We start from the raw sequence: 223,524 nt of genomic DNA, 5'->3' as shown, positions 1-223,524 counted from the left end.
GACACGTTGTGTAATGGAGACAGTTATATCAGGAGCAATGGTCTCTGGCAGCGCCGACACACCACTATGAGTGTATGTTGTTATTGGAAAAAGTAGAGAGCTGAGCGGGGTCATGGCTGCCGCGTAGCACCTCATCAGTCAGCCCGGCAGCCCAGAGGAGGAATTGTTTAAAGTTTGGCTCCGTGCCTCGTCTTGAGTTACGTCCAGATGGCTGACGAGACGTTGAGAGACAGGCTCTCGCTTGGTCAAGCTTCGGGTCCAGTCGCCGCTTCAGTTTTCGAAACGACCAGTCATTTCACATGACATCCTATAAGTTTGTCCTTAAGACCAGCTGAAAGCAGAAATACAGCTGCTCATGCTCATAAATTCACTGTACTGTTAGAGTTCACTGATCAAGGTCAGGGAAATGTGTTCTGGCTTATTTCATCAAAACCGCGTCGTATCGTGCTCCAGATGGCCTTCTAGACCACATGTGAAGTGGTTTCACCTGAGAAGCAATCAGACACACGGGCTCATAGGTACCTAGTCATTAAGAAACAAGCTGACATGTTGCTGCTCATATGTTATATCACTAAACATCCTCTGAATGCTTCCATATGCTTTTTTTTTTTTTTGATAACATGATGTGTTCACATGTCTAGTTTAACAAAACATGAGGTTTTCATTCAGAGAAAAAAAGAGAAGTAAATCATGTGATACTCACTGTCTGTCAATGTCACATCACATGTTTAATTCAATGTGGACATTGGATATACGTAAGGCAACTGTAGAAATTCTGCTTCATGTTCGTGCATATTTTCTGTTTCCTCTGACATTATTCACTCTGATAAGCGATGGACTCATCTAAGCTATGAGTCTTCAAGATTCTACTCGAAGACTAACTTCAAGTCGAGTCTTTAACATAATTGTTAAAATGTATAAATGTATTTCACGTCGTAGATCAAAACTATAAAACCTTCATTTAGAAGGTCAATAGAGGTGAGCTGCATGCACAGACGACCTTCACTTTATTTTGTTTTACGGGAGGACGATCTGGTAAATAAGTGTTTGCACGCATGTTTCTAATGTATTTATTTATTTTAGCACTTTATGCTTTCATAAAAGTGTGTGAGCAAGAACTGCATCTTCAACGGCATTCAAACAAAGGACGCTTTGTTCATGATTTGCATCTGATGAGAATTACATGAGATAATATGTGTAATTTGTGTTTTTCAGCTTGTTGTGCCATCTTCTGCCTTCAAGTGGCCAAGAATATTAAAGACAGTGAAGCTATAAGAAATAAGACAAAAAATGACTCGTAGGTTCTTTTAGCGTCTGATTTTACCGTACATTGTGATTTACTAGAACAATTTCTGGTATGATTTTGCTGTGTTGATTTAAATATGAAGTGTTTTAGTTTCCTTTTTCGAGTTCTCTTTTCGTATTTTTTGTGTGTTCTTTGCATTCTTTAGCTGTTTTTCCATTGTTTGTCTCTTTCATGTCGTTGTTAAATTAATTAAGGATGACAGGGCATGTTACCTGCAGCTGTGCTTAATTAGAGGGCTCTTCTCTCAACTGCTAGGCTTTGGTCAGTGCCTGCTTTAACCACAGAGGAAGGCGGACAAAGAGCAACATAAAGGGACGGACTGAGCTGTCGGCCCATGAAACACAGTGGAGAGCTGTGCACAGAGATAAGAGGCCACGAGGAGCCAGCAGGTGGGAAGTGAGTCTGGGGAACCACGTGAAAATGATGATGTTGGAGACGATAAAGGTGTAGATAAAAATGAGAGGGAGGACTGGGACCTGGAATATGAGGCGGAGGAATCGTGTGCAAAAAGAGAGCAAGACAAACAGAATAAGGAGACAGTCAGAGGGAGAGACCAAATCAAAGACCCTTGCCCACTTTGAGTAGAATCACAGCAGAGCTCAGAGGGAAGATTTTTGAAAAGAAAAACCACATTAGAAGAGCAGCCTTGAGACAAGAGACGCCAGATGAAAGTGCAGGAAACATGGGACCAGTCTAGAAAGAGGAGTGCAATGGACCTCTGGACGACTGAGTTCAGAGCAGCTGTGATGCTACAGAAGAATTGTGTTTGTTTCATGTGGGAGTTGCTGTAATTACAAGAGCACATATACCATTCATGTCAACATCCAAGTCAAAGAAACTATAGGATTCTTCTGAAAGCTTCCATAGATGTGATGTGGTGCATAAAATGTGACAGAGGTGCCTGTAGAATAAACATTTAAAGCCTCATGTCATTACGGTCTGAGTAACTCAACACTAATGTACTGGATACAGAGTGCACAGTGTTTTTTACGCTCATGAAAACAGCTCTGTGGTAAACACAACTTGAGCTGTTGGATGACATGAAAACCCACAAGTCATAAACAAAGGAATCTCTGCCATCATTGCCTCCAATCCCACGGGACACAAAGGGGGTTTAAATGGAACTAAAACTTGTTCATGTGATGGACTCTTGCTTTGTACAAGCCTGCCCTTCATTACTGTATATATACATTGTTGTAAATTGTATATTGTTGTCCTATTTCACTCATGTACATCCGTGCTTGATGTAGTAGCGGTCTCCAACATGTCACTCACGAGCTGCCAGTAGCTCCGTACCCCTTACCCGAGTAGCTTGCTGAGGTTTCAATATAGTATAGTATAATAGTATATTTGGTAATCCATTTAGGCGTTTTTTTAATTTATGTATTTTTTTTTTTAACTTCTCCGAGAGAATGACTCTATCGACGCGATTGATTAACGAGTGGACGATCTCCCCTCGCTGCCTTCATCTGTGTCTGCTCTGCCCCGAGGGAGACACACAGAGATCAGAGGACAGAAACTAGCGTGACCATCAAAACCACCACCCGCAAAACTGGTGCTTATAAACTAGGTAAATAACATAAATAGAATATTTTTGTCCGGATCCTCAACAGCAGGGTGATATCTTTCAACCAAGCATCTGTCAGCGAGTGAATGAGAGATTGGAGTTAAAACGCTGGTCGGCTGAATACCCTCCAGTTTTATACAGGGTCCAGTGATGTCCAGTGATTGACCGAGACAGGGAACATCGTATGGCTACACATTGGTCGCACCACTAAAAATAAATGCTCAACCTCAGAAAAAGCATGCATGCTGTTGAATTTGAGCTTTTCTGATACAAAATGTGTGTGTTGAGTACCAATTTGTTATTGTTCACATAAAAGAAGCTTAGTCAGCTGGTTTGGGTGGAGCTCAGCTATGTGAATAAATGTTAAACACGAGTACTTTTCTGGACACTTTTATTTTGTCAAAGTAACTCTCAGAAGAAAAAAGCTTGGAGACCCCTGTAGTACATACTGTATGTAGTATACACTTTGATGTAGTAAGCTAATGTCTGACCATGATGTGACTCTACTTAGTTGTAAGAGCACAAAAGCAATGAATGACTCCATAAAAGGATCAAAGTTAACAGTATTTTTAGGAGTGCAGAATTTTATTCTTTTTTAAGAGTCATAACCAAGAATGAGTCTGACTAAGCTATAATTTTCTTATAGCATATCATTCAAACCCTGGCCCCTAATCATGAACTCATCTGCAGACTACTATCATATTATAATGGGGACAATGCACACCATCCTTTCACACAATGACAAGATATTTAACTGGTCTCACAGAGTCCCATTCATCATCATGGCTGTCTTTAGTGGAGAGGAACACATTTCCCCTTCCACTTCTGTCTGTACGATGAACAGCTCCTCTGGCTCCCTTTCGTTTTCTCTCTGCTCTCAGCATCTCTGTGCTGCTGGAAGACAACGCTTGATGCCGCTCCAACTTCAAGCTGTTAGGTTTTTAGCTTGAAACATGTGGATTGTTGCAATGGGATTAATGCTGATGGTAAATTGTTCATACATGGATTAAAGAGGCATCGCCGCGCTTCTATTTTTAAAAGTAACCCTTTTTAATCCACCAAAGTGAACAACATTCTTTGAAATGTGTGTATGTAAATTATGTCAAATTCCCTCCACCCATATCATCATTACTACATATTTCATGCAAATGAAGACAAATGTCAGAACATGCATCTGTGAGGCTTTTGTAATAATCCATATTTTATTTGCTTTCCCACAATGTAATCTGGCTCTAGTGGAAAGAAGAGTAAATGCAGATAAAAACGATGTTGTCGTGTTTGGTAGAAAACGACTTGCTTGCCATTGTTGTGGCTGATTCACAATGATGGTGTTCAAGGTTAAACTGTATGCCATATAACAAGAAAAAAGACAATCTATTTTAGTCATATACGGTACTGTGCAAAACGTTTAGGCACTTTATATGAGTCTTATCATGGAGCATCATATGTACCTCCAAAATCATTCTGCAGCATAACAATGAACCCAAAACATACAAGAATATATATATATATATATATATGATAAAGAAACATCTACAGCAACAAGATAAACGAGGACTCCTATAATAGATGGCACGGCCCCCACAGAGCTCTGATCCCACCATAAATGAGTCAGTCTGGGATTACACGAAGAGACAAACAACTGTGTGCAAGTGTGCCTTTGAGAATTGGTGTTATTTAAAACCCTAAAAGGTGCTCGCATCAAATATTGATTCTGTTTTTTTCTATTTACTGCACTTATTTTAAATTAGTTTATGAATAAAAACAGTTTATGAGCTTATTTAAAAGCAGATCCCTTATTCCTTAACCATTACCAGCGACCCTATATAATGTGAAATAACATTTAAGGGGTCTAGGGCCCTTCACTTGAACTCCCTGATTGACTGTCTCAGTATAATCCCTTTTTCATAACCAGTTTGTTTGTCTTTATTTACTGGAAAGCACTTTGTGACTTTTTACATTTTTGAAAAGTACCATATATTTAGTATTTTCAATTTATATGCAAAACATAGAATTCAGCATAATAAGCAAAGTAGGGCCAAATATTTTAAAATCAATAAATCACAGTGGCAACAAAGCCCTTGGTGCAGAGATGATGTGACAACAGGGGGCACCACACTGCAATAATGCACTGGACTTTTGGCAGTACCCTTAATTGGCACATGATTGCATCAATTGCTCTTAAATATACCAATTTGCAGTCGAACTTGATTGTGGATGACAGAGGTGAGAGATATGTGATCGCTAAATGGCTCAGGATCTTGATTGATGGCCACTGAGATGTCTGAACGTGTTCAGGATTCTGTGACTTCATTTTCTCCTCTGAGCTTGATCTCTCTTTCTGCTCTCAATACTCATAATGAATCATCTTCCTGAAGCAGAGGGATGAGTCGACAGGAATAATCACTGATTGATGAATGAGAGTCTTAGCAGGATGCCTGTCTGTGTTGTGTCATATTTGGAGCTGCAAACTGCTCCATGATGCTGCGTCTTTAAGTTAAGAGATCATTAATTATGGACACTGATGTTTATTTGACACCAAACTGACCAGAGGAAAAACAAAGCGTTATATTCTGCTGTACATGATCATACTTTCTTTCTCTTTGTACGTACAAGTGTGTGTGTGTGTGTGTGTGTGTGTGTGTGTGTGTGTGTGTGTGTGTGTGTGTGTGTGTGTGTGTGTGTGTGTGTGTGTGTGTGTGCGTGTGCGTGCGTGTGCGTGTTTGTGTGTTGTCTGTACAGTGGGAACCATTTTCACACAGGGCTTTGTTCCAGGGATCACCGCTGGTTTGTGTGTTTGAGCCGCCTGTGCGTCTGTTGTGTGATTGTTTCTTAGAAAATGGTGTCCTGTAATAGGGCGGACACACACCGCTGCCTCTTTGTGCCCCCCTCTCCCCTCCTCCCCATCCCACCTGGCATAGCTGTCAGAAGCATGGCTCTGTGCCTTGGCATGCAGCATGCCATCTCTCTGGCACATCCTGCGTTTGCGGGGCGGAGGGATGGGACCGTGCCAACTGGGTCTCCTCCGATCATTGTGGTTGACCACTGTGTGGGTCTTGGTGTGCCTGCAGGCCGGCGTGTCCACCTGTTCAATGGGAACCTGAAGAGCACCTCCAGTGGCCTCCATATGTCACCCAGGTTCACAACATTCAATCTCCACACTGTGGCAGGTGAGTCTTTATTATCATGGCCAAGTCATACTGCAATAGTGGCATCAAAGAAAACACATGGATAACATGACATATTATAATCCCGATCCAAAAAAACTGGGGCTAATTTGACATTTACTCAAAAATACAACATGCCAACAATCCAATTTTACAGTACTTTGAAACAGCAATTTGCAACTTCTCATACATTAAAACTGAAGCACGGGTTATGATGTATCTATTTTTTAACTTCTTCTCTGCTGGTTTGCAGTCAAAGTTCTTAAACTGGGTTAAATATATTATTTATTGAGCTGATCATTTAGAAATCACTGGAATAATTAGTTTTAATGCTAGTTTAGAGTGTCCACGCCCAAATGAATTCCTAATTTTTTACATTTCATTATACTTCACAGTGAAGAATGATATATTCAGTCAAATATAGATTTATTTCAAAGTATTCTTGTGACATTTTAACATGAAAGGGATAGTTAAAAAATTTGCTTTTTGAATTGTCTTCTATTACAGAATTTGCAGCTTAACTAAATGGCATTTGATTGTAAAATAGCAGGTAATGCAATTAAAGCTTTTAACTTCTGATGTGTATTCACATTCAATAGGAAAGTGACAATTTCTCAACAACCATTTATAAACTCATTTAAAGAAAATATAGAATACAAAAGGAGCATATATGCTACAATAAGTAGCCTCGGGGACATCTGTAGAGTCTGTAGAGTCACGTGTTTTCTAAAGAACTCAAACATTAGACAACAAATGTGGTTAGGTAGCCAGTTCGGGTGATTTTAAGTCTTATGTTAAAAAACAATGGAATAAAATGTAACCTCAAATGCAAGAACTAAGTTGTCACTTTCAAATCTTTAATGATACCACGTGGCTGTGGTTGTCAGTAGGCCTACTTTTACACCACTCACAGCTTCACCACCATCACACAGTTCGAAACAGCAGTCCTCGTCACTTTCAAAGATCAAACTGGCGTGCTGAAATATTCTCTTTATGCTTCACACCAGTGTTTGAACTGAACAAGGATTTTCTCTCCCTTGGTGACTTACAGTATGTTTATGACTCCTACTGAAAGTCACTTCAATAATTGAATATTTCCAGAGCATGAATTAGCAAAACTGATCTTAAAAATACATATGCTCTTGATAGAAGCTGTCCTTAAATTTGCAGAGGGAATTTTTCAGTCAAAAAGAAGGATCCTTCGCTCTGATCACGCTAATACAGAACAGAAGGAATAGCAAGGCACCTAAAAGACCTCAATACGTCAGAGAAATACTTTTTCAAAAAATTGACTGCAGAATCCAAGCGTTTATAAGCCGAGCGTCCTGTCTTGTGGTTATGAATGACTTAATTGGCAGTAGTGCCGCAAATGTCACACAAAATGTCAGCAGTGAAAGAGAGCCCACTGAACAAACTCCCCGGTGTAGTGGCAATGTCAGGAGAGAGCTTGAGGAAGGTGCTCGGAGTTCAGACAACAGCCTGGGTTGATTTCCTGTCATCACAGGCGCCTAATGACTTCCATTGTGGAGAAAGAACAAAGACTAACTCAGCGGTGGAAGAAGATTCTGCTTTTATTTAAGTGAAAGCAGCAATAACACAATGAAAAATACTCCAGTATAAAAATACAAGGGAAAGAAAAGAAACTATTATACAATTAGTGGGTTTAACTTAACTGCATGGTCTACTTAGTAGGTGATAATGTCAGTGTTTAATGATCAGAATTTTTTTTTAAATTTGTACATCTTCAGTGTTGTGACAACCGGGCAACTTCAGAGAAACATCATGTCATAAGATCGAAAGTCTCAGAAACACTAGACATTATGTTGTCACTTGTTTTATCCAGTTTCAAAAAGGAACTTTTGAACTCACTGAATTATTGTTATTAATACATTAATCCATCCTGTCAGTATCTGTTTTAACCCATGGTTGGAAGTCCAGAGCCAACCTCAACACATCTGGGGGAGAAGCTGGACAGGTCACCAGTCTATCACAAGGTTTACACACATAAACAGACAATTATTCACACTCACATTTACACTTCAGGTGATTTAAGAGTCTCCATTTACCTTAACCTGTATGTGTTGGAAGAGCTTGGAGCAACCAGAGGAAACCCATTCAGACTCAGGGGAGGATATTAGTTATTGTTATGCACATAAATCTCTGATAATACATACATTTTATAGGATATGTTACGGTGCTTAAAAAAAAAAGAAAAGTATGGAGTTGCATTAAATGGAAAGTTTGTGTAAATAAATTATCGAAATTTGTAACTTCTTTCACATTTTATTGCAACTTATCTTCATGTTTTGAGAGATTAGGGTTGGTTCCTTTATTATAGACAACCAATTAAGACATGTTGTTTAATTTATTCACGTAAAGTACAAGCATGTTTTCCGATCTGATCCTGTGCTCCTTCACTCATTCAAGAGCTGCCCGCCGCCTCGTTCATGGTATCCTACTATATTTACAAGGTTGATGTTATTGCATATAGTATTCCTGTAACGTCCAATTGTACGGGTGACTTAATATTCTCTTAACACAACTTCAAGTGCGAATACATTTCTGCTATATTTCACCTTCAAAGCTAGCAACTGCTCAATCTCCTGGGAGCGTTTGTCACACCACGCTGCACAAACGCCTCGATTTATGCAAGCAGCTGGTGCAGTAAATGTGCTGTAATTGCACAGTCACACATGGATTGGGGTGTGTTCATAGTATCACACCAAATCTATTCATCTGCAGTCCATGTGATAATGATGCTTGCCTTAGCACCACTCCACCACCACCTCTCTCTCTCTCTCTCTCTCAGCTCATCTGCATGTTATTTAAGGGTATTGTTGTTATGCCCGTGTGTTGCCTGCATATTAGTGCACGTCCCTCTGTGCGTCTCCCGGTTGATTGGAGGAAATGCTGCTGTTTTATGATCTGATTGGGCATCAGCAGCGATCTCTGCGGTAATGACCCATGCTGGGAGGTGTTACAGGAGCAGATTTGGAGGCGCTATCCTGTTAACAAGGAGCCTGCTGAGACAAGCTGCGAGCCACACTGTTTGGAGATGTGATTTTCAAGCAAGGTCTGACCGTGCTAGACACGTGGTGATCTGTGTATCACTTTCTTTTGTTTGATTGTTAATGAATATTGCACTGCTGGAAAACTATGAGTGGGCTTTAGCTGAGGAAATACCCAAAAAAGGAGACGTGGATGGTCTTTTTTTTGTTTTTTTAGGCAGTGGGTTCACAACTTGGGGCTTTTTTTTGGCTTTAGATTGTCATTCATTAGTCAAAACTATTAGCATGAAAAGTATTGAGAACTGTTGGCTTTAAGGCAACATACAGTGTATTCCAATTTATGTACTATCTTTTATTTTAAATCGCCAATGTAAGAAGCTGCTTAAGACTGAATGACTCATCTCTTATCCCTGTAGATTCTCTGTCTCCACATGAGTTAACTCTTTTATCCTCACCATCCTCATCCAGACTGTTATTTAACTCCATAAACCTCAAATTAGACCCCGTAATGGTGATTTTTGCTTGCAGACATCCCATGACCCTCACATGAAAATTATACCCTCTGCAGAACAACACACAACCTGAGTCAAGGCACCAGTGAAACATCCTGTGAGACATTTGTCATCTGAAAAATCCAGAAGTGTCTGTATCGGCTCCATTATGTAAACCTAACCATTGTTTATTTTCCAGATGCAGGTAATGCACCTAGTGTACATGTAAATGACCACACCTAAGTTGCATGACTGATCCCCACATGGTAAAAAAAAAAAAGAAAAAAGAACATTGTTTCCTTAAGAGAACAAAGGAAGAACTATCCATCAGTGCTGAAAACAACCCCGGCTAACTCGGTGCTCCGCAGGCTACATGCAGAGTAATTCTCTGGGGGACGTATTCCCGACATAATGAGAAAGAAACATCGGGGTAAACAAATCGACTTTTTTTTCTTTTTTTTTTTTTAATGCAGGCAGGTCTAATTACAGGCCAGGAATAAATAACTATTGGAGAGGAGTCAGGCACACTAGTGTAATGCATTGTAATGGGCTACGGGGAATTAATGCATCATTTTTCTCCCTGACATGTTGCTGTGGCATGTTCGGTTCACATTGAGGGGCTACAATTTGGATGGTTTCACAGCCACTTCCACTATTTTTAGTTTTTACATTTTGACAGAGCAGGAGCTTCTGTACCTCCTTAATATCCCAAATATACACTGCCAGAGTCATTTAGGCCACATAAAGCCTCATGGTGAGTTAGAACATATGTATTTGGACTCCTGCTATAAGGACAGAAAACAGAGAAGGTACTAAATTTAACCTTTAACCTTAATTATTGTGTTTAAATAGAAGTCATAACTGGATCATCATAACTTTGAGAGAAAAAAAATGTCCTTGGACACCCTTAGGTGGGGATCAGACAGAGATGCCTCACCTCAGATGGCAGAACAAAATGGCTTGGTGCGCCCGGGGCTGTCTGGCCCATGTGTCACACTGATGAGCGCTGCAACCATTGAAAATATTGTCACTTTTATGCAATTCACGGGGAAAAAAGATGACAAAGAATCTCACGAGAGACGGGTGCATCCCAGACACATCATGTTCATGTTTTTCAGGCAGTGTATTTCAGGAGTTTCTTTTTTTAGTGGAACCACCGAACCCCAAACCACCTCCTCCACTTCTGCTTTAACTATGTTTCCCATCATGCCTTTCAGCTTCCAGTTGTTGCCCTGTACTTGTTGCCTTCACTCAAAGGTCAAGATGTATATCTATGTTATGGCAGTCGAGCTGGAAAACACAGCATGTCGTGAGAATTATTTTTCTTTGACTCAGTGTAGGAACACAGTTGCATGAGGGTTTAATGACACTATTTCTGAATATACAGTTTGATTCTTACAGTCCTAAAATAAGGGCGTTCAATTCCTTTAACAACAATTTATAATTATGATTAGCTAGATAATCAGCATGTTTTTTAAGGTGTTGTGGTCATGATAATATTTAAGCAAACAAACAAACAAAAGATAAGTATTCACAACAACAAGCACACTTTTAAAAAAAAGTATAGAAAAAAATTATGACTAATTACTAATTATTTTTTCACAACTCACCCTTTTAGCAACTGGATTAGGTTTTTCCTTTAAATCTTAAAATGGATCTTAAATTTAAGAAAAGTTCCTTGAGAAATTTCTTTAAATTAAACATAATTTCAAATATGGAACATAGAAAAAGTTCCTCATTTATACCCCATTGAAACAACAGGGGATTACTCTCTTACAAACTACTTGCAATACACCTGCTAACTGCCACAACAGCAATTTTGTTTTTAAACTCATGAGTCATGCCCTGAAGGTACCTTTATTGTTGTTAATTGTTTGCTTTGAGAAAACTTCTCTAAAGTTTGTTTGCTCTTCATTTCTTGCAGTCAACAAAACCAGCTGAGACCCTCAATTGCTGCACTAAAAAAAACCAGACAAAGCTCTTAGAAATTTGATTGAACTGGAGCCCCCTCATCAGTTCACCCAATCTTTAACTTAAAGGTTCATTTAACCTTGGAAACAGCAGTTAAAAAAATTCTCAACGCAAGGTCTAAGTGAAAGGCTTTTAACCACATCTCATGGTTTTCCTCAGCGGATGGAGCGACTCAGTTTTGATGTCACATGACTGGGATTTCATCCTTAGGTCACATGATGAAAGCTCAACACCAAGCAACAATATTAGAAGAGTGACACCAATTAAACAAATGGATTTTCTAATGGCTTCTTTAGAGGTGATTTTTTTTTTTTTTTATATATAACAACTAATCTTATCATCAGTCTTTGCCTTTCTCACAGACGTGATTCATATAAATCCAGAATATTCAAGACACTCCACACATCAAGGCGTGTTTTGGCGGTGACTGTTGCGTCCCCTCTCCTTCTCACTCATGCAAATCATGACAGATGAGGTGGAGAGGAGGAGGAAAAATCCCAAAGCTGAATATTCCCCTCACTGTAATCTTTTCAGTCTGTTCTGCCAGAACAGACTGCAGTTATTTGCTTCCCTGTTGGAGTGCTGTGTATTTCTCCTCCTTCCCTCGCTTATTTTCCCGCTCCCTCTCCCTTTTTTTTTTTTCCATTATTGCAGTATGGCACTCTCCATTTCATTGTCAGTCTATGCAGCGCTGCGTTTGCATAGACTTGTTACGTTGTGCAAAGCCCGATGGCTGCCTCCCTGGTGGAGGTGTATGATCATCCATCATGGATAAAACATTACACTACACCCATGTGGCCACAAGTTCCTGTTAAGCGGAAACTGGGGTATAAGCAGAGAAAATATGCTAGCAAAATTGGCCACCTACTATCAAAATGAAACACTTAAGGAAATCTCCGCCCTATTTGTCAGTTTATATTGAATGCATTTTTCTGAACCGCAAGAGCATGGAGCATGCAAGATTAGGTGTTGCGTCTTGTTTTGTATTTTCCAATGATCCCCAAGCCCTGTTTAAGGCGTTGCCGTCCCTGTTGATTGAGAGAGCCCCTTTAAGTGGCCATGGCAATTCCAACAACAACAGTCGACCTCCTCTGGCAGGAAGAAGGCCCTTAACCACAAGAGCTGGGGCCGGAGGGTGAGGGCGGGGGAGGTGGGAGGTGAGCCAGGAGGAAGGCAGCTTGCGGTCGTACATCTCGGGAAGGCTGCATGTGTTGTCCAGACAGCCCCTTAAGTGACTTCACCTCATCTCAATGGTGCTCATTACGAGCGATAGAAAGCCATCCATTCAAGAAAGCAGTATAAAGCAAAACCAACTCCATCTGGAGGGAGGACAAGAGGGTGTCAACACGGGCTCGCAAAATTGATTGGGTTCTGTACAGTACTGTAAATTGCAGAGGGTTGCGCACTCTACCACTTGTTGTCACAATTACTGCGGCACTCTCTGAATTTTAATGTATCAACAAAGTTCAACAAAAATCTGTAAATATTTACTCATAAGATAGGGGGAAAAAAATAAATTCAAGAGCCTTCACAGTTGGCCTCTTTAAACATATCGCCATGGCTATAACTCAAAGCGGGGCACCGTGGCAAAATCCACACAGCATTGAGTATTCGTTTTGAAGTATGTGTTTACGCTATTCGGTTTGTTAGCCTAGCGTCTCCGAGCAGGAGGCTCCTGCTGGGATGTTAAGGAAGCATCTGCCTTCACAAGATGGAGTCTAGCAGAGAGGAAGGGCTGATGGGCAGAGGGCTCTTAAAGCCGCGTTATCTACCACTGTCAAACTCTTTGTAAAAAAGCCAGTTTTACAAATTACACCTTCCTTCAACCAAATAATCCTCCAGTAAATGTATTTTTCTTTCAAGTTTTGCGCTCAAATATACATTTGTTGCTTTGGAGCGCAGAAACGCTCCATATTCATCAAATGACCTGGATACAGAACCGCTCACTCCTGCTGTTTAAAAAAATTGGCATGAACACATAATTGAGCCTGTGAACTGTGGCAATGTGAACAAATAGCTTAATGGCTTTGATTTGAATTTCTTTTCCTTTCATTAGGAACCACTGACATTTTACGCTTTTGTCACCAACTAACCTTTAAAAAGAGGAGTGATGAGTCTCTCCTGAAGAGACAAATGACCAGAACAAAATTATTACCACATCGTCTTTCTCTTTTGTCTGCTTCAGAGTTCACACAGACAAAAGTAACTCGTGAAAAAAATATACAAAACAAAAGAAAGACGATGTTTCAAGCCATCCACTTTATATTCTGTAGCAAAGCAGGTTTATTTGAATGTTTGATATACTTGTAGAAAAGCAGACATTTAACTATGCTGGATTCATCAAAGCATCATCGTCCTATTAATTGTACCTATGCAATATGAGAGTGTAATATTTAATCCTGAATAATACATTTGTTACATCGTCTCGTGTGGTCCCGAAAGATCCAAATAAATAATATAATAACAAGGCTATATCTTGACAAAGGACTTAAGCTCAACATCCAAACAAGGCTGGATTAGATATGGTTTGATGGCCTCTAGTTCTATAAAATAAGTGGTAGTAGTGTTTCACAATCATGTTGGGTACTTCTCGACCTCATGGTTATGCTACTCTTCTCTCCTCTTTCAACATAAATTGTCAAGATTTTTCACACTTTTCCCCTTTGAAATAAATCAAAGCCTTCACACACTCATGTCCGTACTTGGAATTTATGGTCCGCGTTTGTGCTAAAATAGCTGACTGTTACCCTTAACATATGAAATAATTTTATATTTCTTTTTAGAGATGCACCAGCAGCTCTGCCGCTGAGAACGTGACCTCGTTGGAGCTCATGTTGCTTTGAAAACTCATATATTGAAGTGATGATTGCCAGACTTTACTTAATATGACCCACTGTTTCTCCTTGAGATTGAGTTACTTCCATGTAAGTGTTTATATACTTCTCCTTATTCTCTCTCCCTCCCATGTGGTGAACACATTTCGAACAGTAAATTTCTACCTCTGTGATTAAAAATGCGTAGAGCCTTTATTTTAGTACAAACTGTACTTTCACGTGGTCAGTGGAATTATTTAACAATTATTTGACTTTAAGTGTAGCAGAACAATGAAACACCCACAGTGCCTTGTGTCCACCTCTTTTATGTAGACTTAACATTTTGACTATTACATTTTCTCACACCTCTGAGCCCTGGCAGAAATATTTGTGTTCCTGTACAAATGTCTTATTGTCAGTCAGAACCAGTTTTGATTGAAGCTCTATTTCTCATACTTTATCATTTGTAAAGTCTCTACTCGCACTTCGGCTCATATTTTGTCTCATTTTTATCCATATTTAATATCCCATGTTTCATATTCACTTTTTTTTATATTTACTTTACATTCTGTTACTGACTGCATTGCTGCTGTTTAAGTTTTTTTTCAACTCAGTCCAATTTCGTCTTTTTATTGTTTTGTTTTTTGGTTGTTTATGTATTTTGTTTTCTGATTTTCACATACTTTCTCCATGAACAGTCTATGGAAAAGACAGCTGGGCACTTCACTCATTGTGTTGGTGAACAAATCTTTGAATCATTAAATGTTTGACTTTTGGTCGAGAGAACGGCTGCGTTCCTGATCACATACTTTTTCTTTTTACTTTTAGTACATAGTATGTAGTATCTATACAATTGGGACATACATCATAAAAGTGCAGATTCAACTTTGACCCTGTTGGTCAAATATGCAACTTGGACTGACTATGCTTCCTTTTAATGCTTCTACTTTTCCTTCTTCTTCTTCTTCTTCTTCTTCTTCTTCTTCTTCTTCTTCTTCTTCTTCTTTGTATTTTTAGTAGGGAATCTAGTAGGCTATCTAGTAGGGTATCCTGGTACCCACGACATAAGGCATTTCACACACTATGTATTGGGACATACTAAATCTTTTTTTTAGCATAAATAGTATGGTAGTATGGGTATTGAAATGCACAGAAGCCTTTACTTGAAAACCTGTATTTGACTTTACTAGCCTTTTCTATGGTATTACACAAAAGAATAGGGTACATTAATCTTCAAATAGAACATGGATTTGACATTACATTTGGTTTCTGGAAGAGCAAACCTCCAGGCAATGGTCAGTAACCGACTGTGATTTTGGTTTTACAAATCTACAAAACCTGTCTGAAATAGTAAGAGCTCGGACTGTCAGAGATTTCCTGTCACCTTGTCACTGTGAGTGCAAATATGATTCCCTGCTCTCCTTGTCTTCGTCCTGTCTTTGACTTCTGACGTCAATAGAGCCACTGGTTTTCAGTGGGCTGTGTGCTGCGATATCTCAGCTCCACACTGAGAGGTAATTAGAACAATGATTACCGGCATCCAGGAAAAGAGTGAAGACGGGGAAAGAAAGTGCTGACATGTGTGAGGTGAGCTGTGCCAGGCCCTGAAAATGTGCCCAGGCAAGCACGTGTATGATGGGGGTGTCTGAATGCACACCGGCTGCTTGCTGCCGAAGCAAGTTGTTCGCTGTGCAGTGGCAGGTGCTCCGTGATGCCATGTGCTACTGCCATCCTCGGCCTGGAATTTAGGGCAGGTACGCAGCAGCTGTTTGCATCTGTGGGAAAATACACAAACGCACTCACGTGTCAGTCAGTCAAATGTATCAGGAAATATCACTGTGGGTTAATGATTGAAATGCTATGTTTTTCTTTGGGGCCAACACGTTCTATTTAGTTGTACATGCACAGAAGTGCTCCACACACACACACACACACACGCACACGCACACGCACACATGCGCACACTTACTAAGTGACAAGACTTAGTGTTACATTGATAGTCATAACTGTCCCATCTATTCAATTTATGGTCAGTTGAACTTTGTAATTGTAATTTTTTTTTTTGCAAGAAGTAAATATTTTTCTGTAAATCACATGGCTCAAAGCATGCAGTACGTTTCATTTTTGTCCACTACAGGAAAACGTGTAACTTTCACGCATAGGCAGCCTAAAGCGGGCCTATCTCACATTTTGCTCTCGTGGATGGGTGTGTCTATTTCAAGCCTTGCCGTGATACCAGGTTGTACAGCATGGCAACTGCTATTTTGTGTTCGGTGGTCAGTGCATGAGTTGATATTTCATTCACAGTGTAAATAATCCTCAGGATGCGCCAAATGCCGGGCTAAAGACTGTTCATCTGGCTTGTCTGTGAGCTGAGCCTCGTGCCTCTTAATCTGCTTCTAAATAAGATCATGATCATGCTGCGATCACATTCAGCTCAATGCCAGCATCAATAATCCACACAAAACATTTGAACAGAATAGCTGATTTGGAGATATTATTTTAGGAGTGGAAATGTTAACGCGCAAGTTTAAATAACATGATATTTAAAAAGGCAGTGAATGTAGACAGGATATGCAATTGATTCAGTGTGTGTGTGTGTATTTCCCTTTAATTCAGTACAGTTCTATTTTAGTTTGTCAGCAAACCAAACAAAAGGCATCATCAGCCTTGTGCATCCTCTCAGTCCTCTGAAAACACACACATCCATGCAACTTAATGATGCCTGAATATGTTTTTCTGTGCATATGGCTGCTACTTTTAACATAGTTCAAAATACTTAGAAACGTTTGAAATATTACACTTAACAGCTGCTTCAAGTGCAAGTTAATCCACTGTCCTTTCCGTGCAGTAATCTAATGGCCATTTCCTCGAGTGTATGGTTGCCATTACTTGATTCATGATGTGAATATCTCTTTAATGTTGGACATATTAGATTTGGTATGACCCCGGTCTTTAATCTGGAAGAAATATGTTTCCAGAAAACAGAGAAACAGGCTGTGATGAAAAAAAAAAAAAAACCCACTGTTAGAAATTAGAAGTGAGTTTGAGCCCAGCTGTGTGCCTGTACATGATATAACTAGCCTGTGGATATGAACTGAGTTTAACAGGCAGGTCTGCTGTGAAATATATTGCTTCATTAGAGAGAGCAGAGCATACTGTAAAAAAAAAAAAAAAAAAAAAAAAAAGCTGTGGGGGTTCTTGGAGTGTGAATAAATGTTTGGTTTGTTAGATGTCTTGCAGAAGAACAAATGTTGGCCATTACATTCTAATGACTGGCTATGTAAACCCAGCTAGGAAAGAAAAACATGACAATCAGTCAGACTGCATTGCACACTGTCTTTACTTCATGTTTTAAAGGTGGAAACACCTGGATATCAGGCATATGAGCAAAACCGTAGTGAGTAACATTTTTAAACTTCAAAAATGATTTGCTGATACAAAAATACAACAACCTTTTGGTTTGTGTTATTATTATTACCATCACCACAGAACCTTTACTACAAAATACCAGATAAAATTAGCTGTTTTTATGTTTTCCACTGTAGTTTTTTAATGATGAATCTCATAACAGGACCACACAGATCAAATTTTGGAGTGAATCTCTTGATATGTAAATCTAACGAGAACTCCATGCAAATCTAATCTTTAATCAATCTCATCTCATTTTTACTGGTACCTGACCCTGTTTAGCAATTTACTCTTAAAACTTTTCAAGTGGCGGAGGCACCTAGATGGCAATAGTTTTAAAGTGATCAGTAAGCAACAAAGATTGTGTTGGCAGAAGGAGGAGAGGGGTATGACGTGCAGCAAAGGTTCCCAGATTAATTCAAACTAGCAGTGTAATGTACACGTCTTAATCACAAGACCACCGGGTACCCCAGATTTATGGATTGTTGACTTGTTACAAATCAAGAATTTGACACAGTCTCGACCAGATCCCCAACATGCGCTTGTTTAATTATAAGATTAACTTGGGATGATCCACTCATCCATTATCTGTACCCGCTTTATCCTGAACAGGGTCACAGGGCAGCTGGAGCCTGTCCCAGCTGGCTTTGGGCGAAGGCAGAGTCCACCCTGGACAGGTCACCATTCAATCACAGGGCCAACATGGAAAGACAGACAACCATTCATGCTCACATTCACGTTTACAGACAATTCAGAACAGTCTGGCTGATTTCAAGGTAAATTGCAATGCAATGTGCCTAATAAGATCGAAACCAGCTGATAAATCGATTTAAATATCTGGCATCAATACTAACGTGCATCAGTGCTTCCATTCATTGAAGAATGTATTAATTTCTTTGCTCGTAATTAGCCCACCGACCCTTTACTGCCCCCAGGAAGCATGGCAGTATTTCATGTAGTCCTGCTGACCAGCACACAGTGCTTCCTGTCTGATTTATTTACATGTCTTCAGCATTAATAACAATGATGCCCACTTTGTATGAAAGTGGGGGGAATTTAACAGACGTGGTCCTTGACAGCAGCTAAACAGCTCTATTCCTTACAATTCACTGGGATATTTTGTTGACTCGAGGGCTATGACTGATTCTATTTGTAAGACAATGAAAAAGGAAGATAAATAATATGACAAAGGTGTAAAGAAAACATTGTTAGCCCAAGAGGTAAGCCTAGAGGCGCACCACGCAATCAGTGAAGCAGGAAGAAAGTATCATTAATTGAGCGAAAATGTTATGTTTGACAGTTAAAATGAGAACAGGTCCAGGGCGGCCACAGAGATACCAAACAAAAACAGGCTCTGTCATGCCCAAGGGGGAAATGTTCATGATTAATATGTCATGGAGTGCTCAAACCAGTGGGGGGAGCTGTTCAATGTGTCTGAGTGAAAGGCTTTGTTTTATGGATGATACAGCACTGTCGGGTAATCACTTGTTTCCAGCCAGGACACCCTTCCCTTTTTGCTTCTCCCTAAAGCCTAGTCACAAGCTGATGGAGAATACAGCACTTCTTGTTATTGCTTTCATAATTCTGCTCAATTCAACTGCAAACATGAAGTCACTTTTTATACCAAGAAATGCAGAGCTATCCTCAAAAAGGGGAAGTGGTGCAAATGTCAAACTTTTCACCTTGATTTAATCCTCTTTAATTTCCCAACCCTTAAGAAAACAAGGTTATTTACTTTATTTCCTCCTTTATCCCCTGTCCTATTACAACACACACACAACCGCTGAGATTATTTTAAGAAACTTAATCTGAAATTTAAGGGGCTTAATCCTATTTTCTGATTTTCTGCCACCATGTGACATCATCTGATAGAATCAAGTTACAGATGTTGGCCTCTGCATCTGTTCTGATTTCAGTGAACATTATTCTAAACAGGAAAATATATTTTTTGTCCAATTCTGTAGACTGTGTAGAAGATATGGGGACAGGATCTATCACTGCAGCTTGCTCTAGGTCTACTCTGTGAAAGCTGTTTATTCACAGAATTGTTAAACTATAAAAGGGAAAAATATCAAAACATTTTACTGCAGTTGAATACATGACACAGGGCTCTTGTGATAAGAATTAAGATAATCTTTTACTGATTTTCAGCTCTATGCCCCTTCAATGACCATGAAGTGCATTTGGAGAGGAAACCCACCTAATTTTAGTGCACTTTTATTTGGCAAATAGTCTCAACTCATCTTTTATGGACCAGATTTATAACATATAATATATACAGTACACAATCTCAAAAGGAACCAAGTAAGAGACGATGCATCGGTGCAGGTGTTCTTATAATTCACTATTTAAAAGCTGAATTTAGCAGACAGCTGTACTGACAGAATATTCTGAATCCACACACCATTTAATTCACGGTGACATTATCGGGGCAGATTAGAGTCAAGTAAATTTGAATAACATCAGTTAAGAAATATGAAAAATACTCAGCTCAACCTCTTGCTGTTTTGCTGGGCAGATAACCTAAAGTTAGCATATTTTATCATTGTGATTTTTTTTTTTCTCCCAAAGTTGAATGAGTTTGGTACTGTTTCACATATTCTACTAATGAAAAGTTTCATTATGATGTTACCTTGTTTATTTTAGTACATTCTCTTGTATTGGTATTTTGTTCTAGTCATGAAATACGTCACAACTTTTTTTTTTTTTTTCGAGATTTTTGGTTCTTACAGAACAGAAATGACACAAACGTAAGATAATCTTACAGAACACAATGCATTGCTGTAGATTACATAAAGTAGTTCAAATAAGTACAACTTTAAATAAATACAGCACTAAAATGCACATTAATTCAACAGTAGGCTAATATTAATTGAAATAGTTCATCACTGATGGAGCATTTACTTACTGCACAGAGTGCTTTTACTTTTGATACTTTAAGTTTATTTTGCTTATAATACTTACATACATATTTCTTTACCTGTGTCTACAATGTTGCTGTTGCGAAAAAAATTTCCCCTTGTGGGATTAATAAAGTAACTATCCATCCATCCATCTATCCATCTATCTATCTATCTATCTATCTATCTATCTATCTATCTATCTATCTATCTATCTATCTATCTATCTATCTATATATACTTAAGTGAGGGTTTAAATGCAGGACTTCAACTTGTAGTAGAGTGTTTTTATAGTGTGGTATTAAAAGCTTACTTTGACCACTTATGTAAAGGACCTGAATACTTCTTCCACCGCCGGTATTTGTGGTGCGTAAGATGGTGAATTTACGCGTGAATTTGGCACACCAGCAGACCCGAGGTGTGGATATCAGGCGCTGTCTTTGGGTTTGAAGTCCCACACCGTATTTTAGTTTTTGCCTGAGCTCACAGACAGCCAGGATCCAAACTTCCGTGTGGCTCCGCGCCCTGTTTTCCGGGGAGCCGGTGGAGATCCAGCCCTTCAAACACGCTGCTCCCTTACGTCCCGTCCGTGAGCAGTGAGCTGGCCGCGGCGGAGATTTCTCCTTCTGGTCGGATCTTATCTTTTCTCCAACTGAGCTCTTTCTAGTCTTTTTGCGAGCTCGGCACATATCGGAACAGGATAAGTCGGCACGTTGGCGCTTAGTCGTCCGCCAATCTCTCTGAGGCTGTGCCTCCGTGGCAATGGATTGATTTCACTGGTTTTTTGTTTTTTTCTTCCGACCTCTGCCTCGACCAAGTTGAGAAAACAGTCTCTAACCTGCGGCGCTCTCCTTCCAGTTACATGTTTCATCCGGCCAGTTTTAAAAGTACCTGGCACCGGATGTTTCTGCACATTTTAAGACTTTGAACTTTTGTTTTCCCCCTTTGTGCATTTCCAGGAGGCGGTCGGGGATTTTTTTTTTTTTTTTTTTTTTTTTTTTTTTTTTAAGGATTTATCTTTTTTTTTTTTTTTTCAAAAAAAAAAAAAAGCTTCACCGGGGTTCTTGAAGCCTGCAAATATTTATTTGTGAAAAGTGATGGCCGAGCGGGGAGCTCTGTGGCTCCTCTCTCTCCTCTGTCTCACCTTTCTCTACACGGAGACCACCGCGGCAAAACATGTCGACAAAGGTAAATGCCATTAAACCACCGCTACTAGTTCTGCTCCATGTCTGCTTCTTGAAGCCTGGATTGAAGAAACTTGCCTACATTGAATTACGAGTTTGGAGAGGGAGAAGAGGAGGAGGAGGAGGAGGAGGGGGAGAAAAGGAAAAACACCAAATGTCTCGGGGAAACCAGACATTGGGGCTAGGTAGCGAATTGTGCCGTGTTCAGGTCAGCCGCTGTTTCACCATTTAGACAACTTTAAAAGTGGGCTACTTTTTCATAACGGGCGCGGTTTAATCGTAGACCAGCCCTGTTTCAAGCTGGAAAGCAACACGCTTTCACACTCCGGTCCTTTTGTCTGCATTGAGGCTGTTGAGGCAGAACTGCTGATAGGTTTCTCTGGTTGTCTCTCAAATGATCCACAGGCATGCAGTGTAGTTGTCTTTTAGATGATGTTCAATTAAATCTGAATGGCTAAAAAAAACAACAACAACAACAACAACACATTTGCTTGTTGAATTGAGCTCATCCAGCTATTAGTGTGTGATGAGCTTTGTGTGGTCATGGAAATGGAAAAGGATGGCAGGGGCTTGAATCCTGGAAAGAAAAAGAAAAAAAAAAAAATACAGCATGCAAGGAGTCATTAGTGTTCACTGTCAGGTAATAAGCTTGCATCGTCAGTCCAGCAGACATCTCATTACCTGGGCGTCAATACATGTTTAGCTGATGGATAAACAAAACCCAATTCATTTGCTGCTGTTAATTGTTTTGAAGTGAGGTCACTGCACTGCAGTGCACAGTTCACAATATGTCTGATTCCAACTGGTGGTGTTGAGATGCCAGTCCCCGCTGGTTATTAGAGGAGATTTTGGGTTGTTAGATTTATTGATAAGAGTGTGTATGTTTCAGCAGAACCTGCCACGGTCTGTTATCACGAGTGCCTCGCATAAATTAGAAAGTCATGAGAAAAAAAAAAAAGTATTTCCAGCAGTTATTGGAGTACACAGCTGCAGCCCTTATGACAACCCGCCAGTGACAAAGTCGTATATTTATCAGTGAAGCTTCTAGACACTATCAAACACAGCAGCATGTGGTCTGAAAAAAAATTGCGAATATAACTGACTCTTGTGCAACATGGCCCAGTTTTTTTCTCGTGATATGCAACATATTTTTTGTGTGTCAAAAAAAACACACACACACAAAAAGGCAGTCCATGTGCCTTTGAAAGCATGTTGTTTATTTTGTCAGTGAAATAGAGTGAATGTGCAACAACAACAAAAAAAAAGAAGGAAAAAGACAGGCTTTGGAGTGACGGGTCTCTCTGCTAGCTGTTGGGCTCTCTTGCCTGTGGAGCCTGATGAAAGACCCTCTCCTGCATGAAAAGTGCTCTGCAGTATAGTGGAAGGGGAGATAGAGAGGGAGATAGAGAGAGAAAGAGAGAGAGAGAGAGAGAGAGAAAAAAAAAAAAGCCCCTCCTTGGATTTGCTGGAGATCAGTACAAAAGAGAGATGGGGGTAGGGTGAAACAGGCCGACTGTCTGGAAAGTAATAAAACCAGGAGATTAAGGGGTCCAGGGAGTTCCTTTGGGAGCTTTGATTGATTCCAGAGAATTGGACTGGGACCCACACACAGAGAGAGTCTCAAATTACTAATTGTGGGGTCCCCTTCTCTGAAAATATCTGTTTATTCAAAACACATTTCTTTTGAGGTCCTGACTGTGGCCAGAATTTATCTTTATCAAGCCTGGCAACGCTGTGGCCCTAAACTTAAAGAGTTTCGGTCTTTGTCGCTCCGTTTAGAGACAGACACTCTCTTTATTTTTTTGCTTTACTTTGGAAAAACCTGTTAAAGTTCATTCAAACTGCTGCTACTTTTTTTAGCCCCTCCTCCTCCTCTTACAAGTTGTTGGAACTTTAAAAATGCCTGAAAAAGTTGTGCTCTTGTAAACAAGTCCCGGTTAGAGGAGTGTAAAAGCCATTTTGGCGCTATCTTATCTCTGTAATCCTGCTGGGAGGGAATTGTGTGCTGATTATCTCCTGGTGGACAATGCAAATAACTTGCTGAAATGTGTAAACATTTGGCAACTCTCTGCTCATACAGTGCACTCTCTGGGGTTTTTTTTATCCTCACAGACCACCACAGATGCAACGTTGCCCGGACTTTATAAACAACTGCGTTTTCTTCGGTGCATTTAAGTCTTCTGCGTGGACTGTGCTGTTAAGAGCATAATTTACCACCTTTGTGTCGTTGTTTGGAAAACCCCCGGTGGTCCTTCATCCCAGTTTGTGCAGAGAGAAGTTGGAAGGCTTTAAAGTTGGATCTCATTCATCCCGAATATCAAGAATAATTCCGGCAACGGTGAAATCTGTATGCAAAGTGTGCGAAAGGATTCTTGCTTTAGTCATTCATACAAATGAATTGTACAACTTCATCCTCAGCTGGAAAATAGCAGAATCTTTTCCTCATCTTCAAATCATCTTGTGATGAGTTAAGAAGGGGCATCATGCAGAGTCATCTGCTGTCTCTGCTGTGCAGAGTATGCTATTTACTGATCATTTATTTATGGGCTCCAATCACTCATAAAATCCTAATGACCTCCATCCACCGAGAGACAGATAATTGCACATTTGGCCAAGTATTTGATTCATCTTCCTCACTAATGAAACCACCCCATTAGGATATGCTACCGATCTGATGTTGGGGGGCTCAGTTCGTTGCTGCTCAACGTTCTCGTGGTCAGAGATGGCCTGGCGAGGTCAGCAGTCGGACTTCACCGTTGAAAATAACAACTTGTGCTGTTTGCTATTTCAGCAGCTAAATCTACTTGTCGAGGGTTTGTGGGGCCTGAAATGAAGCAATTATTGAGATAATTTGCTCTAACTGTCACAGCAGTTTGTCACATGTAATTGGCAGAGTGAAAGGGGGATCAATATCCTATGACTAGATGGCTCGACATCTGCTGTTTCTTCTGTTTGGTGGTTGGCGGGGGAGCGCCGAGGGGTTGGGGGGGGGGTGGGGTCAATGTAATCCCCCACTTTCAGCTTTTTAACTTTCATTTGACTGAGTGGTTAACCAATAGAGCTAGACTGGACTGCAGGATTTATGTAGATTAAGTGCATTTAAAACTATACCAGCGTCTACATGATTTGCACCATGAAAATATTGCACGCTTTTAAAACACACATGGTTTGATCCCATTTCATTCTCACCATATCAAACTTTCACACATCAGCTGTCAGCACTGAGGTGGAGTGCTTTTACAGCGGACAGTATTCAGCATGCCCCCCCCCCCCCCGTGCTTGGCCCGGCTTGCTGGTTGCTTGTGGTGTTGAAGAGGAGGGAGCGTTTTGAGTGGAGAGCAGCCAAGCTTGCATCATGGTCTGTGGCTCAGAGCGGATCATGGGCAAGTCCATGGCTTCTGCTGCCCCCCTGCTAGGATGAAATTGCCACTATCAGAGCCACTTCTGGTGATGAGGTGCAGAGAAAAACAACTGAAGTCTGCTTATTTCCTGCCTCTCCACTGCAGCCTGTAAACCAGCGTCTTCTGCTCCTCTGAATCCGATGCACATTCAGCAGCCTTCAGAGACCTTCTTACGGGTGGAAGAAGTTTTTCTCACATTCAGTTACTGTATATGTATTTTTTGGGGGGATTTGGTTGTTCTGTTTTTTTCTTCTGAATTTGCTGTGTTTTACTTCCCTTTATGTCAGGTGTTCATTGCCCTGAAAGTCTTTTGAATACATTAACCTTATTTTTATGAATCATGAAATTGTAAAAACAAAACAAAAAAACAACAAAACATTCATTGTGGAATTAATTTCAGCTATTTTGCACAACATGACAAGTATTTTGTCAAATCCTTCCTTGTTTATGCTATTTTGGGGTAATACCATACTTTACTACGTTTTCATAGCGATATTTACGTTCACAGCTGTAAGCAGCGGGGAAATTAACTTTGGACTAATATTTGTTTCCCAAAAGAGAGATGGTGTAAGAATCTGTCAAACCGAGCTCAGCGGATAGAAATATTTATTTATTGATCAAGCAGGTTGAAACATTAAACATTCAAAGATGCACGTCATAATGTTGGAATAAAAACAGAAAAATATGAACTAACGTGGTGCAAAAGGGCTCCAGGTGTTGTCCTGAACCATCATCTTTCTCTGTACTTTTAAAAGGCAGCCGATTCCACGTTAGGATTGGTCAGTTCACAGAAAGCTGCTCACATCAAGTGTTCTCTTAAAAGCTGAACTTCTCTCAGCTTCAGAGGTGCTCCCGCTGTGCTTAAAAAGACGTCAGATGTCAGCCTTTCCAATCCGGCCACTGTCTGTCGTCTTTGTGTCTGCTGGCTCTTTCATGTCCAAACAACAACAACAACAACAACAAAAAAAAGACTCGCACAGACTTTGAAAAAGTTGAATAGTGTCTGGAGACCATAAATCTGTCCATACTGCCCTGTGTGATGACTCCTTTGAGACTTGGTAACCCGAGGGACGTTACATCAATAATGTTTTTTTTAATCTTTTACCAGAGACATAGTAAACTGACAAACTGACTGTTTGCCTCGCTGATTTCCTCTTTTCCTTTACTCTGGTTTTAAAAATAGAACAAAATGCAAAATTTGAAATCCACCGCAGTGCTGTTGTGCTCTCCAGGCTTCCCTGTTCTGCTGTGATTGAATGACGCTCGGGCTTAATGAGCTCTGGGAGAGCAGAGTCTTTTTCAGTTTTCTCTGAGCTGACGTACATAGCTGCAGTGTGAGCGAAGCGTACGAAGAGGAGACTGACGTTACGGTTACACGTCAATAAAAGTGTGGTTTATCGTCTCAGCCGGTTCGCTCCGGTGCACTTAAAAACTATTCGGCAACTTGCGTCACGCTCTGCTCCTCGAGCCTCACTGCAGTCTTACGGCGACACGTACACAAACCCAAACGATCAAGTTGTGTTGGGTCGTGGTCTTTACATTAGCACGTTTTAAACACTAACACATTGGCTGAATCTAACCGTTCATTAATCTATTTTTGTTTTGTTGTTGTTTTGGTTTTAGAGCATAATTTCTGCGAGGGCTGTTACAGTGCGTTTTGGGCATCTACAAGCTGTCTAATACAAATACTATAAAGGACTAATATAAACATTTTGAATGCATCTATTTAGGTGAGAAGCAATCTCGATATAATCACAAAATATAACTTTTTGACCAAACACTGCTGCGCACTCTTCTTAAACTTGTAGTCATATTTCTTGTTTGACTACGGGCCAGTCGATGTGCGTAAGGCTTTTATGTCCAATCAAGAGGAATTACATATATATTGCACATAAATCTGACAACCTCTTTCACCAGAGCAGCACACAGGCTTGTAAGTGACAGTTGTATGAATAGCAAGCTTTAGTCTTGCGGCGTGACATCATCTATAATATTTATGTTTTACTCCACTGCAGTCACAGCAGGTCACGTTCCTCGGGACAGAGAGACATTGTCCAGTCGCTGAATACAGAAAAAGTATAGGAGGCAGTCTTCCATGATTCATTGCATGTCTTCTGTAACTGCAGCATTACAGCAGCAAATTGATGTTAGATTTGAGTGGTGCACCGCGAGCAAAGAAGTATTTTCCCCCGGCTTGGCATTCAAGCAAAAACCGGGCTTTAAAAAAAAAAAAAAAAAAGAGTCTTCATTCAAGCTCAGCAGGACAGTGAGAAATTTTTACCCTGAAAATTTAACTCAAACTTTTGCTATTTTGGTTCCGCCGAGCTCCTGTCGTGGTGTCTCCTGTCGGTAGTGGCAGCTGCATAGGATTATGACACATGCAAGCTGTGCTTGTCAGATGAGCCTCAACTAATGAGTGCAAGGCTCTGTTATACACAAAAGTGTTTTCACAGCCCAGGGGGGCACATTACAGGCATTTCCTATTAAACTTAGATCTCTTAAGCCTTTTCAAATGTTTGAATTCTTACTTTTTAAATCGTATGAATTTTTAAAGTTTTATTGTAAGGTAGTGGAAGGGTATAGTGCAAATTCCAGCAGTCGCTAATCAGATGAGGAATAAGGAAGCCTTTATTGTTTTGCAATATTGTTGGCAAATCTGATGAAAAGCTGCCATTGTTTGACTTTCTTATTTTGTTGAAACCTTTGAAAGCAGATTTGAGTGTTCCTACTCGGCATTTCCTTTTGACTATGAGAAAAGAATTGAGATCTCTGGTGGGATGTTTAAATGTTGACAGAGATTTTCTGCTGTAGCTTTGTCTTACAACGGCATCTCATAACAGTTACATAAACATGAAGGATAGTAAAACAGTAATTTCTGAGGGGGGAAGAAAAAAAATCGTAATCTTTACAGAGGAATCAAAAAAGAAGATCAAAATGATCAGACTACACACACAATTATAATAACTTGAATATGAAACGTGCTCTTCATGATGGTTAAACCACAAACTGTACTCCTCGAGCGTAAGCTATTTAAGTGATGAAAATGTTTGTTGCCATTATCTTCTCACGGGTTCTTCATCGTGAAACTCTTTTGCACAATTAGTTGTGTGGAGTCGGGTGTCGTTCCCGGCAGCAGTCCTGGTTGTAAATTAAGAAAGATTAATAATCTTCTTAAAAAATGGATTAATAACCTTCATTTGGTTGCACTGTAGCTGCTGGAGTCCCGACATCCTGCAGCTCTCAGACAAGAATTTATTCTCTGCTGTCTTTTTGGAGGACGTCCAGGTTGTGATGAATTAACCTGAAAGTCTTCTCAGTGGTGTAGTCTGTGTTGTAGTGCAGTTGTTAAGTAGCTCGTGCTTCAAAGAGACTCCAGGCAAACAAGAATCAATGCAGCTCTTCTGATATAATGATTTTTGTTTAACATAATTGTCCAGTATGGATAGTGCAATTTGAATCTTGTTATTCCCAACGTAAAAACAGTTTTTATGGATCCTATGATCTTCTGTGGCCCAGAAATACAAGTTCTGCTTCGGGCTGATTTATCAAAATCACTCGTATCGTTGTTTTTTATTTTTTTTATTGATCTTTTTGTTTTATTTTTAAAGATTTTTTTGGCACTTACTTCTGCATTCAGATAGACAGACAGGAAATGTGTTGAAAGAGGGCAATCAGAAATCGACCCGGGGGGGTGGCGGTTGGGCCCCAACCGCTCGGTCCCTTTGTATTGTTGGTTTTAATCCCAAATATCACCGTTCTCAACGTACTCGTGAAATTACTGTTGCTCGGTTTACCGGTATGTGTACGTGGGAGAGATCTTAACTTCACTCTCATAAGGTATCAGTCACCCATGTACACTCGGAGCCTCTCAGCCTTCATTCAGTCAAAGGAACTTTTCATTTGTTGAAAGGGTGTGGGGGCAAGTCAGTCACAGAGAGAGGATTGTGAGCACTGGTCGGCAGAGCTGGCTGCCATCATCTTGTACCCGGCCGCAGCTCTTGGCAGCGTGAGACATAGTGGGATGTGTTTGTAGGTTTGGGTGGGTATTTGGACAGGCATACGCCACCCATCGGGGGTTCGACAGCTGTTTTATCAACAATGTTCACAGAGTTTCCTGGCAGGAACAGACTCTCCAGTTAAAAAAAAAAAAAAAAAATGTGTACCTTCTTTCATTGAGAATAAATGAGACCAGTTTCATTTAGCTCGTTGTGTGGATCAGTGAGCGGCCATAGATTAAGATTTAAATCTTAAAAATACGCAGAGCACTTGTTTTGAGAAACACAACTGGGGGCGGCATGCATTGATTGCCACATTCTTTCTTAGTTTTTATTGTGAAAGTCTTTATTTAGTTTAGGACAAAATTACAGATTAGCTCACAGCTGTGCATTGTAAAGAGGTTTGTAGTTGTGTGGTTTGGGTTTGCGAAAGAACTTTGATTTCTAAAAATGTGCTTAGGAAAAGATTTTATAAGATGCACATAAATTTAAACCTCATGTTTCCCCGTTGGAAAATATTGACGTGCACTGGCAAAGCATGCCGATATTCTTTTTCACATTGTGATTAAGTCAATCAAGTAAACCATTTCAATACCAGTGCTCAGCTCCCACTAACATTTCTAATTCAGTCGTTAATGAGCTGAACTTTGGTGAGTAGTGCCAGAACAATTCTGTTTGAAGTATTTTCTACACAACTTTCTCGGTCTGTTTTACAAGTTAGGAACCGGTTTGATTGGTTTCTGTTGTGGAAATCCAAAGAAACCACTTCACTTTTTAGTATAGTAGGTGTAGTGTGTTACAGCTTCAGCAAGAACAGAGGACGGTGTCATTTTGCGCTGCACAGTACTTTTCCATGGCACTGTCTCAGCGTGTAGAGCACAGCAGCGTCTCGGATTGTTGAGTCTCAGACCTTAAATTTAAACAACTTTGGGTTTAGGTTTGAGACCAGTGGAGTCTCTGTACTCGTCATGTATATATCAACTGGTGTCCCAGACCTTCTTAGAATCCTTCCAGGATTTATTTTGATTTCACCTGCTGTTATGGTGACCCCTGAAAAAAAATTCTCCCGGTATTAACCAATGTTTCTGCTCCTAAATCCAAGCAGAAGCGATTCTTTGAAAGGTTTCAAAATTAGATAGAGGCTCCTTTGTGCCGTCGGGAGCTCCCCTTTGGCATGGGGCTCTACTGACTGCAGTGACTTCTCACCATGTTATTGGAGCCAGTTCCTCCTCAACTCTGAGCTCATCTGAAGCTAATGGAGGTCAAGAGAAGAGAGTTGAAATAAAGAAATCACTGCTTGAAGCCTTTTTCATACACTGCAATGATGTAATGGAATCTCTTTTGATTCTGCTTTCTTGGCCCTTCATAGTTGAATAAATGTGTCCCTCTGCAGCAATTAAGCAACTTGAAGGATGATGACTTTTCTACTTTTATATTGATGTTACACAGCTCTAACCCAAAATAAGCTCGAGTTTGGCCATAGAATTGCTAATTGCACCTTTTCCATTTTATATAGTGCAACCATGGTGAATATATTTTCTAGAATGCTTGTGATTTATGTGCTCCAAGAGCTGCATCCAAGAGCTATTTTAAGCCGAATTGTCTTTGAGGTGGTTCTAATTTTTTGATGACTACGCTTCCCTTGCAGCGACGCACCTGGTCAATGAATTAGACACCCCCCCCCCTTTCCTTTTCCTCAGTTATACGTGTCCTTTTTCTAATGTGGATCTTGTCCTTGACCTTTTGGGATAATTATAATTTCCGCTAGTGTCTCTTTTATGGATTCTGATAAATGACTATGTTTAGCTTGGTTATGAAACTTCAGATTGTGAGGGGCAAGTTATATTACTGACAGACTTGCATAATAGATAGCAAGATTGCACAATTTTCACATTATAACTCAAAGCATTTCTTTTTCGTGCGAGATGGCAGAGATTCCTCAGATGATCATTTTGTTCACCGTCTTTGGCTCAGTGCCCAAACATCACAGTGCACTACAGTGCAGCAGGCTTTCAGTCAGTGTTGGATTAAGCCGTAGAGAACCTGAGAGCAGCATCTGGAACAACACAGTCTCTTGAGCTGTGTCTAAATACAGACATGACCTTCCTCTTTTTGACATGAAGGAGGAAGAGGAGGATGAGCTTGGTTAGAAGGATAAGCGGGCAGAGGCAGAGCTGTAAGGTCTGAGAGGTGAGGATTTTCTTCCCGCTTGAAGTGTACGCACCGGGCATTGATGGAAAGCAGCTGCTTTACTTCCTTCTGATTCCTTAAGCATTGTCTCTTGAACCTTGACTCCACGCCCCCCCCCCCCCCACCGCTTCTTACTTCTCAGCCGGTGACAGGTCACTCAGCTACAGCACCAGCGTGGCTGCGAAATGGATGGCAGCCAGCGGGGGGGCACCTGCGCAGGAATAGGAGGCGAGCAGCATTCCGTCACAGGACCCTGAGACACAGATGTCATATGAGACACGAGGGAGGTGGTTGGAGTAGGGGGTTGGGAGGGGGTGTATCGGGCCAATGGCAAAGGTTTTGGCATGGTGGGGCTGTAATGGGATGGGCTAGCAAGCCAGCTGCTACCAACACATTCTTAATGAGGTATCCCATCAAGAACACAGGGAGATGAACATTAATGACTACAGTTAAACTTGTCTGTTTATTATTTCGCCCCCTCTCAATCATGCCAGAACGAGGTGCCTGACATGTTTGGGCAAGTGGTAGCTGTGTTTTTCTTCCAAGGTAGATTTCCCTGCAACCGGGCAACAAGTAATAGAGCAATTATTTATATTGTTAATTGATCTAATTTTGTTTGATTGATCATTTAGTCCATAAAGTCATAATTTCCCAGAGCCCAAGGTTAAATTTCTAATGCGCTTATTTTGTTAGTCCGACAGTGAAGCAGCAAATCCTCATATTTGACAAGCTGTAATTGTTGTTGACTAATTGTTTCGGGACATGAATTAGATTTGGCAGGTGGTGCAGTGTGACTGCTCGGAAGATGCTTGATAAAATTACAATATTTGACGTATTCTGTCCTTAAACAAAATGTGAACCTCTCCTTGTCAATCATCGCTTTCAACTCAAACCGCAGGCGTTTTGAACTGCGTAACAACCATTAAATAAACCACTTTTCAGAATGTGAACATTTATATTTCCCTCGTGAAGGATGGTGAGTTCTTGTATTACCTTTCCTCAGCAACCAACCATCCAAGTGCTTAAATTAGAGGCTCGGAAAAAGAAAGCAAAAATGCTTTTTCTGCTTTCATACTTAATTTACCTGCAGTGGTCCTGAATTAATCCTGAGTGCATAAGCATGTCATTCAAGCTTTCTGGACACCTGCTGAACAAATTCACTTAAAGTGCACACACACACACACACACACACACACACACACACACACACACACACACACACACACACACACACACACACACACACACACACACACACACACACACACACACACACACACACACACACACACACACACACACGAGTGCACACACTCAGAGCAAGATCCTAAAATATGTCCTGCAGTCTGTTTGTGCCATATGGCGTAGAATATTGTTGAGAAGTGTAGCAAGTCTAAATGAAAATTCACCCAACATTATCTAATTAAGCAGGTGTGAAAGCAGCTTAATTCAAGACAGTTTTTGGCACCTCTCACCAGTCCGTGTTCAGTGCAAAGCAACAGTTCATTCAGCTGGAAGACGTAGATATGTTTTTTTTAAGCTGGGGACCGAGTTGCACGCTCTCATTTCTCCTCAAAAGAAGATGTCAGAAGTGGTCTTGAGTTATAAAGGGTAGTGGTTTTATTAGCAAGCTGCTAGCCTGTGGGGTGCTTTTTGTTGCAGAGTGACAGGGGACTTAATAATGAAGCTCTCTAACCCAATCAACCCTGAATCGGTGGAGCCCTTCTTTCCCTTCTTTGTCCCTCTCCCGATTCCCCCCACAGTGCCACTGCATTCCCAGCCTGGCGGGGCAGTGTCTCTGGGCCAGGGCCATGTCACGCACCCCTTTTGGGCCCAAACGACCGTGGTGGGGGGGGTCAAGGGTTCAAGTGCTCCCCATGGGGCGATGCACGGGATGCCTAGTGACGCCGCGCTCGGCCCCCGCACCGGCTACGTCGGCAATTCATTTCTAATGAGAAAGAAATTGTCTCACCTCACCATCGCTCGAGCTCACTATTACTGCCCGTTTCCCCTCTCGTCCACACAGACTTCAAAGAAGGGGCGAGGATAGCCCCTCCTGACTCGATGATGATAGTGAAGCGCTCGGAGAACATTCCTTGCGTGCTAGACAGAGGTTGAGTGTGGATTTTATGGGCTGTGTTCCTGCTAGCCCCTCACATACCTGTGGTTCATGTGCATGCTGTACAAGCTTAACCATGTTAACCCCCTCTGTTGTGTGTCATCTTAAATACAACTGCTGGTTTTGAAGATATAAAGGCTCCTGTACATTATTAAAATGGAGAGTTGGGTTTTGTTCCATTATCATCTAATTAACTAGGTCCTTCAAATGCTCTTCAAAGCAGCCACTGACATTTTGGGAAAGTCATTAATATGTTGTCTCGCCAGGAGTTTGATTCTGAAGATCGATAACATATCATTTCTGTGCATTTAATATGGAAATAATACATCGATGCCTTCAGCATAGCTTATAACATAGGCTCAAAGCAGGTGGAACAGATAGTCTGTCTAAAAAATAAAAAGGTTTAGCAGTAACTCTAAAATTGTCTTACTTTGCCATGAATTGTATATTTTTAGCTGGAAAACTAGTCACGATCAGAGAGTCTGTTCGTTTTATTCAGTTGTATTCTGATGTGCTGCTCTTTTTAAAACAATAACATCTTTTCTTTCTCTGCATATGTTAAATGCATAAATACATAAAATATGACAACTTTGGAGTTGTCGGCGTTTGGATGATTATTTTCACTTGCTGCCGGACGGTGTGAAGGAAGGTCAAACCGGGCATGAAGCCAGTAATGCTTCATGCTTCAGTAATGGGGCAGCAATGGAGCTGGATGACACTCACCGGTGCTCACTGGCACAAAATACATTTTACAGCAACAATAAATAGAAAAGTAATCTATATTCATCGTTGACTTTTGCGTTGAAGTCATGGGAATGTCATGGTTCTTACGATGCTGACACACTTTACTGAAATGCTTTCTTTTCAGCTGATGTGACATTACAACAAATCAATTCATGAAGATCATAGGACATAAAAGTATTCTAGCTAAAGAATCAAATAAGTCATCCTCCTATTCAAAGATACTTAATTAAAGCGCAGTATCTCTGTGTTTTGGGTTTTCTGGTCGGCGCGTCGACATGCTGTATTGATAAGATTTCCTGAGGGGAAACAATTGTACGAAATGCAGGAAACCATTAGGAAGCCAGGGACTCATTTCTCTCCCTGCTGAGTAAATAGTGTCTGTCCCCCCCCCCCATTTCATCCACTTTTGAATGAGCCCAACACTTGTAACAATAAAGGCAGGAAATGAACTGTACTCACACAGGAGCGTGCAGGATGCTCATTGTGTTCCTAATTGACCAAACCAGGCTGTGTGATAAAAAACAGACTTTTCCCTCGGTTGGACAAAAATAGCTCAAAGGTAGAATACAGTAGGTGTGGTCAACAAGCGGCTAATGAGGCAGAATTTCATTGCATAACTTCAGATCTTCCGGCGCCGTAGCGGTCACATCCTAACTAACCCAGTTAGTGTGAAACGAGAACTCGCAGTCTGACTCCGGGGCCTGATGTAGACTTGTGCTGCTTTCCATGCAACATGCAGCACGCATGTGATGGAAAAACAAATCGCGGCCATGTCACAAAGCACCTTATGTTGCGCGTGAAACCAATGGCGGCCCTAACTTGCCGACTTGTTTATGATTCGCTAACCTCGTCTGGCTTCAACGTCGTCATTTTTCTCTGTGGAATGCAGGCGTGACATTTCCGCCAGACAGTGTTACTCAAGTCGTCACCTGAGGAGCCCTCCGGGGGAAAGTTGTTTTGTCCTTGACTGTAGACGGTAAGCGTATTTGAGCCGATCTGCATTCAGAGGAGATTGGTTATGTAGTAGGGATTGAGGTTATGTCTGCTACCAATCCTACTACTCATTAGACAAAGTTCAATGTGTCGTTGCGTGTTTTTCCCCCTCGGCTTGTTTCTTCCGTTAACATTTGCTCTGCTTCAAGTTAATGTATGGCAACTACACGCCAAGAATTTAATCAGTTTGTAAATGGCTATTCTGGCCTGATTGTTGGATAAAGAGTCTGTGGTTATCTGTCCCACTTTTTGTGCTTAGTATAATTGATATTTGGTTTACCCCTAGATTAAGTGACAACTAAGCAGGTTAGCATTGAGTATTTTCCCCAGATTAATTCCAGGAATCAAATCTGAGTGGGCTGGCCACGCTCCCTGTATCATCCCTAACGTCTGCCTTACCTGGGATTTACTAGCATATGAAAGGGAAATGAGATCAGAGGTGGTGATAAATCCTGCTGCAAAGCCTCCCTCGGAGTAAATGAGATGCACACATGGTGTTGTCGGTCACCAGCCGCTCATATCCTCGTTTCCGATAAATTGATTTTGGGTGCTCAGGTGATGAGAAGTGTGTGTGTGTGTGTGTGTGTGTGTGTGTGTGTGTGTGTGTGTGTGTGTGTGTGTGTGTGTGTGTGTGTGTGTGTGTTAAGGGGTGGGGAAGGGGGGTGGGGAGGGTCATGTATTTCCTATATTGGCTCTCTGGTCTGTAATGATATTTCATGCAGCTTTGCAGTGACTTGTTTGCATTGTGGCATATGTGGAAATGTGCCCCCGTGAGGCTCGCTCTCCTTTGTTATAGACCGTGTAGCCTCAAGTGGTATGTTATTGTTCGCACCGAGAGTCTGTGCACCGCGTTGCCCATTCACACCGCGTCCACAGACCGTTCCGTTGCCCCATATCCCAGCAGATTTGCAACCAACTAATTTAGGAGTTGTTAAGTGATTTAGCATCTGTCTTTTATAGGACCCTAGTGAGCCACAACTGCCACCTCCCTCTCGCTGCCTGTCGCTGTCTGTGCCTGTGGCTTCAAGACTCGCTTTTGAATTTCAATCAGTCCGGGATGCATTGTTGTGTTTATTTGAGGGGGATGGGTTTTGGGAAACGGTGTTAGTAGTAGTAGTGGTAATAACTGGTTGTGTGTGTCAATCAGATATTCAGCGTGACCAATGGGCAGCTCAAAGGAGGGTAGTCGCTGTGTTCTCAGGGGGGCACAAGGCTTTAACTGCTGCCCGCGGGGCGAACCCTGCCCTCCATTCTTCACACGCCGCCTTCCCTCCCCTCGTCATCCTCCTCACAACGTGAACACAAGGCAGTACAATCAATAACAGCCTCACCCTCCTTCTCCCTTCTCCTTCCACCGCCCCACCTTCCCTCCACAATTCCTCCTCTGGTCAGCCGCTCTCTGTTTTCCATTTATCAACACTGCGTTTGATGTTGGCTTCATCATTCTCTGTCAACTCCCCAACACCTCTACGTGTGTAATTGTATTACATTTGTCACGGCGGCGTCGTCATTTGGCCCGCCCCAGCTGGCATTGGGCGACAGGGCTTCATTCCTCGTACCGGCAATCCAGGCATTAGTTTAAAGTATCTTTGGTGTTGATTACGTTTTCATATGGCATTGCACATTTGAGGTTCAGTGGGTTCCAACAGTACCTTGAGGTACATTACGTCTTTAATAAATACCACTTTGTCTTTTCTGATTTCCGTTCTCACCAACATCCTTCCGTTCTTACTAGACAGTGAGTGGTCTTTCATTAAAAAATATTTTAACTGCGCAGCGGACCTGTTGTAGCGGACGAATAGAAGTGCTGGGGGAAAAAAAAAAAAAGACTCTCATATAAACCCACTGTTAGACGGACAGATGGCAGCATCATAGTAACAGTGTTTAAGATTCGTATAATAATACATCACTGTACACTTTCGGCACTTGTGTTCATTAGCACCTCGTTTCATAAAGAATGCGCTCAGCGTGAAAATATTTGACAATAACACTTTTTATTGGCCTCAAAAGGAAATCTGGCATTAGTCACTGGATATCTGTTTGTGCTGATATGTTTATATTTACTTAGGTGTGTGTGTGTGTGTGTGTGTGTGTGTGTGTGTGTGTGTGTGTGTGTGTGTGTGTGTGTGTGTGTGTGTGCGTGCGCGTGCAAGTATGGTAATAAACTGCTTCAATGCCAACACCACCATTGAAGCTCTAATTTCATTTTCTTCTACTATCTCTCTCATCTAAGCCCTTTATCAAATAATACTACATCAGCTAATTTCCTTCAGCTGGGCTCTTCTGTATAACCTGTTGTGTGAGGAAAATCTCTGGCCAATACATTTCTTCTTCTTTAGAAACTGGGAGGATGTAGAGAGAGAAGAGAAAGACGGTGTGCGACGGAGACGGAGAGAGACTTAAGAGGCGCAGTGAGAGAATCTGTCTCCGTCTATTATACACGCACTACAACCTTGACGGCCACATTAGATCTCTTTCTCCGTACACCAAACTACCATTAATAATGGATACAGCTCTCTAGCTCTTTTGCTTTCGCTTCCCCTCCCCCCAGCATTGCCCCTAAAGGCGTCTGTCCCCCCCCCCTCCCCACCCCCTCTTCCTCCATCCTGTCCTCCTCTTCCCCTTCCCGACTGTTTCAGCTGTGACACTGCTAGCCAGGAGCCATGGCAGGTGTGCATACATCATCATGGCTCTGGCCACACAGCCTGCAGCACCCAAACAGTCATCATCAGACAGACACATCCACCTGCCTGAAAGAGAACAGTGTTGAATAGTTGAGTGCGTTTGGTTCCCCCGTTTTGTAGCAGTCGGCGTTATCTGGGCTCAGATGAGGACATTAGCCTGTTTTGTTTTCCCTGACAGAAGCCCACAGACAATGACAAATGAATGACGCATACGTTCTGTTGAGACACTGAGGAGAAAATGGAGCGCACACAAGTTATTGTTGACACTCATCTGCATGCACAGCGGGGAAAGGCGTGTTTTATTTATGTTATTTCCTGTCTGATTGTCACTTCAGCATTGCAACTATCATTTGATGCAAGATAGCGGTCCCCAAACACAAGCTTCCCAAACGTAACCCTTCAATGTTCATGGCTGAGACCAAAGTGTTAACATACTACACCCTGAATCATGAATTTGATCCGAGTCTATTAGTGCAAAACTCAACACAAGAGAACAAAAAGTCTTATTTATCTATTTTCGTCTGGCACCAAGGGACCGCAGAAGTTAATCTTTTCCATAAATTACACGTTATTTCGATTTATTGTGTATTAAGGAGTCCGTGTTGTTTTAAGCAGATTGTGACGTAAACAAACAACATGAAGGAAAGGAGATTTATAAACCAAACAACTTTGAACAAACAAATCTGCTCTAATTATCAATTTTTTAGCTTGAAAGGGAACGTAAGAACACCATAAGGCCTGTCGGAGGATTTAATGCGTTGTATAGCACGTCTCGAAAGTGCACGCGCATGTGACCCTGCTAATCACGTGTAAGGGATGATCGTGGATGATATCAACATAAACACTGTGCACTTGAAAGTCACTAATACCGCACTAATCCTCTCATCACGATGAATGAAACATGTATGCAAGAAAATGGGACTGAGCGAGTGCAGCGGTTTCTGCTATAATGTTAATTCCTCTTGAGTCACTACTCTCTTCCAAAAGAAATCCTCTCTCTCTCTCTCTCTCTCTCTCTCTCTGGAGCTTGACACTCTCATTATCTCAATTTATGGGAAAGAGACTAAAACGGTATGAAAATGGTTTGTATTTAAGGTAAAAAAAAAAAAAAAAAAAAAAGGGGGTGAGCAGACATGTCCATTATGCAAGGAACATAAACCCTGTTTAGCTTAACGTTTTATTGTCATGGCCCAACCATAAATTGGTGACCTGTTTTTATGCACGGTCCAGTGAGCTCCATCCATTCAAAAATACGAGTGAATGATCTGCTATTTAAGGGTTCCCTGACAGCAGCCTCTTCATATTCGGCGGCTGCAGTTCTGGCTTTTCTAAAATTGTGCTTGTTTTTCTAAAGGAAACACTGTGTCTCATGTCACTCAGCCACATTGTGTATCGAGTGTCTCGGTGGCAGGCGGTATATTTCCTTTCACAGACACCGCCAAACACTTCCGACTCATAAGACCATAAACCGGGCCCGGTTGGATCCCCTGTCATGGATTGTCACGGTTAAACCAAGAATACAATAAAAAAAAAAAAAATCTGTATAAAAGTTCCCTGTTCCCAGTTGACAGATTAAGGACAGGTTTACAACACTCGTGGTGGAGAAAGCATATTTTTTGGCCCACTTCTCGGGGATTATCCTCTTCTGCTTTAACTGTATACGTCCTCTACTGTACTTGTATGATCGCTAATGTAGTTTAAAGCACTACAGGGAGTAACGCTGCTGCAGCATGACACCCTTCCCACTGAAGTGATGACTTGCACAGAGAGGACTACAGTTGTGGCTTTAATGGCTTTTAGGTTCAGTCAGAGGTCTCGCACTCTGCTAACCAGATGATCAAACCTCACTGTGGCGGCGTGAAACGCTGTCTGTCGAGGATTCTGTCAACAAACGGCTTCTCGATTGCCTTTGAATAATTAGAGAGCTATTTTCCTTTCGTTTTGTTCTTTTCTTTTAAACCGCGGTTCACGGTAGTGCAGTCGAGACTAAAACTCTGTGTATCTGTCAGATTAACACGTTTGTGTATGTGCCTGTGAAGACTGCTGAAGTGAGTTAACACCACAAAGGATGCTGTAAAGATAGAACATGGCAGTTTGGGGGGGGTTTCAGGCCTGAAGTCGGGAGCGTTGCCCGTTGGAATTTGTTTTCCTTTTCCTCACGGGAGCGTCGTCCTCTCTCCACCCGAGGCGATCTGTCTTCCTGTCATCCTATTGATCTCCTCCAGCGCTCATTAATATGGGGAAAAAGGCCATTGAGCCTAAGAAGTGAGGCTAGTGGCTGCTGTTTGACATTGAGAAGGAGCGTAAATGAAATAAGAGGAATGATTCATCTTGCCCAGAATTATATTCTTAGCGCTGGGATACCTTCCATCTCCACTGAGAAAGCGTCCGACTTTTATGAAAGCCCTACACTCAAGCAGAGTGTAAATACAACTGCAATATCATCTCTGCACAGCCACCCATGTAGGTGTGTTGGAGATCTTTGACCTTGTGCACATGGATGGCAAACCTCTTTCAAGGGGAGAGTACATAAAAACAAGGGATTTTAATCTCTTACCATCAAGTGGCCTTGCTGAGATGAAGCCAGCTTGAATCCCTCTAGTGAATGTCATCTCGCTATCTAGCTGCAGGCACTCTCCTACTGCCGTTTGCTTACCATACAGGAGCGAGGGGCTGTTTCAGATGCATTTTGATTTGTTCAATTGGATAGAAATTAAACATATTTCAAATCCACTCAAGGTGCAGCAGGTGTTTTTTTTTTTTTTTATGTTTTTTTTCCCCCCATCTGATGTTGTATTTTAATTTGCACTTCATTTACATTCATATTGAATTTGTTGTGTGCCATATGCTCTGCGACGTTGTCATGGGATACAGACCAGACTGATAATTTCCTTTTTCTTTTTGGAGGCAACTGAGCACATTCATTTGTATTTGTTTTAAGCGATGAGATAAGGAGAAGAGAAATCCCTTGTCGGGCAGTGGGTAAAAGGTTAGATAAAAGATGTTGATATTGTCCACTATTCCATTTCATTGTGCTGCATGCAAACTGCCAACAGGTGCTCCTTCAACATCATGTTACGCCAACACGGGATTGTTCCCCACAGAGAAGGTACAAGTAGCTCTTGTAAGGCTGTAATACATTCTCACATCAAAACAAAAATGACTACTTCAGAAGTAATCTCTGACCAACTAACACATCACACGACCCTTCACCCATATTTGGTGACTCACGAGGAGTGAGATGATTCGCGTTCGGGTAAGAATCAGATCAAATCATCAAATACGATGCAGCACCGTAGCTCCTTGTAGGGCTGGTGACGCTGCTGGAAAGGGAACAAATCACCTTGAATAATAGCTTTCCTCTAGCACAACAGTTACGAGCATATACAATAATGTCAGCGACGCATGTAAATTATCCATCTTCAATTAACCGCTGGTAGTCAAAGCTGATGCCATTTGTTTTCTTCCGGAGAAAGGTCACGTGATTGAGGTGCGACAGATAAGCAAAGGACACATCGTGACTGATAAGACTCAAATGGGACGAGAGCTTGCTTGTCATTGTTTCCAAATGTCTCCGTTCAGACTAAAACCGGAGGTTTTCACACTTCGACGGGTACGGTAGCATTTTCAGAAGTCTCCGTGAGGGAGCTTCAAAAACATCAGAGTTGGCGTGAACTCGTGGCACAAACGCAGCTATCCGTTTTAAAAAGAAATTGTGTCAGTGTGGATGTGGCCTTAATTCGATGTAAAATGAACTACCTCTGTGTCCTTTTGGCTCGATCCAGTCTGGTTTGAAAATCTCTGCATGTCTTCAATGTAAATGAGAAGTGAAGATGACTGCTGCTGATGGACAATGAAATATCCTTGGAGACTCAGTCCAACACACTTGCCAGGCTGTACTGACACAATTAAGAGTCTTCTGTGCAGTAATTTACGACAGAGCTTTTCTTTAACCTGGGATGGTCTGGCAAGATCTCTCCATTCAGCCCCTGCTGAACCTGTTAGTAAATCAAGGCCTTTGTGTGGTGCCAGAGAAATTGTCCATTAATAAGCACTAGCCCTAGTCAAATGGCAGAGAAAGCACAAGGGTCAGGCCCGCCTTCCAATCATTATACCTCATCCATTTCCTAGTAAAAGGCCCCTAGCCACTCGGCTACAGGTCGCCATGGAGACCCAGGACAGGGAGTGGAGTGGGGGTCGGGGTTTAGAGAATGGTGCGGACAACCAGTAGCAGCCCATTCCTCGGTAATTAATGATCATCCTGCTGGCTCAAAGTCAGGGCCGGGAGAAAAACGGACACAATTCTTGCTCTCTGAGAGCAAATGTCGTAGTGGAAAGAAATGTGTCTGAGGACCGGAGAGGTGTTTTTTGTTATTCCTGGAAAATGCCGGCGGAATGCCTTGAGAAGCTGTAATGTTGTACAAGGGAAAAGTAATGGATGTGAAAGGGATTTATGCTCAGGGTGGACGGGGGAGTTGTGTGCAAGGAAATAATAGTTTCACATTTACATAAGCATCCCTCTACACTCAAGTCTGTCTCCTGTTATGCAAGTAGAGAATCCCTGACGAGAAGAACGTGCAAAGACAACCATTTTCACCCTTTTACTTATTAGACACCTTTGACTGGTGTCGCTTTGACTGCGATAAAATAATCACTTGTCTAATCGGGTTATGAACGCTGTTCACATTGCAAATTTGGAGCTCACATTATTGGGTTTGTAATCAAATCGGAGGTCTGCTTGCCCTCAGGGGATTTTCAGTCAGCCGACACGCCAGGCAGCCAATCAGCCAGCCGCAGCAGCTTTTGAAGTACCGGCAGACCAAACTGCCCATCTTCCCCCCTGCTTTCCTCAAGCAGATATCTCCCCCTCCATGCTGCGTATATCCAGACACAAAAGCAATTCTGTGAGGAAAATAAAAACATGCAAAATAATGCCACACAGATGCCCATGTTTTAGCGTGCTATTTGGAATAGACAAGAACACGGGGAACACGTATGACACACAGCACTCGCGGCAGAACAATTGATGGCGCGCAGGCAAAGACTGTTGCCACGTTCGGCAAGGGCCAATGCTGTACTCCCCGACAAGCACGCTGTCTGTGCTCCCACAGTTTGGACACACAACCCATGCTGACACCACACCTTTATCACACAGAAACACTGGGCAGATTAAGGGAAATTCTGCCAGTTTGATATGCAGGCTGAGGCAGGGCTGTGATTGCATCAGTGCATAATTGCCTGGTGTATCTGAAGTAAACTGATTTGTACGAGACACACTATTAACCGTTTAAAGGCAACAGTGTTACTCTCATCTTGCATCTGACTCGAAGGTATTTCATGCTCTTTATACAAATAAGATTGCTGCTTATATTTCCAGGTTTTGATCTTCTTTTTTCTTTTCTTTTTTTACATTAAAAACATGGAGGTTTAGTATGTTGCAACATTCAGTGTCGCTACAGGTATAGTCCAAAAACAAAGCCAACTACTGCAGGTTAGTATTGATTTGTCTTTTCAGGCACAAATGAACCCTAAACAACTTTGAATTTACATTTAATGCTGGAAGGTGCCTCAAAAGATTTGTTTACGTCATTAATTCTTGGAGAAATTAGAGCAAAAACAATGATATATTCTGAAGTATGTTCCTTTGAGAAGCACACAGATGTTTATTTTTGTATTCTATCATGTATAAAATGACTTGCAAAATGCTTCAAATCTAATTTTGGGCTTTGAAGTGTAATATTTTGATTTTAAACACTACTACTTCTGTTTGGCAAATCATTAATGCCAATCTTTGATGATTCAATCTGTCAAATAATCAGTTTATATATATATACATATATTTTTTTAAAACTATATAAACAAATGACATGGGGTTAAGGCCTCACTCTTGTGCCATCGTAACTCCTCAGACCCTCGCAGCTCATTGTGCCGTCTTATAGTCGGTCCAGTTAGGGATACAGGCAGCGGTTGTTATTCCAGACATTCCCGCTTTCTCCTGTGTGGCATGGCAGCGAATTCTAGCATGTCTGTCACCCACCGACTCATCCCAATGGCGCTATCAGTGCTCAGCCTCTCACAGACATGCATGTACACACCGTGTCCCACTCTCTTAATCCGTCTCCCTCCCTCCCTCCCTCTGTCTCTCTCTCTCTCTCTCTCTCTCTTTCTCTCCTGCCTGCACTTGTTATTTATCCTTCTTGCTGTGCCTTTGCTTTACCTTTCCTGCCACCCCCCCCCTTTTTCTCTGCCCTCCCTGCTATCAAAGGCAGTGGAGAGTATTATCACCCAGGAACCATCCTCTCCGCAGCTCGGCTAATGTAACCCAACCACACACACACACACACACACACACACACACACACACACACACACACACACACACACACACACACACACACACACACACACACACACACACACACACACACACACACACACACACACACACACACACACACACACACACACACACACACACATGTACATACAGTATACAGAGAGAGGGAGAGAGAGGAGCCTTATCAGCGCCTGCTGGCGTCAGACCCTCAATTAATTCTGTCATTAACTGAATCCCATTCCTCCTACTGCCATTGCAGAGCCGTGACGTCTCCCCCTCACTGGTGGAAGACACCCCCCCCCCCCACCAAGCACACATGTATTATGCTCCCACGCACTCACAGTTGCCAATTCTGTCCTTTCCTCTCTGACATCCTTTTACATCCTAATGATGGAAGCAAATCCCCTGTGCGATCACCTGAACTTTCAAACCCCCCCCCACCCCCCACACACACCCCTGTGAGTCACCGCGAGAGCGTTCAGGTCTGTGCAGCCTATCTGAGAGACAGAGATGGAGGGGGAGATGGATAGGGATACTGACAAGCCTGGTGAGGAAGTACAGGGGAGGAATAAGAAAAGAGAAGCGGCGGGGTTATTAGGTGATAAGAAAGATGCATACCACAAAGATGAGGTGAAAGAAATGTAGCTGCAATCCTCAATTTGTTTTTGACCTTCTCACCATCTGATGCGTTGCTGTGGCCCTTGGGCTACACGGGGACCGGCGGTGAAGCTGTTTACTAGACGCAACGGCTCATTTCCTTCGGAAGGATTCGCTTGTGGCCCAGCGCCTCTCATTCCTGATACCGATTTCCCTGCTGCTGCTCACCCTGGTCTGTCTCTCTAGCACAATGATCTCCGCCACAGCAGACTGTGGCGCAGAGTAACCCGACTCCATTTTGGAACCCAAGTGGTTCTGTTTTGACTTTCTGACTCGTGGAGAAAGTGATCTTGGCCGGGGAGCAGAAAAGGGACAGACTCCCCTTAGGGGAAATCAAACTTCCAAGATTTGAACTCCAAATAGTGCTGATTTTGTTATTGTTTTAGAGAAACTAATGGATTTTTCCACTGCTATTCTGCTTATCTTTCCCCCCTCAAGCCTTAGTGAGCTGGTCCTCCCTGTCTTGCATAAGATTTCTGCTTTCTTTCCTCCTTTGTCTCTTCAAATAGAATCTGCTCGCGGAGCACTCTGTGGTTTTGAGTAGGCTGTGTGGGTAGGGAACTGTGTGCTCATGGCTTATGGGTTCGAGTCTGGTGCACCGCTTACAACGCAGTTTAGATTATCCCCGCATCATACTGGAAATGGTACAACGCCAGGGTGTCCTGCTGGTGCATTTGGCTCTGGTTTGTTCATATTCCCTGAGAACCCGGACTATTGAACTCGGCCCAGGGCATCTGTTGCATGTCTTCCCCCTCAATCTTCCACTTCTTTATGTGTTGAACTAAATACTACACTTTAGGAATGTGTGAATTTTGTGGAAGTTACTATTAAAAAAAATCAACAACAGGATCTTGAAGTTATTATTTGGATTAAATACAGTATAGCTTTGAAAATTCTCCTCCAATAAATACTCAAGTGCTTTTTAAAGAAAATGCTAACTTATATGGTACTAACATTTATAATACCCCATTGTGTACCCCTCATCAGTGCATCTTCATTCCTCCGTGCCCTGATAAGTGACACCTCCTGGCATGCATTTTCCTCTGCTTGATTGTTTGTCTCTTCTCTCCACCAATCAACCACCAACCATCTTTTACGCACGCCGTATACAGTATATACACATGTGTGTTTTGGTACCTTCAGCCCTCCTTTTCCCATCCCGACCCCTAATTCTGTCTCTCGCTCTGTCCTCCCCACCCTTGCCCAGGGGGCTCCATAAATATCATTTCATCCTGTGGAGCCGCTGACACGCTGCAAAGGGCCTACGATAAATAATTCACTCCCTCGGTGGAGGGCAGGCAGACTCCCCTGCTTAGGAATTCAGCACGAGTGTGTGTACATTAGGGTGGAGGGGCTTGTGGGTGTCGGCGGGGAGGTTACGCTGTGGTGATAACACACACACACGCAGCCATACAGAGTCAACACACCCTGCATACTAACACACAGTTGACTATATCAAGAATTGAACTGGTTTGGTGGAAGGTGTACACTCCTTTAGTCCTCAACATTGATCCTCCCTCTCCGACTACTGGTCAAGCAAAAGAAAAAGTCTTTCCTCTCGTGTTGATATAGTACCTCTGTTACCTTTACATATGCTAGTTTTATTGTTTTGGCCAGTGATAACCCAACACCCCCCCCCCCCCTCCCACCACTACCACCACCACATTGAATTGGGTTGATCTCGGGGATTCTGCATGGTCCATCACTTGCCCCTCCTTAAGTACTGGCTCCCTGATTTATTGATGAGGGTTGGGATTATTAATGCCAATTGCCGCCTCTCTGCTTACTGAGCTGGCATGAGAGCCGAGCCTCCCTGTGTCTGCCGGCTGCGAGACGGAAAGAGGCAGACAGCGAAGGAGACAGTCAGCGGGCTTTTGTGGAAGCTTTAACTCAAAGAGCGGAAAACCAGTGCCAGTCAGCGTCAAGACAAATTCTGGCAACGCAGCGACAGACACGATCCAGTGTGGTAGTTAGATCTTTTATTTTATATTAGTGGGGTTTGAGATGGTGTAAAGGAGGAATGAGTGACAGACTGAAGAGGAATGCAAGCACTGAAAATGTGTTTTCTGTCAGGGTATGTGATCAACGTTATATACGTGTGCATCCTTACGCCCGTCTCCTTTCTATGGGGAGCCTTTGTGTGCACATCGCAGTGTTTGTTCTCGTCATTACTGTCGTGTCAAGACCTCCTTATCCACATGTAACACTCGCTTACTCACCCGGCCTCAACTTTCGGTAAGACTTTACGATCGTTTCTGACACTTAGACATCTTGACAGCCGCGCATCTTCATCGACTGAGCCGTAGAGACGTCGGGTTCCCGGCGTGGCCTCCTAATGAAGGATTTATTGTGATTACTGTACACAAGCCTGCAATCTTAAATTATGATTCTGTTACAGCAGCCCTTGTTTGCTCAAGATCCCGTTTGCTCTGCCCCGGCTCTCTCTGCTAACAATAGCGTTCTCTTGTTTGTCTGAAGCTTGAATGAGTGCTACTCCAGTAACACACTCACACACTGCGGGCCCACTCGCACTGCCGGGCTGTTGTAAATACATGTGGCAGTCGGAAGAATTGACGAGCGCTGTGGCTGAAGAAAAAAAGGCAGAGGCCACTAATGTTTGCCTCATCTTCACCCTCCACCCTCCACCCCTTCTAATGGACGCCAAGGAAGGAGAGAGAGTCTTGGATTTGATTAGCCTCAAGCTGCAGCGTCTAATTGCCCCTTCCACCAAAGCCATATTGAAATGATTTATTCATCATCAAGCTCCAAACAGTCCCTTGTAATAGGCTGCCAGAAAATAGGATGCTCGATCCTTGCTCCCCTGCCTTGCACTATTGTCTCTGTCGTAGGAGAGGATAATGGGCGTGATGTTTCCTTTTCTAGCAGGATGTAGGTTGATGTTTACAGCTGTAATAATGGTGGACAATACTGTTGTTAAACATTCAGTGCGTGTGGGAGGGAAGGCTATCTTGGCATAGCGGAGGTATGCCGCCTCTTGTGCTACTGCTGTGCCTGCTATTGTTGCCTCTGCTGTGACCACGGAAGATCACATTGGATGACCTGTTTAACACGCGATAATCTCAAAAACAACTGTTATGTGTGTGTTCTTTACATTTATTTGCATGGGAAAGGTGTTTATCCTCGGAGAAAGGAGAAAATCGCACCATAGACGCCATATATCTTCAGCTTTAGCTTTACTCGAGCTGTTCCCCTTTCATCCCTAAGCTGAGCAAGTTTAAAGGCTTTCGCCCTGAAAATGTTCTGGAAACTTTCAATCTCTTAGATCTCAGTATCTCTGCATCGGTCCGCTTTTATGGCTTATCTAAGAACACACTTCCACACCAGCGGGGCCACAATAGCTGTCAATCCCAAGCAGAAGAACTGCCTACAGAGTTAAATATGCTCTTTAAACACGCTTTTCAGCTTCGCTTGTGATTTTTTTTTTTTTTTTTTAAGCACGAAGAGACGATCACTGTGTCTATTTAAAACAAAAACAAAAAAAAAATGTTACACTCTTGCTGCCTAGCCTGTCCCCCTGGACGCTAATAAGTCACCTTGATGTCACTGCGACCGAGGAGCCCCTCAGATCACCTTAACACCTAAGCAAATCGGCTTTCAACAGAGTTATATTAGTATGTTATTGGCCACCGGCTAGCAGTAGGTTAAATATAGGATGCTCTTGGTGTGGGGCTATCGAGGTGACCCTGTTACTATTCAAAGGGAAACAAGAACCCGAGCATGTTGGCTCAGTTCACTTGCTTAGAGCTGGCCCACATGTAGGCTAGTTGTGAGTCCTGTTCTGCCATATGTAGTGTCACAGGGTTGGCTAGCCTGCGCAGCTTTTCTCATCCTGATGGCAGCGTAACCCAAGCAGCCTGCTTCAGCCTCACACGCCAGCGTGGAAAGAAGTTCAGAGAAATGGCATGGGTTTGTCCCTCTTTCATTATCATCTGCTGCTGTTTCTTTCTGACCCCACTCAGTCCTTCTGCCATGTGGAGCTCAGCTCCCGCGGACCAGATTAATGCTATTCCACAGGCCTGGATTTAATCCCCAAAAAGGATTGTTCTAAGCCCTGACAAGGTAATATGGGCTAAACAGATTGCACTGCTGCACAATCAGAGTTACTGTAATGTGATGCTACAAATCTGGGTGTTATTGCATTAGCGCATTATCCTCTAACCTTCACAGCTCTACTGATCGTGCTAGTGTTTACATGAATTTTGTCTAAATTTTTAGAGTTAGTGAACTATCCCATTCAATGAATCCAGTGAATGTGCTGAGAGGGAGCTGCAAATACCAAGGGTGATAAATGCTTATCAAATTGGAAGTGTCTCCTACCATCACATTACTGCCTGGAGAGGCTCCATCATCGCAGTCGTAGCTGCCAAGTTTAAAAATGCTTCCAGAGGATGGAGTGAAGGTTAGTGGATGGTATTAGGAGATAGACCCTGTCCTTTACCTTGGAGTAATGAATTGTGTTACTATTGAGGTTCATTGTAAACTCAATCTGAAATGCGCATGAAATTATGTGTGACCGGCCTTCTGGTTAAAAAAGACCACATTTAAAACTGAATGTAACTCTACAGCCATCATTGATTTCTTTTAAAAGAACAGTAATGTTGTCGTAAATGTGATAGAAAAGTCACTGAACTCCTGGAAAATGTGAAACTGACATTTAGCCTTTACACCGGCCCTCTTGAGGTGTGTTGTGAATGTTTTTTTGCTTGTTTTTTCTACTTCAAGACTTACCTGCTTTATCATATGTAGAACTTTTGTTCCATTTTTGCTTTTTCTGAAAGAAATAATTTTTGGCTAATATAGCTTCTTCCCTTCAAGTAGGCTGGCAGACTTCGGACTGAAAAAAAGCAACTGATAGCCGTCCTGGAAATGAGAAACTGAACAGTTCGACGTAGACCATGAAATGTCCGCCTAATGTATGCAATGTATTTATGTGTGATTAGTGTCAGTTTTTTTTTTTTTTGTGTTACTTGCTGGTTTTATTTGGTTTGAAACGGGCACAGGGAGATGAGGGCCAAATTGATTCTGAACGAGACATACTGGCTGGTTAATGAATCTGGTTAATTGACTGTGTAAGAGGGTGCCATAACAGTCAGACAGTTAAAAGCAGCGGCAGCAGCAGAATCCAGCCAGCTCATCTGTGATTACATCACTTTGCTCTTATTGATTTTGGTCTTGATGTCACGACACCATCAAAATAACTGTAAGCAGAAAAGGATTATGGCCGTGATCATGATGGTCATTACTGCTCTATCAAGGCCATTTGGATGTCTTGACACTCTTGTAAAGTGATTAGCCTCATCGCTGAGAGTGTACAGGGGTCCCATTGGGTTCCCCCCCTCCCCCCATCTCCCCCCTCCTCCCATTTCCCTCAGAGACTTGAACCGACAGCTGTGTGATGGGTGGGAGACAAAGGAACTTCGCCCAAATCGAGTACGGACAGCTCTGCCTCGGAGGCTCCGTTGTTACATCCTTGTTCCCTTCCTTTTCAGGTGAGAGTGGAAGAGTATTTTGAAGAGATAGCGGTGTTCGCTTCACAGGAAATGAGTTGTGGAGCTCCTGACCGCGCAGTGACAAAGAAATCCTCGGTCCCAGTTCTTAAGCACATGTACGCCCACTCACGCACAGGCAGCTTGTACAAACCGCGTCTGAGGCTTCTCCCTCGGTATTGGCAGGGCTCTCCAGGAGCTGCCGCCTCCTCACAGCTCCTTTTTTAGATCATCAACACCTCACTGTGGGGATTTTATTACCCTCTTGATTGTCTGGATCTCAAACGAGCCTGCGAGTTTCAGAACATCCTTCCCTGCACTCTTCCAAGTCCTCTTTGTTCTTTGTTTGTTTGTCAGTTAGCACATATATCGAGTTTGGATGTGTTCGCTATCTACTGCTCCGTTTTTTTTTTTTTTTTTTATCCTCCTTTTACTCCTTCCCCAACAGTTTGTCTTCTCATTCCCTCCCACCTTGCTTGCTCCAGCTCAATAAGCAAACAAACACACTTCCTCTTGACACTCAGCTTCGTCGCGGTGATTTGCTGTGCTTGTCAGGTCGAATATTGAGCGACATTGTGGCCCCTGTCAACAAAAGGAAGGCCCCGGAAGCCAGAGGGGTGCGTTATTTGTGTGTGGGGCGGATTATCTCCCCCACACGCCATTCTGCCTTTAACCATTGTCTGGCCTGTAACCCGGGATGCAGCTTGCCCATGCCAGGATGGCTCTCTTGTGCCATTCACAAGGCTTAATGCCTGCCATGCTTCGGAAAAACTCACTTTGGCAAAACTGGATATTGCGCATTGGCATTCCTATACAGACTGCCATATTCTACCGCGCTGCCCTGGTATCTTCATCTCACTGACCCTGTAGACAGTTTCCAACATCATTTCCTTGATTAAACATTGGTTGAGTAGGGGGAATAGCAAGCAGGAGGTCACTGTGAAGGTTTCAAAAGATGACCTTGAGAGTGCTGTCAATGATGTAAAACCATTGAACATATGTTCTGAGTTTTAGAGCCCCGCTTGATTTTCGAGTTCTCATTATTGCATGATGTGCTTGTGTCTATGTCTGTATCCGCCTCTGCTCTGAATTCAGCACACGTAGTTTTTTTTTTTTTTTTTTTTCTTTTTACGCCTGAATGTCTGCGTGTCTGCGTTGGTGTGCCTAATGCTGCCTCTCAGTTGGACATACAGTTTTTCAAGGCGAACACTCCAGCTATCGAAAGACAAAGAACACACCCAGGTGAAGGAAATCTTTTGAAACGAAGATGGGTTTCTGGCTGATGCAAGGAGAGACCACCAGCACACCCATCCTCCAACATCCTAATCACACCCTGCTGAGCAGCAGTTGGCCGTTGTAATCAATGGCGCAGCAGGTGCCTCAACCCTCATTGACACAGGTAGAGACGCCTGCACACACACACACACACACACACACACACACACACACACACACACACACACACACACACACACACACACACACACACACACACACACACACACACACACACACACACACACACACACACACACACCGTTATAAGCAATTTGCTTTCAGACGTGACACTTTTGGACACAGAAATTAGGCTTGCACACCATAGACGCTGTTTGTTTTACCCTTGGTAATGAGATGCAAATAATCATGCACGGGGAATTGGAGACCCCAGGAGAGGATGTAGGGGGAGTTGAAGGGGGGTGGGGGGTGGATGTGACACATGTGTTTGTGCGGTGGGGTGTTCTTAGCCGGTAAACCCGTCAGACAAACAGATTTCACGGCAGGGACCACCACGGTGTGTCAAAGGTGTCATGCCAAAATGGGATATCACACCAGTCTACTGGTGGAATAATGGTAATGCATGGAGACACTGGAGGCTTTCCACACCTTACATCATTAGACTGTTGTAGCTGCGCTTCTTTTTCCCTGGTAATATCGAGGCTGTAACTGGAGGTACGAAGGACCAGGAAAAACCTATGACGGCTTTAGCGGGCAGTGTTCTGGACAAGTGGAAGGCTTGTCGGCTTTTTCACTTGTAACACAGCATCTGTAGGATAACGGCTGTTTCTGTGCTGGGACTCCTGCATGAAGACAAGGGTGATGGAAGAGAGATGGAAATGGGCTGCACGTAAGGAAAAACAAAACATTAAATGTGAATTTAAAGGGTTGTTTAAATGTCGGCCCCATGCATTTGAATGGGTATTAAGTACACGCCCAATCCGGTAACGGTCTAGCTCAGGCCTGATTTTAGTAACCTGACTGAGTGAAAAGCAACCATGTCCAGTTTTTTTCCATTACAGAACAATATATCGGTTTTGAACCAGCGGAGCATCATGTCAAAAGATATTCTTTTCTCGGTTTCCAAGTGTTGGTTTTGTTTCAGTATTTTGGTTCATACATTTTTCATTGAAACCTCATAGTGATGAAACAAAAATGCCCACGCAGACGTTTCAACATTCACACTAACAAAAGGCCTGAGCACTGACATGTTGAAACCCCATTTCTTTTAATGGTTTTATACACACTGACATTCCCGTGTTGGTTGTGTGGGCTCACAAGTTAACTTTGTCTGATCTCCCAGACAATGACTGTAAGTGGTGCGACGGGGCCTTTGGCTTTTCACTGTCACCCATCATCTTGCATGCGTAGTGACTGGCAGCTTGGTGCTTTGGGACCCACCGCAGTGGCAGACGGTGCATTCAGGAGATGGACTGTGGCATGCTGTTTCTACCATAATCTTGCGAAGGACTCCAAAATACCCCCTACTATCTTATCAGAAACGTGCCATAATTTTGCATATAAACCACTGAACAGCTTGTCTGGTATCTTGACTGCCGAATCAAAAATATCTGAATAAAAGTGCTGCTGATTTTATCCTCTGATCGTTAATGGTTACACCCACAGATGAAGCAGTTGAGTTCGGTCTTTGTAATTACTGCTGAGAAAAATCCTGTTATATGTTTTGACTTTTAGGAGCTTGATTTTGGTCGACCCAAGATCTTTTTAATATTGTACACCTTGTAAACATATATTTTGTTTATTTCTTAAAAGCAACGCTGCAGCAGTTTTAAAATTGTGTCATTAACCGCAAAGTCTTAGTTTAATCCTGTTATCTATTCACATGGCAAATAATTTGCACAATGATACCAAATTAATAATTAACTGATAACAAAATAAATTAAATCAAACGGCAATTCTTTAATGCTGTGTCAGTCTATTCTTTTCCACTCGTTGCTTGTCTAAAATGGTTTCGAGAAAATCGATGTTCTCCTTTCTCATTAAAGCTGCCTTTCCATAGTGACCTTATCATTCAGAGTTATGCACAAAAGATGTCACTGGATACATGTAATAGAAGTAATTGTCAATCCACGTTGGGATGTGTGACGTAATTGAAAATTGAACACACCAGAGTGTCGCTCGGTCGTGCGACCATAAATCGCAGAAACATAGAACTGCAACAAACGGCCATTTGTTATTCATTTTGTAGCCTTATTTGATGAAGAGTAGAGCCCAGAGGGTCCCCTGGGACAAACGCTTCACAGGAGTCTGGACACTTGTCTTGATCTGAGCTGTGTCAGAGTGACTGCCACCAGGGTTAGTTTGTCTCCGTAGAGAGACTCTAAATGAGAGCCGTGTTTCTGTTTTATGCGTATTTACTATTGGGGATATTTTTCATTAACTGTAGATTGATATGTGATTATGTGAGGATACACCCAATCTCAATTGGTGTTTGTGTTTTGCACTTTTGTTTGCAGATTTAGTTGTTGAACCAACATCAACCTTTTTAGTGTGTGTGTGTGTGTGTGTGTGTGTGTGTGTGTGTGTGTGTGTGTGTGTGTGTGTGTGTGTGTGTGTGTGTGTGTGTGTGTGTGTGTGTGTGTGTGTTGTCAGATCTGTTAAGTTACTTATGTTCTTTGCATGTGAAAGCTGCTCCAGATTATTGTGCAAGTCTATGGCTTTCTACATGCGTTGGCTTGTTGCATGTTTGTGAGTTGAAAAGTGAAAGAGACTAAGAAACTGGGAAAGAGTTGCTCTGTGTATTCCAACCACCTCCCTCCAATTTATAGTTCTTGGAGAAAGATCTGTCTGACAAGAGGCCTGTAATTAAAGTTGAGAAAAAAAAAAATCCCTCTCAAAATGCCCTACAGAGTTGTTTTTTTCCCTTCCTCTTTTTTTTTTTGGAAGACTTGAGGGAAGAAAAAGGTTTTCCATCTTCTTATTGCGCGCCTATTCTGCCATTAAACGCCACTTCTGTACCTCCAGGGACCATTGTAAGTGCATAATCAACACAAAACGAACTAAAAGTTACGTGCCTGTAAGTGGGATTATGTTTGTGCAAAGAGAAGCGCTGTTAAATGTCATCCGGGTGCCTTTTTGCTTTGTTTTTTTGTCATTATTTTACTAGGTTGACATCTGTAGCCTGAAGCATGTTGAACACCCGTAGAGCTGTTTGTATCATTACTACTTTGGCCACATACCATTACACATCGTAGACTGACATTGAGCCCTGTTGATTGATCTGAAATTATGGTCTGACTGCCTTTTATGTTTACATTTGACAGCTAATCAATGCTGCCATCAACAACGTCTGTTTAAAGAAAACCCTGCGGCTCCTGAGCTACAGCTTTCAGGTCTTTGGGTTAAAAAAATAAATCAATAGTGGGGTCTTTAGACACCGGTTTATATTTCTCTGAACTGTTTGTGTTTGATTATTTGCTATAATTGCTATGTGTCTTCTTTAATATCTTTAATGGAGTGATAGGTTTATACCGAAAACTGTTGCTAAATATAGTCTTCGTTAAAGCAATAACAGACTTTATCTCAGAAGTGACTAATGAATAAATATTTGTTCTTTCGAGATCAAACATTACCCCAAAGGTGTAACTTATATTCTTAAAGTAACATGGAAAGTGTACAGTTGGGTAGTTACCAAAAAACAGATCTGTGGGTTTGGTTGTAAAAATCTCAGTGGCAGCTTGAAGTCTCGTGCTGAACTGCCTTGTGTGTCATTTCATTCACCACAATCCGCCCACATGCACAGTTTCCCTTCTAGCCACAGTTCAAAGCAAAGGGCAATTAATGAAATGCAAAATTAGTTATCTAAATAATTTGATTATTCAACTAACCATTTTTGCTGTTTAAACTTGCCTTCTACAAATCATCTGTGCAGATAGCTCCCGAGTAGAACAGCTGTGATTTTTGGGGTTAATAAGTGACCTGTTTTGTCTCACTTCTTTTTTTCTTTTTTTTGGTCTCCTTTATTCTCCTTTGCTTTTTTTTTAACTAGCCTGACACGACCACAAAGAAACAAAGAGGTATTAAAGAGACTTTTTACAGGTGAATCAAAGGACTCCTTTGGGACTGTGAATGTCTGCCCAGGTAACCAGTCTGAACACAATGCTGAACAGAAAATGCTTTATGTATCATTTGAAGAAATTCCACCGTGGGACCATCGTCAAAATCTACTTGCACGTGTGATTATTTTCAGAAATAACAAGTGTGCTCTGGAAGGAGATTGTTTTTCAATGTGGTTTTCCTTTTGTAATTCTGACATAAGCACAGATGTTCAAGTCGAGCCTGAAGGTCTTAGCAGCGAAGCCCCGATGGATAGGAAACAGTTAAAAAAAAAAGCTGCTTCTGGACGCTGTGTTTAGTCTGCCATGGTGGACGACTGAAGCAGGCCTAGCCCAGTGACTGAGCCGAGCTGGCTGGCTGCCACGAGCGCCCCATGCTGCAGACAATACCCACCTGTGTTAGGCAGAGGAGTGTGTGTGTGTGTGTGTGTGTGTGTGTGTGTGTGTGTGTGTGTGTGTGTGTGTGTGTGTGTGTGTGTGTGTGTGTGTGTGTGTGTGTGTGTTAGCGTGACCGTGAGCGAGCGAATGAATGCGCACACATACACACACCAAGCTAGTTATTTTGCGCTCAAGCAGGCAGAGTGTGGCTCCTCCTCCTCCTCCTCCTCCCTCCTCCCTCCTCCTCCCTCTCTCCATCCTGTAGCTCTCCAAATGTCTATCAACAGGCTCCAGCTCTTGTTTTGGCTCATTGTGTTGGACGCCGATGTTTGAAAGCAAAACTCGGAGATGAAAATTGAAACTGGGTTTTTGGATGAAGAGGGTTTACGGATGGACAGCAGCGGGTCTATTGGTTTACTTGTGCGTGTGCGTTCAAAGGCCCCCCCCCCCCCCATCCTCCCTTCACCAGTGCCAGACGGGGGCTGGATCCCCGCGACCCCTCCACAAACGTGCCGGAGGCTAGAGGGGATGAGGGGAGGGAGGTGAGGGTGGGGGTCCCTGGGGGTCTTTACTCTCTGGTTACTGCAAAGAGGCTGCCACTGCCGGAGGGTTGCCATGGCAACGCTATTTGATTCCTACAACAATGCCAGAGCACCACTCCCCCATCCTTCTCTCTCTTCTGAGACACACACACACACACACACACACACACACACACACACACACACACACACACACACACACACACACACACACACACACACACACACACACACGCACACACATATTTACACACACAAATAAGGCCTGTGTGGTTGGACGATTACATTGGGGATCATGACCAAGTCTCAGCCATAGTTGATTTAAAAGAGGTTGACAATGCCCATGTGGATTAAAAGATGAGTGTTGTAAAATTACAATTCTGCCGGCAAATTAATTTAAATCGCATAATTAACACTGTTATCTTGAATATTATAATAAAAAGAATCTGATAAATTTATAAAGAACAAATTCAGAAACCCCTCATTGACTTTGGTGAAATACTAAACGCTCCTGCAAGGAGTTTGGTGAACAAAAATATTCCAACAAGTTTTTTTCCCCCCCATCACTGAAAGAAATGTCATCTTGTGAGCCAGAAAAACCGAGACCATGCCTTGATTGTCATCTCAGAAAAATGTGGTTTTTACTCTGATTGGAGAACAAGCATCTTTTTACAGCATTGTAATGTAAACAAACGTGAATTCTGACAGACATTGACTATTTCTCATGTATTGCAAAGATCTCCTGTAAAGCAATAAGGCGGATTTCAGGGAACCTTTTTGGCTAAATTAGAGCCATACAACAGTATTGTGTATATATGAGCAACCAAGTACAACAAAATGGTAAATTATCAAACGTAATCAAAGCTGTGAAATTGCGATAAAGAAATAATCTAGTTTCCTTGTAATACAATTGCACTTATTATTTTTTTTTTTTATATCCCTTCAAATAAATCAAATGAGTTATTTTTAGCTGCTCTTTTGTGATGGTAATTGGAGTGTGAAGCCAGGTGCTCAAAAATACACCCGGCTCTAGAACAGTAACAACACATTGCTAGTAACATGCTCGTCTACATGGGATCAGAGAAAGAGAGAGATCTTTTTGTGCCTCTTCCACCAGACTGGCAGACATTCAACTGACAGTAGACATGTTTGTCGGTGGATCGTGCAGCGAGGATACAAGAAAGCTGCGCTCTTGGAAGGCTGCGTGTGTGCCTGCCCGCGTGCATCCCAGAATAAAGAACATGGAGGAAAAGTAAACTTTTGTTGCTTGATTGTCTAAGACAATCGATGTGGTTTGGGGCAACCCTTCTTGGCCGTAAGCATCGTCTGCTGGTTCTGGTGTGTGTGTGTGTGTGTGTGTGTGTGTGTGTGTGTGTGTGTGTGTGTGTGTGTGTGTGTGTGTGTGTGTGTGTGTGTGTGTGTGTGTGTGTGTGTGTGTGTGTGTGTGTGTGTGTGTGTGTGTGTGTGTGTGTGTGTGTGTGTGGCTGTGATTTGCATTCTTCGCTGTTAGGGGACATGCAAGGGCGATTGAGGGATTAACACCACTGCTGTTCCTGAGCCCTCATAGACACACACAGATACACAAACATCATTTTGAACATCTCATAGTTGTTTATTTTGTGCTGATTAAGCTTTTGTTTGTGATGTGCAAACCCCTTCCAGGTGTCCAAATTTATTTTTCTAGACATGTCTACTCACTACTTCATTAAAGTCAGTTAGATGTTCGTCCCCCTTGGTTGCTGATGAGACATAATTACAAGGGGCTCAGACAAAAAGAAAAGCAACTATTTTGAAAGATGTGCCGTTGTGAAAATAAATAGGAAAGTCCCGAGCGTGCAAAAAGAAAGACACTGCTGCCATATGCCCATGACACATGCTATGGATGTGCCCTGTGCCTCGCTCGAGGGTGTGGGCAGGAAGTGCCATATTGGCCTCCCAGGACAGTGAGATCAGTGGCTCAGCCCCCAGGGTGTGGACACATGGTCTCAGACTGCCTCAATCTCTTGTCTCCGTCCTTTGTCCTCCCGCTGACATGACAAGCTGTACGCTTCTTTAGAACTCTTTTGAACCTTTTCATCAAGCCGCTCACCTTTTGATTGGCTTTCCTTGCCTGAGTACAAAGATAAATGCTGGAAGGCTAACGGTGAGATGACGTCAGACATGAATATAGGTGACACCTGTGGATAATTTGGACATTAAAGCTAAACAAAAGACGGAATAGAGGGTCATTTTCTTGATTGCAAACAATTGGAAGGACGGCAGATTGAAGCAATGGACTATTACCTATATATTGGCTGTAGCTGGATGGCCCTCGCTGGCCAAGCAGGGTCCCCTTAATATGATTAAGACGGATTATGGCGTTGTCTGCACATCAAAAGAGCCAGGACCAATTATCACCTCTGCCTTTCAACGCTGCAGCCGCTCCTCCTCCCTCCCCGCGAACGCAGAAAGAAAAGGAGAAAACAGAGGCCCGGCTCTCGTAACACTCCAGAAGCCCAACGCTAATGGATGGATTCATCATTCATTCAGGCCTTTCATGTACAGTATTAAGCGGTGATGGTGCACAGTTGCCAGTGCTTTGGCTTGTCCCTAAAATAGATCGAGCATCAGAGCTAATTATCCCAGTCCCGGAGGCATGTGCATACAGGTTCATATGACAGAATATGTGGTGCGTTCTGAGGCAGTCGAACCCAGTGGGAAAGTGAAACGAGCATTTCATGCCTTCAGGTGATGTTTGTGAATATTTGTCTTTTCCACGTTTGCGGGTTTTCATTTTTCCTTTGCGTGTCTTTTATTTATTTATTTATTTATTTTTTAAATACATTTTGTGTGCACGGTAACAGGAACGACGGCTTTGCTTCGTTTTGCTTGGGTGCTCATTACCATAATCCCCCTCCCGTCAGAACGGGTCTTCCATTACCCCTTTGTGCTGCCTGTGCTTATGACAGGAAATCAAATGGACGTGGATAAAAGTAGTCCCCGTGTCCCCCACCATTTTACAACACTTGCTTTGCTAAATTACTCTCATAGTTTCACTTTTCTCCAAACTGCCAGAGCCCGAGCGCTTGAACAAAGGTGCCCCCGAGATCCCCACCACCCATCAAAGGCAGCGCTGGAGTCGACCCAGAGTCCTGTCAGGAGTCAAATGAAGTCATTAAAATCCCTTTTCTCCACTACCCTGACATTCACTTCTTTGTGTGCAGTGAGGATCTCTGGTCCTCGCAGAGAGGATGAGGCAGGACTCTCAACTAAACCAAATATCGGCGCGCACTTTTTCTTCGTAGTAATGGTGTGACCTGTATTGTCGCCTCAATATAACACAGATATCTAAACGCTTCCTTTTCCGTTCAGCAATTTTGTCATTTGTATTAATGGGCATCGCCTTCGTGTCTCCTCAATTATTACTAAACCACCACCCTTGACAATTTATTTTGTCTCTTTGTTTACTTTTGTCATGGGTTTCCCGAACCAGCAGCACAGAATGGAGCTGTTACCTGCCCGTGAAGATAATTATGCTCCATGTTGTAAGCTAATTCCAACGGGCAGACGGCTCCTGGTATCGCTGCACCACAGCTGGTCTCGGCCTGTGCACTTTCCAGCTTTCCCCGCATTGCTCGGTTTAATCACAGAACCTTTGCAAAGCCACAGTCTTGAATTTCCAATCCATGCGGCTGAGCACCGCACGTGGACTTACGCCTGTATTGTGTTTATAAACAGGACACGTATGTACATTAAATGCTTGGGGTATACAAGTAAATCCACAGCAACCAATGTCAGCACTGTTGACATCACCGTGGGTGAACACTCAATCACAATCCCCACAAGCATGTAAACAAGCGCTGAAGTGGCCTCTACGCACTGCACACCGTACCGCCCTGCCTTTTGGGGGGAACCTGCAAGGCCAGCATTAATAATTTACCCAAACACCCAGGCGTGATGGAGCAGACACGGGAACCCAGCGAGAGGCACTCTGGTTGGAGAGAGGCTTATTAAATATGAAAACTATTTGTGGTGACTAATAGTAGTTCTGTTTTCTTGGAGCTTAGAGCCTGATGTAATGTAGCCCCGCTTGTCCCAGCCAGCGAGGAAGGTAAACTGTTTGATCAGGAGAGATTAGGGTGGAAGTAACCGGAGTCTGAATGTGAAATGACTGTTTGCTGTTGCCGTGTTGCCTTCGCAAGTCCTTCAAGTGCAAATCCCTTTTACCCTAAATTTAGTAGCAGCATAGTCCCAATTAATATTTATAGTTTAGTTTATTTGTCCTGGTTGTCGTTGCTAATGGTTAATCTGCACGACGGAAATAAATGTGTCCCACCTGATATGTTATCTGGTTAACCTACGTCAGCCCGGCATATACTCGTATACACATAACTGACTTGGAACAGCAGCTACTTGTGTATTTATACATTCATGGGGTGCTGCTGTGAGCTTTGTGAAGAAACAGTCTCTGTCACGCACACACACACACACGCACACACACACACGCACACACACACACACACACACACACACACACACACACACACACACACACACACACACACACACACACACACACACACACACACACACACACAGAGTTACACTTCCACTTACAGGGGCCCTATTCCTGTGTCGAGGATTAGATGGATTCGGGGCCAGAAAGCGCCCCTCTGGTTGCAGCTCTCGCCTTGGTGTGGTGTTTGGGTGGGTTGGCGGGGTGTGCATGAAACCCTCAGGGGGAAAGACTGCACTGCACACAAATCATTACTGCTCATCAGTTGCTGCCACTCAGACACTTATTTACTCAGCAGCTTGGCTTAGCGGAGACAGGGATGGGCACACAGACCCACTCACACTTCCAAAAACCATGCCTCATTATACCTCAGGACCGTGAGGAGGAAATCATCGAGAGAACACGGTTGTTTTTGGGGAGTGAGGTGTTGTCGTTTGTCAGCACCGTGTGGGTCAGGAGAATTCATCATAACTTAAAAGAGTGTTGCCCATCAAGTTTTCACACTTGATATCGACGTGCAGTTTTGCATAAAAGTGTTGCTTCAGCAATCCGACACCTCAACCGTGAATTATTTATGCCACGTAAGCTACATGTAGCATGTTAAATACACAACGCTCTCATCTTTTATTGATGCTCCTTTGACACCGGCCTCGCCGATAAGTTTGATAAGAGCGCTTAACACGTACGCCGGTAAGCAAATTTGACTGCCACATTTGAGCCAACAGTGATGAAACTTCACCCGAGCCCTCGTAGCCTTATTGGTGATGCAGTGTGCTTCAGAAAGTGTCGACTTGGTGGGGGGTAACTCGGACCAGATTGCTCTGGAAGAGATTGCGTTTTCTCATGATATACTGTAAACACCTGCACACAAACGGGTCGTGCTCAGCGGTTTAATGTTTACACACCTCGGCTGACAGATAAGAGGAAATTTCAGCTGTGCTCTGATCAAATCTGCCACAGGACGAGTCCGTGTCAAGTGCTCTCGGTCTCTGCTTCCTGTGTTTTTATTGTGAGCGGTACAGATAGATGCAGACAAGAGGGGGGAGTGGGTGGGTGGGGGGGGGGGAGTGAGTGAGCGGGGCGGGGGCTCTCTTTTGATGGGCCAAATCTCTCCCGTCGTGGGCTGCCGTATGCACGCACACACACACATATGCATGTGATCACATGGCACGATGGAGCCTAGATGCAGGCCGTCAGTGTGCAGGAAATAAGATTCTTCTATTGAACTCGATCACCGAGTCACCGGCCAGCGCACAGATACGACTCTTTTGTGCGTTGAGCACTGCCAAATTGATTCTGATTATTCGGTGTAATTGCTGCAGACAAATCAGACACCACTAACGAAACAAGTTTTCCCAAACAAACATGTAAACTAATATTCCAACTTTAAGCAGTTAATACTTCTAAATCTGCTACAGGCAGGAAGCAAAAATCTTATTTTTGTTTTAATTTTTTTTTTTTTGGGCATAACTATGACAAATCTAGTGTTTAGTTCTTGTATAAACATCAGGCTCTTAAATAACCATAGACACAAATATTTACACACTTTAGAATCTTTTGTTTTGATCTCCAGAACTTCACCAAGATGTATGCGGTCAGTTTTGGTTAGCGCAAGCAACAAGGTGACGGTTTCAGATAAATTAAATTACTGGTTTTACCCCGTCATCAAAAACATTTCGGCTGTACATATAGATAGCACCGGCTCAAGAATGAACATGTACCACAGATTGTGTACTGTGATATTGTTGACAAAATGATTGGACAGCGAGAAATGACACCCATTGAGATCGAGTCACTCTGTCCTTTTGTGGCTGCTGGGACACAAGGCCCTTTTTTTTTCATTCGGCTGTTATCTAAGCCAAACTGATTGAGGCCACATAGACATAATTCTTTTTTTTTTAAACAAATGAGAGGAGGTCCCCCCTTCCTCCCCCCCCCTTCCCCTCCCCGTCTCTCTCTCTCTCTCTCTTGCTCTATGAGATGTTCACAGAAACACAGTGAGTGACATTCACCTTGCTGTGTCCTGCAGATTTATTTTGTTTCCCCCCCCCCTCCGATGTTTTGACTGCACAACAAAAAACCCATTACTCTCTCTTGTTGCCACATCGCTGCGCCTCTTCCTCACCTGCAATATGATCCACATTAACATCGCCAACCGCCGGGGAAGCTCCTGCTGTCCGAGCCGACAGGACTGAGAGCAGAGATAAGCTCACTCCATAACGCGTGTTCAGCCTCTGTTGGGCAGGAAAAAAAGAAAGCAAAGGCCCTTCAGTGCTGCGGTGTGAAATGGGTAGCAACACGGGTCACTTGCATGTATTATTGAGAAACGCAGCCTCCGTGACCAGGAATGCAGTTTTTGTTTTATTTATTTTTTTATTTTTTTTGCGAATGTGTGGCGATGCGATGATTTGTTTGCGGGTGATATTTCTGCTATATTTCAACTCCCATTCGCGCCACAACATCCTCCAACCTCTTTTTGTTGCAGTTACACCCTCAGAGACTGGCACGGGCTTCATGCTCGACGGTGGAGCGTAAAAGGAGAGACAAAAGCCGGTTACAGTGGAACAAAGGTGCAAAACAATGAAGTGCAATGGTTGAACAGAAGTGGGCGAAGTTGTATGAAAACGTATAAGCGAGACCGGCTGAATGAAACGGCAGACGGTCCCAGAGGAACGAGAGGAAAAGGAAAGAGGAGCATCAGCAGATAGCATCCGTCTGCTGCAAACGATTCTTCTCTCAACTCGGGTTTAGGCGAGCTTTACTCTGCGGCTTTCACACACTCGCTAAACACCCGCCGCCTCGGCACCCGCCGCCTGTCTGGGAAAAGGGCCGCGGCACAACGGCCCTCAGATTCAAAAGGTTGTCTCCGAACACATTGCAAATATCAGTACACCTGCTGCTCAGTTCTGTGTTTGGACAGAGGCCGTGTAGGTCACTTGCTTCTGCACTTAATCCGGTCGTCCTCACGCAAATTGATTTCCGATACACTTTTCAACTTCAGGAAATTGACAGGAAACATGAGCAAATGTAAACATGGCAAATTCAAGGTGTTCTCTTGTCTACTCTCCGGTCAACTGAACTGTTAGTAGGTACTATGTTCCGTGTTTTCCCTAACATTGTATTGTCACCCCCCCCCCCCAAAAAAAAAAACAAGCTGTTAATTGACAAACCTCGACTCTCAAGCCGCTAAAAACCAGACCACAATGTCAGCATTTTCTAAAACGCATCCTTTCTGTATGGAGCTAGCAGTCTGCCCGCCCCCGACGAGTAGCGTTGTGGTGGGGGGGTGGTGACGACCCATCCCGCTCCGCCAAAGCTGTGTGCCGAGAGGAAGCGCTGATGTCTGTAGTGATTTCGAAGTATTTGTGCTTGGCTTTAGAGAAATATGTGGATTCGCTAGAAAATTGTCCCATGTATGTCTGCAAGCTGGAAGTGAGAGGTGATGCAAGTGCACTCTTGTAATAAATAAAGAGCTACTCACCATTAAAAAAAGAAACCATGCTTTCATGACTTCAAAGGCGAGCTTGACTATCTTTTACATGACAGTAATAATATCCAACAGACCTTCATGCCTCACGCAGCCTCTTCATTTTGTAATCCAACGATGCCCCTGGTGCCAACACTTAACCCCTGTAACCACACTTAACGCCACCATTATTACTGTACCCCTTCAGACAGCATTCCCTCCTGAGCCCCCCCAACTCTCCAAGTTGCCCTGGATATTTTGTCTACAGTTATTTTAAGGGTCTTTTCTCTCTCTTTTTTTTTTTTTGCAGGGGTAGCATCCGGTTTCAAGTAAAATAGTAATTGAGTCTCCCTCCCAGTGTTGGCTCAAAGGCTTTGATCTTTCTCGTTCTGCAGTGTTAAATGGTTTCCTCCAAATCGCTGTGAAGCAACTGGCTTCTCTTTTATCAGCGGCCCACTAACAGCACCTCCTCGCCAACCACTTTGAAGCCACAAACATCTCTCTCTCTCTGAAAAAGAACAAAAAAAAGAACAAAGGATGAGACGTCCCTCATATATAGTTTGTATACTGCTTATACTGTGTACAGTGTGTTTCCAAAAGTAGACATTGTGTTCTGGGTTAAAGGCAGATTGGTGGGACGACTGTACAGAAAGAAACTTTATTGTTACGTGTGAGGGACCATGTCAAGACTTAAGGAGTTTTTTTTGTGTCATTTACGGTCATATGGCAATAATTGGGCCAGTGTAATGGTTTGTAATTGTTCTCTGGGAATTTGGAAATGGGGCACTGTGACTCAGCTCTCTTGTAATTAGAAGAATTTGCATGCTGATGTTTATCTAAACAAGGGGAGCAATTGAGATAGTTTTGAAATGTTTTCGTGTCGGGGGGCTGGTAATTGGCATCAGGCTTATCAGAGGCAGATTGGCCACACTTGACCGCTCAAAGGAGCCAGAACCAAAGTCTGTGATCAAGTGAATTGCTGCATGTGACCTCTAGCAGACTTGTCCAATGTTTACTGCACTTTTATCTCTGGCCCTTTTATAACAAAGGCTGTAGTTAGCTGTTAGAAGTCTGTGTGGGAAATAGTACTGTAAGCAACCCTTTTTTTTTTTTTTTTTTTCTTTAATTCCTTTCTCTTTTCATAAAAAAACAAACAAGAAAAACAAAAAAAACAAAACACAAAAATGACAGCAGTCAAGGGCAAAATAGGCAAAGACCCAGACTTTGAAATCCAATGCTGATAAATTGCTGGGTGTTTGACTGTGCAAGGCATACAGGGTTATATTGATTTTCTTTCCTCTGTGTGTGTGTGTGTGTGTGTGTGTGTGTGTGTGTGTGTGTGTGTGTGTGTGTGTGTGTGTGTGTGTGTGTGTGTGTGTGTGTGTGTGTGTGTATATGTTTTGTGTGAGTGAGGTTGATAGCCCCCCTCAAAAAAACAGGGGCAAGATAACGCAATATTGTGTTTCATTAAAAAATCTATAGGATATCTCGTTACAGCCACACGATTTTCTTTAGGATCAGGGTTCGTGGAGACCGGGTGGAACTAGTGGGTGGCAAGATGAATGTTCCTTTCCTGTCGTCGATGACTATCTCATCTGTTGTTCATGGAGAAAAGAGGAACTCTGCTCAGTCTGCCGACCAAGATTTTAAAATCTTATCAGATAACTCATCTTCACATGGCAGAGCGGACCAAAAAAAACCTCCTCAAAGTCCACAATCTAGAACAAATCTAGCCATTTTTTAAAAACTCTATTAAAACTTTATTATTGTATGATAATATCTCATCCAAATCTCTCACGCTGCAGTACCTTGTTAGAGTTTGATATTACAAGTTACTTTCAGGTTTATTTGAATGATGCATTAGTGTCTTGTGGGTCAAAAAGTGACAAGTATTCCCTCTAATCTTCATCTTTTGTAGCTACAACCCAAAAGTTCAAACTAAATAGTACTGCATGCTTATTTCTGGTGGTATTTTTAAGTGTGCGGTTTGTCTCGGCACCTGTTATTTTGCTTTGAGAGTTCACTTTAAAGAGCATTTTACTTAAAAACAGCAGATAATGGCATCTGCATTTTAGCGGACTTTCTTCAACAGCCAGAAAAGGTTAGCCCAATTCTGAAATCCTGACATTAAGTGATGGTGTTAACCTCTGGTCCGACTGCTCTGTTGGTATCCGTCTAACCCAAGAAACATGCTGTTTCTTGCTATTTTTCTTTCCAATTATTCAGCGTGAGGCGGTGTTTTTGACGTCCTCTCGCACCGTTCACTCGCGCTATCTCTAAACCGGCTCTCACAGTATGCCCGTCTGTGTTGCCATCGTCTCAATGGGCCAATCCTTCATCTTGGGCCCGCGGGGAGGCCGATAAGAGGGGGAATTTGAGCCTCAATCAGTGCTGGTTAATTATCACAACCAGATGAGGTGAGAGGTTTCCCCGTCTACCCAGTCCCTCCAATACAATATGTCTCCCCCCCACCCCCACCCCCCATCACACACTCATCTGTTGGACGCTCTGTTTTTCATTCCATTTGGTTTCCCCTGTTTTGTTGGACCCATGTGTTCATGTTCAAAACTATATCTTTCTGTCTTTAATGACTTTTAATTGGTCAAAAACATTTTGGTGGCCTTTGGTTTATTTAATTACCAATTTTATTTATTTACTTTAAGTGTTCCTGATGCTCTCTACGCTGTGGGATGTTTAATTTGATAACTAGATGTCCCTCGAATAAAGTTTGATGCAGTTATGTATTTGTAAGGCTGCTAATTTCATAATTAAAAATGCAGTTTTGACTATTCGGTTTTGTATACACAGGCGTGACACAGGAATACAAATGTGCCTATTTCTGAAACACAGGTTCCAGATGTAATTGTTACGAGCATTGATGAAATATTAATGCTACGCTAATGAGTGCAAAGCGTGAATCACTCAGCATTTGAGGGCTCTTTCCCTACTTTTCAGGCAAACCATTTGTCTACCCATTCAAGCTTGTTGAACTGCTTGCTTTGGCATACATTTATAAAAAAAAAAAAAAAAAAAAAAAGGCATTTATTTAAGCCAAACAATCCTTCAAAATGTGTCCGTCATGGTTTTTGACCCTCTGAAAACACACAATAATAAGCTTTGGCTAGATTTGATTTGATGCCGTGGGTTCTTTAGAAGTTCAGGCAAATAAAATTAGAGTTCTGTTCTCATTAAAGAATTCAACAAACACTTGTTTTTAAGATGTTTTAAACTGACGATTTTTTTTACATATAATCATGAAGTCCATATAATCCATAAAACAATGACCAATGCCAGTCAGTCTAAAAAAAAAAACTAAAAAAAAAACAAAGTGTGGATTTTTATGACTTTGTTTTGGGGGTGGTTTTAAGTGGATCTTTCACTGCGTGCTGCCAGGAGAGAAAGTCTCCAGGGTGGTCTTTGGATTGAGCTTGAGCCTCTCACTACACAACAGGAAGTAGGGGTCAGTGTGTGTGTGTGTGTGTGTGTGTGTGTGTGTGTGTGTGTGTGTGTGTGTGTGTGTGTGTGTGTGTGTGTGTGTGTGTGGCTTTTGGGAACGAGGGATTAGTTACTCCTTAATTACCGTTATACCACTGCCTGACACCGTCGCTAAACACTGTACAAAGTGCAGACACAACATACGAGCAGAATGAAAATCCTCTCTGACAAGTGCGCGCACATTGGATATGGCTGTTTAAATTTGATGTTTTGCCGGAGTCTTGCACTCAAAGCATTTTGTAATCCTATTAACTGGCGGATCATTTGAGCAGGATCTGTTTCTTTATCTGATTACAAAAAGACTGACGTTTATTTTGGAACAACATTTTTTGGCAGTTTGCTGCGCAACCGAAGCTGATGTTGTTGCAGTGGCGGGGCCCCGTCATGTTGTCTCGGAGCCTCCGGAGTTTTTACAACGGCAGCGAGAACACAGGATGACGGAGAACTGTGCGCTGAAAAAAATTGTATCCTCTCCTTTTTTTTCTTTTTTTTTTTTAATCTGCCAGTTGAGCCGGTGCCAGCGCAGGACAGCCAGCGTGCACTGGACGACCCAATCATTTTGTTCATCCCTCTATGGCTTGGCCTCAACCCCTCGTTTCATCAACTGCTGCGGAGAACGCTGAGAATACTAGAATCTGCGGGTTGCGGTGTCCCTGATCAAAGCTACCTCCCTCTGGCATGTCAGGCGTTGTAGAGTACTCAAGTAGCCACACGAACTCTGACATAGTTGTGTTACAAACCAGAAACACGGATCCATTCCAGTGTGATTTAACTCCTCCTTCACTTTAGTTTGTCAATGTGACTCTTTGTTGTTGTTGTTGTTTTTTTTGTTTTTTTTTGTATCCTTTCAGGTTGGGATTTTGTGTTTTCTCAGATGTGTGAACAGCAGCATTGTCATTTGAAGCAATAAATGTCCCTCAGTGAGAGCACTCATCCATCTTAATGAATCTGCTCTTCATTTTCTTTTCTGCTTCCTTTTAATGAAATATTGTGTCTCCACATTTCCACAAATTCTTTAATTCAAGTCAAGTGCCCAAATGTCAAATTGGAGAAAATGAAAGAAGTAAGCAAACTGCCTCCACTTTGCAGCCACTCGCTAACGGAATCCTTGAGGGGACCTCTGTACTTGTCCTTTGATTAGGAAAAAGGACACATTTTCCATTTTCCCTAAGCAGATATCTCCAATATATATCAAGTTTAGCTGCAGTTTCTTTTAACGACACCTCGTCCCTCCACGCTTGGTCTCGAGATCGTTGTTATTTCCCAGAGGGGCTTCTTGGTGACAGAGTGACTTTCGAAGGGAGCGAGAATGATGAAAGATTGTGCAGGAAAAAACAGACACAGAATCGAGGTATAAAGATGAAGTGGGAGGGTGGGGGAAGCAGAGACAACCATTTCCATTAGTGTCATTAAAGCAACCCTGACGCTGAGGGTGGAAGGACAAACAGTGGAGAGATGGAAATAGCGGAGAGGCAGGAGATCGGTGAATGAAGCGCTCGTGTTTATTACAAAGTGCCTTCCCGCTGCTGCTATCTTTACCGGCGTCGAAGGCCTCCATTCATCCTTGATGCGCCGCTAATGATTTTGTACTCTCGGCTCCTTGTTTCCTTATGAGCAGCTTAGCGTTCCAGTGACACATTAAACAGGGCAAACAGTGTATTATTAGTGTATTATGATAGCAAGAAGAATCTATATTCATCTTTAACCTCTACAAATCAAATTTTCCAGGGTTTACCAACCCCATCAAATGTGTTTACTTTTCACGACGTCCAGGATTTCCTTGTCCCCATAAGTGCGAGCCACACAAGGGCCTCTGTTGTTATAAATGGGACTGGTTTTTGAGAGTGGTCTGCTCTGTCTCAAGAGCGGCTCAATAAGGAGGGTAGTCAATATGGCTGCTTTCAGACGGCGGGTCAATGAGGGGAGGAGGCTTCCTGCTGAGCCAAGGCTGCAATAGAGGAGAAAAGGGGGTCTTTGTGTCGAGTGCAGACCCTCACCCACTGCTCTTTACTGCCTTTACTGGGATTACACCTAAAGTTGAGAGGCTGGCTTTGTGATCTACGGCCGGAGTTGTAAACTGTATCCGGGTTGGTGCAGAAACAGAAATTGATCCATGTCATTGAATGCGTGTCACAAGAAGTGAGTTCACTGGCCGTTACGAACTCGACTCCTTTTTTTTTTTTTTTTTTTCTTCTCTTCTCTTCTCGGTGTTTCAAACCCTCAAGTAAAGAGATCTTGAAATTGTAGCCTCCATTACTTTAGTTTACACACACCTCCACTTGACGGTCAACTCTGTAGTGTCTTGAAAACCTGCTTTTAACACTGATGGGAAAGTCAGCACTCGGTCCACATGTCTCCGGTCTGTCTCTCTCATCTCGGAGCGAGGGAGAGGCAGCCAATCGGGGCGCCACCTTAAGCCGGGCTTCCAAAGCGTTTATGACTGCTGAGAAAAGTGGATTTGGGACAGAGGTAACAGCCCATACTTATCAAGCAGACAACCTCATTTTCTAGCCCCTTGCTCCTTCATTCTCACTGGTTGGCCAGTGTGGAGTTTCCTATTTTTCTAAACACGAATGGGGGCTCCCACACTGGTGGGCCTCAATAGATTAGACTTCTCACGCTGTAATGTAGTTTCTGACATCCCTCTCTTTCTTAAAGCTCTACGGCTGCGTTGTTAAAAGCCTGCCGTGGTTCAGTACTTATACATTCTGGCGTGAAGATGTGCGTGTTCTGCATTGCAAATGTAAGAAATAGTTGAGGGAAAACTTAATTCATTCAGGTACTTTTAGTAAAAAAAAAATATATATATATATATACAGTATATACAAAAAAATACACCCTTCAACCTATCCATATGTTTAGTGAATACACTACAAGAATTAAAAAAAATATACATATATAAAAAAAAGTTAGTATACAGAAGACAGAGCTCTCTGTTCTTGTGAAGTTCACCTCATCTCCTTTTCATTATATTGTCTCAGCGCGGTTTGGTTAGATAGCTTCCCTGTACTTTGATCTCTGGCGACACGAGCTCTGTTGAATTCTCTGTCAATGAACAACTTCAGAATGCTTCAATAGAAACGGAGCTCGTTCTGTTGGCGTTCATTAGACATGTCTTCCACGCTTACAACCCTCAAAGTTGCTACTTGCCAAAAGAAAACTTTTCCTTTGCTTTGACGTAAAAGTTAAAGCTTGACTTCAGTCTTTGGTAGCCGTGTTGTAGCCTTTTGTAATGAGTTTGGTTTTAGTTGCTGCAGATAAAGATCCTCGCATCCGCCTGAGATGTTGACCTTATGCGGCTCATTTCACCCGCCTGCTTATCTTCCTCACTCTTTTTACAGGAAAGACCGTTTCTGGTGGTTAACCTTTTAATAGTCACCGCAGACATCGTTTTCCGGCTTCTTCTTATCTTGGTGAAATCACTTATGTTTTAAAGTTCACGAGCCTGTACTGATATTAGGAATTTGTCGTTATTCCTAAAGGGCCCAATAAACTGGTGAAATTTTGGTTTGTGCTGTCATACATTTTGCCTCATTTTCCTAAAGATAATGAGGCAGTTTGAAAGAAAAACAAGATGTATTTCTTGATACAGCTATTTTTAGTCGCCTCAGAGGAGATGATCTGTCTACACTTTGCAACCCGCATTATGTTCTTTGCCTAATCTATTATGTGAAGACAGTGTAGGGCATTTTAGACAAATTTGCCTCTACTGTCTAGAAAATTGGGGCATTTATAAAGTTTTGAAGGAACTTACAAATAACAGGAGCCTACTTAGTGCATAAAGTCGCTGTTATCATCAACGTGTGCTAACTGGAGGAAATAAAAAGCATTGCATTGCTGTTACAAAGAAAAATGTGCAATCCTCTGTAAGTGTCTCGAATACCATCTGTATGTGACAGAAAGCAGGAGACAATTCTAACTATTTACGCTTTTATTTAGCTCGGAAATGTCTTTCTATATGTATAATGCATACGTTAATACATAAACTGAAAACTTAAATCGCTGCAGGTGCAGGAATGTACGCTTTCTGCCCTACATCATAACAGGCTCACAAATATATGTAGTTGGAAAAGCAGTGCTGTGTGAGGAAGTGTGTTGAGACAACTAATAGAATAAAATGATGGCTTAAAGTAGAATTTAGGATACTAGGCCTAAACTTTTAAATATAATTAATTCATCACAATCTTGGGGACAACTTTTCACTTCAGTCACAATTTTAGAGGCACATAGGAAATATACAAATTGTGGTCAACAATGTTCAATACAAAGACAATTTCTTTCACAGCTGATGTCCATTTTCATCAAAGTATTTTAGTCTGCACAGAATGGGTCCAACATTGATTACTTCGTCCCTCCATCCCGTCTTACTGGAGTTTGGACTTTGGGCACTGCCGGTGGCATCATTGCTTTGCCATGTTGTCTGCTGGTGTGTGCGTGTTCATGTGTTTACATGTCTGTAGTTTGACTGGTATCGGTGGTATTAATAGAGGTTTTTTGTGTGTGTGGGGGCGGTGAGGGGGGTTGGGGGGGGGAATGAATCCAAGCGAAGGTAATGTGGATGTTTCCAGTCCAGTCTTATTCCCCTGCCCTGCGCCGCTGACAGTGAATGTTGCGTCTGCAACTGAAAGCAGATGGTTCGCCATTTTGTCCGACAGCGGAGCCGAAGCTAAGCCCTCCCCTACTGTTTGTACGATTGAAATAAAAAGCTGCTGAAGGCGGCTGTTTTGGCCCTGATAGGATGCCGCAGGACACCTTCAAGCCCATTCAGTTTTCTCCACAGATAGACAGCGGCTGAAGATGGTCTTGTGACTGGAAAAGAGCCAAGCCCGGGCCCTGGAAGCTCTGCCCGACCCACACACCCACTGCTCGAGCAGTGTAAAGCAGAGATGATTAAGCATGCCATGGTGCCTCTGGTCTGCAGGAGTGACAAATACACCCCCCCTCCCAACCCCTCCCCACTCTACTCTAGTCTCCCTCCATCTGTCATGTACACCATCAGTAAAATACATTTGCTGGCCTTGTCACATCCTACCCAATATGTACACAGGGCTGCTCTGAATTTATTAATTTCCTGAAATCAGCTGCTTACTTCAGTCTAATTTAAAGCCACTCACTTCCTGCTAAGACTTGCAGTTGGAAATGTGTCGGTCTAGCTTTGGAAGTGGTATATTTGATTCCTTACTGCTGTTTGTTCGTGTACATTTTTCATCCACTTCTGCTCCCTAAAGGGATTTAAAAAAAAATGTTTTGAGCGGTAGTGCTGTCTTTGCATCAGGAGATCTAATAAAGTTTGGTATCCTGAAATGTTTGCTTTACTTGCATTCAGTCTGTAGCTGCACATTATTGGCAGTGAAACGAAACTAAAGCAGCTTTAGACGGATATAAGTTAGGTGGCATCGGACAAAAGAGAGATGTTTCCTAATTGTTTTAGTGATGCGACTGATCTGAACAATCGGGTCTGAATTCAGGCAGATTGGCCATTAGGGCAGAATGAGGGCACTTTTTCTTTTCTCGGTTCTTTTCTCCATCAGTAAATCCGTGTCGAGATGATTGCACAGCTTAGTTTGAATGCCATGTTGTCTTGCATCTATTGCCTAATGTGAAAGTGGAAAATTTCTCCTCAATTCAGTCACTTTCTGCAGTGTTTTGCTGTAATTGTTTGTGCTTTCAAGAGAACTAAGTGCACTGAGGACATGCAGCCATATTGCCATCGTAATGGACCATGCATTACATTGCTTCTCTCTTTGGATCTCACATTAGGGACTTAGAGACACAAGGTAGAGAAATTACCTCCTCGTAGTTAAATAGCTGAACTATTGACACGCCATCTCTCTCGCGTTCTCACTTTTCACTCTCATTTTCTGTTTTCCTCTCCTATCTCTGCTTTCCCTCTCTCCCTCGGAGACATGCCATTTCCTTAGAAGAGAGCAGGCATATTTTAAACTGCATTTAACACTCAGCCACTTATTTCACTCCATTCGTTGCATTATTTAAATACCTTCATACCCCCTTAATTATTATTATTTTTTAGCTCTACCCCATCCCTGCAGATCTGGTAATGGGTGTTATTTATCTAAACAATACCACTGTGTGACGGTTATGGTGGGAGAGCTCGAATAATGGATGAGGACAAATGCAAAGCCATTGCACTTACTGACGTTGGCACTATCCATGTCAGTGCGATGTTCCAGTGTATGCTAGAGGAAAGGAAATGGAAACCACGTTCCAAAGTGTTTACTCCTTCACTGTACTCTGTATTTATGATCAAGCAAGACGTGATATTAACTTGCCAGGGAGGCTAGACCGGGTTAAATTTGTCAGTTCCTCTTGCCCAGCCCCAGCGGGCCTGTGGTTTCATAATAAAAAGCCTCTTGCAGTCTCTTGGATTGGCCGATGCACATTGGCTGAAGAGATAGAATGAACAAAAAGATGTTTTTGCTTCAGGAACATTTCATCGGGGCACTTGGACTCCTGCAGTGTCCTTTCATTTTAAGAGTGAGCATTGAAATATGTCATTGAAGTCAATGATCTCTTGGAAATTGGACTTGCAGTCACTTTGTGTGGTTGAACTGAAGAGGCAGCTTGTAGTACCATGAACTCCACAGTGATTGTCAATATTTTACAGCCGCCTCTGCTGCAGCATAAATGCAACTATGTTTAAAAGTGTTTTCTACTGATCTGTTAAGAGTAGCTACAATAACTTGTAGCTCGGTGCTTAGGGCATGTTGAAGCTCATCAGATGAAAAGAATCACAATAAAATCAATAATGACAACATGGGCATCAGCTGCAGTAACCATGGAACGGATCAGTTGTTAGACATGAACAAGAATTTCATTTGATTTCTCCGTCATTACTGTTTAGAGTAGTCCTATCGACATACTGCGTATGTAGAACAACCAGCTCACATCCCCTCTTCTCCCCCCTTGTTGCTCTCCAGGTTCAGCAGCGCTCCCCTTCAGCCCCTTCTGGTTCACAGTGGAGCCGCAGGACACGCTGGCCACTCGGGGCAACTCCGCACTGCTCAACTGCTCGGCGCACAGCGACGGAGCCACGCCGGCACGCATCGAGTGGAAGAAAGACGGCACTTTCATGAGCCTGGTTTCGGACGAGAGGCGACACATACTTCCCGACGGCTCGCTGTTCTTCACCCATGTGGTCCACCAGAAGCACAATAAGCCCGACGAGGGCACCTACCAGTGTGTCGCCACCATCGACAACCTGGGATCCATTTCCAGCCGCACGGCGCGCCTCTCCGTTGCAGGTAGGCGCAATTCAAAATTCATCCTGAGATTACGGGACGAGACTCTGTAACTACTACAAATGTTTACACCTCTCAAGGACCTAAACAATATAAACAGCACGAGGCTGATTGATAAGTGAGTTGATTAGGTTTATGTCACACCATCTTTTACCTTCGTCGGGCCTGATGAGCCACTATTACGGAATATGGATGCAAAAGAAGATCATCATTTTAGGTGAGAAACAAAAGTGTTATGTAAGATACTGCTGTACAGAATGTACAGATTAGATACCAAAGACACCAAACACCTGTCAGTCTTTGTTGCATCTTCTCATTCCTTCAAAATCAATCTGTGCTTCCTCACAGCTCTGCTGTAAATGCGCACCCACATAAAATCTGTACATATGAAAAGATTTGGCTTTGGTTGTTTGTCCTTATTGTGTGTCTTGTCCTTCGGTTGCGCAGCCATTTGATTTCTCTTCTATAAATTCCTTCACCTTGCTGGAGTCTGAAAGCATTTCCTACTGGATAAATGCTTGTAAAAGAAGTCCTACAGTGTGACCTTGTTCAGCTTGGGAACAGCGACTGACGTGGGATTATTAGGTGTTTTGAGTCAAGTCATGCCCCGAAATTCAATTTGCAGCTGGAGGAGCCACAGAATGCATTTACTGTGCGCTTTCTGCTCAGCCGAGCTCTGCCAGATTTTAAGACGCTCGAGAGGGGCCTCTTGTTGACAATAGAATAGTACAGAATAAGCCTCTCAGACGCTGAGTGGCTGTGCGAAGTTACTGTTTGACTGCCATTCAGTTTCTTTTCACAGGCTTTTGAATTACAAGGTAATGAAGCATAAATGTTAGCGCCGGAGAGATTGCATGATGAAGGAGAATCTTTTCAAAGAATTCACTTGTCTAACTGCATGTGCCTCCAAATCTCTCGGGTGCTACTCGTCGAGACAAAAACTTAAAAAGTGTACAGTAATGTTGCAGTGCTCTTGTGTACTTCAGGGTACCCTGTGGAGATTTTTTTGGAAACAAACAAGAATTATATTTACATTGGATCGTGCTGGAGGTTTAACAAATGTGATGAACGCACTTCCTCGTCAAGTTTGTCTTGCATTGTTTAACATCAAGCGTCAGTATACCGTGACGTCACCCGCTGTTTAGTGAAATGCGATTTTGAAGCTTGGAGTTTGCCATTTTGGCCGTCGCCATCTTTGTTTTTGGGAGTCAAAAGTGACTGTGAGTGTTTAGAGTAGCTAGTTCGGAGCGAGAGGTTGAATCTGACCGAGAACCCGAGGACACTATACCGGCCTACCTGTACGGTGAGCCTGACTGCAATCTGGGCATGTCAATCAAACTAGGCACGCCCCTATTATTTATACTGCTCTTTGAGGTCCCATATTTAATTGATTGTTATTATTTTCAGAATAACCACCAAAACACTGATTAGACGGAGTAAATTTAGTTAATAACACCATATCGGCTTGTGGAAAAATAATTACCGACTTTATATTTCGTGAGAGAGGTTGAATGGGTTTCTATTGGAGCCAGAGGTTTTCTTTTTAACCAGCCCTCAGTGGTATTGCACTTCAACATTTACTTCACATTTTAGACTCAGAGGCATTTTTTTTCCATTTTTATTTGCAGTCTATGGTTTTATATCCGTGTTTACGAGCATACAGTCTTCTTCTTCCTTGCGTTTGCTGGTACTTTATGGCCTTTCTTGGTGCATTGCCACCACCTGTTGACCCGTGGAATACTAAATGTATGCAAATGTGTGTTCTTGTGTGCTTGCATGAGAACAAAATGGGGACCCACTTGTTACCAGAGGTCAAAAACTCCACAGGGTACCTTTAACAGTGATATCTTAGACATTAGTGGTCCAGCTGTGAGGAAACCTGATATATTTGAAGTCCAGCATTCAAAGACCTAACGAGGAGATTACAGTTCAAGATACAGATTTTAACATTTCTCAGACCATGTAGTTAGATTTCGGAGATGTTATATTTACTTGCTTTATCGCTACAGCTGCCATACTAAGTGCTACTCCAGCAGCAATAGAATGGAGGATATGTGCTCGGTCTAGAGCACAAATAATATCTCCCCTCTGCATCGACATATAATGCAGAGGGGACTTGTTTAGTTCCTGTTCCGAGATGTTCTCTGCTATCAGACAGCATCGCAGCCAGTGGGATCTGCCTGGGTCAACCATGATGGGATGTTAGATTCAATTAATTTCTATTTGAAGAGGGGAGCAGGTGAAATCTGTCAGCTGTAATGGGACACACACACGAGCACATGCACACACACGCGCACACGCACACACACACACACACACACACTTCCATTGACTCACTTTTCACATGGAAATTCATAAATTTAAAAGCTTCAACCGTTGTGTATATGTATATACACACACAAGTGTTGAACACAATAAACCGTTGCCTTTATGGTTATAGTCACACGCACACACACACACACACACACACACACACACACACACACACACACACACACACACACACACACACACACACACACACACACACACACACACACACACACACACACACACACACACACACACACACACACACACCGTGAGGTATCTCCAGCTGGCTGGCAGGTGGCCAATAAAAAGGTTAATTGCAGTGTAGCGAGAGCAGGCCATTAGGCCGCCATCAGACCCGGGAACGACGGTGCAGGCAGGGGCGGAGTGGGCGTGACCCTCTCGGATGTAATGACGGAGTGAGTCACGGATGGCTGGTGTGGCAGCGGACATATCTGACGAATACCGGGGTAATATCTGGGATTGATTGCTCGGAGACGTGCCGTTCATTCCTCTCGAGGAAACGCTTCCACTTCCACACATCACCACACACCGTCACCACGGCGCTGCCGCGTTCAGCCTCACCTCTTTACCTTACACGCTCCTGTTCCCTATTTACTTATTTTTCAGCGAGTCGGAGGAGACCACAGTAACACAATCTGGAGAGAATTGCTTTAGTCATTTTAAAGGTTTATTTTTATTTCAGACTAAGATTATGTTAGTTTCACTCCTGAGCACCAGATGTGGAATCGCTAACAATCTCATGTTTTTATTTGACTTTGATTTAGTCCTTGGCGTGCGTCGTTGTGTTGCCGTTAACATTATGTCTCCAGCAGTGAACAGCATTTCCCAGAAGAGAAGGTCTTTTGAAATAATAAGGATAATTGTGAAGGTCGAGCAACATAAAAATGTTCCCTTATATTTATTCCGCAGTCTAATGAGATGAATATTTCATTTTCAGCCACTGTGGTCATGCACACTGTAAACACACTGGCTGTTCAGACGTGTATTATTTCCCCACACGTGTGCACGGTCACGTCTCTTCGCCTTGTGTCTCCTCTTTGCTCTTGCTTTGTCATCCCGTCTGCCTCTGTGTGTTTTAGCCCGTGTGTGCACAGTCAGATACTGTGGAAACACAAGGTGGGCTCAGATGAAAGGAGGGGAGTGTGGCCTAGCGGGACTTAATCTTATGTATTCAGTTTGAGTCTCTGCGAGAGAGAGAGAGAGAGAGAGAGAGAGAGAGAGAGAGAGAGAGAGAGAGAGAGAAAAAAAAGGAGGAGGGAAGAGAAATTATAGGGCAGAAAACGAGCGAGCGGTATACGGCGGTGATAGCCGGGACCCAGAGCGAGACGCGAGTAATGAGAAATCCCATCTTAACTGTCTGCTGTTCTCCCACGCAGCCGTCCCTCCTCCCACCGGCACGCTTTGAACTCGGCCCTCCTTAAAGAATCGCTTGAGGTGAGGCCCCACCTCACTGCCGCTTAACAGGGAAACCCCCAAATGAGAAAATGGTGAATTCATTTTGCCCCCCACCCCCCCGCCCTCTCTCTCTCTCTCTCTCTCTCTCTCGCTGGCTCGATCGCTCCCACTATCTCGGAGTCTCTTTGTTTTGATTCCTTTCTGACCTCTCCAAATGTAGATAAGGCAATTCTCTCCTCAGATAGCGGCTTTTTGTTTTAACTTCTCTCCGTTTCTTCCACGTACACTCGTCCTCTCGCTATCGCTGTCTTCCTCTCTCACCTATAGGCTACTGTGGTATATAAAGATAACAAAAGCCACTTAGCACTTTGCTTTGATATCATGATACACAGAAATCCAATTTTTTTTCCTCCCCTACTGTAGAACAAAATGATCCACTGAACACCGACACTCTCCACGTGTCTTATGTGTCACCTCACATTTCAGCCTGCTCATCCTTTGATAGTATCGGACGCCCTTTGAAGGATTTAGGGGTGTCGGCACATTCTTTAATCCCTTTTTTGATGTATTTTAATCTGTTTTTGAAAGTGGGGGGAGGGGGTGGTTACACCCCCCCAGAGACATGACAGCTTGAAAATGTGAAAAGGGATGGCTGCGTCACTATTGCATGGGTAGCACTTTGTGTTGTTGCCGGAGTCCCTTTGTTGGACGTACAGTTGATAAATTAAGTCGGCATCTTTACATGCTGTTAACAATCAGACGTCAGCGATGTTTTGACAAAATAAAATGGATGTCAAGCAAACATGGATAAATACATTCAGCTGGGGTAAAACATCATAATAGGACACACTTGCACTGAGGTTGCTGTGGATACCAACATTTTCTGCTGTACAGATATGTTGCCTGTAGCAGCCTGTACAGATATAATCAACAGTTTAAGGGCTTCATGGGATATTATCTGAGTTGAGCAACTTTTAAAACGACTACAAAGCTGTGATTTTGCTCAAGCACAAACTATTTAGTCCTTTAAGGCAAACCAATGAGGCCTGCATCGCTCCTCCCTCTCACTCCTATACTGTGGGTGGCTTGTGTAATCTGTGTAATAAATCCCACCATAACAAACTTTACACATTTTTAGCTCCTTATTCACTTTTTTTTTTTTTTTTTAAACAGCGTATTTTATGGCTTTATATTTATTGTATTGTAGAAATGAATGAATTAAATTACATACATGTATAAAAACTGGTGTTTGTTTTCCTTTGGTTTCTATAGTTTCCTACCTCTTGATCATACTTATACGTGTATCTCCTGGTATGTCAGGTTATGAATAGTACTCGAGTCCCTCCATCATATCGATACCTTGACTTTGATACTGGTACCTGAATGACACTTTTTTTTCTCTCTTTTAAAATCCATTCTAACAAAAATTAAATTACACATTACGGTACAACTCTTTAGTTTTCATGCAGTTTAGAGGGGGAGAGTAACCCAGGTGGTTTTCTGTAGCTACAATATACAGATATCCACTAAATGCCTCACATGCAAGCTATATTAGACACAAGCTATATGGCTACACACAGAGAAGGCTGCTGCCTCCAGTTACTGCAGTGCACACACGACTCAGACAGACATGTGGCCAGAAATTAAGCCTAAAACGAGAGAAATAAGGCATCCTGACGTAAGATTTACTTACCTTTGGAAACCGGGTGATGTCAACTATCTTGGCCCTCAGCTTAAGTGGAGCCTATATATTAACTCAGCTCGAAATAACAGTATCAGAATTAGCTATTTAAAAATTTATTTTTCAGAATTAGAAGGTTTACATGCACTTTGCTTTTACTCGGGCAGTAGAGTCAGCTCTCTGCAGTAACTGATTTCTGACACGTCGTATCAACAAAAACCTGGTTGTACCAGAATTTTTGACCTTGTTCACTATTTTTATTACAAGGTTTTTCCATTGGGGCTGCAGTGCAGCAAGATGAAACGGGATCATTACTTGTCGCTTTGCATTGTCACTCTTTCAATCCAGGCCAAAATGAAATTTTCTTTCAAGTGAATTAGTGAATAAAGACTCTTTCTGCACAGAATCTAAACCCGAACATTAAAAAAAAAAAAAAAAAACGGGCGATTCTTCAATGCAGAACTTTGAATAAGTGACTCTTCGAGCGTATTATTAACATTTATTCAATTTAATATTAGGCCAGAGAGCAAATATGGCTTTCTTAGATGTTCTTAACCTGAATTCTGTCCCTATTCAGCCTTGTGTGTGTGTGTGTGTGTGTGTGTGTGTGTGTGTGTGTGTGTGTGTGTGTGTGTGTGTGTGTGTGTGTGTGTGTGTGTGTGTGTGTGTGTGTGTGTGTAGTTAACTCACCCTGATTAAAATACACACAAAACTAAGAGCAAAACCAAACCTGGTCTGGTTCCAACTAGATCAGGTACTGCCCCATCATATGATGTCTAACCGCTTGCACACTTTCTGTTGAGCTGGAAGCGACTGGGCTTTTCACTGAGGTGCATTCATCCTCTTCCTTCAGTGTATCTACCTGATGAAAACTACTCCTCTTTCTTTCATCTCTCTCCTCCTGCTCTTCTTCCTTTGTCTGGCTCTCTTTATCACCTCTCTCTCTGAATCACTGTCCTGTCCTTCCTTTTTTTACTACCTCTCTCAGTCTTCCATTTTCTCTTTATTATCCTTTCAGCCCTCCCACTCTCCACTGCTCCGACAAACCCACTGACATATACCCACACACGCTCTTACGCTCACACATTTTGCAGTTCCACAGTGGCTGCACTGAAGTCATAAAGCAGCAAAATGTACAGCAATAAATCTCAAAAACAACAGAAAACGTCTCCCTCATTCTCAAAAGGAACTCCCAGGAAGAAATACCTCAACTGTGTCATTGTTTTCCTCTTAAAATTGGGATTGTTTACTCGTGAGTGTGTGCACATGAATCTTGAGGGTGTCCGTGCAAGCTAAATTAAAAATGTAAAAAAAAAAACCATTTTTTTTCCGCATTGTTTTCACTTGACATTTACAATATCTGTAGATGTTGTAGATGCAACTGTGCTGTAATAAAACACTCTCCTCCACTTGAACTGCGAACTGCAGTTATTTGCTGTTCGGATGGTTGCAATGGATTTGAAAAGGGCCTCCTTCAAACACAGTGAGTTGCTGTATAGGAATGATGTCAGCACTATGTATTATACTTTGGATTCCTATATAGACTGTCACACAACACAAGTATCTCTGATCTGTACGTTGACAGACATATTCACATAAACTTGTGAACTGCAACGCAAGGAATTATTTCTCAACTTGGATAACAGGTTTCATCACTTCTCAGCTGTGTACAAAGTACTACGATACATTTGTTTAGATGTTTGACAACGGAAATAGCGACAAGTTGTGATAATGATGCAAAGTATGAGTGACATCAGGATATGAATGGAGGTTCAATCTGCCCGACCAAGTAAACTCACGGAGCTCCTGAACAATAGCTGTAATAGCAATTTTTTTTGTTGTCGAGCTTCCAATGGGTCGGGGAAAACCTCTTTTCCAGACAGGGAACATCAGGGATTTTGATAACGTTTTGGTCCAAGTCATGGAATATCAGGCAAATTTTGTTTGCATGTTTACATTTTTGTTGCCCTTTGTCAAAATGTCATATTTTCCATGTATGTAATTATCACGTTAGTTAGGTAGTTATTGTCAGTGTGTATGTTTGGTAGCATTGAAAATTATTGTTAGATACATTCTTTTCCTCTGCAACCAGTATTTAGACATTTATTTAATTTATTTCAATATCGGCGTAGATGGAGGGTCATGTGCCCGCCTGCTTTTAACAGAAATGTTGCTGTTTCTTGTCTGCTCAGCACGTCAGACGGGTTTTTTTTTTTCTGTTCATTGGAGGTTTTGGAATTTCAGGTTTTTAATCACTGAAAGTCAGAGAGTTTAACATTTAACTAAGAGTGCGAACCCTGTGTTGTTGTTGCCGCCAATTGACACTGGAAATAGAAACCTCTGTTAGTATGTTTTGGGTTTCCATGTAAACTGAGAATGTTGATAGAGAGAAGGACCTCAAATTCCCGCGTAGATTCGGGTCGTTCCCAAATGTAAACACTGATTTTACATCGACAGTATGTTCCTTGGAGCAGACATTTCCTCAGCGAAGCTCACTTCGGTTGGCAGGCACTTCCTCCCCTTAGGACCAATTATGTTCTGCCTTACTGTTGAGTGCCGGGGTCGTTGCCATGACGAATGGTTCCGACCCGGAAGCAGGGCCAGGGTCACCGTGGTTTCCATTACCCTGATATCCATCTGTCTCTAACACATGTATGGAGGGATGGGAGAGGCTGCAGATAAGAGACTGTTGCAGCCTTCTACTTTAGTGCATTAATCATGTTTTGAGTTCAAATTCAAAACATTCAGCCACCTTTGGAGCATAAGTAATGGAAAGGAAAAATACTGGAAATTCTGTTTACTATAGGGGGAAAGATAAAATGTGTATGTGTTGGAGCCAGCTGCAAAGATGAGGTTATAGATGACACAGAGAAACAAGACTTTAAAAAAAACAAAAACACGCAGCGGCATGGGACGTATGACGTAGGATATCTTGGTTGAGGATGGAGCTGTAGGGAAAGATTTTTTTTATTTTTTTTATTTCTCTCTCTCTGGAGGAAGCCGGTGGGAGAAAAGTGTCGGCAGGGAGTCCGTTGGGCTGGAGGTAGATGACAGCTTCCATTTTACGTGTATTCACTGACTGATTAGGTCCTCTGGGTAGGTGGAGCGGCTGATGGAGACAGCCCTATCTCTACTCTCCAGACACCTCAATGCCTGGTGTGTGTCTGTGCGTGTGTGTGCGTGGGAATTTATACCCAGGCTATTAATTGTCTTTTGTATGTTTCCAGAATTTGTCTTCTGTATGTGACATGTCATTTTTCCATATGAGCGTAATTGTGATTATGAAATGTTATCTGTAAAATGAGAGGTGAGCTCCAGTGCAAGGTTATTGGGAGACAAGTTACCACCTTCAGCACGAGATTTTGCCACTATTGCAAAAAACAAATATTGTTTGTGTAACAGTGAAACTCCTTGCTACCACAGACGCTTCATTACATCATAAGATGAATCATAATTTGATGTACTTTAATAGTTTTTTTTTTTTTGTCCGTTTACAATAGACTACAATGTTGTCACTGGAGAGTCCCCTTGGTGGACAGTGTAACTTTTGTGTACATTATCTCTTTATTTGCTTGTTATCTGAAAGGTGGATGTATAGTTTGTGCTCTACAGTGTTCTACAATTATCTTTATTGCAATTTATGGGCCAATCACCTTCAGCTTGTAAAACCAAGACCAGGAAGTATCACACCTGCATAGAACTCCATTTGTGGGCGGGGCTGCAGACCCGTGTCAGCTCACCTGTGCGGACACATTCACGCCAACCACGGGCACATTAAAAGGAGTTTAAGAAAGCAGCTTTAGAGCTTCCAGCAACAGCTTTATCACTAGTGTGCCTGTTTAGTGAACACAAACAGGAAATGCGCTAATTCCCCTGTCAAATACATTCTCTACAAACGTATCTTCAGAGATGATTTTGCTTCGGATGGAGTTCGTTAACGGCATCTGTTGCCAGATTACGTGCGACTGCGCAGTGTGTGAAGAAAGAGAGAGCCGAACACCCGGGGAAATTTTCTTCACTACAATGAAAGCTGCATTTAGAATTTCAAATGAAAGCGTGCTGTCCGATTGAACGGGTGCTATTTTCAGCCTGTTTCCACACTACGCTGCCGCAATCACTGTGTTCTAATGATTGGACCACTGCAGTCAACAGATGAAGATAAACTCTTTGTGCATAATGGCTTCCCCCAACTCGCTCTGCTCCTCTTGTGTGTTTCGAGCCCACTGCTGCCCATCCCGCACCTCGGCTCCCCCGCCGTCTGAACTTCAATTCATAACTCTGCACGGCTGCGTGTCCCAGTATGTGTGAGGCCTCCGCACAGCAGTGAAGATTCCTCACCGCTCAAGGATTTCCACACCACCTCAAGAGATTTCCCTTAAACGCTCTCATTTTGACTTTGGACCCGGAGGATGGAGTCATGGCGTCACTGAGGATTTGGTTTCCAGCGTGACATGTTAATCGGCTTGAGTTTTGTCTTTTTATAAATGTTTTTGCTCCCATCTGTTCTAAAACATTGACTTGTACATGAGCAGCATCATTTTAGGATCTCATACAATTTTGAATTGCCCTTCAGCAGCGGCAGTTGTAAGTGGGATTTACTTGAAATGTATGTCAATGCCTCCTTCGATTGAAGTTGAATCGTTTCCCAGATTTAACCAAAGTAATGCAGTAAATTAAGCATTCATCATGTTAAATAACACATCAGAAGATATCCTTCACACCAATCACGCTGTGGGAGCCAAATTCATCTGTAATTCTGAGAAATAAGTTTGTTATTTTTAGACTACTATTAAATAGTGTGATTGTAATGACAATTTTGTTTATGTTTTGGTGAAACAAGTAGTACAATTTTATGTTAAGATGTAGTTATTGTTACGTGTAATGAGCACTTAGTTACAGTGCATGTACAGTTATTCAGGTCATGTGACGTGGTAGAAGGAAGAAGATATTTGGATAGAGAGTTGGCTAAATTAGGAGTAGACAAAAATCATTTTTTTGATAATGCAACATATGACAACAAGGACAGGTTGGATTTTTTTTCAATGTTATTAAAGAGAAGCTTGAAAGGATGTACAAATAGATGTAATTTGAAAACCTTTTTTTTTTTTTTTTTGGACACTTGGATAAATGAATGGAAAACCCAGAATGGATTTCCACCTTTCCTTTTTGACTTGGACGTATTGACTATTAGAGTACGAGCCATATCTATAAACATGCTAGACTGGACTAAATTCAGTCAAATAAACAATCAGCACTTAATATTAAGCCTGCAACAAAAACAGAAAAAAAAAATCTATGCAAGAATTTAGCATTAGGCAGCATATAAGAGCATATTGTTTGAACAGATGAGAATAGTTTCCTTATTTTACTCATCTAACTACTTGTGCCATTTTGTCTTAATCCTGGACTCGTATGTAATTTTGGTTCGGAGGGGTGATGGGATTGTTGGTTTTTCAGTATGAAGGATGTGAGTTGCATGTACTCCTGAAGTAGTACACTCCAGATGGAATTGGAAAGCATAGTTAACGTTAAAAAAAAAAAAAACTTACCCAGGGAGAGGTGTTTTCAAAGCTGTGAAAAGTTTTTGCAGCGACCAGCCCGTCACTCTCACAGCTTCTCTATCTGCATAAAAAAGAAACTCACTTGAGAGCATTTTGTTGATCCTCTCCTCCCTCATTGACATTCACCGACCATGTCTCTTTCCTCGCGGTTCTCCACATAGAGACACCTACGGTGTTTGGGACCAGTATGCTCATCCACATCGGCCTTTCATCTCCCAATGCCCAACCAAGTGAGCATGCATGAGGCAGTTTGGGGTTTTCACATGAAAACGTCCCCGTGTTTCAAAGCTAAATTGGGCTTCATAGGGTTTTTGAACCCCTAAAAGAGAGTTGATGCAGGTTTTATTATAATTTTTTTGATGGCTTCCTATGACTCTGAGAAATCTTTTGAAAAGCACCTCTGCATTCATCATACGCGCAGGGTGGGCAGAAAAAGTGAGACTGATTGGGGAAAGTTTGTATTCCAGATTGATGAAGCCCCTCCAGCAGAGGTCATTTGTCTCCAAATCTGTTCTTTTAAAAGAGTTTATAGAGAACAGTTTTGGCAAAAATACATTGTGATGTCATTGTTTTCACGAGCTTCTTTCCTCAGTCCTCAAGTTTAGTCAGATATCTGAAGCGTTGTCATATTTCTTTATTGGATGTCTTTTGAAAGACGGTTAACTTTGTGAGTGAAATGTGTGATTCCAGGGTGACAGAAAAGGGATTTGATTTTTGTTGCTCTGGATGTAAATAAAATATGTTTGAAATACATATTTTACTCTACTTGGCATTTGCTGAGGATGCAGAAATATGGCGCCACGAGTGTTTCATTGCATCTTCTCTGCACTGAGAACTCCTCACCTTGGGCACAGATGGAATATACTGAAGAAACCCAAAAGTGTGAAGTGCTCCGTTCGTGAGCATCTTGTTTTTTTTTTTTATGCTTCAGAGACCCAAACGTTATTTATGGATTGACTTTTTTCTCCATCTGAGCAGCTTTTCTGTAAGCGCTGATGGGTATTATGATGGAGGTGGAGAGGTGGGGCTTCAGCTGAAAGGGGGAACATTCGAGGTGTGAGAGGTGACACCTTGAAAAGCATTTCTCTGTGCTTCCACTCTGATCATATCCAACGCTCTCTCTTCCACCTCACTGGATTTCACTTTTTTCCAGAAAGGCTCTTTTATACTGGTGGAAAACTAAATCGACAGTTTTTGTCGCCTGTTCTGCATTTCCCTGCGTTGGTGTTTTGTTCTTCGGCGGCAAACAAAGCAGCTTTATCTCAGGAATATCCACATTTTGCTTGACACTCCTTAATGGGGACTTCATTAGCATTTATTTTGTTGCTTTTAGTGAAAGGCAGACAGTCTACATTCCTCACGCGGTGCCACTCAGAGCCAATGTGAGGAGAGAGAGAGAGAGAGAGAAAAAAAAAAAGGAGTTTTGAGGGTGCGGGATGGATGGGTGGTGCTTGCCAAGTACTCCTATGCATTATGCAGAGCGACAGGGACGGACATAAAAGCCGAGAATGAATGGTGAACCGTACGTGTTCTTCATCTGGAATAAAGACTGTTTGGGGGGCTGTAGGAGCCTGTTCAGACCTGCTTGAACGCCACACTCTGTCTTAATGTGTAGGCTGGATGACATGTGTGACGCAGGCAGGAGCTGCGTGTGAAGAAAGGAGAGTGTGATAGACAAGGAAGGTGCAAGGCAAAGAATTTGATAAGTTGTTTCAGCGAGCAGTTCAGCTATGCAGCGAAGAAACGTGAAGAGTGTTCAGGAGTGTGTGTGTGTGTGTCTGTGTGTCTGTGGATGGATTCTCCTTTGACTGAGCTGCCCTGAACTCTGTGTGCAAGGGCCCCGGGGAGGGTGTTCAGACTTCTCTCCGCACCATGTGGGGCCTTCGTGGCCTTTTGATTGGTGGATGCAAGCTGTGGAGGTGTCAAATTCAGGGGTGAGTGAGTGAGTGAGTGTGTGTGTGTGTGTGTGTGTGTGTGTGAGAGTGAGCAATATGCACACACACTAGCATGATTTCAAGGCGGTGCGGAGGCGTTTGAGTCACCGAGTTGAGTCTGATGAGGCCTGATTGATGATTAAAAAAAATAAAGGCTCGTGGTGTTCGAGTAGAGGCTCCCTGCTGTTAGTGTTGATGCGTGGTATTATGGAATTGCCCTTTGTACAACTGACTGCATCCTGCTGTATTAGAGTGGGGTGTGTGTGTGTGTGTGTGTGTGTGTGTGTGTGCGCGTGTGTGTGTGTGTGTGTGTGTGTATTCTTTCAAGCTGTAGAACAACTTGTGCTCCAAGGTCAATGATCAGCATCTTACATTCACACATTCACAAACAGACACGCAGGCGGATGAAACGAAAACAGCACAACACCAGCACGTCTTCTCTTCTACGCACCGGCAACGATTCTGCTTTTATCCTCCCTCAGTCTCACCTTTCAGCTTCTTTGCACCTCAGTGCTGCATTTTAACACTCGGGTATCAACCCCTTTTACGTTTACAGTCAGGGAACGTAAAACCGTCGTGGATATAGCTTTTGCGTCAAAGCGTTTCTCTTTGACGTCGCGGGACGAATCTGGTTTGAGGCGATGGGGGGTTGTGCTTTTAGGACGGAAAAGATGTCCGCCGCTGTCTTGTTAGTGAAACATGACACGGACACAGACAGACATGCGTTACCTTAGTTTGGGATTTTAACGGTTATGTACAACCAGCACTCGTCAGACGCCGATGCCGCCGAGAGATATTCGGCGTAGCATCTGCTCCGTTTGACGGCAACCCGTTGCAGATGGACTGAAGTAATTGCTAATGCTCCACTGTCACGCCGTCCAGGTGTTCTCCAGATCTGTTGCATCCTTTTCCATTGGAGATGAGTGATTGATTAGATTGCCTTCATTGTTACTTTGGCTTCCTCACTACACCTGATATGATTATTTCCAAACCGCCGCTTTGTTTTCCTCTGAGCGCTGCCTGACGAAAATCCGCAGCTTCCCTCAGTGAATGCTCCACATGCATTTCTTATTTCCAAATTTAACTAACAGCAATAAATAAACGGTCTACCTTTTGATTTACGAGGGAAGAGATGTCCACTCGGGGTGTAATCGCTTCGACTGTTTGATCCTGAGTTATACGGACAACAATCAAAAAATAAAAAAATAAAAATTCTGACCATGATTTGGAGAAGATTGTTGTTGCCTTCACAAAAAATATTTACACAATGAGATGTTTGATAAATAATCCTCAGTACTGTGGATATAGTGACTAAGTGGGACAAATAATAGAACAGCGAGAAGAGTGACTGATAAGTTCAGGAAATGACAACAAAAAAAAAAAAAATCTGTTTTCTCATTTCTGAGCTTTTGACAGAAACAAGTAATCAGCCAGTTTCACTGATAATATAAATTCATGGGTGTAAACTTGGACTTGAAATTATCCAACTAATACGCTATTGTTAAATCTGAACTGGTCTGCCAGAACATAATACAACAATTCTTTCGTCATTTTTTTTTTTTAAATTAAAAAAATTGTATTACGTGTATTAGTTTTACATTTTACAGATAAATCCAATACAAATGTAATACATACATACATTATTATTATTTTTTTGTGTGTGGGGGGGCAGGGGGAAGGGTAGGGAGTGCTAACTGACGCTAATTTGCCACACCATCACACCTCTCGACGAGGTAAACGATGATGAATGCTCCCGGCCACGCCAAGTGACATCATCACCGCGCGCTACATCCGCGTCTTCGGAAACATCTGCTGCGCGCAAGCTGCCAGTCGCACGCCCGTAGACGTCTGCGGAGGCGACATGTAGTGAAGGAGTAGCGGTTCAGAGAGAGAGAGAGCCCGCCGCCTCGTGATAGATTGTCAGCTGCCACTCCGCCTGCCTCTGTAACCTGCGCTTTGAAAGACAATTCCCTTCAAGTTCAGGAGTCAAGCCGACGCTTTTGTGTGGCGAGGTTGACTGCCTGAGCTGCTTCATTGTGTCCCCGCGGCGCATTTCATCGTCAACAATCTCACCAAAATCCTGCCGGATATTTTCCAAATAGCAGCGGCAGATAGATACCTGGCTCGCTTTCTAATCTCCTTTATGCAGGAAATGTTTTGTTCTGCCTTCGCTTGGGGTATAATTTGAAGTAGACACCCACACACAGTTTTTAAGATAAGTACTAAATCACACTGAAGAATAAGTCTGCTCACTGCTCGCATGTAGCGCGCTGACGCATTTGCATTTAGCTCTCGTAATGGCAAAGAAGAGAGCTTTGTGGGACAAAAATGGTGTGATCTTTCATTGTTGTGTTGTGATGATAAGCTACAGCTTAGCCTTTTTCTTTCTTTCTTTTAAACAAATGGATATCTTTCATAATTATAATGTGATGTGGACAAGAGAATTTTAACTAATGCTATCCCGCTGAGGTCCTTCGTTCTTCTTTGGTCTTGTTGAAGTCTTGGATTTACTTGTTTACCAACACCTTCCAGAGGCCCTCCTCCTCTTCTTCCTCCTCCTCTTCCTCCTCTTCTCCGTTCTCGTCTATCTGTCCCTCACTCCATCATTTCTGCTGAGAGACAGGCTCCATTTTCTTCTGGCCCGGTCCTCCATCCATCTAATTTCCCTGCTGGCTGCACTCGCAGGGCCGGAGCATAAACAGAGCAACAGGGCCGCCGATAGCATCTGCAGATGTGCCGCCAACATCCACCAGATAAGAACCACCAGCAGCAGCATGCACCCCCACCCCTCCCCACCCCCCACCCCCATCCCTCTCCAGCAAACAATAGAGCGCCCACTGAAAATGTGTGGTGGGGAGAAGAGAGAGGGAGGGTTGATAGGAATGGGTGGAGATGGAGTGAGTGTGGATCGGAGAGTCATGCGGGGAGTGAGAAAGGGACGGCACAGTGGGGGGAGAAGAGTCTGAGAAATGGGAGGGAGAGATGGATGGTGAAGGAGGGAGGCGGACGCGGAGAGGCCATCCCTTTTACATCGTATCTATGCGCCCATCAGCAGCAGGACAGGGGTGTGTTTGGTTCGTTTATCTGGATGGCCTGTTGAGCTAGCAGAGGGTGGAGGGGGCCCTTCATTCCAGTGGAGGGGGAGGCGGCGGCGGCGCTCGGGGCCTTAAAGAAACAAGCGCTTGACGAAAGCTGTGAGGACGGGCCAGCAATAGCTGCGCCGTGTTGCTCATGTGCTGGATTTGATTGACAGCTGCTCTATAATCCCACGGGCGACTCGGCTGACATTGGAGGGCCGCTCTGTTGAGCTCCTTTCTGCACCCCCCCCCCCCCTTTTTTTTTTTTTTTTTTCCTTTTCTCACTGATAAGGAAAGTGAGGCAAAGGAGGCAGGTTAGACAGGAGGAGCAAGGGGACGTATGGTTGTAGTGCCAACACATTTATCTGTGCTCGGGTAACGGGAGCATCCGCCGCCACGGTCTCCAATGGCAACGACCTCTGGCGAAGGTTAGCCTCCAAATGGGCCAAGAATGAGCTAAATTCCCAGTGATAAAATAAGACACCTTAACATGATTAAAGGCTCTAATGCAATGAGTATTGTTTCAGCTACAACTCAATTACCTGTAATGAAAAAGCGCTCTTCCGCTACATTCTCTGGGGCATTGAGATGCCTTTATACCACTGCTTGTCGGACAACTTCGAAACCCCCTCACCCCCCCACGTCTTTTCTGATGTTGGATAAGGGGAGTCCCTGTCCCACCATTTGGATTTCCGACATGCTGGACAGCGTGTTTTATAAGCCAGTTCCATGTGTCATCCTGGAAAGGTGGATTAAATGCTTAAATGCAGACTCATAAACCAACAAAACCCTGCGAAGCGTTAGGGCCAACACAGACACAGTCACACCCCCCACCCCCACACCACCACCCAGTTTGAAAAATGTGCATACAACTCATCTTAAAGTACAAACATTCTATCCGAGCTCCAAAAATGAATCGGCAGTCAGACAAAACAAGCAATTTAAATCCATTTCCTTGAACTGTGGGAAATTATGAGGCACATTTTTCAAAAGTTTTTCTAACATCAGACATCATTCTAATGCTGTATTTACCTCCCAGTTGTTCATTAATAATAAAAAGAGGAAGAAAAAAAAAAAAGGACACTCTTTTTAATCTGTGAGGCAGTGTTTTCACATTGACACCTCAAAACCTGACAAATGATCCCTGCTGGCCGAAGGGCTCCTAACGACTGAGGAGAGGAGAGCATCTCGCAGAACCTCATCAATATCATTTCACTTGTTATCGCAAACACACATACAGCACATGCAGTTGGTGATTGTTGTAGCTGGATGACCGCTTTTCTTTTGTTGATACACATTATGTATAGTTCGCTCCCAATATTAGTCCTTCCTCTCACAAGTAAGCATCCTGTCTAGATGTCAACAAAATGCTGTCAAAATGCATCAATACAACTAACTACTGGATGTGACTTGACAAACGTGTACATAAAAAGGGATCTATTACAGATTAAAGCAGTTACAGAATTAAAACAAACATTTTTAAAGGGGGAAATCCTGTTCATCTTGTTGATGTTCCCATGGCAACTGACCCAGCCCTGTCATGTGTTCGTCTCCATCCATCACCATCCGCGAGCCGCCTTGTAGTCGCTCTGTCTGTTCCCACAACAGGCAATCAGGAGCTGTCACAGTGCCAACTGTGCCAACAGCCCTCATCCTGATGTGTCATTTCTCATTTCTGCACAATTGACTGTGTGATTTCACTGTAGCCCGATCTGTTTTTAGTGTTGTTGTTTTTTTTTTTCTTCTTCTAGCATATGCAAGTAGAAAAGAAATTCGGCAATCAAACGAGCAGCGTGTCACATCGGCTACATACATGATAGAGAGAGGCTGGTTCCTGACATTTGTTTAGAGCGGACCTTTTACCGTGATCTAAAGTGCTCGTTATATTGTGTGTCATCCGGAGCGCGCTTGTAAAAATCTTAAGCGCGCGTAAAGACCGAGGGACGCGTCGAGCGGGCGGAGGGGCCTTCTCATCACCTCGGTCGTACTCCGAACTGCAGCTGCGCCCGAGGGCCCGTCCGCCGATGTTCGTAGATGTTTAGGAGGGCGTTCTCCGCTCAACATCTGGTCGGCACCCAGAGTGGTTTCGCAGTTCAAAATATCCCTCCTCTGGCAGAGAGTCAGCTGGCTGAGGATCAATGCGTTGAATACACCGCCGCTCCTCCAAAAGGCTCCTGTTTGCATCCTTGCTTCAACAACGGTATTATGTGTTTTGTTGCCGACTGTCTCGTGTCATCGCTGTCTTGTTTTTCTCGGACGCCGGCTGTCTTGCTTTTAACTGCACTGACTGGTTACAAGGTCAGGACACGCTTTTTCCGTCGTCTCCTGCGCCCGAGAGACGTTTTTTTTTTTTTTTTTTTTTTTACAGCCCAGCAGATCGAATAAGAAGCCCTGTCTGACAGTAGAGGAACGCCACCCATCCATCTTCCTTCTCTTCTTCTGACATGTGTTCACAGCACCAGCATGTCTGTGTTTGGGAGTGTGTTTATGTGTGGTCGCCATTGCTCTGCACACATATCGTATAGTTTAAAAGTACATATTCAGCGTTTCCTCTGATGATCTGATTGCTCATCACGTGTTTCCATGTAACTGTCAAGGCTCACTGGAGTAAACGCTTTTATTTTTAGCTCATTTGTAAAACTGGTGTCATCGTTATTCATTTATTTTAACAGACAGCTCTGAAACCTGGAACATATTTGACTGAAGATTTTTGACTCTATTCATTACCCAGCGTCACATCATTGTGTTATGGCGCTCGCTCTCAGTCACCCCGCCCTGTTGGTGAGCAAGACAAATGTGTTGAGATGACACAGCCAGGCATGCGCATGTCGTCGTTTCTTCGCTATGTCAGGCCTGTCAGGCTTCATACATGACGAACTGTCTCTGACTTCTTTATTAGATTCCAACACACAGTCATTAATTAATCATGTTTTCATTCCTGTCAATCTCGGTAGACCTCCCACCCGTCACCCCCTGACAGGATGAAGGTTGTTGTTACCTTTTACTCTGAAGAACATCAGCAGACATCTTTTCTAACACTGACAAGGCCTCCAGAGTTTCTGATTCCCAAACTTCTTTTGACTCATTAAAGCAGCAAACTTTCCTCCAACTGATTATACAAATTGAAATGTGCACGTTTTTTTTTTTCATGTATTTTTAGACGAACACGCAATTTGTTGTAAATTGCCGGCTACGCGCCAATAGTACCTTTCCTGATCAAGGCCTTGGAAACTTTGAAAAGAAACATTGAGGTTTTGCTTAAATCAGCCCAAATTTTGATCACATTCTCTTGGCATAAAATATAAAGAATTCATGCTGTGGTTTTCATGTAACATACACAGCTACTTAAGAACATCACCAAAGCTCATTGTTATTATAATCTAAGCCGCAGTAGAGAGAGAATAATAATATTTTCTTTGTACCACCAATGCTACCATGCCTTTATTCAGAGTGATGGAAGGGCGTGTGTTGTTGCTTTGTTGTTTGCAGGGAATATTGGCTTTTACAGTGCAATACATGTAAAGTTTGATAACTGATCGAGCAAAGGAGAAATATAAGCCGAGGTTTACAAGAGCGCACATCCGTCTTGCATGCTTTTAATTGTTTATTGCTCATCAGCTTCATCTGTGCTCGTGCAAACAAGCTTTCATGCAGCGTGGATTCATATTTTAATAGTCATACATAGACAATGCTTGAACAAAGGTGGGGTTGTTTTTCTTGTGCTAAACCTTCTCAATGTTTTGGCAAAACAGGACGTTTTAGAAACCCAGAAGGAATCAGTTCACTGGCATTTTAATCTGCTCTGAAAAGTTCAATGGAAACACCGAAATTGGATACGTAACACAGAAAAGTGTGGACGGACGAGAAATGTGGGGAAATAGGAAGGAGAATGATGCAGTAAAGATCCAGCCGGTTGGGAATGAAAACCGAGGAGTCGCTACTGACGGCACTCGTGTGGCGTAGCTCCTCACCGCTCTGCTATCACGTCACCTCACGACGTTCGTGTTGAAGGGTTTTGAACGACACATCTCTTACAGTTGTAGTTTTTCCACTTGTGACCGAGGTGTGAGGCATCACGTCCTTAACGTTTGACTGCCAGGATGTGTGTAGGCTAAATGGCCTGATTTGGTTTTTTTTGCAATACAGAAACCCCTTAGTAATACTTTCTCCTGATGCTCTGAAACCTTCAATTAGGAAATTAATTATCACTTACGCTGCAGCCGGCTTGAAAGTGAGCACTAAAAGAGAGAGCCACTGAACTGAAGAAAGCAAAGTAGATATAGTAGAGGGAGATTTTACAACAAGGAAACACCTTCAGACCTTCCTCTCAAACTTAATACATCATTAGCAGACATTATTGTCTTTTTTTTTTGTTGGGACTGCTCGCACAGCCGACATCTTAGATTTTTATTACCATTAATTGGATGTCTTCACACTCGCGCTAATTTACTCTTCATGTGGGCTTGGCTCTGTCGCTTCCTTCACTGAAATTGGTCTTTGTTTTGGCTACGCCGGCTTGATTTGGCTTTGTCTGAGCTTCCTAAATACATCAACAATAGCATTGTTGTTGTTTGTCGCCAACCTGAACGATATGTGTTGATGATGATGATGATGATGATGATGATGGGGGACAAGAACGGTGTTATTGATGTGCCCTTTGGATGGACGTAAACTACATATACACTCACACACATTTGTAACAGTTTAGGAATTATTCTGACATGAAGGGTTTTAATTTACTTTCTTTCAGTGTGCCTACTTTCCTTCCGCTTGACTTTGTACTTCTATTTCAGCTATTGATTTCCCAGATTTCCCAGAATGACTCTCACCAGTCCCCCGAGATTGGGCGGTAACTTGTTGAATACAGAGAGGGACAAAGAGAGAGAAGTAGTGGAAATAATAGCGTGATAAGAATGAGAGTCTCACTTGTGGTTGTTGTACATTCTGGTCCAAAGCTTGAAATCTGTCTCTTTTGTGATTTATTTCCTCCTGATTCTTTTTTATGGTTGAAAAATATCAAATCTGGAGAGCAGACATTTTTCCTCTGACTTTAAAGAACATTTACTGCTAAACTCCTGCCATTAAACATAATTTCAGATGTGCTGGATGGATCTTTACATGATGTCATGCTGTTTATGTTTGATTTGTTCCCAATAATTATTGCCATTAGATGTACTAGTGTGATCCAGCAATGGAAAAATAAAAAGCTCTGCTTTCACTATTTCTATTATAACGTATACTTTATCTCCTATAATTTTTCACTGTGGTCACTTCAGTCCAGAAAAAGGACGCTAACTGGCTCAGAGTTGAGTAGATTCCAACATGTGTCACGACATGCATGACCTCACTAGTATCCCATAATGCCTGGAGGCACGACTTGTCCAGCAGAGGCTCCATGTGTTGCTTTGTTTCTGTCCCTTGAGTCTTTTAAGATGTAAAGTTTAGATGTTGTTGTTTTTTTTTGTAAATGTTGACTGAAAATTTACAGTCATACAAGAATCAAATAAGACTGCTGCTGTGCAATGTAATGTTTATGTGTGCATTGTGTTTAGCAGTAGTAATTGTAGTAATTGTTCTTTTCGTCAGTTGGTGGCATAATGGCTCCGCCCTTTACTTTCGGAGTCTTTCCTGTAATACATTTGAAATGACGTGGAGTGCTATGGTATGTATGGATTTTAGTATCATGCCTTTAAATCGTAATCTAGTTAGAGGTGGTAGATATTAGTAGCCTGTTGTTACCAGAGCCAGATTCACTGCGTTAATATACGGATGTGGCCACGCTCCACTGTGGGATTGTTTCCAGCCGTTGCATCCTAATGGTGTAGACCTGCGGTTCATTTTGAAACTATTGGAGCGGCCTTTAACCAATTGACCACCTGATGATGTATGTACTCATGAAGCTTTCGACAACACCCTCCCACCATGTGTAATCATGTGAGTGTAAGGCCAAGCCGGTAAACGACTATGGCAGACTTACTTTGGCTTCAATTCCACATGATTTGCTACAAGAAACAGGGTTTCCACACTATAATCACAGCAAAGGTGTAACAATTAAAGATTGACATAAAATGCATCAGTAAATTTAACAGGGCTCAAAAGCTGCTATTGTTTTATTTCAGTCTAATTAGTCTAATGGGGTCATTTCGATGCTAACAGGAAGTAAGTTATTAAAGGTTAAGAGAAATTTGTCTCCCTGACGACAGGCATAAAGCCCCCCACCCCCACCCCCTCCCGTTCAGATGATGTACTTCGGTTGGCGCTCGTCTTTTAGGTGTCCTTTAGTGTTTTCGTTGGTTTAGAAAATACGAGCTCGCTTCAAAGAAATACTTCTACGTGGTGTTTTCATTTCGACTTTTCTCAGTGGAAAATTACTTCATGTTACCAGTCCAAACAGAGCCCGTTGTCAGGCCAGATATAGCCCCCCTGGGCGCCTCCAAAATGTAAGCCAGTTTCCATTTTTTTTTCCTTAATTACTAAAACTGACACGGCTTGAAAATATGTAACACAGAGCACTGTTTTTTATCCAAGGTGAAAGGCAACTATTCTGCAGTCAGTTACTGATTCGCATGAATCTCGAGGGAGGTCCTTAAAGCCTCCTGCATATTCTATTAAGCTGCTCATTGTTATTCTATACCTGATTTTAATTAAGAATAGTAGGAACCCAACTGTGTGATTTAAGGGTATGTCTGTGGTTGTGTGTGCACGGTTGCACTGTTTTTTTTCCTCCTGCGTGGTGGGTAGACAGTCGTTACGCTCGTTCGTAGCTCTTTGCAGCGCTGTTTCTTTTCTGCTAATCTCCATCCAATGATGGACATATTCATTCATTAGCATTCATATGATTATAAGCTCTGCTGGCAAAGCTAAGCAGCTGATGTAAGGTTTGGTGAATCCAACTAACCACTCTCCACAAAGGAGGCATGCAGGGTTCTACCACTGGGTTTTATTTTCTATGAAAATGTTGTTTGGAGGCACAATAAGACCGGCCGAGTCTTGTTTCGCTCCCATTTATTCTGTTTGAGATGAAAAGAAGAAGCCGTTTTCTATTAGAAGAGAACGCTCTGTGCATTTTGACCACTGAGACGGTATTGCTCTCCTGGAATCATTTGGCTGAGTCGCACTCTGGTAATAAGAGCTGAGATTGGCAGTACAGCACTTCTGTTCGATAGATGGTGCTGAGCAAGGGTGTGGAAAATGAAGCTCCCACCCAGTCGATTTAAATGGAGAATTGTGATTAATTGGAATCGATAGCGTTAGCATCGACACTCGCCACTTCCCGTCCACGGTGCCCTTCCTCGACCCACACTTAATGTGCTTATGTACACTTTAGCACGTAACACACGAGCACGAGCACACACATACATATTCATGACATCATGAACATTCACTTCATTATAACGGGGATGGCGAAGTCGTGCCTGTGTGAGTTCCACACACACACACACACAGGCACACACACGCACGCACACACACACACACACACACACACACACACACACACACACACCCTTAAGACACAGCAAACTGATGAACTCAGCCCCGAGAGATGTGATGAGTCTAGAGGAACAAAGCATTAGTCGATTTAGAGCTGGAAACACAGCAGAGTGACTGCAGAGCAAGTCAGAAAACACTCTCAGCAATCTGAAGGTGTGAGCGGAGAATTGTCACGATTCTCTCTTAAAAGGTTCAGAATTTCTTGCCATGTCTGCAGATGACTTTCCGGGCACTCTCCTTTGTCCTCTTTGGGTCAAAATATAAAGCCTCATCGTTTAAACAAAGTCTCTAGCTGCAGTATTGGCCCTCAGATGCATTTACTCGGGGCTGTTTTTTTTTCTTTCCAACCGTATCTTTTGATTTAGCATCGCTCCATGGGAAAAAGGATTTATGCACCATGTGGAGAGCGCTGTCTGAAGTTAAAATCTCAGTTAAAGCCTGTCCATTACTCTTCTTTTTCTTTTATCAGATTTGTACAGTGAAGCTGCGTTGTTTGATCTTTGCTTAGCTACAAGTGTTTGCAGTGCTTTTGTGGATTGGGAATCATTCTGTATCGATTACTATACTCTTTAGTACGATATCTTTTAAATGAATTCTTTTTATTGATGAATGAAATCTTCCTGTAAACTTATTTCCCCTCCTCGCACCACAGCTGCTAATCATGAAAATCTTTGATTCACTGGTAAGCTTCAGTGAACCTAATCTAAATAATTCAGCTGAGTTCTTTTCTTTTTTTTTTTTTTTTTTTTGTACCCTGGTGTGATTATTTAAAAGGTGATTGACAGCTCCGATACACAAATATCAGTACTGGCATCAGCTAAGCCCATATTAGCTGAACTATTGTGCCGAGATACACTCAGAGAAGCCGTGCACGTCAGCGCGGGCCAGGAGGGGAGTCTGTAGCTGCTGGGGCTTTATCTTCTCGTGTGATTTACCCCGGAGCCGCTCTTGGCAGGGGATTTGAAGAGGTGTCTTTAGGTGAGAGGTGGGCAGACGCCAAATCATCACTCAGCAAGTCTTCTGCATCACTTGCTGCGTAAAAGCACAGTTGCAGCAGACAATCTCGCGTTCATAAACAGATAAACATGCACTGGAAACCAGCCTCTTTCTTTCATTCCTTAGTCGCGCTTTTTTTTTTTTTTTTCATCCAGTCATTTCTCTCTCACACACACACACATTACCTAGGAGACATCCAAAGTCAGCCCAAAAACTCAAGAGGCCCTGTATGGTAATGACACAGCATGATAGTCTTTTTATCGCAGTGACCTTCTTAGTTTTAAAAACAACTCTTCCTCCCGCCTCACTAATAAACCCAAGAATACCATTTGCAGTTTACACATTGTAAGTTCTTTTTAATTGAAGCCATTGTGCGCAATTGTTTCGAAAGCGGCCCGCGAGTGTTGGTTTCAGATCAATGGCTTCAAACCCGGGAAATAATTATTTTGCGTTGAGATGAAAGTCGAGGTATAGCAGCACAAACAGCCTGTGGATCCAGCCGTTTTTAATTAGTGCTGTGCGTCTCGTGCTCCGCGTGGCAAATTAACATCCACCATCGAGGATAAATGATTGTGCTACACAAGTGTGTGTGTGTGTGTGTGTGTGTGTGTGTGTGTGTGTGTGTGTGTGTGTGTGTGTGTGTGTGTGTGTGTGTGTGTGTGTGTGTGTGTGTGTTGGCAGTTGTGTGTGTTGGAGGGTTTGCGTGTCTGCAAAGAGGTCGGGGAAGGTGCGGGTTTACGTTTTTGGCCTCTTAACACTCCTGAGAAAATATCCTAAATATGGATTGCGAGATCTTGCTTCCAATAGCATGTTGTCTTTTCCAGCTCTGAAAATTAGACCAAATAAAAATACAACAGATTTTCAAAAATATTTTTGCTGTGTTATGTTCAATAATCAATCAATAATCAATCTTTTGGATTTTCCAACCTGCCTCAGTAAAAGTAGGGTTTACTTCCAAATATTTCCAATATAAATACAGCTAAATGTTAAACTGAGGCAAAGTAACAGTTGTGCAGCCAAATCTGTCAAGTTGCCTTCACTTCTTTGTGGCATTTATTTTGTCCCACCTCTGAAATATTTTTCATTCCGCTGACGTGGGAATTGGAAATGTGGGTACTTACCATCTTCGTCTCGTCTTTCAGGGGTGCCCAGGATCGCCAGCCAGCCGTCGCCCGCCACCGTGCGTCTGGGGGACAGTCAGGTGATGGCATGTGAGGTCATCGCGGATCTGGTGCCGTTCACCCGGTGGGAGAAAGACCGTCTGCCGCTGGAGCTGAGCACCCGGCTGGTCCAGCTGCCCAGCGGAGGCCTGGTCATCAGCAACGCCTCGGAGGCCGACGCCGGCCTCTACCGCTGTCTGGTGGAGAACGTGGGCTCGTCCAAGGCCAGCGACGAGGCCCAGCTCCAAACACTGCCAGGTAATTCGAGGAAGTCGGATACAGAATTTCGTTAAATAAGAATGTAGGTCAGTGAGGGTTTTTTTTATTTTTTTTTTATTGCTACATTAAAAAAGGTTTTACAGTTACAATCTCAGTAAAAAAAAAGAAAAAAGATGATGATTCTTACTGGAATGATTTCTCCAATTCTTTGATTAAAGCTTTCAAACTGTTGTACTTCCTCCTCATGCAGCACATTAAAAATAATATATAGTCCGTTGCATTATTTAATTACAGAGGTACATGCTGTTCTCTCTGGGTTGCTCATTATCTTCAGCATGAAAGGACCTGTCTCTTGCTGTGGTGAGAAAGGGTTGAATGCTGAAAGGGAGTGGTCAAATTCCCGGTGGGGTTATCAGTGACGCAACAGTAACTCAGTCGTTCCTCAAAAGGAGTCTGAATTCCTTTGTGGCAGGGTCTTGTCTCGCCCCCGTAGAAGTTTTATTTACCGAGTTGTTAAGCACCAGCCTCCTCCCAGCGCAGAGAAGATATTAGAGGCCGTACATCAGGCTTCAACAAGACCCCAGTGGGGGTCTTCATCTCTGTGTGCCTCCTCTAAAGATGTGAGGTGGAGTGACAAAAAGTTGGATGTATACAAAAGGGAAACTCGTAAAGCTTTGAGGAAATTGAAAACAATTTTGTGTGATGCCGCCCGGTGACATTTTATAGTTAGTTATTAACTTGTGTACTTCCAGTGAGAAACGTTGAGTTTTTCATAGATTTCTTGTAATTAAAGTTACGGTTTCAGCTTTACAGAGTTTCTATCTAAGCTAAAAAAAACACTGTTAAAAAAAAAAGAAAAAAAAAAAAAGAATATGTCCTTTCTTAAGTCGTGTATTTTGCTGGATCACCATGACTTTCTGGTTATTGCAGGATGCTACTCAGTCAGCTAGTTGCAGCTGCACTCATACGGAGCCCTTTGAACTCCCACTGAGCTGACACGTTAGCTGTCTTGCACATCAACAGGGTCATTATTCATCTGACCAGGCTCTGGTTTGGGTGTCAGCATTGGCTGGCCAGCAGACATGATTGCTTTTGAAGTTCTTTAAGACAAATGACACCCGTAACGTAGAAGATTGCTGTTCAGCTTCACTTGCTCGCCCCAGCCGTGACCTCATCCATAACCCTGACCCCCCCCCCCCCACCACACACACACACACACACACCCCCACCCCTTCTTTCTTTTTTTTTTTTTCTCCTCCCATCTAAGAAACTGGAGAAGACAGGAAGCTGGAGTTCCTCGTGCAGCCTGTGTCTGTGGTCAAGGTGATGGGCGCCAGCGTGCTGCTGCCCTGCGTGGTCGCTGGTTACCCTGCGCCGCACGTCCGCTGGATGTTGGGAGACAAGCTGCTAGAAGAAAGGTAGGAGAATAAACTCTATTCTGCATAATAAAAAACTGAAATTAAAGAAATATGTCAAAGCTAGACATTTTCTTAGGGAATCTTTCTGCTCCTGCTCATACACAAACTGCTATTGCCTTTCAAAATCACCATGACTCAATAGTTGCCAATAATTGCCGATAGTTTCTCTAAAGCCATAAACTGCTGTGCTCGGCTTCTCCTGGCTCTCATGCACTCCTTGCGTTGGAGACTGTAATGTATCGCTCCTTTGTACTCGGTGCCTCTTGGCCTCCAAAAGCTCAACTGTTAGTCCCTGGCATCTGCTCCCCAAGGTGTAAATGCTATTCTGCCACTGTTACCCAGAGAGCCCGGGGAGGGAGACCTGGACGTGCCAACAGAGCCACTTCATGTGGGAGACCGGGCTGCCGGGTTGCCAGCCGAGTGGACGTTCACAAATTAAGAGCCAAGACAGAGTGTTGCGGCGCCTGTGTTCTCGCTCCTCTGGCTCTCATTAGCTCAGCCAGTGCAGCTCAAATCCCTCGGAGAGAATTGCATTGGACATGGGAAGTTTGATTCTCACCAATTAAGAAAGCACTTTGTTTACCGAACCCCTGCGTGACAGCACAGTAGAATAATAACTTTGCAACCTGCGGGGTTCGACAGAGAAAATCTCAAACAGGGCTCATTCATCTAAATCTAACTCCAGGAATGGCATTTCCACCTTCAGTGAAATTAAATGTAAGGTCGTCACATTGGTAACCGCGGGGCTCCGGTGTGGAGTGAGCGAGAATATCATTAGACCTTCCAGCCTTAAGTCCCGTGCCCGGCTCAACATCTCGAGTTAAATGTCTCTAATGCCTGTGGAATTGTCTGTGAGTGTTTCTGACCTCCAAAGGGAGAGCTGGATAAAAAGGTACTTATTAATCTACCTTGTATTAATTACCAAACAATATCCAGCGTGCACGCCCGCTCCCCTTGGGTGTCTCCGTTGGTAATTAGCGAACATACTGAAGTCTTGGAGGTATTGAGGCGGACCCCGATGCTGCTCGCCTTCAGCGTGGAGATGGATTGCGTGACGAATACATTACCAGGACTGTTCCTTTGATTTTAATACGACATTGACAATTATAAAAGAATAGCGGCGGAACTTTCTTTTCTCTCCTTGAGAGTCTCTTGTCCCTCACAGGCATTACATAGAGAGATAGAGGATCTGCTGTCAATTAAACAGTGGTGTGGCGTGCGGTGTACGGGAGAGGGAACGGGGGAATCTGTAAAGAGAGTCTAATTGGTCTTTGGTGCAGAGCAAAAACAAGGCCTTGAAAGTGGCAACGCTGAAGCTGCAGACATGAGATGAAAGATGATGAAGATGTGCTAAAGTCTACACGTTGAAAACAGGGCGACTCACTGACGGCGCGGGATTGTTGCATCAAGCTTTTTGCCGCTGACTCTTCAACTTGGTCATGTTTCTTGTTTTCTGTCTGCTTTTTGTCTCGGAGTCAAAATTGTCAGCACACCACTAGTTTTATTCCTGAGCCGCAGATAATGCAGCTGACTCTATGAGTGCGACATGAAAGACGTTTTTAGACAACATTGATTCTTCAATGTCTTAATTCTCCCTCGTAGTAATTTTCTATTCATTCCGCTGGCTGTCTGACTCCACAGAAGTCCTTAACGATACTTTTAAAGTCACCGAGGAATCCTTCAAACGTCTTTTCACAACTCGCCATATAAAGGATTTCTGTCATAAGTTGGATTTCTGTCTTAAGTCTTTGAAGAGTCTCATTAGTATGTTATTCAGAACTTGTCAGGAGACAGACATTACTGTTTCGTTTGTATCACTTGTCCATATTGGCACGTAGGACTTAACGGCTGCTAAAAAAAAAGAAAGAAGGTCTTTGATGTCTGAGTTGACAGATGGGCACAGAGCAAAGACCCGAAATGGAAATTTGGAACAGGTGGTTGTCGAACTCTCAGGTGTTGAGAAGTTGATTTCTCTCTGCTCTGTATGTATCTCCTCCAGTCTAGTAAAGTCTTGGATCATACTACACTCACATAGTCAGAACTTTTTCCACCGTGCTCTGCTGATGCTGTGCTGGCTGCAATCATATATCATTTTGCGATTGGGGGAAAAGTGCTTTCCCCTTTTTTTTTTTCTTTCTTTTTTTATGTAAACCAATCACAGTCGTCTTGGGCAGCGCTAAGGCCAGAGTGCAGCCACGGTGCTGCTGTGAAATAGAGTCAGCGGGGGAACTCCGGGACAGGTGGGGAGGCTCTGCCATTAAAATGGTTACCTTCCCCGGAAAAGACAGAAAAGAACCAGGCAAACCTGCTTGAGTGCACGGTCCAAATCTTGCCATTTTCAGTGTGTAGGTTGCTGTTCAAAGGTGTTTTTTTTTGTTGTTGTTGCCAACCATCGCAGTGGGGATTTTGAAAATGGTAACTTACAGATAGTGGGAGTATGTAGGCTGAAATAACTGCTCAATGGCAGGTTTATACAAAAAGTCTACATCCGGTGAGTCTAGAGAGGAACATGGCTCATTCTATACAAACGTCTCTGATGTTCATTGACCATCGCTGTCGCTGCTTTCATGTCTTCTGACTCCGTAACAGCCCCATACTGCCCCTACACCACCATGTGTGTTTTGCATCTTGCTGCCACGTTGCATTCATTTCTAAAGACGTGCACAACCAACGCTCCAAAACAGACGCGGTAGGCAGCCATCATGCGCACGTGAACCTTACTCAGCTGTGAAGGAGGGCTCGGTCTGTTTTAGTGTCATTGTGTTTACCTGTTGTGAAAGGGAAGGCGGAAAAATCGAGCATGTTAGTGTTGTTTGGGACACGGTGAAACGTCCCAGAAGCCTCAATTCGGTTCCAACAAGCAATTGTCATGCTGTTAATTTGTTGTTAGACTATTATCAAGTTAGTATTTTATTAAACATACAGTAATTATTGGAAAACCACCAACTTTTATTGATGGAAATTAACTTTGTTTTTTGTCTAATTGCCAAGTACGTTTTTGTCGGTCTCATTATAGGGCTCATACGAATAAGGAGAAAGATTCCTGCAACTACTATTGTGCTAGAATGTATTAGGGCAGAGACCGGCGTTGGACCTTCCATAGCCGAAGGAAGCCATGGGTGAAGTCCAAATTGAGCTGATTTGCCAGTAGCGGCCACGATAAGACCTACAAGGGGAAATGTTAGGTCAAGGTCTTGGGAGGCAACACATATCTGTTGTATTTTTCAGGAGTTAAGGTTAGTTGCGACTCATGCTATAGTAAAAAATAAGACCAATGTCCCCAACTTGGTTATATAGGACTGATGCATAAATATAGTTTTTCATAGAATAGTAGGGACTACTTATCACACTATCTACTGTATTGTGCTCCTTTGTGGGAAATTATTCAACTGCGTAATCCCCACCCAGTTCAATGAAAGATTGATATTGCCGTATCTATTACACCGGCTTATTTTACTGCAATGTGCTATTTATGTATTCACCAGTGTCCTAATCCTTGGCTCAAAATTCATTTAAGATCTGAGCAAGTCTATTGCCAAGGACACCGAGCTCACCATTTATTTTAATTTAGCTCGGCAACACTATAACAGAATATGTCACACTATGAGCTGTTGAGTCAACATGTTGAAAATGCATTCTTAGCAAACGCCCCGCGTGTCATCGATAGCATCCCCAGGTGCCGGGATGCACAGAGAGACGGGCCTTTAAACTTCTTCTACAGACCGGCCCCGATGACACTCATGAAAAGGACAGTCGTCTTTTGTTCTCGCGAGTATCACTCTATCACCTAATAGAATTCCCCAGCAGTCAATAAAACGGATGAATTATGCATGTCGGCCAAGCAACAGGGAATTGACAGAGCATGTAAATCAACCCTCTTCCGAAGCCTCCAAGTCATCTGTCTCCTCCTCTCCTTGTCTTCTGAAATTCATTTGAATATTATGCGTATATTGCATTTACTTGTGTGTGAAGAGAGGAGCATGGTCTGGGAAATTTGTTTGCAATTGGACTGCAGTGCAGCCCTCTGACATACAGTATGTCTAGCATACAAACACATCCCATCTTATCCACTTGTTTTTTTTTTTCTAGGGCAGAGAAGAAAACACATAAATATACACGCATATAAATGTAGAGGCACACTCCTGTCCATGGGAAGTCTTCATTTTAGTGAGCTATCAAGGGAGACCAGAGTGACACGAATAAAATGAAAAATGGCTTGTACACCACACAGTACATAAGTGCTCATAGTACACAATGTTAGGGGCTTAAATCAAAATTATACTCGTTTTACTCTTTTAGAAATCGTTAATCATCTGCTCTACCAGAAGGTGCTTGTCAAATCTTGCAACGATAAAACTATCACAGTTTTCAGAATCCCATCTGCTGCTTTTTTCTCCCTAAATGATATTTCTTTTGGTGTACACGCTGATATTATCTGAAAAAGGGAAGGATGTACAATCCTGAAAAAAATCTGCATATGGCATGGAAGTAGTTGGCTTTTATTGACACATTGGGACGAACATATACTTGATCCTCTTTGATACAGTTCCCACAGATAAAGACAATATACTGTTCATAAGTGATGAAAGCCAGGGGGACAATCATTTATTAAACAATAATATCAATTCACATAATATTCATCTGTGAAAAAAAGAAGTGGCCATAAAAGCTAATATCCCCCCCCTTCAGTAAAAATAACGTCTTGTGGGTGTTTTGCACAATTGAGGTAATAATGAAATATAAGATGTCAAAGTTTTAAAGAAGGAGGTTTAAATCATTGGCACCGATCTGGGTTCAAATTTTATGGATTTAAAGTTGTAATAAATGTAGAAGTGTACTTACTTTTTCCATGAGACCACTCTGCTTTTTTGCAAAAAAAAAAATTTAAAATGTCTTTAAAGTGTCAATTTTATGTATCACGTATTTATTTTAGTATGTCACTTTTATTAATAGACACAGTTTAAAGTGTTTGCTTGCTCAAACCTTTAAAACAAAAAAAAAAATAAGCCAGTAAGTTCCATCGGATGTGCAAATTTTTTTTCATGATTTTTGATCATCTACTGTGTTGCACTTTATCATTGTGAAGTTGCCAGTACAAAACAGAAATGTTGAATTAGGACGACTTGTAAAAATGTGTAATTTAAACCAGTAGGCCTTTGATAATGGCTTGCGATGAACATAGAAGAATTGGTTCTACTGCTCTTGAAAAGACCGCATGGCTGAGAAAATGAAACTGCTATTTATATTTCCATCCAAGTTAACAGTCCTTCAGATGCAATCATACATAATTGTCAGCTTTTTTTTTTTTTTAGCGAAGCCATAAAGTGACACTCAAAATTTGAGCCTGTATTTTTCTCTACATCCTTTTAAGTGCAGTGGAACTGTTAACACTCAAACCATCAACCGTCATTATTGGTTTGTTTAATTCTCAGTTTGTGTTTCCAGAGCAATTTTAATATATTGTGCACAATTCTGCTCTTTTATGGTCATTTCAATAAAACATAAGGGAAGAGCAACTAAACCTTTTTCAGAAAACGGATGCAAAGTAATTTTTGTAAATGGCCTGTGATTTTCTCCTGCAAATTTTGTCACATTAACTCTTAATATGTGCTGAACTCTTATTCGAGCTGCAACAAGAAATGGTGGAGGTCTTGGCGGTGTTTCCTATGTCATTGGAAAGCATAGATTCAGATCACAGATCAATATTGCTGCTGCCTGGCTTATTGTTAAGGAGGGTAAATGGTGAATGTTTTTTTTTTTTTTTAACCATCCGAGTGTTAAAATGTGAGTACAAAAGTAAACTCCCTTGACACCTGTACAATCCAATGCAACCCAACAACAGCTCGGCCACAAATCCTTCCTTAATAAAGCTTATGAAGTTCAGTTTATCTTAAAACCTTCCAAATTCAATTGTCAAAGTCAAAGTTAAAAAAAAAAAAATAATCTTATATTTTAACCCCTCATGTTGTGGCCCAAACATTCGAAAAACCTCTAAACATATTACAGTCGATGGCTACATCACTGCTAACTTCAGCCTTGATAATAAACATGCGTTTAAACTGCAGCCTCTCTGACGGTGTCAATACTTCAACCATGGCTGAGATATATTGGATAGCATCACATTTTTGGAAATACAAACAGCATCCAAGATTCTGCGTGTCTTCTGTTACGGAGTCAGAAATGAAAACAAATCAAGGAAAGAGTTAATAGTCTCACAGTCTACGTTCAGATTTTCATTTCTTCAACACGGGTAAAATGATAGACGGTAGCAGCACGGTGGGTTTAGGTGTGTGAGTGGTTTTGCTGGCATGTACTGCTGAGAAAACAAGACAAGCAACATGGGTTTTCTCTGGGAGTGGAGAGCGGGAAGTTCTTTTTTTTTTTTTTTTTTAAGGATGTCTCTTCGTCTCCAGCAAATCCCAATGTCACCTCGAAGCATCTTTCCTGTCATAGCATCTGTTTTTCTTTTCATTCTGGTCGTAATGTTATTTTTACTGTTAAAAAGGACATGAGGATAAGAGGAAGACATTGCCTGTCGGCCGTTGCATTTTTTTCATCATTCTAAAACAAAACAAAATCTGCTTATGCGCTCATTCACCTCTAAAACTGTGCATCAACATTAGTCAAAATAGAGCTAGAATATGAGGCTTTATACACTGGAAGCCTGCACAATGTCTCTCACAGCATAAAACAACTCACCTGCAGCACTTTATTGTGTCTCTTCACTGCACATTAAGTCTGTATATATCCTATTTAAAGACTTTATAGCCCGATGGCGTGGCGTACCTTTGTAGATACGTTACACTGTGGGGCACACAGGGATCACATGATCAACACTTCAACACTCCCACGGAGCCCCCCACAAAGCCATCTAAAAGTATATTATGCACATTATGTGCTCCAGACTTCATTGTAATATGCACTAATCAAATGGTAAGTTTATTCTTGGGGACTCTGGTAGGAGAGGGAAAAAAAAAAAAAGTTAATAAAGCCAGGTATGCAAAAGTTGTTGTGGACTCGAGGGCCCAGCAGCTTTGCATCACGAGCCAGCGGAAAGCAAAAACGTTTTCATGGCTGAGTCCCTCGGAGACGCTTCAGCCCGTGCTGTTGGCACCAGGTTGTTTCTCATTAATCTCTCACGTTAATTTCGGTGTGTTTATTCATTCATTTATTTGTTTATCTTAGCAGATCTGACTTCCCCCTACGATTCTTGTCTGTCACGTTATTTTCACCGATACCATATCTCGTACCAGAACTGGTATAAGTAAAGAAAGTTTTGGAAGTGGGACAAATCAATCCAATCCACTGTGCGGTGTGTAAAATGAAATCCGATTGCCTTCTTCACACCTCGAACACGATTCAAATTCATGAAACTGTTATGATTATGTCTCTGGTCAAATGGGGGAAGTTCCGAATTGCGTCCACTTTGAACCACAACACCTTTAACGGCGTAACTGTTAGCAGTCACGGTGCATCGCGAAACAGAGAGGAAGGAAGGGAGCGAAGAAGAAATTTCATCCGAACAGACAAAAATAGGGAGAAAAAGAGGTCGAACCGAGAAAAGTTGAGAGATGTCCTCTCTCGCCATTAATAATGAATGGCTTTTTTGGTTGTTGTTGTGACAGTTTGCGATTCCACCTGCTTCCCCCTCGTGCTGCAGAAAGCATGACCCATGCCCAACCACTGTCACAGCGCCAATGATTGCTCTGTGACGGCGTACTGCACTGCCTCCGTCAACGCACGCACGCGCATACACACTCAAGCCCACAGTTCTCTTCAGTGGGCTGCAGCTTCTACTCACTCAGGTGTACTGACCTCTTCACCAGTCTGTGTTACGGAAGGCTGAGTCACCCATACCAAATGTGCCCCCCTATAAAAAAAAAAAAAAAAAAAAGTTTAAAAAAAAACGAGTCCTGCTCTGAAGTCTCTGAGGCTGCCAGAGACTTCAAAGCTGAATGGCAGAACAGGGGACAAGGTTGTGTCCGAGGCCTCTCCACGTTGACGGGACATTCTCGACTCCTTTTTCTGGAGCAGCTACACATTAGAGAGGAGCGGGAGGAGGAATATGTAGTCAGGGTTTTTTTTTTTTTTTGTTTTTTCAATATTTTGAAACTCAGACATGTTTTGAGCTGTAAAAAAAAAAAAAAGTTTTTTTTGACAGATCAACTATATTTCACATCTCAGTAAATTTGAGCTGAATATAACATCCTCACATCAACAACAGAAACGATGTGGAAAGTTGTTGCTGTCAGAAAAGGGAGCTGCTCCAAACACGCACACAAAACCCATTTAGCATCGTTGCACATTAATTTAACATCTCTTTGTAGGTGAATACAGATAATGCGGTTTTAATTAGAGCTTTCGGTTACCAGCGTCTCCCACAGAGGACGTTCAGCCAAGCGCACGACATACTTCATATCCTTACAACAGCCGCCTCGGGCTGTATTTCAACAATCTTAAGTTCATGGCACAAGTACATTTGGGGCGTGTCCAAATCCACTTATGCTAATGTAGTGTCAGATAATCGGAGCCTAATGTAAGGCGCATGGTTCAAAGAGAGTACTTAGTCTTATAGGGGTGGTTTTGGTGTGATATGAAATGAACTGGAGTGTCATCGTCTATTCCCTTTAAGATCTTGGTTTGCTTTTATCTTGGTAGATTGTCATTATAACAGCAGATTTGCTGCCAAGTAGAAGAAAAAGGACTTTTCTCTGCCGAGGAAGCAGATCTCCTCGTGTGACGATTGATGTACGCAATAATAATATTCCATATCGTAATCTTTTCGTTTGTAATGTTTTGCCTGTTTGTCCCTGGGCGTATAATAAGCTGAGTGTACGTACTTTGTTTTCATAATGCGTCCTTTAAATAACAGTGAAGTATCGCGGCATTGACCAAACATGAGGTTTTTGGTTGTTAATCACACAAATGCTTTCCGGAGCCTCGTGATGGCGAAGCGCCAACAAGCACGACTGACCGCACCTCATTTCAAGACCAACACATTCATGAGCTCTCAGATAGGCGAATGTACGTTTGCTTTTTAAGCAATGCGGTTGCCGGACAGGAAAAACTGAGTCAGTCTGAAACTACCAAAGAAACTTGTGTTGTGGGATCTAATATCTCAACCCCCCCCCGTCTCAATTTAAATGACCACCAGTGGAGAGAGCTCCTTCACAGCAAGGTGTCTTCAGCTCATTCAACTCAAACCAATTTACTTTGTCTCGGTCCCTCACGGTCTCTGAACAGTAACACATCCCTTGTTCGGCAGAGCACTTTAGCTGCTGCAGTTAGAGCGGAGATTGACTTGCTCCAAACAGAATGAGAAATTGCCCTGTGGTTTGACATGTGCTGTATGTTCTTCTTTCAAATACAAGAGGAAGCTGTCAATGCCTTTTCATGGAGCACGCGGTACTAAAGGCCAAGAGTCTGAATAGTTGTCGTGGTGAGACTAACTGCAGGAATGCCTAGCACAAAGAAGTCGGATGTCTTTCAGAAGAATTTTTTCCTTTAGCGGGGGTTTTGACGTGCAGAGGCACACAGCGGAATCAGAAACATTTCTCCAACGTACCGAGGGAAGTAATCAATGTACAGCAAGACGTTTGTCATTTTCACTGGTTCTGTATTACTTTCTACAGTCCCAGGACCAAAAGTAAAAGCAGCTGCTTACTTTATGTTACTCCCCTTTTTCCACCTTTAAGACCCAGGGCATTCTTTTTCAGGTTTACTTTTTTTTTTTTTTTTGGGGGGGGGGGGTTGTTTTCTTTATTATACAACCCAGCGCTGTCAGAAGGGGCCCAGCGTGCTGTTTGTGCTTTCTGGACTGTGGTGGTCTGGGATTAGCTCGTGTTTCCTGTCAGTCTGAATGAGCCAACATGACTCTTTTGATCCGACTTCATAAACCTGCTCCTGGTCTAGATTCAACAACACTTCTTACACTGCTCAGACTTGTTTTGAATGGTTTGTCGCAGTAACTAGGTGTGCTATAATTTACACGGCATTACTGGCACTTGACTACATCGGAAATCGGTGACAACTTGAAGCCATCGGGAAAAAGAAATCTGAAAATGTCAATCATTATTGTCGAATGTCAATTGCAGTAGTGCATTAATATTCTTTCCACAAATGTTGGCCGTGTGTGAACATTGACAACCAAGCATTAACTTGCCAGAGCTGCCTGGTATAGCTGAGTACATTAATCAACATCAGACTCAGGCTTTTTGTGAGTGATTGGTAATAGCTACATTACTGCAGCGCACGAAATGTGTTTATAAAATAAAAAAAAAATACAGCCTTTATTCCATTCAAATATTCAACCACAACTAAAGTTCAAATCTGTTAAAAGCGAGTGACTCAACGAAATCTGAAACTACAACTGTTAAAACCGTTTCATGACTGTGCGCTTAAGTCGATTATTTCATTTATCCGTATACGGTGCGAGTGAAACAGTGATGTCATTGTGGTGACAGCAGGTCGAGTGCCACTCGAACGCTCCACTCCAGCACACAGGCAGATGGTCTCAAAGGCCAACGCTGCCAAACCCACGACTGGTCGGGGGGGGGAGAGACGCGGGAGCTTATGTGGAAACTGTAGCTCGTCAGCAGTTTGTTTAAAACTAAATCAGCCTTCGGCACAGAGCTGTTCACTCTTTAGCGCTGCGTGCGTCCTCTCTCCTCTGTGCAAAAACCATTATGCACTGATCTCGCTGTCCTCGGTTGCGTTTTGCTTGCTGTGGCCCCTCTTTAGATTTCTATCTTCTTCATCCAACCCGCTGCTCCTGCTCCTCTCTCTGCCTCTGTGTGTGTCTCTCTCTCTCTCTCTCCGAATGCAGAGTTCTCTCTGGAAGCTATTGATTCCCGCTTTCTTTCCTCTCAGCCGCCTCCTACTCTCATGCTCCAGTGCTCGTTGAATCAAGCCAGAGCTCGGCCACAGGCTGCATCCCCACGGGCCTATTGGAAAAAAAAAAAAAATCAAAGTTGGGACTGTTTAAAATGGAGGAGGGTCACCGGTTCAAAGAGAGGCTACACAAATAGATGTGGTTATATTTTAGCATTAGGCATAAATACTTTAGAATGATAAATATTTAAGATTGTGGAGTCTGAAATGCTCGATGAAAAGCTCCGCTCTGATGTCGCTCTTCAACACTTGTTATTCGGTTTTCAGACTGCTAGTTCTGCCTCCTGCCAATCTGTGTTGCAGTATGTAAATGTATGTTTTAATGCGTGAAAATATTCATCACGACGAGTATTTGGACACAAAATATTTCATTTGGAAGTAAAGCCTTTCTGAGAGAGTGAATATGCTCGACATGTTTAGTGGTTGTTGGTATCTGATGATGATGATGGATATTTTGCTTTGTATTTGACTTTTATCAGTACTGAATGAGTTCCTGAAGTCTCTCCCTTGTTACTCTCTATATGTGTCACCCCAGTTAATTAGCAGCTGATGAAAGAAAATGAAAACATTTGATAATGCGACTGCAGCAGCGGCACAGTACAAACTACACGTCCCAGCTGTGGGTCCATAAGACGATGTACTGTACAGTCGACATAATAAAACATGACCACATCTGTCGTGGTGTATTTATTCTTAAAAAGTACCGGATTACGCGACAACAAGGATCATAAAATGTTAAAATGTTTTATTCCTATCCGACTCGTTATGTTGCCAGACTGCTTTTTAAATTGCGACTGTTGAGAAGAATTGCAAATGGCTTTTTTTTTGTTTTTCAGGGCAGTTGACTCTGCTTTTAGCATATTTTATTTATTCAGAGAGTTGCTATGATTTGACAGAGTAAGAGAAACAAGGATGAGATGTGGGGTCAAACTCAGGTCAGTAGGGGAACGTGGCGCTCCAGAGGATGCATCCATTACCACAAAACAACCCGAGGAATCTGCTTCATGGAAATGGGCTGTCATGACTTTTTGGTCATTAATACTGTTTTTTCAAAGAAATCAAACTTCAAAGAAGGAGTGCACATTCAGATGTAACTTATTTTCTTTCCGTCTTTCCCATCACTTTGTTTCTTCCAGTGAGGGTCGTGCGGAGGTCCTGGGAGGGGGCAGTCTCCTGATTTCCAATCTCACGGAGGAGGATGCCGGCATCTACACCTGCGTGGCGGATAATTCTAACACCACCATCGAAGCTCAGGCCGAGCTCACAGTACAAGGTACCTAAATCTACCCGCCTTGTCTGCTTCTTGGTCGAGGACCGTAGATACAGATGCAGCGTAAGCAGTTTAACGGGGGCATAAAATCATAACAGTGCCGGAAGCGCAGACCAAGAATCATATACATAATCTGAATTTCAGCTCAAGATTTGAAACCATCCTGCTGTGGTTACAGATCAGCAAATGTGTGAACATATTAGTGGCTTTACTGTTTCGAGAAAATTACAAACCTTGTGACAGTATTGGCTAAATGAATGCACAGATTGGAAATTAGTGAAGCAGTAGCACGTGCTGTTGCATTAGTTACTAGGGAGACTGCAGTGGAGGAAAGCTGAGTCTCTCCAGGTCTGACTGAGCTCTCTGACCATCCCTCCATCACTGGAAACACTCTCATTTCATCCTATTATATTTGGGAATGAGCTTATTAAAAGCCCTCTGGACTCGTATCCCAGACTTGAAACAAAGCCACTGACAGTCTGAAATGAAATGAAACAGGGTGTATTTCTTGCATGCAAACTATGCAGAGGTGGAGAAGCACGTAATGCAGCCCTGTTGAGATGTGCTGCACACTGAGAGAGCGGATACGATCTTTTAGACATATAGGCAGAGTTGGCATTGAATATTCAGCATCGTAGGCAGCGAACGGAATGTTTGGACCTATTTATATCTGCTTTTTCACATAGTTCAAATCCACACAGAAATAACAGAAACATCTGAGCTGCATATAAAGATATAGACAAGTACGAGAATTAGAAGAGACTCAAAGACGAGCTGGCTGGTTTTTAGATACGAGGCAAGATCGTGAGGTAACAGCACGTTACCGCTATAGAAGCACTATGCTGTTATTCTGTATAATTCTGACCATAAATGAATTCATACCGCCTAATTATTCTTATTTTAATAATGAAGTAAATTGTAAATATTAGACGGGTAAAGGTGAACAAAGGTTCCTGATATTGATAGTAAAGGTTATTACAAATGCTCAGCATTTCAAATCAACGCAACAGGATGTAAATGATCTTTGCGCACCTAAATGTACTTTCAATCAACACTTGCTGCTAAGTTATGTAAAATTGTTATTTTCTCTCATTGATAAGCACATAAAACACTATTATTTACCATTATATCTGCTAATGTTCAACCTTTCCTGATGTGATGACAGTTGTTGACACTAGTCGCAGTTGTTCAATTCTTCAAAGGTCAAACAAGTAGAACTTTTTTTTTTTACTATTTTTGGAATAAAAACAATTATATTAATCCAATGATAATATTTACTTATAAGTGTTTTTTTTTTTTTAAGTAGAATCATTGAATGGTATCCTGAACGTATCAGACACAGCTTCAGTAGCTGCGCTGTAATTGTCTGACTTTTTTGTGAAAAAAATACATGTGAACACGGATGTCTCGAGTGTATTTGTACGCTTTCCCACGTGTCAACAGGATCGGGTATGAAATAGCTTAAAAAACGGGGAAACACCCCGAGGCTCATTCCAAAGGTTCATTGCATTTCACACGCAGCCGCATCGTGCAATGACTCCAACCCCTTTCTTCCCAAATCCCTTCATCTCTTCATCACCCCTCCACCACCCTTTCATCACTTCCCGTCGCTTACTCTGATTAAATGAGACAGTAATGGAAAATCGGATCAGGTCACAGGAGGACATCTCACTTGACTCATCTTCAGTCTTCGAGTCTGTCCACCGAATATCCCTCCGAAATCCCTCGCGTCGTCAGGCCGACCCCTGCCTTCCTCCACCTTCAATGTGACGGGGCTGCGGAAGATTGATCAGCGCTCGTGTAATATTGGTGAAAGACATGCGTCATTTTAATACAATAAAACAGTTTGATTAGTTCCCATGCTGTAGACTCACGGGGCTGTAATTGCATTTTCTTCATCCAGATTCATGAAGAAACCAGGTTGTGGCATTGATTTGCTGCCTTGGCAACAGAAGTGACACTAGAAAGGTCAATTGATTCCCTCAATAAGTAGTTACGCCTGTAAAAGACACTCAAATCAATGCTGTATCAATCCATAAGAACAACAAAACAATTTATTCCGACGAACGACTCCTTCTAAAACACCTTCGGGCCTCTTTTGCCACGGCAACGAGGAGAAATTGTGTGTTTACGGCTGGTGGCTTTTCATAAACACTGGACAGTTTGTGCTTTAGAAAAGATGCAGAGAACCAGCTGGGGATTTGATATGGTGAAGCTCTGTTGGGTTTCGCCTGGGGAGAGCCGGAGGGTTTGTGACGCAGCTGGCGCTCATCTGTTGAAGTAGAGATGCCTTCGCAAGTACGCACATACTGGACACACATGATGATACCACACGAGTTGAGCTGAATACACCTGTATGCATTCACTAGCAAACTCTTTGAGTTTACTGGTGATGTTCTCCATGTTCCTTATTGTCAGTAAATGCCATTAAACCAATGAACAGTTGATCCTGCTGACAAGTACTATCTGTGTAACCAAAGCCTCATACAGTATACTATTCCTCTGTGCCCACAGAGATCCATTGTTCAAAAATGGTTTGAAACACATCCAGCAAATGAGGCACATTGGTGGAAGGTGACATGGTTTTCCACATTGAATATTATGCAGTAATGCCCAATTAGTGCCCCAGATGTGTGGGTGAAAATAGCCTCCAGCGAATGTACTATTAACTCTCTGTTTGAGTAACGTTCACAAACTACTGTAATGTGTTTCTGATGGATGTCAGGGTGACGGTAAAATTCAGTCCAGCGAAAACAGTAGAAGAATCTGTAAAAACTATTAGAGCTGCAACAGTTACTCGTTCAGCTGATCGACAGATAATTATTCACCGCCTATCATGTTAATGAATTAATCATTTTGAGTCCTTTTTTTAAATGTAAAATGATAAAATTCTCATATTCCAGCTTCTTAAATGTCAATATTTTCTGGTTTCTTCAGTCCTCCATGATAATAACCTGAATGTCATTTATTTGTAAACTGCTGGTCGAGACAAAACAACACCTTATTGGCTGCACCTTTGATTTTGAAAACACTGATCAACATTTTCCACATTTTTCTGATCAATATTTGCAGCCCTGATTATCATTATAAGTAGTAATTCCTACCTGCAGTGCTTAAAAAAAAAAACGGACCTCCTGCAAAAGTCTGGCCTCGTAGCAAGCAATAACACATTTATGACTCCACGGACCGTCCTCCGTACCATCAACACAGTGAAATATTTGTCACGGATGCTGCAAATCTTGTATCTCCGAACAAAACAACGGAACAAACAGGAATACTTCTTTGAATGTGAAATGACGCGCAAGCCGCTTCACCAGTGATAATGTCAGCGGCTGTCAAAAAGAAGGCACAGCGAGAGCGGTGCGTGCCCAATCTTTTTGTGAAATATAATCAAAAGTGTCGGTGAGTTAAAGAGGATTAGAGTCTTTATGTGTGTAGACGCAACCGCAATCTGGCTCTGAAGTGAAGCTAACAGAAAACCTGTTCCTCTGCTGCGGGAAAACTCACGCCAGACAGGACGTTTTGGAAGAACGTGAGCCTCTAAGCAAGTGCAACATCTCGGTCGCCTCTTCCCTCGGATCTCATCTCGGGGCCGTCGGCACGGACACACGCCTCGGTGTCAACACGCCTGTATGCGTTCACTTGTATGATTACTCCGTGTTTGTGTGAATGTGCGTTCCGTTCGCCGCGACTTCACCGTGACATCTCACCCTCTGTTAGAGCTGGCGAGAGGAGAGGAGAGGAGAGGAGAGGAGAGGAGAGGAGAGGAGAGAGGAGAGGAGGCAGCAGCTTTTGATTATGGTCTTGCGTGACTGGAGCACCACCCAGACCTTTGTGTGTGTGTGTGTGTGTGTGTGTGTGTGTGTGTGTGTGTGTGTGTGTGTGTGTGTGTGTGTGTGTGTGTGTGTGTGTGTGTGTGTGTGTGTGTGCAAGACAGAAATAGTTTCTCCACAAACATGTACGTTTCCAGTTTAATAGGGCTCTGAGTCAGTGGCCCTCATCTATCACGGCCTCGTGCTATCGTGTCGTCAACTTAATTGTTCTTTCCATTCGCTGCGTTCACATTCAGGAAATCCCTGCCCCCTGTAAAAGTCTGCACAGCAGGAGGGTTTTTACCTTTATAGAAATGGGCCAAAATAGACAGAAGCATAACAAACCCTGGATATTGTCTTTTGTGGTAATAAAAAAAAAACTTTAAAAAAAAAACTGACTATGTCACCTCCACGTACTTTGGTCAGCTCTCGTTGTTCCACCTCAACTCCCCAAATATGACGGTGTGAACCAGACCCACTTTCACTGTGAATATGGGTCTGCTCACCATCCATGGGGAATCGTTTGCAGACGTTCCATCGTACTGGGCTTAAACCTCGGGTTAGTTTTAACCGGTCGGCAAAAGCGTCTGACACTCTGTCATCGCTGCAACTACCTTTTTTTAAATTGTTTAAATGAACGGCGGCAGCGTGACGAAGTGTTGAGCGATGAATGTTCGGCGGTTTCTTTTTTCTATTTTTGGTCTTCGAGAGTTGAAACTTTTTAACGCTGCGCTCGCCACTATCACCAGCCATCCAATCATAGGAAAGGAGGGGCGGGATAAACACGGTTAAGCACTGAGACTTGTCGCTGATTGGCTGAGCAAACACTAATGCGATCCAAGTTCCCAGACTGTATTCGCAGCGAAGAAATCTAAAGCTGTAAGCGACAGTCGGCGCGGCCAGGCTACAAAAATGACTCCGACATAAGAAAAGTCAAAGCATAAGCAGCATCTAGCAACATACGGTTGGAAATGCTGTCGTGGGATTTTCATCTGAACTATGCTAAAAGTATTTTTTGTAGTGACAGGAACTCTTTGCCGTAAATGACGCATGAATGAATTGCAGATCTGATCAAATCTTCTCAATATTTTGGCGAGCAATGTCCTGTCCTCCACTGTCCTGGAGCAGATGTATTTTAGCCAAAATAAAAATAAACTTTCCATTCAGCTGTTTAAAGAACAATCATCTGATAAAGAGAAACTCCCGCTGGCGCACACCTTTTCCTTTTCCGCGGGAGGTGTTATCTCGGCCAGGTTTCTCTGTCTGATTTCACATCTACGCCTTCTCTTCTGTCTGCATTCATGGAATCTTCTGTTTGGTCCAGATAGAGTCACACATGTTCTGTGGGGAAGCCAGTCGAGCTCGACACACCTTATCTGCTGTGTGAATGTGCAGCAGCTTCTGATTGGCGTTATTCAGCTTGTCGGGTGTTAAAATTGAGATTCCCACTTCCCTGATCCGCAGACTTGAGGACACATGAAATCACAGCTATTTATTGGCTCACTGATAGTCTTCGTGTCACTTCTCAGGAAAATTTAGGACTGGGTGTTATGACTTCATGTGGTCTAAGATATCACGGGGATGTAGTTCTTAAAGTAAACATGTATTTACCTGTTTTTGTTGACAAATACATAATTGATCTATATAAATTCGAAACTCTTCGAAGGCACCTGTTTCTACCCAAGAATTACAGAATTTAACCCATTAATACATATTCACACTCAAGACCTTTTATCTTGAGGGCTGACTTCATTCCAACATGAACCCGATGTAAACATTTGTTGGAAATGAAGAAGTTTTATTGGGAACATTGTTGTGACAGTAACCAAGCCAACAGGAAACACGGCATCCGCTGGACGACGCACCAGATTGGCCGGGATTCTCCCTTAATAGCTGACAACAGCACAGGTTAGAATAAAGTGTACCGTATGCACTGCAGGTGAATAATCAGATGAGCCGTGTTGTTTTGTTGTCGTTCCAATTGAAGTAGTAATGATCTGTTTTAGAGCCCTGCTCCGCTGAGAATTTGTCAAGCTCTGAAATGAAGGCAAAGAAACGGTTCAATCCTCTTTACACCAGCTTTACGAGCTTTGTTTCAGCATTTCACGGACAAACTGATGCCTCTGCTTTCACTTAATTCTTGTCATTCTCGAAGCGTCAGAAGGGATCCACAACAACACCCTGAGATCGAAGTCCTTCTCGGTGACGCTGCGTCTAACAGGACATTATTATATGCTCAGTGACGAGGAATGCAAACACAGAGCATCTTCCTTGCTGCTGAAGCTGTTTGTTTTGGCCAGGATTAAGAGCGAAGCTGTTATCTTTGGGAGAGCAGGATGGGTAATTAAAGCGGTCCGAGCCGCACTTGCCCTCAGAGTAAACCCAGACTGCCCAAGAGCTATTGTTTCATTTCATGAAGCTAACTGGAGTCTGGCCAAGCTGGCGAACTAGTAAAATGCCTTTAGCTTTAACAGTCATATTTCGCAATCTTAATAGATAACTACATGTTATGCAATATGCCTGAATGTTTTGGGGAAAATGTGATAGTGAGTTATTTTGACTCCCGGGGAACAGCAGCTTTTTAAATATTTTTATGACATTCATATTCGTTCCGGCACCAATCGAAGGAGCCTGGACATTTTTCTCCCTCGGTATGTCTCTGTTCAGTTTATTTCTCGGCTTCCAGGGAAGCTTTAAGTAAAGTCTTCTACTCAGAATCCCTCCAGGAATCTCACGGGGTTTTGTTTTAACAAGCTCTCAGTGCGACACACACATGACCTTTCTGTGGCCCTCTTTTAGCAGTTCACTGGAGTCAGTGTAAGTCTGCATTAAACCCTCTCGTACTAAGCTACAGGCTAGAGATAATACCAGCCCCCAAGAACTGGTATCACAGCTCTTTCGGCTGTTCTCCTTCCTTTATATTAGTCTGAATAGGGGATTTGTTTCTTCCCTTTTCAAAATTTGTTTTATTTGTTTGGTTTTTTTTTGCACATCTGCATTTTCTTTGTTGTTTTTCTGTCTCGTCTGGATTTCCCTTTTCATTAGAGAGTGATATTTATGTTCCAAAACAAGTCGGCCTGTTGAGAGATATTCCAGCTGGTAGAATTGAGCATCTGTGCGTCTGTGAACCGTAGACTGTAGGAAAACATGGACTCTGCCGTCTGTGATGTCATCCATGTGTTAATGAAGGGATGCGTTTAGTTCTGGATTTGGACCCATTACTCATCGCCTTCTTTGTCAGTTACTGGAGCCAGAATATTTGTGTAAGGGCTGCAGACGGGGCCGCGTTTATGAGAAACGTGTGAGCAGCAAAAGCATCATAGAGTGTGATAGGCTGAGACGGCTGTCAATCAAGCAGACACGCCAGTATTTCCAGTATATGCTGTGTTTCAAATTAAATACTCCCCTCAGTACACGAACATGTTGTGACTCTTACTTGTGTAGTGCAGGAATTTTGACACGGTAGTGTTGTTTCAAGTCTCACGGCACTGACCGGAAATAACCTCGGCGTGTAAATACGTCACCCGCCAAAAATATCTGCAGCTTTGATTATTTTACCCAGAAATGAACACGTTTTCATGCTCTCTGTTTAAAACATTCAATAATACTGATTGCGCCACACTAACGGCGTCTGTCGTGCATCAGTCGTGAAAAATAAACGCTTTCTGTGTGGTGTTCGGGAACAGCTGCAGCTTCTTCGGACGCCTTCAACGTCCTTTACGTCGGTGGCCCCGCCCCTTCCGCTACGCGTGTCTACTTGACAGTGTGAACGCACTTGTGCACTCAAAACAGTGAGTGTTAGCACACAAGTTCGCCATTTGGAACACAGCAATAGAATTGTATTGACATTTAGTATTTTATGCTTTTATATTTTATAAACCAATTAGAGAAGGTCATCGGGGATGTTGTTGCTCCTACACACACACACACACACACACACACACACACACACACACACACACACACACACACACACACACACACACACACACACACACTGACACACTTCTCCGTCTGTTGAGCCCTAAAAGCCTCCCTCCCCCCACCGCCTCCCCCCTCCAGCTACATCGATATATTTAGGCGTTTCTACTCATTGCTCAGTCCAATAGGTTCCAAATGTCTGAACTCCATTTGGAGAAAATGGTGCATGTCTGCTCAGATTGGAGGAAGGGAGGGGGAGGGAGGCTGAAGATGGAGAGATAGACGGGGAGTTATAGGAAGATTAAGAGTCAGGAAAAAAAATATGAAGACCGAGTGGTGAAACAGAGAGGGGGGGGGGAGGGGGGGGAGGGAGAGCCGCAGGGTACCAGCCACCATCAAAACCTGTCACCAGCAAACCTCACTAGGGGGCTCTGCAAACACACACACACACACACACACACACACACACACACACACACACACACACACACACACACACACACACACACACACAAACATAAAGAGATTGGATATAAAGCATATATCCATATGCATACGAGGCACAGATTGAGACAGCATGGACATACAGAAACATATGTTCGCATACATAAGCAGGCACTTACACTCAGAGTTGTATTATGCAAAATAAAAAATAAAAACACCCATACACATATTGCCTGCAGGAAGGGAGACAGACACAATTATGTACAGCATATAGCACCAGTAATAAAGGGAAAAAGCATGTAACCAAACATGTTTAAAATTCATATTTACACATGACCCGACCGTCCGTATAAACGCACACAGACACGCACACACACAAAAACAGTGACTCACTAGTATCTCACCGCTGTGCCTCTGACACACCAAAGGAAAGTGAGGATTTCACCTGCCTCTGCTGCACACCTACCGGAGGTAAATATATCCAGGGGACACCACACTGTGAAACACGTTATTCACAGCTCACACACCCGTCTACAGGGAACACCAGTACACACAATCATACAGTAGACACACACACACACACACACACACACACACACACACACACACACACACACACACACACACACACACACACACACACACACACACACACACACACTCACTCACTCACTCACGCTTGTCAGTCATACAGTGATCCAGTCAAAAAGCATCACCATCTTCATTTCCATGCTCGCGTCAGTCATCAATATTCACCCCAACGGCTTCACAGAAAAGTCTAGGCGCTCATTAAGAAAATAGAGGGAAGGTTTTTGTAACTGTTGCACGATCTACTTGTTTTGCGTTTGACCCCTTGAAAAACTGGTATATGGAAGTCACAGAGCAAAAACCATACAGCTTTTTTTTATTGTATTTTTTGCTACAAACCTGAAGGGAAACGCCACCTCGAGACACTCCCACACTGTTAAATACATATGATTGATTTGTGAAGTTCAGAGAATTGTAATATCTACTACAAGTCTTCAGTGGAAAGATTTATGTCCCAGAATACCGCTAACCGACATGCATGAATTTTTAGCAGTCATTAAAAATGTAAGTAAATGGACATGCAATGCCACTTAGTGAGCCATCAGTTTATGACTTGCAGCCAAGTTAAAGTACAGGTCTCTGTTTTAGCTGCACATCAGCCACCTCAAGAGCAAAGCTCTCACAAAGAAGTGTACTGCATATTTATTTGACTAAAGTCATGACTTAAATGGCACTCAATTACATTTGTGTTGATAGTTTAAATGATCCCAACTGCTGCTCAAGCTTTGAAGTGAGGCAGAAGTGTCTCACGATTGCGTACGCTGGTAATTCCCCATAATGATCCCGTTTACTTGATTATCTTCAAAGAGATGTGAAAATACTTTCTTCTGAAAATTGATATATGATGGTTGTAATCATTCTGTGTCACATTATGCAATTAAAACTACAATAAAACAGATTTTTCCAGATGAGTTGTAAAAGCCCCCGGTTTTTAGGGCGTTTTCACCCCTGAATGTCCAAACCAAGGTTCATGTCTCTGTTATATTCTACACATTTCATCCAATTCGTTTTGGCTTCAAATGACCTACGTTGGCTGCATCTCTCTACGCACTGATTGGCTTGTAGGCGTGCGTCTGACATCACGGTGTTGTCAATTCAGCCAAGATCCTTTTCAGTTTGAATGGAGAAAAATGAATGAACAGTTTCAACTCGTTGCCACTACACTATTATTATTATTATTGTAGCATTATAAGCAGTACTTATTTTACTCTCAGAAAATAAGTGATTAGTTTCGGCATTTTTATGCGTTTGTCAAGCTGAGTTTGATTTCTTCGTTGGACAGTTAAATACTTTGTGTCTTCCTGTCTCCATGTACCACTGGCTTATTTTTTTTTTACTTCTTCTCTGCTTCTTTTTCTTCCTCTGTTTGATGGATGTTTGAAAGTACAAACCGTCCAGAAAGTGTTTTCACGCTGTTTCAGTTTGATCCAGACCGAGACCAACTCTTTTTGTTGGACCAAATTCTGGTTCTTTTGGTCCGGATCGTGGTCCGTGGCACCTTTCACACTTTCTATTTAGGTTCAGACCAATCTGAGAAGTCCGCACCAAAACAAGGAAGGTTTGAAAGGACCCCTTAGAAAAGAGTTCAAAGAGAGAATTTTGTTGTTTGTGGGCAACTTCTATCGAGTTGCATTTTCTCTTCCCACTTTTGCTCCGTGTGTTGCGTGCAGAGCATGAAAATAGCAAACAGATGGGCAAAGTGCACTTCAAGGTCAGAGACATACAAACACATCGGGCTCGTCACAGAGTCCCAACGTGTCCTGTAGCGACACCGCTTCTTGGTGTAAAAAGTCTATTATTGTTGACGAATTGTGTAAACAGACTATTGTTCCTTTTGCAGTTCTAATTACAAAGGGGGAGTCTCAATTGTCTTGCTGTTGTTAACAACATATCCCAACAGGATGAAGGCTAATCTGTTCACTACCAAGTGCATGTGGGAGTGAATTAGCCGCTGCTCCATGAAGGAGACGAGGAAGACTTGACCTCACAACCTGCTACTCTGCTGAATAAAGCCAAAACTGGACCCGATCCACCCGCTGCTACTAATATTTAATCGGCTCGTTTGAAATAGCCGCACAATAGATGCTAATAACGAGCTATCAGAGAGACCAGGAGGTTGATGGCGAAGCTCGACGCGCAGCGACACGCTAACAATACAGTCGTTTAAATTGTGGTCAGCGAGGTCGCTCGCTTATCAGAGAATGCAAAAGGCACATCCACGCACACGGGCTGTCTTACCCCGTCTCTTCTCACAACACGTACAGTCCAATTATAGAGAGAGGACGAGGCCCGGGCCCTGCGCTCCCGGTGACCTTGTTCCAGGACAGATTGATGAGGCACTGTCTCGCCCCAGCAGATCAAATAACTCCTTTCTGGCCCTCATTACCAGGACTAGGGGAGATCTGCAACTGCTCGGCTGTGCTAGTGTAGCTTGTTAACACACTGTGCTGCTACCAAAGCAGCAGTTATTTTTCACCCATTCTTGAATAAATAAGAGCAAAGTTTTATTGACCCGATTTCATCAAATATTGTTGCTAAACAAAGGCCGCAGTTGTGTGAACAGTGCAGGGTTACCAGACGATACTGTTTATTGTTCCACTCAACCTTAACTGGCAGTTTGAAGGAGAGTCATGGCATCATTTGATCTCTTTGTATTTCCAGGCAGAGATCGTAGTGGTGGAGTTAAAATGTGCCCGGTTCGTTTTGACAATTTGGTTACTGAATTTCACAAAGAAAAGATGACTCTGCATTTTTTTTTTTTTTTTGAGTCTCTTATTCACTTCTTTGTCAGCCAGTCCCCCGCCCCAACTTTAACAATAACTTGTAAGTTATTTTCAAAATGTCTCTGACTCCTCGTTCTCTTCTGGCTTCCACAGTTCCTCCGCAGTTTGCCAAGCGGCCAGTCAACATTTATGCCCACGAGTCCATGGACATCGTCTTCGAGTGTGAGGTCTCGGGGTCGCCGGCTCCCACCGTCAAATGGGTCAAGAACGGAGACGCCGTCATCCCCAGTGACTACTTCAAAATAATCGTAAGTTAAATTGGTAGTAAAGTGGTACCTTTCTACTTTTTCTGTCATGTCATAATAAGGAGTTGTGGATTTGTTAAAAGTGCTACTAGTCTGATAACTGCCCCCACCCCCCCAACTCCCTCCCTCCCTCCCTGTAGAAGGAGCACAACCTGCAGGTTCTGGGTCTGGTGAAGTCAGACGAGGGTTTCTACCAGTGCCTCGCGGAAAACGATGCCGGTAACATCCAGTCCAGCGCCCAGCTCATCATCCTTGATCACGGTACGCCACTCACCAAAACCAATCACTGGGGTGCAAATCGGATGTGTACTTTAACTACATCAAATCCATTTTTACTTTAGAATATGATAAAAAAAAAAAAAAAAACAACTCTAAATTGACCAAATGCTTTAATTATGAAATGATCAATGTTAGGAATAACTCGGAAATTAACCGTCCAATCAGTTTGGCTCCGGCAAACGATACTGGGAAAAGCATCTGTTTACAGCCATTTGAACATCAACAGCGTTTTGAACTCCGAGATCCTTGTGATTATTTCTTAGCTTTTCGCAGTTGCACCTCTCATGAGCTGGAGTTGTTGAACGCTAACAAGATAATCAGTGTTTCATTGTGGTTAAAGTGCTTACATCTCACTATCAAATGCAGTGGCTGTAGCTCAGAAAATTGCCCTGTTATGTATGAGTTTTTTTTTAAGAAAGAGCCGTGAAAGAAACAACCTTTGCAAAAACAAATTTTTCAACAAAGGCTTGCAAAGCAGGAGGCAGCTAAAAGTGCGGCTCTCCCGCTCTCTGCACAGTCTACACTTATTTGTAAACACCTAGATGGATTCTAGAGGCTGCGCACATCTGTGAGAGTGTGAGGAGTGAAGTGAACGGTGAAATGAAACCACTGGGATCTTGTTAAACCAGAGGTGACTCGAAGGGAACCGGAGTATATTTGGGGCAAATGATGCTCGGCTTGCACACAGTCCATACCGCAGCAGCAAGCGTTGCAGAAATGCGGTGCCGCTCTTTAGTCTTTTTACGCGTTGAAGAATGCCGTATCTTTACGCGCTACCTAAACATAAACTCGCGTGGTGGTAAAAGTGTGACTGCTGCAGAACAGTCTTTCCATTTAAAGCCGAAGGAGAGATTTGAACATCAGTTCCCAGGAGCTGCAGAGCGTGGTGTCAGCAGACACCGAGGACAACGGCTAGAAGCGACAAAACAAAGTGCCTGGAAAAAAAAAAAAGGGCAATTTGGAAGATCGTTTTTACACCCTACTTCTCCAGGTAGTTCTGTTTCATTACCTCCGATCATTGGAGAAAGTGTAACACAAGTTAGATTTGAGATGATTTGCGCAGTCATAATAATCATTGTGTAACCCGCGGGGGTAGTAAAAGCTTCGCCATATTATAAGAAAACAAACTCTAGATGATAAACAGGGCACCTTTCCTCTGAGCAGCATAATCGAAACAAAACAAGGTGGGAAATGAAGAAACAAGGACACAGCGAGGGGAATGAAGGTAAACGCAATTGTAATGCAGCCGACATCAGAGGATGGTTTTGTTTATACTCTTTACTTTACAAGCACTGCTTTACCGTTGACTCAGACTGTCCTGTTGTGTTGAGGAAGAGGGCGAGATTTAATCAAGCGTGAACTGCCCCCCTCCCTCCCTTCCCCCCCCTCCTCTCACTCGAAGCAGGTGGCTAATGATTTAGCATAGTGCTGTCCAACCGGTGGCACCCCCAGCTGTGTTGTCCCCACTCATCGGAGGACATTAAGTCAGAAATAATGATGACCTGCAGCTCATTGTGTATTTGTGTTTGACACCATTGATAAGGTTTTTGGTACTTTACATGGCCCCGAGTCTTTTCTTTTTCTTCTGGTTTCAGTTGAAGATAAATGGGATGAATTACCGAGGCAGCTGGCCTTGTGGACGGGGTCTGCCCTAAGCAAGGCTTTGGAAAAAAAAAAGTATCTCTGCTTAATCCATAAATATCACAGCCGATAGTTTCTTTTCTTTACTTCTCTGACTGTGTACATCTGTCTTGGTCACAGCAACACTAATCCAAAGACACTTTTACCCGCGCAAATTTTCCCGTTTTCCTGCGTGTTCATCGGTTGATTATCCAGTCATCAGCTTTACTGATGGATTCACAAAATAACGCCACGTCGCAGTGATACCGTCAACTCGTGCTGTAAATTACTGACATATTGTGCTTGTATAGGCACATCCACGGCAGCGGCATCCACAAACGCTTTCCCTCGCCGTGTCGCAGTCGTTTCCTCTCTCGAAGGCGCAATCCATGTCTCCGAATGGGAAATCAATGAGGACACGTTTGAAATCAGCTCAAATTCTTCGGCTATCTGTGTTTTGCGTTCGCGTCTGTGTGACGTGAGGTTTAAATGAAGTACTGGCTTCATGTACGTCGCCCCGTAGAGTCTCCCCCTCTGTTGTGCTCTCCTCTCTTTGCTCGGCTGCTGAGCGTGGACACGTTCTGCAGCCATCTGTCACCTTTCTCGGGACTTCGTCTCACTTTCTCCCTCTTCATCCTCAACAGCCACCTGCTCTCTGATAATCCAACACACTGGGCTTTGTGTTAATTGTGCTGTACTCAATACCCCCTCTCCTCTCCCCCCTCCCTCCTCCCCAACCACCTCACAGCTGGGCATCTTCGTCCACTTTGCAAACACTCCTCCTGCTCTTTGCTGCCCCTCCGTGTCTCACCGCCATCAGGTATCCCGCTCATACCTGGCAGGCTTAAATGATCCTGAAACCGAGCCAGGAAAACAGCCCCGTCTGTCGGCTGCCTCGCAGTCGGCGGAGATAAGCCAGGGACTTGCCACAGGGATAAAGTTGTCTTCACCCAACAGGGAAATCAATGGGGGTGAACTGCATCTAAATACCCAGCGGATGCAAGTTGCCTAATATTCGTTAGTGGCCGTAATCTTTGCATCTTGACGCTGCCAGCTGCAGTTAAATGTAACTCCGCAGATGATTCCCGCTTGTGGATGTTTGGAATGGAAAAAGGTCAGCTGTCGGTTGTTAACATATGCAGAGCATTTTGGCAGTTATTTATAGTGATATGTGCTCCGTATCAATACAATTGGCTTCTTGTAGATGATTGCATGAGTAAAAAAACAACAACCCAACAACAACATTTTCCCTTCTCTTCAACCTTCTCCTTACTTTAACAATCTGGAAACCTTGACAAATGCAGATTTTTAGTTTGAGCGCAGGTCAAAAATAGGACTACAGATTGCAGACTTGAATAATTTTCATGGACATTCCACAGCCATGTGCAATATGGGTCAACTAGTTACAAACAGATGTGTGTAAATAGGCGCTGAAATACCAAAAGTGGACCTCGAGGGGACCTAATTGCACGGTGTAATGTAGTCCGGGTAAGTGCCTCTTAATGTCCCTTGTAAAGCTGCCACTTTTAGACTTGTCGTCTTGTGTAAGTGCTGGAAGTTTGTGTTGCAGCGTGAGTTAAGAGTTGCTGTTATCATACATGACGAGTTGTCAGAGGAAATGAACAAAACTTGGCGTGACTTCTCCTCCCAAATAGTTCACTTCTCCACATGTGCATGACAGTGTTTTAATTTAATGAAACTGTCAGTTAACTTATGTTTATTGCATGAATTCAGCTCACAATCTAATCAGGAAATGTTCCCACTAAGTATGCGATTCAACATGTGCTGAGGTTTTATCTGATTTCCAGCTGAGTGGCTCATCATCTCCCCACTGCACTATAAATACAACCACTAATGGCCGTCATAATGACTCCTGCCTGGCGGTTTTGATATTTGCTGTCCACCTTATTATTACGATAATGCTGACGGAAGTTACTCAGCTGCAGAGGATATGCTATTTAGAGGATTATCATCACATGTCATCTATACGCCGTATGCAGCAAAAATGTCCAGCCTTTTCCAGGCCCGTGATGATGTGAAGGGTTTATGCATGATAAGCATAGTTGGTGACAATCACATCTCGGGAGGGGAAAAAGGTCACGCTTTCTAACTTTGAAGTTGTATCTGCCAAGACAAAGAACTTGTTTATATGATTGTCATCTCTCCACGTTCTGTACAAAGACTGAGGCTGTTTGAAGCTCGATAAGGTGGCACACTACAGTGTATACCCACGTTTTACAGTGTGATTGCTTCGTGTGTAGTTCTTTAAGATGCCCAGGCGAGCAAATATTTCATTTTTTAGGATTGAATTAGATTAAATTTAAGATAACTCTGTTGCTTTATAGAAGCGGAGCGCAGTTTATAACATTTAAATTCTGGAACAGACATTCGTGAGAAAAATCCTGCATATTTTAGTATTTAGTGTTTTCATTTAAATAATAAAACAAAAATCCAAGCCCAGATAACAGCTTGGAAGCTGTTACTAGACGCTCACTGGTTTAAGATTCGCTCAACTAAAAAGCTTAATATATCAAATGAAGGAGGATGCGTATTTAACATGGGCAAACAAAAGGGAAGTGGATGCACTTAAGTGTGTTATTTTGCTTGTTCATGTTTGCATAAAATCCGAGATGCACTTCCATTTGCATCCTTCCATGTGCTGCGCTGGCTTCAATATGGAAACCCTCCTCTGTGAGAGTGTCTGTCCCCACGTCTCTCCTCTGTTCTCCTCTTCATCCCCACAGCTCACATGAATAATGTTTTAACATTTTGCCTCCTAGTGCCCAAAACCAAGTACTTCACTGGAGAGGCTGAAAGCTTGTTTGGATGATCAGTCTCTGAGCTCTCTCGCACTGTTTTTAGCCACAACTGTTGCAAGTGAATTTCATACAGATGAATGAACGGGAGAAATTATGCTAAATACTTAACAACCTCAGGTTACGCAATTTAAAAACATCAGTTGGCGCTTGATGCTGCGCAACATGGTTGCATGAATTTTGCATTCTTTATCCTGTAGGCTAATATTCGGAGCGATGATTCAGGTCGTTTTATGATGAAAGAAAGATGACACACAATGTCTGATGCAAATTCATTCCAGCTTTTGTTCAATTTTTAGCTTAAAGAGGCGAGCAGTCCGGCTCCATCCCCCCCCGTCTTTTATGTCTCTCGCCTTCTCTCCACCTCGTTCTTTCTACCTCTGTCCCTCCGCCGCTTCCTTCATCCTCTCTTTCATCTGACCATGCCGCCATTCGTCTCCCCTCCCCCGCCGCTCGACCTGTGGCAGCGAGCAGAGGAGACCCGTCCTCCCCTCTGATCAGAGGTAGCAGACCCCCCGCTGAGAGATGGAGATGCCTCATCACCGCCTGAGTGGCCACCGCGTCCCCTGGTTTTCCTCTCCCTCCATCACTCTGTATTTATGAGAGCAGGCAGCAGGAGCGCTGGCATGATACGCCAACATGTGCCCCGTCCTCCGGAGCTGTAGCTCGACAAAGTGACGGGCACAGGGAGATACTGGGAGGGATATTTAGACAGTCGCACTTGCTGTACTTCATTAGTAAATCAGTTAATTACAGCAGACTCGGGCGCTAGATCTCCCCGTGAAATGACACACAACCTAAAAGCCAACTGCATGACTGGGACCTGCTGTTAACAACCAAATCGGGTGTAAATCTTATCCGCTTTGATCTGGGCCACGATAGTTAACACCTAATAAACCTTGTGCCCCAGAAAGGAACCAGAAGTCAAGAAAAACCCACACAAAGTTGTATTTAAATGTTGGTAATTTACAACACATGAAACCAAATGAGGAAGTTTAACCTTCCCTATGGAGGTCGGTAAGATAAACAAACAAGATGCAGCGTGGAGCCTTCTGTAAAATAACCGTCTTTCAACAATAATAATAGTTTTTTTTAAAAAAAAAAGCCTTCAACACCTCGCCTTATTGAAAATGAAATAAAACTTAAATCAAAAATAAACCCTGGATGTAAACTATTGGCAGGAGACCACTGCAAAAATAAAAACTACGCATTAACAGACCAGACCCATTAGAGTCTGCTGACGATAAACCGAACACAACCTGGCCAAAAAAAAGCTCTGGTGGACGGACCTGCTTGCCAGAAGCAGTTCTGTTTACAGTGTGAACAACAAAGAGCAGCGAAAGCTCCAAACTCTTCCACTTTATGTTCTGCTCAGCCTTAGGAGAGATTATTTATTTTTTATTTATTTCCAACTGAAATCTGCAGCCAATTTGTACCACAAAGATACACTCAAATATTGAAACTGTATCGTTTTAGCGTGAGCAGTAATTATTTCCACACGGACCACTGAAACTCATGAGGGACGCCAACACAGCATCATTGTGGATGTGTGCAAGCATGAAGGGTTTAATGTACAAATATATCTTGATGCTGAAGCCTTAGTGTAATAATTTCTAATAGAAAACCAAGAAGTACTTGGATTGGTATTCAAAGAGAAAGATAAAAAAAAAAAAAAAAGAGATACTTAAAACGAGGTTCCTGCTGTCAGCGTAGTGTTCTGCAGCAGCAGCTCTAGCTAGCGTCGAGGAAAGAAACTCACTTTATTATGAGTCCTGTACTATAAAATGTAACTAGATCATGACTAAACAACAAAGAAACTGGCAAGTTTCAGTTAACAGGACAGTAAAAATTCATTTTTTTTTTTTTTTTTAAATTCCCCGAGAACACATTTGGAGCAGACACTTCAGATGAGGGAGACTTCCACTACATCGGAGCGCCGCCCTTATTCCCTGTGCAAATCAGGAAGTGTGAATAGGCTGCTAAAAGACCCCTTCCCTCCAGCCAGACTCCACCAGCACTGAATAGAAGATCGGGCCGACTTCGGGGAAATACAGTGTGCTCCATCATCCGCCGGCAGGGTCACGGCCGGGCCAGCGGGAGCGAACGTGCGGCGCTGCGAGCCTGTGAATGTGTCAGCACAGCGCAGGGCTGCGCACCGTGTTTTCTGCTGGCGCCGACTGCAGAAAGTGTTCCTTCGACAGCAGCAGGCGGCGGCGGCGGCGGCGTGAAAAAGCGACAGCTAGAACAACATGTCATGTACCGCTGGGCACATACACGCGTGCACACGAGGGGGCCGCGCTTCTTTCACTGGACGGTCATTTCCCCCGTGAGGCCTTCAGGTCACAGGTACACAAATTATTTACGTTCGCTGATTGATTAAACAAAATGGGTTTTCGTTGTTCGTTCGACCCTGTAATCATCGTGCGAAGGCCGCTCTCGCTTGCCCCGACCTTTCTGCGGCACCACGCACGTGTACTAGATATACACGTGGCGAAGTACATGTATGCAGTACAGTAGTAGGTGGATAAAACCAAGCGGCAACCAGCGGTGACGTCAGCCGTTGGTTTGTGAACGGCCTTTTTTGGGGGGGGGCGAGCGCCGTGGATCTGACTCGATCTGATTGGAAACCCAGCGACACTGCATCTTGCCCACCGATAGCCGTAGCCTGACTGCACCACAGGCCTGTCAATCAAACAGACACGCCCCCTTTTTGAAGCTTATTTTCTAATTAATGACGGGATTATTTTCAGGTAGACGACCAGAAAGCAAATAAGAAGGACCGACGTTAGCTGGGAAAAACTGTACTAACTTGTGGAAAATATTTATTGAACAATATCATTTTATGAGACTAGTTGAATGGGAGTCTATGGGGCCAACCTCTAGTGGCACTCGGTGGTATTGCAGTTGAAGGCCTCCTTTTTCAGACCCAGAAGCTACATCCACCTTTATATGCTATGAATTAAACCCTCGACAAGATTACGTGACCGCAATAGTTACTGCTTTTATGAAATTTGTTCATGTTTAATCCCTGTTTTAGAGGTTTTGATTCAACTATTTTTTTTTCAGGGTTTGTAGTGTTGTTTATTCTCGAAATTGCAATTTCCCAAAATCCACATTATGAAGATCTCAGTAGTGTGATTCAGCAGAAACAGAGATAAGAAGCCTGAAGGGGAGAGGAGGCTGTTGTTACCATTAAGCACTAGCTAATAAAGTGCAACAGGAGGATTAAATTGCTTCCAATAAAGTAGTTGAGTCCTTTCCCCATTGGAAAGCATCAATAAACATCAAGTTTACCTGCCCTCCACCGGCTAAATTTTACATGCACCCCTTGCAGCTGCTGCTGCTGCTGCTGTCATGCACTGCGGATGCTATTATAATAAGTACCTTATCTTCACTTACAATGTTGAGAATTGTTTGCTGTTAGGTTAGGTTAGGTAGTTGCATTATTAATCCCCGAGGGGAATTTTTTTTTCGCTACGGCAGCGTACAGAAACAATAATTGTTGGTGGTTTAGGGTTGATTGAACAAATATGATAATACTAATGTTTTGTTTAGAACATTGCAGTTCAATTTTAAAATACTTGCGATCATGAAAAGGCAATGCAAAAACAAATATGGAGCATTTGATGGAGAATATGAATTATATGTAAATGTAAATTCTTTTCCTCTAAATTCTGCCTCCTAGCCAAAGATATTAAAATTTAAATTTGGGGGATAAAACCCTAAAATGTGCACACAGGGTCTTAACTGAAGCACACAAAATCTCTTTGGCGCGCACACGCACACACACACACAAACACACACACACACATGAAGTTTGTGGTAGTGATTAGTGAACGTGTTCCCTCACTGGAGGCTGTAGGAAGCTGATCAGAGGGTTTGTTGCCTAAATTGATTGCGAAGAGCTGAAATCAGCCGCCACCAAATTGCTGTTTGCACGGGCGCTGATGGCGAAGTGAGTGCTTGTGTTGTGGTTCTGTCTCTCAGGGATGGAGCTAAGTATGTATGTGTGTGTGTGCGTGTGTGTGCGTGTGTGTGTGTGTGTATGTTTACAAGCTGAGGCTCTCACAGCACGGGCTGAACTTTTCTATGGGTTGTATTTACTCAACCGTGGTGAAAGGCTTTTGCCTCATTTATAAATGGTCTGTCGCCGAAGTGCTAACTGCAAAATGTTATGGGTGCCTGTTTTGCTCTTGTTTTGCGCAGGAAAGAGAAAAAGGGACTAAAATAGCCTTCAGTACCTGCGTCAGCTCTGTTATTTTGAAGGTCAGTCTTGTTATCAAAACCAGTTTTGGGCTCGGCCGCATACGCACGTGGCGGGTGTCTGTTTTTTTTGTTCCTGACAGTCTGCTGCACACCTCGCCGACACTTGCCCTTATTTACGATATAACCCCCGTCCACATCCAACACTCACTCATCCAGGATGCCGACGTGATGCTTTTGGACGTGGACGGTCCTCTGGGTGCAGTAATTGGAAGTACCAAATGGCACAAAAACATCACTTTCCCTTCACACCCTTCCCTTCGCTGCAGGCAGCTGACCCCTGCGAGTGGCGCCGCCTAAGCTGGAGCTTTTATTTTCCTGTTAGCACCCATCCCTCCCGCCCCCCCCTTCTCCCCCCCCCCCGCTCAGCTGAGCCTCCCAGTTTCCATAAGCTAAAAGTAGAATAGTGAGTAACATCACAGTGGGTTCTGAGCCCCCCCCCGCCCCCTGCAAGCGTAGCGCCGCGGCTGCTTCTCAGTGGGTCCGACCCCGGGAGGCCGCTTTATTGGTGGAAGTCTGATTAGCCGGGCCGTTTGTTAGCGAAGCTCCAAAGGGGGGGGGGGGGGGATGCAGCTGAGCTCGCGTCTGCAACCATCCTGTTTGACCTTTTCAGGCCTTTCTCGGCTGTTCAGCTCCACTTACTTTATATATGAAATGCCGCTACCGCGCGTATACACTCCCGACGGTTACACAGCTTTTCTCGGTAATCAACTGCTTCATTCCGGGCTCGCTCTGTTCCCCCTGGAAAGGTTGCATTTTGTTTCGCGTATACCTCCGAGGTAATGAGATACAAAGGCAGTCGCTGCCGAAAGAAAGCTTGTTTCCAGTTCTGGCCGTTGATGGCGAAATGCTCCGGAGATGTGCGGCACCGCCGGCGGGTTTGAATCCGCTTGGAAAGGCGAGCCCGATGAGGCCTCGTTCCCCCTCTCTCAGGCAGCATGTGTGGAGCGCGTGATGCATATGATGCAGATTTAAAGCGGCGGGGGGGGGGGGGAGGGGGGTGCAACATTATATAGCATAGTCACACATCTTCATTTGCACACAGAGTCTGGGCGAACAGATGTTAGCCTCATGTTCGTGCATGTTTTCAGCGTGTCTGTGTTGAAACAAAGCGTTCATGGGAACAAAAGCAATCACACCCAAATTAACTCACCAGTGACTCGAGGATGAAGGAGGATGCATGTGTTTGATGGTGGAGGGATGCTGTATGTACACACAGCGCAGGATTAATTATTGATGTACCCGGCACCATTCAATTATAGTCGGGGGGTTGTTGTTTTTTATTTCTTCCAAATATGGGCATTTGTTTTTCCCCTCCGTGCCGGGATGTGAGGATCCTATGGGGGGTTTTTTTTTATGTCTCGGTAGGGTGTAAAGTATCTGGCATGTTACACATTCCCATCCAGCGTCCGTCTGCTTCGAGTTTCTAATGTGAACCCGGAGCAGGAATCATCACTTTTTTTTTATTTTATTTTTTTATGAAAACTACCAGAAAGTAAATTGGATGCAAACAAACCATGAAGCCGTCCAAAACACACCCTGTACACGCTACCTTCTACTTTCTTATGTAAGCCTCCAGGCACTTTGAGAGTGTTGATTTTTTTTTTTTTTTTTTTTGTATTTTATTTTTGGAGAGAAAAAGCAAGATAAATGAAAAATGTAATAAACTATGTCATTTTAATCTCTGCAGGGGTTTGAAAGTGACAGCTTTTTGTAGTTGATAAACAAGACCACGAACGGGGCCTGTGGAGGTTTTTTTTTTTTTTTTTTTTAGCCCCCCCCACCCTCCCGGACGAAGAGACCGTCCCTGGAAGTACAAACACCTCCCTCCTCCTGAAGCGTTTAGCGCGTCGCCACGTGGCATCCGGGAGTCCCGTGGATAAATCAGATGGGTTCGCTCGCATCCCACTTTGTCTCCGGTGCCACAGGAGCGTTCGGGGACTGTGGAGACATGAATACATCTGTGACCCACTCCGAACCTTTTAAAGCTGTGTTTACGGTCCGTGCTCTTCGAGGCAGAAAAGCTGCGTAACGCTGTTGTAACATCTTTTTTTTTTATAGTCCGAATGTTGACGTAGAAACTTTATGTGCTGTTTAAGCTTGCAGCCGGAGAATTACCAGGTAGTCAGGTGGGAGGGATTTTTTTTTTTTTTTCGATGTCCTGTTTGTGGCCATGCAAGTGAAATTTCTTCACTACAGCGGGTGGGGGGGGGGGCTCTCAGGGGGGAAGCTGCTGCAGCAGGCTGCCACTATAGCGCGGCGCCAGGTAACCTGACCTGAGGTGCGTGTTTTTGGATGATGGGAGGAAGCCGGAGAACCCGGAGAGAACCCACGCAAGCACAGGGAGAACATGCAAACTCCGCACAGAAAGGCCCAGGACCGGATTCGAACCCGGAACCTTTTTCGCTGTGAGGCGACAGTGCTAACCAACTGCACCACCGTGCCGCCCGATGCTTTCCATCTGAAGGAAAATGTTACAAGGAAACATTTCGAGATGTATTTCTCTTCATTAATAAAAGCTTATTTCCTCTCTTGGGGAACGTGCCAGATTTCTTTTGATCGGAGCCGAAGACGCCCTAGAAAGTGGTAGTGAGAAATATGGAGACGACGCCGTTTGATGTTGTTTTTTTTGTTTTTTTTGGGAGAATCACTTTTGAGACGCGTCTTTTTGTCTTCCTGGATTATGTCAGCGAGTCAGAACACCCCGTCTTGTTTGGGCTTTCGCGCGATCCGAGCCGCCCTTTAATCTCGATTGTTTCCGATTATCACAGCGAGAGGGAACGCGCGCTGTTACCGATACGCTCCACCCTTCAGCAACCCGATACCGAATCCCTGTCAGTTTCCCCCTTGGCCAGCGATAAGGTGTCTGGATGCAATACAGAGTGCAAGAAAATGTTCCCAAGACGAAGATTATATTCCTGACAGGACGGTTTCCCCGCTGCGAAGTGAGCCGGGAGGGGGTTTAAGTAGGCGCTCGTCCGTTTCTACTCTTTGTCGATGAGTGTCTCACATTAATTCCGCTCGTACAGTAGGTTTGCATTTATTGTTTCCACGCCTCTCAAGCATATCGTCGTTGTTGTCGACGGGCGACTTCAAAGGAGCCGGAGGGAACGGAAAAACCTGCTCGGTCAGGCGTTTTCTCGCACTCCCTCGTTCCTTCTCTTCGCCTCTCACTTTGTCTTCACTCGAAACATTTGTCTTCTCTTTCTGACTCGGTTTCCTTTCGCCGGCACATTAAGGAGCCCGCTCGGATGTCACGACATGTCGGGCTCGCTCAATCTTTCCCGTCTTATCTTTAGAGCGAGCGAGAGGAAACAAAAAAAAAAAAAGAAAAAGAAAACCAGCCGTAGTCGTCAGCTGTTGCTCGAAGGGACCGACGGTTTTCTACCACGTTTGCTTTACAACCCGGGAACAATTCGACTCTTTTCTGACTTTACATTTTGATGGATTGCTTGATGCAATTTTGCCTTTGTTCACCGGGAAGCTTTGATTTCTATGTAATTATCTTCGCAGATGTGCCGTTCAAGTTTTGACACCTCGTGACGATTGCGTGTCTGCACAAAGTATGACGAAGCCTGACAGTTTCACGCGATCCGCTTCTTCCATTCGGGCCGTTATTGAAAGCGGTGGCGGAGATCCGAGCGTTAAATGTCGGGAGCGAGAGGAGATATGTGACGTGCAACCGCCGACTGACAGTTTTAATTGACCGTCTTCTTTGTGCTGCCTTTCTGAGGGCTCTCGATGATGCTTTTCTCTTTTCTTTTTTTTTTTTAGAGTATATTGTTCTTTCTTGCTCTGTTCGTTCTTCTCTTCTCTGGCAGATAAAAAGTAGTGACTCAGTAATGGACCATTAGCATTGTGCTACATCTGTCTCGTGCGCTGTCATCATTACCAAAAGCACATTAGACATGGATACCATCCCTGAGAAAATCCATTTTGCGCGGGGCCTGGCATGAATCCCCTCTTTAAAAAAAAAAAAAAAAGGGCTATCTGTAGTTACAGTGCTGTGGGTGCTTCTGTCAGATATCTGCATTCAATAGATTTATGCTCCCTTGGTGAAGGTGGATAGTCTGAGCCGGTGAGGGAGACTCTCTTATCGGTGGACTCAGACCAGGAGATGAAAACGCCGCTCGGCGCAACTTTGCAGCCAAACTCGCAAGAGAACAAGAAGTTCGCAAAACAAGATAAAAAGTTATGAGGCTGTAATCTGAATTTAAAAGCTTCTCCGATCATTTTCGTGACAGAAAAGAAAATGCTTTTACTTTCACCGCACATTTAGACGAATGCTCCGCTTTTGCGCGCCTCTGTCCCGACTGTTTTGTGTACGGGTTACCCCGGTTTACTGTGCAGATCTAAAGTAACCTTCCTCGTTAAGCCTTAATGCCGGTAATTCATTACCTCCGGCACGGAGACTAACGACGCTATTAATCAGCTATGAATAGAGCTCGGCAGCAGCAGTGGGAGGCTGACGCGTCCTTACTGTAACAATCCCGGGCGTGCACGGTACAAGACTGATTGTCAGAAGGACACAGAAAGCTGCCCGGCATGTCAATTACCGACGGCTGGACGAAGTGCGCGGAGATGGGAACTCCTTGTAACGATTTTATTTCTCCCGTCTCCGCGTCGCGCAGCGAAACGCCTCACCGGGGCTCTCTTTGTCGGGCCCGACGCTGATTTCGCGATTCTTTTTTTTTTTTTTTCCCCCGAAGTGCGGTGTTCCTTATTATGTTCGCTTCAAAGAGGAGCGACATCAAACCTCTTACCGCGTTCGCTTCGACCCACGCGGGGCAGATGGGGTTACCGGTGGACAAATTTGACTCCCGAGAACCGTGGCGGCGAGCGGAGTGCGGAGGGCGGCGCGACCTGTTTCCGCGGCCATTTTAAGAAACCGCCCGTGACCTCCCGAAACCTCCCTCCCTCTCCGCAGCAGCAGCGCCTGGGCTTTATCTGCTTCGCTTTTTCCTCTCTGAGCGGCGCACTGAGGCGATAACTCTGCTGCGATACCTCTGCAAAAACAAAGCCAAAGATAAGGTGTTCTTTTTAAATGCGTCCGGACGCACGTGTCTAAAAGCTCGGCTCACCTTCGGTTGCGCCTCATTCTTCCGTCTCGATCGAAAATCTTGCGGCCCAGAGAATCCATAGGCTCATCCATCGCCTGCGGCGCCTTCGTGCCGCCTGACTATTAAAGCGGCAAAAAAAAAAAAAAAACTGATTTCCTGCAGATTTTGTCTTCATCTTCTCTTATGTTCCATCTAGATTGTACTGATATCTTTCTGTTTAATGAATATATGAAAAAAAAAAATCCTCAGTTTGTTTAAGTGCATTTACCGTAACCGTCCGGTTTTAAACAAGCGGAAGTTGCTACGGAGACTCCTGTCCTGCTCAAGTTTTCTGTGTTTCTGTGATTCTGGGTCGTGCTCTCCGCTGCGTTTACGTCTTCTTAATGCACGACGTGCTTCCTCGTCAACAAACAGGCTTCAAACTTTTGTTTATCCCGTGAAACCCGGTAAGGTTGCGCTTTCCCTGGCGTCTGCGCGTGCGCGTTCGGCTCTGTAAATGAGTGTAATTATTCAGCATCTGGTCATTTACACCGCAGTCAGAAAGTATTAGGATGTTAATGTGTTTTTCATTGTTGCTGGCTCGATTCCAGCAAACCGGATTTGAAATGAAACCGTAGCTACGAGGCTAAAACTGCTGACGTCCAGCTTTAAGGTCGTTTCGGCTGTCATTATCCTTACTCAGTAAACAGTGCAAGACTGGAGGGGGATTTTATTTTTTTTAAGTCCCGCAGCTTTTGAGCAGTTATCCTAATCACAGAGACGAGGCTCTGTTATTTCTTCTTTTTTTTTCTGGGTTTTTTTTTTTTTTTTTTTTTAGGACAAATCAGTTAAATAATCTGGACCGGCCACGTCAGTGGCCTGACGACCTAAATCCTCCTGACCTTGTGTCTAACTCTCCGGCTCACGCCGAAGGCAAAAAAAAAAAAAAAGTCACTGAAACAAGCAAAGAAGTGTAGAACTGGGAGTTGACGTTACAGCAAAAATAAGATCTTTTGTTTAAGCCTCGTGTCGGGTGAACGGGCGATGCAGTTCCTGCGCTGTCCAACGACCTGAAATTGAGTCTGACTGCGGGCGTTTTTTTTTTTTTTTTTTACCTCGCAGTCGTCTGAGGCGCCGAAGCGCAGAGCCGACACAACAGGAAATGTGCCGAGCCGTGCCCGCTGCGCACAGCACACTTGATCGCGCCATGAATACGGAGCCGAAGCCGGATCTCCCTCGTCCTCCGCCGAGCGTTTGCGTACAGAAAGTTTGCGTCGACGATGCGATTTTTCTGGATGAAAAAACAGCAAATCTCTCACGTCGTTCTCGCCGCGGAAGTCGGCGAACCCCGGGAATTGGAAATGTAAACAAATATCGAAAGCCGAATCAGCGGTACGCGGGCGTGCGGCGGCGGAGGCGGCTTTGCATTTTCATCCCAGTTTCTGCAGCAATACCACCGGCCTCCCGACACCACGCTCGCCGTGCTCCTTCTTTTCTCTGCTTCAGCTTTTTTTGTTTTTTTTGTTTTTTGCCCTGCAGTCAGTTTCCCCGATCGGCAAACAAATGGAAATGTCGTACACGCTGACATTCTTTCCGTATGGTTTTGTTTCGCCGGGCAAATGGAAAGCGGATCTCGAAGAAGTCTGACCGCAGATTGTTCCTCCAAAAAGAAAGAAATTAAAAAAAAAAAAAACATACAACCGCAAGATGAAATCACAAACATTTCTGTGGCTCGGCTGTGGAATGTGACGGCTGAAGTGTTTCGACAACATCATCTGGAGCGTTGGTTTGAGAGGATCCAGACTTCAGATTTAACCTCTATTTTTGTTGGGGAGTAGGGGGGGGAGAGTTTGGGTTAGTCTTGAATTGTTTTACTGTCTGAAATAAAACTAAATGGTTTTCCTTGTCTGCATTTAAGAGCCTACAAGGTGACTTTGACCCCTTCAAAAAGACGTCTCCCTCTGTGTAACCCCCGGTTCGAACCCTCGTCTAGTTCATAAAATGTCTCGAACCAATCTTTTTTTTTTTTTTTTTTTAAATAACAAATGATTGCCGGAAAACCCGTTTATGAAAGTCAAAATGTGTGTTGTGCTCCCGCCACCCCGACATGAGAGAGCTGTGTGTAGATCTGCATGTGTAGTCCCCCTTGTATTGTGCTTTTATTTGTCAGCTTTGTGAGTGTAGTAGAAGTGTTTGATTTCTGTGGTTCCTTGTCACACCGAGAGTCTTTTTTTGTTATGTTGGTGTTATTTTGTTTTTTCTTCTTTTTTTGTTTCCCCTCCTTTCTTTCGTTTCACTGTCATTTCCATTTCATCTCCCCCTCCTCTCCTCGACCTGGTCCTTTTGAACGCCTCTGTGCTCCCTTCCCCACCTCCCTCCTCACGCAAACCCCCCGTCCCCGTCCCCGTCCCACCTCCCTCTTCACGCTACCACTGTCCTCCTCCCTGTCTCCCTACTCCCCACTCCACCCCTGCCCCTCCCTCCTCACACTGCCCCCTCCCCCCCATTCCCTCCCTCCTACCTCCTCCTCCTCCCAACCCAAAGACGTAGCCCTGCCCTCTTTCCCTCCCCCCTCACTGACTCCTAACACTACTGACCATGTAACGCCAGGCTCCGGAGGTGTAGCCAGTCCAGCAGGCCCCGCCCCCTCGGCGCCCCGTGACGTCGTGGCTTCGCTGGTCTCCACCCGCTTCATCAAGCTGACCTGGCGGCAGCCGGCCGAGCCCCACGGAGACGAGTTAACCTACTCCGTTTTCTACAGCCAGGAGGGCACGAGCAGGTAGAACACACACTCAACTACCAGGAGGCCGCGAACACACACACACATTACAGCAGGCACCAGCAGGGTACTATTATACGTCTATTTCTGCGCCGGAGTCTCAGGCCACTCTGAAACCATTTAATTAAAGCACTTATCATCGCGGTGTTTATTAATTAAAAACAAACTTCCTTCCTCAAAGGATTACTTGTTAACACTTAGGTATAAACAAAAAAAAAAGTGTCAAACACTAATTTCATTTTTCAAGTAGCCCTGCGATAAATCCAACCCCCCTCCCCTCCCCCTCCCCCCCCTTGTGTTGAGGATTTGCTGCATTTGGCTGAGAAGGAAATTTAAGAAGCTTAGAGGATTTTCCACAAGTTTTCCCTGTAAAATAGCTGTAAGCGATTGTCACAAGTGGCCTGACACGGCGGCGTTTCACTCTGTGCTACAACCAGGTATGCAAATGAAAACATTATTACGCTGTATATGCAGCGTATATAATGAGTGTACTAATACTGCGAAGACAAACCGGTGTGGTTCTACGCTCAGCACTTAGCCCGTGACCAACTCTCCTGGTCCAGCTGTAGACTGATGAGCCAGTGTGCTCATCATTAATCAATTAGTTAATTAAACGGTTAGTTTATGAACTAGAAAATGAGTCGATGGAGACATTTATCAGACTTAAGTGCCCAAATATGGCAGCTTCAGGCTCATCAAACGTGAAGTTTTGCTGTTTTTAATCACTGTAAGTTGAATATATTTTGGGGTTTTTACTGCTGGATGGACAAAAGATTCAATTTGAATATGTCGACCTGAATCCCGAGAATGTGTTTTTGTTTTTTTTCTTGACATCTTTTTAACAACCGAAAAGTAAATCAATTAATTAAACGACGTATTAATAATGAAATGTAGATTGCATATATGCGTTTTTGTGTCCAACAGAAAGAATATAAAGGCCCGTGCTGTATAATTCTACTCTGTAATTAAATACCCAACACTTATAGCACTCCAAATGTTAAATTAATTCGATTTTCACAAAACTAAATTCGACACGTTTCTGTGGCGAACAGAAGCCGATGAAATCATTCAATATTTTGCTGCTTGTCCGCGTGTCCCCCTCAGGGAGCGAGTCGTGAACACCAGCCGTCCGGGGGAGATGCAGGTCACCATCCAGAACCTCATGCCAGACACCAAATATCGCTTCAGGGTCGTGGCCCACAACAGCAACGGCCAGGGCGAGAGCTCGGCGGCGCTCAAAGTGGCCACCCAGGCTGAAGGTAACCCCCGTTCACAAACGTTCATTTGTATGTGTGCTCGGCATAAACAGGGCCGCGCAAACATGAAGGCGACCTCCGGCCCGGTTTGTTGGAAAACTCTCTCGCGCTGGCGCGCCGAGGCAAACAGGATGCACTCGAAAGGAGCGGGCAAAATGTGCAAATAAGCGTTCGCGCAAGCAAATATTCGCTCGCATGCGGCGTGCGCTCGCTTCAAACAGACACTCCCGCCTCCCCTCCACACACAGAGGAGGCTTAGTGCCGAGCGTGAACGCAGACCACCCAACAGCACACCGGAGACACGCAGCGTTTTCTTCTCATAAGCCACTTCTTGTTTGCTCCCCAACATTCGCTATAAGTCGCGCGCGCGTGTGTGTGTGTGTGTGTGTGTGTGTGTGCGTGTGCGTGTGTGTGTGTGTGTGTTTTGCTTCAAACTGTGCTTACCTGAGGTGAGGAATGTGTGAAATTAGTATTCCACATTCCAACACTGTCCTCGTCCAGTCCAGCACAGAGGTGCTACAGAGACGCTCATTAGGATGTTTTGACTCGAGGACACATCAGAATCATTACCGTGTGAGCCTCCCCGTGGCTGCTGCTCCACATCGCTCAGCCTCACCCACATATGAAAGTGCTGCGAGGGGGGATTTCCCTGCACTCGGTCAGACGGTGGACGGTGGACGGTGGACACCCCTCTCGTCCTGGCTGAGCTGCTGCTCCGTCACTGTCACTTTGTAGGTCAGCCGCTGTTTCTCTACCTGTGTCCTTGGTTGGAGGGCGACCGGATCAGAACGCAAGCGCGCGCGCGCACACACACACACACACACACACACACACACACACACACACACACACTCACACACTACACTTTACTGCCCGGCAGCAGGAGCAGAAACCACCCACGGGGATGGCGGTGAGGGCAGGTCGTACCTGCGCAGTATATCTCTGTCGTGTGTGTGTGCACCTTCAGTGTGAGAACACGCGATGAATTGGAGCTTAAACTGTTGACCTGCTTCTGAGTGCCAGCCGTGTGCACACAACGCTGCCCTGTATTGCTTCTCCGCAGAGACTGGCTCAATACACCTGTGTGTTCGCCCCCCCCCCCCCCCCACACACACACACACACACACACATCTACCTCTAACATCTGTGCACGCTGACAAATGGGAGCTTCTTTCTTCTGTCATAAACACCTGCAGTTACAGCTTACAAGATATATACAGCACAGACATATATCTGTGTCGCACAGACAGCACTTTTAACCTCCAAGTCATTTTAAATCCCAACGTGCCGCAGCGCAGACACAACAAGTGATGCCACTGCCCATCTATTCAGACATAGATGTATGTATACAGGGGAGTCACAAATTATTTGGGCAGCGATGAATATTATGTCACGTTAGCTCTGTCTTTCAGCAGGCTGGATAGGAAATTAAATATTTAGTTTGAGGTAGCTGTCGGCTTTAATTTGAAGGTCTTTACATTTACATCACATGAACTCTGTAGAAACTGCGGCTCACAGTCTCCTGTTCTCATGGCGTATAAAGTGGTTTACTGTACATATATTTGTGTTACATATATGAATGTTTCACCAGCTGTCAAGAGTTTCATTAAGGTCCGACAGCTCACTTATTTCTGCTCTCCTGTTATGTTTTTCCACCAGTCCAAGTTCCCGGTCCCGCTCCGAACCTGCAGACCGTGTCGAACACGCCCACCTCTGTTTCTCTCAGCTGGGATAAACCCCTCACCGGCAACGGAGAGGTCCTCACCTACAAGCTGTACTACACGGACAAAACCTTTGGCGACGAACAGGTAGGATGTGGTCTCCACTCACTAGAAAGATTCACGCCGTCAAAGACTAGATGACTTTGAATTTAAAGATTAAAACTGCTGGTAAAAGACCTAGAGTGATAAAGCAAACATTTTTTTTTGTCCTCGTCAGTCGATTATGACCTTCTACGGTCATCTTATCATTACCTTTAATGCACGTCACCTTTTATGAGGTTTCACAACAGATTACAAATCGAAATAATGAAAAACTTGAAGTAAAAAGACATTAATCTGTATGGAGATGAAAACAAATTATCCAGAGAAGCACAACAAGCAGTTTAATTAAGTGAAATCTTGATATGCTTTCAGATTGAAGGATGATTATCATGTGTTTTTCCTTTTTATTGATGACATATGAATGAATTCTCTTGGAATAAATTTCAACCTGAAACAGAGACGTGCAGCTTGTAAGAGGAGAATTATTGTATGCAGCTAACGCTTGATTTCGCAGGCTTCATTAGATAAAGTGAAAATGACTGCATTCTCTTTCATGTAAATTGTGATGAGGTAAGGAATTCCTAATCACTTGCCAGGGCTCTTTGTGCTGCATTCTTGATTAATTATCTCACAAAAAAGCGTGGATGAAAGAAAGCAGATATGATTCACTCCGTTCTCCTTCTCTGCAGGACTAACTCTGTCGTCCGAGTGGAATCTAGCTCCTCAGATATTGAGTCAACCCCAGCAGTAGCAGTGTGCAAGCCAGTGAGGCATTAAAAAGCCTTTAATATGATAATGGATGAAACGTCAGCCAGTGCACTGAGTAATGATGCCTCAGCTCCCCGGGGAGAGGGGGGGGGGATGAAAAAGGCAAAAGATGAAGAGAGGATGGGAAAAGAAAGAAAGGAGGAAGTGGACGAAAGGGCCAGAACAGAGCGAGAAAGACGCAGTGCCGAGAGGATATGAAAAATTAAAGGGAAGAGGGGAAGTCAGGGACGACATAAGATGCATCTTCAAGGGGTGAGGTGGTCACAGACGGTCACATGACCCGGGTTCAGAGGTCGCGATTAGAGCGCTGCGGAAGCGAGATTAGATATCCTGGAAGTCTCGGCGTTTAACTGCGAATGTCACAAGCAGAGCACTGAATGCAAATGTGCTTGAAGTAATTGGCTGTGTGGCTGCGTGGCCAATTTGTAAAGCAAAAGTCATAATCGTGGAAGGCATAATTTGCGGCTCGGTGGAAGATGACAGTCTTACATCGATTTACAAACAGAAATGTGATGAAATGATGAAAGCAGGCATCACATTTAGTAGCTCGCAGCAATTGGAACTGACATATTTACAGCATGTCTGAGCAAATATCAAACATGAATACTAAAATGACACTCAAAACCAGTCGACTGCATTTATCGGCATGTACAGTGTGTTTTTGCCACTTATCTTTTTGAGAATAAAACTTTTCACGTTCATTTCATGTCAATTGTTCTCTTGTTTTCACATACTTAATTGTCTGTGAGGTATATTTCAGTTTAGATTAAAAGAAGATATGTCCTTCAACTCTGTTTTAGATTTTTAAAGCACCTTACTGACCAGTGATGTTTGTCCTCCTCCTCTCTCTCAGGACATCGACACCAACAGTCAGTCCTACACCATGACTGGGCTGAAGAAGAACACAGAGTACAGTTTCCGTGTGGTGGCCAACAACAAGCACGGTTCGGGCGTCTCCACTGACGACATCATTGTTCGCACCCTCTCTGACGGTCAGTGGATCGCTGAAATATAATTCGACCACTGCGTGCGTGTCCAACGTGCAAAAGGGATGTATGTAAAGTCAAGTCCCCTGCACCATGCTGTAAAGATTCATCCAGCAAAGCAAAGCTTTCATTAGAAACTGTTCCTTTGCTGTAGATTAAAGCAGCTAATGATTATTTTAATTGACTAATTTTTTTTTAAATTCTTTTCACGATTTGCAAATTTGGGCTTATACAATTTCTTATTACTATTTTCTAAAGCCCAAGGGGAAAATTTTGAATCTGAAACTAGACAATGTTTGACATTTTTCCCAGAGAAATTGTTTTAGCTCAATCGCAACTTAAATTACTGTGATCTCTTTTGTTTTATGTTGAATAAATTGTCTGTTTTCCTCACAGTGCCAAGCGCCCCGCCTCAAAACCTCACTGTGGAGGTCCAGAACTCAAAGGTAAGACTCTTCTGCCTCGACTGAACAAGTTTAAAGGACCTGTAACTGGTTTCGTTTTTCTGCCGCCGTATTGACCAACGAAAAGCTCTGGCGTTTTCTGCTCTCAGATGCAACATAGACAACAAAATTACGTAACAACAGAGGCAAAGGCACCTAAAGTGCCAGCGGCCAGACGGTTTGGTGGTATGAAGTTGCATCGCTGAGTCGACACTCTCTCGCTCGCACACACAAACAGTTGAACAGGCACATCGCCCGCAGGCCGGTAGCTGCGTTGTTGCTCTGTGTGATTAGCTGCGTCAGAGGCCTGGAGGCCCGGCTGGTTAAGAGAGTGTGTGAACCCTCATCGATCTCCTCGTCGGCAGGAGACTCGCCTGTCAGATGGTTTTATCCTCAGTATCACTCCATCTGTACAGAGTCTGGCACACAAGCCTGCAGCTCAAATCGACATCGATATGAAACATTTTTTTTTTTTATCCTGGGAGATACAGGCTCGCTAGAAATGATACTCGGATAGATAAGAACGACGTGGTAAATTAAAGGTTATCTGGTTGAAAACGGGGTTCAAACGGATTTGAAAAGTGAAAATCTTTAGCTACTATTGTTTTAAAGGTGTTTCATTTGCTATGTAAAATTAAGCTAATACAAGCTGAAACACATTTAAAATTTCAAAATAAAGTTCACTTTTAAAGCAAATTAGCCCATTTAACACAGATGTGTTGGAAGTATTTTGACCTACAAGTTGCTAAATCAGTGGTTGTTAGGATGCTGCGTTACCGTGGCAACAGAGATTTTACCTTGTTGGTGAGCATGTGTGAAGGTGACAGGACAAATAGATGTACTTGTTCGAAAGCAAAAGTCTCTTTTATCTAAATTGAATTTCAGTTTGCATCAAAGATAACTGGATCAGATTTCTCACTGCCCTGGCAGCAACTCCTGGTGTCTCACTCTTTTCAAGTGTCATCCTTAAATCTGATTTATTACACTTTCACACCCTGTAGTTGTTGCGTGACACTCTTGATTAGATAAGACTGCTGAAGTGGCTGCTGGCTTCACAACAAGCTGCCGATTAAAACAGGAAGTTGGCCATTTCATTTTGGCCATTTGATCTTCAAACAGAGCGCTGTAGGCCCATTTATTGTATATTTCCACCCCAGTGTTGGATTAAATTTGACAAAAAGATGCCTCTCACTCATGACATATGAGGCGACAGCGAGTGCAAAAAGAGAGCTGTGAAAGAAAAGAAAAAAAATAATAGAAGGAGATAGGGAAAACCTTGGGGTGCGTGCATCGACTACAAAAACAGCAGACAGCACTTTTAGCCCTTTGCCGGTCGATGCAGAGCCGAAGTGAGAGAAAAAACTGACAGACAATCCTATCACACACTGCCAGCTTGAGTAAGAGCCGGCCACCCATGCTGGGGGAGACTCAGCTGAGATTTGTGGAGAGAAAACACTCTCGTGCTAATTTTAAGAGTAAAATGAAGAGGGGCTCACTGTGGGATTGTTTTCCGAGCGGATCGTGTACATGCAGCCGTCCCTCCCCACTTAGACGCAGACAAACCAATTTAAAAACCATGAAACAAACATCTGGCCTCCACATCATTGAAATTATTCATTTCATTTTTTATTTTTCTTTGTCGTTTTTGTGTTTTATTCAGAATGTAAACACTCATTAAGACAATAGTTCCAGAACAAGAGTATAGATACAAAGCATTTATGCAATTAGCTGTTCAATACGCCCAGCCAAATGGAACTGGGGGGAAAAAAATTAATTAACATGCATTTCATCTTCAGTCTCCTCTTTGGGTCTCGTCAAGCGGAACCTCACATCTTTTACCTGCGAGGCAACCTGAAAAACACTTTTATTTTTTTTACTTATATCACCGCTTTCTTCTTTCTTTTTTTTTTCCTCTTGGCATGTGCCTTTTCACCTTCTCCTGTGATTTTACAAAAAGTCAATTAAACAGGTTTTCATGATTAGGAAGAAGTATGAGGAGAAGCAACAGACATTAACCAGTTGGGGCTGATAGTGTAATAAGAAAAATGGAAATAATTGAACACACTTAACACAAATTTAATTTGTGCAATTCCCTCGACTCGGCTGGGGAGGAGCACACATGTGCCCTGTACATGTATTCAGGCTTTTGTGCATCAGTGTGACAGTGGGGAAGCGTTAATTAACTCCTCTCCCACACTGAGCCACCCCCCACCTAGCTCTTTAAACACACACACACACAGAAACTCTGATGCGTGTATCAGAGCTGCGTGGGCCCGCCAGCTAAAGTCCTACATTCATCTTTCTGCCTCTGTGTCTCTGCAGGCTTAACCTGACCACACACACACACACACACACACACACACACACACACACACACACACACACGCGCGCACACACACACATGCGCACACCCATCAGGACACCACTATCTGTTATTCTTGTTTATTTCTCCTTAATGCGTCAATTTGCAGTGCGTCACTCATGCTCGGGGGAGGAAGGGAGAGGGTGGGGTGGGGGGGGGGGTGTTTGTTTTTGTGGGGAACTCCCATTTGCACCACATGAGGAAGGGAGGTGCGGGTGAGTCTGTGTTTCTGGAGGAGAGAACAGTGAACCTGCGGAGTTACGTTAACACCGAGGCCTCTGCCAAGGCGTGTGGGAAGGTGCGATGCCACCATGAGGTCACCTTTACAGCTGTAGGCCCCAAAAACAGATGGTCCCCCCCCACACGCACACACACACACACACACACTAAACACAACACGCACACGCACTAAACACAACACGCACTAAACATGACATTTAGTTTCATCTGACTCACAGCCATCTGTAATGCCCCCCCTCCCCTCCCCCCTCCCAGAGCATCATGCTTCGCTGGCAGCCGCCACCGCTTAACGGCCAGAACGGGGAGATCACCGGCTACAAGATACGATACCGGAAAGGATCCCGGAGGAGTGAGACAGCCGAGACCACCGGAGGCACCCAGCTTTTAAAGCTCATCGACGGTAATGACTTTGCGGTTAATTCAACTATAAAAGTCAATGTCGGAATAAAAGTGTTCCTTTGTCATCGGTCTTACATTTGTGGGACAAAGAAAGAGATGAATTGCAGTTTCTCAGAAAGACTTTCCAGTGAACTTTCCTAGGTGACCATGAGTGTGGTACATTTATTACTCTTTATGTAGGTGGGCAGGAGATACAGACTCAGTTCAGACCTGACAATTCACACCCAGTTTGTTTCTCGATCCAGAGCGAAATTTGATCATTTTTCGGGCCAAGTCCTGGAATATCAGTGAATTTAGTTTGCATGTTTAAATTTTAGTTGCCATTCATCAAGATCCCTGCTAAATAGTACAGAAAACATTTAGATTATATTCAGCTGCATAAAGTCACTAAATGGATGAACGCAGAAACACAAGTGGACATATGGAGAGAAGGATAAAAAAAAATTGAACTCGTATCTAATGAACTGAAGTGTTGAACAGGCATTCGTGTGTCCTCAAAATGTCACGGGGTGCATTCACCCTTGTGTTTAAAGCTGTCGTCTTGGATCACACGCACCGTGTTCTGAAGTGTGAAGAGGGCCATAAATATAGTGATAGCACTGTGATTGATTTGTGACCTTCACTCCACACGCAGTTCGTCCTCTGCCTCATCATATTCAAGCCCGGAGGCGGTCTCCAATTCTTCTTCACACACATAGATTATGCTGTGATTGTTGAACCTTATTTCAAAATACTGAAATCCAGAAAAAGCCTCTGTTTTTTTGCTCTCAAGGAACACAACGATTTTTTTTTTTTTTTTTTTTTCCCCTTTCTATGCGTCAGATCAGGTCCTTCGCTCAAACTTTTCTGTTCTCAGACTCCATTTTATCCCTGCTGGATGCGTCTCTGCTGCGCCCGACATGCTGCAATATTTAAAATCTTAATCCGGAGACTCGCGATGTGTCTTGAGTTGTTGTTCGGAGTCTGCCTGGCTGCAGGTCTGTTTATTTACCCAACATCTGCATTTCCTCCAAATCACTTTGAAACGGAGTTACACGTCTTACTGTACCCTAACATTACCCACTGCTACCAACCAAATATGCACAATATACCCAGAGACACACAGCAATGCCGATTAATATTAGATGTTGTCTCAGCAACTTTCAAGTGGCCCGGCCTCACGCTGTGTGCTGCATCAAAGAGAATATACACTTAAAAGTTGATTTTTGAGAACCTTCTGGGGGGTGAAACAGGGGTGTTTGTTGGTTCAGAAGCATTTAGAAGGAGATGTTGTAGCCTTGGAGGCACGGGTGGTTAGGCGCTCTTCAGAAGCTATTCCCCCCCCCCCAGGGCGGCCCAGAACAGTGGAGACAGAGAGAAAAGACTACAGGATTAGCATGTAGCGTACAAATGGGACAATATGACGATGATGAAAAATTTTACAGCAAATTAACACGGCGACACATCATTTGTCAGCAGGCGTTCGCTTTGTCTCTGAATACCAAACCGGCACCCAGTGGTGAGACGGCTCTTTCTGAAGGAGACACAGCTCTGAAATATGAATGAGTCTGGAGTCCAAAAATGTTTTCTGCTCTTTTTTTTTTTAGCCCCTTAGTGTTTTACTTGTGTATTTATTCTCCTTCATGGTAAATGCTTTTATAGTCACACAAACTTAATAATCAGAGGTGAAAAATAAATCCCTATTGCTTCCATGATATTGAGGAGAATAGAAATTTAATTGCACCCTAGCAACATTCACTTAATCCTTCCCTCAGCAGACTTATAGATTTATTCCTTAAACTGTGAAGAGAAGTATCGGGCGTCTGTTTAAGATATTTGCACTTCCAAAATATTTACTATGTCTGCCTCTCCAAATCCCAGCTGCTCAGCCAAGTGGAGAGCACCAGTGAATTATACAACAACATCAGGCCTGAGACTTTGAGGGGAGTTTTAATGAAAGAGGTTGTTTTTTTTTCTTGCTGCTGGGGGTTCAGTCTGAAATACTCAAAGCTTTGAATCTGACCTGTTTGTGGTGCCTGTCCAGGTCTGGAGCGTGGAACAGAGTACTCCTTCAGGGTGTCGGCCATGACGGTGAACGGCACGGGACCGGCCACCGAGTGGACCGCGGCAGAGACGTTCGAGAGCGACCTGGACGGTAACAAAACCCTGTCGTACTGACGGCATTTAATTAACTCGGCCGATTTTAAGAACCAGGCTGAAACGCTTTCACCTTTTCCTTCACCAGAATCTCGTGTGCCGGACCAGCCCAGCTCGCTGCATGTCCGGCCGCTGGTCAACAGCATCGTGGTGAGCTGGACGCCGCCAGAGAACCAGGACATCGTGGTGCGCGGTTACACCATCGGCTACGGCATCGGCAGTCCCCACGCTCAGACCATCAAAGTGGACTACAAGCAGCGCTACTACACCATCGAGAACCTCGGTATGAACAAACACTAAACTTGAACTTTCTTCGGTTTGGCTTGGATGTGTTTATTTTTACTGCGATTTTAATATTCTGTCTTTTTGTCAGCCACATAATTTAATTGGAGGATCTGTCAGATACCAGATGCGTCCTCTGGGACTCGTGTGTCTTTGCCCTGTAGTAAATGTCAACATTTGTCTTTCTTAAAAATCAAAATGAGACACATTTGATACGATACATTATACACAAAGTTGAATTACTTATGAGTAAAAAAACGAACACAAACTGTGAACACACTGTAATGCAATTTATCTGCACTTCAGAGAATTAATGAGATCTTCTCCACAACACTCCTGAGCTGCTAATTACACAGATTAGCCTAATGGGGGACATGATAATTAAAGGTCATAATATTTGAATAAAGCAAACTGGTTTTGGTGATTTTAGCATGCGCCGTCTTCAAACCAAAAGAAACATTAATATTTAGTTTTACCTCATTAAAATGAGTTTTGGCATTTCTCTGCGTCGGATCCAACCTTTTTAAAATCGGAAACAAATTGTGTTCAGTACTAATTTCATAATTTTGGACGAGTTAGACAAAGTTGTTTCTTAATTAAACTCGAGAAAGCTCTGCTGTAAACGTATCTGTGGTTTTATTAAATATTGAAAAGAAAGACCTACAATAACAGATTTTGTTAAATGGGAAGATGCATCCTGGTCCTACTTTGTCTACCGCTGGTTTTATTAACGGCATTATTAATCACCATCAATATTGTGCTGTAATCAAAGTGTCAGGAAGAAGTGTAGGAGTGGATAGTGAGTTAAAATACTATAATGTTAGGAAATAGACAGATTTAGGAGACGAATTATCGCAAAATATCTATATGCATAACTAAAGCTTTCATTACAATCACGGTAAGAGCAGTGATTGTATTCAAATACTCACTCTGCTAATATTGCAATTATGAGTTGAGAGTCTCAAGAGTTTTGGCTTGATTAGATGGCTGCATCAATTTATCTCCGTCCTCCTCCTCCTCCTCCTCCTCCTCCTCCTCCTCTTGTCTCTGTCTCACAGACCCCAGCTCCCACTATGTGATCACACTGAAGGCCTACAATAACGTGGGCGAAGGGATTCCTGTTTACGAGAGCGCCATCACCAGACCGCAGTCAGGTACGAACTACACGCGTCGACACGTGAATCCGCCCTATTCTCGCCTGAAAAACCAGTGGACCTCGATTCAATAGTTGCATTTCTACTGTCTGTCGTTGTGCGGAAACCTAAATCCGCTCAACGGTGTCTACTTCTGATCAAACTCGAGATGATGGGGTGTTACTCTGAGTGTACGGCTGCAGACACTCGCCCCAAAAAAAGAAAAAGAAAAAGAAAAAAGGCATTGACTGACATTTATCTTTGCTCTCGCTAACCTGACATCATTATCAGACCGAATGTGCCTCGACTCCAAATTACCATGTAGATAATAGGTCATCGGGGTGTCTCCCTGCTCTAATTAACTCTCTTCTTCTTCATAGTCCCCGGTATACATAAGTCTTTTTTTTTTTTTTTTTTTTTTTTAATCAAATGATCAAACTCTCAAAGTTTGCCCCGAGATTACCAATCCTGATATTTGACTTACAGGAGATAAGCTTCTCACATGCTGGAACAGATATTGTAATGAGAAAAATATGGCCAGATATATAATATTTGAGAATATACTTCACAGAGAATTGCGGAGCTTTCATCAGGCAGGAGAAGAATAGTTTATCGCGGGACGTACCGACTGTGAGGGTTTTTGGTAATTTAATAGCGATTACCAAAAAAATTTTGTTGATGTTACGTAATGTTAGTTTTATGGGAATCTTTCTTTTAATATCTGCATTAGCCTCAGATATCCGGCATCACATGGGCTCCGTGATGCAGCTCTCTCCGTGCAGTCCAATGAAACATCTTTGTGAGCCGAAGACTCTGGACACTTCTGTTTGTGTATTTGACAGAATGCAATTCTTTAAGCTTCGGATGACAACTCCGTTAACAATTAGAAGTAAAACTTTAGTCCCGACCCCGAGTGCTTGACAAATGATCTTAAAGTGTGAAACACTGCCAGTTAGACTGGATGCTAGCTGAGTTCACACAGTTTTTATGACAATGTCAGAAGACAACCAGCCTGTGCTCCCCGGGGTGTCCCAGAGTGTGGGCTGCACCCGCCTCCTCCTCCATCCCGCCTCCCACCTCCCCGCTCAGCCTTGATCACTCCAGTTTGTCTCTGCCGCAGCACTGTTGCACCAACGAGCTTGAGAGGGGTGGGATGCTGGATGACATGAATCACGTCAACATGCTTCGAGGGGGGTGGCAGCAAAAGCGTGCGCACACACCCGCACACTGTCATACTGTGCACTCTGCTCTATGAAGCTCTCGCTTCCTCACATCCTCTCTCACACACACACACACACACGCGCGCGCGCGCACTCGCACACATGCAGACCCCCTGTGGTGGCTTTGGCAACCCTTCGTCAGATCCAAACGTTTCCTCTCAAAGCAGAACCAAAGCCCACCACCATCGTCTGCTGCTGAATCCTCGGGGGCGCATTCCCTTCCTGCCAGTTTGTTCAAGTCGGGATTAAAAAGACGAGCTGACCTACATAGTACTTTTACTTTTGGAAAGAAAAAAAAAAACTGAGGAAAAACTTGGTGAACTTAGGTTGAGAGAGAGCCAGGCTGAATACTTTATAATAATATGACGTCTTAACTGAAAAGCAGGAAATGAAGTATTTCACCTCCGTCTACAAAAGTGTTTTTTTTTCCCCCAAGTCAAGTCGGCCTCTTTCTCCCTGTAAATACTGAAGACTGTATTCTTCTAAGCCGAGTAAAGAAATGCAGCCTGCATGCCACTCTAAAACCTCAGTGTCTCTCCACAACCACATGAATGATTGGATTTTCATCATGCACACACACACTCTGACTCAGTCTTGGGAATATAGGGCAGCTCTGCACAAAGAGGTGTCAAATGGAGCGAGGCGGAGAGGAGAGGACCAACAAGTGGTCGAGGAGGAGTGTCATCACGGGTGACTGGCCACAGATTTATTTTTTTTCTCTCCAATCACAACTAAACCGAGGACGGAACCAGGAGCGGTGAAACGAGCGGCCAGGAGGCCATCTTGAAGCATTTATCCTGCAGTGTGTGGAGCCAAGAGCTGCTCTCACAGACACAAACAAACTCTAAGAGTTCTTCGTGCAAGCACATATATACACTGTCACTCTTATGTTAACAGACAAGGAAGCAACTGGTTGTCATTATGCGACGGGCTAAATACCATTTATCATGAGTGCTGCGCAGGGGACCCATTCAAGGTGAATACCACAGCGCTTTCTGGCTGAATAGGAACAGATATGACAATATGTCGAGACATTATTATACTGTTTCTGCTGAGGCAGCTTTTACATCACTAAAGGTTGTTTTAGTGTTATCAGTAATGTTGCAAATTGGAGAAATTATTTTGCTATAATTGGATTTCTTTGGATTTTTTTTCATTAATAAGAGGAGCTGCAATTTTTTTAGTTACCTCTTTACTGAACAGACATTTAGACACAGTTTTTTTATATCTTGTAAATGCACTATATTATATGTTCCAATAACAAATGACATATAACAAGAAAGAAGATGGCTCTTCTGATTTTATTCTAGAAAAGGATTAAAAAATAACATTTTATGTGGTATTTAAATTGTTTCCAAAAATGCAGAGCGATAATAAAAGTGAGTCTTTTATGTTAGTAACGATATCATTATAGTACATAGTTAAATACTAATTAAAACATGCAACACAGGGGCCCACAATACAATACAACTGGTACGACAACAGTCAGTAAAATGGAGTCGTTTTAAACCAAACTGGGTTATTAGTTTCCATCTCTCTCTGAGGATTATTAATGATTCATGTTTGTCATTATGTGGTGTTGATTCAAAAAGCGACTGGGAAATGAAAGCTGGAAAGAACAAAGCTCTACCTTTTTACCACAAGTTTTTTTTTTTTTTTTTTTTTTTTCTGCGAGCGTCTTGTCTTTGAGCCGCAGAACAGAAGCGGCACGTGACGCGTTCACTTCCAAACACATAAGCGCCACTCGTTTGTGACCCTCCTCTCTTCTCCGCCTGCAGGCTCCACACTTAAAGCCTCAATTTCCTCTCTGCACTTTTCAAGGACGTTGCCGTCGTCGACGTTACCCTGCCAAGAGGGAAATATTCCGGGGCGTTCGGTGTCCTTGTCCACTTTGCATTAAAATGTTGTGAAAAGCTCCGTGATGTAAACATCTATAAATGCATTTGAGCATCGCCTCTCTTTGAAAAGAGTGGGTCAACACATTAGTATGCATATGAAATGTTGGCTGTAGGATTGTGGATATCTGCTTTCACTCTAGTTTTCCACTCACTGTAATCTCTTATGAATAGAGTATCTCTTCCTTTCTTTCCTGTAGTGCTACAGTAACTATTGATAGAGCACCATTACTATATAGTAGCTTCTATATTACAACCCACTGTGTAGATCCGTCTTATTGTAGAGGTCAGTGTCTATTTTTCTAATAGAATCTTCTTTCTCCTCTTTTTCAACCCTTTCCCAATCCCGTCCCTGTTGCACTCTTCCCTCCTCCCTCGCCATCATCCTTTGTTTTTTAATGCATTAACCTTTATTTACTCCTCCGCCTCCCTCCCTGCCTCCCTGCATCCTGTTTTGACTGCACTGTCCAACCCACCACCGCCACCACGCTTCTCGTTCTGTTTTTAATTTTTGGTCATTTTTAATTTGTGTGCGCATGCGCATGCGGGTTTACTGCCGGACGTGCAGACCCCATAGACCCCGATGTTGACCTGTACGAACTCTTCCATGCTCCATACACCCCAGTACCAGACCCTTCCCCCATGATGCCGCCCGTGGGCGTTCAGGCCTCCGTGCTGAGCCACGACACCATCAAGGTGACCTGGGCGGACAACTCGCTCCCTAAGAACCAAAAGATCACCGATAACCGCTTCTACACGGTGCGGTGGAAGACCAACATCCCTGCCAACACGAAAGTGAAGGTAAGAGAGTCTTCTTTGTGTCTCCTTTATTCAGGAACCTTTTAATTTATTGGAATTACGATGAAGTCGGGTATTGCTGAAGCTCACTCACCTTTTTCAGGTTGAATTCAGCAGTTTTAAGCTCAACTAACTTTTTTTTACCACTCGGTGTAATTCACTGAAGAGCAACTCAACGTTAGTGATTCGACTTCAGTCAATACAGTACGATTTCTGTGTTTTAGTGCAGCGGGGCTTTGTGCTTCCCTTCAGGCCTACAGTTACCAGAGAGACATACTGATGTGTAGAAAATAAAAGGTAATGTCGTAAGAAGATATTTCATAAAGTATTCCCAGTGCAGCTTCCAGGTTCAGGGACAACATAATGCTGGTATTTGTACTAGAGTTGTAATCTGTTTTCATTCACGGGAAGCTGATGTACTTGTTTATACTACAACCACACAAAGAGATGTTCTTTTGATAAATACGTCTATCAATAGTTGGTTTTTTTTTCCCATCATGCCGTGAGCCATTTCGATTTGACTTCATGTTGCGCAGGATGAAAATGTCAGGGGACACCGATAGGAATCGGTCGGTTGCTTTGCCGTGATGTTGGGTGTGTGTAGTTCAATTACTCCCTGAAATATTAAAAACTGATTCACTCTCAGAAAACTGTAAGTTTGTAGGTAAATATTTGATGAACAATCGCCGGTCAGTGCTTATTGCGGCGTCACAGCCGTCGGGTTTCCTCTGACTGCTGCCGGTTGAAAACTAGCAGCTGTAGGAAATATTGGGTTTCCTTTAGCAGTGACTTAACACCCTTTTGATACAGCTATAGGAGCGTGTTCAGTTAACATTGAGGCTGATATATATTTTTTTTTCAAGTAAAGCTGGATTACATGCATGCATCATTTCCTGTGAATCCTCCTTTTATAGGAAGGCATTTGAACCCAGTAGTGGAAATGACAGAGAATGAAACTAACAAAGAAACTAGTTTGGATGAATTAATCAGTCAAACTTTAGTATAGCAGTATAGCACCTTTTATACAAGTTAGTGTAATTCAAAAGCTGACAAGCCGATAATACAAAAGTGCAAATGTGAAACAAGTTCAAACTAATGCACATAACAAATAAAAACAGTAAAAAGAGATCATTGTTGAATGTAAAAATGCAGAATGGCTATTACAGAGATAATGCCAATTATAAATGGTATCAAAAATGGAGTTTAATGCTCATTGTTTAATGCAAAGATATAGAAAAACAAAACCAGCAAATTCTTACGTTTGAGAAGTTGAAACATACAGTACATTTTGCTTGATCAATGAAATGATGAGGGAGGAATGATGAGGAATGTAAATGTAGTTGATCAGTTATTAACTTTTAATCCTCAACAAAATCATCACCATAGTCTTTGGTCAGTTGAAGAATAGCACAAATTTTTTTACATGTGTTGTTGGGATCAGTGTCATAAAGATGCAAATCCAGTGTCTGTGAAGAGTATTTGTAGTGACAGTGAGCTCAGCCTGAAACAAGGTGTTTGAGATTCAGCGTCTGATTCCTGACCTGCAGCTCGGTTATGATGATTCCTTATCTCCAAATAATGGAACGCAGTGCGTGTGTGCGTGTGTGTGTGTGTGTGTGTGTGTGTGTGTGTGTGTGTGTGTGTGTGTGTGTGTGTGTGTGTGTGTGTGTGTGTGTGTGTGTGTGTGTGTGTGTGTGTGTGCGTGTGCGCGCGCACGTTCTTGGTTTCATGCATGTATGCAAACTTGTGACCGAGCTGAGCTCAGATAAAGGCCTGCGTTTACTGATAAATTATTCAACAAGGACAAGACAAACTGAGAACTAGAAAAAGAGGGCGTATGTCTGACAGTGCATTCTCCATACAGTCGACTCAGAGGACACACACGCACACGCACACGCGCACAAACAAACATCCAGACTCAGCACTCATGTCTTGTACAGGATGCTGCCAACCAGCTCTTTGTCAGCTGTTGGCCTCGACACACAAGTTTCCCAGCCTGCCATTTATCAAAAGAGATTTATGATTGTTATTCGGAGTGAAATGCAAGAAAAATCCAACTGAGGTGGTTTGTCATATTATCATATTAAGCAAAGAATGTATTAACAGAAGTAAATCCACAACAATACGACGACGTGGTGTGCAGCTCAGCCCCGCCGCCATGAGTGGATGCTCCGATTGGTTTGATTCTCACACTGTGACAGTAATTAAAGAGTTGCTCATTATGTTTCTGTCCCATTAACAAAATCCAATATATTAACGAGTCTATTAGAAAGGCTCCGTGCTCTGAAAACGACATCTTGTACACGGTGTTGTACAGATGTGAGCGCAGCCGTACTGGAGAGGTAACAGTGACGCCTTCACCTTAATGCCTCTCTTAGAGCGAGTCCGGCCAGGCAAGGCTTGTGCATTATTGAAGGGACGGCTGCTCTCAAACTGGCAGCATGTTTCTAAAGAACACTGTGTTTTCTTCTCCTGTCCTACTGCCCTCTGTTTGACAGCCCCCAATGGAGAACTGCGCTTTTGTCGTGGCATGCAACGATATAGATAGGACACTGGCGAACAGGACTCACTGCTGCGACGACTCCCACCGAGCTAAAGCTTTTTTTTCTCCTGCCAGTTCAAGGCCAGCGGAGATCAAGATAAATGGTTACACAACTCCAGATTTTGTATTTGTTGGCTATTAAAGACCCCCTGCAGTAAAAAATGTACTTCTTAACCTCATCAAAATGTCCATGTGGTGTTTGTGATACGTTAAAAGGCATATCGGTAGCGAAACAAGCAGTCAAAGTTGTGACTGAGCAGCGTCACTTTGAAGCTGCGGTGAAATCCGTCTTAAAAACAGAGATTCTGACAGCCAGGATTTCATACGAGGGTGAAGCAATAAGTTCCAACACTTGTCCTGAAGAGAACCTAAAAATGCTTCAGGAAGCCTACGGCGATGAAGCAGTGAGCCTGGCGAGGTGTTTTGAGTGACGTTTGTGAATGTAACTGTACAAGACCAAAAAAGGTGCGTCAGGAGCAGGTGGTCAGGTGGGTTTTCTTTGACATTCATGGGGTTGCGTACCGTGAATTTATCCATCAGGGTCAGACTGTCAACACCGAGTTTTACCGTGACGTTCTGAGGCGTCTTGAGGGAAAACATTCAGTGCAAACAACCTGAACTGTGATGGCACCTGGGTTCTCCAACATGGTCGCTCACAGTGCCTTAAAAAGGCACAAGTTTCTCGCCCACAATAAAACAACCGTCCAAACTTTAACGTGGGCTCTCTGCGCAGGTTTCAGGTGTGTCAAAAATTGCCGAGGCACCCGGACCGCTGCTCACAAAACCATGTTCAACTCAACTCGGGTGCTGATTTTGATCAAGTGACAAAACTTGTCGAGTTACAGCCATCTTTTTGGACAAAATATGTATTTGTGATGAGCAGAGATGAGTTTTTAGGGGTTTATCCCTTTAGATATTCTAATATTAGTCGATTGTCATGGATCTCCCCCGTCAAACAAACTGAATTCTTGTTCATTGTTTGTTGTGCGTGTGTGTTTGCCCGTCTCTCTCCAGATGGCCAACACCACCAGCCTGAACCACATGGTGACGGGTCTGAAGCCCAACACGCTGTACGAGTTCTCCGTCATGGTGACCAAAGGCCGCCGCAGCAGCACGTGGAGCATGACAGCGCAGGGCACCACCTTCGAGACCAGTAGGAGCCCCACACACACAAACACACCGATAGTTGTGCATAAACACACACGATGTACAACCTCCCAAAGACATAAACAACAACGACAACAACACCTGCAGTGTGACGAGCCCCTGGCTGGCTGGGAGTAACGTTTGACTTTTTGCAGTCTAAATGGAAGGAGGAGACACACCTGAGGAAAGTCAAGCTGTGACTGCACAGTATAATATAAACCAAATATCACAGGTATTTATTTCTATAGATCTCACATGAACCACAAGTCAAATTGAAAGAACCTGCAGCAAATTTGGTGATTGCAGAAGATAATTTGCAGCTCTGCTCTGCTGTTCACTGACAGTAAGTTGGACTAATGCAAAAATACACAATCAGACTCATCTGAAATTCATTAATTAATTACAATAGACCCGGTTCTGTTATGGGTTTAAGATAGTAGAACAAAATGTGGTTTATCGTTCCTTTAACAACTTCTCACTTTAAATTTGGGTGGACACAAGTTTGTGTTACCTTTGGCACAATATCTGTAATATGACAATAAATGACCCGAGTCAGCTTGATCGAAACTGTTTGACCGTATCGGTGTTAAAGTTACTTGTTGTGTCATCACGCCACTATGTAGGCATTTTAAAATCTATCTTCCAACCTGTGCTAAAAACATACAACCCTCAAACACATACCTAATAGATAATAAAAATGTGCAAGCAGGCTGTGGCCAATGCTTCATTATAAAGAGTAACTGCTGAGCTAAACAACAACAACCTGACATTAAAACTAAAATGAACTTCAAAATGACCTGACATTAAAACTAAAAACTAACTCTCCTCCATAAACAGATATTTATTGGGGTTTTAACAAGAAGTCCAACTTTTTGTTACTTTTCTAAAAAAAAAAAAAAAGAGGTGTACAGTCGGGGCGGGGGGTTTTCAGCCCAGCCAGGGATTTGTCTCACAACTAAGCAAGTGGATGGTATCTGCAAGGTCATAAAAACAAACAAACACACACACACACACACACACACATATATAGTTTATATAGTGTACATAGCACACGAGGAACACACACAAATGCAAAGGTGCACACACAGTTTGCTCACGTCCTCCAGTAAAGGTTAGTGGTTAGTCCACCACGACTCTTGAGTTCACCTCTTCATCATCCCAACGAACGTCCTTTCTCAATCCCCCGTCACAGTTCCCAGCTCCTCCCCGAAAGACGTGACTGTGGTGAGCAAAGAGAACAAACCTCGCACCATAATTGTCAACTGGCAGCCGCCCTCCGAGGCCAACGGAAAAATCACTGGTGAGTCTCAAAGTCTCTACTGCGCGTTGCACGTTTTGCGGTCTCACAGATTTCTGTCAGATTTTTGACTTCATTTTGAACATCGAGACGTCTTTGTAGCAACTCTGCACTAAATTCTGAAGAATGAAATCACATTGAGGTGGAGGATTGATCTACTCGGAGGGAATACGTGTTTCAAATGTTCAAAGAAAATGTGCTTTTTCACACTTCTTTCTTGCGGTGGAGAACCGCATTTGATCGCCGCACTGTAGACGTAAATGTTTGTGTTAAAAAGAGATGTTTTGCAATGAATTATGCAAAGTATAATCCAGTACATGGTGTAATACATGACTCCGGTTGTGCGTAAAGTCAAGTTTCAGGCAAAACGTTGTATTTCATCTTGTTTTTGCGCAGAATTAAAGCTGCTGATTTACAGAGAGTTTGTGGTCTCTCTTTGCAGGCTACATCATCTACTACAGCACAGATGTAAACGCTGAGGTCCACGACTGGGTTATTGAGCCGGTGGTGGGAAACCGGCTGACTCACCAGATCCAGGAGCTGACGCTGGACACCACCTACTACTTTAAGATCCAGGCCCGAAACTCCAAGGGAATGGGCCCCATGTCTGAGGCCGTACATTTCCGCACTCCAAAGAGTAAGTTTCCATGACGGGCTAGAGACGGAGATGGGAAACAGCGTCCTGGAGTTGATTATATTTAGAAAATATCTCGGGCCCCACGCTGTGTTTGGTTATGTAGTTTTCATATGTATCCTAAATCAAATTTTAGACCAGCGGTGGATGTGGATGTGTATCATACACACCATGTCAGGGCTTTGGGTTTGTTACTCGTGAAGTTATTCTGCCCTCAAGCGTCCAACAATCCACCATTGCAGCTTCAGGATTTTCACAGATACAATGAATGTCTCTCTTTTTTTTTTTTTTTTTTTTATCCTGTAAACAGTTTGTATCATTAAATTATTAATCTCACAAAACAAAATCTTGCAATACCGCTAGAATAGTACTGTTCTTGTAGGTTGGGTTTTCCCTAAACTTTCAACAGATCATACGATGTGCCAGTCTTGACTTAAATACATTTTCTACTTAACACTTGCGACAAATTGTCCTGCTGAAGTTACTGTGAGAAAATTCCTCCTGAACTGAGACAGGGACGTTTCCCAAGCCTTGTTGATTGGTTTAGGATGACCCAATTACTGCTAAGTCTGATCTGGCTAATTGGCATCAGACTCTAAATGTAAAAAAAACCCAAAACATTTTAGATTAAATTTGATGGTGCTACATACAACTTATTTTAATTTCAGCTGAACGTTTTAATAGGGCCGCATCCTTGAAACATTTTTTTTTGTCATGAGATCTTAATGTTTGGGATAGTAATTGTTACTTAGATGCTTTGCTCTTAATGTCAGCTTGGCTGTGTCTGTAACACTCTGTTTGGCAGCTGTTTGGTTTTCTCACTGTTTTTCATTCTTCTAGTTTTGCCCCTCTCCTCTTCCTCCTCCTCCTCCTCCCCTCCTCCCCCATCTCTCGCTTTGGTTCTGTCTCCCTCGCCGCTCTTTTCAGCTAACCAGTTTTTTGCTGTTTTATTGTCTCTCCCTCCCTGCTCTCCTTTGGCCTGTTAAGCTGAGTCCTCTGACAAAATGGCTAATGACCAAGGTAAACTCCCTCTCCACACTTTATCACTGCTGACTGCACCTCATGTTTCTCTTTCTATGGATTTCCATTTTCCGGGCTGATGAAAACTTGAGTTGTGTGACTGGCAAAATCTATTTGTACTAATATAAATTTTCAGATAAGTAAAAGAGACCATTGAAATCACAGTTTTTCACTTATTTTTTTCCCTTTCGTATCAGCCTCAAATATTCCAACAAAGATCGGTCCTTCAGGAAACCAGCATCCTCAGGACCCTGGAACGCCACTTGGTAAATTTTAATCCCACTCGCCTCCTTTGATGGTCCTGTTCAGCTGTCGGACACTAAAACAAGTACAATCATTATCTGACCCCTATCTCCCAAAAGACTTGTCATGCTGAGGTGATCATAAAATCCATTTTAGGAGCCTTCTTAAGTTTCCCACAAGCTTTATAACTCTTAGAAATAATCGTTGACTAAAGAGTAAACACTAGTTGGTGGTGAAGAGCATCTTCATGCTGTCGAACCTTCAGCAGTAACCATAAACTATAGATTTTACTCATACTTTTGTTATTTTGTCCATAAAGTGAATACTTCCATCATGATGCAGTATTTGATGTTTAAAAAAAAAAGTCTATACCGACACAAACACATGCAAATTCATTGAACTAATTCCTCCGTTTAATCTGCCACGAGGTTCAGATTGTGCCCAGAAAGTAAAATTGGGTTTTTTGTTCTCCGGGTTCATTTTGAAATCTAAAAATTGAGCTCATTGGGTCCATGTTGTTGCTGTACTTCAACATGTGGCATCCTCACCTGTAAGATGAATCACCTGTGTCTTTTAAAGATGTATTTATAAATGTCTAATCCATCTTTTCTCCTCTCGAGGTAAATCAGGGGTCGTAGGCGGTGAAAATCACATCCTGGTCATTGTCATCATTATCTCAGTGGGAGCCTTCACCATCATCGTGGTGGTAGTGGGGGCCTTCCTGTGCACACGGCGCACCACGTCCCACCAGAAAAAGTAGGAAGCTCAATCGTACCTGTTCCTGCTTTGTCCTCTTTTTCGTGCTCCTTATTAAATCACATCTCCTAACTCTGTTTTACTAATCTGCAGCTCGGCCCTGTGCGTCTTTACCACTTCACCAGCTTCTCTGTATAAATTTACCTCCGTGTTTTCTCCGGCAGAAAACGGGCTGCCTCCAAGTCCTCCAACGGCTCCCACAAATACAAAGGAAACGCCAAAGACCTGAAGCCACCTGATCTTTGGATTCACCACGAGAGGCTGGAGCTCAAACCCATGGACAAGTCGCCGGATCCCAACCCGGTCATGACCGAGACGCCCATCCCCCGCACGTCGCAGGACATCACGCCGGCTGACAGCGGCCTGGAAAGCAACCCCCACCTGCAGCAGAGGCGCAACTCCTACCGTGGTCAGTCTTGCCCAAGGGGGGGGGGGGGGGGGGGAAGACGTAAAACTGAATGTTTTGGGAAAAAAATTAAAGTGAAATGTCCCCCCCCCCCTTGCTGCCTGTGCTTAAATGCATACTAACATAAAGCAAAGGGTTAACTTTTTTCTTCTTCTTTTTTTTTTTTTTTTTACATTTTCAGAGTTTGACTAAGAAAACAGTTGATTTTTAGGCAGGAAATGAGCCTCAGGTTCACTTCCAGGAGTTCACCTGGTGGAGTCCTGGACGAACTGAGATGGCGATTATGTTTCACAAGTCAACACGTGTCTGTTATCGTCATGCTAAACATTTCATGCTTTTCATACGTGCTACATATTACCCATTTCCTGTCATGATGCCGCAAGCACACACTGCCAATACTACAACTTAATCATTAGTTCATCACAAGAAAAGGCTGAGTTTTACAGACACATCTACAACCCCAAATTTGTATAAATAATCCTGATGGATCGTTCACACAAAAACAGTAGAGTAGAAGCTCTTTCTGATTGGCTGGTTTCCACCGTACCTTTTAGGCCACGAATCAGAGGACAGCATGTCTACACTAGCAGGCCGACGAGGGATGAGGCCTAAAATGATGATGCCTTTTGACGCACAGCCGCCTCAGCGTAAGTGTGTGTGTGTGTGTGTGTGAGAGAGTGTGCGTGAGAGTGTGCGTGTTTCCAAATGGTCTGATAAGTGAGCTTGTCATAATCCAAAAGTTGTGAGGAGTCGATGTAGAAAGTCGCCTCAGAAGATTTGGAAATTAGAGCACAAAGGCTTAAACAAATTGCTAATTTTCAAAAAACACCTCATGGAGTTGTGAAATCCATTTCATGCTTCTCATAAAATATATATTGTTTGTTTTCTGGATTTTTTTTTTTTCCTAAATTTGATTACTGAGTGACAACAGAGAATATTCAAGTGTGTTTATATAAAAATAAAAAGCATGTGTGTATATCATTAGTAGTACTTCCACACCCGTTATCATTATTCCAGCTGGTTAAACATCTCATTCTGTGTGTGTGTGTGTGTGTGTGTGTGTGTGTGTGTGTGTGTGTGTGTGTGTGTGTGTGTGTGTGTGTGTGTGTGTGTGTGTGTGTGTGTGTGTGTGTGTTTGTTTGTTTGTGTGTATCTATCCATGTCCATTTCCATTCACAGCTGTGATTAGTGCTCACCCCATCCATTCCCTCGATAACCATCACCACCATTATCACATGGGCAGCCTGGCGTCGCCGACACGCAGCTACCTCTACCACCACGGCGGCGGGCACCCCCGCCCGCACGCCTGCGCCACCCCCATCTCCCATCTAGACAGGGTGGACTCTGCAGGTGAGACACCGCCACCTGCTGGACGGCTGGAGGAGCACAGAGGAGGACGGGGCACTCTTGACCCGATTCATATTCATTCACTCACTGATTTGTCATTCCCTTCTTCATTCACATGCCGCCGCCGTCTCGCTACGTTCATGTTGTAGTTTACTAACCGTTCTTCTCTGCCCCGCCTACCTGATGAAATTATATCATTTCTTTTTTTTAATTTATTTTACTCACCTCAACTTTTACCACAATAATCTAAACTTTCTTGGCAGAAATACGGTCAGACATTGTACTGAATTAAAGATTTTGCTGTTTGATTGTTGAGTTTTATTGCAAGATCAGCTGAACTGTTTCTAATTTTAACTGATTGTTCAGTTGATGAAAAGAATGGATTATTATTATTATTATTCTTTTTATCATTAAATCATTTTGTAATTATTTTTTTTAAGTAAACAGAAAGCGAACTACTGTTTGCTGGTTGCAACTTCTAAAATATTACAATTTGCTTTCTTTAAATTTTCTTTGCATCATTATATTATAAATGCTTTGGCTTTTGATATGTCGACTACATAATGTTTGATCCCTGCCTGAATTTTTTTAACAGTTGTGCTCCTGATCAGTGTTTTAGATGCACGGTGTCCCGGTTCTGATCGAATATTCAAACTGTCCTGATTATGTGTTGCACATGTAAACATTTTATTCTGGATTCAGAAACCTGGAGAAGGTCTTATCTTGGTTTTGATAAACCTGTCGTTCTCCTTTAGAAGCTGAGATACTGTGAAATGTAAACACCACATCCTGAAAGTGAAACTCACACTAACCAATTGGCTGTTTTTAATATCAAAATTATTTTTTATGAATCCATCGTTGTGCCTTTATATGATTCCACGATACAAAAAAAGTGTAAAATGCTCAAGTTGGTGAATTTACAGTTAAGATTTATTTATTTTGTCCAAACGAGACTCCAAAACTCAAACTTCTTCAGTTTGCTGTCGCATTGTACTAACAAAATTAACAAATATCCACATCTGAGAAGCTGAAATATTAAATTATTGGCTTAGAAAATGGCTTTAATGATTAATTATCAAATATGTTGACAACTTTCTGTTCATCAGTTCAATCGATCACAGAAAAAAAAACAACGTTTTGGGCTCCAATGAAAAAAGCCATTTTACTTATTACAGCGTGGCTGTAGGGAGTTTGTCAGAATCAGAGAGGTTAATAATCTGTTTTACAGTCCGGTACATGAGACGCTAATTTACTAAATATGTATAAAGACTGTATGAAGCTGGTTGGCAATCACTGACTCGTGAAATCGAGTTTTAATCGTGCGAGCCGCCCTTGCTCATCATCTCTCCTCCCGCCTCCTCCTCTCCAGAGTCGGTGAGGAACACCCCCAGCTCGGAGCCCCTCCCTCCGGCCGCCACCTCCTCCCAGGCCTCCTGCCCCTCGGAGATCCTGGCCGACCCCGAGGGCAGCTACCACGGCTCCACCACCACGGAGGAGGAGCCCAGCTACTCCAGCAACCTGCCGCCGCACCGCTCGGCCCACCCGCACGCCCACGCCCACCCGCTCAAGAGCTTCGCCGTGCCCGCCATCCCCGCCTCCGGCCATCCGTCATACGAGTCGCCCGCCCTGCCCAGCACTCCCCTCCTCGCTCAGACCGGTGAGCTGCAGCACGAACGCGCAGAAAACAAGATTGGCAGACTGTCATCCGGGTTGTTCACCTCAGATTCGTCAGAGGCAACTTTTCCTCCCGAGTTTTCCTCAAAAGATGCGCAAAAATGTGACCTTGAGGTTCAGCCGCACTTGCAGGTTTCATTTGTCGTCAGCGACCTTTTTCATGCAGGTGCGTGTTGCCTTCGCTGACTGTCGTACGTTTGTGTTTTCCTGTGTCAGGGCCTCCCACTCACCCCCACGTCGTGAAAACAGCCTCCATCGGAACGCTAGGAAGGACGCGAACACCGATGATAGTCAACGTGCCCAACGCCCCCGACGTGCCCGAGACCAGCAAGATGCTCGAAGACGTAGACAGCGTGAGTATAGCGCCCCACACTGGCTGCTTGTAGCAACGCAGTCTTGTTTCAGGGCCTGTGAATATTTTATTAAATCTTGTCTTTTTTAAATAAAAAATGTTACCAGTCACACATTCCTTTCAAAATCCATGTCAGGTTTTCTTTGGGCACTGGATTGTACAGGTGGACATTGGTTTTAACCACATTTTCTGTTTGTTCTTTCTCTCTTTTTTTATTCTTTCCAACTTCAATCTCACCATTTAATTTTTTATTTTTGTGGCGTGTCCGGCTGCCTTTTGATCAATTCATTTTAACTTTTAACAACTGATCTTAACAAAACCCATAACTGGAATGATTTTTTTATTTTTTATTTTCACCATTGAATCTTTTTCTCCATGTCCGCTCCCTGATTGGCTGTTTGGCCGTCCGTCGGCTTCTCTTTGGCTTCGTCTGCTGCCTCTTTCTGTTTGTTGTCATTTATAACGCTTCAGTCCCATTGACCCATCCCCCCCCTCCCCTCCTCCCCCTTCCCCCAAAAGCTCGCATCACCCCACCCATACGACTACCCCCTCCCCACCCCCACCCTGTCCTCTGTGGAAGATCCCTGACTGACCCTCTCCTCCTCTCCTCCTCTCCTCTCTTCCTTCCCTCCTCCCAGGTGCTTGCCTCCCTCCCCCCTGCCCCTCCCCCGCCCCCCGCAGTAACCCTGTTCCTCTCCCTCAGAGCTACGAGCCCGACGAGCTGACCGAGGAGATGGCCCACCTCGAGGGCCTGATGAAGGACCTGAACGCCATCACCACAGCGCCATGAGCATGCACTCCCACCGACACGCACACGGACACACCTCCTGCGTCGCCACACACACACACACACACACACACACACACACACACACACACACACACACACACACACACACACGTTCAGAAAGACAACACGCTCTCTAAAGTCAAACAAATACGCCCGAAACATAAACCTTTTTGGAGCCCAGAGGCCGATGGACACAAAATGGCTTCTGGTGCCCTGAAAATAAACTCACGTCGTCCCCGCAGAGAAAAAAAAACAAAAAAACTCCAGACTGAAACTTTTAGGAACTTTTTTTCGGCTTACCTTGCTCAGTCTCAGGAAGGAGATTGCCATGAGAGGGAAGAAAAAGTGAGACACTTCATCTTTATATGAAGAACCATTCTCAGAGACAATGAACTTTTAAACATGGGTCGCTTCTCAACCGGAAGATTGTGAATTTTTTCCTCAGCAGAAATCCGTACGGTAGGTTTTTTTGTGCCGAACGCTCGCTCGAGACAGTTGATTCAGTGTCAAGTCAAAAGGAGAAAGTCCAAAAATATGCTGGTTTTTGATGTTGGTGCTCGTGCAGCACAGTCTACACAGTGTTTGTTTGATTCGTGTTTTCTTTGTGCATTTTGTATATCTATTGGGCCGTTTCAGTGAAGTGAACATTGGATATCAGCCCCCCTTTACAAGCCTACATTATTCCGACGTTTTGTTTTGATTTTGCTTTTATCCCCTTGTCATATATTGTGCCATGACTTTTTATTATTTTCTGTTATTGTATTATTATTATTATTATTTTTTTTTTTTACACACATATCCTTATAAACATGTACATATGTTGTGTTTTTTTGTTGTTGTTGTTGTTGTTGTTTTTTTAAACTGCCTCATTCTTTTGATGTTTCCCATTGTTTCATTATTATTATTTGGGATGAAAGTGGGATTACAAATGAGTCCAGAAACTCAGTTTTCATATCAACAGGTGAGAGAAGCCTGACGTGTTTCTACAGTACATTCTTCTCTGGCATTGTGTTGCCCCCGCCCCCCCTTGTACATTAAAAAAAATTGTTTTTTTTGTTTTTTTTCCAGTCTTTTGTTCGTTGTGGGAGCTCCGTTTTAAAAGCCTTACCAACGTGTTTGTATGTTGGTCGTGCGTCGTGCTGTCACTCGCTTCCGTGGCAGCTTCTACATCGTCCTGTGGGGCTTGACAGTATCTCCTCACAGGTCAGGGGTACCTAGGACTCAGGGCGCTGACCCCCCCCTTCCCCCTCCCTCCCCCGACCTCCCCGACTCCTCCTAAAAGAAAAAAAAAAAACAAATCAATCAACTACAGCAGACGAGTTATCTTTTATACGAGAAGTTCGATTGAATGTGTGCGCCGCTTCCAAAAATAACAAAACAGTGTTTGGTTTGCAGACGTCCGTACTGCTGAACCACGTGTGCATTTTCCTGCAGCGGAGTGTGTTTGCTGTTTTGTTTTTTTTCCCCCCTTGCTGCTCTTCATCAGACGCCACACCGTGGTTCTTTTACAAATCTTATAAGATGCAAAGATGTTGGCCTTTTGAAGGGGACTCCCAGATTTTTTTTTTTTTACATGGTAGATTTTGTATGAAGAAGAAAAAAAAAACAACAAAAAAAAACAAGACGCTTGTAAATCCGATGTTAAAAAAAATTTAAAAAAAGGAAAAAAAAATTTCATCTGAGAAACTAGTTTTTCATTACCCTCTTACCCAAAGAAATTTGTCATTTGCAATCATAGTAATTTGCTCTACTTTTGTGAATACCATGTTTCTCATAAATGTACATCATCATGAATGTCAATATAACTGTAAGAGATTTTAACTATGGATACAAACAAGGAATGAGTTTGGGGGGGGGGAAAAAATGATTGAAAACAAAGGGGGGGAGAAAAAGGACCGGACTCCATTTGGGAAATTATCTATTGAGTTGTAAACAGTTGAACCTGTATTGCACTTTTTCACAATTTTTGGAAAGTACATTTCTTACATATCTTGTGTTTTAAATATCAAAAGCTGTTTGTGTAACGTAGTGTCCTAGGTAAGCAGCAGGCAGCTGGTCTTGTTTTTTATGTTTTGTTTTTTTTTTTTGCTTCAGAGATGATATGAATCGAGCGGCCGAGTTGTTTACCTCGCAGCTCATGATGAGGAATTTTGTTGTTGCTTGTTCATGTACAGAGCTTTCTTTGCTTTCTGTAGAAAAAAAAAAATCTGTGGCTTTTTAAAAAATGTCGGAAAAAGGTTTCGGAAAAAAAGATGTTTTTTTATTGGTGCTCCTATACATTGTGTATACAAACTATTATGAATACTAACAAAGTAAACGTTTCTGCTCGTCTTCTTTTCATCGGGCACGATCAGGACGCCCGTCAGGGGATACAGCACATTTACCAAACAGTATAATGCGCCCTTTGAAAGTGAAAAAAACTAGACAGAAATCAATTTGAACATAGATTTATAATTTCAATATTTACTCAAGGAAAAATTCCCCCCCAAAATCTGCTGCTTTCAACTTCTAACATGTCGATGTTACCCGGTTTTCTGATCTTCCAACTCAAACTGAATATATTTTGAGTGTTAGTCATTTTAATAGTTCAGCTCTTCACTCTTTTATTCAAATAATTCATTGATTGATAGAGAAGATATCTAAAGTCAAGATTTGCCGTTTTAGATTTGATTTAGATTGAATGTGAAACCTTCCACAAGGAGAGCTATTGTTTTAGAGCCGATCAGCCCCACGTAGTTAAAAAAAAATAGGAACCTCTTTTGTACACAAATGCTACAAAGACAGGCCAATTATTGAGTTGTTATTTGTACAGTCACACAAATTCTTTTGAGTCCATTTAATAATTAAATTTTTCAGTGTCTTTTCATTCTTCTCGCTCAGCGTTTGGCTTTTAGTTAATTTCATTCATTCATTTCAAGGTCGGTTGATGTAGCTGAAAGGTATGACATGTCCTTAAGCTGCTGACCATCTGACTAAACCATGACATTTTACCAAAAGTTAAACGAAAGGGTTGAATTAAAAAAATATTTCTGCAAATGCTGTGAAAAAAAAAAAAAAAATTAACTGACGGGAAAAATGTGTCATTTTCTTTCCATGTCAGATTACGACTTTTTGAAAAACGCTTCTTTATCACATTGAAGAGAAACACCATCTATTCTGCCGTCATGTGGGATGTGGTTATGTAGATGGCTTCGCCCCACCACACTGAAAATAAATTAAATTGGGGTTTTACTATAGTTCCTATATTCTTGCCACCGTTTTGATTGTCGCAGATGAATCTTTCTGTCGTCTACTGACACTCCTGCGTATGAAATGTAAACCCAAATCCCCATGGCCTCTTTCACCGAGGTAACGTCAAGGAGAAGATAAAATGGTAAACATGAGCAAAGCTTTTGTAGATTTAGAAAAGTTCCACCATCAGTCGACGTCCCTTCAGGTAAGTCCATCTGCAAATGAAGGTAAGGTCAGATCACATGAACTTGTTCTTTCCATTTGTTGTTGAATTACACTAAATGCTCTGTGGATTTTACTGGAATTGACAAAAACACAGTTGACTTATTTTTAATTTTTGTGTTTCAATTTGAGTCTTTATTTGCTCACAGCAGCAGCATCTACAGCAACAACAAAACAAAAAGTATTAAAGGCAAACAAACCAAAACAACTTTTCCATCAGATTTGCTGCCTTTAAAATGTGTTAAATAAAACTGTTTTAAACCCCAACTGAGAACCGCGTTAAAAGTTTGGTCAGTCCAGCCCACAGACCCACGCGCTCGTGGGATATAGGCCTACCTGTATTATTGAAATAATTTTTAAAAAATAGTACAAATAATATAGCAATAACACTGTTACTGTCAAATACTGTTTTAATGTCAAATCCATCTTTAGACAGTGCCTTTTTTCATCTTTTTTTTTTTTTTTTTTTTCTCGATCGAAGCTTCGGTGAGCAGTCTCAAGATGTTTTGACTCTAGGGGGCGCTACAAATACAGAAGGCTTATATCTCGTTATCCGCTACACAGATTCGTACCAAATTCGGGTCACATGATCGAGGGTCACGTCTCAGTTGATGCCCACAATTTGGCAATGATTGATTAAAGTGGGTGTGCCTATAATAAAGCTACATTTTTATACTCTGTACTATATACGAAAAAAAAAAAATGTGGGTCACTTTTTGGACGACATGCATGTGACATGACAAATCATGACTTGGGAGGATGGGACGCGGATGGAGAAAGTGTATCATGGAGTTCACTCAGAGCTTGCAATGACTCAACTGACAGTCTGGTTAACTCAACAGGTAAACGATTCTACTTCACCAAGGCTATTAATGGTTCAGATTCCACCTTGGCCTGTTGATGGTGATTCAACTTCACTAAAAGGGAAGTTTGGAGATAATTGAAAAAGTTTAACATACACTACACATTACAGGTAGATATTTAATATCACTGCAGACCCACTTGAAAACACATATATCTACTATCCAAAGAATGTCTGCGGCAATTTTGGTCGCATTTGAATGAGTATTTGTGGACCTTTGGTGCTCAGGCCCTAATAAATAACTTAATTGATCCTCAAGGCTCAGGTGTCACAAGTGACAAGAAACTGTTTTTAGATCATGTGAAAACAACTTTTTAAAATCAGGTTCTACTTTATTTCGGTAAAAGTATCTTCTTTTTTCCCCCCCCTCAAGTACTTTGGGAAATTGTGAAAGCAAAGGCACGTGTCTGTAGTCAGTAAATTTGTGTATATCTCCGGTTGTATGCGTTGTATTCTGCATTAAAGCGGCGGGTGTCGTGTGCCGTAGTGACCAGCAGGGGTCGCTGCAGTGCTTTAAGCTCCTCTTCTCCCTTCACTTCCGGCGCGTCAGGCGTTCTCAAAACACCGGAATATGGCGGCCAGCTCGGATCGGAATCCACCTCCTTTCCCCGCAACCGAGGAGCCAGAACCCGGCCTGGGCGACATGGCAGACGGGGACAGCGACGAGGGAGAGGACATCTTCGTCAATAACGTATGTTTGCAGCTCAGTCACGTCGATATTAACCTGTTAAAGGTGCGTTCAGGGAGCCAGCAGGTCCGCCTCTTTATCTGGTTTGACCTAAATTCGTGGCATCCAAAACATCTGGGATCCTCTGACAAGACGGGAGAGAAACGGAGGCAGATTTTACACGAAGGCAATAAAAAAAAAAACGATTCACACATTTAACTTGTTAGTTCGCAGCGCACACTCGAGCAGTTTGGACTCGTAAGTAGAAAGTTTTCGCGTTTATTTACGCTTGTAAGGCCTAAATTTAAAGGCGCTCTTGTTTCTATGTCCTGTTGAACGTCTGTATTTGTTATATATATATATATATATATATATATATATATATATATATATATATATATATATATATATATATATAAATATATATATGACTCCACCAAGCCGCCGCTTCGTAACTCATTTTTATTTTATTTTTGTATTATCGGCTTGTGACGGTCCGCGCTTCTCTCTGGCGTCTCCGGGGCTCATTGAACCCCTCCTCCACCCTCCTCCACCCCGCCCCGTCCGCAGAGGAACCCGGTGTCCGTGAGCCGAGGGGTGTCCCAGCCGGACCGCGTCAACGAGGAGCCCCCGGATCTGTTCACCGAGGAAGAGGAGCCCGACAGCACCGCGGCCAAGTCCAACGGAGTCCAGTCCGACGAGGACAACGACCTGTTCGCTGGTGAGGACTCACTTCCCGCCGGTGCTGGAAGAAGTATTCAGGCCCTTGACATAAGTGAAGGTACTCCGTGCCACACTTTGAAAAAAATACTCCAGGACGAGGAAAAGGAAAATCCTTTCTGTATGTGTTATTAACTCTAAAAAAAAAAAAAAAAAAAAAAAAGTAATCGAGCTCAGAAAAACACTCCTGTTTTTAGAACTATGTGGGTTTTTAAAATGGTTTATTTAGCTTAATTATTAAGAAGTCTTTGATCAGTTCAATTATTTAGTTTATCTGAATAAGTTTGAATATAAAATTACCAAAATTTCAAGATGCATAGTTTCCACTGCACAGGGAGGGTATTGTATTGTATTGCAAGTATTTCTATATTTTTATTACACTTGACTACAGAGAGATGTTTGGAAATCCCAGACAAATGTAATGGAGTTAAAAGTACAAAATTTGCCTTTGAGAATGAATGGAGTAGAAGTATAAAATTGCATTAAATGGAAATAGTCAAAGTACAAGTACCTCAAATTTGCAATTAAATCCAGTATTTGAGTAAATATTCTTAGTTGCATTCCACCACTGCTCTCTGCTAACGATTTATTGCCGGTTTTAATCCCACTTAGTTGTAATTCTATAACACTCGCAAGTCCAACAAAGAATCCAAGGTCTCGTGAGGTGGTTTGTTTCACGTTCAAGTCATGTTATGTGATTTTTAGTGCACATTTTACACATTATAGTCATGAGACAGACTACTAATCAAATACATTCAAAGTTTAAACCAGGCAGCTAAAAAGTACCGGAAATAGATAAGATGCAGTTTGGTCATAGTTTAGATGAAAATGGTGAGAAAACATTTGAAACATTATATTACATTTTCTTTTAAAAAGAATAAGTTTTAGAAAGTAATTTTTGTGTCATGTTTTTTTTCTTCTTCTTCTTCTTCTTCTTGGATGACCATCTACATGGATCTGTTGTCTTTTCTTTGTCCAGAGGCTCATGTGGAGCTCAGCACAGACAAGTCTGGAAGCTCTGCTGCTCGGAAGGAGCTCTGCAGCTCTTCTGACCCTCGGCCTGCCTCCTCGTTCACTCAGAGCCCCGCGGCCCTGCAGCCCACCTCCCTGGAGCAGGTACAGGCCGAGCTTCTGAGGAAACGAGTAATGGCATGCATGGTTTTTGTGATGCCTCTGCTGTAATCACCAAGTAACGTGTCTGCTGCGACCAAACGTTCAAACTGTTTTGAGTTGTGTTGACAGATTTTGTTTCGTTGTCTTGTTTATTACAGTTGGAGGAGGAAGAGGCCACGGATAGTTTTGACGTGGATGTTGCCGTCACCAACCCCGAGAAAGTTGGTCAGTCTAACATATTCTTCTTTGGAAACTGTATGGTTGAAACTCATTTTAATTCATTTATAGGTCAATTTCAGAGTGAAATCGCACTAGTTCTCATGTTTAATGTTTCTCCAATGTTTCTGTCCTCTCAGGAGATGGCATGAATGCATATGTGGCCTACAAAGTATCCACCAGGGTCAGTATTTATGTTAAATCATATATTTTTGTATATTTTTCCGCGTCTCTGCCTCGCTCATTCACGCTCCCCCGTCTCCCTCCAGACGTCCTTGCCCATGTTCAGGAATAAGACTTTCTCTGTGAGGAGGCGTTTTAGTGACTTCCTGGGTCTTTATGAAAAGCTGTCGGTCAAGCAGTCGCTCCACGGTTGCATCATTCCTCCACCACCTGAGAAAAGTGTTGTAGGTGGGTGTCCAGTTTTTTTTTTTTTTTAATTATTATTATTATTATTTAAAACTATGCGTTTTTCTGTTTTTTTGTGTCCCTATTGTGATTTTGTCATTTAAACCTACAGGAATGACCAAAGTGAAGGTGGGAATGGACGACCCGTCATCAGTGGAGTTTGTGGAGAGAAGAAGATCAGCTCTGGAGAGGCGAGGATCTATACATGTTTAATACAGGGATTTTATCAATGAGATGATCGCTAATATTATATTTTTTTTTCAGTGCCGTTATTTTTATGTTCCTTGAACTGTCTGATTGCGCTTGTTGTGTTAGTTTTTGGTCTCTGCTACTTCATTCTGCCACCACTGCGCTGTTTGTAGGTATCTTCAGAGAGTCGTGTCTCACCCATCGTTACTACAAGATCCGGACGTCCGCGAGTTCTTGGAGAGGGAAGATGTGCGTATTTTAAGATGTACAAATATTTTCTTGCAGGAATGAGCTGAATGTTTGGAGGAGAAACGCTGAATGTTTGATTCTTGAGAATGAGATATGACCGAAGTAACTCCATGTATGTGTCTGTGTGTGTTTTCAGCTACCCAGAGCGGTGAACACCCAGACACTGAGTGGAGCTGGTTTCCTCAAAATGATCAATAAGGCATCAGACTCCATCAACAAGATGACCATCAAGATGAATGAGTCTGACACTGTAAGGCGACTCTGGATGGAGTGTTTTCAGAAACTGGCAGAGATGTGGCCTGCGTGTGGAAATACATTTTATATATTCTGTCACAGACTTGGAAAATAAATCTATTGTTGAGTAAACCATAATGGATCTGTGGACGCTCCAGAAAACTGAAACAATGATGCAGTGAATGTCCAAATGTAGGATTCGGGGGTGTCGACAAAAATGGGCACTTATGAGGAATTATTTTGACATAAAACCCTGATTACATATGAACAATTGCAGTGAACTGTACAGTTTCAGTATCACCTCAATATGTTTATTTATTAGATTTGAATATTTTTGATTTATCCGTTTGTGACAGCTGATGATGATGTCATACCATAGCCGAGTGATGTGATCATTGTGAAATACAGTAAAGAGGAATATTGAGAAATCAGACGGAAAAGAAATTATTCAGATCAAATCGTTCAGGGATTAGTTATTTAGGTTATATATTTGCATAATATTTGAGAACAGGTTTGTCATTCTGGAGGTCGATTGTGTTTCTTTTTTAATGCTGCCTTTTTGCTGCGTGTCTCAGTGGTTTGAGGACAAGTTCCAGGAGGTGGAGACGGAGGAGCAGCAGCTGAGGAAGCTTAATGTCGTGGTCGACTCCCTCGTCAATCACAGGAAGGGTGAGCTACATCTGCCTTCCTTCACTTGTCTTTGTCTGGACAAATTGTTTCATCTGGGGAAACAGAAGAGTTCAGCCCAGCTGCCTCGTCTCTCTGTGGGAAACGAGCAGAATACATTTTCTGTTTCCTCCTTCATCACCAGAGCTGTGTGGGAACACGGCAGTATTTGCCAAAAGCATGGCCATGCTGGGAAACTCCGAGGACAACACGGCCCTGTCGCGGGCCCTCTCCCAGCTGGCAGAGGTGGAGGACAAGATGGAGCAGCTGCATCAGGAGCAGGCAGGCAGCGACTTCTTCATCTTCGCAGAGCTGCTTGGCGACTACATCCGCCTGCTGGGTGGAGTGAGGGTAAGCTGACAACTCCGGAGTGGAAGATGTACGGCAAGAAGAAAGGAAAGTTCAGTAGCTAAGAAAAAGTTTGAGTCGTTCCTCGCAACAAAATCCTGGAAGTATTTGAAGTCTTTTTTTTTTTTAATGTATTTGAACTTCGATGTATCGTAAAAGAAAGGGTGCAGGATCACATTTGCAAAAGTATTTGTACATTAGTACAAAACCAGGTGTAATGTGAGTCCATTTGCAATGTTCTGCAAGTGAGTGGTGTTTTTCGTACTCTAATGTGTTCAACTTTCTCTCCCTGCGTTTCTCTCTGCAATGTGAAGACAGCAGTAAAGGCATTCTCAAACTGTGAGCGTGCTGCCTGTTCTCCGTTTGCTCATTGGAATGATCGAGTGTCGTTAGTATTGTCATCTTAATGCAAAGTCGACGTCCACAGGGGTGTTTTGACCAGCGCATGCGGGCGTGGCAGCGATGGCAGGAGGCTCAGAACACGCTGCAGAAGAAGAGGGAGGCCGAGGCCAAACTGCTGTGGGCCAACAAACCCGACAAACTGCAGCAGGCCAAAGAGGAGATCACCGAGGTAACAGACCACACACATACTGCAGCAACGAACAGTAGGTCTGTCATTTGAGATTTCAGATGCAACAGACCCAATCCAAATATTTGCTGCTTTTTTTTTTTTTTTTTTTGAGTTTATGTGATTCAAACTTTGGGTTTTGGCTTGTGTGTCACACAAACAAGTAATTATGAGACAACACTGAATGTTGGGAAGGTCGTTTCTTTCTATTTCCTGATATTTCATTAAAAAAAAATTTTTTTTAAAAACTGCACAAGTATACCCATGTCGTGGGTTTACATAGTTTATAGTATTTTGGTTAGTATCTTATTTTAATTCCCAGTTCTTCATAAATGTTTTCAGATCAGATGTGTCACTGTGTTTTCAGTTAACGACATCTGACAGGTATCTGTCGCCGGCTCATATTGTCTTTTCAAATGTTAATAATCACGCGTTGGAAAATCTAGATCATTTATAGGTCTTTGTTCTTGTCTTCCTGTTTGTCGTCAGTGGGAAGCGCGGGTCACTCAGTACGAGAGAGATTTTGACCGGATCGGCATGACTGTCCGCAAAGAGGTTCTCAGATTTGAGGTATGCTGAAAACTATTTATTCTTTGGTAAAACTTTGGATCCAAGTGGATTTAATGTGACTTTATTTCTAGACTGATCACCTTTAGAAGAACCCTGCAATACAGTGAATATTTTGTATAGGCACTACATATTTGACCTACTGGACTTTTGTCTTTGCAGAAAGAAAAAGCGAAGGACTTCAAGAGCCAGATAATCAAGTATTTGGAGGCAATGCTGCAATCGCAACAACGGGTAAGTATTTAACCATTATCAACTATCACATAAGTATCCCTTTTAATGTAATAAGAATAAGGACTATTAAATATTGGTATTATCTAGTCAGTCCTTCCAGGAAATTGCATGCTAATCAAATTAAATTCAACCGATCTCTGCAATATTTGCATTGATTATATCAGTTATGTAAAATCTCTTGATTTCTCTGCAACAAAAGTAAACAATAAACAAACAAACTTGATTTACTAACAAAAACAACTTGCCATTTACTGTCAGAAAAGCTCTTCAGCCTCTCGTCATCAAAACAAACCACATGCTGCAAGAAATAGCAAAACCAGAAGGTTTATGGGAAATGTGGTCTTATGATAAGAATTAGACAACTAATCATCACTCTTCATGCATCAATTTATTCATTTAGTTTGTGTTAAATTACATCAGTTCATACACCTTCACCATTATAAGAGATTGCACTTAGTTTTGTGCGATACTTCTAAATTTATATTATTTCATAAGCATTTAAAGCACTTTTATTTAAGTCATAAGCTGTTTTTGTAAAACTGCGGCACTTTTATGACCCTTTTAAGTTCACAAAATAATTATTATAACAGGAAGTGATTACATATATAAAAAAAAAAGTTTATGAGTAAATCCGCTGCAACATGCAAACAAGTATTTTCGATCAAAGCAATCACCAAAAAAACTGTAAAATCCTGGAGGGGCTGATTAGTATTTATTGAAATATTAAAAGCTATTAAGTGTCTTACTAGCTGTCTTTTTTTCTTATCCCGATTGTGTTCCAGCTTATAAAGTTTTGGGAGGCTTTCCTGCCTGAGGCGAAGGCGATAGCTTAATGAAGAGGGAGACTTTTCAAAGACCCCCAACTGCCTTTCTGAACACTTTACCTCTTTACCAGGAACCGAGAGGACAATTTTGAACCACAAAAGAAACTTCCATCCATTTTTTTTTTCTTTTTAATTATAGTGTATTCTCTTATCTTGTACAGTTCTTTGATATAATAAGCTGCCTCATTTACACGGCATGTCTTTGGCATAATTCCTTGTTTACGTTCTTGAATTAAAGACGGTATAAAGCAAGAACCCAACAGAGATTAACCCGCCCGTAGTATTTGTAAAAACTCACTGCCTCGTCAGTGGGATATATATTTATGTTTCTTGCTCAAACCACTATATTAAAGTGTTAACACTGAGGTACTGCCCTAAAATAACATTGTCTATAGTTTACATTAGAAGATAAGCGTTTGTAAGTCATTCCACTCTAACAGATTGTGTTGATGGGTGCTTGTCAGATGATATTTTGATGCACTAAAAATGCATTGTACAGTTGGAAAAGCTGTCCCCCCCCCCCTTTTGATAAAACACCACTATTGAAGACTGAGGTTATTTACCAGGAGTATGAGCACATTGTTACGATCTATAACGCAATGCATATTAGACAATAGAAATCCTATTAAAATGCAGATTTGACGAGACTCGTCAGGTTTGTTAAAATGATGAAAGAGGTTACTGCGAGTGCAAGTTGAGAAAATGCAATCTCTTCTTTGTTGGTATTTTCTACCGTGATGTTTATTATATAAATCAATTTCTTCTACTACAGTTTGAAGTACTACGATTTCTTTGTGAGGCCCAAAGGAACTCCTTAGGAACTGTTGCAGAGATTGTTTTCGACCCGTGTAAATGACTCTCGACACGTTCGTATGTACACATGTACAGTACTTGAATTGAATCATACAGTTACTGTCTGATGTTTATTAGTAACCATACATTTTTTGATAAATTGATTTAAACAATGACAGAAAAGCACCGACATTCGAGTGATACGGTCCCTTATTTTCTTAATCAGCATTTGTAAGTGTAGTTTTTCTGTCATGTCATATTTACGTAAGAATGTGCTTTATTTTTGTAACCACTTTGCATTAGCACACACACATTTTCCTGGAAATGCTTTACAGGTAGATGTACAAAATAAATGATGATTGGTTAAGCTTTGGGTGCCGTGTTAATGTTTCTGTGTGGATTTGTGTGATGGGATTTTCCATTTTTAGTTCAGTAGAGTAGATGAATTGTGAAACAAAGAGCCTCAAGGCTTAAAAATGTAATTGGACCTCTTTGTTGCAGTTATTTTGTGTCGGTCTCAAACATTTTGAAGGTTAATTGTGACTTCAGAGTGCTATTGTTGGTTGATGTACAACTTACCTTCAGTGTTTTGTTCATGCTGTAGTTAAGCTGTCTAAAACCCTTCACGTTTTGTGACACGTCCACGCGAGATACCCAAACTTCCGCGAACTATACACGGTGATAGAGGGCTTGTGACACATTTTGTATTTTCCTAAAGCAAAGGTGTCCTGGTGTCAAAAAGTTTAACTGAAATCCAGCAATCCTCTGGTCTTCCGCAGGTACTGGTCAAACACAAAGGAAGACAATACAAAATAAAGAAGGACTTGCTGTGCACCCAAAAACTTCAGCTCTGGACCAGCTAAATATTTCTTTAGATTTATTTTGGAGCTCAATTTTAAAGCTATTTTGGATTTAAATCTTTAAAATGCTCGGGGAAAAGTTTTAAGATGTAAATGTACTGTATACAATTCCATAACTACACCTGCAAGGGAGATTTATTAAATATGCGCTAAAACTGAACTTTGAGGTTCGGTATTTAAATCGTTTTACTTGATTTACTGATGTATGCTTTTGGCATTTCTTGGCAGAATATTGAGGAATTGTGAAAAGCATGAGGAAAAGTAAGTGTGATTAGTACTCGGGGCATCCTTTCTTTTGACAGAAACTTGGTCTTTCCCACAAGTTGCAAAAATATTCCCAAGAATTTAGAGATTTTCAGCTTATGTCACACAAGATTAAAATATCTGGTATGTATTCGTTTGAAAACGTCTTAAACTATTTGTTGAAAATAGCTGCTGATTGTTTCTGTTCATCAACACATCAATACATTTCATTGTTTCTGTAGGCCTGTCAGTGGTCGGTGTATGGTGCTATTTAAACGACTAGACAATTACTGGGAAAATTATTTCATTTAATAACTTTTCTCCTTTTTCTCACCGCGTTAAGACACAATATGTTGAGATGTTCTGAAGTGTTATTCCTCCGCTGTGCCTCAAACGCCAGAGGGACAAAATACAGCAATGACAGGAAAATATGAAGTGTAAAGGTTATTTATGTTTATGAAAAAGCCATTCACAGACAATGAGCTGTACAGTATGTTATCCCACATCGTGTTATGAATCATGTGTAACCTCAAATCCCTTAGAAACGGACTTAAAGGTCTAATAACAGAAATCTAAATAGACAATTTTGGTATTTCAAAGGGATCGTGCGGTGTGAAAAGTAATGCCAACAATGATTGATAGAGACAACATGGAGATCCATTGTTTTTAATTATGTTTTACAGACAAAAAGAAGTAAAGCTTCATTCTCTGCACATAATTTCTGAAACTTCATTAGCTCAAACTCATGTTTAGGGTTTCAAATAATGATAAATCCTGCAATTATTTTCTTGATTAATCAAATAAATGATTCTTCTTTTGAGCGTCAGAAAATGGTGAAGCCCAAGGTGCAGCCTGAGGTGTTTTATTACAGTCCACAATCAAGATATTCAGATTAGCATTAAAGGAGGACTAAAGGAAACAGAAAATATTAACATTTACATATTTACAAAATGCTGGAATCAGAGAATTTCAGCATTTAAAAAAAAAAAAAATTAAATTCATGATTTATTGATTATCAAAATAGTTGGAGATTATTTTCTTCTTCTTTAACTAATAAGAGTATTCGACTAATCACAGCAGCTCTAATCATGTTTACAACATTTTAGATAAAACCGTAAAAGACTATAACAAAATTATCAGTATTGTTTCTGAGGCGGGTTAAAGGTCTGACGCGCATAAAACCATGACGTTGAGACGCAGACTTTTTTTATTTTTATTATTTATTTTTTAATTAATTTATTTTTTTTTTAACCTGTAGGTGTGGTTTCAGTTCGCGTGACGGGTTAATCACCGACAACGCGACGTACGCGTAAGTGGCCTGACCCGTTAATTTAGCCGAGCATCAAAGCGCGTGACCCGGAAGCGCGCGCGCCGAAGCGGGCGGTGCCGCGGTTTCTACATCCGGTGCGCTCGGAACCTTTTTTTTTTCACGAGCGCAGCGGAGGCAGACGAAGAATGGAGCGCGAGCCGCTAACGAGACTGGCGTGAAAACATCAGCGACGAAAAAAAACACGGGAGCGCGGATTTAAAAACAACAACAACAACAACAACAACAAAAACACCTCTCTCGCTTTCGAGCCGCGGCCCCGCTCTTCTTCTTCTTCTTCTTCTTCTTCTTCTTCTGCAGTTTGGCGTGACGGACGACCCCCGGAGCTGCGGCGCCGCGGCCGTGCGGGGTTTCACCGCCACAGCGGAGGTGAGCCAGTTTGTGTTTGTCTGACGAGAAGACCCCTTTTTTTTTTTTTTTTTTTTTTTTTTTTTGGTGGGGGGTTGGGGAGATGGGGGGGGGGGGGGTTAGCTCCTTGTTTTCGTTGCTAACGGAGCTAATTTCCTTGTCGCGCTCGGTCCAGCTTTATTTGATAGATTTTTCTAAATATCACGATAGACTAGAAAAATGTCTCGCGATTTTCCTCGGACTATATTTGAAGCCGGACCCGAGCCGCTGTGGCGCTAGGTAATGTTTTGCTAACGTTAGCTTCGCGGCTGGGTTAGTCAGGTTTGACGCTGCTGGTAATGTAACTTGGTTAGCGGTTAGTTAGTCTCCTTCTCTGTCTCTGTCTGTCTCTGTCTCCCCTCACGAGGGATCGTCGCTGATGTTAAACCGCCACGGCTTGGCTTTTGTCCGATAAAAACGTTGGCGTGCAGCTGCCGGCCCCGCTTCCTTGTTTTTATTCAACCGGAGGGCCTGCTTACAAAAAAAAAAAAAAAAGAAAAGAGGATCGATCATCTTCATATGAGCCTCGGCTGCCTCTCTAACCAACACTTCCCTCACGTGTAGTGTTTCCACCGCTTGCTGCAAAAAAAACAAAAAAAAAACAAACAAACAAACAACCCAGGATGACACGCAGTCCCGACATTTGCGGATTTATAAGTCAGGCTCCTCTCTCGGTTTGGTAGAGTTGTATTGAACTGGGTCCAAGTTTGGTTTTTGTCAGGTGGAAACATCAGGAATAACTGTCAAGTTAATCTGTTCCTCTTGTTGTAAGTTGCCATGTAATGTTGTTGTTGTTGTTGTTGTTGCTCGTGGTCAAAGTTGCATAGCTATGATGTGTACATTTTATAGATGGCTTGGATCAATACAGCATGGCTCGTGATCAATTGCTCTCCGTCTTGACAAAATCATAATTCGTCACCACAATTTCCTCTAAATAACCCAGTGACGTGCTTTAAGAGACAAGTGCAAACTAAACCTAAAGTTAGCGTGTTAATAAAAAGAAAAAAATGGGCCTGAACTATGAACAAAAGATTGACTGATGAGGAAAAGCTCCATCTAAAACTCTGAGATTTCAGTCTTCAACTGAAGTCCACGTTTAAGCAGCATGTTGTGTAAAAATCCATTTTTCATCTACATTTAAAGACATTTCTATTCATTGCAGATTTTTTTTATTTTTTTTTAATGTAATTATTTACCTGACAAAGCAGCGGTTTGTTCAAATGCAAGTACGGTTGTCTTCAAAGTGGAGGATATACTTCTGCTGATTGTGCAATATTTGTTGGGGGGAAAAAAATGGGATCATTGTCGTGGATGTGGGTCCACGCAAAGGCCAAGTATGCGTGTGTTGATTTATGTGAATTGATGGAAAAGGAAGAGTATGGATAATCTAAATTCCCACCATTTCTTGTTCATGAGAGAGAGAGAGAGAGAGAGAGAGAGAGGCAGCTGTTAGCTGGCACTGCCACAGTGGGAGTCTGCACTGTTGGCAGGCCCCCCCTCTCAGGCTGATCTTTCCACTGAAGGTTAATCACTGCACTCAGAGCCTTTATGTTTCTGTAGAAATGAAAAGATGTCAACAGATTAGTCATTTTTAATACATGCTAATCAGCCAGAGGCATCTCCACTCCTCAAGATATTTTGACAGATAAATTTGGGGACTGTAATCGAGGCTTTCGGAGTCTCAAATACATGTTCAATGCCACCTTACTGTGTTACTGAAGGAAATATAGTAGAGAGTAGTGTAGAATTTCAAAACTAGCTATTACCCAATTACATCTGCCTTCCTGAACACTTGAAATATTTAGTTTTTGATTATCTGCCTTCTCAAAGAAACTGGCGTGCCTCTGATTAGACTGCAGACAGATTTGTGTATACACATTTAGACATTTTCCACATTTCACGAGGGTGTTATAACAGCGACATGAAAATAATCCCGTCACGGTACCTTGTGTATATTTGGATATTTCTACGAATACCAACCTCCCGCTTCATCATTTCCAGACCAGAACTCGATAAGAAAATGGCCTAATGCATATTTTCAGCTGAGAGAGCGGTGGTGATGTGACACAGATGTGAGATCAGCAGATCTCATCACCTGCAGTCACAACAGCTCAATTTCGAGAGCAACGTTTCCTGTTCATGCACAACGAGCTTCGCTCACAGTTGTAAAGCGGTGGGATGTCCTAACTGTAGAGAAAGGGCTGCTTTGCTTGATCACGGTGCCATACTGATTATTCAAAATAGGCTATGGTATTATTGCATGGTATTTGTTGTTTGTGTGGTTAACTTAAAATGATCTGTACACAATGATGTCAGGGTTTTCCCAAGGTTTCTGCAGGGCTTAGGTGCTGTGGTAGCTGGTGGGGGGAGGGCACTTATTTAATTGAAAACTACGCATTTTCATGTAAGTTAGGATTATTAACAGTACGACGTTTATTTAAAAATGCATCTGCCATCAAAAAAAAAAAGTTCACCAAACGTTGGTAAAAAAAAAAAAAAAAAAGCTTATAGAGAAGCTATAACAGAAATGCTTGGGTGCCACACCTAAGTGTAATAAAGGTCGGGAAAACACCGGACTTTATTATTCCTTTAGCACTCATACAGATTAACTAAGCACTTTTTCAGACATCAGGCTGTGCCGTCATAAATCTGTATAATCTGCCACATATCTATTCTGGTCGCAGGGAGAACAGACTAGTATTTACTATGACTTTCAAAATAGAAAGCATGGATACAATCAACATTTTTGGACACTAGCTCATCATTTCTCTCAACCTGCTACATCAGGACAAATTCTGCATGTTGGAAACAAGAATCAGTTTTTATTACAACCATTCGTGAATTGTCTGGTTCCCGGTAGTAAAATGTAAGTTCCTGTAATTCATACCAGCTTGTTGTTTAACTGTGTTTTAATGGGAGACAACAAACTATAGTATCAAGATTTTTTTTTTTTTTTTTTTTGCGGAACAAATTTTAAAAGTCCACCTCAGGCAACATATATTTCAATACTTGTTTGCGATACGTGACGGTTTTAACTGCTGTCAAAAAAAAGAATTATTAAAGGCGTCAGCAGAGAAAAGGGTCAATAAATTAAATCCATGATGGGATTTGCATTGATAAAAATCCTTTCATGACTTCTCTTTCTGGGAAACATAATTACTTTTACAGGGTGCCAAAAGGTGTGTGTCCTCAAACATTTCCTCATATTTCAAGAGACATGGCACATCCACAGGGATAAAAACCGGGGATTCCCCACCTATCATCAAAACTGAAGAGGCCATTTATCATAACAGAAGAAGCTGTTTATACACAACATAGACCACAGAGCTGCACTGTGGTTTACACCAGAGGCCGACCAAATCTGAATCTACTGGGGGATACAGATATTAGCGACGAAAACCATGCCACTATCAATACATCAATCAAAATGTGGCTATCAAAAGCTTGTGAGAAAAATATGTTCATGAGGCAGCATGATTTACACCTTAAACATTAACCACAATTACTTCACTGGGAATTTACTATTGATAAATAACAAAAACGCACACAAGTAGACCAATTTCTAATGAACCACACACATTTTTTTTGCTGCAAGATTATCTGTGAAAAAGAAAAGTTTTCATATCAGACCACTTATACTGTGAAATCTGTGAAAAATCGAGTCACCCCACAGCGGATTTCATGATTTTATTCTTCATTATTGATCAGGTTTGTCAACTGAAATTAATTTACAGTGTAATCATGGTAATTACGCCTCAATATATATATATATATATTTTAAGTCCTTTTATAAACACACACAAGGTGGACAAAACAACAGGTATATCCCTAAAATAATGTAGTCTGCACCTCTGACACAGTTTCAGCAGAAATTAAACATTTACAAAGGTAATAGTTATTAGGGGGTTTCTCTGTTGTCTGCATGACATGTTCAGTTGTAGATATGACTTTGTGCACCCTGGCAAGTTAAAAGAAACTCGCTCTCTTATTCTAAAATGTGAGTTGGGCACAGGGAGGCAGAACCTTCCTTATAACTTGGTCAAGTTTCACTTTTTTTTTTTTGTAGATAAATGATTAATAAAAACAACAGAGTAGATGAATCATACCTACTGTACATCTTTGCAGTTGAATGCTGCAGATGTTTTTGTGCTTCATGTAGTTTTTCTGCCTTTTATATATCAAAAGTGAAGTTCTTGTCCCACTTTCATGTTTATTTATCCATGGTAACCCTCAGGTTAGACATGTCTGAGCATGTCTGAAGCACTGAGTGGCTGCGGTGGCCCGACTTGCAACATGAATGATGCATGCATAAAACAGGCAAAGATTGCACATTTAGATTAATGTCCAAAAAAACAAAAAAAAGTCCAACATGTTTACGCGAAGTGGGTCAACGCCCTCTTTCATTCTCTAAAGCGTTGTCTATAATTTTCTCCAAAGCAATGAGACAAACGCCAAAAGCTGGTCTCCTGTCAGCCTCTTGTGTTGGATCATCGTCCTTAACAATACATTCATGTTTTGAACCAAGACAAAAAGCATTTGGAGGTGTAATTGTGTACATCTGTGATGTATGTAAAGCACAGCTGCAGGTGAAGTCCGGTCCCCGAGGTGAACTGCGGTGACCGCGAGATGCAATCGGCATCCGTGTGAAAGGGTTGTACGCAGGCGGAGTGCAAGTGTGCGCTTTAAAGATGGTAACTTTTTTTGCTGAGCTGGTCCAAACACTTGTGCATGCCGGATTAGAGTGGCCTACAAATGATTATTTGCACAATGGAAACTGTTACAGCCCGCCATCAGTCTCTGCTGCAAACCTGGTTCATAGCCATGTTGTTCTCTTCCTGGTTTTATGTAATAGCAACAGTGCACAGTTGCCCTTGAGAGCAAACTAGCTGTCTTTGATGCCGAGATCTGTGCAGGCAACGCTGAGCATGAGTCATCCAGAAGCCCACACACAAATACTTTCAGCAGCAGCAGCCTTTCCATGCTGAGGAATTACACCATTGTCATGAAAACAGTAGTGGCTGATGTTTTTTTTTTATTTGTTTTTTTTGTGTGTTTTTTTTTACTGAAACCATTAAAAAAAAATAGCTTTTAAGTTTGAGTAGATATTTTGAGTGAATAATTAGCAGAATTGTTAATCTGTCTAATTCACAGTCGACATTTCGTCCCGTTTCGGTACGCCAACTCGTGGAAGATGATTAACACAATAGGATGTCCTCAAGAGTCCCGCAGTTTACAAAACATGTCGGTGATTGCTTGATTACACACCAATCTGTCTGTAGGTTCTATAATTATGTCGTTTAATATTTGCTCAAACCAAAAAGTGATCCTGTTGAACACTTGACAAAATCCCACCAGTGAGTCCATCAAGTTAAGCTCCAGTGTCCTTGCGAAGCGGACGTAGCTTTATATAATTGTTTACATAATATCCTCCACTGACATTGTCCGCCAGGCTATTGTGGGTGGCGAGATGCCTTCATGATCACAAACTTAAGGTTTTGTGTTGATGCTGAAACTGTGTTGCTGTGTTTCCTGTGACGTGATTACTATCTCTTCAGCCCGGCAGCGCTGTAACAGTGAGCCAGCTCTGTCCTTGGTTCGCACTGTCTACCTGTAAACACAGATTTTTGTTCCTCTTTTTTTTTTTTTTAAGCCTGTAAATGACTAATGACCTTTAGAAATGAGCTAAATATGCGTTTGCGTGGGGGGGGGGGGGCTGTTAAATTTAGAAAAATTTAGAAAAATGTTGGTTAAAATGTCATTTATTATATATGTGCTTCTGGTCTTTGAGTTTGACATTAGAAACCACTCGTAAGAGTTAAGAGAATCAAACGAGGCTTTTTTCTTTTTTTTTTTTTTTTATCAATTCTTCAAATTAAACAGTTAACCAAAGTGTAGTCACCCCGTCATTCCTCTCCGTCTGCACTGTGGTCAACTTGCCCCCCCACACCCCCCAAAAAAAATGAACTCCGCTGAGATGTGCAGCTGTATTTTACAGATTTTTCCCGTTTGTATCAGCAGTGGTGGAATTTGAATAACAAAAAAAGCATTCTCTCTCCTGCCATTGTCCTCACACAAAGCACTTGATCTTTATTCAATATTTTAAGCCCATTTCAGCTCCACTTTCTGGTTCATTTTATTTCATTGTGTTGCCTCTGTTCACTTCTTGAGGTAATGAGGTGTGTTTTTAAACATTTAAAGGAGCTGAAATGTCCTTAATGTAGAATTACTTTACAATCGCAGTGTAATCGTGGGTGTTTTCCCTCTTAACTTGATTACATTAATATCAGATCCTTGTGAGTTGAATTGTAATTTCGGTTTTAGTTTATCATACAGAATTCTGTGGTGGTTTTATGGTTGTAAGTCATTTGTACCGCTTCAGCTTTTTGCTTTCAGAAGGTCTTTTGAAAAAGATCAGTCTCGATCTGGTGGTCATGTTCTTAAACCCAAGATGTTTTCATTAGATCAACACTACAACGTCTCGTGTGCTGCTCTCTGTAGAAAGCTAACATCCTGTATGTTGTGTCTGTTGCAGGTCTTCCACCTTCTCCTTCCTGGGACAAATGTTGAGGCCCAACCACTGTTAGAGGTGACCGGGTGAGGACGAGGAGGAGCGCCGCTTAACTGCACCAGGTTTTGTCCCATGACAGCGACTGCGCTGTCCAGGCGCCGCCAGTGACCAGGGCTGTGGCTGCGGTGGGCCCGGCCCAGGAGGCCTCTTTGTACATCACTCCGGGCTCCCGCTGACCTGTGCTGCTCACACCATGGATCAACAAAGAGACAAATATGGGGAGCGGCCGGCGAGGAGCACTAAAGTTTCACAGGGAAGCCGCAGCGGACACTCGTCCCGACCATCTGGCTCCTCCGGCTCCTCTGGGGTTCTCATGGTGGGGCCAAATTTTCGTGTGGGGAAGAAAATTGGCTGTGGAAACTTTGGTGAATTAAAGCTCGGTAAGTGGAGTCAAAATTTTGTGTTAAATGGTTCAAGACATGGAATGAGGTGACAAAAGGAATTTGCACTTCCAGTTCTGTGTCTAAAATATGCATATTTGCCAGTTTATTAGATACGCTTTTTCTGTTATAGGCCTGTGTAGATATGGATGTGGCAAAGTTTGCAGAAGATATAGATGGAAAAATGAGACTTATTCTCTTACATAGGAGCTTATTCCCATTTGAACCAGTTGTAAAGCCTTTTTTTCTAACATACGCTTTTACTTTCTTGTCTTATTTCAGGTAAAAATCTCTACACAAACGAGTATGTAGCTATTAAACTGGTGAGTGAACAAGTTCTTTTCTGATGACCCGTCATCTGTGTTTGAGTTTAGAACCGATTTTATGGTGTTACTCCTTTGTGTTAAAGCACAATTTGGCCAAAGCTTGTTGGGCTTTCTTCTGTCTGTAATTTTAGAGATGCAAACAATTTTGCTAATATTATATCATTGTTGTGTTCAGACAGAAAAGCTTTTGTATCATTTTTGTAATTACGAGATGGTTAAATCTAAGATGACCATTTTTGAGTGCAATTAAGCTTCTTTAATCAGACACAAATTTTATGCATTTCATGTTTCAATGTGCTTTCTTTGTTTTGATGTTTTTTATTTTATTTTATTTTATCTGCCGCTGTGTGTTCTATATGTTAACAATGGTGTTTTCATTTGGTTGTCTTACTTTTAACTTTTATTGTTTGATTCCCTTGCTGTATGTTCTGGTCTTTGGAATTGTAAGGTGTATTGGGACCACAATTTGAAATCATGCAGGTGCTAAATTTACACCCTAAATGTTGGTTGTTGTCCGAGACTGTTCTGGTCTTGGAGAGAAACGTGGAAGAGGTGCAGATGCTCAGCTAGGCGTGTCTCTCCAGCGGCTGCTGGACTGGAAATCGTGGCTCCTGACTCATGCCCTTATTATTGCTCACTAGAGAGTTGTAATTTGCTACAGTATCAAAGTATCAAGCTCACCAAGCCAAATAGTTTCCAGCTTCTTTCTCTCTGCTGTATGATGTGCTGACACTTGAACTGAAAAATGATTCAATAAAAAGTGTGTTGCGTTTGAAATTCCCCATCAATGTCCTGGGAGGAAATTTTAGGATTTGGGCGCATGATAAAATCTGAGGACTATGACTTTGGATTGTCTAAATAAATTATTATCAAACCATTTTTTTTAATTTTTTTATCGGATTTGACACTTTTCCTGCACCGACTGAGATGTTTGGGTGGAGTGAAACTTCTGGGGAATAACCCATTTTTTATTGATTATATATGCCCTGATAAGTCATCAGAAATGTGAACACTTTGATAGGCGCAATGTGACGATACAGAAAAGATGTCTCGTTTCCTAAATGAAAAACATTAATTATTACTAATACTGAGATTTAGATGTTTTATTTTTTTTATTTTTTATTTTTTTTCTTGTTACTGGTTTATTCCAGTTTGTGTGGTTAATGTCATTAACCGGTTTGCTTGTGTTCCCCGGGCAGGAACCAGTGAAGTCGAGGGCACCACAGCTGCATTTAGAGTACCGGTTCTACAAAACACTGGGAACCACAGGTAAGGTCACAGATGTGTTTGCTGCTCTGTGTGGTGTTTATATGTGACTGTGGAAAAATGATTTGACTGTTTTGGAAGATCAGCCCAACAGATTGCATCATTTCCACAACAAGTGATTACTCTACTCGGGTTACATCGTGATATTAAGCCGGGTCAGTCCTTTATTTTAATCTCCGGGACTTCGTGTACACGAGTGCATGAGTGCCCGCATGCACAGAAAGTGTGTTGAGCAGTGACCTTGCTAAAAAGGAGGTTTATCAGGAGTTCAATTCAATATGAGAGCAGTTAACGTAAAGCTCCATATAATCCCACAAAACTGATGCAGTTGACCGTTTTCCCGGTTCACTGATAAGTAGGTCTGCCTCCTCCGAGTCATAGAATTGAGTCAGTCGGATGAACCCCAACTTGACTGTTTCTCTGTCGACTCCACCCCCCTTTGATTTGCACCACTGACTACATGATATGAATTAAGTATTGTTCACATCATACCTGGAAAATGAACACAAAGCAGCTTTTTTTCATTGTCTACTTTTTTTTTTAAACGTATGGTTAGCTAGGTCCACCCCGTTCTGTCGATGAGGAGGACTTTCATATTGTGTTCATGTTAGCATCAGAAACGATACACGATACTTTTAGAAATGAAATCCATGAGGGGGGGGGGAGTGACCTTGAACCAGGCGACATAAAAGCACATCTTATGGTCTCACCATGCTCGTCTAATGGCCAGTTCAAATTGTTCTAATAATCTGTTTTCAGTGTGTCACCAGCTCACTGCATTGCTTTAGTCTGGGTGTGTTGAAACATGATTGTGGGTGCATAGTGCATAACTAAGCGGCTCTTCAAATATAGACATGTAATTGCCTCGATGAATACTTCTTTATTTTAAACCTGCATAATTGTTTGGTCAGTCGGGGCAGTGGGAACCAGCTGTGAGCACAGCACTAATATATCGCCTTATTAAGCTGACATGGTAAATTTGTTCGCAAAACAGTCGGTTATTTACAAGTCCGGCAGACACACAGATACATCAGCATTCATTCAGAGTGGTGCTTCTGGTCACCTCACAAATGTAAGTTTTTCATCTTGTGTTTTTGATCCCCAACTCCAGAAGAACTTAAGCTTGTAAATGCTCAACTGTGTTAACCAGTTAGTCACTAAATTAGACTCCCTTTTAACTAAAAAAAAAAAAAGTTCAAGGAACTATTGAACCAAAATAATTAGCCTCAGGAACTAAACTAGTACATATAATTAAAGGTCCTTTTGCCAAGTCACTTCAACCCAAATATGCCAGTGTATCCTGAAATCCATTAAATTCTATCATTCTATCATTCTTTTTAAAAAAAATATTTTCTTTTCTTCTTTTTTTTATTTGTTTTTCTTTTTTTTTTTTATAACCTTTGTTCACACATAATAGCCAATTGCAACAGTTTCCCCCCAACATTTTCTGGTTAATAGTGCTGAATAGTGATGTCAGCGCTAATTTTTCCACATCCTTTTTTTCTACAGTCTTGCCCTTTAAACTTTACTATTCACTATTCCTAATGAAAGACAATGCAATAATTGTTGCTTCTCCTCACTTATCTCGGTTCCCCTGACAATTTCTCAGTTTGTAATAAAAGATTAGTCAGGGTCTGCTGACGCATCGCTGTTACAGCAACTACTGACAAGAATCTTGTGAGGATGACCACGACGGAGAATTGAATTAAGGGCAACTTTTTTTTTCTTTTTTTTTTTCCAAGTCTTGTTAGTAGAGGAAATGGGTGTGAATGGTAGAAACAATGGAACAATAGAAAAATCTTTTTTTAATAGTTATCCACTGCTGTTCTGGTGGTATGGGTGAGATCAAAAATGGGTACATATTCCTGGTAATCACATGAAAGAATCTAAACTGGAGTCGATCTTGATATCAAAATTCATGTTGGTTGTGTCTTTACAAGACAGCGATGTCACAGTGTTTAGGTATGACTTCAGTCACAGTGTGACATGGAAAATAAAAGCCTTTTTTTTTTTTTTGTAGTGTCTGATCCTTGGTGTGCTTTTTGGAGTTCTACATGCATATATGATAACCCAACTGGGAGTATAATGGCTATTGTTTTGCAAAGGCAAGGGCTGGAAAAGGCCAACTGTGCGGAAACTCATTAAATATTTAGAGAGTGGGTCTGCCTCTCTTAGTACTAACCTGCCTCTGTCCTCTCCTCCAGATGGGATAACGTGACCTCATTTCTTCTTGGCTGTGTGCTGTGCCACATTCCTCTCAGCCAATGTGGTTGTCACGGTGTCTGTGCGACAGGGTCTTTATGAATTAATGTGGTTTGACTCAGATGCTCAGTCAGGTGTTGTTATCTGATGCATAACCAACTGTCACTGGATATTAATGAGGATGATTCAATTAAGAATTGAGCGTCTCCTTCCAATTACTGCGCGAAAATATTTGTCAGTACAACAAGAGTTGCATTGCTGCTTTGGTTCCAACAAGATAGTGAGAGTATGACGTAGTGTTGTTCCAAGGACAAGAGGGTTGTTGAAGAGAAAGAGGGTTTGTTCAAGGGTGAGTGGAAACTGTTGGGCTGTTCAAGGTATCGGCAGGCAGACCTCGTCATGAAACAAGACACCATCTCTGGTACCGTTGCATTGCGAAGGAGAAAACCTTTCCATTAGTGACACAGCTCAATAGATCTTATAGACATGTAAAGGAAAGGCCAGAGGACTTCTCCTGTATGTCTCCTCACACTAATGTGAAATCATGAATCATTGTTGAAGGGTGAACTTCTGTTATTACACTGTTTGGTATGAGTGAAAAAACAAGGGATTAAAGAAACCAGGTTTTAATAGAATTTCAGAGATTAAAGAGTCCTTTTGTTCTAGACATGTTAGTTAAAGGGACAGCGCTGGTTTTCTGCATAAAAGGATGCTTTATAATGTTTGTTTCAACACCAGAGTCACTATATAATTACTAATCTTGATTTGTCATTTTAAAGTTTTTAAAAAACTAACCTCCCAGCTGGCTTGGCTCCGCCCCATATGTTGCTCACAGCTTCAGTCTTTACGTTGATTATAATCTGGAAACCTTGAAGTTGAGCGTTTGTTTCTAAATGTATTTCTGACAATGGCAGCGTGTTTGAGCTAGATGATGCTACATGATGCTACATGAAACTGTGATGTGCACAGTTGTAGCAATGCTAGCAAACATTGAGAAATTGAAGAACAACACCTACATTTAAAAAAAAAATTAAACTGCTTCAGTAGTTTCAAAATTAACCTGAGTGCCTCAAATAGATTTATTTCATCCTAATAGGGTGCACTGAATGCAGTGTGACCACACCCATATATTCACGCAGTGAAATTGGGTCTTTGTCAAATGGTGGGTGGCAGCAATTGTTCCATCTGTTATCAAAATTCAAAAGAATAAGTATTTAATTTCAAAGTAATTTTTGTAAAAATATAAACTAATAGCTGGTTCTAAAAATTTTTTTATTTTTTTGTACTTTTAGAATGTAAATGACTTGAACAAAATTGCTCAGTAGTTGAGTGAAGAATCCAAAAAATGAGCAGATTGACAGTCTTTTGCACAGGTGTAGGGAAAGCAGCCATGGAATTAAAGAAAGCCATCAAATTTGTCAGTCGGAAATTGAAAGTGGCCAGCTTGATGTTGATTTGGGGGACGAGCTGTGCCACCAATCACAAGCTGGAGCGGTCTTGCAGGCAGCCAATCAAAAGTGGATCAGCACAGTGCGCAAAACATCACGTCAGGCAGGAGTTGGCTGTAGAGCCACTGCTGAACCAACAAGAACTGTTCCTCCTTATTTTACATTTCCACTTCCATTGCACAGTGTTTGCAGTAAAGCTTACTGCCTATAAATTCATAATGCAAAAATCCATCTGTCGTCCTGTTGTGGGGGGACTGGAGTCTGGACTGACGTGCACACACACACACACACACACACACACACACACACACACACACACACACACACACACACACACACACACACACACACACACACACACACACACACACACACACACACACACACACACACACGTTGTTGGAGAAACACACTCACACCTACAGTCAATTTAGAGTCACGAATTCATCTAACCTACATGTCTTTGGACTGTGGGAGGAAACCTACGCAGGCACGAGGAGAACATGCAACCTTCACACAGAAAAGGCACCACGCAGTGATCCGGACTTAATTTCTGTGATAGACGATAGTTTCCTCCATTATTTGAAAACAAAAACAAAAAAAACACTCCTGATGTTGCAGACATGTATTAAGAAATCTTTCTGCAACGATTTTTGTGTTGAGCACAGCCCTGGTGTGGGAGGGAGGAGGGTCTATAATTACAGACAATTACAACATAAAATAGGTCCACAATATAAATCAGATATAACTTTGAGGGGAGGAAAAAACACTTCTTATTGTTTAAGAGCAAATGGGAAACAGGAAAGGTCAAACCTCCAAGTCGGAGAAAACACCTGAACACCCAACATTGGAGGTTTTTGAGACTTCAGAGAAGTAGGTTGGACGTCACTTGATGGAAGAAATGTAGGCTACTTGCTTTGAAAATAGCCGGACGGTTAGTCAAAGCCTACGTAGTTTTCTAGGTGTGTGAACTGTTAAGAAACGGCAGCACTTCAAAACATTATAGAAATGTAGTATGCAAATAATATTGACCCCCTGAGCTCCATTTCCTCTCCGTGTTGGTTTACATGGATACCGACGGCGCTATTTGACACTTTTCTGTTTTCTGACAGCAGAAACGGAGCACGTTTTGTGGAGGCTGGCACGTTGCCTATTTGTGTACGCTCCCAGCTCGATAGTCACACGTTTCAAAAATATAAACTTCACCACTTCCCAGCTTCCTAAATGCACAATTAGTCCTAGTGATTGATAAATTGATAGAACAACTACTACTAGCTGGACACGATACAACGTCAAAGCTCAGGAGTGGTCTCGTCACATGATTTCAGTTTACAAGGGGAATTGGACGGGTTCCTATCAGTCGGGTCTAGAACCAGCCATACTCATTCATCACACACTCATCACATTCATCTCGCTCCATTTTTGTTATAGCAGGCTGCAGCCAGCATCTCAATTAGATTACAGTAATGCATGGGAAAATGTATTCAAGCCATTTCGTTCCGTGTCTGACAGAAGTGATACATCTGTGAAAGTCTACGCAAAACCTTTTTGTAGTACCGACCTCTGAGGTTTGTCTGTGCCACATGCATTTCCCTCACTCGCATGAAATGTCTTGCAGACCAAGTCGGTACTACACCCCGGCATTGCTCAAATTATGCTGAAGAAAATTGGATGAGAGAATTCAAAAGTGGTACCTACAAAATTGGTAGCTTCCATCAAAGTTTGAATAAGAGTATACTTTGCAGTGCGGGACGCAGCAATTCAGTCTCTCCTGATGACTACTTAGCTGTAGACGTCGGCGGTTCTGCCATCCCCTGCTGTTCCTTTTGCTAGTGAAAAAGCTTAGCCAACCTTGTTCTCAGCCGAACAACTGTTTATGCACTTATTTACAGCACATCTCCAATCTGACACATTTGTAGGCCTCCCACAGGCTCCCGCGGCTTCAAGGCACTCATTCCTATGGTACAATTAGCAACCCACAGAACTCCATAATGGTGTCCAGAAGCACAGGAGGGAGCACACCATGACTCCTACATGACCATATGCTAGCTGACAGCATTCATGCCACCTTTTCATGCTGCAGTGTATTTCCCATTACCCAGCTGGCAAGTCGAATGTATTCAGCAGCATATTCGGTATAAATATGTCAATGCACTACATCAGGATCAGTATCTTTATTTAGCTTTTTTATTATCAGTCTCTAGTTGAATTCCTCAAGCAGAATATTAGGTTGGGAGTCATTTCTTAGAGTCATTTCCTTCTTCATGCCACACAAAACATGAATGAACTGAGTCTACAACCAATATATAGTGTGGGCTGGTAGCCGGTCCAGTATTATGTTTGCTGCGGGGGAAATCTTTCCTCAAACTTGTACGTAGACGCAGACATAGGAAATACTTCAGCTCACACATTCATCACGTTAACTTGGTAAGTTGTGTCACAGTTGTGTTAACAGTTTGATTCGCGCCACCCAAATGACCAAAACAAATCGTCCTCAATTTTACAATTAAATCATCCACAACTTTCTACTGCCGGTACTGGCTCTGCTCTACTCTACTCGAAACCACTTGTCGCTATAGAAACTGCCGTGACGTCATCTGTAACGCAACCCACCCATTCGCTGAATCCTTTATTCAGCAACCAGAGACTTCCTCAATTGGCTCCGTCATGGTTTTGCAGGTTGTCATTAATCGAGTCGTCCTGGGAATTTGTTTTTAAATGAAAAAATATTCGGGCCACTTTAGTAGTTTGGCTAGCTTATATATACATTAATAACATACATGTATGCACATGCATATACGTAAAAATAAACCACATACATAAGCAAATACACAACACAAAGGGAGCTTCTGTAAGTGCACCAATGTTGTCTCAATTTTTTTTATTTTTTTTATGTCAGAATCTGGAGATAGTCAGTATTACAGCCCTGGTTTTTGGATCGGGGACATGAAAAAGCAATCAAGACGTCCCTACTTTTTTTTTTTTTTAAACTTCTTTGCAATTATATATTTCCAAGGACTGAGCACAGCTTAAGTGGTTTGATAAAGCAAGGTCTGTATGATTGAGTCTTTCTTTGAAGTTTCTAGAGAGGACCTTTTTTAATAGGACTCTGACTCGCGGTAAGCAGGGCAAACTTTGTATCGTGCTTCCCTGAAGGCAATTAACAGTTTGACCTGATTTCCTGTTCTTTGAAACTAAAGTTCAGGATGTGGTCAGGACGACAATAGAGAACACAAATGCCAGCAATTACAAATAATTAAAAATGAATGATAGTTGCATGTGTATAAAACTTGAAATCTTGCAGCACGTAACAAATTTCAAACTGTGTATGCCCCATGATGAGGTTTTTGTTAATTAACAATGAATGTGAAAATAGTCTGGTTTTTTTTTTTCTTTTCTTTTATAACAAACTCCTGGAGGAAATTGAAAAAAAAAAATTTACACAGCCTGCCATCCCTTTATATTCCAATTTTAGGCATTAAGCTCTCTCACCTTTCTCCAAGTTAAACCGTTACAAGGAGGTTTAATTCCCAGATCACGAGCAGGAACGACAACCCGAACAGAGGAGTTTAAGGTGATTAGCCACAGTTGTAGTAGACTGACCACCAAAAACTAAACGCCACTGTGACGAGAAGTAAAAGACGACAGACGGACGGGATTTTGGAGCAATCAGAGTGACTGGAGCAGAAATGATATGATTCAGTTTTGATATGAGAGCGAGAGAAAAGATTAGTTTTCATCCTGCAGGAGGGGAGTGACAGAGTTGTATTTTCAGACGCCGTCTTGTAGTCTACTTTAGGGTTAATGTTTACCGAGCAGCTTTCTGTGCTGTTTGTCCTCGGTGACCTTCTGGTGCTCCTCCTCCTCCTATCTGTCCACTTGGAGGCCTCTCATGGTTCACCTTGGACCCAACTTAGAAATACCATTAGTCAAGGAAGACAGAAATAACAAACATATCTGCCACCCAAGCTATCTCGGTCTTTCCACCAGTTTGTAAAACTTTGATGAGCTTCCAAACACATAGTTAGACGATAAAGGTTTGGGATTAAATGGATAAATATGATTTTTTTTTTGTTTTATTTTTTGTCTGTTCTAAGTCTTATTTCCTTTTTTTCTTGTGTTTCAGCTGAAGGTGTGCCCCAGGTGTTTTACTTTGGGCCCTGTGGGAAATACAACGCCATGGTTCTGGAGCTGCTCGGCCCGAGTCTAGAAGACCTCTTCGACCTTTGTGACCGGACATTTTCCCTGAAGACCGTCTTAATGATAGCGATTCAGCTGGTGGGTTTGGAGCCTTTTATGACACATGACGTTTCTTGAAAATATCTTCTATTCACTTGTTGTGATTGATGAAATGTTAATATTTAAGATTAGCGTGGATGAATTTCTTCAGCTTTTAGTTTATTTCGACCAAGAAGAAATTTGTCTTGTAACCAAGTAAAACATACAAAAGCTTTAGCACACTGATGAAGTACATAGAACATAAAATCTAGCTTTTCATAAAGCATCACAGTTCAATCCAGCTATCAAAAATGGTTCAAAAACATGATCGCCAGGTAATCAGCACTCCGTATTACTGTAAACGCTCATGTAACTGTCAGTGAAAATGGTTCAAAAATATGGCTACTCGGCTTTGATAGATCGCACTGGGAATTCAACATATTTTATTCTTGTTTTATTTTACAGTTTTTAGCAGTAATGTTATTCTCTGTTACAACTTTATTTATGCAGTGCTGGGTGGTTGTAAGGCAACAGCGCTGCAACACTTCCTGCTCAAGGAACTGCCTAAAGTTTTAATGTGAAATAGAAGGAGTGACTTGGACAAAAAGTTGTAGGATAGTGTACTGCCCTGTTTTTGTTTTGTTTTTGTTTTTTTTTTGGGGGGGGGGTTTCTGGAGCATTTAAACATACCACACTGTTTCTCAGTAGATGCAGTTTGCTCCGTTGACAAAAAAAAAAAAAAAAAAAAAACAGACATGTGGTGAAAAGCTATGGATATAGCTAACGGGTGAATGGGAGAGTTAAGATGTTGTTTTATTGTCAAACTATTTTAAAGGTCAAAGAGGAATTTTCAGGCCTAAGATGGAGGACGGGTTATTTCCATTTGTAGCAAATGGCATAAACTGTTAGTAAAAATTAAGATGAGACATTAGAAATTCATACCTGTCTAAAACAATGGCCTGGTTCTGTCTTTCAATGAGATAAATCAAGGCAACAAGCATTTTTTATTATCTTAGTGATTTTTTTTTTTTTTTCATCTGCCAGAAAGACTCACACAAAATTACTGATTTTGAATAAATTGTCCCTTTATAGCCATTTTCATTGTTTTTTGTGAATGAAGTAATCTATCGTTTGTTGGGCTGCATGTACCCAAAGTGCTGCCTGCAGACCGCAGGCACATCCAGCAGGTGGTTAGGTGGTTTACCAGTGCAGAGTCTCCTGTTACAGAGTCTGCAAATTAGCAATCTATATATATATTTGAGGCGCCTCAAATTTTCTAACATTTCATTTCGTCAGCACAAAATCTGCAGTGCTCTTGTAAATTTGTAAAGAATCCCGCAAAACGGCACAGCGTAAGCCGGGTGTTACGGAACGGAGATTTGCTTAAGACTGCATCTCAGGTCTTCTGCATTTATCATGTTGTGCTTCATTTAAATTTTTTTAGCACAAATAAGGGATTGAACTGTTAGTGCTGCGAGCTTGTACCCCTGCTCCAGCTCCAACAGCCCCAAGTAAAGGATCTTCCTGCTCACATCATTACGTTTTATCTTTAGCTGTGAGCACTTTGGTTAAAACTTCTCGTCGTTAAACAGATCATTCTTTTTGATCTTTGTCGGTCGTGCTCGTCATCTTAAGTCCCAGCAGGACGGTGTGGCATCTCGGTTGCTGGTTTGAAATCAGGCTTTTCCTGTCTGAAAGTAATGGGCCACTGTGATAAAACATCCCCCAGTCTGCAGTACACGGTTTCTATAGTCTCCAAGCTAAAACCACAGGAGACATGATACAACCACAAGACTAGTAAGCTCATTTTATGGTGTAAAATAGGTGCAGTGGCCCTTTAATGGGTAATAACGCTGAAATCAATTTCTGAGGAAATACAGTATTACAATGGTTCTGAAAAGACGGGACATATCGTAGCAGCAAACTTGTGCAGAAGAAATGTTCTTTTTCTTGACTCCCACTTTGCTGCTTTTGTGGCCGAGTCTGAGATTGTACATTTTGTTTATTTTTTTTCTGAATCAACTACATGATTGGTTTCTCTTTGCTGACTCTTCCTCACCAGATTTCTCGAATGGAGTATGTGCACTCTAAAAATCTCATCTATAGAGATGTAAAGCCTGAAAATTTTCTCATTGGACGACAAGGGAATAAAAAGGAACACATCATCCACATCATCGACTTTGGCCTGGCCAAAGAATACATCGACCCCGAGACCAAAAAACACATTCCGTACCGGGAGCACAAGAGCCTGACTGGTACCGCCCGATATATGTCCATCAATACACACTTAGGCAAAGGTAGGAAAGACTTCATGGTTGGTTTTTGTATTAGGTCAGCTGTGTTATAAAATGTCTCTTCTTTTTTTCTTCTTCTTCTTTGAAGTTTTTCATTGAAATCTTGTCAAATCTGTTCATATAGAACAAAGCAGGCGAGATGACCTGGAGGCGTTAGGCCACATGTTCATGTACTTCCTTCGTGGGAGTCTACCGTGGCAAGGACTAAAGGTAGGCCGAGTGCATGCACGTGTTATAAAAAAAAAAATCTTGTTTTATCTTATATACTGAAGAAACACATTCATCACCAAAACAATAACATCTCAAAGAAACCTTAAAATCACAAAACAATAATTACATCAGTATCATTGTTTTATTTACATTAAATCATGAATATTTTCGGAGAGTGTTGAAAGTCAGTTTCGCATTAAAGTGAGAAAAATGTAAGCTATTAGGAAAATAAAGCTACATTTAAACATCAGTGTAAAATGAAAATTAGCCAGTCTGTTATCCAATAGAGTGTCCAGTCAGGGTTTAAGGTTCACTCTTAATCAGTCTAACACAAACTAATAACATAAATGCATAATTCTGATTAACTCTCATTAGACATCAGATGTGGTTCTTATTTCCTTCTGTTTTGGATCTCTGGCAGGCCGACACGTTGAAAGAGCGATACCAGAAGATTGGAGACACAAAACGAAACACTCCCATCGAGGTCCTCTGTGAGAACTTCCCAGGTATATAACATACTCATGATGTTCTATGAACCAGGCCGTAAAGCTTCCAAATATAGATATTGGTAGTGCCGTTTTTTTTTTTTTTTTTTTTTTAAGAGTTTCCAAATGAAATGCTCTGAAATGTCATCCCACCATATAATTAGAATTAAATTCTCTACATGAAAGGTTATACCATCTTTTTTCATTTTGTTTTTAATTCAGAGGAAATGGCCACCTACTTGCGATATGTGAGACGGTTGGACTTCTTTGAAAAGCCCGACTACGAATATTTGAGGACTCTGTTCACTGAACTGTTTGAGAGGAAAGGATACACCTTTGACTACACTTACGACTGGGTTGGCAGGCAGATTGTAAGTAACACATGCAAACAAGTATGATTCAATTCATTGCTCCTTGACTGCAGAGAGTTGAACTAATTGTTGTTGCCTTCAGCCCACACCGGTGGGGTCTGTGCACATAGACTCTGGAGCATCTGCTGTCACGAGAGAGAGCCATCCTCACAGAGACCGACCCTCACAGCACCCACCAATCAGAAATCAGGTACGCCAGGTTTTGTTTTGTCAGTGAGGAGATGTGAGCTTTTTGCCAGGCTTTTGTTCCAGTGACAGCAAAGGAAACGGTGCACTACAGCCTGAAGCTCAGTTTATTCAGTCAGGCTTCATTATTTCTGATATTGTACAGTATGTGTAAGAGGGATAATTACCATGCAAAGTCATTTTAACATGCATGTTATTCTAATGCAGGCAAAACACTGTTTTTGAATTATCCCCATTTAGTTTTGAGCAAATGACTGTTTCAGTCTAGCTTTTTTTTTGTTTGTCTGGACTGTTGTCAAGTATTTCAGACCAGAATTTGTAATGAGTTCTGCTGATCGACAGCAGCCCTCAGATAACTGAGATAATGCTTTATTATCATTCACATACTGTACTACATTGAAATGAGAAACACTAAGAGAATGTAAAGGAGGGATTATGTCTGAGATTTTTTTTATTAGGAAATGGTCTCAAGTTGGAAGTGCAAGTGTGTTTCATGGGATCACGGTTGCCTTTAAAGTAAGTTTCAGAACTATGGTGCCGATTCGCGTTATGTTTTTTGCTCCATTTGAGGTTTGGGTGAATATAAATAATTAAACATTTCTGCCAATTGAAGAGTTTAGTAACTTTTTCAGTAAGTTCACTGCTGAATGTGATCTACATTTTGCTCGTGCAAACACCCGCTTTGATTGCTAGTGTTAATTGCTGGTATGAAGACAACTTCTCAAACAAATGGTTTGTTGTATCAGAAGCAAACAATTTGCAAAGGTTACTTTTCAGCATGTTGGGTTTAATTTATGTGTTAATGAAACGTAATGAGATTGAGGCCAAAGTCTGACATGTAAGAGCTTTTCCTCCGTTTGGCTTCAGGCTCATTAGTTTCTAGTTCAGTTCTCTGGCTGAAGCCTTGCTTTGATTTTGATTCACTCTTTTATTTTGTCACTTTTTTTTTTTTTTTTCTCCATTTCTCATGCTGCTTTGCACGGTACCTTGCCTCGCACACCCAAATACCCATCTTTCCTAACACAATTATTCCATCACCTCCCCCCCTCCCTCTCCCATCGCACCCCCCAATCCCACCTCCCCTCACATCACCGGTGCTACCCCCTTCCCCCTCCTCCCCCCTCCCCCCGACTCCCGAGCAGACAGCAGTGTCAGATCGACGAGGAGCATGGGAGGTGCAACCCACACGCCAAGCAAACTCCTCCTATCTGACCTCCCACCTGGCAGCGGACAGGCACGGGGGCTCAGTGCAGGTATACACCCCTCACCTGATCGACCAACAGCCCCCACCCGATCTCCATGGAGTCAGATCTGTCTCATAGGATCCAATCTAAAATAAACAAACCCCTAAATGGGGCTTCCAAAGCAAAGAGAGAAAATACATTTAATGGAGAAATGCCCTTTTTATAGATACATTTTGAGTTGATTAGACTAGTTTTATACATAATTGAGGCAGAGATGTTTGTTTTATCTCAAAATAAGCATCTAATAATACTCGGGTGCCTCATACTCAAAATATTCAAGTGATCAACTCAAAATATTTTTAATATTTTAAACCAGAACATGCAGAAGAGATAAAGTTGCACTGTCAACCTGCCATTTTTATATTATAGCTCATATTTCCTGAATGTCATTGACTTTTCTAATAACTAATAAATATTTAATTGTAGATAACAGACTTCTTTTTTTTTTTTTTTTTTACCAGATAAGGACATTTGTTTAGTCTTTTAGCCTCATGTGTGAGACAGATCTACAACCATATGACCTCCCCAACCCCTTTTACCCTTGGCTGGGAAATGTTATTTTTCTGCTCTACCATGTGCATGTCATCTGGTGCCACCCACCCCAGATGGTGAAAGTGTGATTTTAGCTTTTATAAACAGCAGCCCTGGTTTTGGCATTTATATTTCCAATTCTCTCCTCATGACGCTTGGACATTCCTTGCAAGATCAAGAAGCCTTTTGCATGGCAGGATGACCTGGCTTAGCCAGCTGAGTGCATGCTTTTAAGTCATTTAAGGGTTGTTATGCTTAAAAGAACATTCTGGTGTAATTCTGACTCTTCTCCATCACTAAAGATTGTCCCCGTCTTCAAAAAGTTTTGTTTGCATAGGTGTGAAGTGTATGATTCTGTGAATCACTGCCTTTTCTACAAAATGCCATTCATGTTGAAATAGAGTGGAAAATTTAAAGTCTCCAAGTATTTAGTTTGTATTCCCCCCCCCCCCCCCCCTGTGAAAGTGATCGAATTAGGACCTGGTTTGCCCCGGGCAGAAATGTGGCACTCTCCAGATGCAGAATGAGTTATGTAAAGTCAGAGAAACTGCTGCTGTGTGCAATATGGTGACCATGTGATCAACGGATAGAGCAGAGCTAATGCTAGCAGGCTTAGCAGTGACACTGTTGGCTTACAAAACACCATAAGCACCATGGCCTTAACTCATTCACACACAAAAAAAGATAGTCAAAATAGTTTTATTTCTGCATGGAGTGATTATTATCCCTTCATGCAAACACAACATATTTATTTCTGTTACAGTAACTGTGTTACAGAATATTATAGAAGTATAAAGAATGTAAATGTCTTCTTTTTTTTTTTTTTTTTTTTTATTCACATCACCTTGTCTGCTTTTTGAAGCGCGTTGAATCTGTGTTGAGCACACAGACGATGGTGAGCTATAAGACTTTTTATCAACAGCTCCTGCAGATGTAGTGTTCAGCTGAGAGTAAACACCCTTCAGAATGGTTTTCTGGTATTTGTAGTCATTTTAAGGAAAGTGGAAAAGTCATTTCAAAAACGGTGTACTCCCTTTTATCAGGGCAATTGCATCTCTTTTTTTTTCTGCACGTTTTCAATGTGAATGGCAGTGAGTTGGGTGATTAGGCCGAGGTTTTCAAATGTTTGTACATATGCAGTCATGTGAAAAAAATAAGGACATCCCATAGACGTTGTTGGCTTTTTTTTTTGACAAGCAACAATTTCGTCCTCTTTGAAACGGTGTCTACAGATCAAAGTGATGTCCTCAAACAAATGGCACGTGTTATCATATTTATTATTTAAAGAAAGAAAAAAACAGATCAATCATATGGAAAAAAATAATTACATTCTCACTTTTATCACCCATTCAAAGCATTAAAATTTGAATCAGGAGTTCCAGATTAGTTGTCAATGATTAGAACCTTCTTATGAAGTGCCAGGAGGAACCGGTCTTATTTAATACCGCTGTCCTCTGGTGTCTGGTTTTCTTTGCTGTTGAAGTGTGTGGTGACATTATGCCAAGATCTAAAGAGGCTTTCAAATAAAGGTCGTGGGTCTGGCAAAGGATTTAAAAAGGTTTCCAAATTGTTTGAAATAAGTCAGTCTGTTGTAAAGAGAAAAAAAAAAATCATCTAGTGTAGATTTCAAACGACTGCCAGTTTTCCCCAGCAAATTCAGGCAAAGAGCTCAGAAAGAGATGACACTAATCTGACCAGCATGGGGGGTATGGCAGGAAAAAGCCTTTGCTATGGAGCAAAACTGCAGTTTGCAGACGAACGTGTAGCAAAAACACTAGATTAGCTCATATTTGAAAAATTATTGATTGAAAAAGCTCATTTTCCTTGCGTTGTTGTTCAAGTATATCAGCTTTATCTGCAGGCACTGTATCAAAGAGGATCAAATGTTTACTTGCCCAAATATGTCCAAAAAAAAAGATGTCCATAGTTTTTCCCACTAAACTGTGTGGTTACACATCAGCACACAAAAACACATTTTTACCTTCATTTTGTCATGTCCTCTACGGGTCAATGGTACAACCATCTTTAACTGTTCTTTGTGTATTGTGATTTTATATGTGTCATCTAAACACGTTTTAAAGGTGTTGTTTGTCCATCTTTGTCATTCTGATTTTTAAATGTCTGGTTTTTTTTTGGTTTTTTTTACAATTGGCACATACTTTAAGCTGCAAAGCACATTTCAAAAGCCAGAAAATGATGTTTTTACCAACTGTAGACCATTTAGATATTTGTAAAAAAAATATTTAGTAAAAGTATTTATTTACACTACATACACCTGAAATGGAATCACCACATCTGGTGAAGTCATTTCTTTTTGTTGTCAGGCGTGGTCACTTGCAAGCATTATTCCCTGCGCACCACATCTCTCTAGTTCACTGATATCGTTAGACATCTTCATTTGGGACTGACTCCAAGCTGTCGTTACGACCGCTGACAGACGGTGATGCACGCTGGTAAAACCAACATGGATTGGCTATTGATACAAATGTGGCAGCCACTTGATATTTTCTTGCATTGTTCTTTCCTGCTGGGAAGCCCGCTTCCTCAAAATGAAACTTTTAAAACTGCCGTGATGTGGTAAAGTAACATTTCTGTGTTCCTCGTTAACCAGGGCAGCTTTCTTGTCACCGCAGTGCTTGTTTCTTTCCTTCACCTCTGACCATCGTGTTACCATGAAACTGTGGGTTGGACTGCTACACACAAACACCAGTCGGGTGATCTGAAGTAACGCCAGTCTGTGCCGCAGGTGGTCAGTTCAACCAACGGGGAGCTGAACCCAGACGATCAGCTGGCCGTTCATTCCAACGCTCCGATCACAGCTCAGGCAGAGGTGGAGGTGGTCGACGAGGCCAAGTATGTGTCACGCACCCACCACGCCTCTTTTCCATGTCCATCTGTCGCTTCCCTCTCTCTCTCTCTCTCTCTCGCTCTCTCTCTCTCGCCACTTTTTGCCACGGTGTGGAGTTGTGGCAGCTCCGACCTCCCAGCTGTCAGCCTGCTGCCGCCCCTCTTGTCCGCCTGACTGCGGGGTTTTGATCTCGACTGCTGCCCGTCTCTGTGCGCGTCCTCTCAGCCCGATTCTTTTCCGAGAAAGAAAGTCGATGCAGATGAACTAATTCATCTTCTCATACCACTGACCTAGGCCACTGAGGACGCAGCCTTTGTTGTCCTTAAAGAAAGACCCCACTGTTGACCTACATGACTGTCGTGTCTCGAACAGCCCCCATAAGTATCTATGCAGAGCAGAACCAGCAGTGCATTGTGCCGACAGACAACTGCGATCACGCCGACTCGCCACGTGGTCGACGCATTTTAAGATTATGTACATGATGTCATTTACATGCAACGGTCACTTCTTTCTCTCCAAGACGTGGCCTGAAAAACACGGCAACCCCCGTCGTTGGCATCGGTTTTGTTCAGTTTGTCTGAGAGCTGGTGGCACAGCTTACCAGATATCGGTGCCAGTTTTCAGCACCAGTAGCTGGAATGATGCAATGCTGCACGGCTGGCCGCCCACTGTGAAAAAACTGTGCTGCGAGCTGGATGTCACATGGTTCAGCTGACTGAGAAGAACTGAGACACACAGCTGAGACAAAACATATCTTAACGTTATTAATTCCAGATTCTTTCTTTGTAATTTGAGTCCCGAGACGTCCCTACAGACTTACAAACTTTTTAGATTTTAGATTTTTAGTTGGTGAAATATATGTTTTGAAATTTTATTTCACACTTCTTAAGAGCAAAATATATATATGTAGGAGTATAATTCTCAAAATATATCAGTTGTAGGTTCTTTAAAGAATAATATTTTTAAAAAAATGTGATAGGTCTCTGTTAATAAAAGTGCTTTACTGACTTGCTCTTGTCTGACCAAAACATTATTCCAGGAGTGCACGCAGGAAGTAAACAAATCTGGTCATAAGACCTTTCACAGTAGTCATATGGCATTGATAGACTTTAATCAAAACAATATTATTTCATTTACAAGTTCAATTTCTCAAAAAAAAAAAAAAAAAACAATAACTCTTTTAGGAGTTCCAGAAACTCGAGGTCACACATGTGACCGGTGGGATTAAACACGAGAAAATAAACATTTTGCACTTGAAATTTTAGGTTGTTAGTTTATTTTAATAAAAAAAAAAAAAAATTGGATAAAAGTTCAAACATAAACACTGTAGCGAGCATTTCAAAATGACACTTTATTTGAGGCGATCATTTCATTTCGAGACTCCACTTTGATCGAAGGATCTGACGGTTGTGATTTGAGCCAGTCAGCATTGTAACCACACAGGACCGCAGTCGTAGGTCAGAACAGAGATTCCCTGTTTATAGTCCGCAGTGGCGGCGTATGAGATAATGGAGCACAATAAGAAATAGTAACTTTATTTATGTAGCACGCTTCATACAACGATTGCAGCTCGGAGCTTCACATGCAAATGACAAAGTCAGGACAACCAGACAAAGTCAAATAAAGGACCAATGAGAGCAGAGGAAATCTGAGTATACAGATAAATCAATAAAAGGCCGTTAAAAACAGGACTGATGAAATGTCTCTCTGTACAGATGTGCTTTTTACCCGTTTTATAAAAACCATCCCGTCAGCTGGCCCGTCTGACACGCGTCGGTAAAAAAAAAACTGCCCGAATCTTTGCGAAATTATCGGACATGAACAATTTAAACAGTTTGGTTAATTTTACTGAGTGTTCAATTCAAAGCTTTTCACAATAAAAATCAGTGGCCGGGTGGCCATCGTTGGGGTCAGCTGAGCACTAACATATCATGTATAGAAATATCAATACCAACGCAAAATTAACTCATTTTTCTTCAATCTTAAAGTAGGTGTTAAATTTCATCCTGTATCATTGTAATAATAATAAATAAATAAAAAATAATAATTAAAAAATGATTTGAAGCTTTTACATCTACCCCCATACATTCTGCATATCTTGATTGAGGTGATCCGTTCAGCCCTGTTAGTTATTGCAATTCCTTAACTATGAACCATCTTCCCCTCCATCAAAGGCACAGTAAAAAAAAAAATTAAAAAAAGATTCGCTGCTTCTCGTCTCCTCGAGTCTCCCAGCAGTTTATTCTCTTTAATCCGCACTCGCTTCTATTTCTGCCCGGATGACAGGACTTCCTGCTGTTGTCTCCGTTCTCATAATTGTTTGATATGATGATCGGCGTGTTCGCTGCCAGTCTCTTTGATACCTCGTCAAACAAGCTTTTGGTTTGATACGAGAACACGAAGCGATGAATGCAAATGCAAATCTGATGCAATTTAATGAATGTTTTGCCTTTTGACGGATTATGAGATGTAACCGTGTTGAATTATATATGGGTGGCTTTTCATCGTTTTGTCAACATTTTGATGAACAGTAGCAAATTCAACAAATCAAATGTCTGTGCAGGACCAGTTTAAAGTTTTAGTTTCCATCAGTGAGGCTTTAATGGAAAACATTTTTTAAAACTCATTATCTGTACATGTGTGCAAAGTCCATCAGATTTTGAAGCAGTAGCAGCTGTACACTTACTTTTCTACGTGTGCTTCATAGAGAACATTTTCCTATATTTGTAAGATACAAGTTTCCGAGTTTAAATTTAGTCGGCTTGTACGTGATTGTTTACCAAGTGGATATTTACGTAGCTCTAAATAACTCGGGGTTCATCGGGGTTCAACTCCCTCCCGCAGTTGTATGAAAAGGTTTTGGCACCATTGAGCAAATTACATGTAAAGGCACAAATGTTTAATGCACTTTTTATTTTCTGAATTTTATCTTGACGTATTAAGAAAAAAGAAAAAAAAAATCTTCCCAGTAATTGTAATCAGCAGGAGGACCGCTAACTCCGAAACACAAATTACAGCCCGTGATATTACAGATATTGCCGCCGATTCGCTTTTGATGACTAAAGTTGACTTGCCTCGCGCAGCTGGATTTAGTAAATCAACCTGTTATTATTTACTAAGAGCTTAGAAAGGACTAAAAGCATGAAATTAGCGATGGATGTGATGAATAGTTTGTTCAACCCAATCTTGCGCTTACTTCTGTTGCCGTCCACGTTTTCACAAAAGTAGAAAATCAAAATGGTTTGATTGATTTTGAAGAAGCAGCCGAGGAGCCTTAAAAGGGCACATTGTTATCGTAACTGTAACGCGCTGCGCAGCGTGTTTTGGTGCCGTGTCGTCCTCGTTCCCAGAGTCGATGCGCTGCAGCTGTTTCTGTAATCTTTCCTCCCTTTTAACCTCTCGGTCTCTCCCTCACCGTGTCCCGCCCCGTTGTCCCGTCGGTGTGTTTTGTGCGCATGCTTTGTGTGGCATGAGCCCAGTCCCATCATCTCGGCCTCGCTGTATTAATCTATCTTTCTTTTCTCTTTACACTCTTTCCTCTCTTCTTCTTCTTCTTCTTCTGTAGCTGCGTGAAAATGCTCAACCTGTGGTGAGTCCCTCTCTGCTCGTCCACATCAGACTCATGGGACAGGGAGTGGACCGGCCTAGGCTGGGCCCGGTGCAGTTGATATTTACCAAATTTAACCAAGCGTCTCGCCGGTACGGTAGTGCCACATACCCCACGAGAACTCTGGGGGGCTGTAGCCTCTACCAAGGCTCTGGCCTTTCGTACTTTTTGATGTTGATAAGTGACAGATGAGTAAAGAAGACTGTAAACTGTGCTGCTGAACTAAATTAAACTTGAGGGCCGAAGGAATAAGCTACAAGGACTTTGAAGTTAAGTAAATTATATTTTTGTGTGCCCCTGTAGTAGTATTATTATATATTATGTCGTAATACGACTCCTTCTCGGCAGCGCATTTGGCTTCAGATCAAAGGCCTTTAAACTCTTGTTGCATGGTGCGCCGTTATTCTTTATCAGTGAATTAATCTGAGAGAACCCAGTCACTGTCCTATGTCTTGATCCACAGCTTTTTTTTTGGTTGTTTTTCTTGTCTTTGTATGTTTTTATTAACCATTCAGGCTCACCATGTCCCCCGTGCTCTCTGTGTGCACTGCTCCGTTTATATATTTAGTTATGTTTTGCATAGGAGAAATATTACCTTCAGGTTCACTGCAGCACTTTGTAGTTGCGGCCCTCTGCCATTTGTCTATTAAAACGGTGGGAGGTGAATAAGTATGCAAACCACCCTTTGACGCCCTGAGATCATTCCCAAAACGAAACCAAAAAAACATCTGCCTCGATTCGGAGAACTCAAATTTAAGCTCCCGTGATACCGAACACGCTGATTTAAGCAGCCCGCTTGTGTTTGTTGTTTCTTTTGCTTCATCCGACGCCTCTCTCGTCTACGTATTGATTTCACGTCCGTCTCATTTCTGCAGGTGCTGCTGTTTCTTCAAGCGAAAACGGAAGAAGAACGCGCCGAGGCACAAATGATCACCGCCGCGCCAGCCTGAAAACCTTCCAAGTGTCCGGCTCAGTCGATTGTGATTTCAGAAATCAATAAGGTCCCTTTCAGAATAAAAGAAGGGAGTCCACGGCAAGATCTTGATTGAATTGTTCTTTGTTGGGACAAGTTATAAAACGGTTTGTGGAGATGTACGAGACGCTCGTGTCTTGTGATGGGAGTCCTTTTTTATTTGTGATTTTTTTTCTCCCCCCCCCCCCCTCTTTTTTTTTTTTCCCCTCTGCCGAGACGTGTGGGGATGTTTTGCAGGTCAGTGGGCCAAACGGAACCTTTTTGATGGAACTTTACAGAGGATCTTTTTTTCTTTTTTCCTCTCTTCCCACGACATCCAGCATTTGTACTTTTCTCTCATTATTTTTGCTCTATTTTTGCTCCCGTTTCTCCCCTGTGGTATCGCAAAGGAAGAGACGGATCCTCATGTGGAAGATTCAACCTGTCTCGTACTATAATTTCTGGTTCACTCACGAGATGATATTTTTGTTTCCCCCCCCCCCCCCCCCCCCCCCCCCTCTGTCAAGTCCCAGTTCAACGTGGTTTGTGCCCCTCGTTAGTTTTTGCGAATTCATTTTGACACAAAGCCCCCTTTTGGTCACTCCTGACGTGGGGCTGAATGTAAACTTGGAAAATGGAGGAGCCAAGAGCGTAACTGCCTATATCCACCGACGGGCACAAAGAGCATCAGTCTGCCGTTTGGCCCCTGCACTTTTTTTTTTCCCTCCAAAGAGGTCGACCCCGGCGCCGGGACCCGGGGCCCGAGAGAACCGAAGACCACGGACGACGCCTCCTGGCACTGCGTTCTCTGAGGACGACTTCTGCTCGCGCCGCTTGGTTAAAGCGCTCACCTTAACCACGCTGCAGTCACAGTACACTACAGTCTCTTTCGACTCCTGCAGTTTCGCCCCGCGTTGTCTTCGTCACGACGAGCGGCAACCTGACATTCGTACACGGGGCTGAAAAAAAAAAAAAAAAAAAAAAATTAAAAATTGCTATTTATGCTATTTATCTCTCGGTTGCCGCCAGTTTTCCTACTAATTCTAAAACATACACACTGAATGTATGGACAGAAAAGTAAATGACTTTGGACCATTTATATAATCTGTCATGTGCATGGGAAGGAAATTGCAGTTGGGGAGTTCAGACCAATGTTTAAAAAAAAAAAAAATTATAAAAAAGAAAAAGAAAAAAAGAAAAATAACAAAAAAAAAAGAAGTGAGACCAAAACTTAAGTGGGTTCAGAGGGGGTCTTAAATGTTCCTGATAACGGACTCGACACCAGTGGACATTGGGGGGGGGGGACGTCGCTTTGGAGTGACGAGAGAAACTGGCGCGATTGTGCTTTGGAGAATCACAGCCTCTGTAATGCTTCTGTCCAATGCCTTAACCCCAACAAAACCAACCGACTGACCACCGCATCACATCACCAGTTGGACAACACATTGGCAGCCTGGCGATTGCGAGTTTTGCAGCGCATCATTTCCGGGAGGGGGGGGGGGTCGTCTGTACAGCGAAGCCCAAAAGTTGCGGCTTGTTCCCGGCTGGTATCAGAGCAGTGAAAGACGTTCCTTCCCCTTGTTAACACACTGAAGATGTATTCCCAAGCAAGCAACGCCAAACGGGTGGTTTGGCGTAATAATGTGTGATGGTGTTAAAGACCCCCCCCCCCCCCTCTCCCCCCTCCCCCTGCGTGTCGGGCCTGGAGACCCCTTGTGCTGTAGAGCGTGGTTTGGACGGCCGCTGAAACCTCGGTCCCTCTCCTCGGAGCGGAGAGACGAAACCTAACGTCGGCGTGGGGGAGGGCGGAGAAGTGTCCATACCGTTTTGTTTTTGTTGTTTTAATTTCGTGTCATGGAGGACTGCCTTGAAACAAAAATCCTCGATATGTCACCTTGCCTATCCTCCGAAACAGAAAGTGAATTACCGTACATAGGTGTTTTATTTTTTTATTTTACATCTAATGCTAATGTGAATTTGTTGAATGCAATTTTGTTTTTGTTTTTGTTTGTTTTTCATTCCAAATAGCCATGGTTTTACGGGGAAAGAGAGGGTAAACAAAAGCTCGACACCATGACTGCACTACATTTGTTGACCCCCGGCTCTCCCTGGCAAAACCCTGCCTTCTTAATACTGTACTTTAAATGTGCTTATTACTTTAATTGTAGCTGCCTCGTGTGCTAGGCCTTCCCTATAGGGTGCAGGGAATACACTTTAATTTGTTCTTCTTCTTTCTTTTTGTTTTGTTTTGTTTGTTTTAATCCCCCGCCCACCCATCTGTTTGTGCCATGACACCCTTCTTCTCTCTTCACACACACACACACACACACGCATATATGCATATGCAAGTCCAGGATGAATCAGCTCCCAGCGGAGTGTTGGATTGGACCTGCTGCTCCATCATCTTTAGAAGTACAATGTTGTAGATGTTGCAAATTTATCCAATGAATCAGTATGTAAACCTGCTTGTTATGTGTATTTACACTGTATAGCTTTTGGTTTCTTTTTACCCCCGCTCCCCCTCCCGACATGTCACTTAATCCGGGGGTCTAACTTATTGTGTTATCGAAAGTACTTGAATATGAAAATCTACGGGACCTTTTTCTGTTTGTTTGGTATTTTTTTTTTTTTTTTTTTTTCTGTCGTTACCATAGTAATTCCACACAAAAGGATTTTGAGGGGGAATGGTGGGAAAACAGGCTATTTGAATGACAGGTATTCATTTCTGTGAGATGTCTTAGTGCCTCTTGAGTGTGTGGGACGGGTGGAGCTCGTGGGACTCGCCCGTCGGGAGTCCCGTGCCGGCTGGCGTAAACGACCGGATGAGGTCATTTGTTTCCACCCAGGCGACGAGCAGTTCGATGTTGGAGGTTAAAATCGTGTTTCGGTCTCTGTGAAACATTCTCCGTGATGTGTTTTGATCTGGTGTCTGCGACATCTTTCTTTTTATCTTTTTTTTTTTTTTTTTGGTCCAGACACCAAACCTGTGACATCAGCCGCCTGCGATTCTCCTCGAAGCCTCGGTGGCGGCCGGACTGTTTCGTTCCAGTTACCTGAGAGGGGGGGGGAAACAAACAACAAAAAAAAAGCTGAAAGTATTCTTTGTAGTGAGATGGATATCAAGACAATATAGCCTTCAATGTTCCCCCACCGAATTCCCCGAGTGCCATTCCTGAGACTACTACTAGCCCATGCCTTTTACCTGTGCCAGGAAAATATGAAGCTGAATGTTTGTTTTTGGGGTTTATTTTTTTTTTGGGGGGGGGGGGTGGGAGAGTTTGTTTTGACCATCGCGTTCCACCTCGTGTCCTTGACGTGTGTCCGCTTGTCATTTAGAAGAAAGAAAAAAAAAACCAAAACGTGGCTCGGTACCGGGAAGCGACGACATCGCCATCTTTGCAACATCTGCTCCTTCCTCAAAACTCGTGGCTCGTTAGCTCACTGCTGCGACGGTAGATATGGAAATATCGCTCTGATGTATTTACTTTGTTTTTTTGTTGTTGTTGTTGTTGTTTTTTTACTCCGTGGGCCTCGTACAGAGCGATATAGGAGTACTCTGTGTGACTTGTACCTGCATGGCTTACCTGGAAGACGGGACTTTCCTCACCCGCGGGGCTCGTATACTGTTGGGTCGAGCGAGACGTTTTATGGCTTCCGGTCCTCGTGTTAAAATGCGTTCTTCGCGTCTCCTCGCGGCACATTTCACTTCAGTTCGGTTGTCTCCGGCGCCGGTCACTCCTCCGGCCGGACTTGCGCGTGTTTTTATGGCTGCGGTCGTGTGCGACTCATCCCTGCGTGTCAGAGCCGCGTCAGTCGAAGCAAAGGGACGGTCGTCGGTGTGAATGAATGGCTTTAGGTTCTTTTTGGGTTCTCTGGCACTTTTTCCTTGTTGCTGTACTGTAGAGTTGTGTTGGATTTACTGTAGATTTTTCTTTGAGGGGAAGGTTGAGGGTGACATTTACTGCAATATTGTGATGATTATTTGAACTGTAAATTGTACAGAGTTCACAATTGTAGTCTTTGTTTTCTGTTGGGAATCCATATAAAAGATGAATTCTTTGATTTTTTTTTTTTTTTTTTTTTTTTCTCAGTCTGTGGAAAATCTTAATTGTACAGCTCCAAGAGTTTATCCTCCCCTCAGCAGTTTTTTTTTGTTGTTGTTGTTGTTTTTTTTGTTTTGTTTTTGTTTTTTTTAGAGCTATGATTAAGAGAAATCTTAAAACTGTAAATAAATATTATTGTGTTGAAATATGAATGTCACTTCAAAAATGTATTTGAATGAGTTAGTCAAGGGCTTCAAGAATGAAGGACCCACATTTCTTCTTTTTATGGTTTCATATTTTTAATTTGCAGAAAGGGTAAAGGTCCTTTTTTATCTGAGATGCCTATGTTTTTTTGTTGTTTTTTTTTCCTCCTTGGATTCATATAATACAATATGTCACACATGAACCTTATAAAAATCACTTTTTATTCCCTCCACACCTAAAGGGAAACTCCAGTTTGCACCCTTTTTTATGTAAAATAAAAGATCTCTCCACCTTGTGGGAACGTCTTGTGTGATGATTTTGTTCCAACTGAATCAGGGACTTTATTTCTGCCTTTTAATTCAGTAGAAAATGCAAATATTGTAGATGACGGATCAAAAACAAAACCCGTTGACAGTCGTGTACGTGAGGGAATACGTATAAACTGGGGAGAAAAGGGGGCTCTGCAGGTTCTGCCTTTTTTATATATATATATATATGCGTATATATATATATATATATATATATGTGAAGTTTCTTAACGTGAACTTCAGAGTTTTTCTCTCTTCCAACACGACATGTCATGAAAGATAACATTAGTGGTTACAGTACGTTATTATAGGAGATCGTTGCAGGAGAACTTGGTGTTGGAAGTCATTTGACATTTCAGTTTGCTCTGAAAGACTTCAAAGTGTTCAGGGTTCAATTTTTTTTTTAAAGTAAAGTGACACATTCATTTGTAAAATGTGTTGTCAAAATTTAAGATTTGCATTTGTCACATTTGATCATGCTTTTTTTTTAGATGAAAGTAGCGGCCCGCTTGACACCGGTTACACACGGCATATGGAGAATACGTTTTTACAAGTTAGAAGTTAAATATTATTATTCCGGCCTGTGTTTTGTTTTTAATTGTATAATTTACCTCTAATAGAGTTATCTTGTGACCCTTTGAGTAGGTCTGACCACCAGGTTGAGAACTGTTGACCTAATAAGTACAGACAAATATTTTCAAAATCAACAATCATCACAGGTTATAAAAAAATAAAAAAAAATCCCAAGGAACTGCATTTAAAAAAAAAAAAAATTAAAATTAAAAATGTAATTCTCGTAATTATGAAACGTAAATATTTACAAACGTTGTTTCTTTTTTTGAATGAAAAGCGCTTCTGTAGTCCTGAAAGAGAAACCCGTTCACAACAGTTGTGTTCGTCCGGCGTGCTGTTCTCTCCTCCCGCCGCTAGTTGGCGGCGTTTGACCCGCAGCGCAGCCCGAAAACGATAAACTTCCGGGTTTGGTCCGCCGGCGCTTCTCTTCCGCCGGTCTGAACCAACATGGTGGGTACAATCAAAACATTTCGCCTCGGCGGCGCTCACAATCCGCCTCAATCCTCACCGCCTGTCGGCCCAACAAGCGGCTGGAAGCATCCGGCTGCACACACGAACGACACACGCATTTCTAAACGCTGGATTTTGACGCAGTTTGCTGGATTTAAATATATATATATACAAAAAACAACAACAACACACACGAGTAGCTGTTCCCGCGAACTAACCGGGCTCAGACGGTCTCCGGTGCTTTCTGCCCGTTTATTTTTGTTTACTCTTCTTTTTCCACGTCTGACCCCGAGTTTGTGTCGGTGAGTTAATTCACCTCCGTTTAAACCGTCTTTACGGTTGTTGTTGTTGTTGTTGGTTGGTCGGTCGGACATGAGGTCAAAGGTCACCCGCCGTTTTATTTACCCACGTTTAAATGAACAGCTACGTTTTCAATTATGCTGTAATTAAAATGCTTTAACGTGTGATTTTAGTATGAAAACAAACAATCACAGCTCTTCTGCTTCTCACTTGACTCCTTTTTTATAGGTTTTGTCGGTTTGACAATTAGAAAGCTTTGAAAATGTCGTCCGACATTAAAAAGTTCTTGGATGCGAGTTCTTCAGAAACTAAAGTAAAACCCAAACCTGGCGGTTGTCATGAATTCACAAGCTCAGACGAGGGAGAGAAACTCGCATGGGATGTTTTTGTTTGAGCTGAAGAGTTTTGTTTTGTTTTGTTTTTGTTTGTTTGTTTGTTTGTTTCCCTTTCAGGGTCGCGTCAGGACCAAGACGGTGAAGAAGGCCGCCCGGGTCATCATCGAGAAGTACTACACCCGCCTGGGCAACGACTTCCACGTGAACAAGAGGGTGTGCGAGGAGATCGCCATCATCCCCAGCAAGCCGCTGCGCAACAGAATTGCCGGGTGAGCAACGCTCGTTTGTTTTGTGGGTTGTTGTTGTTGTTGTTTGTTTTTAAGTTCACGATACGGATTTACTTTCCCCAAAAAAAATAACAAACCGTCAAAAACTGCGACGAACGAAGTGTCTCTGAACGATCGGCTTCTCACACCTGACGCGGCGGATTAACGCGGTAAACGTTTGTTTTTGTTTGTTTGTTTGTTTGTTTGTTTTCGTTTTCCCGCCTGTCCCGTCAGGTACGTGACGCACCTGATGAAGCGCATCCAGCGAGGTCCCGTCAGAGGAATCTCCATCAAGCTGCAGGAGGAGGAGAGGGAGAGGAGGGACAACTACGTCCCGGAGGTCTGTCCGCTCGCTCCTCTTCGTCCCGCCCGGGACTTCGTCCCCGTGACGATCTTCCCGGCAGCTGATTTGTGGCTTCTCCTCCCCGCAGGTTTCTGCTCTGGACCAGGAGCTCATCGAGGTCGATCCCGACACCAAGGACATGCTGAAGATGCTGGTGAGTGAGTTCAGCACGTAGAAATAACGGCGCTCGGATTAAAAACGAAAACTTCTAATTCATAACTGAATAGTTTTGATTAAAAAAAAAACAAAAAAAAACAAGCACGTTGCAGAGAAATTTATCGTACGGACGATGGCTGTTTAATTTAAATAACGTAGCAGACATTAATAGGGTTGATTTGCGCCTGTCGGACGTCCGTGTTAAAAAAAAAAAAAAAAAAAAAACTGCTCTCTTTAACGAACCTGTTTTTTTTTTTTTTAGATTGCTGCTTTAATTTCTTTGCAGGACATCGTGTGGATTAACCGTCATGAGATTTTATCCTAGAAACTATTATCAAAGCAGCTTTTCAGATTTTCCCGGATAGAAAGAAATAACTTGATTAATGTTCCTGAACATCTAAATAACGACCTTTTCTTCCTACTGTAGGAATTCGGCGGCCTTTCCAACCTTCAAGTCACTCAGCCGACCATCGGGATGAACTTCAAGACACCTCGCGGACTGTGAAATCTCTCCTGCAAAACTTTTGGAATAAACGTATCATTATTTGCAATGGTCCTTTTTTTTTTGTTTTGTTTTCTTTACCCAGGAAGTGATGGTTCATCTTCTCTCAATGATATGAAATGTAGAATATTTCAACAGTCACATAGTGAACACAAAGATAAACGGTGTCAAACTGATATTAGATCAACACAAATAGTCACGCCGTAGCGTCACAGATACAGCGGTTAGTGGCAGTGCCTCTCAGTGAGAAGGTTGTCGGTTCAATTCCTGCTGGACACATGGTCCAAAAAATTAATGTTCAAATTATGACCAAAAAAAAGTCATACAATAGTTTGGTCTAAAATATGACAATATTTGTTAAACAAATAAAAGTCGACAAGAAAACATTTTAGAAAAACTAATTTCAGATTTTGATTGGTCAGATCACAATTATGAAAAAAAAAAGTCATACAATAGTTTGGTCTAAAATATGACAAAAAGTCAAACTATAGCATGTCATTCGAAATACGACAAAAAAGTAATAGTAAGCATGTCGTCCAAAAACAAAAAAATAGTCATACGCATGTCCTCAAAAAGCATACAAGAAAGCCATATGCTCACAGCTACAGCGTTTCATTGGTTAGTGACAGTGCTTCTCAGTGAGAAGG

The 223,524-nt window shown here is 42.5% G+C and overlaps 4 protein-coding genes and 1 long non-coding RNA gene across 12 annotated transcripts; all 5 read left to right on the top strand.

The window, feature by feature from the left end:
• The first annotated feature begins 21,624 nt into the window (after positions 1-21,624).
• On the top strand, positions 21,625-172,956 carry neo1a (neogenin 1a). 4 transcript variants are annotated; one of them, XM_069705597.1, is made up of 29 exons: positions 21,625-21,822; positions 75,111-75,434; positions 101,043-101,318; positions 102,547-102,697; positions 114,724-114,860; positions 126,499-126,653; positions 126,791-126,911; positions 143,278-143,446; positions 144,551-144,705; positions 146,362-146,510; positions 148,087-148,225; positions 148,616-148,665; positions 151,520-151,664; positions 153,687-153,797; positions 153,888-154,082; positions 155,140-155,235; positions 158,898-159,130; positions 162,684-162,822; positions 164,008-164,115; positions 164,555-164,749; positions 165,734-165,766; positions 165,964-166,032; positions 166,630-166,765; positions 166,930-167,174; positions 167,726-167,818; positions 168,351-168,521; positions 169,888-170,175; positions 170,409-170,545; positions 171,248-172,956. In XM_069705597.1, exons 1-29 carry the CDS (start codon positions 21,732-21,734, stop codon positions 171,332-171,334), a joined length of 4,398 nt encoding a protein of 1,465 aa, XP_069561698.1. In that variant the 5' UTR covers positions 21,625-21,731; the 3' UTR covers positions 171,335-172,956. The 4 variants fall into 4 exon arrangements, with proteins under 4 accessions (XP_069561698.1, XP_069561695.1, XP_069561697.1 ...); XM_069705594.1 differs by having other exon boundaries at positions 143,212-143,446; XM_069705596.1 differs by having other exon boundaries at positions 143,212-143,446; positions 171,183-172,956.
• Positions 172,957-176,185: 3,229 nt separating this feature from the next.
• On the top strand, positions 176,186-183,811 carry LOC138624987 (sorting nexin-1-like). 2 transcript variants are annotated; one of them, XM_069705592.1, is made up of 15 exons: positions 176,189-176,340; positions 176,887-177,037; positions 178,016-178,152; positions 178,308-178,374; positions 178,506-178,549; positions 178,635-178,776; positions 178,886-178,964; positions 179,136-179,211; positions 179,348-179,461; positions 180,021-180,114; positions 180,257-180,462; positions 180,887-181,030; positions 181,517-181,597; positions 181,757-181,828; positions 182,611-183,811. In XM_069705592.1, exons 1-15 carry the CDS (start codon positions 176,221-176,223, stop codon positions 182,659-182,661), a joined length of 1,578 nt encoding a protein of 525 aa, XP_069561693.1. In that variant the 5' UTR covers positions 176,189-176,220; the 3' UTR covers positions 182,662-183,811. The 2 variants fall into 2 exon arrangements, with proteins under 2 accessions (XP_069561694.1, XP_069561693.1); XM_069705593.1 differs by lacking the exons at positions 181,517-181,597; positions 181,757-181,828; positions 182,611-183,811 and adding an exon at positions 180,774-180,798 and having other exon boundaries at positions 176,186-176,340; positions 180,887-180,979.
• A 2,160-nt stretch (positions 183,812-185,971) lies between these two features.
• csnk1g1 (casein kinase 1, gamma 1) lies at positions 185,972-218,455 on the top strand. Of its 4 annotated transcripts, XM_069705599.1 has the most exons (14): positions 185,972-186,243; positions 192,794-193,209; positions 193,492-193,532; positions 194,735-194,804; positions 202,578-202,729; positions 204,732-204,966; positions 205,088-205,173; positions 205,595-205,679; positions 205,881-206,029; positions 206,112-206,219; positions 207,358-207,468; positions 210,737-210,843; positions 214,404-214,427; positions 215,321-218,455. In XM_069705599.1, the coding sequence occupies exons 2-14, from the start codon at positions 193,023-193,025 to the stop codon at positions 215,373-215,375; spliced, it is 1,410 nt and encodes a 469-aa protein (XP_069561700.1). In that variant the 5' UTR covers positions 185,972-186,243; positions 192,794-193,022; the 3' UTR covers positions 215,376-218,455. The 4 variants fall into 4 exon arrangements, with proteins under 4 accessions (XP_069561700.1, XP_069561702.1, XP_069561701.1 ...); XM_069705601.1 differs by lacking the exon at positions 207,358-207,468; XM_069705600.1 differs by lacking the exon at positions 214,404-214,427.
• A 21-nt stretch (positions 218,456-218,476) lies between these two features.
• Positions 218,477-219,939, top strand: LOC138624990 (uncharacterized). Its single transcript, XR_011311198.1, has 2 exons — positions 218,477-218,899; positions 218,950-219,939. It is a non-coding gene; the product is annotated as an uncharacterized lncRNA (long non-coding RNA).
• Positions 219,940-220,937: 998 nt separating this feature from the next.
• Positions 220,938-222,931, top strand: rps17 (ribosomal protein S17). Its single transcript, XM_069705591.1, has 5 exons — positions 220,938-220,975; positions 221,728-221,879; positions 222,111-222,216; positions 222,308-222,373; positions 222,803-222,931. Exons 1-5 carry the CDS (start codon positions 220,973-220,975, stop codon positions 222,878-222,880), a joined length of 405 nt encoding a protein of 134 aa, XP_069561692.1. The 5' UTR covers positions 220,938-220,972; the 3' UTR covers positions 222,881-222,931.
• The last annotated feature ends 593 nt before the right edge of the window (positions 222,932-223,524 follow it).

The sequence above is a fragment of the Brachyistius frenatus genome, unplaced genomic scaffold (genome assembly GCF_029030835.1).
Source record: "Brachyistius frenatus isolate BFR_SWC_R1_liver_20210118 unplaced genomic scaffold, ASM2903083v1 Contig_58, whole genome shotgun sequence".
NCBI classification, from domain to species: domain Eukaryota; kingdom Metazoa; phylum Chordata; class Actinopteri; family Embiotocidae; genus Brachyistius; species Brachyistius frenatus.
The sequence above is the reverse complement of the archived record's forward strand: the minus strand, read 5'-3'. Positions and strand labels throughout refer to the sequence as shown.

What these genes read in the sequence shown, in the direction of transcription:
- neo1a (XM_069705594.1), top strand. Translation starts at nt 21,732, where the DNA reads ATGGCCGAGCGGGGAGCTCTGTGGCTCCTCTCTCTCCTCTGTCTCACC. An exon ending in GGCAAAACATGTCGACAAAG is followed by an intron (nt 21,823 to 75,110) that starts GTAAATGCCATT and finishes GTTGCTCTCCAG; the next exon opens with GTTCAGCAGCGCTCCCCTTC. An exon ending in GTTCGAGAGCGACCTGGACG is followed by an intron (nt 153,798 to 153,887) that starts GTAACAAAACCC and finishes TTCCTTCACCAG; the next exon opens with AATCTCGTGTGCCGGACCAG.
- LOC138624987 (XM_069705592.1), top strand. Translation starts at nt 176,221, where the DNA reads ATGGCGGCCAGCTCGGATCGGAATCCACCTCCTTTCCCCGCAACCGAG. An exon ending in AGTTCTTGGAGAGGGAAGAT is followed by an intron (nt 179,212 to 179,347) that starts GTGCGTATTTTA and finishes GTGTGTTTTCAG; the next exon opens with CTACCCAGAGCGGTGAACAC. An exon ending in AAGAGGTTCTCAGATTTGAG is followed by an intron (nt 181,598 to 181,756) that starts GTATGCTGAAAA and finishes TTGTCTTTGCAG; the next exon opens with AAAGAAAAAGCGAAGGACTT.
- csnk1g1 (XM_069705599.1), top strand. Translation starts at nt 193,023, where the DNA reads ATGGATCAACAAAGAGACAAATATGGGGAGCGGCCGGCGAGGAGCACT. An exon ending in AGTATGTAGCTATTAAACTG is followed by an intron (nt 193,533 to 194,734) that starts GTGAGTGAACAA and finishes TTCCCCGGGCAG; the next exon opens with GAACCAGTGAAGTCGAGGGC. An exon ending in GAGGTGGTCGACGAGGCCAA is followed by an intron (nt 210,844 to 214,403) that starts GTATGTGTCACG and finishes CTTCTTCTGTAG; the next exon opens with CTGCGTGAAAATGCTCAACC.
- rps17 (XM_069705591.1), top strand. An exon ending in CTGCGCAACAGAATTGCCGG is followed by an intron (nt 221,880 to 222,110) that starts GTGAGCAACGCT and finishes CTGTCCCGTCAG; the next exon opens with GTACGTGACGCACCTGATGA. An exon ending in AGGACATGCTGAAGATGCTG is followed by an intron (nt 222,374 to 222,802) that starts GTGAGTGAGTTC and finishes TTCCTACTGTAG; the next exon opens with GAATTCGGCGGCCTTTCCAA.